The 244,016-nt window shown below is 32.1% G+C and overlaps 7 protein-coding genes and 1 long non-coding RNA gene across 24 annotated transcripts; 4 read left to right on the top strand and 4 right to left on the bottom strand.

Moving 5' to 3' along the window:
* The first annotated feature begins 11,544 nt into the window (after nt 1-11,544).
* On the top strand, nt 11,545-16,589 carry LOC148603166 (uncharacterized). Of its 2 annotated transcripts, XR_015916571.1 has the most exons (4): nt 11,545-11,793; nt 12,528-12,612; nt 15,883-15,995; nt 16,361-16,589. It is a non-coding gene; the product is annotated as an uncharacterized LOC148603166 (long non-coding RNA). The 2 variants fall into 2 exon arrangements; XR_015916570.1 differs by lacking the exon at nt 11,545-11,793 and having other exon boundaries at nt 12,287-12,612.
* A 980-nt stretch (nt 16,590-17,569) lies between these two features.
* Nucleotides 17,570-20,653, bottom strand: LOC148603167 (uncharacterized). 2 transcript variants are annotated; one of them, XM_088553607.1, is made up of 7 exons: nt 20,546-20,633; nt 20,109-20,240; nt 19,711-19,850; nt 19,103-19,234; nt 18,782-18,895; nt 18,482-18,589; nt 17,570-17,907 (listed from the first exon to the last, which is right to left on the bottom strand). In XM_088553607.1, exons 3-7 carry the CDS (start codon nt 19,835-19,837, stop codon nt 17,615-17,617), a joined length of 774 nt encoding a protein of 257 aa, XP_088409733.1. In that variant the 5' UTR covers nt 19,838-19,850; nt 20,109-20,240; nt 20,546-20,633; the 3' UTR covers nt 17,570-17,614. The 2 variants fall into 2 exon arrangements, with proteins under 2 accessions (XP_088409733.1, XP_088409732.1); XM_088553606.1 differs by lacking the exon at nt 20,109-20,240 and having other exon boundaries at nt 20,546-20,653.
* Nucleotides 20,654-36,903: 16,250 nt separating this feature from the next.
* On the bottom strand, nt 36,904-110,713 carry LOC148603168 (plexin domain-containing protein 2-like). 8 transcript variants are annotated; one of them, XM_088554116.1, is made up of 16 exons: nt 110,593-110,713; nt 99,770-99,954; nt 99,040-99,159; nt 88,831-88,900; nt 81,809-81,931; nt 78,957-79,010; nt 60,181-60,245; nt 58,398-58,488; nt 56,640-56,657; nt 54,857-54,898; nt 52,597-52,692; nt 51,572-51,714; nt 49,687-49,791; nt 45,356-45,389; nt 44,877-45,004; nt 36,904-43,774 (listed from the first exon to the last, which is right to left on the bottom strand). In XM_088554116.1, exons 1-16 carry the CDS (start codon nt 110,678-110,680, stop codon nt 43,652-43,654), a joined length of 1,485 nt encoding a protein of 494 aa, XP_088410242.1. In that variant the 5' UTR covers nt 110,681-110,713; the 3' UTR covers nt 36,904-43,651. The 8 variants fall into 8 exon arrangements, with proteins under 8 accessions (XP_088410242.1, XP_088410241.1, XP_088410244.1 ...); XM_088554115.1 differs by having other exon boundaries at nt 49,681-49,791; XM_088554118.1 differs by lacking the exon at nt 56,640-56,657.
* Nucleotides 110,714-110,781: 68 nt separating this feature from the next.
* Nucleotides 110,782-167,866, top strand: LOC148603169 (uncharacterized). The gene is made up of 13 exons (XM_088551289.1): nt 110,782-110,859; nt 112,353-112,384; nt 114,183-114,262; nt 114,917-115,049; nt 116,003-116,196; nt 117,176-117,327; nt 119,153-119,256; nt 120,716-120,854; nt 121,435-121,742; nt 122,957-123,025; nt 141,781-142,419; nt 155,384-156,787; nt 161,733-167,866. Exons 3-13 carry the CDS (start codon nt 114,207-114,209, stop codon nt 161,820-161,822), a joined length of 3,288 nt encoding a protein of 1,095 aa, XP_088407415.1. The 5' UTR covers nt 110,782-110,859; nt 112,353-112,384; nt 114,183-114,206; the 3' UTR covers nt 161,823-167,866.
* LOC148603170 (cilia- and flagella-associated protein 69-like) lies at nt 167,791-195,156 on the bottom strand. Its single transcript, XM_088551290.1, has 23 exons — nt 194,852-195,156; nt 193,380-193,442; nt 192,319-192,384; nt 191,487-191,673; nt 190,818-190,916; nt 190,035-190,108; nt 189,000-189,078; nt 188,251-188,428; nt 186,717-186,892; nt 186,245-186,366; nt 184,686-184,905; nt 184,410-184,574; nt 183,710-183,825; nt 182,667-182,785; nt 181,520-181,601; nt 179,740-180,070; nt 178,967-179,043; nt 178,287-178,484; nt 177,304-177,390; nt 173,678-173,742; nt 170,067-170,109; nt 168,243-168,377; nt 167,791-167,996 (listed from the first exon to the last, which is right to left on the bottom strand). Exons 1-23 carry the CDS (start codon nt 194,990-194,992, stop codon nt 167,982-167,984), a joined length of 2,838 nt encoding a protein of 945 aa, XP_088407416.1. The 5' UTR covers nt 194,993-195,156; the 3' UTR covers nt 167,791-167,981.
* A 259-nt stretch (nt 195,157-195,415) lies between these two features.
* LOC148603171 (uncharacterized) lies at nt 195,416-208,991 on the top strand. 3 transcript variants are annotated; one of them, XM_088553741.1, is made up of 10 exons: nt 195,416-195,511; nt 197,830-197,933; nt 198,191-198,974; nt 199,798-199,903; nt 201,860-202,006; nt 203,202-203,331; nt 204,155-204,295; nt 204,595-204,953; nt 206,236-206,374; nt 207,012-208,991. In XM_088553741.1, exons 2-10 carry the CDS (start codon nt 197,840-197,842, stop codon nt 207,308-207,310), a joined length of 2,199 nt encoding a protein of 732 aa, XP_088409867.1. In that variant the 5' UTR covers nt 195,416-195,511; nt 197,830-197,839; the 3' UTR covers nt 207,311-208,991. The 3 variants fall into 3 exon arrangements, with proteins under 3 accessions (XP_088409867.1, XP_088409868.1, XP_088409869.1); XM_088553742.1 differs by lacking the exon at nt 195,416-195,511 and adding an exon at nt 196,184-196,288; XM_088553743.1 differs by lacking the exon at nt 195,416-195,511 and adding an exon at nt 196,194-196,257.
* LOC148603172 (cytochrome P450 2C29-like) lies at nt 207,663-223,314 on the bottom strand. Of its 4 annotated transcripts, none has more exons than XM_088553748.1 (8): nt 222,804-223,308; nt 217,948-218,182; nt 216,921-217,038; nt 216,220-216,373; nt 215,062-215,207; nt 212,593-212,704; nt 211,419-211,625; nt 207,663-210,839 (listed from the first exon to the last, which is right to left on the bottom strand). In XM_088553748.1, exons 1-8 carry the CDS (start codon nt 223,228-223,230, stop codon nt 210,661-210,663), a joined length of 1,578 nt encoding a protein of 525 aa, XP_088409874.1. In that variant the 5' UTR covers nt 223,231-223,308; the 3' UTR covers nt 207,663-210,660. The 4 variants fall into 4 exon arrangements, with proteins under 4 accessions (XP_088409874.1, XP_088409875.1, XP_088409876.1 ...); XM_088553749.1 differs by having other exon boundaries at nt 212,593-212,689; nt 222,804-223,306; XM_088553750.1 differs by lacking the exon at nt 211,419-211,625 and having other exon boundaries at nt 222,804-223,314.
* Nucleotides 223,315-227,760: 4,446 nt separating this feature from the next.
* Nucleotides 227,761-236,585, top strand: LOC148603173 (uncharacterized). Of its 3 annotated transcripts, none has more exons than XM_088553745.1 (5): nt 227,761-227,961; nt 229,315-229,625; nt 231,894-232,013; nt 234,036-234,149; nt 234,419-236,585. In XM_088553745.1, the coding sequence occupies exons 1-5, from the start codon at nt 227,882-227,884 to the stop codon at nt 235,639-235,641; spliced, it is 1,848 nt and encodes a 615-aa protein (XP_088409871.1). In that variant the 5' UTR covers nt 227,761-227,881; the 3' UTR covers nt 235,642-236,585. The 3 variants fall into 3 exon arrangements, with proteins under 3 accessions (XP_088409871.1, XP_088409872.1, XP_088409873.1); XM_088553746.1 differs by lacking the exon at nt 227,761-227,961 and adding an exon at nt 228,573-228,861; XM_088553747.1 differs by lacking the exon at nt 227,761-227,961 and adding an exon at nt 228,857-228,984.
* The last annotated feature ends 7,431 nt before the right edge of the window (nt 236,586-244,016 follow it).

Here is a 244,016-nt window from a genome sequence, read left to right on the forward strand (position 1 = left end):
GTACCAATGTAAGGGATCGAATTATGGAAAACAAATTGTCCTGGGGTACCCGAGGTCTACTACCTTAAAAGTCTTCACATGGTCCTAAGTGTCTGCTATTCTTTATTAAAGCCATTGTCATTGAAAGGCAAAAGTTCTATTTTTTACGTTTTTCGGGTTCAAACTAGACAACCGGTGATGATAGAAAAAAAATTGCACATGTTGAAATGATTTTGATGAATAGGCCTACAAAAGTTATCATTTTAATTGTTTCAAAGCTACTTATAAGAGTTACAGTCCATTACAATTCAAAAAGGATATTTTTGTAGTTTAAAGCATAAAGCTGAAAACCGTAATACACAGACATATGCTTAAAAGGGATGAAGTTATCCTTATGACAACAATTTGAAAAGTCTAAGTCGAATATCGGCTCATTTTTCAAGATTTAGCTTTCGGAAGGCCAAACAATCTTATTCATCCAAATTAGGTAATCAGGTTCTCTGTACTGCTAGAACTTTTAGTTATTTTATTTGCATTCTAATGTAGGAGGAATCGGGTTTCTTTACAAGGTAAAGTGGACGGCATGCAACCCTAACAAGCACAAAACTTTCATATTATATTAATTTACATATACCTGCCTCCTTCTGAATTGTGAAAACAACCACATGCGTTGTAAATATACCTAGAAACACATTCTTTATAACACTGTGATATCACATATTTTTTTACCATTGATATTGTCAATGCTGTATCAGCCCTCTACAGCTTGAAAAGACGATGGCAAATACTGAAACTAAAATAACAAAAGAGCCAAGCATTTACAATATATGATTTTAGTCGACACCCCAATAGAACCTAACATGACGTCAACAAAGATGAACAACTTTGAACGAATGTTTTGTGTCGTAAACACAGTTTAGCCCATCTATGTCACACCATCGATGTAACAGGGAGGTGTTATAATGTAACTGTAGATAAATTTTACTTTTATTTGTTTTTTTTTTATTTTGGTTTGCTTGTTTTTTTTTTTTTGTTTGTTTTTTTGTTTGTTTTTTTTGTTTCGTTTTTGTTAGTGTTTTCGTTTTTGTTGGTTCTTTTTTAACTTAAATACTATCTTCAAACACAATAAGTATCTTTAAAGTTTTATATTGTAATATCCTTTGATGAAGTACCAAACTATACGATGTCCTGTACCTTTTTACTTCGAATAGCTCCATAAACCTCTTTACCAGGTCCAACAAAGTCATCTCCATATCCCTGGTAGAAAGGATCTTCTTTAGGATCATGTACATGTACAGTTGTCGATCAAAAATTAAAGTTCTTAGAAAATATGTGTTATCTTCTCAACTTTCATTTTAGAATTCCAAAAATTGCGAAATATTTGATTGTCCAAAATAAACATATTGTATTTGAATTTATAAATGCATGAATTGAATAGCGTTTAGCGTATGTTTATCGTCCATGGTTCGGCAATTTAAAAATATCAAAGTGATCGCTGGGCAATTGACTTGTCATTTTTACATGTATCTTGGTTGTCATTTCTGAAATATGAATTGCATTTAATTTTTTTTATTTATTTTTTTTTTTTTTGGTAACTGAATAGAATGATAATCGATAGAAATAGTAGAAAGGAGATTTGTATTACCCCTAGCAATATTAGGGTTATTGTATCTATATTGGTGAATATTGTTCCGAAAATATACATGTATATTGCACGAGCGTTTGAATTAGTTCAATAAACATCTCACTTTCAAATTAATTTTCCTCTCAGTTATTAATTCTGAAACAATTTCTAATAGAAGTTAATATTAATCTGGCAGTTTGTCAACAACAAAACAAATATATTTAGGAATGATCAGCATCCACAATAAGTTTGGTTGACTTTTGAAAATAACGCAATATGATTGGAGTCAATTTCCAGTTGTTTTGATTCTTTTCATAAGATACATAATATTTCCCTGCAGTTATAGAATATATTACACAATTTCACAGTTTTTTCTTCAGTTGAACTTGACAGGAAAATAATTATTTGCATAAGATAAATACTGATATTTTTACTGATGCTAGTATCTTTAAACCTGTACTGAGATCGTTACCATAGTAATCATTCTCAACGTCTAGATTAATATAAATCATTAGATTAAATGTTGAACAGGAAGATTCTGCCTACCATGAAATGTTTCGGTTAAGCGTTAAACAAGAATCTGTACCTGTGAAGACTATATTGAAATGACTATACGAATCTATATTTTTATATCTGGCACTTTGTATTAGTTACAATCATTGATTAACCCTACGTGGAGGAATAACTTGACCAGCGAAAGCTCTATGTTTATAAAGCCAAAACTTGCGTATTTTACTTGCGACACTTACTCAGATTCAGTCAAAATTAAAAAAAAAAGTTTGTTTTTTTTCATCAATAAAACATAACCTTAAGACCCGTTTTCACAGACGGAAATATTATGTAGTATATGGGCTACCTAATCTAATTATTTTGTTGTAATGTTGACAAGACGTTATATGTCGTCATGTTTGTTTCCTTTTACTTGAATAAATTTGTAATTAAATATGACATATTATAATGATTGCATTTCACTTCAGCAAATTGCCATTCAGTAATGCATCCTTCTTTCTTGATACCGAGCCAATATGTAGTAATTTGAAATAATAGTGTTCAGAAGCGCATTGTTTTTGTGAAGATGAATTTATGCAACTACAGTAAACTGAGCATGTGAAAGAGAAATCAAGGAAACCAAATTCTAGTGGAAATCAAGAGACTGTAATCAGTGACTAAGACCAGGCATTTAAAACAGACAAAATCTTTTTTTAAAAATAACCAAAATAATACATACAAAGCAACAATAAAAACCGGGAGCCCTGGAAGTTACATGTATGCATAGATAGACAAAAACCAAGTACAATTCAAGACTTACTTGTCTTAATGTTATATTAGTCATTTTGATAACAGTTTTCAACATTTATTCAGTTTTTTTTTATTGCATTTTAATGACTAAACTTTACATAAAGAGCAGAACTTTTTACATGACGGTGCCCACGAGTACGTTCTTACCTCACAGCACAAATAATCAGTGAATTAAAAAAATCGTTCAAAGTTTTCAAAACTGCCTTCTATTGTATATAACCTTAAATGTAAATCAAATCATAAAAAATATGATAATTGTCAGCTGAAGAAGGAAATTTTTCATCTAAAGTTGCTTTCCGTTTCAGGAAAACACTAAATCCGGTAAGTTTCTTAGAGAAGCTAACTATAACTGTATACAAGAGTAAAGTATGCATAAACAGACACCTGGAGAATAGTAATATGTTGCACTTCACTTTAGATTGGTGGAAAAGAAAACTACATGTACTTGACCAAACTACACCATAAACGCGATGACTTCTCTTTTTGTATTGTTGAAGTAGCTAAACTACGCAAGCATTTTGAACAGTGTTCGAATTCTAATAATTAAGCATCTGGAACAGGGTTATATTGCTTGAAGACTGCAGTCCTCACTACGGAAGTTTTGATGATCATCATCAACTCGTGGGTTTTTCATGATGTTTCCATCTGTACCATGAGGACCGGTGATTCAAAATGTCAAATTCCAGACTCCTGGTAATTTCTTTGTAAAAATGCGTTGAAATACTGCATAACACAAATAATGTTCCTTTTTTTAACTATTTGAATCATTTTAGGGCAACATGCTCTCCATTTCAGCCTCGCCAATAGGGAGCGAGCCCGGTGTCTTTATATGTGACGCAATGGCTTTTAGTTGACCCAGCAAATATTCAAGAACACGTGATATTGTTTTAATTTATTCCGATAACAAATATCCCTTTTAGTATATAAGTAAATTGCAACATAGAAGGGATAAAAATCAAATTTCTTATAGGTTATAGACATAGGTATTTAAATGGTCTGAAACATGTGTCAAGAAATACGACACGAATATTGTCGGTGAAAATCCTAACATTTAAACAACAGCAGAATAAAGTACTTTTTGTAAGGAAACAGAACCGCAATAGGTGTAATACTCACATTCTTATCTTATGTCGACTTGATGTTCCGGATATCTCATCGAATCCATGAAAACCAGTATGATCACAGAACTCCTGCCAAAGATTCTGAAATTTCGAAACATGGTCTGATTTTATCATTTTATGTCCTAACAACGCAAAATTATATAGCAGTGATAAATGCAGAGTGTCGAATCAAATATGAAAAAAAACATTGCTTGCGGTAAGTTCATTATGAAACAGCCTTAATATTTGCCATAAATAAACCTATTACACCTCTTCATTCGTTACCCATCAGGAATCGCTCTCAAATGATCTTTGTTTAAATAATCATCGATTTGTATACACAAACGCACAGTACATAACCCACAATGGAATATTGAATGCCAGGAAGTCCTTTCTGGTTGATAAAACATTGTCAATTGACAATTCTCAGTAATGAATTCAAAATGTGTACTTCATTAATGTTTAAACATTCTAATGGAAAAATAATTCTCTATTTGTAGTATCTACTGATTTAACAAGTTTCAGTTCACTTTTCCCGGTGCAAATACACGAAGATGGGATTATATTGACAAGATATCATACTGTTCTGTTCGTCATCGATTTGATACAGTAATTTGTTTCATTTATCATTCGTGGATACTTAAAAATTCTGAAAATGTATTTGAATACACAAACACCCGCAGTTTTTGGAAATTGGTTCTCTTCAAACCTTTGAGTCCTCAACTCTTTACAATACGTTGCCACATGATAAATTGAAATTTCGTTTAAAAGGATTTACTCGTAAATATTTTACTGAATCGAGAAATTGTGTTGTTCTAGATTACAAATCCACATATTTTTGTATTCATTTCATAACGATAAAGTGTGTTACACGGAAAAAAAAGGTTTGCAGCATACTTGATTACCTCATTGATAACATATTTGTCACCTTTTTCAGCTTTTATTCAGCAACAAATTGGCAACCAATAGGCACTAAATGTGCTCCTCTACTAGCCGACCTGTTTTTGTATTCAATCGAGACTGAATATCTTCAGAACCTCTTAAAGAATAAGAATAAAAAAAGATGCTAAATCCTTTAATTTCACATACAGAAATATTTATGATGTTTTGTCTATCAACACCCCTTCTTTTGGTAAATGGTTATTGTCCAAATATCCACCAGAGCTCGAGATTAAGGTGACTACAGAAACAGCTTGTTCCGCCTTACTACAGTACTAAGATATATGATGAAAAAGACAACTTTAGTTTTAAAATTATAAGTTGTCCTTTCCTGTACTGCAATATACCTTCATCTACTGTATATTGTTTTTATATTTCACAACTGATTCCCTACGCTAGACCAAGTACTAACACTCTTTTTTCAATTAAAGCCATAAATTATTGAGTAGCAGACCTCAAAATCAGGGTATGAGGAAATGCCTCTCAAAAGGTCTCTTACCAGATTCTTTTTTACAGATATCAGTCCTTGTTCGAAAATACTCAGCTGAATATTAACTTCTTTTTGTAAATCAATCTTTTCGCTGATGTGACTACTGATTCACCGATTATGCAAATGCTATTTAATCACCACCGACATCTTTGGGTCACAATGGAAGAGGGGGCTGGCGCGCTGTAAAACGTAGATTAAACTCACCATTTTGAATGAAATGCCTGTAACAAGTTAGGACCATTGCAACACTAGTTACTCCGGTGGTTTAATATCTATTTTGTCAGTTATAATTTGGACTTGATAATAGATGAGATTAATGTGTGATAATGTTATTGCCACCCTTATTGTATTCAGGATTGAATAATGCTTTTAGTAAAAATGAGAAGGTTGCATATGTATTAAGGTTTGATTTCCACAAAAGGACTTCCATTTAATGCCTGCCTGTAGTTTGGGACAAAAATTGTTTACATTGCATCTAATGCAAATACAAAATGTGAACTTCGACATGTGTCCAATTACTGTCGTTTGTTATCAATTGTAGACGAATTCCCATTTCTTTTTTTTTTGGACATAAAATAGTACGAAAACAGTTACCATATATATTGAAAAAGTATAACGAATGTTTTCGCATTTCCAAGATAACAAAGGTTTATACTAAACCCCATGACATTCAATTAGTATATAAAGCTAGCGAAGATACGTTTACTATGCTTTATGGTCCAGATTCAACAAATGTAGCGATTTCCGATTTTATATAAATCACATATTTAAACAAAAAGCAACCAGTTCTCAACATGAGGGACAAATCAACGTGGTTATCATTTACTTGAACGTTTCACTTTCAAATCAACAAAAGACTATTATCGTTTATTTTAACAATCAGTGTTTTCCTAGTGTTGTCATGTTTCTACTTTTCAAGACTAGTTGTCCAGGAAGTCTTAAAATTTATGGAGCTCAGTTGTCTCCTTTTTCCGTTTTCCTTTTTCAACATTCGAATACGAAATTGGAAATTATCATAGGAAACACCTCCAAGGTGTTTTTTTCACAAATGATACATTTTTTATATTCTAAAAAATCATTAAGCATCTTTTGAGGAATGATTGTAAGAAGGGTTTCGGAAGGGACCAAGGGCTCATTTCAAAATTCATTTCCTTTTTCAACATTCATTTCCGTATTCGCCATTTTATGTCGCATAGATTTGGGAATGGTCGCAATCGACTCGGGAGTGGTCAGAGACCTAATTTCAACATTTATTTCCTTATTCGGCATTTTAGGTCGCATGGAATTGGGAATGGTCGCAATCGTCTCGTGAGGGGTCAGATATCTCATTTCAACATTCATTTCCTTATTCGCCATTTTAGGACGCACAGAGTTGGGAATGGTCGCAATCGACTCGTGAGGGGTCAGATATCTCATTTCAACATTCATTTCCTTATTCGCCATTTTAGGACGCACAGAGTTGGGAATGGTCGCAATCGACTCGGTAGGTGTCGGATTTTCCATTTCAACATTCATTTCTCCTTTTTAACATTCATTTCCTTATTCACAATTTTAGGTCGCACAGGGTTGGGAATGGTCGCAATCGACTCGGGAGTGGTCAGAGATCTAATTTCAACATTTATTTCCTTTTTCAACATTCATTTCCTCATTCGCCATTTTAGGACGCACAGAGTTTAGAATGGTCGCATTCGACTCGGGAGGGGTCAGAGATTTCATTTCAACATTCATTTCCTTATTCGCTATTTAGGTCGCACTGAGTTTGGAATGGTCACAATCGACTCGGGAGGGGTCGGATTTCTCATTTCAACATTCATTTCCTTTTTTTAATATTCATTTCCTTATTCGCAATTTCAGGTCGCACAGCGTTGAGAATGGTCGCAATCGACTGGGATGCAATCAACGATCTCGTTTCAGCATTCATTTACTTTTTAGGCATTCATTTCCTTATTCGCTATTTTAGGTGATTGTCCCTATTGTTTGTTTACATTATATAATCAACCAAATGTCCCATTCACGAATCAATTTTTACAATGGTATGAAGTTATTGTCACACTTACGACTTTTGATTTATATACAAAATTGCATGCCCCTACCCGACACAAAATGCTTATAATGACACGTTTTAAACTTCATGGGTATTTATGTTCCAGTATCACATTTCCTTTATTCTTAAAGTTTTATTAAAGATATGTTGCGATTTGATTTGTTTTCCTACTTTCAATAGTGGAAAGATGCATTCATTCGATAAATCGTCTCAAAGGAATCATTCGGTAAGTAATTTTGATTAACTTTGTGATAAAACCAAGTGAAAATATTGAAAGAGTAATCAAATGAACCCTGGTTTTCTGAGAAAAAAAATAGCATTAAAACCTATGATTTTTCAACACTGTATACTTCTATTTCCATATTCAGTTAAAATCCCGACTTAAAAACATTATTCATTGTTGTTTTTTTTTTTTAAAGATGGTACTCCTAGACGCAAATATATAGTTCTTGGTAAAGATTCCTCATATTCGTAAGAAATTATTCTAAATCATCTTCCAAATATACAGAGGTATATGTTTACAAAATGCTGGAATGTTTTATTGCCAACATATTTTTCTAGTGTATTGGACGTGTTTTTCAACAAACGGTCGGTATTCCAATGGGAACAGATTGTGCTCCTTTACTTGCTGACCTATTCCTTCACTCTAATGAGGCTGACATTATAACTGATATGTTATAATATCCTTTAATTTCAGTTTCCGCTATATAGATGACGTATTATCTTTAAACAATCCTAATTTCGGGGATTTGATACATCGCATCTACCCCAGTGAACTTGAGATAAAGGATACTACAGACAATGTAAAGTCAGCCTCATTTCTTGACCTACACTTAGAAGGCGATGGTAAAGGAAAACTATTGACCAAACTTTACGACAAACGTAATGACTTTTCATTCAGAATTGTCAACTTTTCTTTCATCTGTGGCAACATCCCTTCAGCACCTGCGTATGGAGTGTTCATATCACAACTCATACGTTATAACAGAACTTGCCGAAACTACGTAGACTTTTTGTATCGCGCTAGAACTCTAACAAATAGGCTTCAGGAACAGGGTTATGTTGCTACAAAATTTAAGTCATCACTACAGAAGTTTTATGGTCGTCATCATAAAATCGTGGATTATTATGGTGTATCCTTCTGCACCATGAAACATGATTTATTCAACATTTCGTAGTTTTCCTTTCCTCGTTTGTCCACTCCAGACTTTTTTATGAGCAACTCGGCAGGTGTTTCTAGAAAAGCAGAGGACGCTTACCCTACCGGTGCACCTGGTCCATGTTCCCAGTTTTAAGTGGTGTCCCAGTTGTTTTTTTTTTTTTTGCTTTTGTTACTTTGTATGTACAATTTTAGTTACTTTATGTTCTTTGTTGTGTATGTCTGTTTTCCATGTCTGGTCTTTGTCCCTGGATTATATTCTTTGATCACTGCTATAATCTTGGCTCCCTTGATTACTCTTTACCCGTATAGAGAGGTCTCAGTATGAATGTAAACTGCTGATTTTCGGTATACCAGCCGTGTCTAACTCAAATTTAGGTCATTTAAAAAAGAAAACTATGTCTCTATCATATTTTTTCCGACACTTAGTTGTTTATGATGAAGTAATGATTGGTATGTAATCGTAAAGTTGGGTATGAAGAAATTCAGATTTTCGTATGTTTTGCCAGTTTTTTTACAAGTTTGCAAAAAGCTATATTTAAAACAAGCTATTGTATGATACAATTCATTTATTTAAGTATTGTTTCTATCAGACGACCAAAGGTAATAAATACTGCATGTCCATTTAGATGAATTTTGCCACTGCTACCTCCTCAAAATGTATACATATAACTTCATCATATAAACACTGTACAAAAATTTCAGGTTGAAGTGTCGCGGACTTCACCAAATTTATTAACTTACGATACAAGAAGATGCGTACCAAATGCTATACAGCTTGACGTTTAGCTCTATAAAAGTTCACAATATCCAAAATGTGAATTAACCGGGTCAGGAGATCAAAACATACAGCTGATCTCTGGGACAGTTGAATTCCAACTTACCCTTCTTGTTTTCGTTCGTCAACCCATATAAAGCCATGGAAACGAACGGACAGTTTCCCGCAATAATCATATTTCGCGGACTTTCTGTGACATTCTCCACTGACAACATACAATGTAAAGAAGTAATCATTTAATATGAATAAAATAAATCTTATGATCAGCCCCAACCTTTGAACACGGAATAAGTTCCGTATACAGAAATTTCTTATATTTAGGTTCAAAGAACAACAACTCTGAAAGGAAAATGGAAAGAGTTGGTGTAAATTGTCAACAAAGACTATAATCATTGATTACTATGATAAATGATTGATTTAACCTGAATTTAGATTCAAAGTAGCAGTTTACATTATCAAAATCACTTTTAATCATGAAAGCTTTAGAAATCAAAGTTTCATGTATACAAATAGGATTTCAATCGTTGTATATCCGAAAACCATTGCAATTTCACAACATTCGATTATTTAACACCGAGCGACAGCGAGATGTTAATGAGAACATAAATCCAAACCCATGTTAAAATGAGTACAAATCTACCCCCGAAAAGAACTAATTCTTTTCTAATATGACAAATACGGTAACTTTTGTGACAAATATTTCCCTAGACGTAGCCAAAATAACGGCTGTTTCGTTTAACCTCCCCCGTATGGACGTTTGATTAATTTAGAAATAAACCACATATTCAAGTAAACCATCTGTTGAATAAGTTTCAGCATCAATATAGTAGTAGCCGTTAAATCATCGCGTAAACGCTTTTAAATGAGTGTTTTGTCTCGAAGCGACAGCGAAAGAAAAGAGACAGTGCGCAGGTGCCAAAGGTGGGGTTGTACCGACATTTACTGTTTGACGATATGAAGACGTCATATTAGAAAAGAGTATTATCGTTTTCCATCTGTATTAACTACATCTACGAAATCGATTATAACTTGTAAATTCTGTTAGCGGCATTTATACTTTACCCTTTACAAAACCTGTTTTAATCACAATGAATAACTTTTAACAGAATTGTATTTAAACGTTTCGTGGATAGTTTGGGTATTTATTTATTGTAGTCATTTAGTAAATTAACTGGTCGCCAAATAGGTTTATTTTCTATCAACCACCTTTTCGTAATAATATTTGACTATTTCGGTTACGGTTCCTAACACTACGAAAAGTATCAATAGGTTTTGTAAGTCTCGTCACGTGACTCCGATATTTCACGAGATTGAGTCTTAGAATGACATTAAAATGCATGTAGATTGGCCATTTATAGAGCGGTGAGTTCAGTATTGAAAGCAAAACATCTTTTTGTGTAAAAATACAGTTTGAAATTACAAATCTGCTGTTTTACATCATGAAAATATTGAGAAAAGCATAAAAAAGGAGAGTTTGGATTGTAATGCAGCGTTTTAAGATCTCGGAAGTAAACAATAAGATGCAGATCAGTCTTCGGATTTCAATACGTTCTACATTGGAAAATAAAATGAAACTAGGACGCAACTTACAAACCCTATTTCATGAGTATTTCCAATATCATACCAGTAGTTCCATAATACTGTGATGCGTTTGTGGCAAACATGGAAATGTCAAATGTTTACTAATCGGAACATTATGAATTCTCTCACCACAACGAATGAGTCAACAAGCAATGTAGCAACCGTCGAATTATAGATATCTCTTGCGATTTCAAACGAAGTCAAATGAGTGCTGATAAACCTTTTGTTGATTGATGCTTGTTTCTCATGACATGTGAATGTGCTCATTATTCGTTCAAGACTAGGTTGTCGGCAATTTTCTACGAATTGATAAATGTACGACGTGACTTTCAATAACCTTCGTAATGTCAAGTATAAAATGAATACCTGTAGTATTGTTCACGTCGCTTGTTGCTTCCAAGAATGCTTCCTCTATATCTGTACTGATTCCATACTTTCCGAACCTAAATCTCATAATTATTTTGGTCAAATCGTTTAGGTCCGGTCGCGTTGACATTAAACATTCATTACAGCTGGTCAAGTCTTGGCGAGGTTTGCAAATACAATCGTAAATGCAAGTCTTTGCTCTTGCATTTGAAATCTTATTGTGTAACGGAATGACAATCTGCGTTACGATAAGTGGGTAAATCCGTACTTATCCCCTGTATTAGATACTTCAGGTGACCACCTTCCGAATTGAAGAACGTAGTAAAAGGGCAGATAACCCAACGGTAAAATTCGACTAAATCTGCTGATTCCGCGGGGTCGTGCTTCACGTGGATACCTAAATTATTATTTATTTGTTATACGCACTAGACAAGGTAAGTTAGTTGTTTCTATTTTATTTTATTTGTAGTTTATAAGTATTACTTATAAATGTAAACGGTTGACAATCTTTAAATATTTTAAAATTATGATTTCGTGGTAAAAGTGTTTGCCGCATTCATCATGCTTCTTAGCAAATGAAAAATGAAGTAGTGAACGGCACCCATTGGCACTTTTTCTGAAGCGATGAAATATTACATATTTACATAAATTTGCCATGTTTACAATTATTCATGGTATCAGTTGTCTCCCTTTGATAAAGTCTTGTTCATATAATACACATAACTCAGCTTATTTTAAATTGCAATATAAGATATATATATTTGTACTGAATATTCAATACAAACATTTTACTATTTGTGTGTTAGTATTTTATGTAGATTTTCAAACTCATCATTAAAGAAGGGGGGGAGTAACCAAAGCTAAGTTTTAATTATCTGTCCATCCTATAGCATATGAAAGTTTGTGGATAATGCAAAACACCATTACAATAAATGCAATTACAGTGTGACCAAGCTTAGGAAGATAATTTTTCAAATAATTTGCCAAAAAAAAAATTATAATAAACAATTATTGAATGCACATAAAAGTAAATTATTAAAAAAAAATAAGCAGTTTATTCTGGATGTTGTCTTCCCTCTAAAATGTGAACTAAGACACTATTTTATAATACAAACCTATACCGTGTGCATGTAATACACATTTCATTAATATGATTTATCTTTTGCAGCATATTTGTACTTTCTGTTAGAAAGAACAGTTAGACCTACCTGCTGCATAGGAATACAAAGTTAACTTTTTCATCTCATTTAATGGTATGTATGGTAGCTTCTATTTTACATTTTGACATTAGCATGGGGCGGATCTATACAATTTGAAAATGTTGGAAGCAAGCTTTGGTTCCTCAGAAAAAGGGATGATATTATGACATGATTTAATTTGTATAGTAAAAAAGAGGTGTACTAATCCCTTGCACACCCCCATGTCCGCCACTGAATTAGTTAACTCTATTAAATGATTTGGATTGATATATATTTAAATGCATATTGAAAACAAAATCTTATTTGGATCCTTCTTAAGATGTAGTAACCTAACTATAAGGAAAGGGTTGTATTTTATTAATAAATCAGCATTGTAGGAATGAAACGTTCATATTCTGTGATTTTACAGAAAATGGCTAGAAGTGGTCTTATTAAAATATTTTGGATGGAATTTCCAAAAGGTGATGATGCTAATGCAGCATTAATGTACAGATTTATCTGAATATTTTGGATTTCTCCAAGATAAAAACATAGCTGAGGAACTTCATGATGCCTGCACATATCCAGGAGACTGTAATTGTCGTACATGTGAAAGAAGGCAAGCATAATTGCTGCTGTTGATAATGATGATTTTTTTTATTTAGATTTTGTAGAGACATCATCAAATGAGTCTTCATCAGAAAACAGTCAGCTGATTGACGTCATAGGGTTTTCATCTGGTGATGATACCCTATCTGATTCTGATACAAAGTTACTTTTAAACATTCTGAAAATGATTTTGAAACTCAACTGTTGTCAGAGTCAGAGTACGCCAATGACCATGCAGGTGAATCAGTCAGTGCAAGTTTCATTGATTCAGATGAAACACAACCTCCAATTTGTTTTCGAACCAGTTTCTATGACTCAATGATTCTTACAGAGACTGATTCTCCTTTGCTTTCACCTGAATCAGAATGTACATTTGGCAGTGATGATGAAACTCATCCTCCTATTGGCTATGCGGTTAGTTGCAGAGGCACTGCTCTAAATTTACAATCTGATTCCAGTGATGAATTAGAATTTCACCTTCCTCCCTTGATTATTTATGAAGATAGTAATGAGCAAAGTGATAGAGATTCTTCACCTCATAATATCTTCAGCTATATCAAGCGTAGAAAGCGAAACCAGTAAATTCATCTTTAAATATTAATGCTTACTATATTGAGAATAAGTTTTATTATCTCCCTTTCTTACTATTTTGAGAAGAAGAGTTTTATTATCTCCCTTTCTTACAATAACTTAATAAAAAAAATTTAGTTATATATTAACAGACTGATTCTAGTGAGGAATAAGAATTTCACATCAAAACTTTTGATTATTCTAATTTTTTTTAAAGCCAGCTATAATTGAAATGGATTTTTATTCAACATGTTACATGTACATGTATGTTTATGTCTCCATATGTATATAGCAATTACTGTAATAAGAAGTATAGTGTAAATTTTATTTTTTATTTGAACATAAAGTCTCTTTGGTATTGTATGGTATTATGTAAGAACCAATGAAGAATAATACGTCTATAAAGTGTCATCATTAATTGGAAATCCAAAACAAAATATTAGTGTGTGATAAAGGTGAGATAGCTAGCTTTGCAAAGCCTTAACTGTATTTCATTAAATACATCTCTAAAAATCACACTGTTTATCATTGTATCCTTAGCTTCTTTAAATTAGGTAGTGCAATACTAACATAGAACACACTCCACCTTTACCCATCCCTATTATTCGTTTTACCAATGGAAATGCTATCCAGATACCTAACTTTGCAAAGAGATATAAGGGGTGTGGTTCTAGAAATATCCTACATCATTAGATATGTTTAGCCACAAAAATAAATAAACAGGAGGTAGTTCCTTCAAGTATTGAGAAGAAAGTAAAAGCTGTGGCACATAGAGTGCGATTGTTAAGGGCGGCAAAAAAAACTCATGAACTATTTTCCTATGAACTTGAGGAGTTTAATTTTCCCAGAAAGTATAGGACAACAAGATACATAAACACCCATATTAACACCATTAGTATTTTGAAGAAAAAGGTACAAGAGAAAAACATTAAAATCGGAAATGAGAAGAGGTTATTAGAAGAAAAAAAATATTAACGATTTGAAAAGTGAAATATCCTTCTTAAAGAAAAAAAATCTTATAAAAGTTAATTCAGGAAGCTGCCAGACTGTGAAAATTGAAGATAAGTGTATAAATATTGAGGACAAAACTACCCAGTGTATTATGTTTAGACAGGACACTCATTTATTGAAAGAAGAAATCATATATTGGCAAAATAAATTTATACAGGAACAAGAGAATAGAAATTGTACTTCAGATACTGGTAACAATGATACATTTAAATGTATTGAAAGTAAAGACTCAGAAAGAGGTAATCCTTATTCTTACAAAATGAGGCAAAGTGTATTTAGCTGTTTAGGAAATAATGTTCCTATTCAAAACATTTTTCGTCTGTTATAAGCAGTATCATTAAAATTACTGATGAGGAAATTCTACAACTGCCATCAATTTCAACAATTCATAACATGATTAGGGAAGGTCGGTCAGTATGCAATAAACAGTTGGAAGAAGTCATCAATGATAATAAAGATATCACACTGATGAAGGATGCGACTATAAAGAAAGGCAGATATTTTTATGGTAACAAAATTGTTACTGAAGATGGAGAATATACATTAGGTAAAGACAATACATGTATGATTAATTTCACCCCATTAATGGGATATTTAGTAAAGTTTCAAATGAATTATTAAAGGTGGGTGGCACATGATGGTTCAACATTGTTAATTTGAAATAAATTAAAATTTTGTAACCATATATATATATATATATATCAATTTTCAATTTTATAAATTTACATCACTTCATTTCATGAAAATGATAGATTATGTAAGAAATAAGATTGATGACTCAGAATTTTAACAAAATAGGTCCAAAGGTAGCTACTTGGACTGTGTGGTTGTAGTGTTGTGCATTTAGGTTATTTGGTTCTTTATTACATACATTTATTATAAAAAAAAATATCAGCTTGGTCGTCGTTGTGCTTTAAAATTGCCTTTATTTTCATATTGTTTACTAATATTAACTCTTTATGTCTTTGTTGCTTTTTAACACAGAATTGCTTATGCTTTGTTGTCTTGTGATGTAAATGTTATATGCTTTGAATGCTTTTTATGCATCTAATGATTATTTCATATTTTCCTGTTGTTGTGGTATAATTATATTTGATGTTACTTGCTTTGAAAATGTTATGCTACCAAAACATTTAATCATATTATCAATTGCAGGTTGTCTACTGGAATACCAAATAAGATGAAAAAGAACATAGCAAATTAGAAAAATATGATATGACTATTGAAGAGTTGAAGGAAGATTTGGAAGAAGGAACCTTAAAATTACTGTAAGTATGAGTTTGTTAATTAATTCATAATTGATTAGTGTGTTTGCTGTAAATCAGAATATAAAATGTTTATCTTATTTGGCTGCATGTAGGGTACATATTTTAATATTTGTTTATATTTTTTATTTGATGTAGATATATTTTTATGGCAAAATTATAGAACAAAAATAAAAATTATTGCAAAAAGATAAATAAATGCAATCACACACCAACAAACACACCCACATATATATGTATGTGTATATCTTATCATGACAAGAGTTAAATACAGACTATAAGACCCTTGTTGAATACTAAATTAATTTGCACATTATTTTATAAAAGTTCATTTACATTTACATTTAATATTTTTTGTGTATTTTCAGAGCCTGAATTTGAAATGGACTATAATTTGCTGAACTGTATTTTAACTTGAATTTTCAACTGGAGTTATGCCTCTTTGACAATATTTCCAAGTTGACATTTCTGAATTCGCTGCTATGGACCTATATTTAGACATTGGAGTTTCTTTTTATTTATACTGTCCAATGGTTACCTGTGCAGGAGAAGTTGTAGGTGAAGGTCATATAAATTGAATTAAACAGAGAAAGAGGATTTCCGAGTAGATTGATTTTTTTTCCTGAAGTCCCTACCTGCATCAATTTATACTTCTCCTTGTAGTAACTCTCCCTGAACGTTAAGAATCGTTCGTCGTTAACAAGCCAATACAATCATCACGTAAATTATGAAAAGAAAACGTAACAAAGAAACGTCATGGCTACTACGTAACCATAATCTTGAATCTCTTTTTCACGATTTCCCGACATAATCACCGAAAGAAGCACGTTTCGCTTTGTTTTTCTCATTCTTTTTTAAAGAGCTAAAACGATACTGATTTCTAAAAACACTTCTCCGAGTTTTGAAAACATATTAGAAGGCATGAATACAAATAGAGAAAAATATGATGTAAAAAAGGATAATTTAAAATACTTTCCGAAGCAAAACATTGGTTTCAACCACCTTTATACTTGCTGAAAAATGATAATGATAATGAGCACTATATTTATTTGGTCAGTCCACCATTGGTACTGATCTCTTTTAATATTTTCTGTTTTATATAGAGAATAATATATGGCAAAATTCGTATCGATGCAGTGCCATCCTGAGATACCAATATCATCAAGAGGGCCTTTGACCCGAGGGTTGATATAGGTCAAAGGTGATATGTCATGTTAAAGTCGGTTTTATATAGATAATGATACATGGCAAAATCCGTATCAGATACCGTATCATCCCGAGATATCAATATTAGCCAGAGGGCCTGGTATATATATATATATATTTTTTATTTGAGTCTCTAAGAAGTAATTCAACTTCGAAAATTTAGATCCCGTGGAAAATTACACGCCAGACAGTATCAACTTGATATTTATAGATGTTTGTCACTAAAATACAGGTTAATTTTATTTTCATATGTTGCCCATTGTAATGTTAAACGTCAGTATATAATTTCAAGTTGTATATGTATACATGATGAAAAGAAACATTTATATCTTTTTATTGGGTCTGAAAAATAAAACTTAAAACTAGAAAAATCAATATTGAAATTTTAATATTCCAAAGTTATAGGTACGTTACTCTTAACATCTAACACAAACATAGGTAACACTCAGATACTTGTAGGTAACTGCACAAGGATCGCCGAAGTTTGCATTAGTTGCTTCTACTGAGCAACGTTGTTTTCTATTACACATTAATTGCATAAAGAATAGAGATGTCGACGACGTTGAACATTGAACTGTTTGGATGTTTGGATGGGGGCAGATTGTTTTGTTAAGTCTACCATACATTGCTGATATTATCTTCAATACAAATCCATCATCACAGGACAAGTCAAGCCGCCTACCCTCACACGCCACTGTACTTTGTGCCTCTGAAAAATATATTCTATGTCATTTAAGTGCTTCTACGTAGTACTTTGTTTGTGCATTAGTAAAACGTATAATCAGTTTTTTTATTCCTGGTATAACAAGGGATCGAGACCTTTTCAGATTTGAGGTATGTTTATTGTGCAATATTTTTTCCACAGTGACCAGATTTTAAATGGGAGGTTTGTGATACGCCAAAGTACTTTAAGTCTGGCACAGGTTTTGCGCCTGTCAGGAATTTCTGGCCTCTATATGCATTTTATCGTTTTCACTTTTAGTTTATTATATGTTGCTGGAGTGAAAAGGAGCAACAATTCCGATGTACCTGTGTATACTGTTGTTTAAGGGTATGCTGCAGCCTGCCATCATCGCTCATTGAAGATCTATGGTTGGATTTGAGCTGACGTTTATCTTCCCGGTGGAGATGTTATCTCGACATATTCACCATATCCATTCTCGTTATATTGAAGAATTGCTAATGTAAGGATCATGACAGAATAGTTTATAACAAAAAATAACAAGATGTTGTAGAACTACACATGAAATATTTTCTTCTAAATTACGTACAAATATACTAACTTCTACAACAGACCTTTCCGTTGCAACAAGGCGTTTGTAAGATAGTATTCGTAGTGCATTTGTCTCGGGCAACACATTCACCATTGGCCTCGGAACAGAGAGTGATATCTGTAAATTTGAAAATATATGTTAAATTTGCATTCTTTATTCAAACTGACCAGTACAAAAAAACTTTCCTGTTTTATCTACATGATGTTTATCGCAAGATATTGCAAGAGTAATCTATGGATATGATAAAAAAGCAATACAAAAGAAACATTATGGTAATAACAAGTTAATTAATTTAACGTATATTGTTACCTTCTTTCTCACAGTTATCGCCGTTACATCCTACGGGACACCAACACTTAGGCGAGCCAGTTTTTTTTGCAAAGCATTCACCGCTGTTGCAGTCGATGTTATTGCATGGGTTTTCTAAAAGTATAAAAGGGCGTAAAACATTTGTAATATCAAAAGGTTTTAAGTTTTAAGTACAGGAATAGAAAAAAGATTAAATTTCTAATACGTGAGGAAGAAATTGGTACTAAATATTCCCTAAAGCCAAACTATCCTGTCGTAACATTTGTGAATGAAACACAATTGTTCTCTTGTTCCAACATTGACTGACTTATTTACACTAACCATCACATCGTTCCCCTTGCCATGACCCAATACACCTGCACCTTGGTATCTTGCACCATCTATTATAGTAACATGGATGTTGATCAATAAAACACGATCCACCGTTTGCACAGTAAAAGGAGAAACATGGATCTGAAATATTGATTGTGTATAGAAAGATTTTTCTAATAAAAATATAGGGAAACATGGTAAACCCTAGCAATGATTTGGTTTCCTATTTCGATAATGTGTGTGTTGTGCACTTCGTGTACACAATTTGTTTTGGGGTTTAGATCTTCCTATATATGTGATTCTAATGAGCAGTTATTCCTTGAAACAGCATACTGAAATTTGCAATACCATATATGATTGGTATTGTTGTATTCATTAAAAGTGTGATTGTAACTGCATAAAATCCACACGTGTTCATGAACAACTAAATAGATATTATCTTGAGAATGTTTCTATATAGTACTTTTTCATACAATAGAACTGATAAAAAGATAAACAGCACTGTGTAGAAAGCAGTTCATTTGTTTAAAAAAATTATGTCTGACACGTATACAATCAAACATGCGATAATGCTGTTCACATTATACAAAAGCGTTAGCAAACTTGATATTTTGTACCTCTGTGTGGCCTCCGTCTTTGTGCTTGGAAGAATCCGAACGAGTCGACTGCCATTATGACCAATAATGAAAACAACATTAATCTCAGAAAAAACATTTTTGGACCCGTCATAGTTACATTCAGCATCCGATCGGGTTTTCTATCGAAAAATTATTTTAAGCCAGGTTAGTAAATGTGTTAAGTATGCATTTTTTGTCGTATCAAACATGTCTTCTGTATCATAAACACAATACTTAGAACGTATCAGTTTTATTACTTATAAAAAAAATAACACTTTTTTTTAACAGACAAATATAGAATCTTGAATACACATAACGCTTATGTAAAAAGTAAGCCTTATGACTGACTATCAGGAAAAAGTTTTATCTTATCAGATAAATGCTAATTATTTTCATACCAAACACATATTTTTTCCATGTTCGTCCCCATCGAGATTCATCACACAGTTCGACATAACCTTGCTTTTTTAATGCTGATTTATTATCATATACATTGGGATTCTCTTGTAGAGGCTCATATGACGAGTAATCTTCGAAAACACCAAAAAAGATGTTTTGTAGAATTTCACATATAAACACTTCCAGCATGACGATTGTTCCATTAAAGTTTTTGTATTTCTTTGTTGTGAAAGTGTGAATATATTTATAAATAAAACTTCATTCCTTTGTTTTACAAATAAAAAATGAGGGCTATGGTTTGTCAATTTTTATATTCGATCCATTATTATGAGAAAAAGAAAACAAAATTTAGGATTATTCAACTTCATAATGCTTCCTGAGAAATAGATGGATATTTATTTCAAGTGACTTTCTTAACGTTCAAGTAAATTCCTACCTTATTTTCTATCTGTCACAAAAAACAGTGTTGTCTCTTTGAATGTTAGCAACCAAATAAAGATAAAGTTCTGTTTGCAACATATTCGCTGTTTATGTATTCTTGACTGAGACCCCCATAAAAGGTTGACATGCGAACATTTGGGCTAATGTGACATGTGTTCACAGAAATACTTAGTGTAAATAAAAAATAAAAGTAATATGATTCTTCCTCATTCAGTTATCGGACGACTTACTAACCATGCGTTGTTTTCCAACCATTCTCAATTTGTCATGCTTTAGAATTGAAACAGATGAGTAAAAGACTTGATCATCATCATGATTCAAAATAAGTATGCCGTTTTGGTTTAATTGCACAGAAAAAGTTTTAGCCATATCTTAGATGCAATGTAGTTTTATTGCATCACAAACCGAAAAAAAAATCCGATCAACAATGCTTGATGTTCCTTTACCCCATGTTGATGCATTTCGATTGCTTATGATTGATATCTCCTTCTCTCAAAGTTTGCCGGAAAAGTTATTTTGCGAACACTGTAGGATGTTTTCATAATAAAAAAGGGAAATTTATTTAATTGTAAACCATCAATTATAATTCAGTTTCCAAAATAAACCGTTCAAAGCTAAATCATAATCAGACACATGTATTGGTTTTGTTTTTTGGAAAACAAATTTCAATGGGTTTTAGAAACTGTTTATGAGAGGTTACTCCTTGAATCACATATACAGCATATCGAAATTTGCAGTATATATTATTGGTAATTTAATTATATTTAATTCCAACCTTTATTTTCTCTTACTATAAAGAGATTGGGAAAATATAGTTCACATCTTCATACAAGATAATTTGGTGCAAATCTAGATGATCAAAGATATATTAGATTCTTTTAGTTTCTGCTAGAATCTTGGTTCCCTTAGTTATTATTTCTACACCAATTTCAACAAATGAAAAAAAAGATTCAAACCACTGAATGCATTAAAATATCATACATAAACACTTCAATGTTTTCAGCTACTCGTGTTCACATATTTTTTTTTATAAAAAAAATAACTCAACATCTGCTACTTACTTATCTATAGTCATTGATGTATTACGAGGAAGATCTTGTATGTTTTTAGAAGTTTCTTTGGCGTGCAATAAATTCTTTTGGTCAATCGATTTAGTACATATTCCTACTTTAGACGTGGCGTTTAATGTTTTTGTCTCGTCAAGATGTTTTATTTATCTTCATGTAGCAATAGGTTTTTTTTAGATTCGAACATTAAAAATGTCTGTCATTTGTTTTTGACTCCATAGTGATTTACTCTAGATGTATTGAAATTAAAATTTCGACATATTTAGCTCACCTTAATGGATCTGTTGTGATCAAAACACTGAATTGTTGAATTCTGGAATAATTTTGAATTATGGACTTGGAGTAAATTTGCTGCAAACGAAAATAATGGGTATAATTGCTAAGTTTCCTGGATTGTTTTAAATGGAAGATTTATAACCATTAGTGACTCATTTCAGCTGTATATTGTTGAATCATTTTTCATGTGTCTAACACTTAGCCATGCATGTATGGCTAAGGGTTAGTCCAATATGTATACCAATTATGTTTCATATTTCTAACCCTTAGCCATTCATGCATAACTAACCCGTAGTCAAATATTTATACCACTTTCACTTCATATTTCTAACCTTTAGCCATGCATGCATAGCTAACCCGTAGTCAAATATTTATACCAATTATGTTTCATATGTCTAACCCTTAGCCAAAATTTTATACCACTTTCACTTCATATTTCTAGCCGTTATATATAGCCACACTGTTTTTCTCTTTCTAAAAGGCTTATTATGAACTTTCCCTTAGACATGCGTGGCTAATCCAAAGACTGGTCTACCGAATTCATTTTAATTTTATACTCTTTTAGTGTTAGGTATTTCCCAAAGTATATCTTACTTTCATGGTCACAATTTTATACCTGTTTTATTTCATATTTTATGCCATATATAGCCACGCCTGTTCATTAAATGCTTTAGTTATCCTTGGCCAAGCATTAAATCAAAGAATAGCAGTATCTCTTAGTTTTTGATGTTCACAGAAATATCTTAAAAGACAGTGTGCATATAACCTACCAGTACTATGAACAACAGTGAGCATTTTTTAAATAACAATATATGATCATAACTTTCCAGTTGGTTTGTCAAATTTTGAGACACATGAGATCCATTCTTAATAATAGTAACAGCACCACCAAATCACACATTGTACTTAACAATAATAACATAATCAACTTATTAATTTTATTATAGGAATAAAATTTACAATATAACTATATAAATACACAAAAGGAGTTCATCATAGTATACAAGCTACTGCATCACTAACACACTAAGTAAAATTCCAAGTCTGTTCGGTAGTTGTGCAGTTTTTATGACAAACACAAATCAATTATTTCTCATAAAACCAGCTCCTTGAAAAAATAACAATGTTTATTTTGAAGTGGCTTAAAGGAACTAGTTTGCTGTTTTTAATTTATACAATAACTACATGAACAAAACATAGAAATAATTGTATGATATATTAAATTATACAAAACTTAGAAATTCTCAACTCATATCAATTGGTACTCATTTGTTACATAATACATGTAGTGTAAATTATTGTTTTAAAAATGAAACAAATAACCTGTTACTGAGTAAATAGTGGTCTATGGTTTAGACACAAAGTGGCTTAATTTTCCAATAGCCGTAAACTTACATAATTGGTTTACAAATTCACACTCACCATAATAAACTCCAATTGGAGAAGAGTCTAAAACACCTAGAACATGGTGTTTGAATATTTCCTTTTGAATTCAACTTGCAATAATTATACTCAACCATGTACATCTATATATGATGCCAAACCATCCCTTTTAAAGAACAACTTAGTTGTACTAACAAATGTGAGCAGAAAGCACAGACAGACAGGTAATACATATATTGAGGCCCAAATAAAAGATGGTAAAAATAATTTCCTACTGTAACTATTTTCAATTTTTGCAGTCAATCTAGGATAAACTAACGTGATCATGATTAAATCTTCACATGTCTTTCATTAAATTTATACTGCAACTGTTCTATTGCACTGATTGTATAAACCTCAAACTCTTAGTATTATACATATAAGTCAACAAATGATTCATTAGACCAGTAATTCAATACTTCTAATGCAACCCACAGAAAGCAAAAAACACCTTGATGAACCATGGACTAGAATAAATCTGCCTTTAAAAATTGTACACAATTTTCAGCGTAAAAATATGATTCTCGAGTGTTAAGTTTTCTATTTTAATTTCTTTGTGCAATTTTGTATTGATGATATATACTTGAAAACTTTGTGCAGAATAAAAATATACTGGTTCAGTTTAACATTTGAAATTTTATATCACATATATTCCCACACATGCAACCAGAACAATGTACCATAACACATAAACAGAAAAAATAATTCAAATATGACGTCTAAAAAACATGTAACGATATATTACCCAATATATCTACCCCTGGACGATTCAGATGCTGAAATTGTATTTTTTGTCATATATAAGAACAAAATTAATGTTAGGTATGGGGTTTTACTCATTTACACATGGTTGGCTTTCATATTTATATTTTATACCTCAGGTTCACTAAGCTTGGTTTAAAATAATCGAATATAAATATCCAGCTCATGTGGAAATGAGCACCATATTCTATAAATTATTTCTTGAATAAATTACAGAATTTGCCTTTTGTTTACGAAAAGATTCATGGTCATTTACCCTAATAAAGCCTAAAATTTAAGATTCACTTTTAAATAAAACAGGTGTACATTGAGTATTCTGAGTTTGTGTTTGGGTAAGATCAGCTTGACTATTTATTTCAGGTTTGATTTTTTTATACGGGCACTTTCTCTTTCTATATCTTTTATTAGGTTTTTTTTTATGTTTTGTCATTAATTGGCTGGTCAGTTAATTGTTGTATACTTCCTCGTTGATTCTTATTTGAACATCCACATTAGCCTCTATATTTGGTACACTTGGTACAAAGTCTTTGTCTGTTTGCAAAACTCAATGAATTTGGTAGGAATATTCCTTTAGAATTTATCCAAGTCTAAAATTGAGGAGACAAAATATTCTGTTAAATTAGGCAAAAATTACAATGTATTTACATTACTACAGATCACGATTTTGTACATACAAGTTGCTAATTTACATAGGCCCTATAATAATGGTAAAATTACTAAAGATGACCACAAGGTCATTTCCTCAGAAGTTAGGTCATAGCTATAATTATTTGATACTTTGTCTATAGCTCTGTGAAGATTTAATAAGGCTTCTGAATTAACAAATAAAATGATCCCCAAATGTGGAGTTAAATTATTATTATGAGTGCTTTGTTCAATAGAGTGTTGCCATACATATGTATGAGAGAGTAATCAAGGGAACCAAGGTTATAGCGGTAATCAAAAGAATGTAATCCAGGGACAAAGACCAGACATGGAAAACAGACATTCATGTATATCATTATTTAGCACAACTTTTATTCAAACATGAACAACTTTGGGTGTGTGTTTCCAAACAAGCAGAGGAAGCTAACCCTAACACTGCACATGTTCTTTTCTCATGTTTTTACTTAAGTCCAGGTTTCTTGTTTATTTCTTAGTTTTGTATTGTTTAGGTACATTTGTTATTGTAAAGTGTTGGTTATCTTTGTTTTGTCTTTTCCTTTGATAATTAATGTCCTGTTCCCCATTATCATGGTCTCCACATTTATTTCAATCTTAATGACGAAAAAAATAATGCATATAATTTTCAAACAACTGCAATAATTACCTAAAACTCTAGTCAAAATTAATTTTAACCGTAAACAGAAGATATTTTGATTCAAATATATGAATTATACCTAGCCAAATTTACATTGAAATAGGGATGTAACTCTGTAAAAATAAGGTTATTTTTTTCAGATTTTTTTCCACTTTAATCAATTTTGTATAAAGCATAATACTTTGATGGAACTACCTTTCCTTATATATATATCATGCTGCCCATGATTTGTAACTCAACTGAAGTATCGTACGATGGGTATATTTAAATGTTTGTGCAATTTCTAATTACAGAAATTTCATATTGTCTGGCACTTCCATCATTTTGAAATGTTTTTGTTAAAAATTGTTATTGTTTATATTTGCAAACTATTTATCGACAGTTGTGCTTTAATTATAAGGACTTTGAACCTTAAAAATATAATATTTACTGAACCTCATCATTTTCTTCAAAATTAGAATTCATCAATTCAAAAATAGGAACTTGACTTTAATACTAATTTTTTTTTCTAAATAGAAGTTGTTCTTTAGTAAAAGATACAAAAACTTTGTTTAACTATAAAATGTACCTTTTTCACAGTAGAAATTAAAAACAAACTTTAAAAAATATACTTTTCAGTTATTATTTTGAATAAAGTTTCAACAAAGGTGTTGTTGTCTTGGAGTCTTGTTGAGTGCTATTATACAATGTAATCCTACATGTAACTGAGTCTAACTAACTGCAATGTATACATGTATAAAGCATATATTCTGGGAAACTAATTTTTGTCCAAAGAAGCAAAGCTTTCAGAGCTAAAGAAATGTGTAAAATAAAACTCAATATACTAGTGCATATAAATTATAACATTACGAAACTTTAAATGCGTATTGTAGATAAATGCCATAAAAACGGGCCAGATTGATTTGAACTTTAAATCGTACCGAGAAAATCATCCAGTTTGGCAGTATAAACTCCATGCATCAGTTCAGCTTCTTTCCAGTCAGTGACATCTGTAATATGAATAAAGGCACGCTTCAATATTTCTTTCTCTTTGGCCTCCTCAACTGCCTTGCTATTTTTTTTTATAATATGTTGGTGTATACACTTTAACCAGTGGGAGTGCACCTCTTCCCTTGCTACTCCTTGGAGTGCTCTGAATAGTTTAATGATAATAAATGAAGTTGTTAAAACTGGACTTAAGTGAGCACACTTACAAAAGCAAAAATCAATACTGATAACTTGTTTATGAAACGTTGTAGTTATTCTTATGAAAATCATTTAATTATTCGTGCAGATATGTAAAAATGTCATTTTTTTGTCACTTTGAACTTAATATAATGATAAAGATAGACAGTTTGATGCAATGTGGAATAAATGTTTACCATTTGAGGTACTTCAGAACGATCACTCAATAGTTTTAAAATCCTGTCAGCTTCCATATAAGCTTTAACTGAGTAGGAAGCAACCGACAAAACTGTAGATTCTTTACTGTATGTCTGGGAAAAAGAAAAAAGTATATGTTTACCTGGAAGGGGGCTGGTCAAAATGCAGGGGGGGGTTAAATTTTTTTCTGCAACTGGCAAAAGGGGGTTCAGATTTTTTTAATAAATTCAAAGAGCGGAGATAATTTTAAAATTTTAAGTTATTTAGAGCATTACACCAGTTAAATAAAAACATATTTAACCACCATTAAACATTTTCATTGTCACATATATGTACAGTAATGTATATATGTATTTTATGTCACTGGTAAAATGAAGTTCACACATCATCTAAAACCTTTACAGTTATCAAATCAAATGGGTCCGACTCATCTCCTGGCGATTCAATGTCCTTATCTATATCTTGAATTTCAAGAGCTGTTTCTGATTCTGCTTGACTTTTCCATAGTATTAAGTTTTGGAATTGAAGACTTGCATTTTTTATTATAAGAATTTTTTTAATATTTCAACTGTTTCTGACTGCTTAAAAAATCAGAAGCAGAGAGTTTTTTAATAGCAGCTAATTCCTGTCTTGGTCAAATTAAATCTAAACCATTTGTTAATAATTTTTCAACCTTGAAACCCTTTTGTGGTATTCGATATGAGTAGGAACCTTTGCGCTCCGCCACAGGATACTAAATTGCCTGACCCTAATCATCCCTTCCTTTTTCTAGTGACAATCTAAATTTTATCGACCCTGTTGCCCTTGCGTCCCATCCCTTTTTCATTTCATCATCATCATCTTATTTTCATTTTATCATCAATTTCATGTTCATCGGCCTGAATATAGCTGAAATATTGCTACTCGGGTGTTAAACCCAACAATCAATCAACCAATCTTTTGTCTAGTCACAAGAACCTATTTTCCACTAAATGCTGATAGTCTATTGCTGATGAATCTGTATAATACAAATTGGTTACATACACTGAATATAATTATTGCCTCTGAGATGTTACTGTGTGTAAACTAATTACATTAATTTAAGCCTAAGTCAGTGGAATATGAAAGTGAGTCAGTATTTTGTTTACCAATGCTGACAGACAATACATGATCATATACTAGTATGTGAAAGTTTACAATAAGAAATGTCTAAGTTGGATGTACCAGTAAACCAACATGATAAGTACAAATAGGGTAGACATTATACAAGTCTTCATGCTAATTATATTAACCCCCATACAAACTATTGTGAGCAAAACTCACAACAGGAATGCACCTGCTGACCTTCCAAGAACCCATATTGTCAAAATATAAAAGGTCAAACAGGAAATTTGCCTCACTGGATTTTATCAACCCACATTTGAAATAAAATTCCACAATTCATATTATATATGTCATCCCCATTTAAAGCTTCTTTTAAAATATTAAGTCACATGTTTGAAAATGATATAAATTTTTTTTGTCCAGAAGGGGATTCAGGTAGGGGCGTGGTGGGCGTGCTCCCCCATGATTTGCAAAGCATGGGTCGTCAGGGGTATATTTTGGCGGTTTTAGGTTGAAACTTTAATTTCTCACTAATTTTACCACAAAAGATATCTATATTGCACCAAGTCTTTTTAAAAATTTTTGTAGGGAGGAATTTTCTATTGCAAACAAATGTTTGGAAGTATTCTTATACTTGTACATGAACGTATCTTATAATGTATTAATCAGTCTTTCAGATATATTTTTCTTTCAAAATTTCTTAATAATCTTTAGGAATACAGATCAGTACTAATTCCAACTACAATGCTTTTATTTGACTATTAAGCCTTTTTTAAATTTATTATAAATTGTAATTTTTAGGTATTCACATTTCCTGTCAAAACATGCTCTACTGACTTCAGACAAAAAGCTACAGTCCTACACCAATAGGTAAAGTATAGTAAAAGCTTTAAACTATTTGCAAGAATGACAATAGAGATTTCAAAATTGATTTTTAATATTGTAAATATCTAAATTGGCCTTTTAAATTAAGATAAATAACTTGTTAAAAGACATTTTAGCTTTCCTTAAACAGAACATGGACTATGACATTTTCTACAATTCAAGGCTGGTGATTAAAAATGTATTTGACCTTTGAACCACTGGGCAGTGATTAACTTTCTCTAATAGTTTTTCCAACGTTTACTGCATATATTGCCTTATACGTTCATATTTACATGTCAATGGTCAAACTTTATTAAGGTGTTTTTATGCAAGATAATTCTATTTTTAGCTATTAAAACAACCACTGTCTACAGCTTTGTAGACTCTATGAAATTGAATAACATATCTGGCCATTTTCGACCACACGTTTTTACATTAGAAAGGACGAAACTGGCAAAGCAAAGATTTGTTGAAAAAAATGGTCAACTGTCAAGGTTAAACAATGTTAATATTGCATTTGTCTGTATAAAGTAAAAAAACATGCTCTAAATTGGAGAAAATCATTATAGAGATAGAAACTGTTCATATGGAAACTTGTTTGCATAGAGCAGTCGAGTTACCCTGAACAAGTTCACATATGAAGTTTATATTTCAATGCTTTTCGCATTTAAAAGAAATAAACGGCCACTTTTACTGACGCTAGATGATGCATTCTTGATGTCATTAGTTTTGGGTGGTATTTACTTGGCTGGCAAAAAAATCCAATTGATGCAGTGGGATTACATTTGCACCAAAAGATTTATTGACCCATGTTGCAAGTATATTATTACCCCTGGTATAGTCTAAAGATTTTGCTTTACCATGTAACCCTTTTTAATTCTTTATCTAGAAATGGAATGATACAGCTGCTCCACTTTTATCAGCAACATGTAAGTCAATTAATTCTTCATTTGACAAAATTGATAAGAGACATAAATAGAGTCAAACCGTACTTTAAAAAGGATAAAGACCTTAAATGGTGGAATGACTTCATCAATGGAAATAATAGGTATATTTTCTTACAATGATAAAATTACATTGTTTAAAATTTTCAATACAAATAGTAATAAATCATTTGGGACAAATCTACCATCCAATACAGTTAACTATCACTTCAAAACTTTCTGTGAAAAAAAGGCTATAAATATATATATATGAAATTCTAACCACTTTCAGTCTTCAGGGTGAACACACTTCATCATACATTTTTGTGAATATAAATTATTATTTGATTTTTTCAGACATTAAGCAGGGAACCATAAACATAGATTCACCTTTTGAAAAAAGATACTATGTTCAGTCAGCATGACCACATAATTACTGACACAGAAGAATGTTATATTGATGTATCAGATGAGGATGACCCTATCCAACCTGTAAGTGCATGATCTAACAAATTTTACTTTATATCTGATTCCTAAATTCAATATATATGATGATAGGTAACATATCTTATAGATATTTTTTTCTTGGAGTTCTCAAATCTTCATAGACAAAAACAGTGCGCTGCCTTGATATAAATCTGATATAAAAATGAGGTTTAGAATAGTGGGGAAATGTGGGACTACCGGTTTTAGCCGAGCTTGTACCTATTTAATATTTCTAGTAGATTTTCCAAGATTTTTTTTTCAAAGATAACCTTGAATGAATGTACTTCAGACTTTTAACGTAAAATGCATAGGCCACTGAATTAATTTCTAGATAATTGAAGATTAAAAATGAAATATTTTACAGCATTTTACAAAATGTAAATTACCTCCCTTTTGAAAGAATTTTGCCACCAATTATCTCCCCTTGAAATGTCTTTTTCTTAAATAATGTCAAAAATAATTTATACATAATATTTTACATCATTTTAAACACTATTAGTATTGAAAAACTATATGTAAGTATAATTTTGCAAAATGACAGAAAAGAATGCTCTCTGTAATTTTTACCTTAAGCATGAAAATCATCTTCAATTTGAAGCAGGCAACATCCTGGCAACTTCTTAACAATGTAACATTTGTGACATCACAACAAATTCAGAAAGTTGTATCCAGTCACTGACTGTATCTTACTTTTACATATATGGTCAGTTGCATTTTGACCGCTCAATCATATGTTTTAATCAAATCAAACTTTACTGAGTTGTTGTGATGGAGATCTTAAGGTTTTCCAAATTTTCTTTCATATGCCATAACCTGAACTGCTTCCATGTTTAAGCATCAGTTCATTATAATGATCCATTAAAAGGTATTTGTTTTTTATTATTATTATTATTTTGTTGTTGTTGAAGATTCTTATACAATTATTCAGATTTAGTTTTTTAACTTACCTGCATTATGGTTTATTGGTATTTGAATTTGTATTTTCCTTCCAGTGTCAGGAATGCAATATCTATCTTTGTATTATTTTTTAAACCTTAAATTGTACTATTCTAATTCCAGTTATGACATGAATTTTACGTTAATGTTTTTGCTTTTTTTTTTATTTCAGGTGGTCATTACGAAAAAGAGACAGGTGTTTGCAAAGTGTATAGAAGATGGCCTTCACTGACTTACATGCCTTGTCTATAAAATTGAATTTATTTTATAATAATTTATTTTTTAATTTTTGATTAGATAGCAAATTTTGTTATCATCTCATAGACCAAATTTAGAAATGACTGTGATGTCATCAAACTTTCTTAATGATTTAGTCATTGAATTTTGGTACTTAAATTATAATAAATGACTGTAATATTTTTTGGGTCTATTTGAAATAACCTCAGTGCCCATGGTGCACACTTGATAATAACCGAAAATTGACAGTTTTACAATTTTAAGGTAATATCTTGATAAAAGATGCTTTTATTTGATAAATGGACTGTATGATAAAGCATACAAAGGTCTGTATTGGAGGAAAGTTTTCAAGTACAAATACAATGTGCAATGAATATTTAAATTTTTAGTATATGTTTTATCCCAAAAATTATGGTGTCACATTCTATCTTTGAAAGGGAGGAGATCAATATAAAGTTATACAGACAGGCAGTTATATCTAAAAATGTTAACAAATAAGAAATCAGCTTAAAAGTATATTTCAAAATATAACATGATACATTGTATGTTATTGTTAATACATTTCTGTACTCATGAATTTAAGTAAATCAATTATTACCGGTATATGTTCGCACATTAATCCAAGTGGCATTGTTTTTTCTGTACCCCATGTTTTTTACCCCTCAATAGTAGTTTTACCTTGTAATTTGACTTAGGCGATAGTGGATACATCAATAAAGATAATAAATTTACTTTTTCACTTATAAAATTTAGAGAATATAATGTTTTTTGGGGTTTTTTTTTTGCCCTGTGCTTTAAAAGGAATTATAAATTTTCTAGTTATTGTTTATTGACCATTAAATTACACATAGTGAATTGAAATAAGGAGTGTATCAATGGTATACCAACCTAATCTCTGGCAAAAATACCCAGCCCTTAGGGTTTTCAATACATAATTTTAATCCTCTCCTTCATCCATTTTCTGTAGTCTTGTGAGCTTAAAACTATAATTTTACGTTTTTCACACATTCTTCACACAATTTCCAGTATAGGTTCACTCATTATGTTGTGTGGTTCACATTTTGCAAACTTTGCATCTGTCCTAAGTAAGGAATGATGGAAATGTGTCTCACAATTTGACAAACCAACTGGAAAGTTATGATCATATATTGGTATTTAAAACATGCTCAATGCATGCATGGCTAAGGGTTAAAAATATGAAACATCATTGGTATACATATTTGACTAACCCTTAGCCATGTATGCATGGCTAAGGGTTAGACACATGAAAAATGATTCAACAATATACAGCTGAAATGAGTTACTAATGGTTATAAATCTTCCATTTAAAACAATCCAGGAACATAGCAATTATTTCCATTATTTTCGTTTGCAGCAAATTTACTCCAAGTCCATAATTCAAAATTATTCCAGAATTCAACGATTCATTCTTGACAAGAGTATTTACCTTTAAAATAACCTGAAAGGTTTTTCAAAATACACATTTATTTTTTTTTATTTTTAAAACATTTTAAAAAACATCAGAATGATTCATAGACAGAACACAAAAAGAGACAGTAATACATATATGATTGTTACATAATATTGTCAATTTTTTCCACAGTGGTCACATTCTAAAGGGGGAGGGTTGTGCTCAAGCCGAAGTACTTTAACCCCGCCACATGTTTTGTGCCTGTTCCAAGTCAGGAATTTCTGGCCTCTTGTTTTGTTTTCACCTACAGTTTATTTTTTATGTTACTTGGGTATACTCTTTTGCTGTACCTGTGTATAGTGGCGTTTTGGGGACAGTTGCTGTCTGCCTTGTGGTATGAGGGTTTCCTCGCAGTTCATTTGGTAGCCATGGGCTGATATTTTCATCCCGGTATGCATGTTGTCTCTTTGATATATACACCATACCTATTCTCGTTATAGCTTAAGTCAGGGGTAACTTCAGCCTTTCTTGATATCGTCACTACATGCGTTTCATGGTTGTCACCGCAATTTTACTGACTAATATCAACTTTTTATTTCATAGACTGTGATGTTTTCTTTATCTTCAGTTAATGCATGTACATGTAATTGTATTTTACTATGTTAGCTTCATTCTGTATGGAGATCGTCTATGTTTAGGATACACAGCCAAATGTGCTACATTTGATAATCATATGGTGCTCGATTCATTTGCTAACAATATGATCATCATATGATATTTAACATATGATAACAATATGATTACCATATGATTCTCATATGTTCATTTTGGCTTGAAAACATATGATAATCGTGCGATAATCATATGTAAACTAAAACATATGATTTTCATATGGTGCTCGATTTATATGATAATCATATGATGCAAACCATATGATCCTTATGTGTGGCACATATACCTGGATTTTGTTGTATCTTACTTTTGACGCTTCTGTGTGTTATGTCGTTATTAGTACTTTTTTACTTTGTCTACTTTTATTAGACAACCATATAAAATCAACAGCCATGATGGGAACGTTTAGCTCGCCAGATGTTATTTTCCACAACAAGGCTGGATAATAAATAATGCAATACTTTAAAAAGTTATGATATTTCTAAAATAAATGTTGAATCCCAGTTCAGGAAGACAAAAAACCTGTTATTGTAGAAATGTAGTACCGATATTGCTACTGAGAGGGAGATATTGGTATTTAATTGCCATTAGAGAGTTCATCAATAATATATTCTTCAACGTCAACTGTTTATACTCCAGTCAATCAATAGATGATTCGCAGGGCGCGGCTTGATATGACCTTTAATTTGTTTTGTGAGGGAATGGTCCGATTTTACACATCCTTAAATTCCGGAAAAAAAAACAGTGTTTAATCCTATAATAAGCACAATCTGATAAATCAACCCCAGCCTTCCTTTTGTATTTTATGGTACTAAACAACTGTGCCAGGTTTAAAAAAAATCATTGATCCATTCTCAAATGATCAGCTAGAAATTATCGAGGGGCGAAAGTCAGGCGGGCACAACTTTTCAGAGGGTATCACATACATGTGATACCTGGTCACTTCGTGTGGCAGGGGATAGATCATCTAGAAAACATCGAGGAACGGAAAGACGGGAGAACAAACAACGTTTTAGAGGGTATCACATATATTTGATACCTGACCACCCTATGTGGCAGGTATAGAAAGCAATAAAAATAAATATACGAAAAAAATATAGATTCCCCTTCAATTTTGAGTGGATTATAATATCTCAAGATTTTTAATATGCAAGCTTCAGCGAGCTTGTTAAAAACCTTGATTATAATTATCGAGAGTGTATAAATATATAAATACATGAGAAACTGAAGCTGTATCTGTTTCTCAAATTTTAAAACACTTTCATTATTTTTTCATCTTTTTACCCGTCGAATAACCAAATCACACTGTTTTTAAATGATTTTTTGACTGATGAAATATTTGACGCAGAACAGATATTAGGTAGCTTTTAAACATCAACGCATCAAATTTTACTGATTCACAAAACTTCCGTACTATATTCTTACGAGTACTAATAATGCCAACTGCATGTGAAGCCTACAAAGTTGATGAAAGGTTGTCAAGTGCAAGGTAATGACCTTAGATGTGACCAATGAAATAAATCTGCTGCACCAGACTTTTTAATCCCTTTAGGAATTAAATTATTTTTCATTACTTTGTCGAGCGGGACGGAAATGTGTCGAAGAGTAATCAAGGGAACCAAGGTTATAGCGGTAATCAAAAGAATGTAATCCAGGGACAAAGACCAGACACGAAAAACAGAAATACACAACAAAGAACATAAAGTAAATAAAATCATACATACCAAGTAACAAAAGCAAATGAGCAACTTCGATTCCACTAAAAACTGGGAGCATGGACCAGGTGCACCGGTAAGGTAAGCGTCCTCTGCTTTTCTAGAAACACCCGCCGAGTTGCTCATAAAAAGTCAAGTCCGGGGTAGACAGACAAGGAAAGGAAACTATGAATCGTTGAATAAATCAGTTTCAGTTTTCATGGTGCTGATGGATACACCATAACGATCCACGAGTTCATGATGACGACCATAAAACTTCTGTAGTGATGACTTCAATCTTGTAGCAACATAACCTTATGATATGAACACTCCATACGCAGGAGCGGAAGGGATGTTGCCACAGATGAAAGGGAAGTTGACAATTCTGAATGAAAAGTCATCACATTTGTCGTAAAGTTTGGTCAATAGTTTTCCTTTACCATCGATTTCTAAGTGTAGGTCAAGATATGAGGCTGACTTCACAGTGTCTGTAGTATCCTTTATCATAAGTTCTTTTGGGTAGATGCGATGTATCAAATCCCCGAAATTAGGATTGTTTAAAGATAATACGTCATATACATAGTGGAAACTGAGATTGAAGGATCTAGCCAAACGATATTCTTTCTTTCTGATCAGATCAAATATAAAGTCAGCCTCATAAGAGTGAAGGAATAGGTCAGCAAGTAAAGGAGCACAATTTGTTACCATTGGAATGTCGACCGTTTGTTGAAAAACACGTTCACCACACTGGACAAATATGTTGTCGATTAAAAATTCCAGCATTTTGTAAACAACTTCCTCTGTATATTTGGAAGATGATTTGGAATTATTTCTTACAAAGTATGAGGAATCTCTACAAAGAACTATATACTTGTATCTAGGTGTACCATCTTAAAAAAAACAAAAAAACGATGTATAATGTTTTAAGTCGGGATTTTAACTGAGTATGGGGAATAGAAGTATACAGTGTTGAAAAATCATAGGGTTTAATGCTATTATATTCAGATAATAGTCTTGAACTGTTTGTCTCTAAAAGATCTTTCGAATTTTTCAGGATCCACATTGAATTAATACCACTACGGGAGTAACAAGTGTTGTGGTAGGACTGCAGACCGTCTTTGACAGTTGTGAGTATAGAAGTTAAAAGTTTTGAAAGAGGTTAGGTGGTACATTTTGCAGATCCAGCTATGAAACGTTGTTTGTATGGATTCTTGTGGAGTTTAGGAATCCAGTACATAGGCGGTAAATCACAATCATCGTCCTTGGCAGAGAGACCAAAAAGAGGATAGCATAGAATTATGGTTTTCCACAATCTCTTCTTTGGAGAGATTGGTAGCAGTATAGGTCTTATCACTGCTATTAATTTATAATATTGGATATAAAACGTTTTGCAGACAAAAACAATGTTGTTTTGTTTTGGGCTTTGTCTGCCGGTACGACAACATGTTTGTCATGTATAGTAGACATGTTTTCGCTACATCGGGGTCTTTGAAAACTGATGTAGCCTTGGCAGTCATTGACCTACTTAAAACTTTCATTCGTTTCAAAATTAAAGACTTCACGGGCTTTAACCACTCTGACAGAAAATCAAATTCTTCTTGTTCTCGTTTTATCCATTTTCTTGCATAGTCCTCTACGGCATCCATAAGAACTTTAAAGTTATAATTCCAATTTATGGAGCGTGGTTCACGGTACTTGGGACCTTTAGAAAGGATAATACGCAGAGATTCGTTTTCGACAGTGGTTAAATCTCCCGTAACGACGTGACCAGAAGGACCATATTTGAATGGAGAGGTTTTGCAAGAACAAGAGAAAGTTGGCTTTTCTGTCATTGTTGTAATGACAAATAGAGAAGACAAACGTTTTAACAAATATTGTAATGTAGATGATACCAATATAACAAGAACAAGTCAGAAAGGTGTAACACAAACAATAAATATAATTCTAAGTAAATTTAACAGAGATAAATACTTGTGTTTTGGTGGTAAAAACAAAAACTCCCTGCTTAAAAAAAAACCTTCGGAGACTAATCAAATGAAGAATATACTAACCAGATCATAAATATTGACGCACAAAAATCAATTTTTATACTATAAATGTATTTTAAGGAAGTAGACCTAGGGTAAGGGACACAACTCTGAAAATCATTGGAACGTTGTATTCAGCATTTAACATCAATCTTATGAAAGCATCTAATTAATTTGGATTAATTTTATTCTGCTTCAAATGAAAGCTTGAGAGACTTTAGTGAAATTGAATGTGATACAAACATATCACTGATTTCGTGAGTTGTGTCCCCTACCCGAGGTCTACCTCCTTAAATCATGTAGTGGATACTTCGGAGTTGTGTAAGATAAGAAAAAAAGACAATAAATTTGATATGAAATGTGAACTAGTGAACATAATATATATATATATATATTACTTTGAGTTGACCATGCGTGTTTTGGTTTACCAGTACCTATCATATCAGTTAATGTTGTTGAAGTTCGTAATGGTTACAAAATTCATGAACTCTAGTCAAATTTAACCAAAAATTGCATGATATATTTTGGTTTATTTTTTTATTTATTTTTCCAAATAGTGGAGTGCAGACATCGATTCTTTGAAATGTTTCAAAATTTGAAAGCCAAACAAAAAAGTTATACTATAGTTTCAAGATGAAGTCAAAATGAAATTCTTCTGGATTTCGTAGGCGCTTCTTTTTAAATCCTTGTCATTTTTTAATTAAGATAGATCTTGTTCCGGTGGAAGGGGAGGGAGTAGAATTTTAGAAAGTTGTTAGAGAATGCCAAATTTTATTAGAAAATGCCAAGAATAGAAATAGCTCGAAGTTATCAAATTCATTCGCCATAAAATTACCACATTCAATAACATTAACGAATTTTGAGTTCTCCAGAACTGGCATTACTAGGTCATTTGAACTGAACAATAGGTAGATACTTTGCTAATAAGTGGAAAGTTTTTGTTTGAGGTGTCAATTTAAATTACTAACTTAGCGCATTAAAAATCAAATATCTTAACAAATGAAAAAAAGAATTTCCACATCACCAAAACACCATATCAAATACATGCAATAATTTTCTAGTATGTGTATATCAGTTGAGAATATCTAAAACAAAAACTATTTCAGGAAACATGCTCATCTCAATTGTTAAATTTCACCATATCTGTTCTTTTTCTATTGATATTAACCAACCTTGATATATTTTCGCATTAAAAAAAGCTGGGAAACATTCTGTAACACTCTTTATAAAAATCAGACTGTAGGTGATTCAGTTATGTCAAAAAACGACCAAATTCACTTTAAATTTTAACTGGGAAACAGTTACAGACCACAAACTTAGTTCGTCATTTGGCTGTTCCTCTTTGCCATAAAAAATTTATAAATTGTGTATGAAATTGGTATCATTCTTGATTAGATTTCATTTGGGTGATTTAAGTGGACGATGAATGCGAGTATTTTTTATCAAAAATGCAGGTCTGAAAACAGGAAGGACTACCACTATGTAAAAAATATAGCATATACAGACAGAAAAAGCATCACTTTCTACAAGATGAATCACCTCTACCACAGGCAAGGTCTAAATTTGATATGGACTGGTACCTAAAAGAATAAAAATTTATTTCTTTGGGGAAAATCAACATTACAGTCAAATTAAAATCTGAAAACAAAAGCTACACACTCAAGTTGTTAAACGCATACCCGTGACTTTCTTAGTACAAAAAGATCAAAATATACATATAATATAACGTAATTAGTACACATAGTCATGTATATATAATATATGGTACTTCCATTCACATAATAAAAATTAACACAGCTCAAACATGTATATCACACAAAGATATAAAACTAATGAAATTGCTTACATTCATAGAAAAGTTCTTGTGATCTGAGAGTTTTGGTAAGGGAGATAATCATGCTTGTAAAACATTTATGAATATTTTCTTGTCTTTTTTTCAGTTACTGAAACAAATTATTGTGTGTATATAGTTTTACAGTATAATTAATTCATTTTATTTCAATGGTTAAGATAGTGTTAGATGCTTCTGACATTATTTAATTAAAAATCATACCGAAGTCTATTGTTTTCTATTATCCATAAAATTATAATACTTTGATTAAAAATTGTATAATTTCAATGTTTTCCATACATAATATAACAATTGCAGAATTAATCATCATCACCAGATCTATGGTTGTTAATTATCAACATTGCTCTAGTCAACATGAACGAGTTTCTACATTCATGAAGACTCATATTGACCAAGATAAAAACTGTTCTCATACAAATATCACCCAGTAATGATTTTCCTCTCAATATCAAAATTTGAATTAATTATCTGACAGAAAAATAAGAATTCAGAGAAACAACCTCTTCCCCCTTTATTCATCTGTTATGATACCTTTGCATTCCTCACACTGTGAGTAAATAAACCATGACATAATAAGGTTTGATATGAAAGAAGCATTATAAAATGGACTATTTGGATACAAGTTTGTTAGTTTCTATTTATCCAAAATACATTTTTTTTGGAAGAATAAAATATGTGCTAGAAAATATTACAGCTACATGTAATATCTTAAGGTTAAGTGAATGATTCTTCCATTTCACCTGCATGCGTTTAATTTCAATTTAGAAGTATGTATGACTTACCATCAGACTTCCTTTTTTCCTATTCATATGTGATAACTCACAAAACTGACACAAAACACTCAAAGTGAATTGAAAATGACAATACCTCATATATTAATAATAATTCGGGGTACATGAAATTTTCAATAAAAACCTGTATTCTTCTTTTTTAATAAGTTAAAGAAATTTGTAACAGCAAGAAACAGAAAAGAGTTGGTTTTCCCTTGAATGAATGACCATTATCTGAAGAATTTTCTTAAGTTGTTAATTGGAAAATTGACAAGGATATCTTCACATTCTTTCAGACATAGATATAGAATGACTGAAAGATCATTTCAACGTTTTGCCTGACTCTTGCATATACATGTTCTTTATCACTAATAATGTGTAATGCATAAAAAAATCTTTCTTTTTAGGATGAAAATGCTATGAGTGATATATACTTGCTCACAACCGAAAGTTTTGTCAATGAACAAAAGTCTTTATATGAATCAGGCAAATGGGAAAAATCTGAAACATGTATGTCAAAATCCCACTAATTTGACAATATACTTCCACTAAAGTTAATTCTCTATTTGAAATTACCACAATTTGATATTTGCATTTCTGGATATCTTTGATTTTTTTCTTTAGAATGTTAGCAGATTAAGGTTCATTACAGATTTATCTGACCATGAAATTGTCATTTGCAGTACACGTCAATGAAATTATTCCTCATTTTACAAAAATGACATGAAAAATCATGTCTACATTTCTTGATTCTTATAATTCAAATTGTCAAATTATATTGTCATAGTGGTGGTTTAATTCTGAACATATTTCGTCCACTGCCTGATTCTTACAGAGACTCCCACATAAAAGTGAGTGAAAGTTAATGAGTAATAGATTATTTTGTGAAAAAATGACATTCATAATTGCATATAAAATGAAGATATTCTGTCATGTAAATTTGCTCTAATGCAAAAGCCAGATCTATTTAAATTTTGTCAGATTCATTGATAAAAACTGTTAAATTTTGTTCTTTACTTAAAAAATGTCAAAATAAAAAATATCAAGCTTACAAGAAGAAGAATATGTCAAGTACTATCATAAGTCAGCCTCATAATGACCTTAATAAAACATATTTATATATATAAATATATATACATCTCAGAATGATGACTCGGCCAGCGGAACCTATATTCTTAAAAAGCCTAGCTGGCTGAGTGGTCTAAATGTTTTTGGCATTAATTTACAATAACTTTTAGACTGTTTCAGATTAAAATTCCAATAAAGAAATCTCCAACCTTTATATTACAACGTTTCTCAAAATAGTAAGACACACACAAAAAAAAATTCCCAAAATTGACAATTTTATCTTTAAAAGAAAACATGACTTGTTATAATGAGGTAAATATATTATATTGTAGGAATGTACAAAGCATGGACTTTATGCAGTGAATACTCTTAATCTACAGTTACAGGTCTCGATTTCACAAAATGTTGTAAGTGTAAAGTTGATCGTAAGTAATGACGTCATAAACTAAAATAGCATTCTGACGTCATGATTAACGATCAATTTCACACTTACGCCTTTTGTGAAACCGACGCCAGATCTTAAATGGCATAAACTTCCCATCTATATTATAAACAATTCAACCCATTCCTCATACTCCCTTTCCCCGAGACACAATTCAATGAGGTCAAATAACAAAATGGAAATAGCAAAATCCAAAGTAATTATACAATAAAAAAAATTCATAAGGGTAAAATCCTGATTTGAAAAAGGAAAAGTAAATCAAGTTTGATCCCTATTCCTAATAAAAAATTCTCAAATCTCAAAAAAATCTTCTTTACATTACAATTAGATCATTTTTTCTATTATGCATTTCTTCAACATTAAATCTATTGTTTTAATCAACCTAAATGCAATTTTAAAATAGAGATATACCTTTTTTTAAACAAGTTTCCCCATTCTCCCTATTCAAAATCCCTTCCTCTAAATGACCCACACCCAGATTTACCACGGATCGGGAAGTTTACTCAATTCAAGAACTGTAAAAATTATGTTTTTTTTTCAGCAGAAATTTTGTTAATGTATCATTTCGATGTTCATGATTTTTTTTTTTTTATCTCATATGGCTATAAATAGCAGTAAAAAATTAAAATAAGTAAATCAAAAACACACAACCAACTTAACATAGACAATAGTTTTTACAAAATGGCAACTAATCATTAAAGTGAATAAATTGCTTGTACTTACACCATACTATCTTGTAATATTGCAAAGTCTGTATCTAATAAAAATTATACATTGCTTTATGTGTTAAGGGAGGAATCACGATAGCTCTTGTATAAGTACTAATACATGTACATATCTTAAAGATATGATTTATGAAAGAAAAAATCATCAATATCATGTTTCCAAAACCAATGTTGTTAGCAAAGTCATAAAACACATGGACACCATCAAAATGTTCCTTCATCATGAAAGACTATTGTAAGATGATTTCGGAGTGTAAATGCGTTGACCGGTCACACATCCATTCTTAAATGAAGGCAAAGAAGAACCAGCATTTCAACCTGATATGACAGAATGATCCTAATAAAAAGTGCCCTATAGTCCAATTCATAATTAAAAGGTAAAGGGTCAAAAGGTATGATGCAGTATGTAAAATTTCATCATTTCTTAAAATAATATTGAATTAAATATAAAGTCCAAACCAAAATTTAATTTTCCTGGTATCACATGTGTTGCACATAGTCTTTTGATTCCCTTATTTGTGTAATTGATTAAATATGCATTAAGAATTCTTTTATTATGGTACTCAAAATGCCTTTTTACATAGCCTTTCAGCTTAAAGATTGTACCATGTTTTCATATTTTACCATCAAATATGGGCTTTCAGATATTCATTTTGATAAAAAAAAAAGGTCATTTGAGAATTAAGATGCTTCTGTCAATTCAAGACCTTCAACTATCATAATAAACAATACATATTTCTTGGAAAAAATTATTTCGACAACCATATTTTTTTGGCCCAAAAATAATCAAAGTTCCTCTAATAAATAAATACATTAACAAAAACAGATTCAATAGATATGTAGTCAAAATATAAGTACAAATATTTCAATGTATGAATTTTTCTAAAACAATCTACAACTAAGAATGCCTCACAAACCATTAGAAAATATAGGAGTATGTCTATTTCTACAACTGAAAATACTTGGGTTAGACTGATGTATAAAGAGGGGAAGAAAGAATAATTAACTAACTGACTGATTCCCTGTCTCAAGCTTTTATACTCAATGAACCAGACTAAACATTGAGAAAGCATACATCAACTATTATGATAGAAATGTAAGATTCAAGTTTTGAGAACTGTAAAAAATGTAAAACTTACAAGTCAAATTATATATAAACACATGACTTAAGTCATAATAAATAAGGCAAAAAATGAAAAGTCTTGTTTCCTGCTACCATTAAGAGAAAAATAGGGTAGGGAGGTAAGGAAAACATTTCCTTTTTTTTAAAAACATTTTATATTGAGTTAATGGGGGAAACAATCTAGATTTTAACTTTGCTTGAGCCAAAATGGCCATAAAATGTTACAGGTAGGCAGGGTAGCAGGAAACATACATATTAATTGTTTTGGCCTAACTAAACAAATCAGAAAAAGTTAAATAAAATATATCAGGCAAAAATAATAACAAATGTCTCAATGCACCCTACTGATAAAGAGAAACAGTTGAAAAACCAAGACTCATATTGTGTTTTTTTTTTAACATAATTCAGAATTGTGAGTAGTTTCATGGACTCATTTAATATAAATATAAAATCTGACAGCTTCAACAACCAATGTTTTAACGAATTCAACTAATAATCTCATGGTCTGTATAGTTCTACTATTTTCACAGTGACAGTTGTGCAAGATGATGTCGGTGGAATAAGGCATTTGGTAAGTTCTGGATTTTTTTCGATTGGATTCACGCTTCTGTGGTATCACCTGGAGAGGATTCTATTTTATATTTGTCTCCAGTCTCTGTTGATTTCTTCCAGAATTTAAAGTTTACTTTTGAAATTTTCTGTTTCATAACACTTGGTCGATGCTGGAAAGAAAAAAAAAAGAATTTGCAAATAAAGACCTTACAGTACAAATAAAAACATTAAATATTCTGTTAAAAAAGTATTTTAATTTTCAATTATTTCAATTTCCTTTATTTGTTTGTTTCTCTTTTTTGTGCATAATTAGTATAAGCTTATATAACACATAACAAATCTCAAATACCAAAGCATTAAAAAAATAACCTTGACTTACATGTTTGCAGTTAACAATTCGAAAATTTCAAAATGAAAATATATACTGTCAGAAAATATTGCCATGTTTTTAATAATGTAAAAAAATATAACAGACAAAAAAGCAAACAAAAAAAAAAACTTGCATTGTGGAACTTTTAATTACTGATGCAGGGATTTCCCAAAAATTCCGCTTAAATTAAAATATAATGTGGACTACAATAATAATCAAAATCACAGGAACCAGGATTCAATCAGCAATCACCAGAAACACCGGTCAAGACAAACAACCAGGCATGGCATGATTGTACATAGCCAACAAAATAATCAGAAATTGAAGAAATACAGTAAGAAAGAAGAAAATGATCTGTAAAAACAAAATTTGAAAGATTTCCTATATCAATTGAAAGAACAACAAAAGAACATGAAGGAACCACAAGAGGCTCCCAGGAGCCTGAATCGCTCACCTGGTAAAAGTTTGTCTCAAAAATCCCCACATCAGTTCTATGTAGGATACCCCAAGGAACATTAAACCCAAGTTTGGTTCCAATTGGTCAAGTAGTGTAAGAGAAGAAGAGTTTTGAACAATTGTTGAAATACATTTGTTATGTCCTAAAAAAACTCTGTGTTCATTTCTTTGGACCTACTAAATATGGTGAAGTATTTTTTGACTGGTTATAGCGTAAAAATTCTGGGGGGAAACTTTTTCCATACTTTTCTGTAGTAAAATGTTACAAAACTTTAGTGTTAATATCCCCTATTATCAACTTTCACTTGCACTCATATTGTTAAAAATATAGTTTCTATGAGGCCTACCTGAAAATTATAATAAAAAAGAAAAATTGGATAAGGAATTACATGAATCATACATTAACTTCAGCCAGATTTTAAGGCAGAGTTGTATTTAAGACAAACCTCCATTAGCCACATTCCCGAGGCAGTTGTTGGGTTCCTGTAAGCATACACTATCCAGCAAGCTATAGCCACTATCAGTATCAGTAAAACTAATACTATCCCTATTATGCCTCCTACATAGGCTGATGCTAAAAATAGAAATCATCTTCCATTAAACCATCTACATGTACTATACTTTCACATATGATAAACTATATAAAAAATGAATGTTTTCACTTTAATATGAAGTCGTTTCTTGGATGTGGACACCATTTCCTTGCAAAGAGTATGACTAGAAAGCAACCAAAGACTACAAAGTTGACAGTATATCTGAGTTTTGGTATTTGGGCCAATGAGAGCTTTTATTGACCTTTCTCCTCTGCATGATATTTTCGTAGGCAAATACTGAATGCCTAAAAATTTGGGACCATCAAACATGAATGTCTAATATTTTATAGTTTTAATTATAGGTATGGTGAAGATTGTGATTTAGTACATACATTTCTCTTGCCTGCATTTTCCATCTTTTGATACCTGAAAACATAGCAATAAAATATGTCACTATCTACCAATTGGCAGAAGATACATGTACTTGAAAGAATATAAATTTTAAAAATCTATTGCAAGAACCAGTTGAGACAAAATGCATTATAATTTACAACATGTTGCAATTAATATTGTGAAAATAGAATCCTTCATCATATTGGACACTTACTTCACTGAAGGTTTTAAGTACAATTCTGCGTAAGAATCAGGCAATGGGTGACACATCATATTTCTCAATTTGGTCTTTTTTGCAACAAATATATTCAATACATCTAGAAAACAACTGAAAAACTATTTAAATTTATCCTGAAGCATCTGTGACATAGATATTGTTTTACTGCTTATATAAGAAAAAAGTGCGGGCAGATTTTCCAACCATTTTTCCATAGTGCATTTCAACTAAATTTGACCTATCAATATCTTAAAAGGATAAATTTTACCAACACTTTGATCATTATTTCTGGAGGTTATCTGGTATAAATACTTGGTTAATGTAATAAAATCTGTGTTTTTTCCTTTATGTGCCACACCTTATACATATCTTGCCTGATTCTAAGACAGAGAAGTACTTAAAGCTAATGGTAAACATTACTTTCAAAAGAGAAATACATTAACATCCGAATACTATTATAATCATTCAAGTAAAATATACAGATATAGCTAAACAAATACAATAGGCTTGATCTTAGGGTTAGAAATTAAATTTAATCACACACTATATATTGTGCAAGATGAATGAACAAATTAGAACATAAAGTAAATTATCACTATGAGATTTTGTTAATGACTAAATGTATGTAAAATCTATTATCTAAACCTGAATCTGCAAAGTAAGAAAATTGTTTAGTTAAAGAAGAGAAATATAGTTGATAATAAGCAGTTAAGACTTTATGTGTATGTGTGAAAAGGACGAGGGGAGTTCAGTCTATCTGTGTCCTGGAAACAGATGAACCAAGAAGAAAAAAATAGGGCATTAATGGAACATAAAGTGATAAAGTGATACCCTGCCATGTAATTGTGAAAAAGGGGGATGGTGCGACATTTTATTACCAATGTCCCATAACACTAAATTGCAAAATCTGTAATGCTAATATGACGTCCTTAAAAGGTTTTGAGACCACGATTGTGGTAGATTTTCGATTGCTATATGAGCAGCATGGGACGTGGCTTGTGTGTGTGTAAATTACTGCCCACCTTAATCATGTAAATAAACACACGTAACATGCCTATGTGTATCAGCTGTTTTATTCATTTCAGCAGTGTGAATGACAATCAAATTCATATTTAATAAAAATATTAAATGATATGTTTTAGAAAAGTTATATTATATTCCGTAAAAATCACTTACACATATACTCAGTAGCATTCACCACATGCCATATTCGACATCATGTGTGAAACCACACAATAACAACTGTCAATGAATGAAACATTGTATCTATCCATGTGGCCTTATAAAGCATATCTAACATCGTTCTACTTAATTTGCTATTTCCTTCATTATAAAAAATACAAGACAAAGTTTCACTAGCGACCATTTTGCTATTGCTCAGGGTAAAATAATATGGCATAAATTGTCAGGCCATGGTAAAACAATGATAAAATGGAGTTTCCATGATTTGTTTCTTAATTCACAAAAATTGACAGGGATCTTACATCAATTCCTAAAAAATTCACCAGTTTTCAAAGGTTTTTGAGTTATTTTCCAACAACAGAAAACCTCCCCATTTGTGTACACATAAAGACCAATAACTCAAAATATTATAGTCATAAGTTAATCCAAAACAGAGGTTACATCAACAGAAAATACAATTCACCGAAGTTTCACAAAAAATTGGTGGAATCATTTTTCAGTTCTTGTTCAAAGTGTGAAAGATGGACAGGTGGACAATGATTTACCATATACGTCCTGACTCTCACCATAACCAAAGTAATCAAGGGACATAATATTGGCCCTCAGACATAGGAAATAAGCAATTTATACAAAGTTAGGCTATATATCTGTCTTCAAATTGTAGCAGTAAACAATTTACACTTTGATCTCATAGAAGTTTTCATTCATGGTAAGAAACACCTTTCTCCAATATCGTGAAATTCAATGCACGTTGACTCAAGTAATTGACCAGAAACCACGAAAATGTTTTTTTTCTACTTACTTAATGGTTACAGTTAAGAACGCAAAAATCAATCTCAGTCAAATTTTGTGGAATGGAACCTTGTTTTTCAATTTCATTGAGATCCATACAATGATATTTAGGTTAATTTCAAAAAGTCTTTCCTCCTAGTCCCTTTCTAGTTCTATTCCTAAATCAAAAGTAGGGCATCTTATGGGACATTAAATTATACCCCATCATGATATACCCAAAATAGTACTAACATATTTAATTAGATAAATACCCCCAAGTTTGGTTACTTTATATTAAGCAACAAATAAGCATTATATAAAGGTGAGTTACCCCAAAGAAACATGTGATTGTGGTGTGCTCTGACAGTACAGTATCATTCAGGTAGGTAGGCTCAGTTGACATGACATACTTGGTACATTGTACTAGCCTAAATAAGATACATTGTTACTGACCACAGACATACCTGAATATATTGAACTAGTTATACATAAAAAAAGACATTTCCTGCTAGAAATATATTATTATAAATATCCCTACTTTCTATTTTAAATCCTGGACACAAATTATATGTGATCTGGTGATTGCTCAATATAAGTCTTGTAAGGTCTATGCTAGCTAAAGCAAAAAAATTTTAGTTGTACACACTAGTTGCTTAGTAGATAGCAGAAAATTCAATAGACCCTTTTATTTTAACTACCAGGTAGTGGTTAGCATGCATTACATATACTTCCGTGTGGTAGGGCTTGGGGCAGAACAAAAGAATTTTAGTTGTGAATATTTATAATATGAAGCAGGTGTAACCTGAAAGAGGACAAAGTTCAAAATATTGATATTAAAAAAAAACAGACCTTTTACATTTTTACATCAATCAGGAGTAATTTTTCTTCATATAGGACAAAAGACATTATCATTTATTGTTGTTAAAGATAAAAAACTAATAAAAAGATCCTTGCCTTGTATTACCATTGGTATAACAAGACAACTTCCGTCCAGACTGAAATCAGGCTCTCAGTGCTTCTAAGGTCAAGATTAAATTTACACTGATCACCATTGAGGACTTCATCCTCTGTCAAGCATGTTTATCGACTACCCCACAGTTGACACAAAAGGGTGTATTGAAAATATGATATTAAAGTATTAGACCTAAAACATCATACTTGAAGATTACACTTAGAAGCAAAAGACTAGCAAAGCAGTAAGAAAATATGGTAAAGTTTGGGATCATAATGTATAAATTGGTTATTCACACAGGAAACATGGTGGCAGAGTTCTGTGTCTCAAAACATCCCAAACATAAAGGCACCATAAAAAAAACACTTATAAATTAAACTTGTGATAATTAAATTCCTTTCTCAAAACAGCAATCCTGTCATTAAACAGTAAAATGCTTACCTTCTTCAAAATGTAAGGGATAGCACTGCTAGATATTAATCTGAACATTTTTTTTTCAATAGCCAAAGAATAAAAACTGAAATATTTATAAGATTTCACACAAAACTCATTCAACATTTTTTGTTATATAGGACCTAATAAAGTTTAGGATGTTCAAGAAAATTATGTCTTTGATTAAACTAGTAGAAAATGCTCAAGTCTAAATACATATATCAAACAATTTGTAAACCTATAGCCCGTACTGGCATAAATACTAAGTAAATTCTCTAATATCTCAATCTTTCAAGTTTCGTGAGCAGTTTTGGTGCCAGCAAAATTTCAAAAACGGACTCAATTCTAAGAATATTCTTATGTTCCTTGATTACTAGAAACTGTGAGCATTACCCACCAAAGGACGCCCTGCTCAACTCCCATTCCCAATAACAATATGGTAAAAATAGACAGTTATCAAACAGTCTGAAATTGAATCCCACAATACATCACACCCATATAAAATGTCTGTCAAAATATTAAGTGAATGTGATAGATAATTGCAGAGCTAACTATAAAAAAAGTTGTGGACTGACAGAGAAATGGAAGGAGGGCATACTGATGAACGGACATCATGATCACTATACACCTCCCACAAAGCAGTGGTATGAATTAAGGTCCTTAGATTTTAGGCATCAAAATGTTTAAGAATTTTCTCAGACTTGAGAAATTCTATAAGCTTTGAGGTGCAGGGGTCAGGGATGATAATTTTCTAGCTTTGATTGTTTTACCCCTACTTTACAATGGGTTGATTTGCTTGGTTTGTTGAATGTTGGTTTCATCGTCGTTGTTGTTGTTGTTGTTGTGTAAGTTTCATTACAACGCTCAATTGAATCGTGTCCCTAAACAAAACATACAAATGTCATGATGGAGGATAAATTTATACTAAACCCTGAACTATACAAAAAACAAAATAACGCATAATTTATACAAACATCACATCTTGCTTTTAAACAGAAATTTAAGGATTTAAGTGCAAGGATTCCCCATTTGAAACACAAAAATCCTGAACTAAGAGCTGAAGCACTAAATGATATCATGGTTCAATTTTATAAAATAGTTGAATCATCATTCTTGGAAAAGGTTGGACTTAAACTGTGAAAAGTTTGAACAAAACTTATGTAAGCAGATTTAACAAAAATATAGCCTATTTATTAAGGCTTTTTTAGTTATTAAAGAACAGAAATTCAAGTAAAGGCTTTTCCCGCAAACAAAATAATTTAAATTTTATGCTAAGTTCCCTCCAAAAAGGTACAAGGCTTTCTTCTAAAAATTGCTCTATTTTCTTTCCTCAATAGAGGGGAACACTTAATGAAAAAAAATTTCTACTTAAATCTAAAATGGGAAGGACTATTTAACAGGTAAACATCTGGAAATCCAAGTAATGCCATGCAGTGATATATTTCATGGCGAGAAGCAATTGATAAATTTGATTAATGCTATTCACTGCTCCTGAATGAAAGCATTAATATAGGATAATATGAAAAAGCAAAACATCAAAACTGCTAACCTACGTTTAAAAATAGTTGATCAAATTATTCATTTTATAAAATTTTATCTTAAAACAAGATAACGATTGTCATACATGTATTGACGGACTATATATATACTGAATTAATACATCAAACAACATAGAACTAAATTGTAAAATAAATATGAAAAAAAAAAAAACAAAAAGTGCATTCATAATTAATTGATCTGATCTATATTTACAGGTTAAGCAACTTATTTAAGATTAAATCCTATTTATCACTCGGCTACAAAATGCCCCATTGAAAAATCTAACAAGATCACATTTTAAATTATATCAGACATCTCCATTAATCATATTCAATTATTTGCTTAAGGATCTGACAATGCCATATGATTGGTCAGTTTTTAATGTATGCAAGCTAACCCATGATGTGACCTCCAATGGTATGCTGATAGATCTTGTATGAATGGGCATTTTTAAGGATTTAATCTTAACTTGATTGCAGCAAAACAATAGGTCTCTAAACACACAATTTGAAAGTAACAATTAAAACTGTTAGTTAATTCTATATATAAGGAAGGTTTGGCCTCTTCCAGAAATGAATACGACCAAGGATTAAACAAACATGCACATGCTTAACTGCTGAAAAGAATTTTGTCTATTATTTTTTTTTTTTTTTTTTTGTGTATTCCAACCTCTTGCATAGAAGAACTATATTTGCTAAAGATTTACACCTGTTCAGCTTTTCCATGCTTATGTTGAATATCTGCCTCTCATAGTTCAAGCAAATTATTTTTCATTATAAAATGCAAGGACTCTTTGTAAGTTATATATTTTTGTTAGAAAAGGTCAAGAAAAATTCAACATCCTGCATAGCAGAGATGTTATTGCAGAGAAATAGGTATTACTTAAGAAGCTGTTACGAATTCTATGTAGGAGACTGAATTACTATCATGCTTTTACTAAATTGATGACTTTCAATGTCACACCCAAACCAAACTCAAATTTCTGGAATAGCCCTTTGTACACACTCTATAATTTAATCTTACCACTTTATCAGATTCAACACAAACTTTAGTGGAATACACATGCAAAATAAAAACCATTTGTATGAACTAAGAAGGTTGAAGGTCATGACCTTGACCTACCAAATTATGACAGCCCTTGTTACGCCAATCTTGTCTGTACCAATCTAGACCATCAGAGCAGCGATGGACAGCAGGACACCACTTACAGTCAAAATTATCACTTTGAGTAACACAGGTTTCACAATCTGGTGCTATATTACAAGCTACAAGAAGTTTAAAATAAAACATTTATTTCTTATATCCGTTCAGTGAAACACTAAATAATCCCAAAACCTGTCTAAACCAAACCCTGAAAATCCAAAAACTTGTCAAACTAAACCCTGAATAATCATAAAACCTGTCAAACTAAACCCTGAATAATCTCAAAACCTGTCTAAACAAAATCCTAAATAATCCTAAAACTTATCTAAACCAAACCCTGAATAATCACAATACCTGCCAAACTTAACCCTAAATAATCCTAAAATTTGTCAAACTAAAACCTGAATGATCCCAAAACCTGTTTACACCAAACCCTGAATAATCCCAAAACTTGTTAAACTAAACCCTGAATAATCCTAAAACCTGTCAAACTAAACCCTGAATAATCCTAAAACCTGTTTAACCAAACCCTGAATAATCTGAAAACCTGTCTAACCCAAATCCTGCATAATCCCAAAACCTGTCAAACTAAACCCTTAATAACCCTGAATAATCTAAACACTTCTAGAAGTCCCTATATATCACTTTAAACATAATCAGAACCTTGGTAAACCAAACACCTGTCTAAACTGAACTAATATTAATCTCCAATAGAGGTTTGGCTTAGACATACATATAGTCTATTGATAATACTTAAAAGAGGTGATCTTAAAGGATTTCAATGGTACATTAAATACAGGTCATCAGTGAATACAGATGGTCACTTAGACAGGTTGGTGGTAGTTAAAGCAAAACAAATAACATGTACTACTTTTGATTTATACATCGAAGTAAATTTCTTTTCATTAAAAATTTTGAAAACAAACTTCTGAATTCAAACCAACTTGGTATCAAACTAAATGCTATATTTTGCAGCATTGTCAACTAGCATGTAATTATCTTACTGAGTAAAGGGTCTAAAACCACTACTGTTCCAGTTGTTATCAATGTTTTATTCACTTCAACTCGATGGTACTCAAATATAGTTCTTCTGGTCACTCCTGAAAAAAAAAGGAAAGATAATTTAACTCGATGATACTCAAATACAGTTCTTCAGGTCACTCCTGAAAAAAGGAAAGATAATTTAACTCTTAGGTACTCAAATATAGATCTTCTGGTCACTCCTGGAAAAAAAGGAAGATAATTCAACTCTAATTCATCTGCTCACTTCTGAAAAAATGAAAGATAATTTAACTCTAATTTTTCTGGTCCCCCCTGAAAAATAAGAAACATAATTTAACACTCAAAGTATTCAAAAACTGTTCTTCTAGTCACTCCTGAAAAAAAGGAAAGAAAACTTAATGGATATTTGAATAAGTTCCTTTAGTTCATATCAAGAAACTGGAAAGTATAGTATCATGAATATACATGTGAAGAATTATAAACAAACAAAACAAATTATGTGGTCATTCATGAAAACGCATGGAAAATTTACTTTTTTTTGTTCTGTCAATATCTGATGTGAGAAAAGGCATAAGGACAATGTTCAAGTAAGAATATACATATATGTCATAACTTGTTTATTTTGGTGAGGTACATTAATTAATTGTGACTTTTAGAAACAATTTAACATATTTATTCCACCTTCCAATTTTTCTAACATGAAATCATCTAACCATGTGAGTACAGAAAAAAACAAATATTCATAGATGCAAACAAATTCAAATTTGGTAGAAAATGAAGAACAGTGCAATTACTAAATCACTGCTGATTGTGAAAATTACACTCATACTATGAATGTTTTCCTTTCCTCTTTCATCTCCCCCAGACTTGACTTTTCATCAGCAACTAGGTAGGTGTTTCTAGAAAAGCAGAGGATGCTTATCCTACAGATGCACCTGGTCCATGCTTCCCAGTTTTTAGTGGAGTCCAAGTTGCTCATTAGCTTTTACTTTGTATGTGTGATTTTAGTTACTTTATGTTCTTTGCTGTGGATGTCAGTTTTCCATGTCTGGTCTTTCTCCGTGGATTACCTTCTTTTGATTACCGCTACAACCTTGGTTCCCTTGATTATTCTTACTCAACCAGAATGTGTAGACAAACAAAATACATTAGAAATGACAAATGATCTGATACACCTATCAATTATTGTTCTGGGGAAAAAGTGATTACATTTGACACCATTGTTCACATGGTTTTAGGACTCACCACTATTTAGCACAATTCTTCAGTGTCAGCAACACTTTAAGGAGAAACTATTCTTAGAACAACAATTATAAACTAATTAACACATGTCAAGAATAAACTTCAAATTTTATACTTGTATTAACTGCATAACAGCATGCAAGCAAGACTGAAGCATCCACATACCAACAAGAGTAGTATAATTCATGCATTCATACCATGTGAAGTATATATGAATGGTAAATAACAGATTGAAGGTCTTAAACTTTATGATTACTGAGTAATATGAGTGGGAGACAGGTCAACATATATATATTATCGTACTATGAAGGCACCAGGAAGGACTATCTGTATAGATAGATGATACAACATTACTTAAACTACATACACAATTCTTGCTTGAACAGGAGATATCTAAAACATTAAGCAAACACAGATTAATTTTTCGACTTCATATTTTTTCTCTTTGTTGACCAGCAATAAAAAAACTTTAATAAGGGACTTCATTCTATCATTAATTTTCTTTAAAATTTCATTTCCATCAATTTATATAATAAAAATCCCTGACCTTGGTATTTGACCTACTGACCTCAAAACCAATTATCTTGGAAACCTAATAAATATTGGACAGAAAAAAAATTTTCATTTAAAAATCTACTTCATGTAAGCATGACCTTGAAATTCAATACACCAATGTGTTTTCATTGCCAGTATAGTTATCATCTATGCAAGTGTAGTTAAAATCCTTCCAGTAACATAAAACTTATGTAAAAGGGGACGGATAAAAACAAAGATTTTTACTAGTAGTTGATTATTAAACTATAGAAGACTGCAATCAGTCAAATATACAACAGATGCAAACAAAATTTTTCATTACAAAACAAAACTTGGTGTTACTTTTGTCAATCATTCCATTAAAAACCTGAAATAATGTTAGTTTCTATTTAAGAACATTTCTAACAGAACTGAAATTCAACTGGCATCACAATTTCTACAAGACCTTCTCATTCTCAATGACAAACTCAAGATGCCGTTGTTTACCTTCCCACTCAGAATATTTATGTTCTGTATTATTCTTCTCAACTGCTCAACAAGAAATTAAAAATACAAAAAATACATACAAAATGTTTAATTTTTCCTTCTTTACACTGACAAAATTATTTCATGTGATTTTCACATGAATTTCACCTGAATTAAGCAAATTAACTAAGTGACAGAGTTCACGTGAAATTCGGGTGAATGGAGCCTTCATATGAAATTCACACGAAATGTTCACATGAAATTCGTGTTTAGTGAATTTCTCATGAAAATCATATTAATATCATGTGAATTTCATGTGAAGCTCGATTAACATGAATTTCACGTGAAAAATATTTGCCTGTGTATCAAACTTAATTTGGCTCAAAATATTGACCATTGTGATAGTCAGTCTAGGATTTTCTTTCCCTTTCAACACATAACACCTAATAATTTTTAACCAGAGCGTTTTTTTTTTTTTGTTTTTTTTTTATTTATTATGGTACGGTGGGTTATTTTGGCATTGTTAAAATCATGACAATTTAAAGACAAAATAGTAATGATGCTAAATAATACAAAATTCCTTTAGCCTAAAGTAGATATTTGGTGGAATTTTTATTGGCACGTGTTCCAACAGGCTGGTAATAGCGATAAAATTGGCAATTACTAAACAACCTGCTGTATGGGTATGTGATTCATTTTAATTAAGCCAAAGATTTTTTTTTTGGTACAAGTACCACAATGGTTCATAACATACAGAATAATACCAGTTTTGAAGTCAAGACAGAATATATCAGTGAGCCACATAGAGCAGGATGTGTGCGTCTGTTTAGAAGTTTAATGCTGGCATTATTCTGTTTATTGACGACACTGCAGTATCACAGTCAGGGTTGGACCCTAACTTCATTTGTTTGGTAGTCAACAGGACTACTTCAGAGCTAAAACAGGTAGTCTGTAGATCGTAATGGCAGTTCTGGTCTTAGATCTTATGAAAAATAAGGCAAAATTTAGATAGCCCATAGGACTACCATGAACATTTTTCAGGTAGTCCTCCCCAAAATTTTGGTGGCACAGGACTACCAGACTACTGTTAGTGTCGATCGCTGACAGTTGATTTTACATTACGCTGTTATCATAACTTGCCACCAGTTTTTAATATCATTGCAGTAGCCTTGGATTGAAAATGTCAGGCAGGAAGAACAATGGGAAACAGGTCAATTTGCTGAAAAATTCACATACCAGAACCAGAATTTTATACTTGCTATTTAAAGCAACAGAAGATTACGGCTATACTTATACCAATAATGTTCTAGTTCTCAAATATCTGACCCAGATTTTTACTAATTTTAGTTGTTTTTAATTCAGATCAATCTATTTCCACATTAAATGAATGGAATAAAGGACTTCACCATGTTAACATGGCGGCAATGTAGAAAACAGAGTGAAATAAAAATTCTTCCCATTTCCTTCAAATTAAAACTAATGTTCAGGAGTATGGGAATCCTGTTATAACTTAAATCAAAAAGTACTTAATTTTCACTTTTCGAAAGAAAATTATGGCAAATATAATTTTTCTCTTCAACTCCTGAAAGCAAATTAACTGATTAAACAACAAGTACCGGTAATGAACCAATACACTAATAACCACATTATGTACCATTCTCCAATTCTTCTTCTTTGATACTTTACCAAATTCATGCTTCCCTAAAAGCATACTTTCCCCAGTACCGAACATTGCTTCATGCAAACTTATTTGGAATTATAAACAAAATATAAAATAAAACTGCTTCACAGGAAACAAACCAACCTTTTCTTGACCTTTTCCCTAGAATGAATTCAGTTATTTTGTAATGTCCATTCCCACTAAAAACTACACAAAACTAACTTAAAAAACTAGAGGCTCAAAAGAGCCTGAATCGCTCACCTGGTTAACCATTTGCTTATTTGAAAAACTTGAGGAATGAGACGGGCTAAGCTAAAATCAACTAAAATTATTCATAGCATTTTCATGACCTGAACCAGAATTTTGCTTAAGCCAACAATTCTTGAATTTTTTTCAAAAACCTGTCTTATGACCCCTAAGTTCCATTTTTAGTATAGGCAGCCATATCTATTCATGGATTAAAAATCACAACAGTCATTTTGAGCACAATACACTAAAGAACTATTATGCTTATTTTCATTCAATGATCTTCAATGGTTTTAGAGAAGAAGATTTTCAAAGTTGTACATGTGAAAAAAAATACAACAAAAAAACTGTTTCAGGGGACATAACTCCTACATTAGTTAATGAATGGTTTTGAAAATTTTGGCCTAGGTCCTTCTCATGATGCTTAACAATTTTACCCTATGCCAGAAATTTGCTAAAGGCAACGGTTTTTGAGTTATTTGCAAAAACTGCCATCTGACCACTATGTTCTATTTTTAGTAATGGTGGCCAAGTTTTTTACATGAATCAACAATCCAACAGTCATTTTGTGTGGGATACCCTAAGGAACATAAATGCCAACTTTCATTGAATTCTGTGCAATGGGTTTTGGGAAGAAGATTTTCAAAGTTGCACATGTGAAAAATACAAAAAAAAAACTGTTTGAGGGGCCATGACTCCTACATCAATTGACCAATCGTTTTGAAAATTTTGGCATAGGTCCATCTCATGCTGCTGAACAATATTATTTTGCCAGAAATTTGCTAAAGGCAACGGTTATTGAGTTATTTGCAAAAACTGCAATCTGACCCCTATGTCCTTTTTTAGTAACAGCAGCCATGTTTTTTCATGGATCAAAAATCCCAACATTCATTTTGTGCACAAAACCCTAAGGAACAAACATGCCAAGTTTAAAACCTATCAGTCCAGTAGTTTCAGAGGAGAAGATTTTTTAATATTTGTCCACAACGACAACGATGACGGATGCCAAGTGATGGCATAAACTCACTTGGCCTTTGGCCAGGTGAGCTAAAAATAACTATGAAATATACTCAGTGAGCTTTACAGAAAAATTTCAGGGAAATCTACAGCTCTTTTAAATAATAATTCATTGAGAAGTTTCAGGCTGTAAGGATGTACAAATCAATAGTAAAAATCAGCAGCAATTTGTGCCACAAAACTTGAAAAAATTACTTACATCTGAGAATACTGTTATTTTCACATTTGGTAATTTTTAACGAATTGTCATGTGAACATATTTGGGGGTATGGACTTTCAGGATTTCAAATAAAAAACAAAACATTATATTGTGTGAAAAAATCAATTTCACAGGTACCATTTTTTCGTGGTTTTCTGTCCACCACAAAAATTGCAAAAATTATTATGCCATCAAAAATTTATACATTTACAGTTCTCTTACTTATTCAAGATGTCATGAAATCCAAAGACTTTGATTAGTGCTAACATGAAATTAAAAATATTCTCAGATTTAAGTATTCTTTAAAGTTTTGTAACTTATGGCAAGATCCTAATTCAAACAGTTCAAATAAAAAGAAAGCATATGTCAACATAGGTAATGTACAGGAGAAGTCCCTCACAGGAAGAATAAAAATGTCAACACCTTTACTGAGTACCTACCATTGACTGTAGCATCAACATAGAAAGCATCAGACAATCCCACTTTCACAGGATGATTATCTGTCATAATTTCTTCTATTTCTATTGGTATCTAAAACAGAGAAAAATATAACTCCTGAAACACATGGCATAACAATTATTGTGTGAAAAAAGTACATGGAGGATGCAGCATATCAACAACAGGGGTGGATACAGGATCTCAGGGGGTGTAAATAGAATAAAAGAAAATTCTGTGGGTAAAATTTGTGAAAAATCAAGATTTTATGTAAAAAAAAAAGTTTCTTTTACATAAAATCTTGATTTTTCACAAGTTTTTTTTTTCAATTTTAAGGAGGGGGGTGTACGTGCGGCATGCCCGTCCTTGGATCTGCACCTGCATTATATATTGCGTCATCATTATTTTGATTGTTTACAATATTTTCATATAATTCAGATTGTTATTTAATTATTTAACTGGAAATACTGAACATGATCACATGGAGAATACCCCCTGTATAAAATGGAGTTAAATGTAAAGTCCCTTAATTGAATTATCTCCCTTATTATCCGCCAACAAATATAACAATTCTTAAAAACTTTCTTGAAAGTTTCATCAAAATCCCTTCATCAGCATAGAAGTTGTGCATATGGATGGAAAGACAGACAAGGTGATTCCTACATATCCCTTAAACTTTGTTTTGGGAATATAATAACTCAAAAAGTCAAAATTTTCATTAAAATTGTAAAAAATATAAACATAATTTAGAGCTCTGTAGCAGAAAATGTCTTGTGTCTATTTCATATTGATCATGTATTGATGTCTTGGGTGTTTTATGAGGATGCTATGAGTACATAGTTGGATTCCAGGGTGTGTTGTGCTTAGTATTGATGGTGTGAGTGTTTTGTGTGGATGGTGTAAGTACATCATGTAATTCCCGTGTGTTTTGTGCTTTGTATTGATGGTGACTGATACTCCTAAAGAGTGACAGACAGACAGACAGACAGAAGGACAGAGTCGAGCCACTGCTAAACCTGCTTTCATTGTTGGTGATACAGGTAAAAAAGAAATGTAACCAATTCATTTCTATTTGAATGCAATAACTATAAAATATTGTGGTTAAATTTTGAGTTGAGTAAAACCATTACAGTAAACATCAATAAATGCCAGGATTTACCTTAAATAACTATTTCATCATCATAAACCAATCTGTCAAACAATAGTAAGAAATAAAAATTCACTTCAAACCTCACAATAAATAACTATTACAATCAGTACACCTAAAAGGCTCTTAAAATGAGGACATAACATCTGACACATTTACTGTAATACAAGTACGAAAAATAGGTCAAATACAGACAATTATTTGTTAAAATATATTTCCTTAATATATTTCAGTGCAAATAGTGTTCTTTATTTCAATTTTTTAAATCGCTGTTTGTCCAATTGGTATAAATTCTGGTGGGTTTTACAAGAGATTTTTAGATTCTCCTTCATTAGGAGAGGTTTATATCACTTCTCTAATGGAGATGGCAAATCACATTTTTACCAAAGAGAATAGATAGTTTAAAGCAAGGACTAGGCTGAAGATTCACTTTTTCCCATGAAATCAGTAGAAAATTCAGGAAATGAAAAATAAAAATTTGGTCTCAGAAATTTTATCATTACCTATAGTGGTTACAATTTACATGTATTTTAAACCATAGTCTTGAGATGGGAGAAATAGTTAATGGGTGGAAAGGCCAGAAAAATGTAAAAGAATTTATTTTTACCAACCCTGCAAGACATGTGTTGAGTAAAACTTACTTGTTTATAACCAAACACTATACTGCCATTCCGATGTAGTGTTGTTTGGAATATAAATGGCTTGGCTGAAATTATAAAATGAAAGACATGTAATAAGGACTTTAACTGAGCTAAATTAAGACTAGATGCCACAAATCCACTGTAACAAGCCAAAATAACATATACAGTGAAACCAGTTTCAACTGAATCCAGTTTGGACTTTCATATTTGTCAGGTTCAGATAGATGTTCAGTTTACCAAGGTTTTAAGTAGTACTCCAGCTAAGAATCATGCAAAATGTGATTCATGGTTGGAAAGACTACATATTTTTTGTTGTTGATATTTTGTTTAAAATGTTATAGTTAGCAGAAATTGACATGCAACTTTTCATATATTCCCTGTTCATAGGAGATATAAATTACAAAGAATGTACTATAGAATTAAAAACTAATGGAGATTTCTCTGTAAATGATACTGAAATACAAAGGAATCTACTGAGCTTTCAATTTGAATTATATCCTAAGAACAAACAGACTGGAATGAATGATTAAACATTTCATCACATAGACCTATAAAACAAATTAATAACAAAAATAAAAATGTGTAGCCATTTTTGGGGTGTATCACATATTACAGAATTTGCACGATTCTTACAAAGACCGCTACTTAAATACATTTACATTGTCTGATTTAGACAGGTTTTTGGTTTAGAGAGGTTTTACTGTTATATACTGAACATTATATTTCAAAATCTGCATCACATGCTGTATCAACCCAAGACTCCTATAACACCCTAAGGGCAACCTTGATTGTGGTTACAGCATGTAAACTGGACAACCTTTCGTTAGATATACAACAACCCTACTTTCGTTGATCTTTAGAATTTTGCACTTAATAACCCAAACTGGGTTCTTTTTCTGTATAAAAAAATTAAAGCTTGAGATGTACACATTATGACCTCTAATTAGATATGCAACAACCAACTATATAAAAAACTTAAGTTTTGCACTCATTGATCTCATTCCACTCATTTATTTCGAGACAAAACATCGATATTTCAGATGTATGCTTTAAGACCTTTCATTTGATATGCAACAACCTTACCCTCTAAGTTCTTTAAATTTTTGCACTTAATGGCCCTACTCTTTGAACATGCATGACTTATCGAGGTTGAAACTCTGATTTTTGAAATGTGCTTATTTAGACCTTCAAAATGATATATCACATGACCCCCTTCAACGAAATTGAAAATATGATGCAATATCAAATCTATAAATAGGTATTGATGAAATATATCAAACCATTGGAAAATATGAAAATTTTAAGTTGTTGTAGTATCGTTGGTTTTTTTTTATATTGGTCCTTGGAATTTGTCAAACAGCTGTACTTGCCAAGATCTTTCATTCTGTGGAATGATCATTTGTGTGTCTGTTGTGGAGTTTAAAATATATACCCCTGCTTTAAAAACTTCGAATTTCAATAGATCAAAAACTTGACAAGATATCTCAAATCTGAAACTGTATGACAATTTGCAGAACACATGCAACAAAATTAAAAAAAAAAAAATTTGGCAATTCTTGAGCTCATTTGGAGCCCAACGATTATCAAAATATGATACAATAACAAACTCCGGAACCGGAAGTCGTAGAGACATGAAACTTCCACCATACATTTTAGGATGACTTGACCTTAAAAAACTTACAAGGTAAAGGTCATACATGTATGTCAAGATCACAAACCTGTTTCTGCAAAACATTTAAATTGGCATAACTTTTGAACAGACGATCTGACAGATGTAAAATTTGTCTCAAAATGTAGGGATAATTGAGAGGGTCATTTCATATGCTGTATGTATGCACTTATCTCTTATAGTTTTCTAAATATCAAAGCCTGTATTTTGCAGTGAGAAAGCTTTCTAGCACTCCATGACCTTTGACCTTGGATGCAAATGAAAGGTCACATGGACCAAAGATCATTGATGAAAGTCCCATGTTTCCACAATGTCCGGTTCTCGAAAATATAAATTTTTATAAAAACTTAAGTGATATTTCAAGGGATATAACTCCTGTATGGTCTGATAATAAAATACTTGTTTATGTTTATTCATTAGGTATTCATCTTGTGTACTTGAAACAGTTTTTAGACTGATTCTATCTATTATGATTTCAAGATATGAGGGATTGAATGAAATTGTTTGAAAGGGACATAACTCTTAAAGATGATAATGAAATCCTTAGCAGGGTCATTTTAAAATAGAACATGATGACATCTACATGTTCACCAAGTATGATAATGATATCCTGAAAAATGAGCTCAGGGGACCATGCTGACCGTGTTGATAAGACATTAATAAACGGGAGATAACTTCTACAATGGATGATGAAATTCTTCACAGGATTATCCAGTACAAATCCTAAAACAGGTCCATCGATGGTCTAAATATTGTACATGTAATGATATCTCGAAAGATGATGAAACAGGGCCGTGTTAAAGTAAATGTTGAAAGGGAAAAAACTAACACTGTGACCTTTGACCTTGGGTGCAAATAAAAGGTCACAGTAAACTAAGATCATTGATGAAGGTCCCATGTCTCCACAACTTCCAGTTCTCGAAATATAATTTTTTTAAACTTAAGTATGATATTTCAAGGGATATAACTTCTGTATGGTTTGATAACAAAATACAAATTTATGTTTATTGATTAGGCCGTCTGCTTATATACGTGAAACCGTTTCCAAAATTATATTATAAATTATGGATTTTATGATATGAGCAATTAAAAGAAATTATTTTCAAGGGACATAACTCTTAAAGATGATAATGAAATCCTTAGCAGGGTCATTTCCTAATTGAACCGGGTAACATCTACATGTTCACCAAATATAGTCATGAAAAATGAATTCGGGGGAACATGTTAAAAAAAACGCCAATAAAGGGCAATAACTTCTACAATGGATGGTGAAATCCTTAGCAGGGTCATTTCCTAATTGAACCGGGTAACATCTACATGTTCACCAAATATAGTCATGAAAAATGAATTCGGGGGAACATGTTAAAAAAAACGCCAAAAAAGGGCAATAACTTCTACAATGGATGGTGGAATTCTTTACAGAGTCATATGGTTAAAGTCCTTAATGAGCTCTATAATGGTCCACATTTGGTTATGATATCTCGAAAGATGAATAGGGGAGACCATGTCAAAGAAAATTTTGCAAATAATGAAAGAATTATAAAAAAAAAAAAAAAACACTGAAAAAACAATAAGGTCTTCTTTCCCATGTAATGAAAGCCTATAAAAAGTTATATTTTAATCTAAATATATGATATATGTCTGTAACACATTAGGTTTGCTCTGTATCACTGTCAAATATCTTTATTGTTGTTACAACTATGTAATATGCAATGTTCAACTTTTTACAAGCCACTGTTTATGAAATATGAATAGACTGTTATCATGATGCAATCAATTTATGACAGCCCACAATAACACTCTCCAATACCATGTTACTTCTCTTGTTTCAATTTTATCCCATGAAGGAAATTGATTACCAAGATAATGTTCCCACCTATGTTAAGATTCATTATATACATACTAAAAGCAATTCCTCAAGTTGGTGATTTTCTCAAAGGTGAAGTGTTTGCAAAACCCATATATAACTATGAAAATGACACCACAATGTAATTTGGAAATAGTGAATAAAGAAAATATGATCCAAAGTAAAGATTTTTAATATATGTAAGTGGAAATTTAAAGCGTATGAGTGAACTGTTCTAACTCTCACGGCACACGTGATCTGAGTTATTTAGGAATAATTTAATTTCAGAAGTAACACCCTTGATGATTGGATAAAAAATTTTGTCCATTATCTCACAGACCAGATTTTATAATTTGACTGGATGTCATCAACCTTTTTGGCTGATTTATTCCTTAAATTATGATACTAAAATCAAATAATAAGGAATGACTGTTATATTTTTTTTATCCATTTGAAATAACCTCAATGCCCTTGGTGCACACTTGAAAATAAACTGCTACGCAGGTTATTTGGCGTGCACCACATGATGAGGTAATTTCCTCATAGACCATAAAAAATATAACAGAAATTCCTTAAATAAGGACAACTAATTAATTATAATTTTCATATAAATGTTATCACCAATAATTGTTAATTTTAAACAATTATTTTCACCCTTTTCAAACAGTTGATGAATTTCCAAAACTGATATTAAAACAATTAAAAGCATTGTGAGGATTTAGTAAGCAAAATCCAAGGCAAAAAAATATTTCATGTGTCAAATATCAATAATGAACTAGAAATAACTCAATATGTACCCTAGACCTCATCTATAACAATGATATTTCTAACATCTAAAGCCCCGTGCAGGTCCGGGTGTCAAAAGAATAGGCCTGCAGCAGCGCTAAGCTTGTCGTAAATGGCGACTAAATAGTGCTCAGAAACCTAGCCGGGGGCTAGGCGCTCTGCCCACAGAGCAACTGGGATATGTGCCCCAGGTGGTGGAATAGGGTATCCCTGGCGTGTTACATGCTGGGGTTGTCAGGCTATAATACGGAAAACCTGACCACAAACCATAGTGGTGCACCGTGTTGGGAAAGATGCCACGTTCCTCCCACGTTAAAGAACCCTGCTGTGGTATTCGATACGAGTAGGAACCTTTGCACTCCGCCACAGGAGGCTAAATTGCCCGACCCTACCCATCCCCCCTATTTCCAGTGCCAATCAAAATTTGTCGACCCTATTGTCCTTGTGTCCCATCCTTTTTTCATTTCATCATTTCATGTTCATTTTATCATCCACTTCATGTTCATCGTCTGAATATAGCTGAAATATTGCTGCTCGGACGTTAAACCCCAACAAACAAACAAACAAACTAACATCTAAATGAACACTCTTCAGATATATGGTAGTTTTAGGACCTTGGTCTACAAACCTTATTAAAGGCAAGTGGTAATACAATGCAGCATCAGTTTACAAATGAAATATGAGGGAATCAATTGTATTCTAAGCTCAATTTACAAAGTAATCCAATCAATTGATATACTTGTAAAAGATACAAACTTCCATTCTAAACTGGTGATTAAAAATGCATGTGACTTTTAATTTCTTCAAGAGTTTTCTCATCATATTACATTTCTGAGTTTTCTACAGGTTTCATTGGAGAAACCAATTCTCCTTCAGCCTATACTTGATTTAAATCTTAACTACAATCTCCGTGGAAAAATTAAGATTTTATCAAGCTTGCTTAAGCTATCATGAATCTGTATTTCTTCTCACATATAATGAAAAACAGGACCAATATGGTGAAACACAACATATACACCAGCAATAACACAAAATAGTAAACACTTTCAGAGATCATCAAAAGGTCTTTAACAAGTGTGAACATGCCCTTAAGGAGGTAGATCTAGGGTAAGGGCATTACCTCTTGAAATCAGTGATATGTTTGCATCATATTCAATTAATCAAAGCCTATCAAGCTTTCATTTGAAACAGAATGGAATCAGTCCAAGTTTCTTCAATGCTTACATGAGATTGATGTAAAATACTTAATAAAAACGTTCAAATGATTTGTAAGAGTTGGGTCCCTTACCACAGGTCTACCTCCTTAAGTCAGCTCTGAAAGTCTTGTTAAATCAGGAAGGCTGTACGTTGTTCATATACTACATTCAAAGCAAGTTGTAGAAGGTAACAAAACAAATTTGCAATGTTGTTAACTATACCCCGTTTGCACAGGAAGTTGATATTGGAAAATTGACAATAACAGACAAACAGACAAGATGATTCAAATATTCACCCATGGGATATAGTAACTTGCTACATTAAGTATAAATTTTGGGGCCAGTTTTAAAATTCATCAGAGGTCAATGGAGTGGGGGATGGGGGGGTACTAAAGTATTTTTCAAATCATAAATAATTATGTCATATGGCTATTTCAGTTATGAAACAGTAACTTACAAATTGTTCCCTTTTTATGACATCAACCACAAAAGACATAACATGACAAAATATTCTATAAAGTGAAATTGTAGATTTTGTGACTGGATTGGACATACAGAATGTCATGGTCACCTACACATTATTAATCTATTTTCAAATCCAGAAATAGAGACAGAGCATTAGAAATAACAAAGACGTTTTTCAATTCTGTAATCAATTTGCAAAATAGGATCCTTGAACTTGAAAATTGAAAATAAAAGACTAATTTCCTTTTCTGATTTTAAAAGAAAAAAAATAATGAATCTTCTCATAATATGCATTCTAATGCACAATTTGTGACTGGAATAAAATATAGCACCTTCAAGAACAATTTGTCAACAGAAAGCTGTCTAAACTAAAGGAAGAAGTCATAAAACCCAGACATTAGAACAAATGAAATACCTAGACAAGTTTTCAAACAAATACAGCTAAAACAATAGCTTATCACATTATTTGTAAACAAGATATCTTAGTAATAACATCAAGTGAATTGCAATCATATTCTCCTGTGTTTTTAGAGCCCTATTTATAGTAAGTTGGTTGTCACTGTAATATATCAATAGGCTGTCCATCCAGATCCAATTACTGCTGGTTCAAATGTAACATTAATGATGATAAGAAAGAGTCTGACATACAGTTCAAATTTATTATCAATATGGACTATGTCAGAGAAAGAGTCAGTTCAAATGTGAAGTAAATTTCTTACAACAATATCTGAGAGTCTGACTTCCATTTTAAGGAGGTAGACCTATGGTAAGGGACAGAACTCTTGAAATAAGTGATATTCAATTTCACTACAGCCTATCAAGCTTTCATTTGAAACAGAATGAAATCAGTCCAAGTAACTTTGATGCTTAAATGACATCGATGTAAAATGCTGAATAGAAATGTTCCAATGATTTGTAAGAGCTATGTCCCTTACCATAGGCCTACCTCTTTAAATGTAAATCACACGATCACAACTCTTATAACCCTTATTCCCCAGCTTCACAAAATCTGTTTTTAGAAATATGAATGGTGACCTTTGACTTTGCAACTTCAGATTTCATTTGCAAATTTTAATTTAGACCAAAGTAATGTGGCAGAAGCCAATCTATTTAAAGTAATTGTAACCTTGACCTTCTACCTAAGGATCTAAATCTGTCACATACCAAAGAAAGGGAGATAACTTCACTAATTTCACCTAAGGAGTCTCTTACAACCACTTCCAACAACTCTACCACTTAACCTATTAAAAAATTTTCATTTTCAAAGTTGTTAATTCCCAGGACAAATGATACCTTTAAGAGGCATACCATTGTGAAGCTTGGAAAAAAAGCTAATGGTACGATGATCGTAGAAGTTTTTAACAAAATCTGCTTGAATAAATGATACTGAAAATCTAATTCTAACTGTGTCCACTAACTGACAGCGTGGAGGCAAATTACTCACATCAGAAAACAATATTCATACACTTGTGTAGTAAACAACAAATATTGTTCCAAAGTACACATTCTCCACTTTATTTAGACTACTTTTGATCACCATACACAATTATTATGCACTTTCAACACAAAGAACTAGGTTCACTGTGTTTTTTTGGTACTACATAGAAGAGTGGCAATTAGACCCAGAAGTGGTGAGTGAGACCTAACTTCTTCAGGTAGAATGACAGAGAATTCAATTTGATTATATATATTGTAATGTGTATTAAGAATATAGTATCTATCCTTCATAAGATTACTTTTTATGCTTCATTTGAACCATGAGTAGATAATATAGCCATAACATATAGTATTCCCATAATGAACCATTTATATACCATTGAATCAATACAAACACAGTGTCAATGATTATTTTACATAAGATCCAATCTCATACTCATACAATATTCACTACAGCTAGTGAAAGAACCAACAATAATCTCTGTATATACACCATCAAGGGCATTATTTCTCACTTTGAGACAAGATAAACCATAACAGTGAATTTAAATAAAGCTTGTACCTATAGAGGAGCCAAAACAATATATGGCATCAAATTAATTGTACTTTCAGTGAAACCTGTTTGTACCTTTGAACACATCATCTAAAAAACAGACAAGGAATAAAATCAAAAGTAATCACATTTAAAGATGCCATATCAGAAGAACTAGTAGTCAAGTTATTCCAAGCATCTCTAGAATCACAAAAATACCTACCAAACAGATATTGCAAATTTCGATAAATTTCAAGGGGTAACCTCTCACCAGCGGTGTTAAAGCCAAATACATGGGAAGATCTACATCAAAAATAAATTGTAAACAAGAAGTAATCAAGACAAAAAAAAATATACAGAAATATACCAACATACAAATTTACAGTAATTCAGGTAAAAAAGGATACTTCAACATTTTAGAGACAAATCTAAATACACAACATACAAGCATTTGCATCTTTTCAGGGAAAATGTCACCCCAAACAGTCTTTAGGGAACAATGGCCAGAATTTTGACAGAAAAAGGAAGGGCACTCAGAGGCGTAGCAGCCCAAAATTGACTGGTACTGCAGAATGAGTAAAATATCATGTTTTGTAGTTTTTTACAAATATTTTGGGTTTTACATGTCGTACCAACTAAATTTATTGGTACTGCTCTAACAGTATCTGCTGTACTAGGCAATACGCCTCTGAGGGCACTTATACAACGTTTGACAAAAGGTAGCATGCAAGTACTCTCCAAAAAATCATCTGTAGGGAGCACTGGTCTTCAACAAAAACAAACATTAAAGAACTGGACATGCTCAAACAACAGAACTCACATTTAAGTATATAGATACATAACATTAGACAAGGCTTAGTGCTCTAAGCAACAATTACTCAAGGCTCTCTAGAGAAACAATCAGCTGATACTCATCCCTGTAATCATATCTTTTTCAGGAAGCAATTACCAACTTGATAAGAAAAGTAAATTGTTTGGTACAGCCTTGTTGAATACCAAATGGGCCCCTTAGGTCACAGTAGAAAATTGCCTCTTGTTTCATTAAATCATTGATACATCAAATTAGTATTCTCAACACTATTGTCAATGAAATAGCCTGTTTATAGTATAGGAAAAGCATTTTATAAATAAAAAAAACAATTAATTTTACACCAAAGCCAATACAGTGTTCAAGGATTCTGAATATTTTAGGCTTCAAAGCTGCAAAACAAAGGTAACATCCCCACAATCAGTCTGTTTTGAAGCTTACCAAATCCTTTCAGAAATTTTTCTTTTTTTTACTTAACAAAGGAACATAGGTAACACTGGAATATATTGCGTGTGAAATTTTGTCTCTCTGGCATACTATTATCCTGTTTCTACCTTCTTTTTGAGTACTTAAACATATGAAAATATGCTTTATCAAACTAAAGACTTTTGTTTCAATAATGCACAAGGGCTTAATTGCTCTTCCTCCTAAAACAACTCTTTGCATGTAGAATAAAATACTTTTCAATATATTAAAATCTGGTACAGAACATCGCAGAGGGAAAACAAATAATAAATTCTTCAGTCTGAAGTCCTATTCAAAACTAAGTAGATTATATAAGACTATTCTACATAGTAGTCTTAAATGATGTTTTTTTTAAGGTTCCGCAATTCAAGACAAACCATAAACAGCAGGTTTGGTGACATCTAAATGTTTGGCTGATTTAATTCTGTAGATTAATCAATCTTTACAAATCAAATATCTCATGAAAGGCAATCACAATATTTGCTTAAATCTGTTTTTAACACGATGACAGATTTGAATGCATATTCCATCACTTGAAAAGACATTTAATTTTAAATGGCAGCAAGCAATCAGTGAAGAAAATAAGTCTCTCAAATAGAAAATAAACATTATTTCACGGCTGTCTTTAATAGGAAGTCATGAAAAGTTCAGTGGTTTAATACTAATGGAAATGGTCTTAAAACTTGATTGGGAAGAGTTAGACATAGAAACATTTTAATGGCATTCAAGTAGATAGGGTTATAAACCTAATATTTTAAATAAAAGTCAGCTCTGTCTTATGAGTATATGTTAATTTTAATCAAAACGTATCAGAGCAGTGATTTTCTATTTTTTGCAATTAGGAAAAAGATCAAGTTGTAAATTAGGGAAATAATTTATATATGTGGACAAGAATTATTTTTGTAATATTTTAAAAATGATTTCTAAGTATAGACATAGAACCATTGCATTTTCCATGGCAACAAGGCAACAAGAACCATAAATTTGATGCAGTAGAGTGAAGAGAGGTTCTGTACATCGTATAAATATCCAATTTATACATGTTCAAATTTTGAGTTGACATATCAAGTCACAATCTGGAATTTCACGGCTGAAATTGGGAAACCTTGAGCATATTTCTCTTTAAAAATGGACACAACTTTGGCTCTAAGTGTTGAAAATCACTGAAGGGCTAAGGCTAGTTAGGAAAAACAGGGAAAAGTGACTCCTCTTTCAAAGTGACATCTGGGAGAAGTGGGATGGAGTCAGGGAGAATGTGCATCATTCACAAAATCTTTTTATCAATTATAAGTGATATTTGATGTTTTATACAGGAACATCTAGTGTATGCCTTTACTCATTTCTGTATGAAGTCCACAATTGGAAAATAAAAAAAAAATCATTTTCAAGAAAAATCTAAATCTGCTTTTGCACACCAAGGTGTCATAAAGAATTACTGTATAAGGCTTTTTTTTCAAAAATCAAATATAAATACATATATCGGGAAGCTGAAGATTTGTAACACGACAGATAGATGCCTATGCACTTGCAAACAAATAAAAATATTTACAGTAATCAAGGAAGATACCATTTTAAAAAAACCCCTTATAATATACAGTTTACTATTGCAAAAGCTGATACCAATAAGACCTGTCTATAAACTGAAGATTTCTGACAAGACAGATAGATGCCTATGCACTTACAGACAAACAAATAAAAATGTAAACAGTTATCAAGGGAGATACCATTTTAAACAAGCCCATATAAAACACAGTTTACTACTACAGAAGCCAATAAGACTTGTCCATAAACTGTGAGATATGGTTGGGGAGTTACATTTGCATGCTGGAAGCTACCAACGTTTAATTTGAACAGTCATTGGTTACACTGTTTTCTTCAAAATTGCCTTATGTTTGACGCAACTTATTGAATTGAATTGCATTTATCACAAATTATAAACATGTCTAAATAAAAGCTGTAACAATATATACAGTAGTACCCACTGTCAAGGTTAATTACAAAATAACATGAAACATTTCTACCAACCATTCCTTACCAAGACAATACCCATTAACAAGTATACTCAACAAATCATAATATTCATTGTCAATTTCCTTAACGCCAATTCGATATGTTTCGTTAGTGATTGCATTGCAATCTCTCTTTCCAAGTGTCTGAATGGGTTAGTCTATCACGCTATTACAAGTCTATAATCAATACATAACACTGAAGCATGTGACAATCATTTCATTAAAAAGAAATACTGGCCCTGAATAGTATCAGGAAAGGCTTTAGCGTAACAATACAAGAACAAATGCCAACAAAAAAAAGCAGAAATTGGCAAAATGGGAAGTACCAGTAAACACAAAAAAAGAAATAGAACAGTGAAATCTGAAAAATGGGGAAAAATCCTGTCTGTGTTGGGCGCATGGTCCTGCAGGTGGAAATTCTGTAAAATCAATTCCATCAAAGATTGAAAGGTACCATACATTTTATCCATATTTAAAGGAAACCTGACGAAAATTCTTGATTTTAAAATGATTCCGTGTCTAGAAAATGTGGTCCCTTTTAACAAATTTCTATGAAAACCAATCCAATTTCAAACATTTATGATACCAACAATTTATCCAAATTAAAGAGAACTCTATCAAAATTACTGAAATGTACCAAAGAAAACATCCGGGCAACAAGACAGCCAAAACAGATGGACCAGTTGTCAAAAAAATTGAACTTTAAAAATCATTATAACAATTCAAGTTTCAAGTTTTAGTAATTCTCTCAGACAGAAATTACACTGTGACAAGAGGCTGATAACTAACACATTTACAATACAACAATGACAGACAAGGTAGACATTCATACAAATAAATAGTAAATTTTCATACAAAAAAACAAACATTGTATGAACTATGAATTGACCAACATAATCACGATCGACAATTTAAAATCTATTCACGATCAGGAAGCGTGTGCTATCAAAAAAAAAGTAATAACATCTGAGTTAAGATTCTTTTATATATACAATCAAATTTAACATGTTACTAGAGACAGCTGGAATCTTTTTATTCTTGAATATAAGTTATAGTAATTTCATGAGATCTTTAACAAACAATGCCAAATTTTTTAGCACTGGTATATTGCAAAATGTCAACACATCATACATTTTTTCTTTGGATGGTCTATTAATATAATATGCCAAAATGTACTGATCACGGATATCAGTAACTTTTGCACATTTACACAAAAACAAATAATGTAATTTGTCTCCAACTACCATCTCTGTACACAAATGACAAAAACGTTCAACTCATGGTACCCCAACCCATCTACCAGTCTCTACTGGTATTGTTATGTTCGAACATCTGAGTTACCAGATCAATTTTCTAAAGAAATATGGAAGTCTCAGCAAATAACAATTAAAGACAATTTTTGCAATTTTTATGTAATTTACTCTTGAAGTTAAGGCCCACTGTATCTAACAGTCAAATTTAATATTAGCCGTACACCATGCCTGATATTTTGAATGAATTATAGATTAAAGATTTCAGCAACTAAGTAAACCCAACAGTAATCACATTACAACTACCAATAAACAGACAATAAAGTAAATTACGGGACCTTTACCAACTTTCCTCAAATGAACTTGAATCTTATGGAGTTAATAAAGATCAGTTTTTGCTGTCTGTCAATGCCTACATTGTACTTTTATACAGCTAAATATGGTAGACTACAAAGTGTTAATACAGCATCAGAAGGAACAAGTCAAGACATGTAGTTCATAAAACTGTTAAGTCAGGGGAAACAACTCCATGTAGTTGAGTCAGGGGAAACAAGCCTTCAGGTTACAGTTACAGAATAAATTCAGTAAAAAAACTCCCATTGCTTCCAATTCAAACCCATATTTTAAGTGATGCCCCTTGTGAGGAAACCTTTAGAAAACAGGCAGTTATATGTATCACTCTTTTAGGTTCATAAACCAAGTTCTCTTTTGCAACATTCAAAACATATGGTCATGCAGCATTTTTTGGCAATTCCATGGCTTCTTTACATACAATGTGAAAATGTGCTAAATTTTGACCCTAACCCCAACCACTGTTTAAAGTGATGTGAAAATAATTTTTGAACAGCAAAATGAAGAACTGGAATATTCTGAAGTGCAAAAATAAAATATCTTTCAAAGTATAATAAATTGGAAAACAATTATTCAATCCCATGGCCACTGGCCTGCTCTGTATGACAGGTTGTTCTCCCTAAAAGGGGCGGTCCTTGTGACGTCATGAATATTTACTATATTTATACCTGAAGTCAGGTGAAACAACTCAAAAGTTTCTGACATCTCACTTGCAACTTTGGGGTTTTCAGTATCATTTTATAATTTCATTTTGTGAAAGATTTTTATGATCACTGTACCATTAATAAGATTTCTGTATTCTAATTTTTCAAGCATTTCAATGGTATGTACCTATAAGATACAGATGTCATTTGTCCTGAGAATTAAAACTAATTCTAAAGAAATAAAAATTAAAAGTGTTTTAGCATAGTTATCTGGCCCTGTATCGTTCATGTGCAAATAATAATTAATACTGACTCCTCTTTCTTTGGCTTTCATCAGTCTGATGACGCAAGCATAATATAGAAAAAAAAAACTTGCATACATAAAATTTAATTTTAAGTAAAACTAAAAGAGATTTTTCTCCTACTTTTGAGACCCAATGAAAGACACCTCTTTCAAATGAGAGATAACTATGTATACTGGAATTGAAGTAAGGCAATGATGATTTGTTCCAACTGAATTCCAATACAGTTGAAATAATGATATGTATCACATATGACACAAAGAAATGCCAAGTTTCTGTATTAGATTAACCAATGTCTACTAAAGTCAAATTTTATTTCAAATTTATAATCATTAGCTGTCTTCTGAGAAGCCACTTCCTATGGCCATATCCCCACTTGACCAATCAGCTTTGCTTTTACAATCACATTTTGCCTTGAGAAATGACGCACTTTTGAACATTAAACCAAGCGAAAGTAAGATGGATAGACATTTCATCTGTCAAGTATTTCTTTGTAATAACTGTTGAGAGATTGAATTAATGAAAAAGGCAGTTACTTCACCAACTTTGGTTATTAGATAGACCAACTAATGATGGAAAGTTTTTGTTATCCAATGTTTTGAGTTCTGAGAAAGGTGAAGCATCATCACCCCCCAAAAAAAAATTAAATAAAATTAAAAAACATAAAAATATCTTATATTTAATTTTGCATATCTTAGAAAACTTCTAAAAGGTCAAACTTGCATACAATTAAATAAACTGTGAAAATCTTAAAATGTATAAATCTAATAACAAGATAAAGAACTTCTGACATTGGGTTAAATCAAAACAGACATCTCAGGACAACATATGGTAAGGCTCATATTTGGCCTGGCCTGCATGAACTAAAATTAGAAATTTGATATGGAGAATTTGTTTCTGTTATTAAGAATGATAAATAAATGGTTTAGCATATTCAACAACATTTATTAGCCTAACATCTTTCCAATGATAGAAAATGTGATGTCCCAAATTTGTAAATCTGTAAATTTCATTCAAATATGCCAAAATTGGACACTTTATTGGAACATTTTTGTAATTTTAAAGTGCCTCTGCCAATTTGACCCAAAATTATTGTTTATGATCTCTACATGCCACTTTGATAGGAGTCTACATCAGTTCAGCTATCCCAAGATCACATTGGAGAAGACCTTTGAAAATAACAAAAGTAGCATTGAAAATTGGCATTTCCCCAATTTTATTGTTTTATGCAGGTTTTAAGCTCCCATAAAACTGAAAGCTGATAATTGTGAAAATTCAAAACCATTTTAAAACAACCTAATCAACCATTCAACAGTGCATATCAAATTTCTGTCATTTACCGGTATTTGAAACTAATTTTTTTTCTCAAAATAGAGGGCCAAAAATGGCCCTTATCGAATGATATCCTTTGTAAGCTGTAACAACAAGGAAAGAACATCAATAACTAGTATTGATTGAGACAAATGCCATCTGAATGCAGTGTTCAAAACATTAGGAATTTCAAAGTGAGCTATCCAAACAATTTTAAAGTGTCTCAAATTGAATTATATGCAATGTTAAAAAAATCAGAGTAGGAGTCACAGCTGATTGAAAAAATAAAATCAACTCATAACAACTCAAAAAAATTTTAAAGTAGACCTCTGTTTGGCAAGGAAGTCATTTTAAATACGCAACCAAACTGCTAAATTAGGGGGAAAAAAAGGAAACTGTGTACAAATTGAAATAATGGCAACATTTTTATCATTATAAATTGCAAAAAATATAACCAAAAAACATTACTGCAATCTTGGTTTGTGACATTTTTCAAATTGTCACCAATATATGGGCAGGGCTTTTAATTGATCAATTGCATTGCAATATTAAATGCAAGAAATAAACTTGACAAGTAGCATTTCAGCTAAGAATCATGCAAAATGTGATACATGGTTGAAAAGCCTACATATTTCCATCTCTGATATTCTGACTTAAAATGTTATAGTTCACAGAAACTAACATGTGTTTTTTTTTATGTAACCCTTGATTTTAGGTGACATAGATAATATAGAATATATCGTGAATTCAGAATTTAGAAAGATAACTCTGTAAATGACACTCAACGACAAGAGAAACTGTTGGATTTACAATGAGAATTATATCATAAGACCAGAAAGAAACTATTGTGAATCATCAACTCATACTATACAGAATGGAATGAATTCTTTTTATCATATAGGCCCATAAAACAACTTACCGATAATAATAAAAGATAAAATATGTAGTTTTTTTTGGGGTGCATCACATATTAAAAGAATTTGCATGATTCTTACAATGACTATTACTTATCAGCATTCAAACTGTGCTAAAAGTCACATATTAAAAGAATTTGCATAATTCTTACAATGACTATTACTTATCAGCATTCAAACTGTGCTAAAAGTCACATATCAAAAGAATTTGCATGATTCTTACAATGACTATTACTTATCAGCATTCAAATTGTGCTAAAAGTTTCAACAAGCTGACAATAACAAAGACCCAATCAACTGGTAATGAAGAGGGTTCAAATAATCAAACCACTACTGAAATATTAATGACGAAAAAATGGACAATTTGTTTTCACGGTGGTTACATGAACTAATAGTCAACATGGAATGAACGTAGGAACTTCATATTTACTTCATATTTAAATATTAAGAGTATGAGCAAAATATTCTAGTAAAAATAAAAATGTCTAAATATAACAATCAGCTCCTTGGAGCTGGTGTTGCTCAAATAGAAAGAAATGATCTAATCTGGCTAATTAAATAAACCTATAAAATCTGTGATAATGTATTCCCTAAACTGAGAGATGGTTTGATAAAAAATACAGTGGCAATTCTGGACGTCAAGTGCTGACATTAGCTAAACATTAATCCATACACTTCAAACATAAAATATTGGACTTGGAGATGTAAATTCAGTGGTCAAAGACTTTTTAAAATATGCAATTTTCTGCATTCTGTATAGATACTTAGAATATAATAAGACCATTTTTTAGGATTCTGAAAGAAATTCTTAAATGAACTACTTTCAGCTGCAATGAGCCAATGATCATCGCCCTTTCCCAATCACTGTGTAATTTTGCCCTGAAGTGTCCACTTTGAAAAAATGTTATTTGGATACAGAAGAGAAGAGAATAGCTACACATCCAATCTATAAAACCGCTATCCAAACTACCACTTCACCAGTTCCTATAACTGTTCAATTTACAAGCCAGCAGCAGATTTTACCAGCCTTTAATGAAGGCACATAAATACAGTCAGGCTTGCAATCATATGTTCCATATAACCCATAACAAAATACATTCAAACACAAATTATCTTCACAGAAAAAAAAACACAATATTATCACCAACAAAATACTACCACTAAGGCCATAAGAAAAAAATTATGAGATTCTCATCCTTGACTGACCCATTTATTTGAGTCCACCCCATTTCTTTTTTATATTTTCGAAAAGCATTTTGAAATATAATCCCAAACTCAAATTTCCTGAAAAATTTTATGTCTTGTCCGAATCAAATCTATAATAATCATTAAGTAACCCCCAGATTGCAAATCATAGTTTTTCATTACAATTTCTTTTAAAATGGTTCTAAACTGATGAGATCTGGTTGAGGTGTAGCAGTAGAGATTGTTTGTTTGTTTGTTGGGGTTTAACGTCCGAGCAGCAATATTTCAGCTATATTTAGACAATGAACATGAAATGGATGATAAAATGAACATGAAATGAAAAAAAAAAAAAAAAAGGATGGGTCACAAGGTTAATAGGGTCGACAAATTTTGATTGCCACTGGAAAAAGGGGGGATACTTAAGGTCGGGCAATTTAGCCTCCTGTGGCGGAGCGCAAAGGTTCCTACTCCTATCGAATACCCCAGCAGTGTTCTTTAACGTGCGAGGAACGTAACATCTTTCCCAACACGGTGCACCACTATGGTCTGGTTTTCCGTATTATAGTCTGACAACCCCAGCATGTAACACGCCAGGGGTACCCCATTCCACCACCTGGGGCACACATCCCAGTTGCTCTGTGGGCAGAGCGCCTAGCCCCCGACTAGTTTCTGAGCACTATTTAGTCGCTTTATATGACAAGCTTAGCGCTGCTGCAGGCCTATTCTTTTGACATCCGGACCTGCACAGGGCGCAGTAGAGATCGACACTTTGATAGAGTTGTTTTAATACACATAAATGATGATTAAAAACAATGATAAAATTTTACCCAAATTTTTCAGAAAAAGTTGGATGAGAATCCAAATTTTTTTAATTACGGCCTAATAATGTTTTCTTTTTACATTCATCAGCATTTTTTCAGTTTGCAACTGACGAAGAATGCCATGCCTTCAAAATATTTTGCAAATATGTGCTAATATTGCATAACAAAATAGTAACAATTTTAAATCTTTCTGATAATTCATGTCTTCAGATTTTCCTTAGAGAATATTGACAATATTATGTAATTATAGAATAAAAAGATCAATATATTATTATATAACATGACCTGGTATAAAATGGTTACAGACAGTGTCAATGAAACTTCACTTACTTCTTACATCAATCCCATCAACAATGGCAGTACATAATTGAACAATAAATGATCACAACAAAGATTCTTTTGAAGGGAGACATCAAAACACATGTAGTCTACAGAAATCTGAAATTGACTTATTAGGTCTGTCATGATTATTTAATCTGATTATATATCTACAACGGTGTTTTTATCATCAATAATAATAGGCAAGACAATGTATCAGCATCTTGCTTTATAGCTCATAGGCATCTATCCCATGTATTTATTGCATTATCATGAACTGAAACAAGTAGACTTGTGTCAAACCAATCAATTATAAGCTCTTTACTCGAGTCTTGCAACATCTATTCATTTAAGGGCTTAAATGAGATGAACGTGATCACCATGGGGCTTAAATGACAAATCGTGATCACCCAAAGGCTTTCATGATAGGGAAAATGTGCTTTAATTAGCAGTATGCCAGTACTTACAATGGTTTTGATCCTTGAGGTATACGTCTCTCCATTCAACAACAAATCTGTCGGCTACAATAGATGTAAGACATATGCAATATTGTTAAAAAGTACAACAAAAAAAGGTCACATCATATAAATATATCATACTTTATGATTTGTACTTTCTTACTACCTAAATTATATCTGCCAGTCCATATAATGTTATATGGCCTGCTATGAAATTATGTGGACTACCTTGTTTTCCAATTTAAAATGTGATGTGTAATTTTCTGTTTTATCGTATAGAAAGCAGTGTTTTATTGAATGTTCTCAGTGCAATAAATTTCGATATTTCATACTGTGAAATAAATTTGGTAATTTCACTCTCAGATTTTCTCCCGCCAAAACTTCATAACTTTAATATCAATCCACTGTTCACAAAATTTTAAATTTATGCTGAAAATGGTAACGAATAATCAAGGAAATCTATATAATAAATAGGATAATCAATTGGTTATTGTGAATAACCAAAATATGATCACTCGTGTCAAGAATGCAGCAAGATTTAACTTGCACGCTGAATAAGTTTTGCACACTCGTTAAATCTAGGCGTTCTTCGGCACTCGTGATCATATATTGGTTTTTCACTCCATCCAATTAATTATCCTATTATTTTTCCACAAAAATACCCATATTCATAAATACAAACAGTGGAAAACAAACTACATTTGAACAGTATAAAATGTCCATTCTTGATACCTTAAGTCAAACTGCAATATATCAACTTATTGTTTGCCCAAAAGTAAACAGATTTCTGCTACCCTTCAGTCTATATCATTTTTAGAGCCAGCAATCAGAACATATATTGCAATATAACCCACAGCATCATTAACTATTTGCTTGATGCAAAAAGTGTGTTTTAAAATGGCTATCCCCACAGGAAGTCAACTGCTATTTCTATTATATATATAAACACAACAAGTTAATGCCAGGTCAAATAACAGGGCTATTTATCATGTCATGTCCAGATTCCAGACTCAGTCCTTATTAGTAAAGGGCTAGTTATGACGGTGTCTCCAAAATCAGTCCTCAGGATTTATACTGACCTATAGCGTTAATTATTTTTTACAACTACATACACGTAGTTAAAATGTCACTTTATTCCAATACATTTTCCTGTTCCTATCAAAAGTTTTTAAAAAAACTGAATTTAATTTGAGATTAGAAAATAAGGACCTTTTGTTGTAATTCCTAAATATAAGATGGAGGAAGAAGGAAACACTGATAGAAAGACCAGTGGTATGGTCATAATAAGGACTGACAGAAAAGCACATAGAGCTGCTAAGTTACATAAGGAACCCAATTCATTAGGAATGAAAACCCTTGAAGTCAAAGAAGTCCACTTCATGAAAAAACCATAAAGGAAACCACAAAAGTTGACTGAGATGGAAAAACAAACAAGAGGCTCCCAGAAGCCAGAATCATTTTTGCCTTTCACAGGTAACAACTCTACAATCTCGACTCAAAGAAAAATTTGGTAGGACTTACCATAAGGATTGTTTCACCAATTGAAAGTTTCTTTTGATCTATTGTAGTTTTACAAGATATTGGCTAAAAACTGCTAAAAACATCCTTTTTGCCTTTCAAGGGCAATTACACTAACAAGGAGTTGTCCAACAACTTTGATCCCCCTTCACTTTTGTAAGCCTTATCATAAGGATCATTTCAGCAAATGAAAGTTTATTTCTATCATAGATTTCATGATATTGGCTGAAAACTGTAGAAGAAAAACATCTTCTTTTTTTTTTTAACCTTTCAAGGGCAATAACTCTAACAAGGAGATGAATGAATGGAAACCATCATCACTATCTCCTGCTTTTCAATCATGGGGTATAATAAAATAAGAGGTGTACAAATGTATGATACATGGTGTCATCATAACCACCTCCTCCCCATTTGAGTGTCAGTATCACCATAACAAACCTTCCCTGACACTAAAGTGTCAAGTACAATCATTCCAAGTCCTACTATGAAAGTTTAACATCATTAGAAATGTAAGAAACACTGACTTCTTATAAAATGTACCAAGATAATGTCATATCATTTTTAACAATTAAGTTTCCGATCAGGCCTGATTAAGTTTACAAGCATTCCTCTCAGAAGTTAAATTAATCAATGAATAGGCGTCTTATGGCTTTGTGGTTGTCTGTTTTAAGACCAAACCTAATCTTCCATTATTTTGCTTCTCATGTTCAGTAAAAGTCAGTTGTAGTGACAATTTGAATTAGAAAGCAGGCTTTGTTAGGCTTCTGTAATTTAATTTGAGAGATACAGATATATCATTGCCATGTCTTTCTCAATGTTTAGATCAAACACCGTTGTTTCATTAGCAAAGAGCAAAACAACTAACTTATTGCTGTGACACGAGATGTGGTAATGTGGTTATCAGCTGAGCAAATCTATTACAATGTAATCTTCATGGTTATGATGGCCTGATCGCAGGATTTTTTCTAAAAGGGGATTAATTGTTAATATAATTACTACTTATTTTGGGGGATGCATTCAAATGAAATATAGTTTATATTCTGTCTAATGAATTTATAAACATAATAGAGGAAGATGAGAATTTCTTTAAAAAATCAGAAATAAATCACTGAAACTCCATTTTATCATTGTTTTGCCACAAGCTTTAGATTTATGATGCATCATTTTACCATGAGTAAATATTGGCATAAATGGCTAGCCCATGTTAAAACAATTATAAAATGGAGTTTCAACAATATATTTCAAAATCTCCAATATACATGGCCAATTCAGGGGATTCCTGGCAGAGGCCCTTTCCAACTAGTAGCTATTCAATGGTACATAATACTCCCAAATATACTTACTATAATCTTTGTATAATATATCTGAATCATTGCCTAATGTTGTATCAAAGTTCGCCATTAATGGAGCTATATACTGTGTGGCTGTTAACCATGAATGTAAAAATGGACTCATGTAGAGGAAACCTGCAAAAATAAAAAAGGATTAACATGGATAGTGAAATTAATCATTAAACAGTGTAATATTGCTATTTTAAAAGGCACAGTTAAAGGAAATAGATTTTCAATTTCTTTTAGGGAAAATTCAGTGAAACCAAAATAAACCTAACACCAAATAAACCATTGACATGTATAGACTAAACATTTTCTATTGTCCCTTCATGTCATTTCCGATTCATTTTTAACCTGTGTAAACCAAGCACCTGCTTAAACAAAACAAATCCTTCAGTCCATGAAGGGTTCAGTTTAGATAGGTTTCACATGAACTTCACGTAAAATTAATGTGATTTTCAGGTGAAATTCACTTAACACAAATTGCATGTGAACAATTCATGTGAAGGCTTAATTAACCTGAATTTCATGGGAACTCTGTTACAAAGTTTACTTGCTCAATTCGGTGAAAAACATGTGAAAATCATGTGAAATAATTTTGCCTGTGTACATTGCTGTTAGTTATATGGGTTAACTATGAAACAGGACTGTACACAGGATTTTTGACAGGGGTTCTAATTTAATTGGCCAGGGACTTTTCTTCAAAAATGTTGACTTTAAGTGACAGTTGGGTCCAATCAACTAGTTTAATAGTGCCTGTTGGTTTTCATACAGGGGTCCTCATTCACCCCTCATACCCTCTTCTCTCTACCTGTTTACAGGCCCGTGAAAACACAAAACATTTTTTTTTTTAAAAATGTGTTAAAAGCCCTATCCTCACTTCTGAAGAACGATAACTTTATTTTTATGTTTCGAAAAGTTTAACGTATTTCTATTAGAATTTTTACAATAAAAACTTTTTCAGTTTAGCCTGCAGGTATTAGTTTATATATTTTTTACAGTACAAAGGATTAATTTTTAATATAAATATTTAACTTCAGATCAATGAATATTTATGTACTTTTAATAGAATGTACTTGCTTAAAGGTTTAAATCTATATGCATGTCTGTAGATCGATTTATAATTGTGACCCTAGGCTATTTAATCTATCTATATATGAATTTCAGCATTGGACAGAAATAAAAGTTTTATAACCAACGCCTGGTTTCATAAAAGAACATGAAAATGTGAGCACAGCTCAATACAGAATACCCCTGCTCCTTACCAATGTAACCAAATGGTTAAAATATAAACATAGTCATCAAACAAAAAGTTTTTGTTACTTCAGTCTAAAATCAAATTCCCTGATGTGGCATGTCTATATAAAGCTTATATCAAAATATCATGTGGTTGATGAAAGTTGTAATAAAAAATATTGTTGACAGACGGACAGAAAGACAGATCGTCACCATGATCACTGTATACCAGGTACCTCATATAAAGTGGGGGCATCATAAAAAACTGAATAAGTGATATTCCTAAAATGTCTTAGTTTTCCCGCAAATTTATCAATTTGAAGGGATCCATATAATTTGCCAGATAGTAGTCAATGAAAATTTCTATGTACTAGGAATGCAGGGTCTATATCCCTATTTAAAGCAAATTGATCAAGTCCCTAACAATTTTGAAGATCATGGTATTAAACTAATTTATCAAGGTAACTATGAACCAGTGATTGGTTTCACAAAAAAAAACTTAAGTGTAAAATTGTAATTAGTCATAATTAATGACGACACAATATTTTGTTTGATTATTAATAACTTATGACTGATTTTACACTTAAAATTTTTCACGAAAAGGATGGCTTGAGACTGAAGGTATTGTCTCCTAAAAACATCTAAACCTGCTACCAGTTAATATTTAATGTGAATAAAGATCTAATAATTTATCCTAGATTTTTTTTTTTTCATTTTCTATTTGTGTTTTCTGACTTCCTATTTCCCACACTTTGGGTAATGCTAGTAATTATTTGCTTGTCCTGGATGCAATAATTATGAATTTTAGCCTTTAATTTGTTTCCAGCTCCCTACTTATAAAAACCAAATGGCTTTCCCTAATACATGTATTTATAACCTGAGGCCAATGGGTTGAGACAATTTGCCCATAAATGACATCCCAATTGCATTACATGTAGTGATAAAATCTACATGATCCTTTAAAGTCATTAAATAATGATTAAGTTAAATATATATTTAAAGTGTCAGGCTCTGTAAAAATCAGAAAGTAGATGAAACATGGTATGAATTAACCCACTAGTTTGAAAGTGTAATATGACTATTTGCACTATCTGAATCAAGGAAAAAAAGACAAAATTATCCACATCAACTTGGTTAACACAGTTATAATTTCATTGAAATGCATTTCAAGGGCAGATAATCCTTTCAAAAACCTCATTTTTGTAACACTCCATTGAAAAATTTCTGAAAAAATCCATTGATGAAGAGATCAAATAATGGTCTTTTTAAATAAAAAAATTATCATTGAGTGACAATACATTGTCAGATGGGTGGGGTTTGGACATGTATGTTCCCAATTTTTCCCATTTTGCCTGATACCTACAAAGACTTACACTAAATGGTTCTGGATTTAAAGATAAGGTTCCAAGATTTATTTATATATTTAATGTGTATTTACTGTAAATACGTTACTTTTTGATGTTAAGAAAATGTGAAAAAAATACCCTAAAAACTCGTTTTTCATCAAATGACATAACTCATAATAATAGAATAAAAACATAATAATAGTTTGTGGGCAGGGATAATGTTCACATTACATGTATAAAACCCCCATTTCATCATTGTTTCACAATGGGCTGGCCATTTATGTGGCTTTGTAATACTTCAAGGAATAGTGTGGGGTAAAATAATGACATAAATGGTCAGCTGGTGGTAAAATCATGATAAAATAGAGTATCTGTGAATTGAGTTGATTCAAATATGACAAGTTTCTTCATTTTAATAAAAAGTGCTGCCTATAAGTTGCATAGAATTTGGCAATCTTTATAAGACCATCATATGTCTATAAAATTGGTCAAAAGACCAGACATGGAAAACAGACACACACAACAAAGAACATAAAATAACCAAAATAATACATACAAAGTAACAAAAGTAAATGAACAATACAGACTCCACTAGAAACTGGGAGCATGGACACCATCGGTAGGGTAAATGTTAGAATCCATTGTTTTACCACTGTTATTGCATTATAGATATTTCAATACTTTAATGATGACAGCAACATGTAAGGTACTAATTCAGCTCTTAAAATCGGAATAAATCAAATTACTCAACATCTAACTATCAATACTCCAGGATAAATAAATTTATACTTCATTTTTCTCAGTAATGAGATTCAGTATACTATACTTGCCAATACCATTAGGGAGCAGTATAAATGTCAGTTCCCTCCTCTTATTGAAAAAAGCATAAAATGTTCTGATGTAAATTTTCACTGGAAAGAATTTTGTACCAATTATTCATCAATGGTCAGAGAATTAGGGCATGTTACAAATCTTAAAAGAAAATTCTGTTCCTGTCTGAATTATCTTTAAATAAACCATAACTACAAATGACTCAATCTGTTAAGAAAGCATTATAAATCAAACATCAATCATTTAAATTCCAATAAAATGATAAATTGTTCCCAATCAGGACCGTTTAAGAAATGACGGAAAACCTTCCAATTTCCAGAAATTCTGCAGATATTGCAGCTGAAGAATTTGTACAACTTGGATAATTGGATCAATAATACCAGCTTTATCAAATTTTACAGAATAAAAGCAAATCATTTCTGCATAAAAATGCCTTTGGAAAATACAACAAGAAAGCATACCAAAGAGTGCAAGGCAAATACTAGGATCAAATGTGATTTGGAAATAAATTGAAGATGTGCAAATATAACTATTATTCTAGTATTATAGAAAATGTAAACATGATAGAATGGATAAACTGAAAATTTATGGTGGCAGTAGAACATGCAATATTATAAACCCATAAAGATTTATGATTTAATTAGATAAATCACATCATGTGACATTCTGTCCATTTGTTGATCGAGTCTAACACTTATAATGCGGAAGCATCCTAAGGTTTATCACTAACTAGGAACACAAAAATACCAATCATATATTATATTGCAAATTTTGATTTGCTGTACACATGTTTCAAGGAGTAACCTCTCATCAGCAGCATTAGAATCACATATATAGCAGGAAGATTTAAATCTAAAAATTTATTGTATTCAAGAAGTACTCAAAACTATTGAAATAAGAAACCAATCCATCCCTGAGAGGTTTTACCATGTGCAATACAAGGAATGAAATGATGTAAAAATAGTCCACATTGAAAAAATCCAACAGTTTCTATTATATTTTAGAGTCATTTTCAGAGTTACTTCCCTTAATTTTGAATTCTACAGTACATTCAATATAATTTTTATCTCCTAAGAACAAGGGTTATATGAAAAGCCACATATTAATTTCTGTTTATTATAACATTTTAAACAAAATATCAAAAGTAAAAGATGTTGGCTTTGGCCTAAAATGAAATATAGCAAGTAAGGAAAAGACATTTCCATCTTGTTCATACTGATACCCATACCAAATAGACCACTTTAAGAAATAATAGGAAAGAAAAGGCCATAAAATACTAACCCTAGCAAAAACCTAAGAACAGAATTATAATTAATTGACAAAGAAAATAGAAATTAGTTTGTTTTTTCCTGCAAAAACACATGTCTCCCCCGTCCCATAAACTGCAAAGGAGTTGTGCTGACAAGGTAATTTATAAGGAATTTTTGGCAAATTTCAAAGGGACATAAATCTTACAAAAATTAGGGGATCAAAATTACTTGATAATATGCACAACTACATATGATGTTCTAGTTCTATACCATGTTTGGTAAAATTTGGTTCAGTAGTTCCTGAGGAGTTGTGATGACAATGTAATTTATGGGGATTTTTGGCAAATTTCTAAGTTCAAAGAGGCAAAACTCCTACAAAATAAGGAGAACAAAATTTCCTGGTAATATGCACAACTTCATATGATGTTTTTGCTACATACTAAGTTTTGTAAAATTCCGTTCAATAGTTTCAGAGGAGTTGGGCTGACAAACTTGGTGATGGACACACAGACAAGCCAAAAACAATATGTCTCCCCACCAAAGTGGGGGGGGGAGACATAATCAATGAAAAGAAAAACATTTTGTAGTAACGTTTTCAAAAAAAACAAAATTAGGAAACTATATAAGGTATTAAACGAGTTCATTTTGTAGGCCAAGTACCAATACACATTTAAACGTGACAATATGATAACAATGTCATGGGTGACAGAATTCTAGGTAAACAAATCGTGATCCTTCATATTTTTTCCTTTATAATTTTCAAATTAAACTAGTCACGATCATGTGAACCAGATATATAAGAACTCTATTTATAAATTACCCATCAGTAAAAACAGATATGCCCTTGACTATTAAGAAGTGTAAAATACATGATAATAAACCATAGCCAAATTGTCACAGCCTGAACAATAAAGCTATAGAATTATGGGTGTGTTACATATTAGACATCGATAAATTCATTGTATACAGTGAAAACAAGGAAGATTTTAGTATTTCTTTAACCAGATTGAAAATCCACTGTTCCAATTTATACCCAACCAAACTGATAAGTTCTAGTTAATTAGCCAATTTGGAAGAAATTTGTCTATCGAAAACAGAATATTTCTCGAAGCTTACATACAAATGGCAGGAAAATCCTTGTGAGGAAAATTTACTGTGACAATGTATTAAAGCATGGAAACAGCTCAATACAGTCTTCTTTAATTTTAACATAAATTTATCTATGAAATAGTATTTTATTAATGAACCAATTCTGAAAATCAAATTCCGTCATCCTAAACAACATTACATCATCACAATGTCCTCATAGAATACATTTTGACCAATTAGGAATGTCATGATCAATGGCAATCCCAGAATGCAATACAGTTTCCGGATGGGTCAATTAGGGTCTAATTTGGTGGTATTTTTTTGTGTGTATGTATGTTGTTTAAAGATATACTGATCAGACCACATGAGATCTGTGCAATCTCATAACTTCACTTATATATCAGCTGAATATTTAAAGATTACTTTTAATTTTAGACCAAATTATGCCAGATAACCCAGTTTATGCTACATGAAACGTGAAGTGGTTTGTGAACAAGTAATTGTCCCTAAGTTGGCTATACATTACATGTTCATCTTATCATCCATTTCATGTTCATCACTTGAATATAGCCGAAATATTGCTGCTCGGGTCTTAAACCCCAACAATCAATCAATCTAAGTTGGCTATATCCTATTGCTTGATCAAAAATTAAACACAATCCTTATAATTTAATTTCTAATCTATCCCAGTCCAAATTAAGATATGATCAATTATACGAATGTTATTTAAATTGGGATTATTTGGATCACAGACCGCTGTCCAATGACGTTAATGACCTCACAGTTCCAAAGTAGTTCACATAAAATAACCTAAGTAATGTTGCCCCCAAGACACCAAAACAATCAAAGACCTAGTGTGAAAGTACTATTGTTCGTGGGTTACCACATTTTGTGGTTTTCATGCGTAGGCAAAACAATGAAATTAGGTTCCAAACGAATAGGAGATTCCAATTGATGTGTATACTGGAAACTTCAAAACCATGATTCAAAAATCAACAAACTAATGTTTCTTCCTTAATACAAGAAAATTGGTATCCACAAATTAAAGTACCTTCACATTATTACAAATCAAATAAAATTATTCACAAACTATTTTTAGTAAAGTCTGAGTTGCTCAGTTACTTTTGTTTCTATGTATGTTTTATTTTGTATGTTCTTAGTTGTGTGTGCTTGTTTTCACTGTCTAGTCTTTATCCCTAGATTGCATTCTTTTGATTTCTACCCTAGTCTTGGTTCCCTTGATTACTCTTTAATTCAGCCATAAGTCATGATATAATCTTACCTCCTGTTGCTATTGTCAGCTTTTTTATTTTATGACCATAAAATGGAAATTCAAAAGACAGGCCAACAGTCTGAAAAATAAAAACAACAAAATATATCATTGAAATCTGTACAAATCCAGTTAGAGACAAACATGTACTTTTGTTCGTAGGGTACTAATTTTTGTGGTAGGCCAAACCACGAAAACTGGTTACCAACAAAAAGGAGATTTCCATTGATGTGTATAATGAAAACATCAAAACCACAATTCAAGAATTCACAAACTTGTGTTTCTTCCCTTATCCACGAAAATTGGTATCCGCAAATAAAAGTACTTTCACAGTACTACAACTATTGATTTAGCTGGTCACTTCAGTCATTGATAAATCAAATTGTCAAGTAACTAATCAATTTGGCCCTAAAAGATACAAAATTAGTCACTTTTCATTTGATTTTCATTTAACAAAGCGACTAATGGTTTCAAAATCCTGGCTAAACCACTGTACATGTATTAAGCCAAAACATAAGGGACTCTCCATAACCTGGTCATAACAAGAGCAGTAATGACTTTGTTATTTTATATATATGTTCTCATTTTTCCCAATTATAAGGTTTGGCACATATTTTAAACAGTTTCCACTGGAACATAAAACATCTGGAACATTTAACATTATATTTTTGTTTTGTGGTGTCCATTTTTTGTCAAATAATCATTCATGTTTCATCTACTGGTACTTAAATTTTTATTTTGATCAGGTACCAGTTAGTTTTTTCGCGTTCTTTAGAAAGATTAATGTTTGTAGATCTGTATTTTAGAGCTATATGTCTGGACTTGAGGTACAGAAGTATATACAAAAAAAAACCCATCTTATTTGAAATTAGACAAACACTTTAATTTATAAAATAAACCAAGCACAATTCACTGCATCACAATATTAAATACAGTCCTTTTCAAATTCATAAGGTGATCAGTTGAAGAATTGCATTATTGACAAAATGACTTTTAAATTCAAGGTAGTTGTTTTATTCATTTATTCAATTAATCCATCTGAGACCTCATTTATTGATATGTTGAGCTGAGATATTAAATTTAAAGCTTACTCATATCACAGCCAGAAGGATGACGCCCTGTACAGAAACATGATTGTTACAAATCTTTTACCAATCCAGTTGCTACTTGGGCTTTTTTTTTTGCAGCACCCTATACAAAAGCAGCATCATAGATGGATCCAGTGAGTGCCCTCAGGGGACCAGAACCCCTTTTAGGCCAGCAAAATTTAATATAATTTGAAGGATATTTCATTTATGAATTTCAGAAAATGCCAGCTTTTTATTTTGGTTTTCAGATTTTTTCAAATTTAGCACATTTTCACACTGTATGTAAACAAGCCATGGATATTGCCAAAATATGCTGCATGACCCTGTGTTTTGAAAGTTGCAAAAGATAACTTGGCTTATCAACCTTAAATAGTAATACACAAAACTTCTTGATTTCTGAAGGTTTATTCACAAAGGGCGTAACTCAAAATATGGGTTTGCATTTGAAGCAATGGGAGTTTTTTAACTGAATTTATTCCTAGATAGGTTATTGGTCTATCAAGGAGGAGATAGAACTGCTTTAAGCAGCCTGAACAGAATAAAATGAAGTTAACTACTTCATTTAAATAAAGTATTCATTACGTAATATCAGTAATAGTCTGTTTTGGTCTAACATCCTACAAAAAATCATTCAAGTAACTGTCTTTGTAAGAATCATGCAAAATCTGAAAAATGTGATACACCCAAAAAAGGCTACATATTTTTATTTTTGTCATTAAGTTGTTTTATGGGTCTTTACTATGAAATGTGTAATTATTCATTCAAATCTGCCTGCTCTTAGGAGATGATCAACATTGAAAATGCAGTAGATTCGATTGTATTTGAGCACCATTTACAGATTTATCTCCCTTAATTTTGAAATCTACAATCCATTCTATTTAATTTTATCTCCTAAGAGCATGGGTTATATGAAAAACCACATGTTTATTTCTGTTTACTATGACATTTAAAACAAATATCAAAAATGAAAGTATGTAGGCTTTTTACCCATGAATCACATTTTGCATGATTCTTAGCTGGAGTGCTACTTAATCAGAACACAAAAATTACATGATTCATAATTAGTTCTCAAGGAATTGAAGAATCCACACTTGATGATCCTTGAAAAAAAGTGGAATTCAAAATAATTTTACTACTTGACATGCATATCTTATAACTATGCTCGATAGAATTACCAAAATAGTGTGACAATTAATCATTTTGTACTGTTATTTTTATATTCTATGGCAGAATAGATTATTTCAATAATTTTCTATATTTGTGACAAGTTTGTCAAAGTTAAGATGACTAATGACATTATTCTTCTATAATGACCTCCATGCACCAAATGCAGTGATTTTGTAAAATTCACAACACAATTTTAGGTTTTTAACATAAAAAATATAATCTTGATTTATGACACACGTAAATATAGTGCATTTCTATAACTGAATAATGAAAAAAACTCCAAAGAGCTATAGAGTGCTTAAAAACTGTAAGATTTAGATGTGGACAGAAGTATTGGATCTTTACAGAGATTCGTTACTGAATTCATGTATAACTTCCTGTATGTGCCTACAAACCAATTTTCCCAGTAACTGTAATGATCCATTTCTGCAATTATTCAAATAAACGTGCCGGAGGTTAAGAAAAAAACAGTTCTTAAAAGGCTTTTACTAGCCATGGGTATAAGACATGTAAACAAGAGGCTCCCAGAAGCCTGCATCACTCACCTGGTTAAATTTTGTCTTTCAATGGCAATAAATTTAACAAGTTGTCTAACAATTTTGACTCCAGAAGACTTTGGTAGGACTTATCATAATGACCATTACATGGCTAAACAGATCAAAATGAAAATCAGACCACAGATAGATCTCTTCAGGCTGAACATTTTTACCCAGTTAGAATTTGGCTAATTCTAATAGTTTTGGAGATACATGTGAAAAACTACAGTCTGACCCCTATGTTCTATTTTTAGTAATGGCGGCCACGTTTTTTGACAGATAAAAAATCTAAACACAACTTTTGTGCAAGATACCCGAAAGAACATATGTGCAAAGTTTCATATAATTAAGCTCAGTAGTTTCAGAGGAGAAGATTTTTGAAAAATTGTTAACGGACGACAATGACGACAAATGACAAGAACAGACGCCAAGTGATGGCACTTTTACTACTGTGAAAGTACTATTTTTCGTGGGGTATCAATTTTTGGGGTAGGCAAATTCAAGAAACTTGGTATCCATTGAAAAGGAAAATATCAAAACCACAAATTCAAGAATCTATGAACTTGTGTTTCTTCCCTAATTCACTAAAATTGGTAACCACAAATAAAAGTACTTTCACAGTATCAGTAGATTAATCGGCAATTTATCTATCCATATAATTGGTAATGTTAATTTTTTTTACTTATCATATAATTATGTTTGTTGCTCCCCACCTTTTTTCTAGCAGCACGTCCTATCACCTTATATATAGGAAGTCCCCCACAAGATTTCATAAATCTGTTCTTTTTTCTACCAACATTTTATAACTCTGTAAAGCTTAGCTTGCATGGTAAGTACTACACTTTTATACCTTTGGTGAAACTGTCTCCTGGCAAATAAATTTTGTTTATCTTGAAGTTGAATAGGACTTATGGGGCATCTATAATATTCCATTCTTCTCGAAGCATACAGACAATAATACATTGTATGTGGTAATACTCATAAATCAGTTCCCACAAATCTGTTAGGAAAAATGCCATTATTTCACACATTTAAATCAATAAGAATAAAGATGAATGAAAAGAAATTATCCCCAAAGACTATCAAAACTGAAGTACCAAGGACTTAAAGTACCAAACTCTTATTCATAAGCATGCAACAAGAAAATTGCTGTTACAATGTTATTATTATATTCTCATTAAGGTTATACATTTAGCTTTCCGTACAATACAATAATATTGACGGTTAAACCACAAAATGACATTTGTTTGATTAACATCTTGATGTTTACCTTCATGATATGTCAATGTATTTTAATTAGCAACAAGTCGAAAACTGCAACAATACAGGATTCAAATAGAGTCTGGAGAAAAATGTTTACTAGTTAAGGCGCTAATTTAAAATGTACTGATCAAACTAAAAGTAGAACTAGCATCGAGAGCAGGTGTTATGAAAAAATAATTTCACCACTAGAAGAACTGTCCAAGCTCATTATAAAGGGAATACCTCCATTTCAAAGGGATTTAATAGCAAATAAAAATAAAACTACATCAAAATCCCTTCAATGACTCAAGAGAAGTTGAAGCTTGCAAGGTTTTAACTAACAGTCAGTTGGATGATCTCCTTCTAGAGACCTCCAACAAGAATTATATTTTCTTCATGCACATCTCCATATATTGCCTATTCTTCCTATGAAATTTCACAAAAATCCCTAAAATTGGAGTGATTAACAATACTGTTTACTACTTAAAGGGTGAGAAAAAGCCAAATTCATAGACTGAATGAAATTCTTCTCAGGGTGCAGCTTGATACAACCGCAGAAGTTGAACCCTCGACAATTTGGGCATTTAGCATAGGATTTGACTAAAATTGAATTGCCACTTTTTTGGTCCCTTATTCTCTAAATAGTTCCAGTCAAAACCTCTCAATTCTATCTTAACCTTTTTTGCAATCATATAAAAACTTAGTCCCCCACCACTATTATACAGCCCTTGAAACCTTAACACTTGCTGAACTCCACATTAATGTTAGTCCAATGCTTTAAGCATATTAAGGTCACAGTATTTTTCTCTCCAACAATTAAACTGCTATCTACATAATATATCTACTAATTTTCTCAGTTTTTTTTTTTTTTTTTAGAACAGGCATGTTAAATATTTACAACATACTGTGAAAGTACTATAATTATTGGGTACCATGTTTGTGGTTTAGGGAAAAATTATCAGCTTGTCAATTCTATAATTCGAGGATTTGACAACTTTTCATATTAAAGAAATGGAAATTTCCTTTTTGTTGGAAACACAATTTTGTGGTTTAACAAACCCACAAAAACCACTAAAAATAGTATTTACAAAATTGATTTATTTACATTATATAACGCTAATACTTTTTTGGAATTGTGAAAATTGATACCCGTGCAAGTATGTACACTTGACGGAATCTGAGAAAATTAGCAACCACAAAGTCAAAAATGTCTACAGTACAATGTGTTAAATAAAATGGACTTTATCTGTACATAAGCTTGGCAAAAACTTAAATTTAAAAACCTGTAGGTGTTACTCTCTTTCTGAAAGCAAAAAATGACTGCATATAATTTTCATTTAAGTACCAGTAATTAAGATTCAAGTTCCATTTAGAACTTGGAAAGTACATTTAAAGTTCATTGTATGTACTGAACACCAGACACCAGGTGCAATATCAGATGGAATCACAGATTTAGGCTAATGAAACGAAGAGCCCATCAAAACACTGGCTGTTATGAACTGGTGTCATGCTTATACCTTCAATCATGCTTAAATTTCTTTTTACTATCAAAATTCACAGTTTTCCATCTTCTATGACATTTTTATTGTTCTTTTACATGTTTAAAAACATCACAAAAAGGCCAACCATAAAAAAATATTTAGTTGGCCGATTTCCCAAACGAATACTACTTACAAGGATGTTTTTGTTCTGTTTTCCCATACTTACATGTTCATCTGTTATAAAACAAGAAATCTGTGAGCAATGGCTCACTAGTGATACCACCACTTTCAATCATGATGTAAGGAAAAACAACAAAGTCCTTGGTAAATGGAAAGTTGTTGTCAATTTTGTTTGAAAATGAATCTTATCATATGGCATACCTAGAGGAAAAATGTGCTAAAATTTCAAGCTGCTGTGATGATTAGTTGCTGAGAAAACTGATATTAAAAAAAAACATTTATAGACGAAATCATGGATGTTCAGTCATGGGTAAAACAGTATACCCCATCTTCTATGGAGCGGGGTATAATAAGGTCTTTTGAAGGCTTTTCCAGGGAAAAGGATAACTTGTCTATCTACCTACCAACATCCTAAGCTACAAAAAGGGATAGAGCTAACAAACATTTTTTGAAGTATGGCCTGACAAATGTTCAACTTAAAATTTTATTAGATTTATTAATCCAGCCAACCAAAAGTTTACATACATTTATCAATTCAGGTAATACTACACTAAGATTTGGTTCACTTACAGAAATAAACAGAGTGGTCCAGTATGAACATTTTAAGTAATAAGACACCTACATGTACATGTAAAATGTATCAGCGATTCAAACATCTGAGAAAATTATTTAAGCATTGTTGTGTGGGCCTTTTTTCCTATATCTCTGTATCACTAAACTGAGTTGCACATGCCATATGCTGTTCAGAGCTTGGGATTATTGCAGCCCTAATATGACAGTTATCCAGCTTAGAACTATTATGTTGCAGCCAATATATCAAAGAAAATTGTAAAACCTTATACTTTTTGTTCCCTAACGAACAAAGGAACAAAGTTTCATCATTATACAACATAAACCTCAGTGGAATATTAAAAAGGAGACACACAGATATTCTGACCTAAAATTTATAGAGCTGAATAGTACTTAAATTTATGACAATAAGATTTTTCAATTTGTTGAGATTTCATTTGTTTACTGGACTTTGTTACACCATCACTATTTTTCAATGGAAATTTCTCATTTTAATGAAGAAGACCCACTCATGACTGCAGAATAGGTATGCTAAAAATACTAGTACTTTCATAGTAAACTGTAAAAAAAAAACTCTGTGAACAATTTATTTTGGCTTATAACACAAGCAAGAAAAAAAATAGAATATAACTTTAAGATATTGTTAAATGGGAAATTAAGTACATGTATTAGTAAAATCAGAAACATACATGTCAAAAACACACCAATCTGACATTAAAATATCACTCAAGGATACATTCTCTATTTGAAAAGACCATTATTTGATCTCTGCATCACTGCCTTTGCACAGAAATTTTTCAATAGCATCTTAGAAAAATAAGTTTTTTTGAAAGAATTATCTGCCCTTGAAATGTTCATTTTCAGTGCATTTCAATGAAATTGTAACTCAATGGTCCTGCATATGGAAAATCTTGTCTGTTTTCCTTGATTCTGATGGTGCAAATAGTCAAATTATACTATCAAAATGATGGGTTTCACCATGTTTCACCCATTGCCTGATTCTTACAGGGACTGACACTTAAACAGCTACCCATATAAATTGATGTCATAAACAGCAAAAATACCTAAGTCCTAAAATAGATTGGTTTGCAGTACCCCAGTAACCCAGTATCCCAGACTTTGTAAACAGGGTACAAGTAATGTGTGAATATTAGATCTTAGGATGAAAACAATATTCAAATCACATTTTGCTCAAATGCATTAACAACTCCCTATATTCAATTATATTTACAACTTATCATATATGCATGACAAAGATTTACAAAGATTGATGAAGAATGAAATTCTATTATGCTATTCATTTACTGGAAAGACGTGATCTTTCCTAATGGCAAAAGCACAATCGATAGAGGTTCGTTACTTTTAAAGATTAGAGTTTATGTACGATTTGATGAACTTAAGAGATTACAGACAGGCCAAACTTAAAACAGCATTTAATGTCATTTTCTAGGACTATTATCTTGAAACAGGGTTAAAAGATACATAACAATGAAGACAGAAGTGAGCATCAATAATACAGATCTAGAAGTTAGTGCAGAGATAAGTTTAAGTTCAGAGGAATTTGAATCTCTTTCAATTGTAATTTTTTGTTAAGATCAGGAAGTATTTCAAAATAGCTGATGCCCTGGGCACAGTGTAATGAAGAATCTCAAAGCCTTCCTCAACTCAAATTTTGACCAATCAAATGATCGCTTGAAATTGAAGAGTTGAGAAAAATCTAAATTTGTGATTTTTTATAAAACCCATGCCAGAGCATCAACAATGTACTATATATGTAGGGGTTGGGTCTTAAACATGAATGGCTCAAAATCATTTTGTCGGAGATGATGAGAGTAATCTGGAAGTAATTGCTTCAACTTATAAAGGCAGATGCAGAGTGAATGTTCTAGTGTGTATACTGTTAATGTTAACACTTTGAATATAAGTAATAGTCAACCTTGATAAAAAAAAAATATCTTAATGTTGAAGAATCTTTTATATTGATAGTATTAATATCAAAGCAGACTTTTCATATACTCTGTACATACCAATGAAGATAATAGAGCAAGAAAAATTAAGACATCTTTATGAGTTAAAAATATTTTCATGGCAGTGGTCAGTGAAACTTAATTACAGGATAAGCTACTAAACAGCTGACATCAACAATATAACAGATCTGATTATATTTATTTTACAGCTAATGCCAGTGCAGTGGTTTTTTTAGTAAAAAATATGACTCTAGTATAATCATACTGAATTTGACCAACCATTTCTATTTCTTAAAAATTTATTTTTCTACATTACTTGATCTGGAAACATAACATCTTTTTTCCAAGCTATTGACTATCATATTTGTTTTTTCTAGTCATACAGACAGTTAATGTTTAAAATTTTTAGCCTCTGATGAGAAAATTTAGCATTTAACTTTCAAAACAGTAGGAACAAAATTGTAAAACACATGTCCATCACTGCAAAAAAAAAAATGAAGCACAAAAAACTCCTGTCAAATTTGTCGAATCAATATGGTGGCCAAATATGATCAACTACATTTGGAGACTAACGATCCTACTAAATTTTAATATCTGTTGAGCGTTTCTGAGTAGTTGCATCCACAAAAGTGACAAGGTCAAATGTACAAATGTAGGGGGTCCATGCATTCATTTGCTCACTTTTGCCCAAATTCCATTAAAAAAGAACAACATTTATTAACAAAAAGGGTGTTCCAACCCATGGAGCCCTTCTAAATCTGCCACTAGTGATGAAACAATGTTTATAGTGAACTGACTAAGCCTTAAAATATCAATCTTTAATATTACCTTGCTGACATAAAAGTTAATATGATACCAAAAATATGAGGTACAAGAAATAAGAATTTTTGAAAACAAAACGAATCAAAACAGGAAGATATAATGGTATATATTTATTCTGGTTAAAAAACATTGATTTTCATCAAAGGTTTCTCAGGTAACCAAGATCAATACCTACCTATTAGAGGCAATAATAGAGTCGTAAGAGTTTTATTCCATTAAAGGCTTACACAAAAAAATGAGCATCAATGGAACCAATTTAAGTAAACAAGGGTTTGCCATGAACACTTGTTATGTACATACAAATGTACATCTGTTCTTCAGAAAATCATGTCTGGAAAAATTTAGGGAAAAAAAAACGACATTGAATTCTTGTTTTGAAAACTAGCCTTAAGATAATTTTAGCCTTCTTATTAAATTCATACAAAACCTATTCAATATATTTTTTTAAATAGCCTAGGTTTTAATCTATTGTATTTCACTCTAGTTTTTCATATATACACAGTATAAACTTAAAAGGTCAGAAACTTGTTCTTATGTTGTCCCCAGTTTTTATATACCATGTTAATATACTTGCGTAATGACTGCTATTAATTGGTTTTGTATTTATGGACCAATGAGGACTTACTATTTAGTGAAAGTTGTACACCATGTTAAAGCCTATACAATGACATGACTCACTGGCGTTTTTTTTTTTTTTTTTGCTTGGAATTGGTTGTCGTATCATTTTCCAAAATCTACACTGAAGTCAGAAATGTGTCAACACAGCCCTGATAACCAACTGAGGACCAAGAAATGACAAATACTATTGGAAATTTGTACACGAAATTTAAGCACTGGGAAATCAGTATTTGCCTATTCCCCTCCACAGTTTAAAATGACAAGTAGTCTTCACTATAGACCATTTTAGGTGAGCATGAGCACCCAACTGTTTTTGATAAATCTTATAAGAGTGCTGAGCTTTTTCTGTCAATTTTCCTTAGATAGATGATAATGATTGCATAAGGTGTCTTCAGATTTACCTCAAATTGCTATAAAGCACTTTTATACAAAGATTACCCTGCCCTTTTCAACAGCTGCAGGGAATACTAGACTGGTGGTGTAACCTTTCTTCAGCTTTAGGGTAATTTATATTTTAACAAGTTTCTATTACTGCAATCATAAAACATACCACAGCAATCCTGTGACCATTAGTCAGAGAAGCATGCATGGCTGGGTGATCTTCCAGCTCATCCCAATATCCCTGGTGTCCTAATACTTGAGACGCATAGTATTTATGTGATTTCTTGTCCTAAAACATAAATATATACTTGTTTAAAAACTGGTTCCATATACTTCAGTCATACATTTGTATTTGGTACCATTAGAATAGGTACAAATGTATTAGTACCTATACAATATTGGGTACAGCCGAACCTGTCTTCAGTGACCTTCCAAGGGAGAGAATAACTATGGTCATATTTTGCATACAGATTAATTTTACATAGAATGTAATACACAGGGCTACTGTGAAAGTACTTTTATTTGTGGATACCATTTTTCATGGTTAAGGAAAAAAAAACGCCAGATCAAAGATTGAATGGGAAATTGTCATTTCATTGGGACCCAAATTTTGTGGTTTGTCAAATTAATGAAAGTCATGAAAATCAATTCCCCATGAACATTAAAACTTCAACAGTATTTAATTTATGGTCTTTCCAGACCAATTATTGCTGAAAACTAGTGGTCAATATCACAGGTTTTCCTGGATCCTTTAGTCCTGATATCTTTTAAAGGATCGAGGAAAACCATTACTTTTGGTGAGAATGATAAGAATTTTTAAAAAAGTCACTTTGCCAAAATAGACCCTAGATTTCGAAGTGAACAAAGATAATGGAGAGACATACTAACAATCATATTACCTTAACTTCCACTGTTAAGGGCGTTGATGTTATCTGTGGCTGCTGCGTTGTGATGCCACCATTATCTGTATTATTGGGCTTAGAAATCTGATTGGCTTGACGCTTGTAAATACCATGGCCATCTATACTTATCACAGGAATTATATCAAAATTGGACGGTTCATTGAGCAATGTGTACTGTACATCTGAAAATAAAGAAAAAAATAAGTACCAGTACACATGAAATTGAACATCTTTCATCAACCAATTCTCACATAAATACAAACAATCCATGTATTTGTATTAGGATAATACTACTGAAAGACACTGATAAGAAAAAAAATTTCAGACTATAAAAGACACATGTACATGTACCTTTAACTGACACATTTACCTTCATGTATTTTACAAAAATTATGGGAGTATTGCATAGCAGATATTGTTAGGTCCCCTATTTGCAGAAAAATCTGTAAATCAAAATAGAATGCAAACTTAATGCACAATCTATTTATAAAAACAAGTGTGAAAAACTGAGTTTTTGCATCATTTTTTTCTGAGTACAAGTGCTATAACTCAGCAAAAAAATAACAAAGGAGACCAAAACTTGACCTTGAACTGTAACTTGTCATGGTAAAACAATGTACCAAATATCATATAAATATCTGAAAGCATGACAAAAAAAGAGAAAGAAAACTGATCTGACTGAGAGAATAATGGATGCTATGCAAACATAGTCTCCTAGGCCTACTGCCAAAGTCACTGATAGGAAACTAATTAGTACATTTCCATCAAATGATCCCCTTTTTTAGATATTTTTCCAAGATATGGTATTTATTCTGGGTCTTTTATTTTTCTCATTCTTCCATATGATCTCACAAACAGCATTAACATAGGACATGAATTGTCAGACCAATTACAGTGGTGGATCCAGATGGTGCAGGGGGTTGGCACCACCCTTTTTTTATTGGAAAATTTGTCTTTTTCATGTGTAAAATTGACAAATAATGTTTAATAATGTCATAGCACCATCCTTTTTCTGAGGACTAAGGCTGGCACCCCTCCTTTTCAAAGTGTCTGTATCTACCCCTGACTTTAGATTACATTCTAAATTTTCTCTTGAAGAAAAAAGAGAAAAATATACCTTGTAACATTCCCATTAGTTTTGTCAAATATATATTTACAGTATGAATCTTGCCTAAAAGTGGAACAGTGTCATTTTTTACATGGCTATATACACCTCAAAATTTTATGAATTTGTGTAATTGTTCTTATCATCAAGTGTGAACGAGTAAAATGATATTCAACATCTATTTAGCACATGAATCATCAGGTCAAGGTCATGTTATTATGTAGTTTACATAAAAATTCAAGGTGAAACTAAAGACTGGGTGCATGGGACATGGAACCAATGTATTCAATTCCGACAAGGAAGAATCTTTTTGGAAGAATATATAAAGCATCAAATTTCTTCAAAGGATATCAAAATATGTTGGTACAGGTTCATTTCATATCACAAGTCCTGCATGTATATTGTGTTGCTATATTCTCTTGGGTTTCATATTTATTTTTGAATTTCAATGATAATTAAATTTAATATAACTGCATGCAAAACAAAATCACAAAATTTTATTGTCTAAGATTAGATAAAATGGGTCATAGATAGAAATGGCTGGGTTGCTATAAACAGGAAATAGAAGTGCTGCAGACCTGATATTGTATCACACAATATAGGACCCCATACTGAAGTTGATTGCTAAATATGTAGAGGTTGTGATTTTTAATTGCTGAGTAAATCATTTTGAAAACATTTTCTCCAGACAGCCTGACATTTACTATAAGCTTATTTGTAGGAGTGCAACAAGGCCAAAATAGCTACCATGTAGCAAGTACCACAGTTTTATGAAAATTGAAAATGTGTTTTGTTTTTTTTTCACAGAAAATTAGAGAAATCATAGTTTGAACAAGGAAAAAAAACAAATTTCTAGTTGTTCGGAATATTGGTAAACATATGAATTAAAATTATTGGTTACTGGTACATGTAGATCTATCCCTCGTCTTACAGTCATCACAATTTATGGTTGTTAGAATTATGACAGTGGTCACCAGCCAAACTGTCAGGGAAATCTCATTTCGACAGAAAATTTACACTGCTGGTACCAAGTACTGGTATTGTTTTGCAGGCCTTTCCTTCAAAATTCTCAATGACTAGCCTGAATAATAGAGGACTGTATAGGATTCAACTAGCCTGAAACAAGACATGTATACATCATTTCACTAGCCCAAATCAATTTTTACTAGCCATGGGCTTCGGACTAGTGGATAAATGCCACCAATGGTTTAGGAAAATTGACTTGTTTTATCTACCAGACCAGTAGACATATCTGTGAACCAGTATATCGTAGACCTCTACCAGACTGAAAGTCTACCAGAAATTATACCCAGTGGGAAATACTAGTGAAAACTGAAATGGAAAATCTAACAAATCTTCAAATATTCATCAAATATAAACATGATAAACTAAATCAATTAACAACAGCTGGGTATGCCATTCTATTTTACATATCAAATTAGTACAAAAAGTAAATATCTTGAAACTATAGTTTCTGAAAGTCAATAATGAAACAAGATGATAGCTGGAGCTAATTTAATTTATTATGATGTTGTGATGCCAAATTGTCCAGGAATAACATACATGTATAAACCACTTCAATTAATCAACTGGACTAAACAAAAAACAACACCTAGTATAACAATATAATACAACTGTCATAAATTTAATCAATGGACAACAATGTAATAAAGATTGTTATAAATTTATCAATGTACAACAATGTAATAAAAATTGTTATAAATGTATCAATGGGCAAAAATGTTGTACAGATTGTTATAAATGTATCAATGGGCAACAATGTTGTACAGATTGTTATAAATGTACCAATGGGCAACAATGTAGTACAGATTGTTATAAATTTATCAATGGCAGTAACCCCAATAATCCAGTTGTTATATTACAAGATCAATCCATCCTTCAGAGATCACCCATTGGCACATTTTAAATAATAATTGGACTTTCAATATAGCTCATTCTTCATCATTCTTTGTAAAATAAATCAGATTTTCAGTGATAATTCATGTAATACATTGTTCATGACACCGTCTTACATGTCTTATCTCAATTACTGAATCATACAAGTCTGTCAAAAAATTACAAACCCTTGATGAACAGATATAGTAATGTTCTGATCACCTTTTCACCTACTGTAGAACATTTTACCCTAATTTATTAGCCAAAGATACATGTGTTTTAAAATTTGAAAGTAAACAATATTTAAGGTTAACTTTGATAACTTAAATGATGTTCATACAATTTACACTAAAGGCATATTAGTCACAAATGTCAAGCTTCCATTAGCAGTAGGTGTCGATTCTCGTCAATTAAACGTGATAAATGATTTTAACATCTTAATTTAACAAGAAAATGCAATAAATCTGTATATATTTCACTGATGCATTGCATAAGTTACAATATGAAATGATAAAATATTCACTTGCACAATAAATGAATGATAGGTTGCCAGTTAATCAAACTAATTCACATGTAGCTTAATTGGTATGTTTAAATAAAATTCCTCAACAGCCTATCTGTTAGAAATTGAAGTACTCACAAGCACAATAAGTCATAAAAGATCATCATCAAAAGCATGGAAGAAACCATCTGTTAAGTTAAATGCACATGTAAAATTTGCACATTGAAATTTTCCACAGAAAACTAATGTAGCCAAAATTAGTAATAAACGAAGATGTTTCACACATACATTTTTAGAGGGCCAACCTTCCTATCAAATTTCATCAAAATCTATTAAGGGGTTAGGGAGGTAAGCCTAGGATAAGGGACCCAACTCTTATAAATCAATGGAACATCTGTATTCACCATTTTACATCAATCTCATGTTAGCATCAAAATAAATTGGACTGATTTCATTCTGTTCCTAAGGAAAGCTTGAAAGGCCATGGTGAAATTGAATATGATACAAACATATTACTGATTTTAAGAGTTACATTGTATGTCCCTTATTCTAGGTCTTCCTCCTTAAGGAGAAGATGCAATTATGAGGTTTCAATATATAAAACTCTTGGATTATTTCACTTTGGATCCCTCCCACTATTATCATACTCCTTCATGTACATGTATGATGCCAAACCTTTCTATAATTTTTTGTCAAAGTTCCTCAGCTGTCTATGAGTTGCACCTGCAACTGATATGTTGAAAGACAGGGTGATTCCTGAATATACACAAATGTATGCCCAAAAACTTTGTAAGCAGGGGTATAAAAAAAAACAAATACTTTATCCTACATGTTATATACATGTTCAAGCATCAATGTTAAAATATATATCAGATATTACTTTAAAAAGCGAGAAAGACAAATAAATTAAAGAAAAAAAAGGGACAAAAGTTTAAAAGAGAAAGAGTGTACAATTTAATGGCAAGTTGTATCATAACAGAATATGAATAGCGAATTACAAGAAATAATCCTGACTTGACCACAAATCCATTTTTTTTTTTTTTAACGGAAGTAACATATCTTTACAATTAATGTACATTTACAGACATACCTGGTCTTGTTTAATGCAGTTCAACACCATCAAATGTATAATTGATGACAAAAATTACACACTCTGCCACCTATACTGCTAAATGCCATATTTTACAATTAATGTTGACATAATAATGTTTTTTTATGAGAGAAATATTAATTTAAGACATGTGTAAATGTCCAAGAAATTGTAATTTTGTATACAGTAGCTGCTGATCCTGTAATTTGTCATCTTTACACACCATTTGATAAGACAGTTAAGCATTTAATTTTTTGCTGATATTGCATTCTGTTGACTTGTACAACATATACAAAAGTATAGTGTACATGCATATTAATGGTGCTTAATTGAAAATTGTATTTTTTGACAATTTCATATACAGCTGTATATCATTAATTAACCAAATAAATGCCATAAGTGGAAACTGTAATTCTTTAATTGAACTTGAAAAAAATCTAGGAACACCATTTGACATTGAATGTCCCACATACCTACAATGTATTATAACAACATTTTTTGTATTATTAGAACAAACACCTACTGTACATATGCATGTTTTCAATTACACCTGTATCAGACATGTTTTTACTACATGTGTACTTGATGACAATCTGTATTTTTCATGGTATTCCATGGAAATGATCTGTAAAATCCTGAACTTTGTGAAATTTTTACATCGGTACTATGTAGATATTCAAGTTCCCTAAAGAGTAATTTGCAGTCAAAATTTGTATAAAACACGAGAATCTGTACAAGTAAACACCTCTGCAGTATACAGAGTCATGACAAATCTAATGCAGGTAAACATGCAAGTTTTGATTTGTTGAATGAGTATCAAGGGAAGCAGATTCCAGTGAAAATCACAAGAATGTAATCCAGGGACAAAGACCAAACATGGAATATGGCATACACAACAAAACAACCAAAAAACACATACAAAACAACAAAAGTAAATGAGCAACTCAGACTCCTCTAAAAAAGCATGGACAAGGTACAGTGGTATGGTCCTCTGCTTTTCTAGAAACACCAGCCAATTAATTACTCATTAAAAGTCCAGGGAAGAATAAAGTGAAAAGAAAAGATATGACATGCTGAACAAGTCAGTTTTCATGATGCAGATGGATACACCACGAGGATCCACATGTTTATGATGATGACCATAAAACTTTTGAAGTGATGACTTTAATCTTGCAGCAACAAAATCCTGTTCCAGAAACCTAATTGTAAGAAGTCTAATGTGATACAAAAAGTCCACGTAGATATGGCAAGCTCTGGCAATTACAGCCAAAAAGAAGTGAAGGGTATATCAATGCAGTTTTCAATTCTTTCACCAAAATACAAACTTGGATGTCAGCAAAGGTTTTGTTTATTTCCTAAAAAATTAATCATTATATGTGATCCAACATGAATACTCCATTGAAGTGTGATTCCCTTCCAGCTATTACATACTTATTATTTTACAGCCTTATTCTAGCAAGATTTTAGATTGTATGTACATAATGTACCAATAACTTAAGTTCTGGATCATAAAACAATGTACCAATTACTTAAGTTCTGGATCATAAAACAATTTGACAACGTGTACAATCGTACAAAATTTTACTGATATCAGACGAGTGCCTCAGAGAAAAAATTTGTAAGCTAATGAAATATAACTGGGCAACTGTTGGAATATAATATGAATTAGACCTTGCATTTTTATAAAAATGGGAGGGGCTAATTTAAACTACTGGTAGACTGACTGATGTGTTGATTCTTGAAAGACTGTTGTTTGTTGGGGTTTAACATCTGAACAGCAATATTTCAGTTATATTCAGATGATGAACATGAAAAGGATGATAAAATGAACATGAAATGATGATGAAATGAAAAAAAAGGATGGGACACAAGGATAATAGGGTCGACAAATTTTGATTGCCACTAGAAAAAGGGAGGGATGGGCAGGCTAATTCTTTCAATGCTAATATGCCAGCAATGATACATTGAAAGTCGAAATTAATTATTAAGATCAGAAAATAAGGATAACAACAAAATTACTGAACACATATCTGATTCAAGTCCAAAATAAATCTGTCAAAATAGATATTACACCACTGGAGCATATACAAATGTAAATACATTTAGCAGGAGCCAATATAGAATTTTTATTTTTTAAAAGGGGGGTTTAATCCAGAAAATTATAAAGAAGTAGGAGTTCCAAGTTATAATTTCATTATTTTTGCCAAAATTTTGTACAAAGTTAACAAAAGAAAATGTCAACAAAAAAGGGTTTTCCAATTCCTGGAACCCTCCCCTTGATTCACCACAGTGTCAGTACTGCAATTCAAAACTTTTTCATGTAGACTGCCTCCAAGTTATCCTCTTGCCATGACACACCAGCTGTACAGAATTCAGTAGAAAGAATCTACAAGGATAAACTATCAAGCAAAAGAAACCTGTGCATCTGTCACTGACAACAACCAACAAAATAAAACAGGAAACAGCCAAAGATAAAAATTGAAGGAAGTTTACTATTACATGAAAATGACTCAATTTAAGTCATTAAAAAGAAGACCTTTCAATCATTGAAACCACAGTCATATATACAGACATAACAAACTATCAATCAGTATACAATTATCCATCAAAGTCTAGTTATCACTCCATAATAAATATATTTGTACTTGTAAATCGTCAGTTTTTGCAGATAAACTACATGAAGTACTGGTAAACCCTAATAGATTTGTACATCTATAGATTTTAAGAATTTGATGAAGTGAACTCTGCCTTGCCATGTTGTCAATGTTCCTAAAGTGAAGGAAACATGAATGATCAGTTAACAATAATGTAATATTGCTTTCTTGAAATTACACATACAATAATTCTTTACACAATTACAATGTTGCCTTCATACAATTACAATATTGCCTTCAGTTCATATGATTACTACCTTAATACATTGTGTACAATTAGAAAATGTATATAAGGACAATAAAATATCACATTACAAAGAAGTATGAAATTTACTGTAACATCCTGATAATATACATTTACATACAGTGGATTTCAAGAAACTGAATAAGAAATGAAATCGTAAGGTATCTGGTAAAAGTGAAGGTATAATAAAGCACATATCAAAAAATTATAAATTTCATATTAGAAACTGAACTCTAAAGTGACCTTCTGGGCGTCGGTATCTAACAAAATTGTAGCACTAACAAATAGAGGGTATTGAGTTTAATCTTGGGGTATGATAAGATGTATAATATCTATTGTCTAAGGTACATGTACATGTATATACTATGTAGCTTAAAGCTCTGATGCATTTTAAGAGTGATATGAGAGATTTTATCATGTTCACCATAATTTCTTTTTTCAAAATTAACCAAGATATAATTTTGTTTCAATGACAAGAAAAGACAAAATTTTATCACAACTTAGGCACTGCAGTGGAAAAGGTAAAACGTTATAAATGAATTAGCACCTAGGCTTACAACGATTTGTACATTGTCAAATGTAAATCTATGTCACATGCTAACCTTACAATATTAACTTGACAAAAATGCCTTTAAGGATATGAAGATAAATTCACCTATTCACTGAATCAGAGTAAATATTTTCCCTATGGCAAATGACTTAAGCACAGAGGTACAAAATATTACAATTACACTTCATCTTTTAACAAGTGTGGTTTCAAAATTACATGTGCCTAATTGAAGTAAATTTAATAAAACAAGTTTAATCATTCATTACTAAATGTACATGTACAAGTTAGATAATTAGAGAACTTAAATTTAAAAAAAAACTGAAATAATTTAGCATCCATCCTGCTACATGGATGTACAAATGTGTACAATGTACTACACTTTATTGTTACAGAAATGGAATCAACTTGGTCCGAGAAGAAAGAAAGTTGTATAAAATCAATGATAAAATTGTGTTGGTAAAGGTCAAACTTGGCCATTTGTTGTTTAACAGTTAAAACCAAAACAAGGAAAAATGATCTGATAATCTATAAACCAGTCCATTGTGTATAAAGTTAGCTTTAGAGCAAATGGCATTGTTGGCTATCATGAAATATCAACATGAAATGGCCTTGTTTTATTATGCTCAAGAGTTATAATTTTCAAAATGACTTATGAAATATGTTTTTTTTTCCACATTTATAAATAAAGCTATTATGGTAACTATGGATACCAAAATGGTCACTGTATGAATAAGAAAGAAATGTAAAACTTTGGTTTACATTTACATATACATGTATACATGTACATAAGAGTCATCAAAATGTACATAGCAAGAACTGAATTTTACTTTCCTACCCCATGAAAAATCAATTAAATTAATTTTAGTACTTAATTCAGAAAAAACACTATCAAACATCAATATACAAAAAAGTACATGTACATCCAGTGCCACACCATTTAACAAAAACAAAACAAAAAACCCTCAACATATACATGTACTTAAATCATATATTTAGATCGAAATATGTTTTTTGTACATGAATATGCAATATAAGTGACTGTTTAAACCCTTCAATACTTGGAACAGACTTGAAATATAGTTAATATATGTGAAATAATGAACATGACATGTCAAAATCTGTATCAGATGATGTAAAACCCCCTACCTACATGTATATAACCCCTCAGGCTGGTGAAGCTTGGCCTGATATGGGAGTTTCAGGTTGATATGGTATATGATGCAGATTTTGGCATGTAGTACATGTATATAGTATGCATTGTACATGTATCTCTAGGAGAGCAAGGAGAGGTAGAAGAAGCAAAAGGGGCATAGGAATGACAATTATTATAATGATTAGATAAAATACAATGATGACACACATACATTTTTCTATCTTTTCCCAACATGCACCATAGTACAAGATACATTGTACATGTACGCTGAATGACATTAAAACTAACAAATGGAAGTTTAATCCCTTTTACCCAAAGGCAACCTCAAGTTTATAACATTTTCATTTACACAAACTATATGTCTGTGAAATTCCATGCTAAAGTAGGTACATACATGTAGGTCAGGTATACAGGTATATTTTTTAAAGTTCATTTCATGCATGATGCTTGGTGTATATTCAGCAGAAACAGAAAATGTATGTGCATTGTAAGCACTTTTTTTCTTTAGCTAAGCAAAGAAATGTGTACATATTTTTCAGTGTATAATTTGTGAAAAATCAAGATTGTAAGGAAACAATGTTACATGCAGTAGCTGATACATACATTGTACTTGTACAATCTACGTGCTAGTAATGTATTTTTTGCACTATTAAATATAAATTTTTTATACAAATGAATAATAATATATATTTTGTAAAGATTCATGATTATAATATACAATGTATCTCTGTGACCTTCAATTCTAACATTCCCAAAATATGTTCATGAAAACAACAATACTAACATACATGTATACATATACATGAAGTACATGTACTTAGTCAAATGCTATTAAAAGGTTTTTTTTCAAGATTCTAATATTAACATATTTTTTATAATGTAAACATGAATCTTTGAAAATTGAATTTGGTATAATTGGCAAGGAACAATTATTTACTGGACAATTTCTGAAATACAAATGTACTTGGAGTACTGTGCTGTAAACATTAATATGCACTGCTTAAAAATCATCTTATTAAGCTTCAAGTTTCAAAATAAAAAAATGTAACTTTTCTCTCATATGAAAGATTGTAGAAGAAATAAATGGTGCAGTTTCACACTTATACTTATGCTCCCAGTTTTTAGTTGAGTTCAAGCTGCTCATATACTTTTGTTACTTTGTATGTATTATTTTAGTTACTGTATGTTCTGTTGTGTTTATCTGTTTTCCATGTCTGGTCTTTGTCCCTGTACTACATTCTTTTGATTTCCACAAGGATCTTGGTTCCCTTGATTACTCCTTAAACAAATGATTTATCCACTCCAATTAGTACTTTTGTAAAGATTTGTATATCAATAGAGAAATTAAGATGTATTGTAAATGCATTCTTCATTGCTACCAACGATATTAAAATACCACCTCAAATTTAATTTCAATATTATATCATTTCAGTCTATAAACAAATGTATATTTGCGGTTTCCGCAACATCGTATGATATAACAAAGAACCATGGAAGTTATAAAACAAAATTAACAAGACAGGTATACGTACAGGTAATTTCTCAGGTAAATTATTTGTTGGGGACTGATTTTCGAGTGAAATAAGATATTGCCATATTCTTAGAAAATTAAATTTGTAAACGAACCTTTGGTTATTATTATATCCACAAGCGATAATAAGATAATTCCAATAAACATAAACAATTGAATAGAAACTTGTTCTGTCATCGCCATGTTGTTTCGACTATTTTGAGAAGTCTCGTCGAATCTCTACAAATGATGGAAATTCCCGAGAGTTACCAAATATAGATCAAATTCAGCCAAATTCAAATAGACCAATGATTATCATTGGATAAAAATTGAAAACAATCATTCGGGCCGGGAAATTCAATGGTGTTTGAAGTGACAAATTGGTAAGAATGTTGCAATAAATTCAAATTGAGGTACTTTTTAATGGAAGTTTTTAAAGTAAATATTTTTATTGTTGCTTAGGTAGAATCTAATTAACAAAAAAGGTATACAGTAGTTAATTACAGTAGATATGTTTACCTTTGTTTTCGAATATGCTGTATTAAAATAAACACATCGCGTCATATTACGACAATGGACATGCCTACCTACTGTTTCTCTTTGCATAAGGTCAACATAAGGTCTCTCCACTCAGCACCAAACTCCCTTTCTTTGCCAAGAGGCAAAATATAGAAAACTGCCTCACCCCATGCCGGCCTTGGCCCATCATGTCATTTTCAATAATCCTTCACCTATAATACCTTTTTGGATTCAGTGTGGCTTTTATGCAGGTGGATTCTGTAATTTGATTAGATTGTTACTTGATATTGTACTTTGCCAAAATATTCTGTAGGTTTCTTGGAGTTCGGACAACTGGATTAATAGCCTCAAGTCAGCTTTTGTGACTTCACATTCACTTACGTAGAATTAACTGATGTTATATAGTTTTTCTTCTGTACTGTTTTGATTTCAAAAAGTTTATGAAAGGGTAATCAGGGGATCCAAGATTGTAGGGTAAATCAAAAGAATGTAATCCAGAGACAAGGCCAGATATGGAAAACAGAAACACACAACAAAGAACACGAGATAACCAAATTAATACATTCAAAGTAACAAAAGAAAATGAGCAACTTGGACAAAAGACTGGAAGCATGGATCAGGTACACCAGTAGGGTAAGCGTCCTCTGATTTTCTAGAAACATGCAACGAATCAATAGGCATAAAAAGTCAAGCCCAGGGTAGACAAAGAGGAAAGGAAAACTATGACACACTGAACAAATCAGTTTTCATGGTGCAGGTGGGTACACCATAACGATCCACGAGTTCACATGTTTTGATTTAACTGTGTGTAGGGTATTTTTTCTAGTTTAGAAAAAAAATGTCTATTTACAGTTATATGACATACCTTTTTTGTCCGTACCCTAAGCCAAATATCCATTAACTAAAAATAAAAATAAGTAATTTGCAGTTAAAATCAAAAGTAGTCTTTCTGACGGTTGAGGCAACACAGTGTTTTCATATCTTCAGTGTGTATAGTCAACCCATTCGTAAACAGAGGCCAGTCAGCAGCATGGTTACCACAAAAATAGTTACGAATAATACATTTTAAGATGTTAACATGTGCATGAAATAACACTCAGAGATTGAAGTAAAAGTGAACCTGTGCTAAAAAAATAAATGTAATGCCAACCTACTGTCTTTTTTTTTTTAAACAATATAACCTTTAACAACGATATTTTTTTCTTGGCCTAAGTGATGTCATCTCTACAAGTACATTGTACCTGTAAGTACTTTAACGTTGTGTACATGAGAAAATACATTTTAACCCCTGTGGGATTGAAGATATTCTAGCTATTGGTGATGAAGGTTTATATCTCTCCTTTAATATGTATTCTAGGACAGACATATGACAGACTTGTGGAGAATCATGTAAGTATTTTGTAATGTTGGGTTGAAGTTCAGGTTAAACGATACAAAATAGGAAATAGAAACTTGTATTTCTGAAATGATTTGTTAGGAAAACAAAATTTAATTGTAGGAAAATCAATATTTTTAGTAGTTTTCCAAGTGAAATCTGAAGTTTGAAAAAAATCCAAGTTTACTGAACTCCTGATTAATATTGAAATGAAGGACAATGTAATTGTAGGACACTTTAAATTGTGATTTCCATATGCCCAATGTAAACTGTTGTATCAAGTTTTGTTTTAAAGGATTGTAAATCGGATACACAGAGGTACATGTACATGTAAGTACCATGAACATAATGTACTGTCAACTAAAGCAATGGCACAGTTTAGTACTAAGTTCACTTGCAGAGTGACAGGATTTGTCAAGAAATTTTCCAGAACACATAAAAAAATGAGCAGTGATTGGGATTAAAATTTTGCCAATGGGACATTTTCAATTTCAATGGGCCATTCTAAAAAACATTGCACAAAATTTGGAATAGCAGCTAAGGCCGGCTAGAGATAGATATTGAATACCAAATGTAGCATAAACAAACTTTAATTTACATAGCAGATCAAATGTTTATTTAGAGTTAACAATTAATTTGTCAGTTAATTGTCACATCAAATCACTTCTTTTCTGTTGGTTGAGTTTTTATACTAATGTAATGTCTAGTGCTTTATCATAGTCTACAGATCCCCCATCAGTTAGACCCCAACTTGGCTATTAAAGTAGTTTATCACAAATGATGGGAAAGAGTCTATTTCTTTGTTTGGCTGCAGTCAGATTTTGGATTTTTTCTGGGGGGGGGGGGTACTTCGGGACCAGATAATATGACTCCACCATTATTAATATTTTCAATAGGGGGTTCATAATCGTGTCCAGCTGCCAAGTTAGTTTCTACAATAATTACAGTTTGATTCTGGTAATTACATGTACCATCATTAATATTTTTTAGGATTTGAAAAAAATAATTTCTTTTGTTTTGGGTCTTGCTTAAAAATGTCTTTGGTGGCATTTTCAATTTTAAATGGGACCACCAGTCCACACTTTTCTGATATTATCAAATTATTTTTATTCTTTAAAACAGTGTTTATTGTTCTGTCAAACGCGTAAGCAATCAAGAATATGCAATCTAAAAAATCGACTAAGTACCATTTCATTCCCTGGTGTTCAAATCCCCCCGAAAACATGGCGATCAAAATGTAAGCCTGCAGCTAATAAAAACATTGTTAAAAGACACGGTCATGCCTTTTTTACTGTCACAAGTACACTTGAAGTAGTGGACAACACTCCACCATTATTGATGGAAACTTAATGTGCGCACGTGACATCACGCATTAGTCACTCAATGTGCCATTATCAGAGGAAATGCGACTATTGCGCATGGCACACGGTAATCTCAATCACTGAATGAGATTAATCTTATTTTCAAAAAAAGAACACAGTTATTTGAAAATTCAATTTGAAACAGTCCATTTAAAAAAAAAAGATAAATGTTATGTTTCAAACATGCTTGTTCAGTTGTTTATACATGTATATGTTTATTCATTGAATTTTTAAAACGTACACTGTAGATGGAAAACAATGGATTCACCTTTCAATATCATAATTTCACTTGCTCTTTTGATTTGCTTGTTTTCTGATCAAATACATGTACTACTTACTGCATGATGACAAGAATAGCCAATTAACCACACAATAAAATTGAGCTCAGGTTTACCGTTCAATGTCACAACTGTACACTTTACTTGCTCTTTTACATTACATTCTTTGATAGAATACCATAAAGACATTTGACAGCATGAGGACAATGAGAGTAGCTGCTAAAACTGAGAGCACACCATCTGCTTGCAAGAGGTTTGTACTGAAACTCCTATAAGCATCATCTTATAAAATACATGTAGGATTATTTCATTTGTTTTGATGAATTATATTCTAAGGGAATATCATTTTGCAAGAGCTTGCATATGAAATACTGTCACAGTAATTAATCACTGTTCTTTGTTTCTTTGTTCAAAAGTTGATCAAGTCATCAGTACACTAGTAATAAACATGTACACCAGCAAAATTGATTTTACAAAAAGTTGTGATGAATTAATGATAAAATTTTGTAACGTTGTGACAACATTACTTACAACAAATAGTTACACATACTACTACTTGCAGACTCAAATACTGGACTGTATTATTTATTGAATGTGGAACTTTAAAAAGTGAAAATTATCAATTTTACTTATCTGCTACAAAGATTATAGATACATGTACATGTAGTATGATGAAGATAAACAAATTAAATGTTTTATTTAAGTACTTTTATATGTCTTTATTGAGATGATTCATAACTTAAGGTTTTTTTGATGCAGTCAAGTATATTTTTTTTGTGTACAATGCTTATTGTGTTTCACAAAATTTCTTGTTACCAATAAACAAAAAACATCTGTTAAATGTTGTCTTGTCAACAACATTGTTTTAGCATCTTCTAGGAATGGTTAAATTACCTTTTTTTCTTAGTCATTTACCCAGACCTGTGTCGTCAACAAAAAAAATGAAGGCACGACCAGCTCCTGACTTTAGCAAGCTCCACAGGAAGTGGGAGGAACAGTTACAGAGAGGAAAAAGTTGTAAGAAGAAACCAAATACCATAGTATGTATGACAGATAATCTGTAAAACAGATTGGGTGTCTTATTCTCTCATTATTCCCTCACTTGTCATTGTCCATCCAAGCATCCAATAGGCATATAATAAACAATATGTTGATTTGAATGGCTAATGTTCTTCATGAAACATGAAAATTGGAATCAGTGCCTTACCGTTTAGCTACCTTGGAGTATATTGCCACGTTACCAGTGCATATATAGTATAAAGGAAATTTTCTGTAGTAATAAAGACCACAGCCCTAACAGTAACACATTAACACCATGACATAAACACCCCCCCTTTAATGTTACAATTTATTCTACTTCCCATAGATAAATTTGATAATGGTATGTGACTTAACTGGGAAAGTATTTTAATTGGTGGATATCAATTTTCGTGGATTAGCAAAGAAACACAAAATCATGGATTCTTGAATTCATGGTTTTTGATATTTTCAGTATACACATCAATGAAATTTTCCTTTTCATTGGGAACCAAATTTCGTGGTTTAGTCTATCCAATTAGTACCCCACAAACAATAGTACTTTCACAGTATATGCAAGTAATTGAGCATGAATTGTAAAAAAATAGTTACTGTCTGATACCAATTTCCTGTTTTGTGGAATTGCTGTACAATTAGGAGATATACCTAGCATGACTTTTTTATTAATAAATTTCATTAGTATAGTTATAGGAAAATGTCATCACTGGTTGATTTTTCCAGAGCATTTGAACAAATTTTGTTTGAATTGAGCCTTGTTCTACTTTTATTATAATGTGGATATGATGTTGGATGAAAACATAGCTCCACAGACATCGGTTCCAGGATTGTACCTATTTGTGCCGCATGAACATCGGTTCCATGATTGTACCTCTTTGTGCCGCATGGACATCGGTTCCATGATTGTACCTATTTGTTACATGTTGCAAACATTGAACTGAATTGTTGATCCTTTTAGGCACAGCCTTTTGATGTTACAAAGCCAGGAACCAAGTTTACAGTCCAGGAAAAAACAACAATACTGAACGACTTAGAAGAATTTGATGTTGATTTTGAAAGTGACCAAAAAGCATTAGACACCATTCTCAAGAACAAAGGCCTTAGTGAAAAGAAAGTCACTGGGAGAACAACTATAGACACTTTATCAATGAGGTTTAACAATCTTATCATATTTAATTTTTTTTTTTTAATTCAAGGATTAAGATATTTTGAAATAATTTAATTTATTTTGTTACACGTTTTCTGATTGGTTAGTTCTTTTTGAGCAAACCATGTTATTTTTTATAACCTTGCTTTGTACAATGACATCATTAATGTCCATTGGTTCACACACCATGATTCAAATAATCCCAAACTAATAATTTTTCTATTATTAATAAATTATTAAAAAAAATTTACTAGTATGGCCAGTTAGAAATTTTTGAACAGTTGACCTGATTTGGGCCAGTTTACAATGAAGCAGTTTATACCTGTAAACTGTAGCCAACCAGGTTATTTTGTATAACACGTTCAAAAATTTCAAACATTCTTAAGTTAGAAAAAGGTACATTGTAAATCAGCAAATTCAATGAACTGTCTGATAATAGTATTAAATGTTATTTAATGTTATCAAATCGCAGGAACTTTGATATTTAGGCCAAAAAATAAAACTAGACTTACATTTGATCAAATTTAACAGTTGACAATTTCCTATCTTTAGTGACATACATGTATGTATCAATTTTTGAGGATATGAAAAATTTCAATTTGTGTATGAGAAATGCCTTATTTGAGGTATTTTTTTTCCTCTGTTAAAGTAGTGAAATATACACCATAAAAATATGTTAATAATACTGTAGTCCTATTAACATTCTTGCCACTTGGCAGTTCAGTTTTTGATATTTTGTTTAAAATTATTGGTAATGGTTTCTTCTTTTTTGATAAAAAAAATATATATAATTGGAAAAAAAGGTTCAATCATTTTACTGGATACACAAAACTTCTTTTAAGTTCATATTTGCCTATGAAACACCCTTTATAAGATACACCTCAGTTAAAATTTCCAGTATAATGAGCAAATAAGATTTAAAATAATTATGGGGATCCTTACCAAATCATCACATACTGAAACTTGTTTAATATTTCTCCTCAGCACTGGTAAGATGAAGACAAGAAGTTGTACCAATCTAGGGAAGAGGAGAATCCTTGGAGAACTGCCATGTGATCCCGACCAGATACCAGGAGACAGAACAATTACAGCTAAGAAAGCCTTAGCGTTTGATAAAGACACAACTGAAGACCAAGGTTCTCTACATTATAGCCATGATAATACCCCTTTGCTTACAATGCTAAGGGATATTAAGGAATCATCTTGTCTGTCTATTGTTTTGCAAGCAATGCTAAAGGATTTTGTCTGTCTAATGCTAAGAAATATTTTAGGAATCATCTTGGCTGTCTTTTGCCTTGCCAACAATGCTGAGGGATATTTAAGATTCATTTTGTCTGTCTATTGCCTTGGTAATGCAATTCGTCCTAAACCATTCAATAGATTTAAATAAAACTTTATATGGCAGTTTGGCATCATATGTATTTGTGCATGAAGGAAGATGACTATTGATGGTTGCTATGAATATTTTTCCCACAGTAAGTTGATCAAGATTTTTACAGTGACACATAGTAACAAATACTCTGGCTTAATCTTCATTTGCACTGAATGGTGGGAAATAAAAACTCTTAAAGCCCTGGCGTTGATTTCACAAAAAGTTGTAAGTGTAAAGTTGATCGTAAGGAACGACGTCACAACCTAATATAGCATTGTGACATCATTAATTTACAATTATTTTCAACACCTAAGACTTTTTGTGAAATTGACACCTGTAGTGTTTGAAACTTCTTAAACTGAGGTTAATCAAAAAGATAGACAGAAAAAGGTAACATTTGTGTTTTCAATCAACAATATCCATTAAAACAGATCCAATTATACTGAAGTTTTTATACCACTTTCCAAAGGAGAAGGGGTATATGTTTTACCCTCTAACCAAGTTTTTAACAATTTTTTCCATCACAGTTTTCTCAGCAACTATTCATCACAGCGTCTTGAAATCTTGAAATTTTAACACATTATTCTGGTAGGTATGAAATATGGGGGGGGGGGGGTCCATTTGGTTAGGATTCGACATCAGTTGCTTGTTTTGAGAGGACCTCAGGAAACCTCTTTGTTTATTTTCCTTATATCATGATTAAAAGCGGGAGTATCACTATAGTAAGCCTTCGCTCACAGATTTCTTGGGTTTTTGTTTGTTTTTTTGTTTTTTTTTCAAACGTGTTAATTTAGAAATTCAGCTTTGCCTATTACCAGTGATATCACTTTGATTCAATGAAGACAAAGGAAAGAAAGGACAAACTAATGTTGAGAAAAAATTTATCAGTACTTTTTTTGGTTCATACACACTAAAGAGGTCATTGATTTCATGAAAATCGACCTATTAAGTGGTAGTAATTACTACAACCAAGCATCAGACTAATACATTTTTCTTACATTTGTGGAGTCATCTTTGAAAAAAGGGACACTAGCTGAAAGGGGCAAGATAACATAGGTAAAGAAATGGTTGTCCATTTTTTACATTTGTCACAACTATCTCTCTCCCATCATCTGGATGGATTGATTTCAAATTTTATACAGACTGGTTATATATTATGTTATTTGGTTTACTGTCTGTTCTCAACTCCTTTTTATGGTACTTTCCCAATTTTTCACTATTTGGAATGAGTATACATACAGAATAATGGCAGTTTTGAAGGTAAGGCAGAAAATTTTACTGTGAGCCCATTAGGGCAAGATGTGATGTTCTGTTTAGTTGTTCAAAACTGACATAATTCTGTTTATCTGCAACATCATTGTGAATTTGACTTAGTAGGATGAAACAGAAATTATCAGGCATAAGAACAATAGAAAAACAATAAAAATGCCAGTGATTAGCATTACAAGGTGTGAAACTGCACATTACAGTTTTAAGAAAAACCTCTGTAAATACAATATTGTTCACTTATAATTCAATCCTAAGTTGTGGGCAGATGTACATCAGGTCATTAAAAGTTCCCATTTAATAGATGTAATTTATTCTTACAGATTTAGAGTTTGAGAAAGATCCTGAAGCCTTGATCAGTATTCTCAATGATGAAGGGATTGCACCAGTCACAAAAGAAACAAGGCAGACCTTTGCTGGATCAGCAGTATGTATAATGATTTGTTGCTATAGACACTTTAAAGTGATAGATTAAAATGCCAGTATCAAGCTTATAATATTGTGAAATTTCAACTTCTGAAAAGTCTATTTGGCATATTTATGAATTAAAATGATGTGAATCATGGCATAGGGAAATGCAAACTGTTATGTCATAATTACATTTATGTCTGAATGACGTATAGACAATAACACTGCACTGACCTGACATAAAACTGATGTATGGATTAGGTTTAGAACTGCAGGAAAATGTACGGCTTCGCCGAGCATTTTACAGGTTCAAGCTAAAATTTTTATATCAAAGTTTTTGTCAGGTCACTGCTATACTGCAACAAAAAATGTAAAAGAAAAACATGTTTAAAGCAAATAAAACAACATTTTTTTTATTTGAAGCGGGCGACATCCTTGCAACTTCAAAACAAGATTAGTGACGTCACAAAAGAAAGCTATGTTCAGTCAGTGACTATATATCGCTTGTAAATATACAGTCAATGCATTTTGACTGCTCAGATAGAACGGTTGCAGTTTAAAACTAAATATTGTCTGAAAAACACATGAAAGAATATGAGTAAATTCAACTTAAGAATTTTAGGAATTGGTTTGTTAAAAGTGTAAAAGGAATGGTAAAGGGCAATCTGTATACTTGAAGGGAGCTGTTATGTTACAAACAGCTTATGTTGTACATTTATGAGAATTTTATAGTTCAGGGCATGAACTGTATATTTTCTCTTCAATTATCTTTCACAAAATTTGCCATTTTTTTTCATTCATTTGACTTTATTTTCATCTTCATTTTCTAGAAGAAATATTAACTATTAGCTACCTTCCTACCTTTAGGGATTGTTTTCGATCGTTGAATAGATTATTGGATATAAATGACTTTGGGTTGGTTTACATTGAATAAACTTTGAAGCAGTTCATGTTGCAGCGTAAACCAACAGTTGAAACCTATTCTTATATTTTAATTCAAATACACTAGAAAACAAATAAAAGAAATTGTTTTTCTAATATGAAATCGACATTTTTACCCCTATCATGCTTGCTGTGATATTTTCTGCTTCCACTTCAAAACTGCCGTCATTCTGTATTTATTATGATTGTACTGACTGAAGAGAAATTTTATCTACTAAATTTCTTAGAGAAAAGATTTCAAAATTCACAAAAATTGTAGATATCATTTAAGGTCTGCATTTCATAAAAAAAAATCTAAATATTTCTCAAGTTCTCTTAGTTGTTATTTTCAAGCTATCTGATTGGTTGAAATTCAAGTTGAGGAATCATTTTAGGAAAATCTTTTTTGAAATAACTTCAACAAATATAATGAACTCACCAAGCCTCATTGATATTCTGGTTTTCATTCATTGTTTTGCCCATTTGTTTTCTAATATCAGTGATTAGAAGTATTTAACAAATAGCTGTCTGATTAAAAATAAAATTTATTTCCATAGTGTCGACCATCATTGTTACATCACCCTCTCCCAGCCAGACAGTCCTGTATATCTTCACTCACAAAGAAACCCCTGTCAAAAACCGATACAGAGAACTTATTAAAGTCCATAAAAGATCAACAACAGAGAACAATGCATGGTATGATTATTTGAAAAGGCTACTAAAAGGGAAATTAATTGGGACTGTGAACTATCAAAATTTATTATACAGGGGGGCATTCATTAATTCACTACCAACAATACCATTTATGAGAAAGCTTAAACATGTACAATCTTGTGGCAAGTAAAGTTCTTTCGTAGATGGAATCCAGTGATGCCCAATAATTGATGAAAAAACCTTGAAAAAATACAGAAATCAAATACAAGACTGGAAACCTCACCTCAACAGTTATATATCTTACCATTTTTGGCTCTCCGTGATATCGGGACAATTTTTTCTTCACCTACAAAATTTATTTTATTCTATATATATTTATTCCCCCTCCTATTCATACCATATATAAAATGATTCAATTGGAATGGTTTTTACAGCATAACATTAAAATGTTTACGTCTCAATGACTCAAAGCAGCACAAAAATATGTGGATGACAAGGGTATTCTCAGTGAGTTTTATTATTAGTATTTCAAGCTATGTATCATAAAAAATATATACATTTAAAAAATTGAAACTGATTACTGTGAATATGAATATGTGTTTTTGTTGGTTTTTCCCACCAGATAATAATGCCAGCAAATCACCATTTAGATCTGCTCCTATCGCTGTTCATGACTCACCATTTGGACAGAGAATTGTCAGATCAGTAAGGAATTCTATTTATGGTGACTACCAGGTATGTCCAATGTCAAATCCTGCTGTTTTTGGACCTAAAAGCTTAGCCATGAGGGATCGCCAGCAAAACCCTTTCTCAAGCCCTTCCCTCAGGGGTGCAGGAAGTCAAAATAGTAAAGAACAAGCATGCTGTCATGGAAGCCCTGCTTTGACTTCAGAAAATCTTAATGATGTAGAGAAGAATGCTAATGAACAGGTATAAGGACTGCTTTTTGGGCATAGTTTTAAATCATGTGTGTTTTAGATTCACCATTTTTAAAAAAAGCCTAAAGTTTTTATGTACTAATTCATATCAAATTGAGATACTGCCAATGGTATAGTGACTTATGGAAAAGAAAACTACACTGCAGAAACACAACTTTTGGGTCTACATATACCATATTTTTTAAGTAGTTATAGCTGTTTCTGTATGCAGATATGATGTAGAGAAAATCCTTCATTTATGTTCCAATTAAATCAACCAGATCCAGGATAACAATATATACAGTCTATATCAGTGTAACAACTGAAGGATGAATTATGGCCTTTTTTTTGTTTGTTTGTTTATTTTTTTTAATTTTGTGGTCTATAAGGCCAAATAATATTAATCAGTAAAGTCTCGTCTTCTCCTGCCCCTAAAATTTGGAAAAAAAATTAAAAAATCGGGGTGAATTTCAAAATCAGGATTTTTTTCACATCAGTATTGAGTATACTATAACACTCTAATCTTTCATTTCTTGGTAACTAAACAATGTTTCTTCTCTGAAACTGATGTGGCTATGGATTTAGAACATATCTATACTTCAAATAGCTCAAATTAAGCCAGCAAATATCTAGTAAGAAATAAAAAATAAAATCCTCCCACTCTTCCCATGTTTATTTATGAATGTTGGATGAAAACCTACCATTTAATTTCATTTGGCCTAATGGTTTCTGAATAAGAAATAAAAGTGAATATGATGGGTTTATGACATGCATGAATTACGTTCTGTCTGAATTTTGTAAGGACTGCTACTTATATGCTAAACACCTTTTATTTCCAGTCTATTTCATATTTCATATCAGCACCACAGTTTTCTTTTTTTTGATAATCCCTTGTATAGTTCAAACACTGATAATAGAGATAAAATAGTTGACTCAGTTACCTGTTACAGTATTCTTATCTGCATGTTCAAAACCAAGTATAAAATGTTTCATCGTTTAGATTATTGAACATATAAATAAGTTGTAAAAAAGATTTCTCATAAAAGATGATTTATTATTGTAGAATTGGGAGAAAAGTTACACTATTTAAAGCTGAGGTCACGTTGTTGTCTCTTGGATCACATATTCAGTTAGGTTTTTGTAATTTTAAATAGAGTTATCTCCCATTGAACATTTTGATGGGCCAACTACTGGTTGATGACTTTTTAATTACTTTATTGTTTTCAGCATAAGTCAGTTAAGTGGGCAGATGTTTTGAACAGTTATTCCTATTACAGTCCATGTGCAGTACCTAAGGTAAGAATTAAGTATTAAGAAACAACGTGCTTAGTAAAATTTTGGATTAGTTGGTGAGGATTTTTTAAATTTTAATATCTGTCTGTTTGAACAAAGTAAGAAAATAACATGATTGGTAATAAATTCACAACCAAATTTAGAAGCATGAAAAAATACTGGAAAAAAGAGGCAGTGGTAACAAAGGACTTGAGTCAAGAACCTGAGAACTGGCTCTGAAAATTTGCAATCTTCAAATATCTGACAATCGACTTATTTTCTGTTGTTTGATAGCTTATTGTATAACATCTGTGATAGTTGGGAAATTAAGGAAGTTTGACGAGGAACAAAGTTCATAAAACCCAATCAAAATACATGCAGCACCAAAAATTGTCACTTTTTGTTTTTTGTTTTTTTTTCACATTAGAATGTACAGAATGTTTGTGTCTTAAACTTGAAAAATTATTGCAAGATTTATTGATGCAAGAAAAACATTTTCATCAGCAGCCCGAAGTAGGTATGATCTACATTCAAAGAGTGAAAGGTCCTGGATTTTTTTTTTTTTTTGCATCTTAAATGAAAGGTCCTCCAAATGAAAGTGGAGGGTCATCAGTAAGAGAAAATGTAAATTCTGGTAGGTTCAGGACCCAACTCCATGAAACTTCAATGAAGTGCTAATTTGAACCCCTTATACATGCTTCAGATTCCACAAAATGTATAAATTTGGTTTTTGATTAATGTCAAATGACCCAGTAAATTGACAAGAATGCACCATGCAAAAGAATGAAATCAGATTATTTTAGAAGTACAAGTTCAGTCAAAATACTGTTAGGCATTTTTGACCCATCTGTCTGTCTGTCACAACTACTTTTTGCCTGGATAGTACATCAATTTTTTTTTTTGTGAAGGGTTAAAAGCAATAAAATGTTGGATTATATTGATTTTCACAGAAATTGGTTAGGGGGTCCACTTTTTATTTGTTTATAGGGAATTAAGTTTTTCAAACAAGGTTAAATGTGTGTGAGCGTGTTCACTATGGTTCTTTAAGGCCTTGATTTAAACCAAGTTGTATAGATTGTGATAGAATTTACTGCTTTCTCATTTGTATTTAGTTTCAATGATATGGTCACAGATAGTTCTGTTGCTAATAGATTGCTTTTAGGTGGAATTTAAGCATTGGAATGCCTATCAAAAATTTATAAATTAGGGTAATTAGATCACATTCGCTAAATTTGTTTTCTCTTTGAGAAAATTGTTAATTCTTTTCACTATTTAAGAACAGGAATTTCAACATTTTCAATATGCTTCACTGCAATGATAATTCTAACAGACAGTTACATTAAACTTCGTGTAATTATATCAAAATTAATTAAAATTTTCCTCATTTTAATGATTGCTGTTCATATCATATTTTGACCTTCAAGTTATTTGTGAAATTCTTTCTAAATACCAGACAAATCAGACATAATAATTTTACAGATCACTGAGATATATCATGTTGGAAAGACAAAATAAGATTTTGTCTATGCCAACCTGCAAGGAATTTTCTTTGTCTCCTGTCCCGCAGTTGTAATTCCTGTGAACTTTGCCAAAAATGTTTTAGGTCATAATGAGTTCTGAGATTAGTTTAGCCAAGGAGAGTTTCTGGTTTCTTTAAGACTTTGCCAACAACGTGATTTTACTATGTCTAAGATTGTATTATTGAAATAACATTACTTTGATGAACATGCATATCAGCATATGACAGCTGAAGTACCCTTTTACAGTCTTAACTAGCGATGATTTTCCCACACCACACTCTTGGCAAATGAAACTCATGAGAAAACAGTTTACAGATCTTTATAGAACTAATTTATTCAAAAGAGTGTTTAATCAAAGCTTGTATTAACCAAAAGTTCAGATTAGTTGGGCTAAATCAAGAGCAAAGAACATTTTTTATTGGGGCAGGGTAGAGATAAAAGAATAATAATTGTGCAGGAGTTGTGCTATATATACATAACATGGACGAATGTAGCCACCATAATAGCCAAAATGTAAAAAATCTAAAGTAAAATGGCAAAAGTCTCCATATTTTCAACCTGACTACAGTGTGGGAAACCATTTTTTTCCCATACTGGCTAGTGGAATATTGATCTTCCTATCCAAGTAGAAATTCAACTAGCAAAATTTGTTGGTTTTTTTTTTTATCTGTACTATCATCTGTTTTCTCTTGGATTTGACTGTCTTCTGCCTTTCTTTTTCTTTCTTCAACTACATGTATCTTTTCATTTGTTTCTGAATTGGTAAAAAAACTTTTCCATTTTCGAATATTCTCTCCTGTTGAAGCTTTTCAAGTACTTAAAGTACTCCATTTCTGAACTCATATTTTAAAAATAAAATTATATTTCAACAGATTCATCATGAAACAAGGAAATGTTTATCATTTGCTTCTTGTTCATTTTTATTTTGACAATAAACAACTAATTTGCAAGGTAACAAATCTTAAGTTACAAAAATAATTTCGTTTGAATACTAATACGAGATTGGGACTGTTGCGTATGTTTTGGCACATCCCGTTTACCGGAAATGAAAATGGCAGATCGTAAACAATGCTTTACAAGTCAATAAAATTGTGCAAAATTCACTTGACATATTCAAGCTAAACTTCTTAATATGTAGGGAACATATTTTTATTGTATGATGTTAAGGGATGTTTAACTAAATAAGCTGTTGGCTGGTTAACTTTCCTTGAAACTCGTCAATCAAATGACGGTCGCCAAAGTGACGAGTGTAAGCTAATGAGCTCACCAAATTACACATCTACTCGTATTTGGCGAGCTGGCGAGTGGTGGTTTCACACACTGTGACTACTTAGGGGAACTTTGTATAAACCAAGCCCGGTGCAGGTCCAGGTGTTAAAAGAGTAGGCCTGCAGCAAAGCTAAGCTTGTCGTAAAAGGCGACTAAATAGTGCTCAGAAACCTAGCCGGGGGCTTGGCGCTCTGGCCACAATGGAATGGGGTACCTCTGGCATGTTACATGCTGGGGTTGTCAGGCTATAATATGGAAAACCTGGCCGCGACCCATAGTGGTGCACTGTGCTGGGAAAGATGTCACTTTCCTTGCACGTTAAAGAACTCTTTTGTGGTATTCGATAGGAGTAGGAACCTTTGCGCTCTGCCACAGGAGGCTAAATTGCCCGACCTTACCCATTCCTTCCTTTTTCTAGTTGATTTCAAAATTTTTTGACCCTATTATCCTTGTGTCCCATCCCTTTTTTTCATCTCATCATCCATTTCATGTTCATTGTCTGAATATAGCTGAAATATTGCTGCTCGGACGTTAAACCCCAACAATCAGTCAATCATGTATAAACCAAAAGAGTTATGGAGTTATTTCCCTTGTTTACATTTCAATGATATTGTCTGAAGTAATAACCAGAATCTAAAACGTGTTTGTACTTATGAATTGTGATAACAGATAGATTGCATTCTTACTGATGAAGAATTATGTTTTGTGATAATTTCATAATTATTGATAAAGAAAATCCTTTTTCACAATTAGTCTTCTTAAACATTTTTTATACAACACTAATTTGACATGAAGTAATATATTGCATTTTCCTTATCTCTTAATTATGCCATTATTCTGAAAAGTAACTTTTACAATGCCATTATTCTTGCACTTTCAAAGATAAAGATGAAAAGATACCTCCAACACATGTAGATATCATCAAAATTTTGACAACTGTTGCTCTTTTCACTTTATGATATGTTTTTCTTGATTTTACGGTCTTTAGTCAGACCTGTCAGCCACCAGCAGGGGGCAACTGAACTTCTTGGTGCTGTGTTTATGGTAAAGTAATAGTTCCTAGTTTATGTGAAGATGTTGGTTATAATGCTACTTATGTTATCTATCAAAACATGTATGAAGTTTTGTGGAGACTAAATCTTGTTTGATGTAGATGTGAAAACACTTAAAATGATTAAGCTGTTTGGAAGTAATTGGTTTATATAGTTCTAAAGCCCATGACTTGTGTATCAGTCTTAATCATATCTCTCTTATGTGATAAAGGGTTCAGTATGCACTCTTTGTCCCTTTTCTAGTAGACTGTTTAGAAGAGTTTGTCCCAACTTGAGCCATTCAGTCTGTGTGTCACTCCTTCAGTTTAGGTATGTGTATTAGCAGGCATGGTTTTTCTCAGCTTTTTTGCCTCAGAAAAATAAAATCAAAATGTGCTGGATTTTGTATGAGCAGCTTGAAAATGATGTTTTTGCCAGATTAACCCCCATTTTCAGCTTTTTTCTCAGCTGACCTTAGTCATGTCTGGTATTAGGCTTCTATACCTCTGCTTGAGAGTTGTTATATATTGAAACTTGTATAAACTGAACCCTGAAAGAAACATTAGAACCTGTCTAAACCACACTTTTCCAAGTCCCTTTATTTCAGTTTAAATGTTTTTTTGTTTTTTTTTTAACCTTGGTAAACTTAACACCTGTCTAATACAAGCCAATTTTAGAGTCCATAAGGTGGTCAGTTTAGACAGGTTTCTCTGTACATAATGATAGTATAATTGTTTGTCTGTCTGTCTGTTCATACATCAATCTGTCACATTTTAGTGAACTCAACTCATCTTACACAACTCTATCAGTTTCTTTGATAATTGGTTTATGAAGCAGACTAACAAAATAGTTTTGTTAGTGGAATAATCAGAAATAATTCAACAAGACTCAACATTATCACTTGTTTTAACATGTGCTGGCCATTTAAGTTTAGTAGATGATGATAACAAAGGATAGGATAACAACATAGCTTGCCCTCCTGGGGTAGAACAGTGGAAACATCAGTTTCATATCTGAACTATTTCTAAACTAAAGAGAGTTAGTATACTTTTTACATTTTTACTTTAGGAGTACGCCATATGGGTAGCTAGTAGGCATGACTATTTGAACTATTTGAATTTCCAATTAAACCCAAACTGTGTCTGTGGCAACTGTACTGTATAAATAGGGAGTGTTAATTTTTGCGAATTTAGTGGTCTGTCTGTAAACGCCAAAAACAAATTCAGCAATATAATAACTCTGGGCTTCAGTACCCAGTACACCAATTAGCATCTGCCAAAAATAGAGGAACACTAAAATTTGTCATGAACTTTTTGCCTTAGAACCACCAAATAACCCGCCATACAATAGTTGAATTCCTGTGTGTATGCTAAATATGAAATTTTACCAATTCATTCTAATACGCAGCCCTTGTAAACAGGGACATTAACTGTGTTCACGATTTCTATTAAAAATTTCTATATCTCATTGAAATGAAGGACAAAATGTTGTTCAGAAGCTATCATGTTCCTCCAAATCATATGACATTTTTATTGGATCTTATGAATTTAATGGCATTGGACTTAAATAGTCCTTGACAATTTGATCATTAGATTATCAGAAGATTTATCAAGTTTGTGTCCTCAATACCTATATATTACATCATTTTAGAAAAGTAAAATTTATATTTACTGCTTTTTATAACTTCACACAAAGAAGGTGGCATATTGGAATCACCTCTGTCTGTGCACCATTCAGTCCATCCCAATTTCATTGCAGTTATCTCAATTCCTATTTGACAGATTTATTTCAAATTTGGTATGTGGCTTTATATAGGTGATATTTTAAGCGATTTTGATTGCTATGTTATGTTTAGTATATGGTGTTTTTTTTAGATTGCCATACTAGTGGAGATATACATAAAAAGACAGGGCAAACAAATTTATTTTATTTATTTCCTGCAGTATGTTTGTTAAAAATAAAAAATGAAATATTAAACTAAAGTTTCACATCAGCTTTTTAACCTTCTAATTGAGAAATGGAAAATAAAGTTTTCGTTGCCAAATGATTGTAGGTAATTAGTCTATATATTATAGGTTTTTTATTTTAAACTACCAATTTTTCTTTTTAAAACAGAAACATTGTTTAAATGGCACACATGTTGTGAATTGTTTGTTACCACATGTATTTTTATACCCCAGACCCCATCCATAAATAAAGTTTGTAATGATAGTGTACATAGGAATCACCCTATAAACATGTCTGTCTGTCTGTCTGTCTTTCCACATCTCCTGTTAATGCAATTTCTTCTTAACCGCTCAACAGATTTTCATGATTTTTTATAGGAAAGTTAGGCATCACATATAGGTGTACATGATGCAATACAATTATTGCCAATCAAGCTTGCCTGCAGCTATAATCCAACTTTATTAAAAGTGCAAGCTAGACAATTTATAGACCACTCAGTGAGGTTACTCTTAGTTCAGTTTTTTTTTGTAATGCACATAATAAAAAGTTCTCTTTCAATGTGATTTTTTTAATGAAAATTTAAGTCATGTGTACTGTATCCATTATGCTTGCTTTAATTAGACAGACAGGAGGCTAATGAAAAAATAATCCAGCAAAATTATGGGCAATTTTAGTAGTGGAAAAATAAACAGATTAAATATTTAATTAGTAAGAAACAATAAATCACAACAAAGTTGACAGGTAGCATAAAGGCAGCATGGGTGGTCAGACAATGTTGATAGAGTCAGCCTCCTGTGTGACTACTGTAACGGAAATGTCTAATACTCGGTATTGACACCAGGGACTGGAATGCTGGATTGGATGATTAAAGTTATTGCTGTTCTAATGCTTTTAGTTCTTGGAATGACCTGGCATAATTTTTTAAGCAATATTGTACATATCAAATCTACAATCATTTATGACATTTTATGGAACTTGTCTATCTAGTGAATTACTTCTGTTCCCAGGTTCAATCCAATCCATTGTGTAGACCATTAGTTGTAACATAACTGTTATTTTTTACAGGAAGATGACACCACTGTCAAAATCTGTTGGCCCACACACCATTCCTATTTCTACAACATTTGGTATCTATTTGAGAACAAATCCTGTTTTTTAATGTTTATTCTTTTGGGACAGTTTGAAATGTTTACGAGTTTTTGCTGTAGGTACAAGATTTTTATCTTGAATGCATTTGAATTTTAGCTGAAAGATGGAGGATGAATTGTTTTCACAGATTCAAAATTGATTCAAAAATACTTTACTGCTAATTAAACTGTTAAAGCAAGAAATTAAAGAAAAATTAACAAATTAGACTTGAAAAGATTTCATTGGTGCAGTCAAACTACATTTTTAAACTGACGGGAGGTGAAGAATGTTTGATTTAGACAGATTTTTTGCTTATTCAGGACTTGGTTTAGGCAGGTTTCACAGACTTGGACTTTTTCAAGTTCCAAATTAATGGTCCACTCAAGTAGACTCAAAAGATCACAATAAAGTGTTAATGAATATAGTTGAAGGTCCAGGTCTTGGGTGAATAAGATTTCTTAGGTCTTAGGCTCGCTCAAAAATTAAGGGTCCCAGCCCTTAGACCCCTGCTAATTTGAACCCCTTGGTGACTTTCAAAATAGGGGGTTTATAACTGTTTATATCACTTTGATATGACATCAAGAATTTTTTAATTCTTCGTTCGATCAGAAATATGGTCAAACTACCCCCTAAAAATTGATTGTTGGTAGAAAAATTGTATCTTTGAAAGAGGATGGGATGAGGAAACAATTAAGAAAAAACAGATGTTGTTCTTGTGAAAAGTACATGCTGCTTTAAATCTATAAAACTGCATCCTGTTTGTCAGGATTATTTCAAAGTTATTACATGACATCGAAACCCCCCTTTTTTCTGACAATTTTTCATGCTGCAAGCTTGCAAAAACCATCCAGACAAGTTAAAACCTGAACTAAGTTTAACTAAAACTAATTAATCATGATGCGATGTGTAAATTTATATATTTTATTTCTAAGAATTTTAACATCCTGTGAGGTTGGTGTAGGCGGATTGGTACATGCTCTTTATTCAGTAATAATGATCGTATGCAACTTCTCTGCAGGATTTCACATCAGCTGTTTGGGCTAGGTGTGGGAGTCATGCTAATCAATGTAATTATGTTGAATTATATATTATATAATATGCTTTGTTGTATCATCCACAGCTTTGGGCAAGTAGAGAATTTGTGCACTATCAATAAATTGGTCAATGGAGACCTAAAATTGCTTCATACTATTTTTTAGGTTCCTAATTCATTGTTTTGGTGTACATGTACGTCCTGCTTTGATTTTTTGTGTGGTGGTTATCATTTTTTTATATCCTGTGCTAGAAATGGTAAGATAGAGTAATCAAGGGAACCAAGATTCTAGCGGAAATCAAAATAATTTAATCCAGGGACAAAGACTAGACATGGAAAACAGACAATCACAACAAAGAGCATAAAGTAACTAAAATAATACATACAAAGTAACAAAAGTAAATGAACAACTCGGACTCATCTAAAAACTGGGAGCATTGACCGTGTGCACTGGTAGGGAAAGTGTCCTCTGCTTTTCTAGAAACACCTGACGAGTTGCTCATAAAAAGTCAAGTCCGGGGTAGGACGAAAAGGAGGAAAGGAAAACTATGACATGTTGCACAAATCAGTTATATGATATCCACAGAAAAGTTGCTTGTCCATCCGTCCATCCCCTGACAGTTTTTAAATGATAACTTGAGAACAGATCAATGATTTTTCACAGTGTACAATTTCCATAAAATACAGGTTATGATTAATTTTCAGCAAAATCCAGAATGTAGGTTTGGAACCTTTTGCCATCCCCCTTTTTTTCACTCTTACGTGATGGGGTATCACTTAATGTTCCATTATTAATCTGTTTTTTGGTTTTTTTTTCCCTTGTCTTGCTTGCAGTGATAGTCACGGAATGCTAGACTTAGGTATTGCTTTTCCAGCATCAATGCCTATCTTAAAATTTTTATGTTAACTTTCCTTTTTACTACAGATTAAGGAGGTAGACCTAGGGTAAGGGACATTACTCTTGAAATCAGTGATATGTTTTTATCATATTCAATTTCAACAAAGCGTTTCAAGCTTTCATTTGAAACAGAATGAAATCAGTCCAAGTTTCTTTGATGCTTACATGAGATTGATTTGAAACGCTGAATACATACGTTCCAATGATTTGTGAGAGTTATGTCCCTTTCCTTAGATCTACTCCTTAATATAAACCACTTGAGCTAGATCAATCATATTTGGCAGTGTTCAAAATTAGTGGTGAACCAATAGACACTTGTCTGTGGAATTTTTTAATATGCAATGTACAGTAAAATCTCACGGTTTTGGTGCTAGCTTTATAATATTTCAAATTTAAGTTTCAAAAACTGCTTTGTATGTGGTTATAGTAATATCACTACATTTGAATTCCGTATATATTTCATGCATTTGTCCTCACATTTACTGTTTATTGACTTATGAGTTTCATTTTTTAAGGTTTTCATATAAGGTCAATTTAACTTGAACAGCTTATGGTATTTAGTGGCTAGTTGCATTAGCATCACTACATTACACTTCCATTTCTGTTTGATGCATATGCCCCCACAGTCACTATTAAATACTCTGTGCGACAGGCCAGGCAACAGTTTATATTTTGAGAGTGGAGAAAATGATTAGAAAATCAGTCATTGCTGCACTTTGTTGCATCGTGTTTAGAATTGACTGCATCTAAATGTTAATGATTAAAAGGTTAAAAAACTTGGCTTTGACATTTTGATATATAACCAAATTATACATCAGATGAAGAATTAATGATTATATATATACCAATCCAGGTTTTTACATCAGCAGATCTTGTTAGGTGTGGGAGTCAGTGTATTAATATTAAATTATTGAGTTATGTAACAAGGCTTGTCATGGATCAACAGATTGAGGATTAACAAAAAGTTCTGGTTTTCTGATGATTTAAAATGTTCTTGTGTGTTTTTCTTAAATAATTTGTGTGGCATCAATATGTCATCATGGGAAAGACATTCATTTCTCTTTTTTTCTTTAGTTGAGACTGTATTCTAAATATGTCCTAAACTGTGTGATTTGGAAAGGGAGTGATGTAACTATTATTATACAGATAGCAGTGTTTTATTGAATGTTCCAAGTGTAATAAATTTTGATAATTCATACCGTGAAATAAATTCAGTTATTTCACTCTCTGACTTTCTCCCGCCACAACGTCACAACTTTGATATCAATCTACCAATCACAGAATTTAAAATATAGATAACTTTTGAATAACCAAAGTGTAATCACTCGTGCCAAGAACACTTGAGGATTTATCTAGTGTGCGGAACGAGTTCTGCACACTTATGAAATCTAGGCGTTCTACGGCACTCGTGATCACATTTTGGTTATTTACTCTGTCAAATTAATTATCCTATTATTATTTAGTTCATAGAATAAACACCCCTTTTTTATATGAAATTTTTAAGTGCAGAACAAACAATGAAACCTGGTTTTCAGATTCTTCTTTCTGAATATAGATAACATTTTTATTTTATATCATTCAAAAAGTTATTGGGGTTATAATGTTTTTTACCTGTCTGTCGGTCCGTTCACCCACCAGTCTGTCTGGACCACTTTTTATGAAAGGAGGTTTATATTCTGGCTTGTCACCTGGATAACATCTCCATTGTTTTACCAATTTCTTCCGTCTTTTGTGAATAGTTTGTAGCTATAAAAATTCACAAGATTCGGATTATCACAGGAATTTGTACAAGGAGAACCACTCTTTTGGGGAAAGGGGCTGAAATTTTCTGAAGAGTGCAAATGTGGGGCATTGGACAATCTAAGTTTCTTCAATTTTATTTTCATATAAATTTGTTTTTGTACAAATTATTTTTCATACCTTAATCAGCTCAACTGAAATCCTTGATCTCTCCCCAGTTTCACTGTTCATTAAATCTTGATATTTTGATTTTCCACTATCACAGTATATGTTTATAGTGTCATGAGAATACTTTACCTGCTCCCACAGCACAATATTAGGGGATAATTTGATGAGGAAAACATGGCAGTTTAGTTGAGAAAGTCAGCATTTATCTTGTGGTAAAGACACCTGAAATTTTGGCACAGAAACCTTGAAGACATTGAGTCATCCATGATAATTGTATATTGGAACATCTGCATGATAATTCTGTCTGTTTATGAGTAGATACAATTAATATCATCTCTCTAAAAGATGTCAAGTGCTAATGTTCTGTTGATGATGTGCTGTAAAAAATGGATGGCTGCATACAGGTGGTAGACATGTAATTGATTCCATGGAATTGGTAGGAAGTTCAGGTTGAAGCCACAACTACATCACAAGATCATCAGGCTGTGAAGTCAGATCAGATTTTTTTTTCATTATAAAACAAAACTCCCTTTTTCAGGATTTTCCTGTTAAAATATTGTATCCATCACTTCTGATTGTGGATGTTCAATTTTATTTGTAAGCTGAGTAAAGTCCTTTTTGTTGAATGAACACTAACCTGATTGGTTTAAATAAACAATAACTTTTATTTCCTGTATTAGCAAATTCTCTTTAAATCTTTACATTGATCTAAATTTTAATTCCAAAACCAATAATAAAACTTTTGCAATAATTTCTAAATTTTTCCTTTGTACTCAACTGTTTTGCCCATCCATGTTTCACAGTATGCCTTCAAAGGTAACTTTTCCCACGGTTCTCACTCCAATTTTCTCTCTATAGGTAAAACCTTGAGTTTGTATACCTGGCACCTACTGTTGATGTACATAACATCTACCTTAATCATAGATGTATAGATTTGACAACTCCTTATCTCTGCAGAGCATCAAATCTCATAGCTCCTGTTGTCTTTGACTATTACCTTCCTTTAAAATATAGATTCGCAGATGTGCTGAGTGATTTGTTTATTTTCTTTTCCTACCTGGATTTTATCCAGGGCTTCTGTTCTCTGTTCTGTGTTATAATTTTGTTTATTATAGTATTAAACAACAGGTGTACAAGTCGTTTCAATTTCTTTTTTCTTTTTGTTCGTTTTAGTGGTAATTATGTTTTTCAAGAGTCAGTAAGGTAAATGTTTTGTTGATCATTTCATTCTGGTGTCTCCAGTCCAAACAGGAATGTTATAAGTTCAAACAAAGGACAATAAAAGTTTTTAGGTCAATAGGGAGGTCTTTATTTATTGATGATGTAATTTGGTTTGTGACAAGCTTTCTGATTGGCTTGTTCTCTTTGAGCAAACTAAATTATTTTGTATAACTTGTCTTGGTACTGTTACATCAGTAATGTCACTTGGTCTGCACTCTGCAATTCAAATAATACCAAACCAAATAATGTTTTGATTACGAATCAATTATAGATATTTGGACTGAAATCCATTAGAAATTAAATTACAAGATTTTTTGAAAGTTCTTAACTATAAGTGTAAACAGCCACAAACCAAATATGTCAAAGCTTTTAAAAGATTTAGAATCAAGGCAAGATACAAAATAAAACCAAAAAATTCAGCAGTTGGAAATGGACAAGTTAACTAACCAATGGTTTTTCCATATTTTCACTATATATAAGCACAAAACAAATATTTTTTGTACTACATGTGTATTATCACTAACTTCTTTTTTTTTTTCTTTTTTCTTAGCTGTAAATTGATACCCGAGAGTTTGTTCACTCGACATAATCTTTGAAAAAATTAATACATTAGCAGTACCTGAGCACCTCAAAATGTTTTTTTTCCCCCAACCTAAATATCTGTTTATAGAAAATAATTAATAGGATAATAAAGTGATAATATTCATGATTTAGAAATATTCGTTCCTTTAAAAAATGGTATTTTAAGTAATTTTCATGAGCTGTTAGAAAAACATGTAATTAGTCAAATTATGATTAAGAAATACATTTGGTAAATACATTAGATTACATGATAGTCCTTTGCAAGATGATGTGACAAAATATGATTGTGCAATTTATAAATGCACAGTGCATTTAATTAGGTGATGAATGTTTTGTTTCAAATTTTGCAAATTGCCATGTGCAGTGAAAAAAAGATGGTTATAATTGCCTCAATTACACTTTGAAATGGCGAAATATCCTTGCAATTTCTCTCTGACACTTTACATTTCATTGAAATAAAAAATGGAAATTTGATTATGAAGATTTGCTGTTTTATGGCACATTAAATCATATCTTATAGCCAGATGGTAAAAGGCTTGCTCCATATCAAAACAAATTATACTGGGATATGAAGTGAAGTTGTGTCGGAAGCCTTGCATTAAGTTGGTTCATTATTTGGTAGTGGCTCCTTTAAGCTGCTTCATATGAGTGCTTAATGAGACTGGTAAGAAAGGTATTTTTTTTATTTATTTACTTACATGTATTATTGTTTTTATGGTACATTCTAAACAGCAATAATATTTTTCCATTAGTAGAATTTTTCGCTTAGCTTTCAATTAATATTTTTGTTTAAAATCTTCCTTTTGACACCTGTTCCTTGATTGTTATTTGTGTTTTTGCTACCAATAAAACTTTTTTTCACAACAATGGAAAACCAGTACCACTGAAGGTACTTTATAAAACTCTGATTGACAGCTCTGAACTGCAATATTTAGTTAAACGACACTGTTACATTAGATTTAAGAATTATTGGTATAGACTCAAGGTCCATGTATGCCACATTTCAAGCCTATACAATTTGTATATTCTTGAGTTCCTCCCCTTTAATTGACTAAAATGTTTATTTTTTATCCATGAAATTTGATTTGCTGTCATTTCTATGACTTGTGACTCTTTCTACAATGAATCTGCAATAGGGTTATGGTAACATAGAATCAACATCCTTCAATAGATTTGGGCCAAACTGGGAACATACTCTTTCTTAAGCGAAGATCTGAATCTGTTGTGGTTTTCAAGGTTTTACCAAAGAAATGGCATGCTTTGTCTTGCACTAGTTTTATATGAAATTTCTTTGTTGCTGTGTCTTTGAAAAAAGAAAGTAAAGAATCCATGTTTTTCAATTGAAAACAAAGAAGATTTAGTTCATGTTATTCAACCTTTTAAAGCCCTTTTCTCATATGATGTCAAGGTCTTAATGGAGTTGTTAATAGGGTCATTGTGATCATTAGTATTCTCTTTTCTGATTTGTCCTGTCTGAATGCAGCTTATAAAAATGTAGTATATCTACACGTATGACCATTGAGCGAGCTGGAAACAGACTTCTTACCCGTCAATGAAAGGTACTAACCAAAGATCAAATAGATAAACATTACAATATAGTCAATTCCTACATCCAAAGAGTTCTTGGATTAATTTTTATTATTGTGCGATTCCTTTATTGTGAGGTACGATGACTGTTTCCAGTCTGTGCAGCTCACTTCACACAATAACACAACAATCATACTAAAATTTTACAGGTTGTATGTTGAAGGTCACATGGAAACTTGTAATGTTGGAGAATTTTCATCATTAATTTGATCCTCTATTCTACATAATATCAGCTAAATGAACTGTCCTGTACTGCCATACATCGTGTACTAATTTACAGCTGTAGATTAATCCTACGATGAGGAATGATCTGGCCAGCGAAAGCTGCATTTTTATATAGCCTAGCTGGCCGAGTGGTCTAGGGCATACAGAAATGATAAGAATAAAATAAATCATCATTAGAGACTTTTAAAATAAAGGGAAGTGACTCTTTGATCTGTTCATAACTTAATTGATTCGTTAGGATATTGTGAAAATATATTATGAATCATTCACTTTTGGTACAGAAAAGTCCCTAATCTCTCTGGCCTCATAATGACTTTAAACAAAACATTAGAACATAAAAAGTAGGGGGATAAAATTTACACTGCTGCCGATATCATAGGATCTGCCTGGTTTCTACATGGACAGTCTCTTTAAGTGCACAAAGATCAAGTTAAACTGATTGATATGTCTGCTTCCTTGTAAACTGTTAACTCTGTTATTGATGCTGTTGATATTATGATTATGTCACATATCAAAACAAGGAGAGTGTAGATCTGTAGACAAACAAATAATCAATGTCAAGGAAAATACAGAATAATATGTCTCATTCATAACATTTTGGCTTGTCATCAAAGAGGTGGATCTCTAATTTATTGAATGGTACTGTAGTTTAAATGAAAGAAAACATTCATAAAAGCAAATGCTGTTTTATAGTCACCTGACAAAGGCCAAGTGAGCTATTGCCATCATTTGGCGTCCGTTGTCCATTGTCGTTAACAATTTTTCGAAACTCTTCTCCTTTGACACTATGTGACCAATTGGAACCAAAAATGGTATGAATGTTTTTTGGGGTAGCATAAATAGAACATTGGTGTCAGACAGTAGTTTTTCACATATATTGCCAAAACAGTTAGGTTTAGCCAAATTATGACATGATTAAAAGTGTTCAGTATGATGAGATCTACCTGAGGTCAAATTTTTGTTTTAATCCATTGAGCCATGTTGGAGTTAATGTTCTTTTTGATGTTTTTTTTTTTTTGCTATTTTTAATGTTATTTCTTTCAAAAATCTTCTCCTCTGACACTATTTGACCAATTGAAACCAAACTTAATACTTCTTTTAGTAGCTGAAATGATCCTTATTATTTGGAATACAAAAGTCTTCAGGGATAAAAGTTGTCAGACGACTCCTTGTACAAGTTATTGCCCTTGAAAGAAGGAAAATGACGGGTTTTTTTACAGTTTTCAGCCAATATCTTGAAAACTGTGATAGATAGAATTGCTGAAATGATCCTTATGATAAGTCCTACCAAAGTCTTTTTGAGTCGAAATTGTTGGACAACTTAAATTTATTGCCTTTGAATGGCACATTGGACCAGATGTGTGATTCAGGCTGCTGGGAGCACTTGTTCTTTTTCTCTCTCTCTTTCGCTCTCAGGCTGCTGGGAGCACTTGTTCTTTTTCTCTCTCTCTTTCGCTCTCAGGCTGGACCTTGGTTCGGTTTTGTGACCGTGTTTAGCATTCTGTGTGAGATGAAGTTCTCCTGACCATGTTCATTTTATACTTCTATTAAAAGACAATTTACAAAGAATGTTTTTTTTTTATGTTTTGAACCCAACCCTAACATGGAAAACCCTGAAAAAATGATTTCAAACAAAATATCAGTGCTTTTTAATACGAATATATGTCCTTGGTGGGTAATGAATTGAGCCAGGTGGATGAGGTGTAGATCATTTGCTATATGTAAATGTACCTGAAACATTTAGGGGAGCTAACTAGTACCACATGAGCTGTGTAAGTCAAATCACTAACCGTAGGGATATAGCTTCAAAGTAACTAACCAAAGGTCATTATCAAAGAAGTGATCAGAAATCTGTTTAAAGAATTATTTTTTTGTTAATCAAAAGCAAATTAAGCTAATTTTCTAGGCCATTTTAATTCTTGTAATATAATAATTTAGAAATAAATCACGGAAACCTCACTATCGCTCAGGGTAAAATAATGAGGCATAAATGATCAGCCCGTGGTAAAACAATGATAAACTGGAGTTTTCATGATTTATATTGATTCTAATAGGACAAATACAGTACTTTTTTACATTTTCATGACCTATTATGGTAACTTTATACCTTTGAAATGATCGCTAGTGAAACTTAGTAAATTGTTTTATTTATAATGACAAATTAAGTAGAAAAATGTTAGATATAGCAATAGTTGTTTGCATTATAAGGTCACAGTGTTCACACATGGACAGATACATTGTTTCATTCATTGATGATTGTTATTGTTTGTTCTCATACACGTGTACATGTGTAAGTGATTTTTTGGAATATGATACAACTTTTCTAAAAAAAATAACATTTAATAAATTTTATTAAATATGAATTTGATTTTCATTCACACTACTGAAATGAATGAAAACAACTGATACACAAAGGAATGTTACATGTGTTTGTTTAAATAATTTGAGGTGGTCAGTAATTTACACAATCACAAGCCACGCCCAATAAGTTGCATGCTCATATAGCAATCGAAAATCAACCAAAATTGTGGTCTCAATGCCTTAGAAGAATGTCATATTAGAATTACTTTTTTTTTATAGCAGTCATACTGTTGTGCACAAAGATAAACAATACTTCATTAATGCAGTGTCTTTATTAACTTCTGTTGTTAACATGGTACACTAATACCTGTAGGAAGGTCTGCCTGATTGTCTTTGACTTGTTTAATTATAGTCTGGGTGTGTTTGTTTTGTGGTGTTGTTCTAAGTCAATTGCATGACAGGTTCTGTATAAATATATGTATTATCTTGATAAGTATGTCTATGGTGCTGAAGAAAACATCATAATTAATTAACTACTGATGACAATTTTGTCTTGTAAATTTATGCATCTGCACTCAAAAGTCTCTAATTCAAGAAAAAAATTGTACAGTTTGCCTGCTCTTGTAGAATATAGCACTATTGTGCATACAATTGCTGCAGTGTGTCAGCTCTATTACATAACTCCTGTTCAAGGTATTACATCATAATAACGAAATGGAACCTCGGAAATGGCCAATTCATTACATGATGGATATTAAGTGTTTTCAGGTTTTGCACACTCAGTAATTTTAGATCTAATGAGTTATCAGTGTCATGATTCAGCCTGGATTATTTCAAGAAAATTTGAATGTTTTAAACTTTATTCTTACAACAATGTAAGTGTTAACTGATTCTACTCAAATATAATGTTATATCCCACTTTAGGGCTATATTGCAATCACCTTGTCCATCCATCCATCTGTTACAGATTGATATTTGGTGTATTGCTTTTGTGTAATGACTTGTACCATGTTTCTCCTTTCAAAGGTTGACAGAAATGGTTGATTGGGGATATTCTTAACATGCCCTAGCAATCAACATCTTCTTGTAGTGTGGGATGGTGTATTTCCTGCGGACACATTTCGGGCCATATATAAAACAGTAATGTTTTTGTCTTGAAATCAACTCATACCCATTGCCTTGTCATATGGTCATTTTTTCAGGACCAGTTACCTTACATGGTTACGAACTAGTAGAATTAAGTTCTGAGGTCTAATCTTCTTGGTCGTTAAGAACACTGTATATTCCAACACTATGTTAGTAATTCCATTACTCTGGCTCTGTATAAAGTTACCAGAGTATGGTATCAGCCATGGGAATCATGGTGCTCCCATAACATAACTGCTTCCACTTGTTTATGCACCGACTGCCTCTTTGATTCCAACAGATGGTGCTTGATTGAAAGGATTAGACACTGTTTGAAGACTTGTATGCTGTTAACCAAGTCACCCAGCTCGTCTCATGTATTTTGGCAGAGTAAAGGAGGAAACGCCCAGAATCATGTCTTGTTAATTCAATTAGTACTTAATTGTGGTGTTAGAGAATACTTTTGACAAAACATGTAATACTTTATGCTTGGGTTGTAAAAGAAAATTGCCTATTGAAATAGTTGAGGTATTGTATTATCATTACATCAGCTTTTGTTTGTTGATAAACTATGATTGTTTTAAAGACATTTGAAAATTAAGGTCATAACTGTTAATTTTGAAAGTTTGCTGCAATTTACCGTTGGGATTCTTGTCCAATGTATTTAAATTGAACTAGACATGCAATATTCCGCTATTGCATTATTTTCCACACGTTATAATTTGTCATTATATTGCTAATTAAGTTCATTTTGAGATTGTGGTTCCTGAAAAAAAGCATCCTAATGCTGATAAAATATTAGGAATTCCAACTTAATAGTGCAGATACATCTGTGAATAAGAAAATTAATTAACCGTGAAATTGATAACTTTAATAAACATATTTGATTCTAACTGATAAAAGCATTGACTTACATTGGAAAAGAGAAGTTATTTTTATCTGGTATTTCCCAAAATTGATTTCTTCAAAGTATTTATAATTGCTTACTAATTGTGTGTTCCTAGATTAAAGAAAAGCGGACACTTTTCACTACAATTGATGAAATTGAAAATGACACTGACGACTTCAAGGAAAATATTGAACCTGCTCAGCCTGACGAGAATCAAGAAATAGACAAGAGAGAAATTAACAATAGCAATGATGTAACTAGCCTAGCTGATGGACAAAGCCTGAGTGATTCATCCTGTGTCTCTTTGCAAAATTCTGCTGTAGTAGGCTCAATGACTCATACCAAACTCCTGGAGCCAAGAAAACAACAATTGTTTCAGCAGAACGCTTCAGAAACTGTGCCATGCAAGGTCCCATCACACTTCAGTACTCACTGCAGAGTAGACAGCCCCGCCCCTGGGAGGTCACTGAAGTCCGCTAGGAGGGTACCAATTGTCAATGCCAGGTATGATAGTAACTCACACAGCTGTGTCAGTATTACAAAATTGGACGAAAATCGCAAAGTCGGGGAAAATAGCCAATCGCTGTTTCATCGTTCTGGAATTTCAACATTGCCTAAACAGGGATCTACCTACAATGGCAAAGGTGTTAACTTGCCACAGTCGCATTCCAATTCTAACCTTGATGATATAGAGGTGCTAAGGCGATGTGACAATGTCATAGATAATGCATGTGATGTAAATTCTAAATATCAGGTAAGGACTATTTTATCTTGCCTCTCTTGGCTTATTCTAGGTGAAAGCTTTAATTTTTGTTCTCCTGATATCATACAAGATAGGGGTATATAGCAGTCAATTAGTATTAATATAATGTACTGAAATTCAGGCACTCCATCTTTTTGTAATTTGCCAACTAAAGCAAATGGTAATTTTTTTTCTTTCTTCTAAACTTGAAATGCACACTATCATTGTGTGAAACACACCAGTATTTTTATTTTCCGACCTGAAATCCTCTACCGAAATGCATAAAATTACAGCCTTATTATGTTTAAATAGATCAACATACAGGTACAATGTTGTTGATCCATACATGTGTATGATGTCGTTACCTTAACCTGCCAGTATATCACATATTTCCCTTTTATTGCTGACTATAACATCTTGGAAGTGTGTTTATTGCTGTGTAGATATATTCTAACTTTTAAAAAAACTTGATGATTTGAAAAGAAAAGCCAAAACATTCCTAGTTCATTATTGATATTTTTTAACTCAGTTATTATAATTTACGATAAATAGGGAATCAATACATTACAATATTTATAATAAAAAAATTAAAAAAAAGAAATAAAGTACTTTGTGTCTTTTATGCAAACATTTGTTATTTAAAAGGCCATACAAGAAAAAAAAAGGTTTGATTAAAACAAAAACCCAAGTATGAAAATAAAAAAAAATAATTGAATGTTTGGTCAGCAATATTGCATTTGTAGCAGGCAGTGATTCATGGGGGCAGACTCAGCATATGCCCCCTCCCCTAAAAAATGGAAAACAAACTTTTTTTTGACACCAGATCATTAATTTTTTACACGTTTTATCCCCAAAACTAAGTCTTGCAATACTTTGATTGGCCTTTAATTCTATTTATGCCCCTTAAACCTGAAATTCAGGATTTGACCCTGTGTAGTTATTGAACCAATATTTATTCATTTTAGAACTATAAATACTAAAATTAGGACACCATTTATTTTAGATTAGACACACACAGAGAGAGGTTACTGTTTATGGACTGGTATTCATGTCGTATCAATTTTCAATGTGTGTTTTTTGTTTGTTTTTTGTTTTTGTTTTTGTTTTTTTTTAGGGGGGGGTTTAAATCACAATGGAAAAAAAAAAACATTTGGTCAAAATATACAAAAAAAAAGTTACTTTGAAACATTTCAGTACTCCATGAAAAATAAAACTGTGTTAACTCTTTAAACAAGAACACTGTGATAAGCTAGCAACCACTAAATAACCATAATAATAGTTTGTGGTGCTTCAGACTTAATTTTATCCTATACAGGTCGATCTTACATGTACATCTATGTTTTCGGTAGTGGCATATAGTAACCAAATACAGATTTATTAATGTAGGAAAAAAAATTCAGATTGTTGCAAAATTCCTCAAAAATGGACACTTCTACAATCTTGTTATTTAGTTATTATCACTTTTGTCTTCTAAAAACATCTGTCTTGGAACTGGGAGAAAACACTTACAAAATGCTTTGGCCAAGAAAAAGTAGATGTATGTTTAAAGCTACATTAAATGAAATAATAGGCAGGTAGGTAAAATCATTTGATTTCTAAAAATTATTTTATAAAGATACTTATGGGATGATTTCTTGACTTACATGTAAATAGTGCTCAACTAAAAAAATGATAGTTCAGCGGCAAAAAAAAATACCAATACTAAATGTGCTAGGGTAGTTGGGGTAACCTTAAACAGATGAGTTTCCTTTTTTTTCTTTTTTTTTTTTTGCTGGCTTTATCTGATGCTTTGATAAATTAAACTCATGAATTAATTAGGTAACAAATGGATTCGGATATACATTTGGAAATTACTACCAGGAAAGTTGTCTCTCAAATTCAGCTCTGGAATCATTCAGATATATTTTGCTTTTATTTTAAAATTTGAATTGCTGAAATACAAATAAATAGTCTATTTTAGTAATGTGTCAAGTTTATATGATGTCATCATTGAGCATGCTTATTGTCGAAAAATTAACAGAAAAATGGCTTTTTTTTTTTATTATGATTCATCGGCAATATTAGCATGGTGAGGTCATTGAACGGCCTGCCCGGCTCCAAATTATTTGAGTGATTTCAAGAACAAAAAGGTGCATGTTCAGTGAATATCCAAAGCCGCCTTAAAAACTGAAATCTTTCAAGTAAGAAAACTACTTTTCAAATTGTGCAATTTGTAGATTTAACCACCACTGTCCAAAAATCTTTCATCCTGTTCTGTTGATACGAAGTCTTTGAAAACTGCATATTAGTAAGGTTTTTTGAAGTCATTACTCTGACTAAACGACTTATAAATTTTGTAGGCAATTATTCAGTTAACGCTTTTGAACTTTGTAAAAGGAAAATATAACTTGATAGAAATGACTGGTAAGTAGGATTTTTTTTTAATGATAGGTCGGAAATTGTTGTTTATGAATGTACCTGGAAATCATATGTAGATTATGATGGTATTTTTCCTCTGAAATGGCAAAGGTAGAGTGAATTACATGGTAAACTATAAATTGTTCATCACCCATTTTTCCAAGATCAGTTTTAACAGCCCGAATTGTGAGATCGGATTGTGTAATTAGAAGTATTATTCCTTTTTGTCAGTATGAGTTACCCAGAAATAACTAGCAATGAAGATTTCTTCTACATTAACAAGACCAATTAACACACAATGAGGGGGGTGGGGGGAGGCAGGCAAAAATTAGAAGGGCTATTTTCAGCAATCGTAAATGAATTTCAGGGGACTTTATTAGAATCTATATAAAATTTCGAATTAAGACAATTTATTTTTAGTTCTTAAGTGTTTTGTGCCATCAAACCTTGGTCTTTCTTAATTCTAATTCCTAAACATACTTTGATCTTTGTGAAAGTGCAGGTTTCTCAAGAAAACATATTTCCAGGCTGTTGAATATAGAGTAGGAAGTTTTCTTTATCACTCTGAAAGTTTATTTTCTTTCAGTTAGAATTTATTTGACATGAATACCTGGAAAGAGAATTTAATAACATCTGAAGAAAAAATGCACCTGTAAATACATTATTGTGTTGGTTTCATATCATGTTATCTTTTTCTTATATATATATTGCTGTGAATTAGTAATAAAAAAAAATCTTATCAACTGATAGAAAAATATAAATGAATTATCAGATGAGGATAACAATTATGAAAGTAGGTCAAAGAATATTCATTATTCGGTCAGCATCAAATGCTGATGGTGTTAAAAATTACCTTGTTTATGTATAATTTTTCCCATCTTATGTCCAGTTTTTGTCCATCCGATCATGTGTTATGTATGACAAAGCCAAAGTGTTTTGGCAGTCATTAAAATAATTTGATGCAATGATTTCCATCAATGAAGGAAGCTTCTGGGTTTTTCTTTACTTTTTAGTACTTAACTTAAACACACAACACCAACCCCCCCCCCTGAAAAAAAGGCTGGATCAGGCATGTCATTTGCTGTTTGTTATGAAAATCAAGCTTGTCAGAAATGTTCAGTGTTACACATTTTTATCAAAAGAATGAATGTTTGCTATATAATTCACTCTTTCTTTGCCATTTCAGTGGAAAATACCATCAAAATTTATGAGAATGTCCATATTTCTTATTAAAGCCATTTTTAATCTACAAATAAAATGCAGTAAAAAGTTTTGTTATTCTTATTTTAGTAGACATTAAATTTAAGTTTACAACTACCCTTACTGATTTTTAAATTTCCTGGTTTAACTTAAAATTGTCAAGTATTTTATAATTCACATCATTTTGATTTCATCTCCAAATTGTATTAAGGAGTTATTTTATTGCCAGAATATTTGTTGTTGCTGCAGACTGATGACATGGACTTGATTGTGTCTGTTGAAATTATATTAAGTGAAAAATAGAATTATTTTTATAAAATACAATAAAACCTGTCTATATAACAAACCCCTTTTGTTTTTGTCTGCAAGACGCATTTCATCCAATGCTTGTAATGGGAGGTAGATATCATTAAAAAGACCTACATTTGTGTACATATATACTACTACCATCCTCTCCAAAGAAGAAATTGTTGAAAACCATAATTCCATTTTATCATCATTTGGTCTCTACAAAAGAGGACGATTGTGATCTTTAATCTATGAATACACATGAATCCATACAAACAATGCTTCATTGCTGGATCTGCGAAATGTACTTTCAAACCTTCTATGAAATTATTGGTTTCCGTACTTACAGCTGTCAAAAAAGGTCTTCAATCATGTGATGACACTTGTTACTGACCTGTAGTGGTATCAATTCAATGTAGATCCTGGAATATGTAGAAGGTATTGTGGAAACCCCCAATGCTATACTAGTATTTTAACAGTCTGACTAAAAACACCAATATAAATCCTGTGGAATTTTTACACTGAGGTTAAGTTTGTAGTGAATCACTTAGCAACCACCAAAAATTAAACTTGTCAAAATTTTTCATATACATGTACTTTTTTACACCCACCAAAATAATCTGCCATAAAATAATATTAGGTTAATATTAGCCTCAATGTCTAATGATTTTTATACAACTGCAAACAAATTTTGTGGATGTACATCTATAATGGTTTCTCCCCGTCATAGTCATCATTTGCTTCATTGGAGTTCGTTGACTTACATTTATTTTCAATAACTTGAGTGTAACTTGGTGCATCAACCCATTTCAAACATTCAGATTAGTGGAAGTCCGAATTATGGCACCATTAATTTCAGACCTAGAATCTTTGAAATTTCTTAGTACCTAGGTTCTGGACCTTCAACTGTCTTCATTAATATTTTATTGAGAACTTAGGGTTTACTTCAAGTGTACCATAAATATGTAACTTGAAAAAGTCCAAAACCTTCCACTCTTGACATTACAATAGGACCCCTGAGTCCACATTGCATTGAAATACTGAATGATTTCAGTGATATTTTTTTACCACTGAAATGTTTACTGATCGTGAAGAACTGGTGTCTTTAATATAATTAACTACAGCAAACTCTTATTTGTTTACCCCCAAAGACCTGCTCTGGTTTATATAGAAGTACATGCTACTATTTAGTTAACCAGTATCAGTATATGACTCAACCACTTGAAGGCTTGACATTGATTTCTACTGGTTTTATGAATGAAGAACATGGTCAATAGAAGATTTCTCAGTGATACAAAGTGCCATACATTACCATTTAACATCACAGGCTGTTTATTTATTTGTCTGTTATTAACAATTGCACTGAAGATTGTTTTTGTTTCTCTATAGATATTTGTTAAATTATGAAAGAGAGTTTAGATATCATTCATCTACAAACAAACAAGACAGCTATAAGCATCAAATGAGATAGATGCACTTTCAAAGTAGATTGTTTCTCTGTCTGAGGAGTAGATCTAATTAATGTTAAATATTATTGAATTAAGTACGAGTCTCTATAAGAATCAGGCAAAATTGGAAAATCTGAAGCATGTCGTAATCCAACCCATCTGAAATTATACTAGAAGACTTTTCTTTTTGAAGTTACCATTACTAGTATTGATCTGTGCAATACTTAATATGCTTGAATTTTTTTTAGAATGTAATTTAATTGAGGTTTTGACAGACCACTGCTCCTCACATGGTCATTTGCTATGAATTTCAATGGAATTATAACTCATTTTTCCAAAATTATGTGGAAGATCTTGTCTGTGATCATTGATTCTGATGGCACTTAAATAGTAAAGTATACACTGTCAATGTGGTGGTTTTTTTCCTACTGTGTTTCACCTACTGTCTGATTCTTACATAGACTGACACTTAAAACTGAATGGAAGTTATGGGAGGTGGACCTAGGGTAAGGGACACAACTCTTAAAATCATTGAAACATTTGTATTCAGCATTTTACATCAATCTTATGTAAGCATCTAATTAACATGGATTCATTTTATTCTGCTTCAAACAAAAGCTTGAGAGGCTTTTTGTGAAACAATATTGAATATAATACAAACGTATCACTGATTTCATGAGTTATGTCCCTTACTCTAGGTATACCTCCTTAAGCATTGTGTTAACCAGTCAGTCCTCTGTTGTAGGAATATATTACAAGTTAACAAGTCAACTTTGCATTGTGTAAAGCTTTTGATATTGACCATTTGAAAACACAGACAGGGAAGTTAGATGGGCAAAGATTTTTTTTTTGTGTTTAATCCATTCTTAGTTTGCCCAAAGGTTTTATTTGAAGCTTTTCTCTATTAATTTAGTCACAACCCACATCAGGGGAACAAAACAAGTCTGAAAATCAGTTCTTTCCTTAAAAATCTAGCCCCAACAATAGAGGACTGTATAGGATTTAAGTAGCCCAAAATAAGAAAAGTACACATCATTTCACTAGTCCAGGACTTCAAGTTAGTGGCTAAAGGCAAGCAGTTAGCATGGGAAAATACTTTTAACTATTTGTGAAATCCCATTACTTTGATTTGATTTTAATTTCCTCAGATTAAAATTAAGTATTTTTCAAATTAAGCGGAACTCAGGCCAGGGACCATATGTTTGGCAGGGGCCAAGTAGCCAATGCTACTGGAAATTTTGTTGGACTTTTTACAGAATTACTGTTGACATACAAAATTCACAGAAAAAGAAAGAAAAACAAAAGGTACAGTGATGTTTATATTTGCTCTCCAGACACAGTTTGTGAAATATAAAATCTTTCATCTGATGCCAATCAAGTATTTACAGTCTGTCCATATGTCTGTCTGTCAGTCATACCTCAGATTTACTTTAGCATTGAACTAATGAATAGGACCATGATATACATGAAGAAATTTTTTAGTGCATGTATATTTTTTGTGACAGAACCTATTCCATGGTCTTTTTTTAATACAATCTTAAAAACAAATGTCCAGAATCTTGTCAAACAATTATTCAAAATCCAAATAAGGAGCTGTGTCAAATTTGACCATTATGTTCATACAGGTCACAACTGTTCAGGGTTCGACATCTGGTGGTCATATTAAGCTGTGCCCTGCGAAACATTTGATTTTGCTTTACTTAAAAAAAAGTAATTTTCTGTTGCCTAAGAACTGGGTAATTATTTGGCAATGTCTTGTGGTTTAGTAGTTCATTTCATGTTGGTATGATCTGGAATTTTGACAGATTCATTCCTGGATTCACTTTCTGTAATAAGGTAGGGTGGTTTTTTTTTTTTTACTGAAAAACATAGAAAATGTAGCGAAAAAATGACCTGTATCTTGCAAAAGGCACTTTTAATACAATTGTTTTGAGGTGCTTAACTGTCAAGGTGTTTAGATTTTTTACATGGCTATTTCATTTTGGTATTCGGTAAGAAGAAATTTGTCTAAGTTTGGTTTAATAATGAACTGTTTCAACATAAACTGAATGGTCAATATATAGTGATTTAGCATGGGTTTTAGATTAATCCAATTTTTTTTTAGAATCAAATACATAACTTTTTAAAAAAAAAAAAAAAAAAAAAAAAAAAAAGTCATGAAGTTGACAGAGAAATATGGTATTTCCAGTGATTGAAATCTTGAGAATGGGTCATTTTCAATGAACTTCAGAATTTCAATAGGCATTCTTGAACACTCTTTGTAGAAAAATTGGATTTTGATGGGACATTTTCAGTTGGAATATTATAAACCTCTAATCTCAATCACTGTGTTTCCTTATGCGTTATTTATTCTTATATCATACCACTGTCTGTCTGTACCCTATATCAGTGTCTGTTTGTCTGTTCCTCCTTTGTTCACACTTTTCAGAATAATTAAAAAAAACTGTAATGAAACTTGGGTGAGCTGTTTGTATCGATGTAATCGCCATTTTAGGTTTGCATTACTTTAATGAGTTTTTTTTTTTTTTTCAAAAATAGAATAAAAAATATATTAAAATAACTATTGGTACACTTTGCCATTTTATATTTGTACTTTTGATTATCAAATGCACAGATTATACACTAACAATACAAAAATGTAGGTTCAATTTGTTTTTGGTACTAGTAGAAAAGGGAAGACTATTTGACAGCGAAGTGGTAAGTGAGAGTAAGTGAGATCTTTGTTACCCAATTTAATTTATACAATTTTAGTCACCATGAGTAAGTTCTAAAAAAGAGGCATGTACTAGCCAATAAGGCTAACTATAGGGTATTTTTATCCTTTTGGTGACCAATTTATTACAAAAAATACTTTTGAACCTTAATTGGATTCTGTCATAAGCAGTCTTCAAAAGAATCATTTGTGCTAGTTGAGTCCCAATTGAAATTATTCTTTTGCCACATTAAATATTACATTTAAAATTTGTGTAAAGCTAGCTTAACTATTAGGTGAGGATTCATGGGAGTAGAGGCAACCAACCCTGCATATACTCCTTGTAAAATTGGTGGGGGGGGGTTTTTGCATCAAATTTTTGTTTCATAATTCTGCCACCCAAAATTTTCTTGCCTTGTGCACTTAGTTGGGAAGACATATATTGTTTTGTCCTGTCCATCACACTTTAGTGAACACAATTTTTTCAGAAATGACTCCACCAAAACTCATGTAACTTTATAAGTAGTTAGAATGATGTGAAGTTGTGCAAGTGATCCACTGAGTTTTGTGGGAGTTATACCCCTTTGATCTTCAGAACCTGAGGCAGAGGGTGTTGGTGAGACCTGGATCCACCCCTGTCTATGGTCTGCCACCTATCTTACACGTACTGTTGTAAGTCCCTCCAATTAGTATACAGTTATTATGTGAAGATTTCCCACTTATCTCTTTAATACCTAAGTATGTAAAGGAAGGTGTGTCACTGTCATTACTATGATCAAGGGTTTCAAAGAAAATGCAACATGAAAATTTGATAGATTTAATTGATGTTAATAATTAAAGCAGAAAAAGTTTGCCAAAAGCTACACCTTTTTTGTAACGCATCAAATTAATAGCATTTGTTTTGGCCTTCCTTTAACTATTAAGAATTCATTTAACACACGAGCAAATTGAATGTTACAGTTGTTTTGGCAAGATTTCATGGCAAAAAAAGTGGAGGTTTTATAACCTTTCTGACAACATTAATGATCAAAAAGTAATAAAATGTCTTCATTTGGCATGCGTGGCATAGGTAGGAAATATTTCATAGACAAAAAATGGGCAAGACTTGATATATTAATCTCCCTTTAAGCTGAAAATTTCTGTTCAAATTCTTTGACATCCTCTATGTTTTAGGATGGTTTGAAACCACATAAATGGGCAGTCTGCATGGTCTATACATAATTCTTTTTGATTTTGAACTTTTTGCAGCACAATTATTATTTCTTTGAATGTTGCCATACAAGTATTTCTTTGAATGTTGCCATACAAGTATTTCTTTGAATGTTGCCATACAAGTAATTAACTGGTTTTTTGTAAGTTACAACTGTACAGCTACAACCATTAATTACTTTAAAAGTATTAATGAATGCAGTGTACTAATTTTTGCCATTTTATGGTGGACAGAAAACTTGAAATACAGTACCCGCAAAACTGTTTTTTATCACTATAGAATGCTTATCATATTTTGAACCCACGGAAATTAGCAACTATGAAAAATTGATATGTTTACAGTAAGCCATAGACTTGCTGCCTATCTAAACCAAATGCCTCCTGTTTGGTAATGTTGATTTGGAATGAATGAATAGCTTGTCTGCCATGGCTTCAAATTATGGTAAAAGAAATTACTTTCCAGCTTGAGGTTCAGCATTTGAATGAGTTTCATTAACATGAATTTCAAAGTCTTCTCTATAGTTCAACCAAAATATCCTTTCTGTTTATTTGTTGTCTATGTTAGTGACTAGGATAAAATTAACAAAAAAATCCTGAGAACCGCCTCGCCGGTCTCGGGGTAGCATCCTCACCACTAGTGTGGGAGGTTGTGTGCTTGATCCGCAGCTGAGTCATACCGAAGACTTTAAAATTGGTAGTCACAGCTTCTCTGCCAAACCCACAGTATTCAAGAAAATTAAGTGATACCTGGTTTGCTGGGATTCAGAAATTGCTTTCCATCTGGGTGGAATACCTAAATGCAGGCTTTTGATTCTGTAAACTACCATAAAAATGATCCTTTTTAGTGTGTCAGACTAGGACAAAGCAGGATCTGCTGGATTGGTCAATCTCTTTCATCATGAAATGCATTGAATATCTGCCATTGGAGTTTAAACAATTATCAAGCAAACTAAGTAATTCAGTACACCTTGAATGCCACTAGGATACTTTTTCTGTTGCTTTCACTTAGGACTTCCAATGTTCTGGAACCATGTTATAATATACTTCCTTGATGTCAGAACCTTGTCTTTTCTAATCCTTATCTTGATGTCTGAAGTCTGGAGTTGGGGAAAATGATACTTTGAGGTTACAAAATACCATGAGCCATGGTAAATATCAGATGCTCGACTGTCTGGTGGTGGGATGGTTAGAGAATTTCATATTTCCTTCCTTGCCAAAAACCATTCAGCTGACCTAATTTTGATTATTGGCTATTTTCTGTCTTGGGAGTTTGAAAAAGTGAATGGAAGACACTGATAGCAAAGTTCCTGTGATTGATTGTGACATTGCCAATTATCTGGATGACATCAGCTTTTGGATCATGGTGAATTATATTTTCAGCGTTACATTAAGTCTTATTTAGTTTGTCATACTTTTTGTTCTGATGTCAACAACCTTCATGTGAACCAGTACCTTAAAGACCAAGACTGGTAAAAGTGCTGGTAGGCTTGTATTTTAATTTAATTTCACTTACAAGCCAGTAAATCCTCTATAAGATTTTGGCGTATGGATCAAACTGAAAACTGAAAACAAAATCAGTCAGAAAAACCTAAATCAGTGCTTGTTTTTGGAGTTATGTAATGACATTTTTGTGGGGGTAGCAATTGGTAGCAATTAATACCATAAACCCCTGCAGCAAGTTCAACTGTCTTATTTTTTAACCTATGACTAAAAAATGATATTTAAATGCCCTCAGTTTAGTACAATCATTAGACTAAAAGCCCGACCAGGACTGTTATCAGGTTTCTAGTTTGTTTGTGTTTTGGGACATGTTTAGTCATATTCCTTGTCTTTCCACTGTCTAGTTTATTAATGTATCTTATATGTGACGAGCTTCAATACTAAACAAGTTCAGCTTGTCCATATTTTTAACTAATGCTGTTAGTGGTAATTTCAAATCTACATTGTCATTAGATAATTATGGAGAAAGTTATCACATGTTTGTTCAGGGACCCATATAGTCGTTTTTATTTTCAGCTGTCTGGGGTTAAGTGATACGATACTCCCTGGGTGCCAAAAGCTTTGCCAGGAATTATGTTGTGCATCGCTTAAATGCTTGTATGTCTAGGGTCGATCTCTCAATCATGACTTTTTCTCTGTAAATCAATTAAATTCAGTATTAATATAACATTTATACAGTTTCACTACTTCTTTGTGTGTTTGCCAGGTCTCGGCAGTCTTTGGTAGGTTTTGTTCTTTTATTAGCTCATATCGATATTGATACTTAAGTTTTTTATATCATGGCCAACGTAATGAGAGTACCAAAACCAGTTTCAACAAATTTCTGGCACATGACACCTGTTTGGTGTCAAGAGAATGCCAGCGAGTGTGAATATTCTTTATTTTGTCTGTTTTTCCACGGCAGTTTTCCAACCATGCTGCTCTGGTTTTGCTATTGTGTCTCACATACCGTAAATTGCATTAGATTCAGAAGCATTACAACCTTTACATTTGGCATGGATTTATTTATGAAATAGGGTTTTGGTATCAAGTTGTGCAACCTATTTTAAATATTTATTCAACACTTGTGGACAGGCAGGCCATCTGAGTTTGTCTTAATTTTCCATGTTTTCTCCTCTGATGAACTGTTTCAATATTAGAATAACCTTTTGGTTATACCCATGTTTATTATGAGATTCAACAGAACTACATGTATTCAAGTTATATACAAGAAAGTATATAATTGTTATATCCTTCACTTAAAACTGAGATAGGCTGTGCATTCCTCTTATGCATCAGCAAATGGAATTTAATGAAACTTTTACAAAATCTTAATTAGGTATTTACGATGTGCAACTCCTTCTTTAGATTATGAAATGAATGTTTTTGAGGTGTCACATATCAAAACATTGACTTGGTCATTCAGCAACAGGAAGGATTAAGGATATCAATTTAGTCAGCATTGCTCACAAGTTTTTTATAGTACAAAAATGTATTGTGTATACTATTTTATTTAATCAGTTAACTATACGGGTCATTTATGGATCCATCAAACTTATCTGTAAACCTGTGACCACTCTTTTTTTTTTTACATCACTCTTGATCAATTATTATAATTTAAAAAAAATATTGAGTGTACACAAATTTGTAAGTATATAATTGAATTGATTTGTAACAAACCTTCTGATTGTATAGTGCTTAACCAGTCCTAAGCTTGTTTGTACAGCAAACTGTGAAACTTTTGCATTAAGACCTGTAATACAAAAATTTATATGCTTTTATCAAAGAACATAGAACATTATAATACAGTTTGAAGAAATATTCACAAATGTCATGCAAGTAGATAGATTGCAGAAAGCCTCCAAATAAAAAGGCTCAATAATTTCCCAGGTAACAGTTTTAACACAATTTGCTTCCACGGTGTTTGTTGTTAACCCCAGACCCCCTGGCTATTGGCCACAGACTCATTTCTTTGGGTTTCTTAAGTGGACATGTTTTTTTTTTTTTTTTTTAATCGTAGGAATAGACTACAGTGTCCAGAAATCTTTTACATCTTTAATGTAGTTTGGACAAAAATAAACCTGAAGAAATCATAACCAAAAGTTACTGTAAATTCAGAAAGATTTGAGTTTTATCATTAAAAGAAACTTGATGGTTTGATTTACATGTTGTAAGTATATCTCATTCATACTTTCTGTTCATATTGAGGTATTGTATATGTTTGTGCACAAAGCTATTTAAATTTAAATCTTACCATTTTCAGGTAAAGAAAAGTGACAAAAAAGACATGGCGATGCATACAGAAGACAAAGATGACAGTGAAGACTCAGAAAATGTCCAGAGTGGATCTACCCAGAACACTGAAAACAGGCCTCCTAGTAGGCCAGACAATGAAAGTGTTGATAGATTTGTGGGTCGAGTGAAAAGTCGAAAGCGTCAAAGCATAGTGGAACTTAATGAAAGTATAGTAGAGTCTCAGGCCCATATTGATCATCTTCAGGAAGAGAATGAAAAGCTGCAGGATGTGAAGGAAGCACAAGAAGCTGAGGGAACACGGATTAATCTTAACATCCTACAGCAAATTGATATCATTGCTAAACAGCAAGAAATGCTGACTAAATTACAGGAACAACTGAAACAGCAATTGTTTCAGCAGCAGACAACAACTCCTGTTGTTACGGTTACTACTCCTGTGTCACATGACTCAAGGAGCTTGTTATCTGCCTCTGAAAATAACAATAATGGATTGAACCAAATTCTTCAGCATCAACAAACTAGCAGTCGTGATGACCTTACTTCAAATGTGCAATCAGAAAATATTTTGAACAATAACCTTACAGCAGGGTCTTCTGTGGATGATAATCAGATAGTTTCACATTCTGTTTCAATTTTTGCTTCTTCTACTGCTGCTCTCAGTCAAACACTGTCTCCAAGCAGGTCATGGAGCTGTAGAAATTTGACCTTGACCCCAAGCAAACACCAATCTAGGGTTGCCTTAGCAACAGAATGTGAAATTACACCTTTTGTAACAAAAACATTGCCACAAACATCAGGGAACATTTCTGCAGCAGCAATGAAAGGAATTCAGGAACAAATAAAAAACCCAACTCCTATGAAACTAGAATCAAGTTGTGGTACCAATCTATTTTCCTCTGCTCCTCCATTGTGGACTCCTCTTGCCTTAAAGGAGGTTTCACTTGACCAACAGGGTGTGACACAAGATATCTGTGATAATGAAATAAAAACATGCACATCTCAGGTAGCCGCCATTGACCTCTCTGTTAAACGACCAACTGATGATGATTTGTTAGACGAAGTTGAAATTATTGCAACATGCAACAATTCTGTTTCTCCTGCATCTGTATCATACCAGTCAGCATTCAAAAGGGTAACCAGTCCGTCAAGGCACTCTAGTGACTCTAACATCGGCTCTTTGTCATTGATAGGCAACATGGCTCCTAGCCCAGTGGATTATTCATCCAAAAGAAAAAGACTGTCATTGCGGAGGACTGTCATAGCAGTACCTGATGAAAAGTATCAGGAGGCCTTGCTTGATGAAGAGTGTGCTCTGTATTCATGTCGTCTGCAGTCCATAGAAACTCCTGGGTGTACAGGACACGATTGTACAAACCCTGTAGCAAGAATGCTTGTTGATGGGGATAATATGGTAAGAATTTTATCAGATTAATCTAGAAATATCAGTAGGCAAGAGACATGAACAAAACCAATAAGATGGTTCTTTTATTAAACCGAGTAATGAACTATCAAATAGATGGGTCCAGTGAAAGTTACATTTGTATGTTTGTTCTTTCCCCTCATAACACATTATTTTAGATATTGCTTTTGTCATCAGTCACCTTTTAAAGAAAGAAATAGTTTCAAAATGAGTGAATACAAGTGTTTTATACAAGTAGGTACAGGATGTATCCACTTTGTGTAAAGGGCTTTAAGGCCAGTCTTTTTGTGGAATGTGGGCTTACTTTAAAAGCACCATTGTTCGTAGGGTACCAATTTTCGTTGTTTTCGTGGTTAAGCCAAACCACGAAATTTGTTCCCAAAAGGTAGTTTTTTCTTTGATGTTTATACTAGAAACCTCAAAACCACAAATTCTAGAATCCACAAACTTGTGTTTCTTCCCTAATCCATAAAAATTGGTATCCACGAATTAAAGTACTTCCACAGTAAATTTCTTTTCAATTATGATATAAGCTGTTCCACTTTAGTACACATATATGTTAAACAATTTGACATTTCTGCTGTATAACAATTTCTTTTTTTTTCTTTCTTTTTTTTTTTTTTTTTTTTTACAAAAAAAGAGGATTTTTAGTGGAGATACTAAGTCCACATGTTCTTGATCACCATGTGGTCTTCAAATAATGAGAAAAATCAGACTAGGAGCTATAACAAAAACATAAGAAATAAATTGTCCAATTTTTAAAGAAGAAAAAGCATCTGATAAGTAAAATTTTAGTGCAATTTAGACCTTGAAAACTGAAAGTTTATGGCTTATACACAGAACAAATATTGACAACAGTATAGCACTTATGTTTTAAGATATACTTCAATTTAACTAATAATTTAGTTTCAAATGGCATCGTGAGCTAATGTAGATTTGAAAAAGATTCTGTAATTTGTCTGGTCAAACACTTTCTATTTCCCAAGACGACGATTCTGAAATAAAGACAATCCATTTGGCTATTTGTTAAATATTTGTTGTTCATTAAAAACCAATTATCTCCATGTTTTTGCTTCTGAGTCAGAAAATGCACTTCACTATCCTTTAAGTGTTTAGAATTGATTTTGGTGAACAGATGCTTGAAATGGTTCCTTGCAGTGAACTCTTCCCTAATGATTTTGGTCAGGTGAAAACTGAATTGATGATTTATTGAATTTATTGCAATGCAGATTACATACTTGTGGTCAGGTTTTTAAGAACAGTTCTATAAAGTACATGGAGATAATTAGATAAACACAAATGTACGTAGAATTTCATTTGATGTACTGAAAGTACTAAAAGTTTTAAATGTATATTCAATACTGAAATTTTGTAAACTAGGAAATTTGTATTCTTTTACTTGACTTTACAAAATGATTTGTATGCCCAACCAATAATGCATATTAATTTTTTTGTGTTGTTATGTAAGTTTTTATGCTCATCACTCCAGGTACCCATGACACCTTTGCTCATTATTTGTGTAAAATGTTTTCCTGATCTTATTAAAATTTGATCTATTAAGTAGCACCCCAGCTAAGAATCATGCAAAATGTGATTCATGGTTGGAAAGCCTACATGTACATATTTTTATTTTTGATATTTTGTTTAAAATGTTATAGTGATCAGAAATTAACTTGTCGTTTTTCATTTAACCCCTGTTCATAGGAGATATAAATTATGTAGAATGTACTGTAGAATACAAAATTAAGGGAAATAACTCAGTAAATGGCACTAAATGTATACAATAGAAACTGAATTATCTCCTAGGAGCAGACAGATTAGATTGAATGATTATACATTACATCATATAGGCCTATAATGCAACTTAATAACAAAAATAAAAATGTGCAGCCTTTTTTTGGGTGTATCTCATATTACAGAATTCACATGATTCTTATCTGTAACTAAACACTAGCCATCCTTAACTGTTCTATGTGTATTCAGTGACTGACTGGAATAACCAGTAGATATATTTGAAAATTGGAGTTACATCATCATGAAACAAAAGTACATATTTTTTTATCAATATATTTTCTTGTTCTATCAATACTTTGAGTAAACATAAGTAGATGTACTCTTTAAGTAACAGTCTTTATAAATATCAGACTGGTGGTTATACATGCAAGTCAATAAACCCACAAAATATTGCTTTCTAATTTAAATGCAGACCACATGACTAGTCTTAATTTGAATGTACATGAAACTGGCAATTTGAAAGAGTTATTGGTCTTGATTTGAATGATTAAGTAAAGGTTGTGTTTCTTTTCTCTTATTTTCTTTTTTTCTTTTTTCTTTTTTCTTTTTCTGCACCTTATACAATGTATCAGCATTGTCTGAATTTCATATGGATTGATATTAAATAAATACAAAAGAAGTCTGTTGTTTATACCTTTAGGCCCATTCTTCTGATTATACTATTTGCTTTTCTAAAGCCATTCAGATTTACTGCTATGATTGATGCATTTTCTTCTCCTTTTTTATGGTAAATTTAATTTACCAATAAACTCTACACCTACAGGTAATAACTTTTGATGAATGTAATAAACACATTATTTAAGTCTTTGCCCCTCTTTTGAACATTTTTTTATGCTGATTTAAAACACATTTAAAACAAAAAGCTAAAGAATAATTTATTTTTTTTACTATCAAGAAGGGTATCCTTATACAAAATTGATAATTTTTTTCATACTCTTGGTCTCTTGAACAAACAAATTATAGGAAAAAATTCCAAAAACCTTTCAAGATAAAATAAGTTAGAAGTCAATAACAGTCATATTGAATTTCCCATCAAGACGTTTTTTTGAACTATCAAAACATTTGGCAGACTCTGTGTTGTCAGTTTCAGAGTAGTAATTGGCGTGATTCCAGCGGTGAAATTGACAATGAACATAGCCTTTGGTGCAGCATGGTTTTATAAGATATTAAACACTAGCCATCCTTATAAACAAACCTAAACACTTTAAAGAATTATCCTTGAAAGATAGTGTCAGAAAAATACAGTGGCAAATGTTTAAAGTTACAGTCAAATTTATGGCTGAAAAATCAAAACCAGATGTAAAGTTTTGATAAAGTTCTGCAATCTTGTTGGGAACTATAATTTTTGCTGTGTTAATGTGAAAAGCAGTTTAATGTCTTTAGACAACTTTGATATTTTTTATAGTAGAGGTGCAAATTAGTTATAATTGCTACCTTTAAAGTGTTTTGAATTTTCTTCAGTTTAAAGAAGAGTTAAAAGATGAGATGGATTTTTCTTCAGAAGAAAATTTTGGTTGTTATAATGATACAAAAATAACTAATGTGCCTATCCTTATCTGATTATAAACAAATTGTGAAAGTCTGGTCAATTTAGGTTCTTAAAAGTGATTAACCGATTTGAAATAAAAATTCATCGATATACAGGGAAAACTTGTCTAAACCAAACTGAATAATCGAGAAACCTTTCTTAACCAGACACTCTTTTTAATGTCTCTTAATATAAGTTTAAATGTATTTTTGGTTTATTCTGGCTATTCCAACAGTCTAAAATTTATAGGTAAAAATTATAAAACCCATGTAGGAATAGCCAGAACGGTTGTATAAACAAGGGATTAAGTTTGTGTATACTGTAAAAACAAAACTTTAATTGGAATTCTAAATGTGTTGGAGTTACCTGTCACATTTTTGCTGTATGTATGAAATTTTATTTGGGATCTGTAAAGGTTTCATGTGAAAATTCTTATGAATTTTAGACTTGCAGGTGTCATTTAAAGTTTTCTTTTTTTAACAAATAAAAAAATAAGATTTTTTTTTCACAATTTTATTAAATATTCAATATTCATGATGACAATAAGTCATTGATAATACACACTTTATAAGTACATAGTATTCAAGCACTGATAACATTGTAAATAAATGAAAAAGCAGTAAATAGAGTTAAAGTACACATGATTCGTTTAAAAGAATCATACAATAAATGCATAAATAAAACATACAAAGCGCAACAGCCCAAGCACTAGTCAAAAGTTCACAAGTCTAGTCTAGATGCAAAAGACGAGAAGCAGCGTAAGCAAACGACTAATGTGAGTTCCTGGTTCTGTAGACGAATCTTTTGTGTTGTCAGTCGATCTCTCGGTATTTGCGTTTTCTTGGGACACGTTTACCATCGGCTTGGTACTGGAGCAAGGTGCAGGCATGGACGGCTTCTTCGTTTGTTGATTAATTAACTGAACTTAATTTTCAGTCTCTATCTTCTTTCCAATATTTCAACATTTTAAGTATATATTTTATATGTTTATTACCATGAAAAAAGTGATAAATTTGGCAAAAATAGCCCCACATTTCTCTAAAACACATTATAATTTTGCTAATAAAATGTTTAAATCCAATGTTGAATCCCAAGTTTACCTGTAAAATTAATAAGGCAATAATTACTAAAACAACAAAACCTACTAAAACAACATCCATTGTTCTCTGCATGTAGGAATATCCAGAATATATATTTTTAAAATGTTGGAATAGCTAGAAGACACGGTATTTTTAACCTTGGTAAATGGAAGCCCTGATTAAGCCAAACCAACTGGTCTAGACAGATTTCTTAACAATTTTATGCATTTAATGAAAGTGTCAATAAATCATAATAAGATGAATTTGTCAAGCCCTTGTGTCACTGTATGACTGCACCTTCTGATGAATAAAATTTAAAGTGCAGAGAAACAAGAATTAGTTGAAATACCCAGTGTATTGACTAAATCTTAACAAGTTTCAAGAAACATGTAAAACTATCCATTTTATTAGTAGTGCTGGCTACAGTGTACTGTGTCAGTGGATAGACTTCATCAGTACAAGATCTTTGGATTATAATTCTGAACTTAGCCTAAATTAATAAACCCAGTTCTAATTATCTCTCTCTTTGTTTCAGCATTTTATTCCAATCCGTGAAGAAAGTCCAGTGCGTTATTATGCCAGAGAGGGTTCAGCATTCAGTTGTTTCTCACCTTCTCACACATAATGCCAGCATAGATTAGTTACAACACATGGACCAAGACCATGCATGTACTAACATGTACATGTGAATCTGAACTTATATGTAGATAAATATTTTGTAAATATGACTTGGACATGGTTTATGTATAGTAGCATTGTAGAATTGTTCTCAAAGCAAGTTATGTTTGCCTTAAATGATACAATCCTGCTTTACAGAGATATACAAAAATACTTATTTACTTTAAAGTTATTTTTTCTCTTTAATGCTTTGTCTTGTTTGAAATTTTATTTAGTATTTAGCTCTTGGTAGATATTATTTACTACACCACTCTGTTATGGGCAAGGCCATCATAAAAAAAATTACAGATTCTCATCCAACATTTTTTAAAACAAACAAATTTTATTTCATATTTTTTATCAATTTAAGTGAAAACTGTTGTTAATTTAAAAGAAATTGACCTAAATTTGGGAAAAAATGAAAATAAAATTTTTCGAGGAGGCTGAAAAAATTGGGTCAGTATTGGATGAAAATCCTGAGTATCTAGGATATTCTTTTATTTTGGTCTAAAGATTGTTATTTCATCTATTTTAAATGATTAAGTATCAATTTTTATCAAAAAATAATTATTTAAGAGCTATTTATGCTTCAAATGTAAAGCTAGAGTGAGTTCCTTAGTATGATTTTAGCTGTATATTCCAAAATTTGTCTCTCTTTTTTTATACCACTCAATCAAAAAAGTGATATTTTTGTACATAGGAGTTGTTTCGTTATCTCTCATGTCCACAGTTAAGGGCTTTTCAAAGTTGGAAGGCATTTTAGATGAAAACTGTTTAAAGGCTTAAAGGTATACCATTTTGTGGACAATTTTTTATGCATTACTGCACTGAAGTCTGATGTGGATTCAACCAATTCTTCGTTATTGTTTGATGTGAAATGCCCTCCAACTTCGTATTCAATTGTATAAGAGTTTGAACAATTTTATTGTTGGTTCCAGTACTATACATTTGTATTAGTGATTAAAATCATATTTCACAATTAAGCACATATTTTACATGGCTATACCAAAGATAACTATATTTTGATGTGGTCACAATATATTCCTGGTTTTTGGTAAAATGCAGAAATTCAGAAAATGTATACAAATTTTCATAAAACACCTATGGTCTCATTCAATGAGGAGATCTTTCAGATCACAATTAAAATTATTAGCAAAATATTTTTAGTATTTAATAAGGGAAGCAGTATGAACATATTACTGGCCAATGATTTTCCTTTTAATCAATAGCATTAATGAACTTCTGTAATTTTGCCTCCAATCAGTAATATACCACCAAAGAAAAACATATTGCCCATCAAATCCACTAGTAATCTCCCTTGAATTGGAGTTATCTCCCATTAGCAAACATTTGTAAATAGTTTCCAAGTCTCATTGAATAACATGGTTGTACATGTAGCAGTGCAAACATAGATTCATTATGTACAATATGTAGATATTTTTTTAATGTATTCATTATCATATCTAGTAGATTTTCCATGGATTTAAGTGATCTTGTTTGTGTTTTTTACCATGTATCAAATATATCTGTATAAATTTGATCCCCAATATTCCCAACTTTATTTGCCATTTTATATTCTATAAGAACATTTGTAGGTGCTAGCTTAGTTATTTTTTATTTATTATAAGTGTATGTTTGCCAATGTCATTGTAAAAAGCTGTAATCATTTTTTTCTATCGAACAAATGTACAACTATATATGATTGAGATGTTTCATGTGTCCAAAATGACTTACATGGGTTGGTCTTTTTTTTTTATTTTGGCCTTAATTTTGTTTAGTTTTCATTTGATTTCAATAAATAGAATAGAAAGGGGAAAGCTGTTTCTTTCTCTTTCAAATATCAAATGAAATCAATTGAATAACCTGTAGTAAGTAATATAGCTAACTTCAGGAAATATAGTTTGTCTTACCTTGATTGAATAACCATTTCCTGAAGAAGTGTTGTTGGTAAGTCACTGGACAATTGACAAGAAAATCCAAATATTCTATCAGACATATATATAAGGAGGTAGACCTAGAGGAAGGGACATAACTCTTGAAATCAGTGATATGTTTGTATCATATTCAATTTAACCAAAGCCTATTAAGCTTTTATTTGAAACAGAATGAAATCAATCAAAGTAACTTTGATGCTTATAAGGGATTGATGTCAAATGCTGAATACAAATGTTTTATAAGAGTTGTGTCCCTTACTCAAGGTCTACCTCCTTAAATATCTATGAAATGACATCGTTGCCAATTGTCCAGCATAGGGAAGGTCATCAGCCATTCAAAGAAGGGAACACCAACTCTATTCCGTGAAGTTGACTATAATACTAACTATTGCCTTATATTTGATGGTGCTGTCCAGGTCAGCCCATAGGACATATACCAAATGGCATTGTACAGTTATTGTTGAGGCATAACTTTGTTAACACTGCATTTATGGACATCAAATGGCATTAGATATACGATATGGTGGGTTATTTTGGCGGGTATAAAATTTTGACTTTTTTTAAGCAAAAAGGTGTACAAAATGTACGCTTTTGTCCATTAAGTACTAAAGCCCAGAGTTAATATTGTGCAAAATTTATTTTAGCGTTTGTAGACAAGCCACTAACATAGGCCAACATTAGAAACTTGCAAAAATTACCCACCATACTATAAACTCCCGCCCTCAAAGCGTGGACACAATAATGTGGTTGTTGTTATGTGGCATTGTAAGTTGTGCTTTGGAGAATACATTTTTTTTTTTTCAGTGTTTTCAAACCTTTTAAATGCTGTATGTTTTAGTCATCATTAAGTATCAAAAGTTAATATTTTTGTCTGATCAGGCATCCTAACCTATCTTTACACAAATTTTCTACCTTTTTGACCATTGAGTTAAATTATATCTGTTTTAGGGTCAAAAATCAATTCTCCCAATGCTTCGTACTGGATCAATAACTGAAACTTGTACAGATAAGAATTGAAATTTTCACTGAGACAGAAACTTTTTGAAAAATAGGAATAGTAAAAAATGGGTTGCCAATGAAGAATAATTCTGGTACTAATGTGATACTTATCCTCCAATACCAATCCTGCCCCTTTAAGACATACAAATCAAAGATAATTGGATCTTTATCATATTTAACATGGTATTCTTTGTGAGTGACTCATCGGCTATTGATCTGGGTGACATAAGAACTGGCAGAAAACACTTGTATAATGTAAATGCTTTGTGCTGTGGTGCATTATGGCGATGAGAATTTTATAGTAATAAGAATGTTTTTTTTTTTTTATGAATTTGAACATTGAAAGCTATATACTCTGATTTTGAATATTGAATAATATGGTTTTTCTGTTTTAAAACATTTTTTTCTACCTCATATATCAGTTTAAATAAGATTTTAATTGTGAATTAGTCCTTATGGTGAAATAGTTATCCAGGACTTGGACCTCTTGTAATGAAAATTGTTAAGGGATGAACATGATCGTTAATTAAGACACTTACTTGGGGTCAGATCTTTTGAATGAATTACAAAAAGAATTGTTTTTTATCAAACTCAGCTGTCACCTATTAATCATTTGTACTCCTCACAATCATAAGAATAACACTGTCTGTCTGTCTGTCCATGTTTTGTAACCACAACTTCTAAATTGATTCTATGAAGCTACATATTTTTTAAGCACGTCTTCTCCTAAACTGTTAAATGGATTTGTAAGGATTCTATATAAAGGACATTGTGTACATGATGATGTGCATGTATGATAATAACTTTATCCAGATGCTTCTAAGGGGAGATAATCAAACTTAAAGGTTATAAATGCTAAGAGCTTGTAGGGCCAACGCCCCCTCACCTGTGCCATATCTATGGAATTTAATGAAACATTAATTTATACACGATAAAATAGACTGTATTTATTTTGCATGGGGGAATGTATTGTCTGACACCTGTCAAGGGAGGTATAGAATTTTGAATTTCTTCATACCCTTATATTAAGATTTTAAATGAAGCACTGAATGGGAATATTGTTTTTGTGAGCATGCTCATATTAGTTCATTTTTTTTTTCATTCTTTATGATTTATCATTTTTATCTAGATGGCCATTTTTCTATTTTTGATCATTTTTATCATGTGTATCTTATTCTTTGCCCTTGTTTTTCTTTATTTTTCTTCAAATATCACCATATAGACTCAGCAAAATTTCATCAAATGTGATTTTTTGCTTGTATGAAGTGTTGTAATTCTGTGGAAGTTTTTATTTTACAGTTTTCCGATGATCTCAGACCATTTGTTGTAGTATAATGGTTGTCATGACAACATCTCCCTACATTCCGGAACTTGTTCTAAAAATGTGGTGAAAAAATTCTAGTCACCTTGAGTCTTTTACTTCCTTAATTCATTTCATACCTTTATTTGTTAGCAAAATAACATCAGAAATATAAACAAACATTCTCACATTTTTAGTGCTTTTGCACAAATTGGTCAACATAATTCTGTTGGCCACCATGTGGTTAAGACAGGTTTCAAAGACAGAAAATATCTTCCATCCATATTTGGTGTTGTATACAATGTTTTCTATAATAACCTGAACCGTCTAATCTTTCCTTTTCTATCATTCCTTCATGAACAAACAACCAAACATGATGACGTATGAAGTCTTTAATGTATATAAGTTCTCTTAAAACTAGATAAGAGTTTCTGTTTCTTTCATGACAAACTGTTTGAATTACATCCCAGTAAATTAGTTAAAGCAGCTTAAAAACCAATGATAACTTTATAATTATTTGTGCCGATTTAATTTTTTTTTGTCACACCATTATTTTGAGGCTGTTATTACACCTTTCAAACCTGAAGTTTGATTACTTTACACTCGCACTCAATTTTTTGTTTATGTTAAAAAGAAAGAACAGGATTTTTTTTTTTTTTTTTTTCACCTGTTTAATCAAAATTTTCAAAAACTGTTACTGTTAATTTAGACTTTGAATACTGCATTTTCATATTTGGCTGTTTGGTCTGTGTCACTGGGTCTATTTACAAACCCTTTATCATAGTAAAATGGTCCAAATTAAATTGGACCTCTTTTCATTGGTTGGTCAAGTTTTACGGGAGAAAGCGAAATAGTGGATTGTTTTGTGGAGACTGTATTGTTGTTATCGAACTTTTGTACCTTGTTTTCTCAGGATTGTAAGTTGTCCGGGTTTTGGAAGACTGAATTGATAGGGAAATCCCTTGTGTTGTTGATCTTTCACTTTCAATTTAGCATTATTATTTTTAGAAAAACCAAGATGTTATGTAATAGAAAGATTGGACAATTTATTATCTTGAGAAATTTCATATTTTTGTATTTGAGGCTTATCAGCTACTGATGTTTTACATGTTTAAAGGTATGTGGTACTGGATTGGTATGAGACAAGACAACTTTGTTATATAAACCACTGGGCATTTATTTTGGGTCTGTAGATTGTGTATGATAATCACTGAATACAACCTACTGTTTTTTGAACAATTAATCTAAGCATGGTACACAGATGTATTTCATGTCTTCAATCCTTCAGTCCTTTATCATGGTTGCATATGCTGACTTCAGTACTTTTTACTAAAATTATGTTTTAGGTTTTGCTAATGTAAGTGTAACTAGTATGGTAAATAAGGCCAAAGTAAATAAATTGTGTGTTTCCAGTTTCCCAACCCTATCTCTTTTTCTGATGCCGCCACTAAATATTTTATTGCCAGTTTAAAAAAAAATTAAAAGTGGACTTTTTGGTTGTTCCAGTTACAATTTCTTCATTTTTGAACAATAAAAAAAGTAAAATGTTTTACCCACTTACCCTACCTTAATTTTGTTGAAGGTCAAATTAGAAACACAAAATCAATTTATTTTGGCCTAAGATATGTAAATTATGACTTCAAGTGGCCAATATACTAGTCTTGTCTTGACTCATCCAGTACTGACTGAATCATACATTAAAATTGTTATCACATATTTAATGGTAGTTACAGCAACAAACAATAGCAGTCTTTCATAATAAAAATATTTGACAATGTATCGTTTGTATTTACAATTCCCCTCTCCAAATCAGAGACTGAGGAAAATAATCACAGATAAGCACAATTATGGTCCATACAATTCCTCATTCTGATACTCTGCACTGCTTCAAACTTCAATATTTATTGATCTGAAAAGAAGTTAAAAATGAGGTATTTTCTTTCACAAAATATTTCACAAAATTTTGGAGGTTAGTCATTCGCATGATCTTTCAAGATAATTTCCTCCTTTTTTCCAATATTTTCCTTTTTTCCATTACCTATACAACTGTCCTAATTTGACAAAAAATGGCCATGTTTTAAATAGAAGCTAAACTAATAAGTGACCTTTGTAAAAAGTAGGTAAGTCATTGTGGTCTACTTCTGTGGATACTTACACTACTCAAATTACTGGGTGCCTTCATGACTTTTCTCTCTCGAAGGGAACCAGTTTTGGGATCATATCTTGCAAAAGGACCTCCGGTCAGATTAGGAGGAGTACTATCAACATCCACTTTCTTACTGGCAAATGTCTGAAATAGAGAGGAAATTAGAACTTGTTAATTACATTGCTTCTATTTGATAAACTTGCTCATCGCAACAGCATCGCTCCAAAACTTATTCTGCTGACCCAATACCTTTTAATCCTCCTACATTAAGGGGAATCTCCCACAAAATTAATGAAATATTAAGAATCTCCCACATTAAAATGTAATATTTGCGGTAGGCTTTGGTTAAAATGACTATATTTTCAAAGAAAAATATGAAATAATTAAATTTTTACATTAAAAGATAGCTTTTATATAAAAATCTCCCACAGGTGGCAGTGTAAATGGGGGAGAATGTATATTGCCCCCTGGACCCTGCATAGATGTCTGACGAGAGATACAAGTACCTGAAGCACAAACATTTTGCAGTATTTACAAGCAGACGTTGACATTTTGGTTGCATCTCAAAACAAATAAAACCCAATAAAAACAGCATCACTAAAAACTAAATGAAGAAATAAACTTGTTTAAATGACACAATTTTTACTTCCACATCTCTAAAAACATCAACATTGTCTGTGGATTTAAATTATTTAGCCATTTAAAAGCATATTCCAGCATAAAAATTCTGTGTCTATCAACAGTGCCAAAAAAAAAAAATGATGAAGCAGCATAATCAATGGAACCACTTCATCTTTCAAAATCTTTCTATAAAATGAACAATAAAACATAATGAACACTATGGGAAGGTCAAAAGCCAGATATCAACAAGAATCTGAGAATATATCTTAGCGACACAGCATGAAAATACATGTAAAATAAGAATTGATCGTTCCTCATTTGGTGAGTCACCACTTAAAAGGATTGGGACATAATTAGGTTGGTACAGAATTGGAGTCTCTGATTTTCTCGCTTTTATATGTATATGCACTGACAGCATCCTTTATTGGAAAGTACAAAGTTGGTGGTTCGACCTTGAAATAGACACGATTGCACATTTACTAAAAAGCAAACTTTAGAATAAGGCCAATTAATAGCTAATGTGAAAGTGCAAAGTGTTTTTGAGTACAAATTTTAGTAGTTCGCCAAAGTATTTTTTTTTGGTTTGGAGAATGATTTATTATATTTGAAATGCATGGTTTGATTAAAGAACAAAAACAAAGAGAGTTTTTTATCTGTTTATCTTTCCACAAGAATCTATTTATGAACTACAGTACTGATTTTTTTTACTTAACATCCAAAAGTGACAAAACTCTAAAAAGTCATATTCTAGGAGTGCTAAATGCAGCAGTTGGCTAAATACTTGATGTCATACCAAATAATGTTAAAAAAACACTTCTTAGTCACATACAAGTCTGGTCAGACTTCTGCCAATCATGCAATACACATTGGCATAGCAACCAGAACAATTGGGGTGGTTCATACCACACTGTTAGCTGGTATAGAAACCATACACAAACATTTAAATTTTTAAAAAATTTACTTTTAATATAGACAAATAGTATAAGTTAATATCAATGGTTCAACTTTTTCAAGGCGAAATGCCCTTTTGACGGGAACTGTGAGATTGACATTGAAGTCCTTTTTAAGTTGTTTTTTTTTTAAACCAAGAGACTAAATCATAAAGGATTCTTATTATATTTTGTTCAGATGAAGGGAACAACATACTTTTCCTTGCATCAGTTTGACTCTAGGGGTCAACAGTTTTGTTAAAACAATGTTATATGTACTTACAGTTGTGTGCAAATCTTTTAGGTCTGTTTCATGGAAAGAGTTCCTGTAAGAAAAGAAAAATTAAATTAACTATAGACAAACAATTCCCTATAGATTCTCTTGTTCAAAGATCAAAACTCTTGATGCTAGAAACATTTCACTACTTATATATGTTGCTTCATATAAAATATGTTCATGTTCTGTAAATTAAGAAAATTATTTCTGATCACACTCCTAATGAAGAAAATTTAAATCTAGCACAAAAAGATTTAAAGAAACATGTTTAAAGTTCATCTGTATATCACAGATGAAATCTCATTTAAAAGTTAAGAAAGTCTCTATTTCAATGAAAGAAAGTCCTTTCTGTGTTCAGATCTGTATTTTTGTAAAAAACATGCATTTGTCTCCCACTTCAATCAACCAAACCAAGAACCATAACTCTTGCAAAGTGCTGGGTTTCATACAAAATCTACATATTTTATATCTCGAAAGTGTAACAACCAATGACAAACTATGACAAATTTGTGGTTTGTAATTATTTCTGGCATAGAAATAAAAATGCATCAAGTTTTCTATTCCTGCCTGATTTTTATATAGAGTACCACTCAATCACCTATTTATTACTTCTGATGATAAATTTTCGCTATCATTCATAATTCATAAAAAAAAAATAAGGACATCCTAACACCCAAAATGTCTGATGTAGAATATAAAGACATCTGAGTGGATATTCATTTTATTCTTGACAATATATGTTCAAACACAGTTCTTTACTTTGTCAAGTGGGTATAAAATGCTTAAAATCTCTACAAAATAATAATTAGACTGTCTCTATAATCTGACAATGTCATAGTCTTTGATGTCTAATTCTCTTTCTCATGCTCCAAATCTCCTTAATTCTCTACTCCATCTCAGTGTCAGATCAGCTTATGTCATAATGGATTTCACCGGAAATGTTTTTTAATTGTTTTTAATGCATAAAATGCAATATGCAAAAAAATGAGATGTACGGTAATCTCTTAGTTCGAATCTAACAGCAATTTCATCCAATCATAACACATAAATCCATTCAATTACGTTGTCATTCAAGTCACAAGAGAAATCAGGCTTTGTTTTGTAACTAATCAGGGATGAAATCAGATCCATTAAGTAAATCTGAAGATCTAATTTCAAACAAATTTAATTAACTTTGTATTCTCAAATAAACGAAACTAACGACAAAATAATCTTTTTGTGATTAATGATAGCATTATAAATCATTGTAGAATGAACAAAAAACCTTTTAGTTCAAACGAAACAAAAAAAGTTACTGCACTGCCCTATAATAACAAGGGTTGTTCTAGTGTATTAAATGATCACTCAACGTGGAACTGATATTTCATTTGACCATAACTGTCAAAGAAAAGCCTGTTAATAACAAAAAATCATCCGGATCTGTAATTATCCTTGCTAATATCAAGAGTAATCAAGTTATTATTAAAAATCTGATGGCACTAAAATTGTACCATTTTCTTTCCGCTCAAGTGCATAAAAAGCCGTAAATTTGATGAAAAACGATCTTCTTGTGACCTCCTATTACAGAACCAGGTTATTTATCGGAGTTTTACAAACTTTAGTTATGGATGAGACCGAGAAACTGTCAGTTTTTTCAATTCTCTGGAGACTTCTCTGATTGATGACAGGAAATCGACACAATACTTGTGGTATCGTTTTACCAGTTGTTTGGCTTTTTTATGACATTTCTGATTTCCTAAGGTAACAATCATTATCCTTATATTGGCAATCTAGCTTCCAAACCGTCCAAATTTCCATTAAACCCAACATATTATCTAACTTTAATAAAAACGCAACTCTAACATTTATCCTCTATGATGACATATGGATAAGATCGCTAACCCTTTTTTCATCATTAATATCTAATAACTTAATGAGTCAGCTCAACATAACAATTCAATAAAGCAGAAGTCAAGGCCAATAACTGCAAGTTCTATCTCCGTCCTTGATTCATAAAAGTTTGTAGAAACTGATAACTTTTCCAATCAAAAGTGTAAGGACTAAGAACGCTTTGGGGTCAAATTGGTGCATTAAATATGGGATAAGTACATTTTTGGGTGGCAATGATGCAATGAAAATGAGCAAATGATTACCACTTTTGCCAGTGTCACCAACAGCAACAGCAGGTCTAGCAGTCCCTCACCTCTGTCTGTCACACTTAGGGGTTATGTACATAGTGTAATTTTCATATTTATTGGGCTTAGATGCAACTTCAATGTTTTTCATACTCATAAAACAATCAACAATCATTAAGATACTACAGCTTCCTGTCATTTTCCAAATTTTGATTGATTTAGAATTGATGTAAATTTGGAAAAAATTGGGCTAAATTGCTCATTAAACATACCACACTCTTTTAATCAATAAAAGATAATGCAACTCTAAGTAATAAACCCACCCATTTTTTATAAATAGAATGGGTGGATTCAGGTACAAAATTTTATAGGTCATACGCAAAAGCATGTATATTATTGCTTGCCAAGGGTGTATGAAGTAAAAAACTTGGATCTACAAAATGGAATCATATGTCAGAATCTTATGAATCTTGAAAATATTTTTTTTATGTCAGAGTGGCAAATCCTGGGGGTGCAGGGGGTTGGCATCACTTCTTTTAATTAAAAAATATGTCATTTTCATGTGTAAAATTAACAAAAAATGGTAAATAATGTCATTGCAGCCCCATTTTTCTGAGGAACCCTGGCTGGCACCCTTGCTTTTTAAAGTGTCTGCATCCACCCCTGTGTAAGACAACATGCAGAATTGCTTTTTCTGAAGAATTGCAGTTAAACAAAAGAAGTAAAGTAAAAACTGTCTTAACATGACCTCGTTCGAACTTTAAAATTCGTTTGGATGTTTTCTGTAATGATAGAGATACCACTTAGAGAAGATGCTTCATGGCTTGTCTTAAAGAACAAAATTTGATTTGGATGTGTGGCAGGACAGCTTACCTGCATTGTAGTAGGTAGTGAGATTTAAATAGCAAGTTAATTGACTTGGCTAAAGGATTAATTCTTTAGCCAAATCGGTTTGTCGCTGGCTTGTCACAGAGCAGTGTAGAGTTCGGTCCTCGGTGTCCAACTAAAAAACCCAAGGGGTTTGGATAGCTAATGAGCTAGTGTTAGAGTCGTTCGTGGTACAAAGACTCTTAAGGTGTGGGAAATGTGGCAGGATGGCCTACCTGCATTGTAGTAGGTAGTGAGATTTAAATAGCCAGTCAAGTGACTTGGCTAAAGGATTAATTCTTTAGCCAATTCGGTTTGTCGCTGGCTTGTCACAGAGCGGTGTAGAGTTCGGTCCTCGGTGTCGGAGTATAATTTTGTGAGTCAAATCATGCTCTCTCGTTACAGATGGAAATAGGTAAAAGATTATACCCAGTTCCTTTGAAGGAAGGGTAGAACTAAGAAAATTGTCTCTATTCTTAGTTGCCTCAAGAACACAGGTAACTCTATAAAAAGGTGTGTTCAACAGTTTAAATGGTTTAGTACACAGGTAATAAAAATCTGAAGTCCCTTAAGCAGTTTGATTGGTTCATGAGCACAGGTAACATTACATTTGATGCTTGATATCAGGATACTTACAATTCTCTGTAATTGTTTTGTATTCTAGAAGCTTCTATTGATATTTTCTGTCTCTCTTTGGCAGCCTACAAAAAAGTAAAGAATAGACATAGATTTCAGTACAGTGATAGTCATTTAATTGTTGGATTCACATTCATGATACAATCGGAACCCCTCGGCCTTTCTTAAGTTTCACAAAAGAAAAACCTCAAAGGCACTAGGCAGAAGAATCTGTACAGAATTTGACTAATCAATTTCTGAAATTATACTTTTACAGGTTGAAATTTTTACCACTACTTTTTTTCCTAGCTCCAAACTTTGTGCCAAAATTCTTGACAGAGTTATTGTTATTTCTAGTGATATTTAACCAAATTTTTAGCTCCATCTGGTGGATAGAACTAATTTAAGTCATGTACGACTACAATTCTGACAATTTTTTAAGAAGAAATTCTCCTTTCTGCATCCAAGGTTATTTTTTAGAATAGCGGAACTGACCGATTCATGATAATTTTTCTACATTTATATTTTATATTTTATCAATTACTAAAATAGAATCCACAAAATACACAGGTAGGACTGTTTTGACAATTAAAATTATCTGACTTCTGAGGTTTCATCAATGAAATCAGACAAAATTTAATAACTGCATACCAAGAGATCAAAGTCCAACTAAACAGAAAATGTCACCTGTGTCCGATTTTTCAGTCTAAGTTCCATGACTCAATCATTAACAAAAATTGGAAAACATTGAAAAATTAAAGGAAGCTTCTATACATGAAGACAAACAAATGTACCAAAAAATCACTGTTCTAAGTAACACACACATCTACACAGTATATAACTAGATAATCTAAATTCAAATTCAAGTATTGAGTCTATAATTAGCCCCCCAAAAATTTTAAGCAAATTGCATTAAATTGACAAGATGTTTTTATCATGGGTCAGATATCTTAAAAAAAAAAAAGACGAATCCAACACAAATCACCCTGAATACCGGTAGATGCAATTACACTAAAACAGTGTTATTTACTGCAGCAAATTTAATTTTAATTAAGCCACAGTAAATCTTTTTATATTGAATAACTGACAAGGCTTCCAAGGCCAGTTTGATTGTCCTTCAGTACTTGGTATTATACTCCTCTGATAACTTGTTTCCACTTCTTGACAACAAATTTTGATGGAAGTTTTGATACATCATGGCCATAAACGTCCAGATAATGTTGATGTAGTTAATAAGTTTTATTACAGGAGAGATAACCATTATAGCAAACATAGTTCATTTTCCACAAAAAAATCATTATCTTTAAGTGTAAGTGCCTATAAGAATCAGGCAATATGGGAAAATTTTGAAACATGCATGTCAAAAACCCACCAATCTGACGATGTAATATTACTTACAGATACTGTCTCTATTTGAAAATAACACTGTTTAATCTCTACATCACTGGCTTTGCTCAGAAAATTTTCAATAGAATCTTAGAAAAGTGAGGTTTTTGACAGCATTATCTGCCCTTGAAATGTTAAAATGTTCATTTTCATTGCATTTCTATGAAATTGTAACTCAAACATCCAGCATGATATGAAAAATCTTGTCTGTTTTCCTTGATTCTGATGGTGCAAATAGTCAAATTACTCTTACAAATAGATGGGGTTTTTAAACCACAGTTTCACCTGCTGCCTGATTCTTACAGGGATTGACACTTAAGTGTTAACTATTAGTTCTAAACTATATAAAAAAATCTAGGGCACATTATAGAAGGAAATTGAATGGATTTTATTTTCTTGGCCAAAATAATCTCATAATAAATGAATATTTATTGCTCCTTGTCAATTTCCTTTTGATTTTATCAAAGATCTATAGCTCAAGGTCAGAACTAAAATGTCTGACTGTCAGTTATGATGACAATTCAAATGTATCAAAATATTTAAAGGATGATAATAAATTATGTCAGAGTCACTGCTGAAATCAGAATTGCATTGTCATGATATGTCATACTTGTGTGATATTGAATCATTTTTATTTTCTATAGAGATTTTTTTTTTTAATTAATATTCACCTGGCATGTGTTATCATAAATACTTTAAAAAGTAAAGAAAAATAATAATAATTTGCAAAAATGTCAACTGACTTTTTAAAAAAATGTCCTCACCTATTCAGCTCTGGCCAGTAAGACACAAACTTAAACATATAACAGTTAAACACAATTTGTTCAATAAAAATTGCTCTTTTTCAAAAAAAATTGATAAGCTTAAATTTCATGGAAATCACAAGACGGGTTTGACACGAGAAAAAGTTAAAAAGTCTGCAGTACAAGCACAACAGAACTAAGTATCAATGTACTCTAATTCAAACTTCCTGCAGACTAGATATTATGACACGCTTCTTAAGATGGCTAATTGTTTCTTTGTTGGTGGTCTATAGGTTATGACAACTTGATGTCACTTTTTCATAGTCGCAGAAATATCATACCTAAATGAAATGGCTATGAAATCTTAGGAATTTTTAGGTTAAGAGATAATTATATAAAGAAATGACAGTAATATTAGCACACAAAAATTACAGTCAGACATTGGAATTCTGGTGGGTGAAATCCTGGAGGTTACACCTGTATGTTTAACTATTATGATACAAAACTTGTAGACAATGTCAAGTTAGCACTATGATAGACTTTGGCAGTTGTGACAGATCTTTGAGGGAAACCCTTGATACTGATTGTAGTGTTCATGTGGGTTTGGAAAAGGTAGGGTTATCCAGGTCAAAACACTTAACTTCAGCACGTTTTTGAGGATACATTTTGTAGGTGTTAATATCTAATTACGGAAAATTGACAGAAAAGGACAGAGGCATAAACCCAACAAATTGTTTCTAGCAATAAAAACTTGTCCTTTTTGTGGTTCCCTCTTGTTATAATGTATGGTCAGCTTTCATTATTTATGAATGACATTGCCTCATTGGCTAAATTCCCCATCCTAGCTCTATTTCACTACATCTAATAGATAGAAAAGACTATTATGCCACATTTGAAATGGGCTTTGGTCTCATTGGCTTCCTACCCCCCCCCCCCCAACCCCCCGCCCATTTCACTTAGTTGTTGCCTTCTACTGTGACGGTACTTTAATTGGTGGATACCAACTTTTGTGGATTAGGGAAGAAGCACAAATTCTTGAGTTAGTGGTTTTGAGGTTTTCAGTACAAAGATCAAATGGAATTTCATTTTCATTGGGAACCGATTTTCGTGGTTTGGCCTACTCAACAAAAGCATGAAAATTGGTACTCCACGAACAATAGTACTTTCATAGTACTTAAAAATGATAGTTTAAAACTTATACTGGTAACTGGCAAGTCTATTCAAAAACAGGTCTCAAATTATGAGACAGGTTAATTCTGCATTTAAAATCAAATGTCTAAACAGTACTTAAACAAACCTAATGGACAGAGATTAAAATCAGTCATGGGGAAATTGATTTTTCGCCAGACCGAATGACAATTTCAGACTTTTTTCCTGATATGTTCAACTAAAAAATCTAAAAATTTTCTGCTGGACCAAAGGAAAAAAACACCAGACATCGCCTTCAGTCTGACCAATTTCGACATGACTGTAAAATAAGGACAAGTCAACCCAATATTCAAAGATAGCAGAATATACCTTTAATAACTGGAAGTTTGATGTTCTAGCCACAAACTCTGTCCAATCACTCAGTTGTTTTTCCTTCTGTCTGTAGTTTTCACGGATCTGTAAAAAAAATCAAAAATCAATACAATTTGCATAACCAATTGAGGCTGTTCCAGAAAATAATATCTTACTCCCATCATGTCACTTACACCCCACAACCATCCACCATAATTTATAAATAATTTAAAAATTTACATCAGCTACATAAAAACTTTGTGTTTTCACCCCCACTTCTGGAATAGCCTCTACAAAGCATATGAAAACAATACATGACAAAATCAAAATAGGTGTAGAATAAAATTATGGTTGACTGCAAGCAAAAAAGAAAAACAAACAATTCTTCTTTGCACTGGGTTCAACAATATCTCTTCAACTAGTTTAAATTTTACTTGTTTTTTTCTTGTTTCACTTTATTTTTTTTTGAAAGTTTGTTATGGTATGAAATTACAAGTTCTATACATTTCTGATCTTTTGACTTTTTTGTGTATTTTGCAGTTTTAAATTTCTCAAACAAAACAATTCTGATGTTTATGAAGCAGACAATAAAATATATGTTGAAAAGAACTCATAGTTTAATCATGACACAAGCACCTCTATAACAATGAATAGCTTACAATGGTGTAAATTGTATACTGCTAACCATCTTCACTGACACTTTCAAGATTTGAGAATATTCTACGCATGTAACAATGACTGACTATTGTGAATAAAAAAGAGGTGAGTGTTAGTGACTGTATCAATACTCCAACTATTTGATATATTGATTAATCAGTTGATTGATTGATTGATTGATTGATTGATTGATTGATTGATTGAACATCATGTGGTAAACATTTCATTGCCAGAATGATGAATAATCAACTCTGCTTTATACTCATAAGTCCATAGATATAAGGGAATTGTTTTTTTATCCTCCATGCAAAAATAGCAATACTGTTTTCAGTTCTAATTCCTACCTCTGCATAGAATTCCTGCTCATCCAATACATCCTGGTTCTGTTGTGCCTCAAGTAACTCTATCTGTGTGCCACAGACAATCTGAGCTCTCTCCTCTATACCCCTAGTGATAGCCTCTATAGCCTCCATGTCAGGAGTCACAGGTCGGACACCTTCACTCTGTAGCTCTGATACTATCTCTGTCCATACCTCACCAACCTACATAAGACAAATTAGTTAAGTTGAATAGTTTTGAATAAACTGTGATGAATAGAAAAATACCCCAAGAGAAATACTCTAAAAATTCTTAATGTAGACAGAAAGGAAAACCCCTGGTCATACTGTGAGCAAATCAACTGACCTTAAATAAGTGCAACAATGCATCTCATACAACCATGCTTAACATATTAATATGACAAATTAACAAACTAGTAGATACATCAATGATGAATTTCCTGATAAGGATTTCTGTCTTTACAGATCTGTATATGTTTTTTTAGGGGGGGGGCACTTTTTGTCTACTGCTAATTGCACAAAAATAGTATAGTAGATGAGCATGTGTGACATATTCTCTTGTGAGGTTGGGCTTGAGGTAGAACAAAAGAATTTTCTTTGCATGCTCATTGTCTATCCAGCAGTTAACACGAAAAAGTCAATTAACATGACAGTGCACATCTAGGTAAGTATTGTTAATTATCTACCTTGAGGTCCATGAACTTTTCAATGACAACCAAGGTCACATGGTCTTCTACTGTAAGACCGGGTAAATCTGTGAAACCTGAAAAAATATACATGTAAATCAAAGAACAATAATGAATGGAAAAGAGAACTGCATATCCTTAAAATTCAGCAATAAAAATATGTATTATGAAAAATGGAAGAATCTTATCAAAATTAAATGAACTATATTGATTCTTAAAAATAAACTAAAACACCTCCTAAGAATAGAAAAAAAAAGAAAAATGTCACTTTCTCTTAACCAAAATAAAAAGAATAATAACTTCATAATCATAGTCAATATTGATAGAAGTCCTTTCTATGTTAACTCCATCTAAAGAACTCAAAACATTAAAACGGGTCTATGATAAAGTCATTTCCGTTCCCTAGCAGCAATAGGGTCTGTAAGTCTCATTCTAGTTTCATTTTCCTTACCAGAATTTCTGATATAGAACGTATTGAAATCCAAAGTTCTGGCTGCATTTTATTGTTTATTTCCAGGATCTAGAAACGCTGTATTACAATGCAAAATCTTCTATTTTATGCTTTCCTTAACACTTTTATCATATGTAAATAGATATTTGTCATTTTTATAGATATTTTTACACGAAAATATGTTTTGCTTTTATATACTGAATCCAACGCTTTGAAAATGACAAATCTCTACGCATTTGAATGGCAGACTAGGAACCATTCTCATAAAACCAGTGAGTCATATGACGAGACTTACAAACCCTATAACAAGAACAAAACGTACCAATTTTACAGAATATTGAGTACAGCTTAGCCCTCATGTTTTCTGACACATCTACAATAGACTGACTGGGGATTGTGGCTGGTAAGGGTACGATCCCTTGTTGTTCCTGCAGCATACCCATCAACGGCTTGGTAATGTTTTTAATGGAGCCGTCACTGGCTCTTTGCACACCCATATCTTTTTCCTCATTTCTCCAGATATCACAGAAGAGATGGGCTGCAGTAATATTTCCTTTCCCGCGCCATGACAGGACATGATGCTGGGTTTTAGGGTTCTCACACAGATCCAACAGACAGCCAAGGATAATGTTATGCATGGTCTTCGGACATACCTGTAATTTAAAGATGTTAAATCAAATTTTAATTTTTTGGGTTTTGCTTGTGCATCTAAATAGCTTATTTAGATTTGTTTTGATTTTTTTACAATGTTATACACAAGGAAGAGAATCATTACCATCTGACTCATATACTGAACTGAAAATGCTTCTGGTAGTTTTGATGGCATTGTCATTCTTCAATATGTTTAGACCCAGGTTTCTGAAACTCAAGCATTCTTTAAGTGGATATCTCATTTTGTACATATGGTATATGTTAATGTACTTCATGGAGAGAATTGGTTGTATTATTGAGTGAATTTCATGGTGTGTTTGCCTGTTGTTTCAGTTCATTTTTTGACCTTATAACAAAGGCAAATGGTTAAAGCCTTATAAAACTAGTTTAACCACACCGCAGATTCCATGTGTCTGTCCAAAGTCAAGAGATGTAGGTCATTAATGTGTCTTCACAGGTTCCATGTGTCTGCCCAAAGTCAAGAGGTGTAGGTCATATTAATGTGTCTTCACAGATTCCATGTGTCTGTCCAAAGTCAAGAGGTGTAGGTCATTAATGTGTCTTCACAGATTCCATGTGTCTGTCCAAAGTCAAGAGGTGTAGGTCATTAATGTGTCTTCACAGATTCCATGTGTCTGTCCAAAGTCAAGAGGTGTAGGTCATTAATGTGTCTTCACAGATTCCAGGTGTCAGTCCAAAGACAAGAGATGTAGGTCATTAATGTGTCTTCACAGATTCCAGGTGTCAGTCCAAAGACAAGAGATGTAGGTCATTAATGTGTCTTTGTGTTGTTATATGATATATCTATTTATTTTGATTGTTGTTCTGTTACTGTGGATTTTAATACTTTTGTTGTCAGGGCATTTCAGGGCTAACTTAAAGGTGTGTTTACATTTGTGGAAAACCTATTGGTGATCTCTGAAAGTATTATCTATTTAGGATTTCGGTTATACACTGGTATATTTCTTTTTCCCTTTCTTTCCACTAATATAAACATTAAGAAATTCAAACAAAATGTAAAACAGTTTCTTACTCTTAATCACCAAGAATGAAAAAAATATGTTACCTAAAATTATATTTTTTAAAGATGCAACAGCAGATCAAAGACTTTAATTTGACCAATGAACTGACTGATCTAAGATTAAGTGTAATCACTTTAACAGATTTTTTTGTGTATTACCATGAAAGTACTTTAAGTCGTGGATTGGGGAAGAAACACAGTATCATGGATTCTTGAATCTTTCAGTATACACATCAATGGGACTCTACTATTCATTAGGAACCAAATTTCATGGTTTGACCCACCCAAGAAAACTACAAAAATCGATACCCCATGAACAATAGTACTTTCACAGTTTTATTTTTTTTTTGGTGATGTCTGGTTTTGTTTTGTTTGGCCTTTTTTGTTCATGTTTCATTTTTATGGAATATAAATAACAACATAATATTACCTCTAGTAAATCTATCAACAGAAAAACACCCTCCAGTTCCATGAAATATTCCTCTGTTGTGTAACATCCTATTATAGAACACCTGCAAATACAGTTTTATAATCAGTATCATAGGCAAATTTATTTCACATGATTTTCGTATCAACTTTTCATTATTTTGACATGAATTGAGCCAATAGAATTTGTGACAAAGTTCACATGAAATTAATTATAACTGAATTTCACATGAAAATTATGTTAATTTCAAGTGACGTTCATATGAATTTCATGAGAACAATATTTGCACATCAAAGAGTTTCAACCAATGAGAAACTAAAAACTATCACAATTTGTCCTAGTCTAAGGGGAGAGTATTTGTCAAGTTTGTACTTACAGCTCTAGTCATAACAATTAAATCTAATATTTGTTCTTCAGATCTTTTGTAATTTTCAATTGATAAGTAACATATAATAATGTTTTGGGTTTTTTTTGTATGCCAAGTATTGGCTCTGTTGAAATTTTATGATCATGTATAGATCATTTACAGATTATATATAAGGTATTTGATAAATGAGAAAGCCAGTACTAAAGGAAGCAGTGGTTTTTTAAAATGCAAAAGTGAAATTTTTTAGCTTTTTAGGGAATTGATGTAAAAAGACATGACTTTAGTGAAGCATAAAATGGAAAATCCTATTGTGATGCTAAGATATCTCACATTAGGGGAAAGTTACGAAGATATGTGAAAAACGGCGGAAATATTGTATTATAATCAAACTCAACTATCAATTAAATTATTTTTTTCATTTTGTTATAAAGATTCATGAATTTACGATTCTCATTTCAAATGAATATCCTATTTTCAAACAACATTGGATGAATACCCCATGACATTTGTGATTTTGGGTAGCATGTTCTTCAGAAAAAAACATTCAGTTCATCAAAAGAGTGTTTGTAAGAGATTAATTCATATAAGAATGAGAAATATTGATACTGATTGCAATAGGAACTTTTAATAGACTTTTGTTTCCATTTGTACATGATGCTTTATTTCTGGGGTACAATTTAAAGGAAGTTGCAAAAACTATGGAAAGTTTTAAATGGCATATAGTTCTATTCATTGTCTTGAACTGGTAAACAAACAGCATCATGATAAAGGGAGATAACCTACCAGACACAATCAACAGCAGCCAGGAGTAACCGATGATGGCCCAACCCACTGTTTAGAAGTCTGTTGTCTGTTCTCAGGTAATGGATACATACTTCTACACCTTGTGTGCCAAGTAATTCCTGTTGAGTAGTCAAGTATTTAATTTAAAAACAGTTTAAACAGCAGAAGATACAAACAAATTATATTTGTAACAGCATTTTGTGAGATGATGACTGGGTACAAAGAAGCATTTATATTATGTAACTTCTTATACTAAGTACTAGCGGTTATGTTGTATTCATGTTAAATTTGAATGATGACTGTATTAGTATTTGACTGAAATGGATGGTGATGAACAACAAAAGAGTTTTTAAAAAGTTTTATATCCCTGTCACATCTGTGGAGTTACATATACATGCAGATATTTACAAAAATTCAGGGAAAGAACACCCCTCATAAATCAGGGTAGGAAACTCACTCAAATTCTAGCCAGTCCTGAATACAGTTTTTCAATATATTTACTATAAAGGCTAAAGAGGTTTTTTGCTAAAATTAGCCAGCCCTGCCCAAAAATAGCCAGTCTCCGGCTGGCGGGCAGGCTACTATTTCTAACTCTGCATAAATGTCATTAATTTCTGACAGTCATCAATATTTGCTCATATATTTTGTAAATTCTTAATAAATATAAAAGATTACTATCATTTAAATATGCATACTTGAACTATTTTTAAAACCAATAACATCAGCAGATCCTCAAAAACAAACAAATTGAAAAAAAAAACAAAGCAGAAAAAGACACCACACTTAGCACAAGTGCTGTCATGCTATGTATATCCCCACTTGTACAAGAAGTCGATACTAGACAGCAACCAAATTTGCTTACAATGTATGCTCAGTTTGTATAAAACCACATGCCAAGTTTGAAATCAATCCATCCATTGGTAACTGAAATAATTGCAATAAAATCTAAATAGATGGACGGAATGACAGACAGACAAGGTGATTTACAATATACCAACCACCAGTTGTGAGGGGGACTGAAACTTATTTTTTTGACACACTACCTTTCTATGCATATCTCCGTCACACAAGGATGACAATATAAATAACATATCAGACTGCATCTCCACATCAATAGCATCATCACCATCTTTACTCTGTGTAGCATTGTGGAGAATTGCTAGGAAAAATATAATGAGGAAATCTTTACAAGAAATCAAAATAAACTTAATTAAGATTAATTGCCATGAAAAGTTATACCACATGTAAATCATTACAAGAAAACTAAATGGTGTTTGTTGATAGGGATTAGAATTATGCAGGTTTTTCTTCCTATTTGTACTATTTTTGTAATCTTCAGAATTTGTATAAAATTTGCAATTTTTTTAAAGGAAATCAGAATAATGAAATAGAATTAATGATGGATAATTCTTTATAAAATTGTATTATAAATTTTGGATGAAAAGTAAAGTACACTTTTGGTGCAATTTCATGTATAATTATATGTACTCTAACCAACATTCAATGACACATTATGAGCAATAATTCTTAATGTTCCCTGCAGATGGTTTTGGGAACCATACTTGATGGATTTTACAATCACCTTGCCCTTCCCTGTCAATTTTTCCTAAATAGATGTCATTTCTTGTAGAAAGTACCTTCAAATTTACCTTTAGCATACTAGAGCATCCTTATTTGGACCTGCATTACCCTACCCATTTCAAAAGCTGCAGTACCATTTAATTCTATACAGTTAAAACTCACTAGATATTTGATTGATAGCCCCTTGGTCAGCCAGATCCTGTAACACTGATTCTTGTCCTGTAGATACAATACTTCTGATCAGCCGCAAACAGGACCTCATCTGGGCTCTTTTGTTACCCCGCCCACCATTACCATGGTAACTGTTTCCATGACCACCATAATCCTCTGCAATAAGAAAAACTATGTGAGTTTCTAAGAATTTTTATGCATCTTAAATATAAATTGTATTTGATCCTGACATTACAAATCTATGGCAATAACATTGGCTGAACTTACCAGATCCTGTACACCATTCTAAAAGAAGAAGTAGTCTGGTGCTTCCCTGACATATCATATAATCTTCCAACATCAATGGACACAGGGAACACAATGTAGCAAGAGCATGTAGTTGTATCTCCTCAAACTGAGCAGGGGACCACTCCCGTGGACCACTTGTCTTTTCATTAGCCCTCACATAGGACATGAGAGCTAACATAAGATGACCCTCTGACAGAACCTGCAATAAATATAGTTATAATATAATTTCATGTAAACACCTGTTTTCAAATAAAAAGATATCTCTGTCTAAACAATAATGTCTCTATATATCTTACTACTTGTCTCATAATACAAGTTTTACCTATCATTACAGCCATCCTTGGCCCTTATTACTTTAGGCATGTTACAGGGCCAATATGGAAAAGGACATGCATTGATACTTTTATTAACCAACTTTATTTCAGGACAGTCTGAGTCTGTTATTAATACATATGATGACACCATATTTTAAAATAAGTTCATATCTTGATGAATCAAATATTTATGAAAATTAATCATGAAGGTTTTGTTGTCTTTTCCAATAATAAAAAAACGTAAATTAATAGCACAAGATTAAACATACCAAAGAATTCAATATACTCAGTCCCAGAACCATCTTTCTGCAACTTTAAATCTCTTAATTTAATTAATTGAATTATCAGGTCACACTTAAAGTTGTCACTTATTGTAAGAAATGTACGCCATTTTGATTTAGTCCATAATGGTCCCGTATTGATGCCCCATTTTTAACTTCTTAATGCATGGCTGTGAATTCGTAATGACCAGCTGTAGGAATTACCGGTTCGTAATGACCAGTTGTCGAAATTTTCAGTTCATAAAGAATGGGCATTTCTATACATAACTTGATTAATAAATGATATCTCATTCTAAACAATGATTTCCCTATATATCTTACTACTTTTCGTCTCATAATACAAGCTTTACTGATCAAATGAAAACTTTATAAATATATAATCTGAGCATGAATCATTAGAAACCATTCACAGACTTTCCTTCAGCTTGGAGTGAATTAAATTAATTCTCATCTTTAAATAGTATATTTACAGCAAGCATGTTACAATCAAAACTTCATGATCAAGAATGAGGATACAAAAAGTGGCTGTCAGAAGAAAAATCAGTTCCACCCATGACAAATGTAAACAAATGGTAGGAAACTGCTTAGAGGTTAAAAAGTCCTATACATATTTAGTCACTGAGTAGGTGAGGAATGCACAGAAAAAATATGTAGCTATAAATTACATCGTAAATATGTATATCTACCTCTAAATATATCTACATCATAATATATAAGTAGCCTGTCTCAAGTTACAGTAAACATATTCTCTATTTTGAAGTTGACAGAAAACTGCAAAATATAGTACCCCAAAAAATGATTTTAACACAAAATAATGCTTATCATATTTGAAACCACAAACACTGATACCCTGAATATGTTTACTTAACAGAATCTGCAAAAATAGGCATCATCGAAAATTCATAAGATTACAGTATACCGGAGAAAAGAAGTTGTAACTTACTGGAATAGCAGTAGAATCCCTGCTTAGTGATACTAATATATTGAATAACAACTTCTTCAGTTCAAAATCTTCATGGTTCTGTGTTAATTTAAGATGTTTTACCAGGGCATTGTGGCTTTTAACTGAAAAAAAAAAATCATCCTTTCTTTTCAAAATTATTTGGAAAACGTACAAGTTTCTTTTCATATTGCTTTTGCAATGACTCTTTTAGGCTTTTTTTTAAAGCGAAACACAGTAGTTTTCAACCCTACAAAAGGCACATAACTGCCTTCTACATTTCTGTGTGATCTAGTTTTTTACGATTTTCCTCATGTCCCTGATATTTCTTTGCCACATATATCTACACAATTTAAAGGCATCCATAGAAACTGCATCATTATTGTTTTACTCTCGTACTCATTTCTATATATAAACAATGTGCTGTGCTCATTAACAAAACCAAGAACTGGGGAGTAAGAAAACAACAGCCTACCTTCTTGGAATGTAGCAAACAAAGTCAGCTGTTTAGCAAATCCTGTTTCTATGAAGGGAGCATTAGGACAGTGTGTGGCAATCAGGGATGCCAGTACCAATAGATCATTTCGTAACTGTCGATCGTAGTGACTGTATCCCTGTGTTAACTGGTAGATAAATGCATCTCGTAGTTGACTAGAACCAAAAAAAAAGCTAATTATGAACTCGCGTTCATTTTATAAAAAACAGGAGCTTCATATGCTACACTCCTTGTTGATTTATCATACATGTTTGTTTGATTTTTTTCTTATGGTTTTTAAACCCAATTAAATAATTTGACCAATGATTCTTTTCAATAGTGAGGTCTTTAAACTTTAAGTACTATTCTGTGTGAGAATCAGGCAATGGGTGGCACATCATATTTCTAAATTTGGTCTTTTTTGCCACAAATATATTCAATATACATCTAGAAAACAACTGAAAAACTATTTAAATTTATCCTGAAGCACCTGTGACGTAGATATTTTTTGAATGCTTATATAAAGAAAAAGTGCAGGAAAATTTTTCCACTTTTTTCCATAGTGCATTTCAACTAAATTTGACATATCAATATCTTAAAAAGGCAAATTTTACTAACACTTTGATGGTTACTTCTGGTGGTTATCAGGTAAAATTAATTAGTTAATGCAATAAAATCTCTTGTTATTTTTTTCCTTCATGTGCCACACCTTATATACATTTTGCCCGATTCTTAGACGGAGAAGTATTTAACAATCTTACTTGAACCTAACAGCAAGTTCTTTCTTACTAATTACATCTATTTCATAATATTACTTTATTAGGTGAATAGAATAATAAAAAAAAAAGGAGAAGGATCACTGATTTACTATTGAAATAATCAAGGTATAAAAGACCAAACCTTCCTAACTTAATTTGCAACTTTGATATTTTATTTTACTATTGTTATACCCAGTATTGACAGTATAATGTAAACATACTAATTTTGTGGTGTACTAATTTTCACTGTTTTCACAGTGGACTGAAATCTGTCAAAATTAGTACCCACTTAAGGAGGTAGACCTAAGGTAAGGGAAATAACAATTGAAATCAGTGATATGATTGTATCATATATTCAATTTCACCAAAGCCTCTCAAGCTTTCATTTGAAACCGAATGAAATCAGTCCCAGCAACTTTGATGCTAATACATTAGATTGATGTAAGATGCTGATTTGTGAGAGTTATGTCCCTTACTCTAGGTCTACCTCCTTAATTGATTTTTAACTCTATATAACAGTAATCATTTTTTGAAACAGCGAAAATTGATTTCCACGAATATATATTCCCTTAAGAGATTCTGCAAAAATTAAAAACTCTGAAAATCAACATGTTCACAGTGCTTTGTTTATACAAGTGCTAATTCTAAATATCATATAAAAAAACAATGAGTTTATATGCCACCAAAAACAAATACCTAAAGTTTGGTTCTTAACTCTTGATTATTTCAGCTATAATCTCAAACCAAATTTATTGCTTTGATAAAAATCCTTATACCTGATACAGACAAAGTTGTTAAGCTGTGATGATAAAGGGGATGGGTCTCCATGTTCTAGCAAGTTCCAAAGGATGTCGACAGATCTAAACAACAACTGTCCACTAGGATCAGGATCCATCATTCTTGAACAGATACGGTTTGCTGCACCTGCTCGTAACATCTGGTCACAGTTCTTGGCTGAAAAAGACAGAAGAAGAGGAGATAGATCAGCATTGCATCACATTCTGACACCAAAATTAAAAATAGTTTGATCCCATACACTAGTCACCAGTCAACAAGCAAACCAAATTTTTTAAAAAAATTATTATCAAATTGTTTATATCTCAATAAAGCTACTTTATGATAAATAATACAAAGACATTTCCACCCCCATCTCACACATGAAGGTACTTTTAGTAACTTTTAAATCTTTTAATACATTCAGATCATTTTGTTAGTGTTTTCCTCTTACATAATGGTTTTTTTTTTCTGATTGAAAAATTTGGAATGAAGAAGTAAAAGACAAAAATATTGTATTTACAAGTATAGTAAAACATTTTAGTACTATACATGTAACACATAACAAGAAACAGAAAAATCATAAATAGTCAAATTTAAAAAAAAAAACAAAACATTATTTTCAGCACTTTATTTGGGATAACGTATGAGCCATTACATTTTTTTGAAAAATTGAGAAACTTTCAAAGGGAGAAACAGCCTTAGTTCTTGGAAATTAGAGGTAAGCAATATCACTGAAAAATTAACTTACTAGACAAGTGAGAGAATTTCTGTAGAACTGTTAGAACATCTCTTTTCATATCCAATTCATTATCTATCAATGCCAAGGACTGAAAAAAATAAGGAATTATATATCTTCACTTTCAAACTTTCTTTCCATTCAAAATAGAATTATTCAAACTTATTTATGCCATATATGTGATAAAGAAATTACATTTTAGTATAGTTGACTTGTATTACCTAGAATTCAGATGACTCAGTTTAGTCATTGTGTGGTCCTGAATTTTACTTCCATATACACACATGCGGTTCGACTCCTGATGAGACCAATTTGGACAATTATGTCTCCTCTTTAAAATTAAAAACTTTTCTTCATGCATTAAAGTTAAGATATAAACCAAAGGAATAGCAGATCCTTGTTCGTGTCTAATAAAGCTCAGATTAGTAATATTATCAACATATTACATGGTTAATTCGTCTTTTTTTTTTTTGTGTTTTAGTAAAATTACTGAGCAATCTCCAGGTATTTAACAAGTCCAGTCCAGTCAACAAGATAATAAGAATCCACTGTACTCTTATTTTGGAGTTTCATGTAATTGATTAAGTGTCAGTCTGAATAAGAATCAGGCAGTGGGTGAAACATGGTAGGAAAACAAAACACCAATTTGAAAGTGTAATTTGACTATTTGCATTATCAGAATCAAGGGAAAAGTTAAAGATTTTCAACATCATTTCAGTAAATTGAGTTATAATTTCATATAAATGCACTGAAAAGAACAATTCAACAGCAGAAAACTCTGTAAAAAACCTCACACTTAATTTTCCCACCAAACACTCTGTTGATCACATACATGTATCCCATAATAAAGGTATTTATCTATGGCTTTTTATTTTCACATTTTTTTCGTATTTTTATAATAGTAAAATAACAAAAATATGAAGCACTACCTCAAACAAGCTGGTATACAATATTTGCACAAAAGTGCATTCTTAATAGTTTAATAAATCATTAAAACTATTGTAAAAAAGAAAGCCTAAGAATAGGCACAGTAAAGTAGATACCAACCTTTACAAGAGTTTCAGATACATCACTGTTCTCAATAATATTCTGGTTGTATGTAATTGATGTAGCTTTATGCTCTGAAACAGGCAATATTTGAACATGTATATAAGGGGAGATAATAATTGTAGAAAAAAAACCATCAGCACATGATTAAATAAGGAGGTCACTGTATTTCATTTAAAGACTCAAAGGCATCTGAAGATAGTGTCAAATTAAGTTTATTGGTGATTCATCAGCTGAGTCAATTAATGATTACTTGGGGGGAGCAAAAAATTAAGATTTAAGACAACAAATCTTCAAATACAATAAAATTGTTTCAATTTAAATGCAACTGTGTAATTAATCTGTTAAAATTGCAGTTAAAATCTTTAAAAAAATGTACTATATGTGCTGTTTTCAAAAGAATAAATGTCTCATTGCATGAATGTTCAATGCAGGCAAATTTCTATTGCTATTTTTTTTTCATTTCATGTCAACTGCAGTAACTTTCTGCAATATTTTATAATGGCCAAAAATGTTACTGACTTAAATTGCCACAACAGAAAACTAGCAAAATTACTGATCAGGGGTATGTTTAAAGTTTCTAGACTTTTTTGCATCTTATTAATGAAAAGTCTACCAGAAGTTAGTGAAACATCCACAATAAGAGTAAATACAAAATATGGTAAATGAAATTCCAATGGTCAAGCATCAGAAATTGATGGTACTGGATCTCGGACCAGCACTATTAGGAACCTCTGCTAGTGCAGTATTTATCTCAAAATTGTAAAAATTTTAATTACTTACTCTGTACTTCTTGATTCTTTGGTTTTTCACAGTAGAAACTTAACAAAGTAGAACAAATCTGTCTTCGAATGTCACGACTGGATACTCTCATTAAATATCCTGAAAAAATTGTATCAAAACTAAATTTATATTTACCTTTTTCACAATCAAATTAAAATCAGATCCATCACTAAATGTAGGATCTAACAACACTCCATTCTACTTCCTGTTCAGAGGACCTTTTCAGAATCTTCGGTTTTCCCTTCAAATAATACTTTCAAAATCATGAAAGATGAAATCTGAACAGAAAGTAGAATGAAGTGTTAGATCCTACATGCAGTGACTGAATGGAAAAATTGATACATCTAATTTTAATTAGGTTGCTTTTTTATCTTGAAAATCCATAAAAATGGTAATTTTCAGAATGATTTAGTTCTTGCTCTATTCACAGTAGAAATCTTGACTCAAAAATAAAAATATGAGATACAAGGTATTACATCGAAAATTTAGACTTATTTCTCCTTTATTTTGAGTTCATGAAAATAAAATCACCCATTCTTACATCAAAAAGGACAAAATTTTCCACAGAGAAAAAAAACACTTGTAATGTACAGCATAGCATGAAGTACATGAATAAAGAGACAACAATGGGTTAGAGAACCAGAAAAAGAAGACTTTTGAATATCTTACCAAGTTGTGACACAGATTCTGTGACTATCTGTTCATAAACAAGCTCATCTGATGACTTCTCTTTCAGAAATGGTAATCCACATATTTTAAGTATATCCACTATTAATTGTTCATAGAGTGGTTGGTCTGGCAGTCTGTCTGCACAAACACCTAGAATCTTACAAACCTGAACCAAATCTTTCATAGGCTGAACAGGAGATTAAGGATTAATATGTTATGTAAGAAGTGTACCTTAGAAACCCATATTGCAGAATGCTGCATTCTGTCTTCAAAATGAGTAATAAACAAAATACCTGAAGCAATGTAAAACGATTGTATGTTTGCAGGTCTTTACAGCAGAAATGTGATTTTGGTTTGTTAGGTCCTTTTTTGAAAATCCAAAAGATGAATTTACAACTTGAAAGAATAATCAAGGATACAAAGATTCTAGTGGAAATAAAAAAAATGTAATCCAGGGATAAAGACTAGACATGGAAAACAGACACAAACAACAAAGAACATAAAATAATCGAAGTAATATGTAGATGGCAACAAAAGTAAATGAGCAGCTCGGACTCTACTCAAAACTGGAAGCATGGATCAGGTGCACTGGAAGGGTAAGCATCCCCTGCTTTTCTAGAAACAAACCATGATTTAGAATCTTTTTCGAGAGAGACCCTTCAACATTTCATTTCATGTGTTTTCTAAAGTCATTTCCATAATGTATATTGTCAATCAGTGCATTTTTTTGGTACATCAAAATACCTGATACAATATTGCCAAGTTTGATTTGTTTCTATATCTTGACTGCAACTGTATCATTATGTAACCTTACAATATGTAAAAAGGATACAAATCCCTTCTGGTAGTGTCTGACCAATCTCTGTAAAGCATTGACATGTCTATCATACAGCAGCACCTACAATTATAAAACACATTTTTTATTTACTCAAATATGTATATTCACATACAAGTAAATAAATCATTCAAATTCAAATCTTATAAATGACTACCAGTAATTCCTTTATGTTTTTTTTCCTATACTTTCTTTGAAAAGTGCTAAGGTGAAATAGAAATGCTCCACTGCCATAGTAAAGGTTCATTATCATAGGTGGATCACAAAGCCCCCTTATGCTCGAAAAGTTTTGTTGATTGTTTTTATGATTGAAGCAGGAGACAATGTTGTAAGAATTTGTAAAATCCACTGTCAAACAATGACAGGTAGGGCAGAAGTAGTTTTTAGATTGAATACAAGAATGTCGGACTAGTCTATATCGTTTGTCTCTATCACAAATTATCTACAAAATTGTATTAAACAAGTATACGCCAATGGACCCATAATTCCTGTGCTATCATTTCTTTTTCGCAATAAAAAGTGGTCTAAAAAGAAATAGCATAAGGGCCGCAAGATTTATTATTCCACAGCTTTTAAGTAGCACACCAGCTATGAGTCATGCGAAATGTTATTCATGGTTGGAAAGCCTACATATTTTTATTTTTGATATTTTGTTTAAAATATCATAGTAAACAGAAAATAATGTATGGCCTTTCATACTACCCTTGTTTATACTGCAGAATTCAAAATTAAGGGGGATAACTCTGTAAATGACACTAAAATACAATAGAAACTATTGAATTTTCCACATGGATTTTTTTCTAAGAGCACACAGAGGGGAATGAATAATTATATATTTCATCATATAAAGCAACTTAATAATAAAAATAAAAATATGTAACCTATATTAGGTGTATCACATTTTACAGACTGTATGATTCTTACATTGTACAAAGACTGCTACTTAATCATTGAGGCAAACCAGTCAGTGAACATGAAATTTTTCTATACTATAATAATTCAATCAGGTGCTAAACAGTTTACATATGCATGTACTAATCTTTATTTACAATACTTACCGAATGAGGGTCTGTCAAAAGTTTCACAACCCTATTAAGGTTAATAGGTTGAAGTTTAGCTCCCTGAAATAAAGAAATGCTCATTTTTACATGTAATTATAAACATTCATTTAATCAAATGTATCTGTCCATCAAGGAAAAATTACATACATGTGTATCTATTTCAGACCATACATATACAGTACAGATCATACCTGTAGTTTTCAAAAGTATTGGTATGCATAAAGGGGGCCATGTGCCATTTATCTTATTCCACCTGAAAATGTCCCATTCAAATAAGATTTTTTTACAAAGTAAAGAGTATTAAAGAATTGTCCATTTAAATTCTGAACATCATTAAAAATGGCCCACTCTCAAAATTTTCTCCATTCTAAGTGTATAATGGAATTTTAATTTTTTACATGCACCATATTTTCTCACAGTCCAAATGATTAAAAGAACAAATTATATATTGAATATTATTTGAAATACTTGTAAACTTAACCCTTAATTGGCATGGACCATTGGCCATGTCCTGTATACGTTGAAGCTCTGACACATGAATGGCTCAAAAGTGACATATATCGATTGAGACTGTTGGATCTTTTAACGCACATGCACAGCATGTGTTATAGGAAGTCCTGCATATTCCTGTTGGTTCAGACATCAGCAAAATTACAGATATTACAACATAGCCATGCATTATGAACTAAGTCAAATGTTATCTGAGTATAAATACAATGTAGTTACGTCCATTATATATGTAGGCAAGGCCTAATATCATATTAAACCCAAAACCTGTCTAAACTGGACACTTCTAAAGTCCCTGCATACATAAATTTTGAACCTGGATAAGCCAAATATTGTTCCATTTCCTATTTGTAATTGAGGTATAAGTTGCGCAAAAAATTCCTCAATCCATTATGGCCTACAATTTTGAAGTTTGAACCATACTTTCCTCAAGCATTTAAGATGTGGAATGTTCTGCCACATTGTAGTAGGTAGTGAGATTTACATAGCCAGTTAACTGCCTGGGATAAATGATTAATTCTTTTGCTGAATTGGTTTGTCACTGGCTTGTCACCAAGCAGTCTAAGGTTCAATCCTCAGTGGCAGCATATAATTTTGTTAGTCAAATCACGCTCTCCCGTTGCATTTGGCACCAAACTAAAAACCCACAGGGTTGGTCAGCTAATGAGCTAGTGTTGGAGTCGTTCGTGGTACAAAGACTTTTAAGGTGGGAGAAATGTGGCAGGACGGCCTACCTGCGTTGTAGTAGGTAGTAAGATTTAAATAGCCAGTTAATTGATTTGGCTAAAGAATTAATTCTTTAGCCGAATCTGTTTGTCGCTGGCTTGTCACCGAGTGGTCTAGGGTTCGATCCTCGGTGACAGAGTATAATTTTGTGAGTCAAATCATGCTCTCCAGTGAACACCCCTGGCCCTGAATTATGGAATTAAACATGTGTATTCCAAACTATTCAATATGCATACCTGAAGCAAGCCAATGTCATCATCTGTGATTACATGAGCAACCAAAGGAATCAAAGGTTTTTCTGGTACATTTTCAGTCATCATAACCTGGCCTGATTTGCTAGCTGAGTGATTCGACATTCGCATGTGTGATGTGGCCATTTTGAACTGTGTAAAAACGATAATGCTTTATATATCAACCAAAAAAATAATGCAAAGATTTAAAGTGTACTCAAGTCAATTTGTAGATTAACTAATTATGAATAAACCATCTGAAAACATCGTCATTTTCTTCATGGGTTTCTATCGCCATTTTAGTTGCTAGGTAAACAGGAAGCCAAAAATTACAGAGAATTCCGAAGGAACAGAAGTTTTTTTGCGGGAAATTTTACTTTCATAAATCGGAATTTCAATTAAGTGATTTTCAAATAAAGCATGCATTATTATTTCAAATTAATGATTAAATGGTTATGATTGATCCCTTTGAACATTCACATTTAAAGAAAAATATTGTTTCTTCGTAGAAATTAATCTGCGTTTTTCACTCGCCCAATTTTTTTTTTCGGAACATCTCCGGACTCTTCTAAGGGATTCTTAAACATGAATCTCTACCGCCATAATTTTAGCCCAACTTTAAATATTGAATATTGACAGAAAGGAAACTAATTACTTTACTTTAAGGTAATTTTGAGTTAACTGTATAAAAAAATATAATAAGTAGTGTTTCTAAATGAATGTGTAGCTTTTCATAAAAGATTTTTCTTCATGTTTTAGTTCTGGCTGTTCGTGGTTGTAATAATTTTTCAGAGATTGTAGCTTGTGTACATTGTATATACTTTGGTTCATCTTTAATGTTGAAGGATATGGCAACCTTAAGAAATTGAAGTCATGCATTAACAATCTTTCTTTTTTTTTGGAATGAATCAGAAAGTATTTACTTGATATTTAACAATAACAATAAAATTCAATATGGCTGACATCATGTCAGATGGAAATTTCCACACCTGGCCACAGTTTACTGCAGATATTATCAATGTACTAATGTCTGCTGGGTTGTCATCTGTTCTGTTAATTTATTTGAAAGTACTTAATATTTAATAAAAGTTTGGGCTTTATTTTCATTTGAAAATAAATGTGTATGGAATAAGTACTGTCTGTATATTGAAATTACTTACATGAATATATGCATTTTTGGCATGTTTTTTTAATAGAAAGATTGAGCTTTTCTCATTATAAGATACATTTAATAATATTTTGAGACTACAATATGTACAGTATACAAGTATATTTGTATGTGAGAAGACTTGTTTTGTATACAAAGGATTATGACATCACTGTTATCAAACCACACATCCGGTGGTCATGTGTTAATTTAACTTCCTTATTGGTGCCATTTTGGTCAGCCATCTTAATAAGTTAAAATTTCAGTAAGAACTTTCATGTTACTACTTTAGACGGGTAAATTTTAACATTTAAGCTTAATAGTGTACATTTTTACATTTAGTATACATTTTCTGTATGTATGTATTGAAATTCTGTAAATACTCACAAGTGACTGTTCATTTTAATTAGTCGTTTAAAAAAAGTTTGTATAAACTTTATTATGAACACTTATTCATTTACCTGGACTGTTTCGGGAACACACCTAAAGTTGGGGTTAACCTCGCAGGGCTCAAACTATATTGTACTGGAAAAAAAACAGAGAAATGAAGATAAGTTAATTATGTGTATGCACATCATTCACAACCCCTTTTTTTTTATTGTACTTAATCATCTGTGATTTTTTTATGTTACAAACAGTAAACAAGGTATTTAAGTACCATTCTATGTAATGATCAGGATATGAATGCACATAATTTTTCTCAATTTGATCTTTTTTGCCGCATATTCAATACATCTAGAAAACAACAGAAAAGCTATTTTAACTTATCCTGAAGCATCTGTGACTTAGATATTTTTACTGCTTATATAGGGAAAATGTGCGGGGAAATTTTCCTGCCATTTTTCTAGTGATAGTGCATATCAACTTAATTTGATCTATCAATATCTTATAAAGGCAAACTTTACATACATGTACATTGTACTGGTACACTTTGACAATAATATCTGGAGGTTGTGAGTTTATTTCTAAATACCCTGTGGGTCTATATTCATGATTACTTGTGGATAACATTATGATTACAATAGAAATAAATCCTAAATTGTGTCTTTGATCAATGTATTGAAATATCATATCAAAAACAGTTATTTCAGTGTTGAAATAAAAAAAATATGTTTCTTGTAAAAAGTGGTCTTTTTTTTCTCAATTTTAAATGATGTCACATAATATTAATACAATGGAAACAAAATATATTTTATTTTTTAAAAAAAGCTTACTGCAAAAACAACATTCATTGTAATCAGATGCAATCAAGAATGCTTTAGAATGTAATTAATTACTTTCAGAAATGCTATAATCATTAATTTAGATTAATCATAGATTTTGGAATGTACATGTACTAAATTGTAATTTAATAAATTAGAAGGGAGTGGAGCTATCCCTCATTATTACAGTTGCTCATTTCACTTCTGGGAAGTAAAGGATGTATCAGAAGCTCATGGCACAAATGTTCATTCGATAATGTTGTCTTATTTTTTTTTTCTCAGCTAAACATATTACATGTACCTCTGTATCATTATAGGTGGCATAAGATTTTCTTTGGTAAAGGCAAGAAAACTCAAAAATAGTGCTAAGTATTTTATAGGTTGAAACAAGCTTGCTTATGACAAATATGTTGTTGTGTGTACATTGTTTGTACTTTGAAAAATACTCTGCTTTACTGCTGCATATAGATGTACATTTTACATGTATATGTACACTGTTGTCTTGCATGAAATTAAAATGTCTAAGATAGTAGGATTGTCATTAATTATGAAATTTCACAGATTTATTCATACATTATTTACTTGTTAGAGGAGTGACTTTTTTGCATTAAGACTTTGCCTATTTCTTAATTCAGGAATTCTGACATGGACCTGAATGTGAGGCGGTCTAGCCGAAAAACAAGGGTTGTTGCTGATACAGGCAATGATCTCCCAGATGACGACAGTATTGTCCGAACAGGTACATTACAATGAAGCAATGTAAGCCAGTACATATACATGTATTGAAGACTAAAAAAAATATATTGATAAGAAAAGAGGTAGCCACCTACAGTGTATCATCATAAATTTGTACTGATGAAAGACGGATTCAGCCATACATTGGTATTTTAAACACTATTTGATTTGCAATATTTCAAGAAATACAAACTCTGTTTGCTTTCTTTCTTCGTGAGGTCTGTTTGTTTTCTTAACACTTTACTATAAATTTTCTTATAGATGAAGAGATGACTCCTAATCAGCAAAACATGCCTGTTAAGAACGTTGATGTTCCTCATTCAGTTGACCATGTTGTGAATCCTCGTGATGATGATGAAATTTGTCAACTTGAGGCGTATTTCGCCAATATGAATCCTAAAAGCCCCTTAAGTCCACCCAACATTGACATTCATGCTAGACCACTACTACGTTCAGCAGACCAGAGAACCATAGTATTACCAGCCGTAAGGTCTCGTGTTGATCCTAGATGTGATCCACGAGCCATTCCACAAACAGCATCACAGTCTAAAGTTTATCAACCAACAGATGCACAGACCAGTGGTCAGTTTGCTGATGGTTTGAGTTTCCCAACACAGCCATCCGGAGTAGAAGTGGTGTCTCCACAAACAACTACCACAAAACCACGGATTAATCACCAGCAAATTCAACAGCTTGCTAATAATCACCAAGAACCATGGAAAGCAGAGCTGATAAACAAACTTCTGAGACAATACAATAAAAGTAGAAGTCTAACAGTCGTTTCACCAGAAGCTGATTTTGATATCCAGTTCAATGAGAAAAAGAAGAAATCATTTAAGATGAAAGTAGTGTCAGAAGATACCCCTATTGTCATCTTAGATAGTGATTCTGATTCCAACTTCTGCGAGATTCGTAAGGAGACCAAACCTGAGTTGAAACCTCTGAATTGTCAACCATCAGATGCTGAGGAACAGCGTCCCAGTGCTATTGCCATACCTCCCACGGACACCACCAGCTTCTTAAGAAAATACGATTTCTTAAAAGGGTATGTTTCATACTGCATAATGCATTTTAACGTAGATAATGTTTTGTAAGGACGTAACTGATACATTTTCATTCACAATACATTGGGTTGTTTATGTTCTTTATATAGAGAAACCCTTTCTAACTGAAAGATTCGTTGGTTTAGGCAGCTGTATGTTTCACCCAGGTTTGTTATGCACTGAATTATTTCACCCAGGTTTGTTATGCATTGAATTATTTCCCCCAGGTTTGTTATGCATTGAATTATTTCACCCAGGTTTGTTATGCATCAAATTATTTCAATTATTTTAAAAATGTCAGCTTTGGATATGTTTCACTGTACATTTACATGTACAAAAAGGTATGTACATGTACTTTGAGCTATATGTAGTGGTACATGTACATGTAAACTGTATATTATTTGGGAAGGTACACTGTACATGTAGTGTGAATGTACATCTGTACATTATGTATGAACTGTGTCAGAAGTTACACTGTATGTCAACATTACTTTATCATTAAGCTGTCAATATCAATTTTTTTTATGATTTGTCAAAATTTTGATCCTAAATGGATTTCTTCATTTTACATTTCATTTGAGAACTCTTGGTCTGATGGAACCTTGAAAACTACGGCAACTGGTACTGGAAGTTTATACACAATGGATATTTTTAAATTAAGGAAAATTGAGTGATAGAAATGTATTACTTTGGAATGACCATCTAAGATCATTTCTTGAACTTTCTTAATGTATTTGGTCATAATTTAGGTAGACATTTAGATTTTTGTGTGTATTTTGCTACATGTTAATCTCCACTTAAAGTACAATATTTTTTGTTTTTTAGACATGTTTTACCTGGTACACAAGCCTCATTATCTCACCTGCTACAGGTGTACTTCAACTCACCTGAGCAGTTGAACTTGGGAGTGCATGGTATTGTCACTACTCAGGTAATACTACCAAAAAATTGTCTTATAAATATCTCTAATCGGACATTTCACTCACTGTTATTGGACAAGCTCTTATTGCCCTCAATATAGTAAGGTACAAAAAGGTGTAAGTAGGAATCAACCAAACCTTTGGCTCATACCAAAACACACATTGAAAAAAACCATAAAAAGTAAAAAAAAATTATTGGTAAATTGGAATCATCTTGTCCATCCACTGAGTTTGTCTCAGCTCCCAATCAATGGATCATTTTCAGATTTGTTGTATAGCTTATATGGATGGAGTATACATGTATATTGTAAGTGATTTTAGTTGCTATCCATTATTAACTTCCTGTTCTGTGGCATATTATCATTTTCTTTGTATGGAACATTCTGGGTATTTTTAGAATGACAATGCCTCTGATGAGGTAGTGTCACTATGTAAAAATGACAAATGGGAAGAAAGTGTTTACTTCTGAAAATAAATCCCACATGTGGTATTAATAGGAGAAAGTCAAAATGTTCATCCTTTTTTTTATGAGTCCAGTGCGGTCTTCAGTGTAATCACTCATTAGTTTTACACCAGAATTGAATTCACCTTGACTATCCATCCATTCAAAATTTGATTGCAATTAACTCGGCTCTCAGTTGATGGATTGATTTTTATTTTAATAAATGGGGCGTACATTATAAGCAAATTTTGGTGCTATCCAATATCTACTTTCTGTACAAGTAAGGGTATCCCTAGCAGGGCCGCTCTGCCTTCCAAAATTCTGTTGCCAGAAAAATGGCCAGCTGCCATTTTTTTTTTTGGCCAATTTTCAGAAGTGAGAATTTTTTAAAATATGACATTTTAAGTCCACTGATGAGTTATCTTTGTCAATTCATCAAAATAACCCCTTCATTCATGACATATATGTACCTAAGATTCACTCTCGATACATGTAGAAAGCAGGTTTTTAGCTCGTCTTAGTCAAGATTTAAAACCATTAGTCACTTTTCATATGCAAAATAATAAAGTACTAATCCAGAAACAGGTGTTTTATTTCTATCAAAGATTTTATATTACTGTACTCATATACATGTAATCCCTGATTTGAAAGCATGTTGACCTTTGCCCTTTGTAGTTTTATTTAATTAAATTTATCCTAAAATATACATGTAATTTGATTTTTTATTTATAATTTTCAACAAACTTTATTCTTTTTTCAAGTGATAAAATTAATAGCAAACTACCATGGACCATTAATTGTGTCCCTTACTTATTATCTCTTGTTCTCTTATGACCGAATGCCTTCATTATTTCTTTAATTTGATTTTCGGAATCTCCATTCTATTCGTTTACCAATTTTCTCGCCAGAAAAGCCACATGGCAAAAGTGTCATCATTTTCTTTTATCGATTCTTGCATTTCGAAGTGTTTTAGACACTTCCTGATGATATAATTATTGTTAATTGGATTTAATTTATTCTGTTATATGAAAAATCTGTTTTTGAATGTACGTACGGTTTAACTGGGCTTTGAAGCTTATATGTAGCCTCGTGCACATGGCCAAGATTGTGTTTACCTTTGACCTAATGATTTCTAATTGGCTCAATAATATATTTACATCTGATTGACACCTCCATGAGGATAATGTGAGTCATGGTCACCTGGTCTAATTACTTTGATTGGCGTCAGTCGTAAAATTAAGCCCAGTGCAATCCTGCCTAGTATGGCAAGTGATTTCCTAGCAATTTAATGTTGAAAACAAAGTTTTTGTACCATAAGAATTCATATGCAGTCTAAAAGTGCAAATGAACAGTGTTTTTGTAGCACAAGAATCCATATGCAGTCTAAAAGTGCAAATGGCTCTTTCTTTTTTCACATTCTAGGTTCTGTTCGTTGTGAAATAAATGATCTTACTTGTATAGATGCATTTTTTTAATGACTTTTTAAAAAAAAATTTCATATTACAGTTACATTACCTATTTTCAGAATAACAGACCTACTGAGTATGGTGAATATGATGAGGTTGAGATAGGAGCTGGGTACCAGTACATTAGGGATGCTGGAAAGGGATCGTTTGGCTGTGTAAAAATGTACAAAGACAATACCACTCAAAAAGAGTTTGTTAAAAAGGAGGTAAGGAGACCTGTAGTCGAAATTCACGACATGACGTCATAATATGTCAGAGTATTATGACATTAAAACTTATGACTAGTATTACGCTGTAGATATTTTGCGTAAAGGACTGCAGTTTTGTAGAGTTATATATTGGACCTTGGTTTACTATCTTCTACATCATTCCAACATTGTTTATTTTATGCTTTCAAATAATAGGGATTTGGCATGACTATATGGTTCCCATTTACCATACCAAGCTGAAATATTGACATTTTAAATTTATTTAAACAGTTGTAACGACTTGAGAAAAGCTGTCGTATAGATTTCAACACTACGTACAGTACAAAAAAGTTTGGTTTCCTGGTCACCGACTTCAAAAGACTTTCACACATTTTAATGGAGTTACCAGATGGCTTAATGCAGCGTTACGTTTCTATGAACTGAAATCTTCTGTATGGTAACCCACAGGTTATAATGCTCCAAAGTTATTTTATGTTGAAAGATTTTTAAGTAACCCAGTATATGAATTTAGTTAAGCACAAGTTGACCCTTGTTATATTAATAACCTGATATTTTTTGTCACATGAAACAAGTTGGCCACTACTTACTGCTATATTAAAACCGTGATATTTTCTGTTACAGGAAGCAAGTTGACCCTTGTTATATTGAAAACTGATATTTTCTTTCACTGCTAACAAGTTGACCCCTGTTATATTATAACCTGATGTTTTCTGTTACAGTAACACACAACCATCTGACATCAAAACTAATGGCAAATACCCAATAAATCACTAGATCTGACTTTTATCAGATTTGTACAATAGGATGACTTATTTGCTTCGATCTGATGTTGCATTTTTTTCTTAAATTTTAACTGTAATTTAAGACCAAAAAATAATATGTCTGTTTCCAGCTACCCTGCCTACCCTAAACATTTTTGGCCGTATTTGCTCAAGCACTCTTGAAAACTTGATTGTTTCCCCATTAACTCAATGTAAAATGTTTCTGAAAAATAAATTAATTTCTCTACCTACTTAACCGATTTTTTTCTTGCTGGTACATGTAGCAGGAGAGACGGCTATTATTTTTTTTTTGTTGGCTTAAGAAAATACCTGTATGATGATTTTAAATATTCAATTAAGGTCTTCTGTTCGATTATATTTCTTTAGCCATCACATCACTTATTTAAAAAATCAACTTTACTTTATTTCAGATCTTGAGATTTGATCATTCTTTCCAGCTTGAGGCTAAGTTACACAGTGAACTTCATCACATCAACATTACAGAGGTGTATGGATTTATTGTAAGGAATGGGAAACCGGAAATTCTCATGGAATATGCAGGTATGAATATAAATATTAGTGCTAAGAGGGTTTACCCATGTTATTGAAAAGTAGGAGGTATAAAGTGATCATGTTGCTAGTTCATGCATCTGTCCCAAGTTTTAATCTGCATCTGCTCTTAAACTCCAACTGCTTGATGGAATTTGACACCACTTTCACAAGGTCTTTATCAAATGATTAGCTGCAATGGATGGGTTGATTTCAAATATAGTAGTGTTTCATATGTGTTTTTTTTTATATAGATGGGGAATATATATTGTAAACTGTTTTGGTTGCTATTCAGTATCAACTTCTTGTGGGACATTTGTCACTATACTGAATGATAGAAAACTTTTGTTACATAATCTTGTGCCCCTCCCCCAAAATCAGTAGACAGATGATATGAAGTGTGTTTTTTTACTTTGTAAAATTAGGGCATATGTTATAATTGACCCCAGTATCAATTTCTAGTACAAGTGGAGGTTTACCAACAACTTCATGTTCTTAGAAGAAACTGACCATTTTATTGAGTTCCTCTTTAACATGTTTAACTTAATTGGTTATTCCTGCTAACTTTGACAACTGTTCAAGTACTGTGTGTCATACAAAGGGAGATAACTCTAAGTGTCATTAGATTTAAAGTGATTTAGTTAATGCCTCAATCTCTTCCAAAAATGTATGAAATATTCCATGCATCACTACAATAAAAAAGGGACTTTCACACATTGTTATTGGGTATAGTTTGCTAAATTAAGACTGCGACATTGACTTTCCCTTTTTTAGTTTAGAGGTGTGAGAAAGATAGTTTAATTTGTATGCATTAATTTCCCTTTTCTTATTGTAGGTGTGAGTTTGATCGATTATACAATGAAACCAGACTCTGCAGAGGATTTACAGGAGTCTAAAATCATTGAGATTTTATACCAGGGATTGTCTGGCCTGGAATACCTCGACAGCAAGAAATTGATCCATTATGATATTAAACGTATGTATAATTCAGACACTTTAAATGAGTCAGTAAATAGATTTAAGTGGATATTAACAACAATGTCACACCTTTTTTTTTTTTGTCTTTTGCTAGTCAAAGGTCTGACAGTTTTAAATGGTGATAACAAGGATATAATTCTGTCCTCTGCCTCAATCATAAGAGGAAAACATTTTCTTTCTGGAATAAGATACAATTATGTAATTTTTCAAATTAAGATACTTTCATATTGACCTCTTACTTGACCTCTGAACCCTCAAATGGGATATTATATATTTTTGAATATATTTTACTTATAGCTGAAAACATCTGCATCAGGAAGTGTGCCGGACACCTTTTCCTGAAAATTTGTGATTTTGGATCTGCCAAGGAGGAAAAAGAACCTCCTGACTTCCAAGGCTGCACAGTGGAGTACCTATCCCCTGAGCTTGGGATCCAGCTTATAACCACAAAGTACCAGAACCATGGGCTTCTTGGCAATAATATATCCAACTTTATCATGACCACTAAGTCCGACATCTTCTCTTTGGCCCTTACTGTGATGTTCATATACAGGAAAGGCCATGTGGTTATTTCCCTTTTTAACAATGGGAACATGACATATAATGGTTTAGACCAAGCCACTATTACCAAAATCAGACAGACTATCCTGGTTTATGTAAGTGATTTATTATGTGGCAGTACAGTGAAATCTGAACCCTGAATAAACCAGACATATTTGAAATTCTATTTATTTTTTTGAATGTATTTAGAACCTGGGTATACTAAACATCTGTCTAAACTGTATAAATTATGGAGTACAAAAGAGGTTTACTACAGACAGGTTTCCTTGTAAAAGTTATAATTGCAGAGGTAGAAATACATGTACGAAAAAGTGGTTAGGCCACACTTAAAAAGTGCCTATTTCCTCTGACCCGATCTTAGCTCCTTACTTTGGGTACGTAGGTAGGGAAGATATTTATTTTCCCGAAAAGTTCATATGATTTTGTAAGAAAGGACAAATGTTACATCAAAAAAAATTTTTTTTTTAAATCTTGTCCAAGAGTGGCAAATAAAATTATTTGGGTTGAGCCAAGTTCTATGGTTTGTTAGGGTAAGAGGAAAACACACTTAATTTTAATTTTGGCCTTGTAACAAAAAACTATTAAGGAGTAGATGTACCAATTTATGAATAGCTCAATTGGCAATGTTAACTTAATGTTTTAAGTAGCTGTCTTTGTAAGAATCATGCAAAATCTGAAAAATGTGATACACCCCAAAAACGGCGGCATATTTTTATTTTTGTAATTAAGTTGTTTTATGGGTCTATACTATGAAATGTATAATTATTCATTCAAATCTGCATGCTCGTAGGAGATAATCGATATTGAAAATACAGTAGATTCTATTGTATTTGAGTGCCATATACAGAGTTATATCCCTTAATTTTGAAATCTACAGTGCATTCTATATAATTTTTATCCGCTATGAGCAGGGTTATATGAAAAACCACATGTTTATTTCTGTTCACTATGACATTTCAAACAAAATATCAAAAAGAAAAATATGTAGGCTTTTCACCCATGAATCACATTTTGCATGTTCCTTATCTGGAGTGCTACTTAATATAATACACAATTACAAAACTCTGCTTACTCACACAAGTTGAACCAAGAGTGAAAATACTTAAAACTAATATATTCATGGTATGTATTTATTAACATTCTTTGAAAGAGAAATTTTTTAGGAACATCAGTTCAAAGTCTTTAAGTAAGTTATTTTCCAGCATACATTTTACAAGGTTCAGACATATCCATATTTAAACATCTTTCTGAGGCTTTGATATGTGTACATTGGTTAGACTGAATTAGACAAATGACGATGTTTTAGAAATTGAAAGGAACTAGGAGAATTACTGATAAGGAATTAATTAATAAGTGCTTGTTGATTTACTTTTCTAGCTTGCAAAGAATCCCTCTATGGTGCAGAACTTGATTCCTGATGCCTGTTGTAGTGAGATGAAAAGTATTTTGAAGGATATGGTACAACAGTTCCCTCACGAGAGACCTTCAGCTAGGGAGATTAAAGAAACCATTGATGGTATGCCAGGCATTAGAACAAATCTTTGTTTCTGATACAGCTAAGAAATATCTAGATTTGTATTTCTTCCCTGCTTCATCCTTTAAGTTATAGCACTCAATTTGATTTGTTACATAATGTAGGACAAAGAGATATGTAGGATTGGGAAGAGAAAAAGGGGACATTAAGTTGTACTGTAGTCCATATTTTTGCTTATTTTTCCTACTTTCAAATACTTTTTAGCTTTGGATTTTATATTCAGAATGGTATATAAAATGTTGTTTCATTTGTGACCTGTTTTGGACAAACATCCACTTCACGTGTCTTAATTTTAGGGTGATTTTTTTTTTTTTTTTTTTTTTTGGTCAGCTTAACTTTTTGTAGCTGGAACATTTCTTTTTTACTTTTTAGTGGATTTCCACTATTTTTAATGTGGATTTTATCGTTATGATTCTTTTTTTTTACTGTATATTTACTTCTGATTTTGCCAATTTCTGCTTTATTTGTTGACCTTGTAAAATCATCCCTGTTGTAGACAAGACACATTTAACTCTTCCTAGAATTACATATTATTCTTAAAATCAGATCATTATATAATTTAATTTGTATAAAAAATCAGATTATTATATAATTTAATATGTATAATAATTTTTTTCAGTCCTTATTAAAGACAAGATGAAAACTCCAGATGTACCTGTGTTCTTGACCATGAATACATTTACGACAGACAGACGCGCTAGCTTGACTCGTCAGCTCAGCTCCAGGGGTGCATCAGCTCAGACAGTCGGTTATCAGGGCGCAATAAGACAGGCTTTCTTAAACAACAGAAGAATGTCACGTGATCAAAGTTCTCTTCCATATGGAACTGCGGGAAATGTACAGAAAATGGACACTAGTGATATTGATGCAGCTGAGGAATTGAAGGAAATAGTGCCAAAGTTTTCCTGCTTTAAGTAATGGCTCTTCAAACTGAAATTTGAATTATGTAAACAGGACATGATAGAAACATTTGATAATTGGTTGATCTTTTTTTTTTTTTTGCTAACTATGTCACTAGGTGAAAGGAGAATATATTACTTGTTGCTATGTAGTGAAAGGAGAATATATTACTTGTTGCTACGTAGTGAAAGGTGAATATATTACTTGTTGCTAGGTAGTGAAAGGTGAATATATTACTTGTTGCTATGTAGTGAAAGGTGAATATATTACTTGTTGCTAGGTAGTGAAAGGAGAATATATAATTGTAATTAGTAGCTAGGTTATGTATTATTAATGTGCATCATGGACAATGATACTGTATTCATGTCTGTTTTAGAAACAAATAATTGTTAAAAAAAAAAAAGATATATGAAAAGTTGATGAACAAAAAGATGAAATTATATTGATATATCAGTGTTAACTTTAAAAGGTGAAGTTTATGAAAAAACAGGTACAAGAATATAAAGAAAACTGCTTTAAAAAAATATTTGCTCCTTTGCTTTGATAATTAAGACAATCAATGCAATGTTACTCTATAATGTCCTGTTTGAGCCATCAAGTACCAGTCTTTATTAAATTCAGACATTGCCTATTGTAGAAGTGATTCATGGTCCAGAAAATCAACCGAACAAACAAGACTTTTTTAACATATGTCATATTTTTATTAACTATTTTACTTTCTGCCCACAGATAGGTATTTTACATCAGCCAAATCAAGAAGGATAACTCTTGCAAAGTGACAATTTCCTGTATAATCTATCTTTGAAGTGCAACCACTGAAAGACAAACTGGTTACATTATCTGGAACTGTTTCTGAATAAGAAATAAAAGTGAATTTGGTGGGTTTCTGCAGCCCTTTTCACAAAAAATTGTAAGAGTAAAATTAGTGGTAAGTTACTTAACTATTATAACATCATAACATACCGACTAATTTTACACTTACGATTTTTTTGGTGAAAAAGACCGCAGACTTGCATGTATCACCTTCTATCTGATATCTACAAAGACAGTTACTTGAGTGTGGGAAAGCTGTAGTGCATCCTTTAAAGACTAGACACTACTGAGACCTTTAATATATTGAATGACATTTTTATGAATGAACTTATATATTATATATCTTGTACAGAGAAGTCAACTTCATTAGGTTTAAGAAACCTTTAAAGTTAGTTTTGTTTTCATACAATTTTATCAGAATTTGTTATACATTTATAGGATCCTGAATTTTTCTTCAGAAAATTATGTCACCGTTGATAAAAATTTGTTAACAATTTGTCACTGGTAGGTAATAAGATTTAATGTAGGTTTCAATTTCTTGAAGATTAGAGTACAAAAGTGAATCCAGGGAAGGGGGCCCAAGTGGTTTGGAACCGCCTTTTGTTGAATTTTGTTAATTTCGTGCAGAAATTCGGCAAAAAAATTAGCAAAGTATTGCTCTGTACACCCTGCCCTCCCCTTTTCAAAATCTGGGTCTACCCCTGGACTACGTCATAGATTTCTTCTGATTTTATTGGTGGGGATAAGGGGACTTCGATAAATACATTATGTATGAAATTGGCTTCTCTTTAATTATTTGGTGCTTAAAATTTATATTTTCTAAGAGACTCAGACTTAAGGGGCTAATTAATGAACAGTCTCTGATAAATAAAATGAAAATATGTAATTGCTTGGTCTGCATTTTATCTGTCCTGCCCTTAATTGAGGATAAATAAATTTTATGTCTGCACGAGTCCATTAAGCATCTCAGTTTAGGTTTCTGTAAACCTGGCTTTAGGCATCAGAACTTGGAGTTTGACTGCAGTGTGCCACACTTGGATTTTCAAAGTGCTTGTCTGGAATTTTAGCACTGTCATGGGCCGTAAAATACAGGACATGTTTGAACAATGTGTATAATTCTAGTGTTCACATGGGAACTTGTTAAGGTAATTTGATGGGTTAAAATATCCAAGGCCTTTGTGGTTGGTGCTGTAGAAACCCAAACAATAATTAGCATGGCAAAGTTTCAAAGTGAAAAGGGTCATTACTACCACAGGAGCTTGTTTAGAATGATTTTTCTGGTTATACTATCCTCTGGGTATTACCCATTGTACTTCTTACATTTACAGAAGACATTATCAAGTATTATTTCATATCAGTAAAAAATCAGTAATTTCAATTGGATAAAACCTTTATACATGGTGTTAATTAACCTGCAGTATAAAGTTTCACCAGTCTATAGCATAATGTGATAATGGCTGTGGGCATTAACACATTGTGGTAATGCATATGTTAAATAAATTTTGCTGAGCCAATCATCTTGTAACAAAGGGTTGCATAATATTCCACGAAGCCTGGATGTTAATCACGTTCTGATTGGTCAATTAATACAATAGTGTCTAGGCATTACCTTATTTTTGCCTAGGCATAAATAGCTTTGGCTAGGCAGAACTTTTTATTTTTGACGCTAATACCGCCATAGATATGGTTCCTCAATGTTTGTTGTTAAACTGGTCAATTTTGTGATATTTAGACTGCCCGTAGGACAGTGGTATTGACTGCGACAGCGATAATGACCTCGCCTGCTGTTCGGCCATTATCGCTGTCACAGTCAATACCACTGTCCTGTGGGCAGTCTAAATATCACAATATTGACAAGTTCATCAACAACTATTATATAAGTGATATCCTAATATGATTATCAATGTCATAAAAGAAATTTACATTTTAGTTGTTTTAATATAGTCTAATGAGCAACAAGAATTGACACTTGAGTATCAATGTACAAGATGCGAATTTTTATAATGCAACTTATCCGATCAGCTATCTCAAGCGTTGCTGGGATAAAATAAAAAACTGTTACATACGTACATCATCGTGTTAATAACTCATCTATTTGTATTATACAATAAAAAAACATGTACAGCTTAACATAGGCGTAGGATCCGGTACGGATGGTACTGCTCCAAACGTACCAATATTTTTTACAGGTACGGTATGCCGTTACCAATTATTTTCACATAGTTAATGATATGATATACAACATAGAATGGTTAAACAAAAAACACCACAAGACTTCGACAATCTAGATAAAAAATGCCTATTATTTATGTTCATATGTTGAATCACAGGAACTGTGGTTTGATTCGCATCCCTGTTCAAAATGTAAGTACACAATGTGATGAGAAGGTCTCCCAATCTTAGATTAAGATTTTAAGTTAGAAAAATCTTGGTTAATCCACAACCACAGATAACAGCACAGAAAAATCTCCGTTAATCCACAGCCACAGATAGCAGCACCTTAAGCGGCACATCGAGCATATCATCTGTAATAAAACACTCCGACGCGACCTTCACTATCTAGGTGTGATCTTGACTCTGTAAGGCATTGCTGTCCTTGTGATTCCGTCACACCCATCAAAAGACAACACGTCATCCGGGTCATATTTGGAAAATTCGAATTTCCTGAGTATGTTGGCAAATATCAAAAATATTTCCATTCTTGCCAAAGATTCACCTACACACATGCGTGGTCCTACAATAAGATAAGAAAAAAGAAAACTTTATTTTGATTCGGTGTTTGTTAACTTTTTATAGGAATTACAAAGATGGCTGGTTTTACTTCAAAGTAAAAGTATAATTTACACTCATTTTCTTATTAATTACGAATCTTTTATGATAACTTGTATAAACATTTTGTTCAAATACAACAAATGGTATAGACCCTTTTGTGCTAACGGTGTGGTAGTCAAAGAACATGCGTAAAGCACGCTCAATATACAATTCCGCGAGGAAAATTCTTTTGTTCTACCCAAGCTCTACCTCGCGGAAGTGTATATTGAGCATGCTCACCAACTTACCACAAAAGGATCTATTGTATTGTTATTTTTACACTTTTTTGTCTACATCGATCTACATAAAAAACGAATTTTTTGCGTTCGCTCAACAAAGCAGAAATATAATATTTCTACACAGTGCCAACGTTAAAAGAAACTTGGGGGTATTTAATTTTGATAAGGTGACCTGGTCTCGAGTCTACTTCAGTCTTGTCAGATGGTAGACGAATGTTGCCTGAACATTAAAATATGGTTGAGTATCATGGACACGTGTTTACCTGTAGAGAAAGGAATAAGGTAGTCTTTGTTGACTATTTCGTTATTTTCGCCAATAAATCTGCTCGGGTTAAACTTTTCCGGTTCTGCCCAGATTGTTTTATCTAAGTGAGCTGATATGAGGCTTGCTAAGATAATGGTACGTTTAGGTACAGCATATCCTGCTATTGTTGTGTCACACACAGCAGCGTGAGGTAGTGAAAAAAAAGCTACAAAATATATTCATTATTCAAACTACTTTCATTTCATTTCATTTTTGTTTAGCTTTGACTGGCCATTTTTTCGCTACTAAAACAATTGTGTCAAGAATGAATTCCTTATATTCATTTATATTTAAAAAAAAAAAAGAAAGTTAATAAAAAAGATTGTAAAAACAAATCAATGTTCATATATCATCCAAACATATCTATCCATCACGTTTCAGACAAACGTTATTCATGCTATGGTCGTCCCTAATTCATGTATAATCCGCCCCAATTGAGTCTGTTGTCATGTATAAACCCCGAGTTTTTAACCGGAACTTATCAGGGGTTGTCACAGCCGTTTGATTAGGAGATGGGGTATGAGTACTTTTGACACAGTCATCCACCAAAATTCAAGCAACAACCAATCAAACTTTACAGGTTACAACACGGTCTTCAGTGATGGACAAACACATACCATAAAGCAAGCCGTTAAGGCCCAAAAATAAGTGAAGTAAGATTATTCATAATAGACGAAACTCGACCTAATCTACAGAAAAAAAATGTAAAACGAATAATAAGGAACATATTTGAAGTAACAACCACCACTGGACTACAGGTTCCTGGTTTGGGTCAGGTACATAAAGTGTATGGCTGGGTTCAACATGTTTGTGAGAGCTCAACCCTCCCTTAACCTTGGACAGTGGTTTTAAAAATTTAACGATGAAACGAACTAAAAAAATCTTTTTGAATTCGGACTTAGCACAGAAAACAAATACATTAAAGTGTTAATATTAACAAATAAGTCAAAAGACTACAAGCTGTATCTACATGGAAAGAGTAGTTCGCTTTTTCTGTAAGCTAGTTCAAAATCCAAAGGCAACCGATAAGCACACATTGTTCACTCAAATAAAAGTATCAATAAAAACACGTCAAACAAAATTTATCTGGACGTTATATACAAGATTCTGTACTAGTAAAGAAATGAACTAACTTGGATTGGCTAGTCGCTGAACCTCAAATAGTGTTGCTTCTACATACGTCAGACTTCTTTTGTCTGAATAAGTAACCATTCTGCTTTTGTCTGTGATCTGAAAATAAAAAACCTGAATACAACAAATTTAATGACGTACTGTACATGGAGGTCACATGATACTATGATGATGTATTTACACCTACGTATACTCTTTGTTTATTATGATCATTTTATGAAGGTATTAGAACTAAACATTTTACAAGGATTAAAATTTACACTCATCCTAAGATACCATATAACTGGAAAATGTCATCTACTTACCAGATTGCAAAAGTAGTCTTTCTAAAATTAACATTATGGTATATGTTTTATGCTTACAAATTTCCCTATAACTTAGAAGCACTTTTAACTATAGGTCGCATAGAGAGTATGCAGTATCTCCATGATGATTGTTAGCAGCAATATGCAATAATAATAGGACAATCGGAAAGAGTGAATAAGGCTAGAAACCACTAATTCCACTTCCCATAGGCTTCTATGCTAATTTCACAATATTCAATGGCTTCTCTGGACTTTACCTTAACTTTAACCTGCAGAGGACTATATATTAGCATGATTCTACATATGTCAGCTCACAATCCTCACAATGGCATGTGGGGTTAGCAGACTTGCAGTGCAGTACTGGTCACCGGAAGTGAAGTGTCTATAAATAGCATGGGAAATCCCAGTGTTTTCACAAGATAGGGGTATATTTAGAAATCATTATGGAGATTAGGCTTCACGTCACAAGAAGCAAAATGCACCTATAAAATGTACAGAAATGTTTTTCCTTTCAGAAACTGTTTAAATTTTTTAAATGAGATGACAACTTTTTTCACAGCACTATGAGGAACAGGGGTAATTTCTGCGTAGGACTATTTTTGCGTACGTTCCAGATGCTCGTTGGTTGAATTGGTGGTCTGTAACCATAACCAAAATATTATCACGAGTGCCGAAGAACGACTGGATTTAACGAGTGTGCGGACTGAACTTGTCATTCACGATAACCAATTGATTATCCTATTTAATATGGGGTAGGCATTGCCTAAATCAGCGAGCACCGTGAGCTTTACTATATATGTACCGTCTGTGGGAGACTGGTAAAAATAATAATAGACATTACAAAGAGGGGGCGACCCGGATCAAATTTTTTGCTTCGCAAGTGCAATATTTTTATTTGTATTTATCCAGCAAGCAAAATCAATATTTCTATTTAAAATATGGGGGAGATTTTTTTCAATAAATGAGTAACTTGAACAATTTTTCCCCAAAATTCCAACCCCATACCCCATTTTCCCTCGCTCTCAAAGTGGTCAATAACTTTATAGCACTTCGCAATGCTTTACATTTTTTATCCCTTGAGGGCATCTCTAACAACATCCATTTTAGTTGTGGCCTGTCAGATCAATCTACAGATACTGGAAATATTACAATTCTCCACGGATAGTGGGAATATTTTCCACACATGTGACGTAAACAAAATTCAGACGACAGCTGCAAATTTCAAACATGATTGCCTTTCCTATCTTAGAAAAGCTATGCTTCGATTTTGATAAAATAATCGGAGTTATATTTTTTTCGGAGGTGGGTTAGGTTCTTGACAACAGCAACAGTGGAACACGTGTTTTTTCCAGAAGTTTTTATAAACATAACATTCACTTCTTTAAATGAGTAAAACAAATTAGATAACACTTGAAAACTAACAGAAAAGATGAATCTATTTTTACTGAAACGTAATCTTAACATATATTTTTTTATTTGTTTGACTGAAGAAAATGTTGAATTTTCTCCGTAAGGACAGTCACTTTTTGTTACTTCCGGGACATGACTTTTTTTGTTAGTATATTGGGGAACCTTCAGAGAAATTTAGAATGTACACGTGATAACGGTAGAGCTCACAACGCTGCGCAGCGCTCGCTATTATATAGATTTTCTTAATAATTTATCGATATTTCCTAAATGAATTTTAAATTCTGTGATTGGCGGATTGTTATCAAAATTGTGACGTTTTGGCGGGAGAAAGCGCGAGAGTGAAATTACCCAATTTATTTCACAGTGTGAATTATCGAAATATTACTCTGGGAACATTCGATAAAACACTGCTATCTATATAATTAAAGATTATGTTTTCGTGTACCCCCAAAATACACTCTATCTCTGTCATATTAGAAAAAAAATAGAGGCGTCTGACGTCTATAATTTCTGGACAAGAAAGGTCAATAGGAATTTTAAGGATCTTTTAGCAGATTTACATAGAACTGATACATATAGAGCCTAACATTTATAGCAAAATTTGAAAGGATACTAAAGTCAACTAATTGATCAATCGATGTCTCATCATATACAAACTTCAAATCGATAGTTTATTTAGGTAAAAAATTTACTGGTAGGCCAAAATGATGGCCAAATATTTACGGTGGAAAGTACTTTGTAAATTCCGATCGTTACCATATCGATTTCTTTGTGACATTTTGCCTGTATATCAGGGTACTGTATCATGTACAAAATACACCAATCAAGTGTGGCTGCTGTTGTATCCGTTCCAGCGGTAAAAAACTCTAAAATTTCGTTAGTGACAGCCCGTAATATTCTATCTGAAACCAAAGTAATGGGTTAATTCAACTCGTGTCAATCAACTGCTCATGCAGTGTGGGGAAGTGGTAGTCGGGTTTGGTTTGGTATTACTGAACATTTTCAAACTCGCAGTTCAATTTTGAAACATTTTTGCCATGTATGATAAAAAAGCCATAAAACAAAGAGTCTGCCATCTTTCCTATACTTCCGACCGTCGGCCTTCCCCTAACATCGAAGAATCTGTAAAGGAGCTGATTATGTCTGACTTCTTTGGTTACATCAGTATGTAATCTAGTGCACATGTACTCTTAGACAGGACGCTTACTCTACCGGTGCACCTGGTCCATGCTCCCAGTTTTTAGTGGAGTCCGAGTTGCTCATTTACTTTTTTTACTTTGTATGTATGATTTTAGTTACTTTATGTTCTTTGTTGTGTATGTCTGTTTTCCATGTCTGGTCTTTGTCCATGGATTACATTCTTTCGATTACCGCTATAACCTTGGTTCCCTTGATTACTCTTTGTATAGGCGGTGTTGGAACCCCTTCCCCTTTTCCGAAAATTTTGTTAGTTTTAAATAATTACAGTCTGAACCCCTTTTTTCTGAGTCCCCTTTTTAAAACCCTTGACCGGTGATTGAAAGGGATTATACAGCAGTGACCCCTTAAGCGCAAGGAGAAAAAAATAACATGATAACTAATAAACAATAGTGCTTCATAGTGGGGAATTTACAGATAAAAAGCGACATATAACCAAACATAATATATCACTAAATTAAATATGGCTAAGTATCAGGGGTGTATCCAGACACTATAAAAAGGAGTGCCAGCCGTGGTTCCTAAGAAAAAAGGAATACTAGGACATCGTTTACCATTTTTTGTCAATTTTACACATGAAAACGACAAATTTTCTAATAAAAATATTTGTTACACATTACATTGTACCTGTATAATGAACATACATGTACAAACTTAAATCTGTTGTCGTGAATATTAATGCCACAATGATAATCAGAGTACTGCAATCATACAAACCTTCTAACTTCTGGCCTTGTAAGGATTCCAAGTAGACATCAACTAGGTCTCCTACACGACATGGGTCAAATGATTTCTGATGTTCAAGTATCTGATTAGCTATATACGTTCTCAATGTTTCTGAAGCCCGTCGTCTTTTAAATACTTTGTCATTCTGATAAAATGGTAAGCATTTCGATATGAAAAACATAGATCAATTATCTTATTAATTGGAAGAAGAAAACGGAATAAAAAGCGTTGTCCTGATTAAGATAATTTCTACAATTGTGAAATATTTGAAGCTTGTCTTTGTTTTTAGTGTTTCCAGTTGATAAAGAACACAACTTTGAAGCTGTGTCAGCACACATGCCTCCCGAACGTTCAATGTTAGGTCCCACGCCTCTTTAACTCATCAATTTTCAAGATTTGGCTTTACCTTTGAACTATTTAAGAAAAATATAGATTCGTAGGGAATTTACCAATAAAAAGCGATACACAATCAGACCTACAATAAATCGCTTAACTAAATATGGCTACGTATCAGGGGCGGACCCAGTCACTATGAAAAAAAAGTGCCAGTCGGGGTTTCCCAGAAAAAGGGCGTGATAGGATATCATTTACCATTTTTGTCAATTTTACACATGAAAACGACAAATTTTCTAATAAAAAGGGGGTAACAACCGCCTGCACTCCCCTCTGGATATGCCACTACGTATACTTACAAAGAAGAGAACAAGGACAGGATAGATAAGCGTCACCGATAACAATGGAACGGGCCCAGCAAACAGTACATTTAATGTGTCAATCAGAGTCTGTAGGTCCGCACTACGTAGCTCGTACCTTCAACATATACCAAAAGATGCTGTCGTTAAGTTTTCTTTATTTTTTTATATAATTGTCAATATTTATGAAATGTTTATAATTTGTAACGTCATTTTTTAAATTGTTTTTACCACATTTGTTCATGACGCCAATAAACAATTTTGCTATACATTGTAGTAGTCTTATTGAACATCTTTTTATTATCCGCCACACGAAGTGGTGAGGTATTATGTGATACACTCCAAAAAATTCCGTCCGTCCATCTGTTCGTCCCAACGGTTTCCCGGTGATAACTTTAGCAGGTGTTGAAAGATCTTTTTTAAACTCTGTATAGTTATTGAGTATTATAAAATACAGATCAAGGTCAAATTTCAGTTTGATCAGATGATTTACTCAAAAGTTATGACCATTTTAATTAGTTCAACCCTTAAAAAATACAACGTGTCGGAGTATCATAAATGTTCAACTAGAAACCCTATTTTAAATCTTAGAATTGTGTCCTATTAGAATAGAACAATTCTCGTAACACATTATATTACTATACTTCGCATTACTTATTTATCCAGTTATCGTGACGCATAGATAATGTACGCCTGGTAAAATAGTATAAGATGAAAAACTACTTAACGGCTTGATTTAGCACATTGAATTGAAATCTATGATCAATGAAATAATTAAAAAACGTATTATTTTTGTTTTCTATCATAGACAGTAATCAAAAACATTTTTTTCTGAAAGATTTCTCGTTCTTATACCTTAGTTTATCAAAATACACTTTCGCGCTAAAATTATGATCAGGCCCAGTCGGTACTTCCCCGGCTTTCAAGAGAAAATAAATTGTTGAAAACTGTTCGAATTTTAACATTTAACTCACTGGAGTACTCGCATAAGTACAAATTGAACATGCCCAGAAATCTACTAACTAACCTGTACCCAAACACGACATTGTGTATAATATTGCAGTTCGCTTTCATCATGACGTCCTTTATATTTTGAATTTCTTCACCCCTCATCTGTTCGAGGTAGTCAATCAAATACCCAACCTCTGTCAAAATTTTCTCTTCGTTCGAGGACTTCCCTACGCCTAGATCTTTGAATGCTTTGTGAATAAATCGCCTTTTTGATTTCCAATCGTCACCATTTAGAAGGGTTACCCCAAAGTCTACAAAAAATTCGATAAGTAGCAATACTTATGACATTTTGATCTTTGTATTTTAATCTTGTATGGATATATATATATATATATATATATATACAAACGTCTCAGAATGTGATGACTCTATTCGCTACAATGCTCCATCGGATCAAATTGATACCCATAGAAAGGTCTGAAAAAATCCAAACGATGTTAGAACTGTCAATTTTTTGCGATGCAAATTTTTGGTCATTCCCTCCGCGGGACTCCAACTCGTACCGCTGTGACATCTATGACAACACCGCCTACACAAAGTTCAGCGCTCTAGACCACTCGGCCAGCTAGGCTTTTGTTCCACGATAAAGATTTGCATTTTGTTGAAATCATCGAGATAGTGGTTTGGTAATCTGAAGTGTTGACTCACTGGGAGTAAAGGTTTTTTGTTAGGTCGCTCCTGTGTCCGTTCAAGCGCTTGGGATAAGGCTGTTTAGATTCACCAACATATTGAAGGCCACAGATGGGACAGTGAAGCAAATATATTACATTCGCACTCTTGCAGTGCACGTTACAAAATATTATGTAGCGTTTCCCCGTGACTGTGCTGGAGAATGATGACGAGTGGTGCGTTTGGTTGCAACATTTACATCTTTTGTCACCACAGGAGCGACCCTCGCCTGGAGTCAAGTTAGGCTTAGATATTTCAGCCCTCACAAGCAGAGTTACACAAACAAGCAATCACAGGTGGTTCGTGAAAGACTTCGGATAATGTTGAGTTTCTCTCGACAGAGGCCAAGTGCTCAAAATATCATTCAAGTATCAATTCCACTACGCATCTATGAAATATTTAATTATCCAAAATTAGAAAGTTGAAATAACATTGTTTTATTCTGTTTTGTTTTTTGCTATGTAAAATCTGTACATAAGACCATTTACTTTCATACATACTCAATTGATTTAAGGCACAGAAGAAGGTCATTAGTTGACCGAAAATTTTGTATATGCTTGTAAGCACCTTCATTTAGAGATCGATTCCATTGTCATTGGTGTTTTGAATTATTAAATATTTCTGTCTGTGCCTATTAATCTGTCGAGATTCATAGTTATTAATTTCACTTTTAAAGGACATCATTATACACCAAAGTTTGCCATGTCTGTGTTCATGAAGCGTTTGAAAACCATGCAATACAAGGCACTGCACACAAATATTTTGTTAGTCTTTATCCGTTTGTTTTTGCGGATCTTACAACTTCGATGACAAATCCGCGTTCCGTTCTCGGAGTTTCTCAATAATTGCCCGTTACTCTGTATAGGATTGACGTTTGCGATATTTTCCTCGTACATTACAAGGTTGTTTGTTGTCAAAAAAGAAATAGGAAATACAAAACTCGGTACAAAATGCAAACTTTTATAGAATCTACCTAGCCCAAGATTATTAGTAGTCAAAAACGGAACAGAAGAATTAAAACGACGGTACATGATGCAAACTTTTATAAAATCTACCTAGCCCAAGGTTATTAGTTTTTAAAAAGAAATAGGACATACAAAACTACGGCACAAAATGCAAACTTTTATAAAATCTACCTAGCCCAAGATTGTTAGTGCTCAAAAAGAAATAGGAGATACAAAACCTTAAGTTAATAATCACAGTTACGTAACCTTTCATTGCGTAACAAGTGTTTATTCTTGTATAAAGTTTAAATGAAGTCTGTTAATCCTTAACATTATTTCAGTGTATTTCCGTCACAGCGGTAGATCCAGATACTTTGAAAAGAAGGGCGACAGACGGGGTTCCTCAGAAAAGGGGGTGCTGGGACATTATTTACAATTTCTTGTTCGGAAATACCAAAATGTCTTTTTAAACAATGGCACTGCTATGTAATCGGCTAACTGAGCACATTTAATGCAGTTTGTCGATATACAATGTTTTATTATAAGAAAACTGTTTCAATCACACAAATTCTACTCCAAAAAGTGTTGTCAATAATAGATAAAAATAATCAGTTTCATTATAAATTTATTCACTTTAAAGTAAAAAAGTCGATATAGTTGCTGTATTACTATTTTGTAAATGTTATAATTATTATCATACAGGAAATATCAGTATGTTTGTTTCTTTTATAATATCAACGGGAAGGAAAACGAAACTCGGTGTCAATTACTTACGTCGGCACCGAATTTTGATGGAGGTGGTAAAACAAAAAAATCTCAAGTGCCGAATTCCAAAAAGGGATTATCTACGACCAAGAGCGCACTCATGGCATGTGTGTTTTCAATTTTCTATTTGTTTCCCTGAAAGACAATCGGCAGAATTTTTACGTTTATTTTTTTTATGAGTAGGGGGTCAGAAGGAGGGTGACCGGAAACTTTTTTAGGCCTATACGGATGGACTATTTATTACTCCAGTAGAGCTAGAGATTGTCTGGCAAGCTTTTTTCTGACTTATTTGGGGTATGAAAGAACGGAATTCCACTTACACCAATTGTCTATGCATATATAGTTAAAAAGTGATGTCCCTTTGTAATGGACCTGGTCTCGTCGACTTCACGATAAAATATTGGAATATTGTTAATATACATGGATAATACCGACGATTCTATATCGTATGGATTTCTATTCTGTTATTGACTCGATAAACGAAACGTTTTTGTGAGTTTTGTCATTTTCCTAACTTTATTATAACTACAAAGAAAAACATTGCACTTAAACAACCCATCTTGAATGGTACAAGACGTACAACAACAGTATCTGATGACGCGGGTGATACTCAGCTTGTCAATATTATACAAAAGGTATCGAAAAAATTAAACGCAAAAGGTAGAGATAATGGCATCTTAATCGCTAGGATTTTAGATGTGAAACAGATGATGAACGATAATAAAGAACAATTGAATGACAAAATTGATAAGCTAACTGAAGCCTTTCAACGTGAAATAAAACCCAAAAAGTGTTATTAGGTCAAAAGATGAGGAAGTTTTGAACCTACGTGATCGCCCCGTGCAGGTCCGGTGTCAAAAGAATAGGCCTGCAGCAGCGTTAAGCTTGTCGTAAAAGGCGACTAAATAGTGCTCAGAAACCTAGCCGGAGGCTAGGCGCACTGCCCATAGAGCAACTGGGATGTGTGCCCCAGGTGGTGGAATGGGGTACCTCAGGCGTGTTACATGCTGGGGTTGTCAGGCTATAATACGGAAAATCTGTAAACCATAGAGTGGTGTACCGTATTGGGAAAGATGTCACGTTCCTCGCACGTTAAAGAACCCTGCTGTGGTATGAACCTTTGCGCTCCGCCACAGGAGGCTAAATTGCCCGACCTTACCCATCCCCCTTTTTCTAGTGGCAATCAAAATTTTTCGACCATATTATCCTTGTGTCCCATCCTTTTTTTTCATTTTATCATCATTTCATGTTCATTTTATCATACATTTCGTGTTCATCGTCTGAATATAGCTGAAATATTGCTGCTCGGACGTTAAACCACAACAATCAATCAATGAACCTACGGGACCAGCTGAACGAAAGCCGTGAGAAAGTAACAAGGCTTCAAGCGGATTTGAAATTAAAACCACAACAGTTAAAATTGATGAACAGAGTACCGAGGTTATTCAACAACAAGCACAACTAACTGATAATATAACAGGTCATCTTAATACAATTCAACGACAATTAAAACAACAAGCTGAAACATCAAAGAAACTCTATTTAGTAAAATGGTAATAAAAGATACACAAGAACAACACAGGCAAATACCAGTGATAGTTAATTCAAAAACTCAATCAAACAATAAGAAATGTGAAACTCATGATAAAACACTCCACGAGCATCCACATGAAGCGAGCACAAATACGAGTGAAATTATTTCCGGTGATGACCGAATGTACCACGAAGAAACTGGCGAGGACACAAAGGCGTTTCGTGGAGTGATTAGAAAACGAATAAAACATATTGTTATACAATTTTGCCGCAGATAAACCTTTTCTGCAAATTAGTAGTGCAGTCAGAAATTATGCTGAACGACAAGGTGCTTATGTAACATTTACTTTACTTTTGAAAAAAAAACACGAATCTAGAGAGAGGTCAACGTTTATAATGCGTGTCAATATAAATGAAGATGACTATTACAGGGTAATAAATGACAATGATTATTTTTGGCCAGAGGGTGTGTAATGGCGGGACTATGTCCCGTACAATAGTAACCAAGACTCAGAGGCACAATGGGGGTCTTAAAAGTATTTTTAATTACTGTTTTAATATTAAAATAAAAACAATATTAAGTTCCTTATCTAACGCGTCATCAGTTTGTTTATTGGGACTTAATTTATGTCAGAATCTTCCTCAGTAGAAGGATGAATTAAACAATAAAAGTCAGATTACATATGTGCTTTTTGTAAATTTCAATTGAATATGTCAGTTTATTTAACGTAAGATAATACAGTTAAAACTTTCTTATCAACATGAGATAAGTCAACATATACCAAAAATCATCGTAATTTATGACCCTTATACACTTCCATAGTATCAGTATTCATCTATTTCTCCCCAGGTTAGACCCAAATTATTTTATTAGAGTTAACAAGATAACGCATCTGTAAAATAATTACCACATTAGATATTTTACTAACATTGAAATAAAAAATCTTCTAGTGATACTGACCTCCATACTTCATCCGTGCAAGCCTTATACCAGTTATCCAATTTGGCCTGTCCATGAAATCTTTCCCACGTCTCTGTAAAACCTCCATTACATTTTTGTAGCCTTGGACTACTACAATCGGATACGATCCAACAAACAGTCTAAAAATTGGTCCATACAATTTTGTCATCTCTTTCACAAATTTTATTCTTTTGGGAGTTGAAATGAATTCGTGTGCCGTAATCAAATTTCCAATCAGAGGCCATGTCGATGGTCCAGGTATATCTGATCGTGGCCAAGACTGCCTAAGACATAAAACAATAAAGACGAAACACATGAAAGTTAATGCTATGGTATATAGCCCATCCATTCTTGACGAATCTAAATACTCAAATGAATATCCAATGCATTTATCATAGGACTTGATACCTTTACTATCAGTAGTCATAAAATGGGTCGTTTCATCATCTTAAGGAACCAAAAGAGCAATGCGATCCTTGAGGTTGATTTTCCAGAACAGGAAACTCTTAAACGTTTTTTGGAGACGATCCCTTTTGTAAATAGGACAATAGGCTATGGAAACAGATAAACATTGTAATCGATTGTTTGTAGTTCGATTCGGATACATAACACAGACAGTGTACCTATCGGTCAGTTTAGTACACAACAACTATGATAGATCAAGGGTCTTTTAGTTTTACGGAATGCTGACCAAACTTGGTAGTTTGGGCCATTTTCACACAGATTTTCTTTGAAACAGATACTTGATGTAATGCCTTTGTTGTCATATAATGGACGCCGCTAAGCGTTATATAGTGGAATTTGAAATTTTCATTTAAGGAGGTTCATGTTCATTTTATCATCAATTTCATTTTCATCGTCTGAATATAGCTGAAATATTGCTGCTCGGACGTTAAACCCCAACAAACAAACAAACATTTAAGGAGGTAGACCTAGGGTAAGGAACACAACTCTTAAAAATCATTGGAACGTTTGTATTCAGCATTTTACATCTATCTTATGTAAGCATCTAATTAACTTGGATTCATTTTATTCTGCTTCAAATGAAAGCTAGAGAGGCTTAAGTGAAATTGAATGTGATACAAACATATCACTGATTTAATGAGTTGTGTCCCGTACCCTAGGTCTACCTCCTTAAATCAAAGATTTTATTATTTGTACTATTAAAGCAGTACTTTGCACATATAATGCTTTTAATTCCTCAACGCCTTTAAACTTCAGAAATTTAATATCCTGGAATTTGATGCGTTTAAATAGAATTTTCTTTTTTTAATGAATGGCACCACTTACTTCATATTCATTCTACACTTACACAATCATAAAATGTTTGTTAAACTGTTCAACATTGCTTTAAATATAAGAATTGTTCCAGATAACTAGACAGTGAGTAGGAAGTAACCATTTCATGTTTTTCTTCCTTTTGTTTGTTTGTTTGTTTGTTCTTTTTATAGAAAGAATCTTTAGTCATAATCGTGTAATTGTTGTAAGAATTTAGTATGTTGTATAGCGGTGATGCCAAGGGAGGGATGATCAATACATGATACTCAGGTACTTATTTCGCCTTGATTTAACTGTTCTATATTTTGTCATTCCAAATAGTACTTAAACAGCCATACATATCAAATAAATTATGACAATATACTAAAATAAATTTTTGGTGTGTACAATTGTTCGAAAGCACACAAAATAGACACAGATAAAGTCTTTAAAAAGTCAACTTATCACAAAGTAAGATAGTGTTTCCATTTATAACTCAAATATTTATTTTTAACAGCAACAAATGTCACTATCATCGTTTTCTCCTTAGGATTCAAATATGTTATCTGTTCTATGTAAACACAAACGGTTTCAAAATGACGCATTTGTTCCTAAGGTTATATCGTTATCGTAACCGATACTTCGTCTGTTCGTCCGTACAGTGTCCTTTTCGATAGGTCTTAATTAATTTTTGAAATAGTTATTCAAATTATCTTCAAAAGTTGACTGCAAATCAACTGTTCAAAGCTAGATATAGTGAATATAGTATTCAGTTGTGTTTAAATGCTTTTGAAATAACACAATAAATTTAAAAAAAATAAGGATTTTTTTTTCAACCCAACACATGATTTAATCCTTTGACCAAATTGTATATTTTTGTATAAACGTTCAAACATAAAACATATTGCCGTTTTTTGGCCAAATGTAACACGCCGTAATTATCAATCATATAAGGTTGCACTATACAAATGGGAAATAGGTACACTATTTCGTACACAGAACTGACCCGGTCTAATTTTGTAAAACTTGAACATAAAAGGTTAAACTTGGTGGAAATATTGATTGTAGGTAGTAGAGCAATCGTACATAAATGGATGCAATACTTGTGAAGGTAAAGAGGTATAAAATGCATGCTTTAAGCTATCCGGAAAGATTCAGGTCCTCATCGGATTGGATTCTCTTTCCTGGACCAACTGGCTGTTTTTCAAAAATGCAAAATTTCGCACGAGCAGAAAAAGGTAAACTTTTTATTTGTTTATTTTTCACAATAATACCATGTCAACGTACTTTTTCTGGCAGTTTATAATTGAGTGATATTTGTTTAACAGTTAATGTTGGGAAGGCACCCAAAATTTGTTCTGAAAACTAATGTATATTTTTATTATGTTACCATGGCTACAAATTTTAATAACAAAATAAAAAAGAATATCTATCTTTTTTATAGATCTCCACAATGTAAGGTTTTGGAAATTATATACTTTCTACAGGAAAAAAATGTTAGATTTTCTTGTTTAAGTGTCTCAATATAGATTTATTTCCACAAATTGTCATAAAGTTATCTGCAATGACCTATCTATATAGTGGACCCTAAAAGCATATCAGTAGATTAATATAAAAAGAGGTGGAAATATAATCTGGTTGTACCTTCAACTGTAATATAGGGTCTGTAAGTCTCGTTTTCTAGTTTCATTTTCCTTACCGGAATTTCCGATGCAGAACGTATTGAAATCCGGAGACCGATCTGCATTTTATTGTTTACTTCCAGAATCTTGAAATTCTGTATTACAATTCAAAATCTTTTATTGAATGCTTTTCTTAACACTTTTATCATGTAAAAAACGAAATTTGTCCTTTGTATCGGCATTTTTACACAAAAAAGATGTTTTGCTTTTAATATTGAACTCAACGCTCTGTAAATGACAAATCTCAATGAATTGGAACGAAAGGCTAGGACCCATTCTCCTGAAACTACGAGACTTACATACCTTACTGCCATTTATTGTATGGACTTTCCTATGTGAATATTCCATTCGACTACCGGCCAGAGGTTATGAGTTCAGGAACCAAATGTGAAACGGGTTACAAGTGGTTTTTTTTTGGTATGGTGTAAATTGGTGAAGTGAACACAAAATCGACTCAAGACTGAAACCTCCAAAGAAATGTTAGCCTTGAAAAAATAATAATCTACTTCGATTATGACGTTGCTGACTGTTGACGCTTCGGTAATGTTTGCCGATATTACTGAATACTGGTAATTGTGAACTATCTAAAGATGTAAAACCACTATTAAAAGTCCCATTACTTTCTATGTTGAATTAAGCAATTTTCAAGGTCCCAATCTTTTTAAAGTTTGTTAAAATGAACTTTAACAGGTTTTATCACAGAGGGGACCCTTTAAAGACTCTCTCATAAAATTTGCAGCATACCTTTAATGGCTTCTAAGAAAGAACGGTGAAGTGAAAGTAGACAGGTACTAATAATACTACTTTCCTTTTGGAAATTTGACAAATTTATGGGCTTAAGATCTAGACTCTGACAAATTATTCTCTACATCAGAGTTCAAAACTGTTGTATTCAGTGTGTACCTGACATGATAAGCTTTCAGATGATACCAAGTTTGCATATACTGACTAAATCACAAAAAATATACAATGCATCCTAAGAACTACTTTGTTTTTTACGGACTACTTTCAGGTATGTGCAGGCGACTGGTTCCCCTTGATAGTGGTATTGTACCTAAATGCTGGAAATGTTTGTAAACAAAATGATTTAAACCAGTTAATATATGTTTTATACTTGCACTTATATTCTAATAGTGCAGATGTGCAATATTTTGTGCTTTTGTTTGTATTCATTTTTTAAAATTTTATTCTATGTTGTTTCTTAATTCTGTTGTTGAAATTGTAAAATAAGTTTAAATGAAAGGAGAAAAAAACACAAACTACATATTTCGAGAAAATGTGTAGAAGTATATCATACCCATAAAGAAAATTAACCAAACTGACATCAGTTGGAATTATAATTTATCGTCTAATATTATTATATTATAATATTATTATATAATGGCCATGACATATACAAGTTTAGTCTTATTATAAAATAGAGAGTATAACACGTTTTTTGGAGGAACCGAAGGCATTTTAAAAGATTATTTATAAGCTGAATCCCAGGACAATAAAACATGGATAAAGATAACCAATCTACGTGTAATACGTTTAGTGAGAATTTTCTCGAATTTGTCATTATATTCGCGAGGTTTGGTGAATCGCTTAAAAGCTAGCAAAAATTTAATTCAGACATTGTACATATAAATTGCATTCGATTAAATCTGATAACGCTAAAAATATTGACCACGAAAAATTAATTTCCCTATTCATACCGCAAATCGCAAAATTGACATCCACGAAAATTAACCACGATAAGGTAGCACCCATCAGAGTTATAAACAATCAATACCAAAATCTTAATTTCTTTTGACATTAAAATCATTTTAGCCATTGTGTGGGAAACTTAATAGAAAAATATTTTCAAAAGTGTGAATAAAATTATCAGATAACTTGAGATAGCAAAGATTAAACTGGTAACACGACCCACACATACTTTATATCTTCGTAATTAAAAATAGTAACCAGGCTTTATAAATTCGAGTCCACAGAGGAAGCAACTGAAATTATATACATCTCGGATATAAATTCAGTTGAAATGTGTTAATGTATTTCTTATTTTACGGAATAGACACCACCTATATCATTTGTGTAGAGGATATTTGAAAAACTTGAACTCTAAAATGAAAACTATTACAATCAAGAAACGTGTCTTTCATGCCCAAACTCAGAAAACACAAACGAGTGAACATTTTCTATCTGATGTGCGCGTTTAGTATCTTCCAATGGATTAGTTTGTAAGAAAAAAATATTAACTATCGATCGGCGGGTTTACAATGTACAAACAATCAATGTTTTAAGTATCATTAAATAATGTATACTGGTCTCATATACACCAATCCCATATGCATATTGTAAATTTCATCATGCTGTACATGTATTTCGAGCAATAGCATCTCATCAGCAACACTACATAAAACTACAAACAAATTGAGTGCTTTTGGTTATCAAAATTTTATTTCAGTACTGGTATTTTCAGATGAACATTAGGATAATTCAACAATAAGTTTATGTCAATTATTCTTTCTTTTGATACTTTATTTAATCCTACCATATTTGCATTGTTTTGCCATTGCTATGTAACCCACGTTTCCGGTACTAAAACCTTTCTAAATATACAAAATCCTATATAATTGGTGGATGACTCAACAATATTCTACCGTTATATCAATTAACATATTTCTAATGTTTGTACTAACATTACTGAAGTACACGATTTACCGATTTACATCGAAATGGTAGTCATGACTCAAGATTGCTCAATTATCGTCTTCAAATATGCATAAATTAAGCTCATCGAAAGTTGTTCATGTTGATGATAGCCATAATGACAGAGTTATATTAAATCTAAAAATAACAAAGAACAAATAGTTACAAAAACATAGAATGTACATGGAAAATGCAAACTTTTTTTTCTTAAAAAAATTGAAAACATTGGACGAGATCAATGCATGAAGCAGTAAGTGGTAGCTCCTCTTAAACTGTGAAAATTGATAAAAAATATTTTTGTGAAGATTCAATCTGCTCTGGATATTGCGTCATTTAATGCTGATTGTATAATGGAGGTTATTTTACTCATGTCGGCCAAATCATACATAGGGAAGATGATTTTACTCTCGTTGCCAAATGAGTCACAGGTAAGAGGTTATCTTTTCAGCCGAATGTCAGTCATTGGTAGGTTAACTTTGATTATTCACAACGGTTTATCGGTCATAAATTTGCTCACAGCTTATCCATTTTGTTGGTTGTTTCAGACATAGGTAAGTTTCATTTGTTCGCTCTCGTCGTAAAGATTTTCTTATATCAGGCAGCATTAGTTTAAACGTTGGATTAATTCCCATTGGTCGTTTCTGTTACATGTACATGGGCTGATTGAATCAGTGAGACTGAACTGGTCAAAAGAAAGTAATTTCCTTGCATTACATGTATCAAACACAAAATAAAAATACAAATAAAGTACAAATAAAACGTAAATGTATAGATAAATTCAAACATAAAAAAAAACAAATCCGCAACATTATTTTAAATGAACCTGTTTATCGATGTATGGAAGCAGAACGCTCACATAATTAAAACTTCATCTTTTCTAGATCACTCACAATGATAGCAAGGCAGTTGTGGCCATATGAGGAGCCTACAACCCCAGGAGAAATCCCCGACCACGAATACTTGGAGATTGTCGACCGACGACCAAAAACCTCTGACAACGGACAACAAATATCCATGCCACTGTATAATCATCTCAACAGTCTAGTACATGTCAACAAAAAGGATATGAAAATCAAACGACAAAAACTGATATTGTGTTTCATGCTCGGTTGTGTATTTTCGGCATCAATTATGGCACCACTGATTTTTATCTTTAGAGAACCACACCTTGTACTCAATAAAGAAAAGTATGGTATGTTTAAACGTATACTTAAGAACGGTTATTACATACAAATCGGTAAAATTAATGAAAAAGGGGAAATAACTGACGCTCTAAATCAAAGCGCGATGACATGATTAATCGGTGAGCTTAACTTTGGTTGAAATAAGTACCAAATTGATCATTTCAGCACTCTGTTTATCTTATTTATAATACAAAAAAAAAACACAAATAATAAAAAATATTGGAAATGCTGTATGCAGTATGCTGTACACGTGTTTCAAGGATTAACTCTTCACCAAGCATTATTAAAAGCAAATACTTAGGAAGTTCACGATAAAAAAAAAATAGAATATATAATCAGTTCTCAAAACCAAAACAATTGAAATGGGAAGCCATATCTAGCACTGGTAAGTTATACCAAAGCATTTGAAAGGAACTACTTTAACTACCAAGTCAACTAAAACGAAATAAGCAATAATGTTTTAGGGTTTTCCAATTTTGTACCCATGAGAATTTTAGTATGCTGTACATTTTTTCAAGGAGTAACCTCTCTTCAACACAAAAATAAAGAATATAAAGAATAATTTGAGTTAAACGAGTTGCCTAGAGCAGACAAGAGAACAAAGAAATATTACCATCGATTTGACAAATATATGTTGCTGTTTTATACAATTAAATCATTAACTTATCATCGTAATCAATTCCGAAAACTCGACTAAGATCTTTCACAGGATTTCTCGTAATCGTAGTATCCTAATAATCATGTGGTTCAATTAAAGAGGACATGTAGGAAATATGTGATCAAACATTTGTGGGTGTATAAGTTTATGAAAAAAAAGCAAAAACAAACAAGTCATTATGACGTCATCATTGCGATTAAAAAGAAAACACACTTAGCATTTTAAATTATTATTAAAATGCTTCATAAAAACTTGAAGTTTGGTTGTACTTGCCGTAACTTAACCAACAATGGAATTTCACATCCTTAATAATATTAATTAACTCGATAGTTAAAACAGAGTCAATTTCGTGTTGAAAATATACTTGACTTATCCGTAAGGGTTAACTTTAGCGTATCATTATTGTTAAATCGTTATATATTTATTGGATCAAATTATTGGCTCTCTTGTTAATGAATTAAATATTAATCAACTCTATACAAAGCTCCTATATTCATAGTGTGCCACTGGCGTTGGATATTTCTTTCAAAAAGTTCAAGATTAACTAATTCAGCGTTATTTGAACGTCATCGCTTTTCGTCTTTGCTTTTGCATGAAGACTTCGTTTTAATTAAACATCATATGATATTTTTTTTTTACTTCATCCATTTGGACGTGTTTTATTGATATTTTTGTTTGAGTAAACTTTGTGTGCCTACCTGTTGTTATTTGTTTTTCTGTAATTTGAACTAGCTTGCTCAAAAAACGAGTACTCTGTCGAGATTGGTGTATCGTGTTGCCTTTTGACCTATTTGTTAACATGCATGTCATCGATATCGATCTCAAGACTTAAATTCAAATTCGACAGATTTTTATAGTCTGTTTTATTGTTGTATTTTCCAACCACTGTTCCAGGTTAGGGGAAGGGTTGAGTGCTTGAACTGATCCGCGCAACGATTTGACGGATCGATGACCGTTGATTGATTGATCGCTGACGGATCGATGACCGGTGACCGATCTGATCGCAGTTTTGTTATGTAAAATGACATAAGATCTTGTTTTTAATTAAAGAAATGTAAAAAAAAGTATAAATTGATGATTAAATCTATAACATTATATAAATATGGGTAAAATTAAACCAACAGAAAACCGTAAAATACATTGACCGCTCTGCTGTCACGTGATGCGAACACCAGTTAAATGGATCGGTTTGACGGACCGATGACTGACCGGAAACTGATCGATGATCGATGACCGATCGCAATTTTTGTTGCACGGATCGGTTCAGGTACCTGTACAAACATGTTTAAACTCCGCTACATACTTTATGTACCAGTCCCAAGTCAAGCGCCTATAACCCGCTGGTTGACGCTTTCTTATATACTTTGTTATTCTTTTTGCGTTTTTAATATAATGATTTGGTCAATTTTCGTCCTTTAAGAATAGTTTTTGGGGCTTTTTACAGCTTGCTTTATCGTATGGGTTTTACCCATTATTGAAGACCGTAGGGTAACCTGTAATTGTTCGTTGCTCGGTATTTGGTGGATGACTGTCTTAATGGCAATCATACCACATATCCTATTTCATATTCAAACTCGGTATATTCGGTAAAATGATCTGAATATTGTTTTATTTTCAGACTTTTGTAATACTCATTTTCATTCGCCCTGTAAAAACAACGGCAAATGTTTGATGTACAACAACACCCCAGTTTGTGCATGTAAAGCAGGATTCATCGGACCATTTTGTGAAATAAAAGGTAAATGGTTTAACTGATAAATCTTCGTGGAAAAATAATAATGTTCGTTTTATCTCTTTATATGATTGTTATGTTAAATTTCATAAAATGTGAAGTTTTCAAACAGCTTTTGTCTTTATAGAAAAAAATCATGGTGTAGTTATTTATTTTCATTTACATATAAATGAGCCACTTGGACTTTCGTTTATATCATTACAAAACATTACATATATGTATACATTCATAAAAAGAAAACACATCTATTATGTGTATACAAGCATCATGATGGACAGATTATATGCAAATATAATACATTATTAATTAACTTGAACATATTTGACTAAATACGGGTAACAGGCTAGTACCGTTTTTTCCGTATTGGCCCGGGTTTTGAAAGGCCAATATAAGCATATTAAGGAATCTCTAGCCTTACCGCCGAACTTCCCGATAGTTCCAGAGAGTTCTGCAATGTATCGTTGCAGACTTTTTGCAGAAATGTAAACACATGATGAGAAAACTACTCCATGTTCAAGAAGGTTAGTTAAGAACATATTAAGAAGATGAAATTTGTTTAAATTCAAAGAAGTAAGAGCTAAGTTCAACAAATAAGTTAGCATTCCTGCATGTTTAATGCAAATGATTGACCTTTCATCTCACCTTTAATGAGCTGCATGAAATAAAATATGTAGACCTTAAGGATGACTTTGGAGGTTATTAAGTAACTGTCTTTGTAAGAATCATGCAAAATCTGAAAAATGTGATACACATAAAAAAGCCTATATATTTTTATTTTTGTAATTAAGTTGTTTTATGGATCTATAGTATGAAATGTGTAATTATTCATTCAAATCTGCCTGCTCTTAGGAGATAATCGACATTGAAAATACAGTAGATTCTATTGTATTTGAGGGCCATTTTCAGAGTTATCTCCCTTAATCGTGAAATCTACAGTGCATTCTATATAATTTTTATCTCCTAAGAGCATGGGTTATATGAAAAACCATATGTTTATTTCTGTTTACTATGACATTTCAAACAAAATATCAAAAATAAAAACATGTAGGCTTTTTACCCATAAATCACATTTTGCATGATCCTTAGCTGGAGTGCTACTTAAACATCTGCATGACAACAGTGGAACCTTACTCTCAAGAAAAGCATAAGTATGTGGCAAGTCAAGTCGAAGTAATCGACTTTGCTTACCCTACCGGTGCACCTGGTCCATGCTCCCAGTTTTTAGATGTCCAATTTTCATCAAAATGACTTATACAGTTTAGGCTACACAAAAATATTTAACCCGGTAATTAATTAATAAAAGTATCACGTGGTGATTTTCATATTTGCTGCGTTACAGGTCTTCGACTCATCATATTTACCTTTGGCTTTGCCTCGGGCCAATATTACAAACCTTCGACCTATGACTAAGCCATTATGTAAATCTCTACGTAATAATACTGTAGTATTGTAGGATGTATTTGTTTAGAATTAATTGGAATTTACGAAACGATTCCAAATCCTTTTTTGATACCAAGGCTGTCTATGTTCAAGGAATAGTGTGTATAGAGGACAACACAAATGGGTAGGATTTTCTTATCCACTTCATATGGTTGCAGTGGGTACTTTCACATTGACTTTATCATGTGAATGTATGTATGATGATTTGCTGAGTATTTGGCAAAAAACTCGAGAGAATATACAAAAACGCGCTCTACAAACTTTAACTAATTGCTATTTCAAACATCAGCTACCCCGGACTTGACTTTTTGTGAGCAATTCGGCGGGTGTTTCTAGAAAAGCAGAGGACGCTTACCCTACTGGTGCACCTGGTCCATGCTCCCAGTTTTAGTGGAGTCCGAGTTGCTCATTTACTTTTTTACCTAGTATGTATTATTTTAGTTACATTTTGTTCGTTGTTGTGTTTGTCTGTTTTCCTTGTCTAGTCTTTGTACCTGGATTACATTCTTTTGATTCCCTTGATTACTCTCTTGATTCACAACACCAAAAGGATAACCAGTAAAGATAACCGTTTTTCTTTTACTTTAGATCTCTGTATTACCAAGCACCCATGTCATAATGAAGGCAGATGCATCACGACCTCAAATTCTTCATATTGTCTTTGCTATGATGGATACTTGGGACGTCACTGTCAGCACAGAGGTATTCCTTTTAATGAAATCAACAAGCCCGTTACAATTAGCCTTCACATTTCAAAGGGGTTATTATCATGAACAATAATCATCTGACAACTTTTTTTTCAGAACGAACAGAATATAATGACAAATTAACGACACTAATCAAAATCTGTAATTTTTATTTATTATTTCTATCCAGTTGAATTTGTTGCGTTTTAGGAATTTATCTTATTTTTACTTTTGATTTACTTTAATACTGATTCAGTTTCACTAATCAATTGTTTCCTTTTCAAGGTCCACAAGGGCATCACTTTCTTTTAGCATTTAATGCCAGACATCGCAACATTACACTGTATATAAACTCACAAAGACATGGAATATGTGACATCGTTATGCCATCAGATAGTTCAATTCCTTTCAAAACCATTCAACTATATGGGAATTTTATAACTTACCACATTTCAAATGTACGGAAGTTAGCCGTAAACAGGGAAGAAGATATAAGTATAAGAGTAATATGTGAAGTACCTGCATATTTATATTATTTTGTGACTGATGCATATGGTTCTATATGGGCAAGTCTACCCGTTCCACCTATTGGCACTCTTTCCTATTCATATGTCATTCCACAATATCAACTTAATCAGAAGTTTGACGCTTTAGCAGTTATGACGTTTAAGATAAATACAACAATCACAATAAACTTTGATAGAGCGAGATGGGTGTTAAGTAATGTAACTTTCGAAGATAATACATATGTACAAGACACTATCACATTCACAGCCGAGAGGTACAAATATAGCTACTTTTCATGCAGTGAGTGCCTTTTGACCGGAACTCACGTCAGTGGTACGGATTCATTTGCTCTGTTCTATAAAACATATATTCCGGAAGTAAACCCTGTTTTACCAACAAAGGACTTTAGCAAAATATTCATCATACCAGAAATGCCAGAGAATATAACTGTACTAGGTTATAGAATATTTTCTCAACACAACACAACCATAAATGTACAGGGTGTAAGAGGCTCTACGTCGAAGTTGAATCTTAATGCCGGTCATTTCTTAGTTACAAATAACAAACAAACTACAGCGGTTATATGTGACAAGGACGCCATATTGTTCCTGAAAATTTATTCACCCCACACGGGTACATACGCTCCACATATTGCAGGATTAGACCAGTATCTTCCATATTACCAATTTGTCGTGCCATTTAATACAAGAAATAACTATGCTACTTTCATCGTACCAGAGAGTGACATTGATGACATCAAATTAAATGGGAATCATGTATCACAAATAAACATTAGAACTATAAATAAGGAATCTTTAAAACTGAATTCCACCATGTCATTTCTTATTTTTTCAATACCACTTGAAATAGGTTGGCACAAAGTTGAAAACATTAATCAGAACTCATTTGGTTTGATCATTAGTGGAATATCGAATCCAGGAGATCAGAAGCATTTTACAAATTATGCATACTTTGCTGGAATGAGTTACAAACCATGGTGAGGAACATTATGACCGATAGGGTCACTTATTTAAGCGATGGCAAAAGAAAGTAATGTTTTTACTCATTGAAATTACTATTTTGGATTCTAAAGCTAATTTCATGCATTAATTCCCTGTTGTTGTACATAATATGACCTGTGAAATTGTATCGAATCGGTGTAACTCACTCTCGTTGCAAATACTAGTACAACATTTATATGACGACATATCGCCTTAAAAATTTGTACTTTTCGAGTTTGAGGATGAAATGCATGTTCCTGCATACAGTTTATCGACACTTACATTATATTTGTTTCTCGTACTATGTATTTTGATTCTGGAAAGAGATACCATTCCAATTAGTGTGAAATTATGGCATCACTTTGAAATAGTCAGCTTGCTAGGTATAGCAACTTACACATATTGATGTTCAAGGCCCGGTTTCATAAAGAATCGCAAATCTGTCCTCTACTCAAATTTCGACCAATCAAATCACTTGAAATTGAAGATTTGAAAAAAAAACTCAAGGATTTAAAGACGATCTAAATTTGAGATTTTTCATGACACCCGAGCCTTAATTTTATATTAACTTGCTGTCTTGACATTAGAAGTTTTTATAAATGCATTGACAGTGGTTATCTTTGAATTTACCTCCGTGAAGTGTTTTTTTTTATATCAAAAACAGGTTTGCAATAGTCAGAAATACTTCATACGTGTCGAAAATGGATGCATTTATGTAACGGGAAGAAACCTCAATGTGAAAAACGACTCCATAAAGTCATTATATTGCTTGTATAAATTATATCTTAAATGAAGAGTTGTTCTTGTCTTATGATCTTTTTTCACTGGAATGCATCTTCCTATGTATTGTAAAATGTCATTGCTTCTGATGAGAGTTTACTCCATTAAACACGTGCACTGTATACCAATATTTTACGATTTTAATAATAGATAGTGTTTTTGTATTCATTCTGTCTACATTGGGGAATAACGTGATTACCTTATACGATGACTTTGCAGCAGTTCTAGGGTTTCCAATAAGTCCCCTATAATAAAGCAGTTTAAGTCTGTTATTTTCAGATTTTATTACAATATGTTACACATCTTTGTATTTGGATGAAATAATTTTGCTCTCTGCCTATCATAACATTGAATGCAATGATAATTTACATAGAACGTTTTATAAACAATAAACAACATTTACTAATCTAAAAAGATCCGTTTCATTAAATGATATGATTGCATCAAAACTATATTGCTTAAATAGAAACTATAAATTACGAAATGGAATAAGTGATAACATTAGAGAGTAGCATGAACTTTGTAAGGGTGGGCATTTCTCTCCTTACAACCCCTTGATGTCTGTGTCCGCTGGTTTTGTTCAGGGCTCCTCTTATGCAATGTCCTACTCTAGTTTTATTTTAAAAGCACTATTCATAACTTTAACTAAAAAAAATCAAACGGAAATAGACAGTACAATTAGTTAAAATAAACCGAAGCAAAACAAAGTAAAATAATATAAATAATACATCCCTGATTCCATTTATACCGCGGTATAGTTATTATCTGTCCGGTTGTCAATGAATAAAAGAAACTACAGCAATTAGGATTGACACAATATAAACGCTTTCATATTAAGTCGATGAGCATGCGTGAAATATACTTCCACGAGGTCGTGTTGAGTAAAACAAAATATTTTTTTCTATGCTTGCTCATCAACACGAAAGGATCTATTAATGTTTGATAGAATTATAAAACAAAAAAGAAAACATTTACAGGTCTAAAAAGATACTTTTCAATAAGTAACATGTTTTATTCAATGTTTTTACTTTATCAATATGTATTGTTTATTTTATTATATATAAATTTAAATAATATTTTGAAACATTTCATTGCGATCATATCATTCAAAACAATCATTAAAAGATAAATAAAAAAAAAGTATGGCTCTAAAGAGCCTGAATCGCTCACGTATTTTGATAATTAACATTTTATTTTTGTAAAAGAGACCACGTTTTTTTTTCTTGGATAAAAATTACTAATGCTCATACCTAAGGAGCAATCATATCAATTTTTATTACATTATGTCCAGTAGTTTCTGAGGAGAAACTTAAAAAAACGCAATAACAATAAAAAAGACCAAAAAAATGTCGAAGTAGTGCAAGGAATCCAACATAGCAAACAGATTTACATGACAATTTGACCACTGATAAGTCTCAATGCTATTTACCCTATATCAGAATTTGGATAAACCTACTTTTTGGGGGATATATGCGAAAACTTCTGTCTGACCCTTATGATCTATTTTTTTTTTTAAAATCGAAAATCTCCACATCATTCATACAAGTTTGGCACTGATTGGTTTTATATTTTCAGAGGAGATGAGTTAATGACGTATGACGACAGACAAAGACTACGGACGCCAAGGAATGACAATAGTTCACCTGACCCTTTGGGTAAGGTGAGCTGAAAACTTTTTGTACGTACTCATCGCCTACAACATACATATAGAATTATGCCATATTCCAATAAATGTATTGAAATACAAAAGTCATGACCTTACTTGATCGTGTGTATAAGGGAAAGAGTAATCAAGGAAACCAAAGTTGTAACGGTAATCAAAAGAATGTAATCCAAGGACAAAGACCAGACATGCAAAAACAGACATACACAACAAAGAACATAAAGTAACTAAAATCATACATACAAAGTAACAAAAGCAAATGTGCAACTCGGACTCCACTAAAAAGTGGGCGCATGGACCAGGAAAAGCACACGAAGTATCATGACTCCAACGAAAGTCAATACATCATGTTTAATGATATCAAAGAGTAACATATAATCAGTGGTGGCGAGTATTTATCCTCTTCCATTCCACGAGGCCTGGGTCTGCTGGTTTAGTTCAAGGCTCCGGCTCCTCTGAAAAAAATGTCCTACACTCGTTTCGTTCTACTAAGGTAAAATCTACATTCTAAACCTAAAACTAAGAAATGTTCAATGAAAATAAAAACAATAAATATATAAAATAAACCGAAGAAACACAAATCAAACTAAAATTGTCCCTGTTTCTGACCTCTGATTGTATTGTTTCGTTTTCACTTTCAGTGTACAAAAAGGTTGCTGGAGTATATGAGAGTACTTTCCGTTGTTCCTGTGTATAATGTTGCACCCTATCGTGTGAGGGTTTCCTCGTCATTCATTGAGGATCCATGGGTGCTTTAAGCTGATATTTATCATATTTATCATACTGTTGAGGTTGTTGTCTCTATGATATACTCCCTCCTTTCATTCTCGTTATAATATGAAACAACCACTCTAAACTCCACAAAAACCGGGAATAGTTATTATCTGGTTGCCAATGAAATAAAAACAAACTACGACAGTTAGAATTGACATGATGTAGACCCTTTCATGTTAAGTCGATGAGCATGCGTAAAATACACATCTGTAAGGGTTAGACAGGACAAAATAGTTTTCTCGATGAAGTGAAGATTGAACATATTCTACACATGCTCATTGACTATTTCAATGTTAACACTTAAAGGTCTATTGAGAAACATGGTCATATAGGTGTTCTCCCGCTGAGAATCTATAAAAAAAAGTATGTTTTATCCAATCTTTGTAATTCCGAGATGAAGAATTACTGAAATCTGAAAGAGTTATCTTTCGTTGAGTGTTAATTATTTAGTTATGCTTACATTTTATTTAATTTGAAATTTATTGATCTGACGATGTTTTGCGGTATTTGTTTATTTACATTTCTACAGGTTAGAAATATATCCGGATAACTATAAAGGGGTTACTTTTAAATGCTATTTCATAACGTGTATTGTCATACACAATCCTTTTCGGATCTGCTTATTCGTAATCTGAGGCCTTTGATTAATTTAGAGATATTTTTTCTCTTACAGCTCTTGAATGCTATACTGCAAAATTACTTTAAATCGTGGATACCAATTTTTTGTGGATTAGGGAAGAAATACAAGTTTGTGCATTCTTGAATTCGTGGTTTTGAGGTTTTCAGTATACACATCGATGGAAATCTCCCTTCCGTTGGGAACCAAACTTCCTGATTTGGCCTATCCACGAAAATCACGAAAAATGGTACCCCACGAACAATAGCACTTTCACAGTACACTTCCATTTTCGTAGCAGCACTAAGTTGTTGTAAAAGGCGACTAAATAGTGCTCAGAACCCTGGCCAGGGGCTAAGGTGCTCTGCCCACAGAGCAACTGTGTTGTGTGCCCCTGTCATGTAACATGCTGAGGTCGGCATTTTCAAATAACCATATAGACATTAACTACAGACAAATTATACCAGCTAGCCTTTAGTGGCTTATGACGCAAAATTATAAAAACGCTAAGTATAAAACACCAACTTGAATGCAGAAGGGTTGGTGTAGAGTACACTTGGGCATAAAATTAAAAAAGACATCACAGAAACGACCAATGCCAGTGTATGCACTTGTATCAAATATCAAACAATTCATACAAATATGTAAATGTTTAAACAAAAGATAGACAGAATTAGTTACATTGAGAGATACATAAAATACACACACAAAGCAAGAAAAACTGTTTATTGGTGTCTTACATGATGTCGCTCCCAAAAATGAAATTAGAGTAAAAAAAGAGAACTGAACCAAGGATGTCATCAGAAATTTTAAATCCTATTACAGAAAGAGATTTTTTTTTAATCTTGAAATCCTGATCATTATATAAAGAGTACCAAGATTCTAGCGGAAATCAAAAGAATGTAATCCAGGGACAAAGACCAGCCATGGAAAACAGACAAACACAACAAAGAACATAAAGTAAATAATTAATACTTACAAAGCAATAAAAGTAAATGAGCAACTCGGACTCCACTAAAAACTAAGAGCATGGATCAGGCGCACCAGTAGGGTAAGGTCCACTGCTTTTCTAGAAACATCCGCCGAGTAGGTAATAAAAGTCGAGTCCGGGGTAGACGAAAGAGGAGAGGAAAACTATGAACAAATCAGTTTTCATGCGGTGCAGATGGATACACCGAAACGATCCACGAGTTCATGATGACGACCATAAAACTTTTGTAGTGATGACTTTAATCTTGTAGCAACAAAACCTTGTTCCAGGAGCCTAATTGTAAGAAGTCTAGTGTGATACAAAAAGTCTGCTTAGTTACGGCAAGTTCTTGCATAACGTATGAGTTGTGGTATGAAAACTCCATACGCAGGTGCTAAAGGGATGTTGCCACAGATACTGTCGTGAGTTTGGTCAGTAGTTTTCCTTTTCCATCGATCTCTAAGTGTATGTTAAGATATGAGGTTGACTTCACAGTGTCTGTAGTATCATTTATCTCAAATTCTTTGGGTAGATGCAATGTATCAAATCTCCGAAACTAGGACTGTTTAACGATAATACGTCATCAATATACCGGAAACAAAGATTAAAAGATCTAGATGTTCTTTCTTTCGGATCAGATCATCAATAAAGTCAGCCTCATAAGAGTAGAGGGATAGATCAGCAAGTAGGAGCATAATTTAATGCCTACCGTTTGGTGAAAAACGCGTCTAGCATACTGGATAAATATGTTATTGATAAAAAATTCCAGCATTTTGAAAACGTCTACTTCTGTATATTTTAAACATGGTTTTGAATTATTTGAATTATATTTCAAATATTCTTTTTTATATATTTTTATATAATTGTTATTAAAATTATTTAAATTATTGTAAGTAATTGAACTAGGTTCAGAGAGATTTAAAATTGGCAAGATCTACGTATTTTTCAAACAAAATTGAAGAAAACTGAAATGAACCCCCAAAAAATGTGAGTGCACTTGGTTACAAAAACAAAGCTCAAAGAGCAAACATTGTATTGAATATCGATAACCAAATGCATCATGATATAGAAACTATCGGCAATCATTTTAACAGATTTTTTTACCAATGTAGCCGCAGATTTGGTTAAAAAATCGCCAAAAGCAAAAGGTCTATATAATACAACATCATTTTTTTCTATAGATTGTTATAGAAGTAAATATCCGAATAAAGAGAAATTTTATCTGATACCGGTTAGTGAGGATTTTGTATTCAAAGAGTTATCAAGGGAACCAAGGTTATAGCAGTAATCAAAGGAATGCAATCCAGGGACAAAGACCTGGCATGGAAAACAGACATACACAACAAAGAACATAAAGTAACTCAAATTATACATACAAATTAAAAAAATGAGCAACTCGGACTCCACTGAAATCTGGGAGCATGGACCAGGTGCAGAAACAAAGAATTGGCTGCCCTTAATACATCCAAATGTACTGGCCTAGATGAAATACCTGCAGATACATTAGAATTGGAGTTCATATTATTAAGAAACCTATTACTGCAATTATAAAACAGTTAATAAGTTCAGGTGTTTTACCACAAAGCATGAAATGTTTTTTTTTCTGATTTTAAAAAAAGCAAATTTTGAATATACAATCACAGTGTGTAACAGGCTCCATAACATACTGACTTCTTTCCTACGTATCTTGATAACATTTCACGGTCATTAATTTTACTTATAAAAGCATTAAATCTCTAGTTAAAATTAAGAGTTTTGTTGTTTTCTTTTAATAGACCCTTTTGTGGTAAGTTGGTGGGCATGCTCAATATACACTTCCGTCAGGTAGAGCTTGCGTAGAACTAAAGAATTTTCCTCGCGGAAGTGTATATTGACCATGCTCTACGCATGCTCATCGACTACCCCAACGTTAGCACAAAAGGGTATGTTTAATATTTACATACACATGTATAACTATGAAAGTAATTAACTGTGTGATCAAACTTCTGACTTGAAAACCTTACCGTTTAAGATTAAGCCTTGGGGCCTGAATAATATACACCATGTCTATTCTCTTTATGCTGTTATATTTAAATGGTAAAATTTAACAAAAATCAAGAAAGAAAATTTTAAGTTCAGTTATTTATTTTCTTTATACATAACAGATTAAAGATTTTTCTTACCAGTTATATTGCAATAAAAGAAACTGTTAAGATTTTAAATATATGATTAAATTAACTAGTTGAAAATGTATGAAAAATTGAGATGTTGTCCTTTAATTGTTAAATATACATCCAGTGTAATTGTAATTGCTATTTGCAACCGGGATGACAGGACGTGGAAAAGGTAATAAAACACCAAGCCTGCCACTGATTACTCAGAATGAACCTGAGGGCAAATTACAAACTTTCAACATCAGGTGCTATCAATTTATTCTACTTACTTGTGTATCCACTGTTTAATAATTTTGTAGTACTGCATTTTTATAAAAAAAAAAAAGTATCTTGTATTGCTTTTTTAAAGATCTAAGTCTTAACTCCGGAGAAGAAAAAAGATATTCTACACTTCAAGTGTTAAAAATAATCATGTACTTATCATATACATGTAACCACTTGTGAAAAAATTCTTTAAAATCTTTGGCCAATCCATCCATCAGTTCACTATTTGCCCAATTAAAAAAAATAAAAAAATAATATAAGTCAAAACTCTGAATTTGAAAATCTAACACTGATGCATTTGCCTTCATTTACTTGTATTTTTGTTTTTTTGTTTTATGTTAGTTCAATTTTAATTTTTTTTCTGGTTAACTTTTTCTATTTCAATTTGAATACAAATTTGAAAACCATAACTGTGACATATGTAACTTTTTTAACTCACTTTTTACTTCCCCCCTTTGAAATTGAATCAATAAAAGCAATTTTCTGTATTGGAAGAACAGGAAAAATAATAACAACTTCTATGCATTTTATGCACTATTTTATTAAAGGAATTACCAGTCTTTTGAATAAAAAATATATAGATTTATTCTTATAAGACTAAACTCTGATAAACAAACAAATTACCTCAGGTGTTTTGTGTCAAGAAAATACTAATTATAACTCATTCATTCATATATTTATTTCCTCATAAATGAGATTATACAGTGAAGTATTATATTAAAGCAACACTAAACTAAAGGAGAGAAGAATAAAACACAAGTAATGACGAAGTAAACATATATATATATATATAATCACATACTATACACAATGCGATCTCAAAAAAGTTATACAATTTACTCAGATAACTGATTTGCTAATGACACGTCGTGCATTACTAAAGAATCAGTTGTGTCGATCGGCCGAACTTGGCGACACATTGTGCAACATGCGAGTGTCATAGTTATATAAGTATTTATAATAATCGCTTTCGAAACTAAATATAGGCTCATGACCGAGAAGAGTTTGTGGAAGAGAGTGATAAAATAAAATTTCTATAATTCTAATAAGCTTATATTTGATCATCCTCCCAAGTCAGGGTTTTGAGTCCACCCTCGCTCCTTCAAACCCCTGACATCACTCATTTATATTTAGCGGGTATCGTCTAGCCAATTC

This window comes from Perna viridis, chromosome 11, assembly GCF_037379345.1.
Source record: "Perna viridis isolate PV_CMFRI_1.1 ecotype Kerala chromosome 11, ASM3737934v1, whole genome shotgun sequence".
Lineage (NCBI taxonomy): Eukaryota > Metazoa > Mollusca > Bivalvia > Mytilida > Mytilidae > Perna > Perna viridis.

Coding starts and splice junctions, on each gene's coding strand:
- LOC148603169 (XM_088551289.1), top strand. CDS start 114,207: ATGAGGACAATGAGAGTAGCTGCTAAAACTGAGAGCACACCATCTGCT. Junction 116,197..117,175: donor ATAGACACTTTATCAATGAG/GTTTAACAATCT, acceptor ATTTCTCCTCAG/CACTGGTAAGATGAAGACAA. Junction 121,743..122,956: donor AGAAGAATGCTAATGAACAG/GTATAAGGACTG, acceptor TATTGTTTTCAG/CATAAGTCAGTTAAGTGGGC.
- LOC148603170 (XM_088551290.1), bottom strand. CDS start 194,992: ATGGCCACATCACACATGCGAATGTCGAATCACTCAGCTAGCAAATCA. Junction 190,109..190,817: donor AAAGAATCAAGAAGTACAGA/GTAAGTAATTAA, acceptor TGCCTGTTTCAG/AGCATAAAGCTACATCAATT. Junction 186,893..188,250: donor AACAACTTTGTCTGTATCAG/GTATAAGGATTT, acceptor TTTTGGTTCTAG/TCAACTACGAGATGCATTTA.
- LOC148603171 (XM_088553741.1), top strand. CDS start 197,840: ATGGACCTGAATGTGAGGCGGTCTAGCCGAAAAACAAGGGTTGTTGCT. Junction 197,934..198,190: donor CGACAGTATTGTCCGAACAG/GTACATTACAAT, acceptor ATTTTCTTATAG/ATGAAGAGATGACTCCTAAT. Junction 199,904..201,859: donor ATGGTATTGTCACTACTCAG/GTAATACTACCA, acceptor ACCTATTTTCAG/AATAACAGACCTACTGAGTA.
- LOC148603173 (XM_088553745.1), top strand. CDS start 227,882: ATGCCCAAACTCAGAAAACACAAACGAGTGAACATTTTCTATCTGATG. Junction 227,962..229,314: donor ATCTTCCAATGGATTAGTTT/GTAAGAAAAAAA, acceptor CATCTTTTCTAG/ATCACTCACAATGATAGCAA. Junction 229,626..231,893: donor ACTCAATAAAGAAAAGTATG/GTATGTTTAAAC, acceptor TTTTATTTTCAG/ACTTTTGTAATACTCATTTT.
- LOC148603168 (XM_088554115.1), bottom strand. CDS start 110,680: ATGGCGATGACAGAACAAGTTTCTATTCAATTGTTTATGTTTATTGGA. Junction 81,932..88,830: donor GCTGACAATAGCAACAGGAG/GTAAGATTATAT, acceptor TTATTTTTGCAG/GTTTCCTCTACATGAGTCCA. Junction 45,005..45,355: donor AAAATGCAGGCAAGAGAAAT/GTATGTACTAAA, acceptor TTCTATTTTTAG/CATCAGCCTATGTAGGAGGC.
- LOC148603167 (XM_088553606.1), bottom strand. CDS start 19,837: ATGCTGAATGTAACTATGACGGGTCCAAAAATGTTTTTTCTGAGATTA. Junction 19,235..19,710: donor AAGACGGAGGCCACACAGAG/GTACAAAATATC, acceptor TCAATATTTCAG/ATCCATGTTTCTCCTTTTAC. Junction 18,896..19,102: donor GCAAGGGGAACGATGTGATG/GTTAGTGTAAAT, acceptor TTATACTTTTAG/AAAACCCATGCAATAACATC.
- LOC148603172 (XM_088553748.1), bottom strand. CDS start 223,230: ATGACTACTGATAGTAAAGGTATCAAGTCCTATGATAAATGCATTGGA. Junction 215,208..216,219: donor ACAAGGCCAGAAGTTAGAAG/GTTTGTATGATT, acceptor CTTTGGTTTCAG/ATAGAATATTACGGGCTGTC. Junction 212,705..215,061: donor GTCACAAAGAAATCGATATG/GTAACGATCGGA, acceptor TGTTGTATTCAG/GTTTTTTATTTTCAGATCAC.